A 288,358-nucleotide genomic window follows, 5' to 3' on the forward strand; every position below is an offset into this window, starting at 1 on the left:
GGATTCTGACATCTCTCTGCATTCTTTCAGGTTATTAAATACCTTATAAGTAAATGCTATATCCAAATTATCTTGAATCTTAAGCCTGTTATCTATAGTTCTAAATGTTCCTACTAGGTGATTCTGACCAATTCTTTCGGCCTTGGTACAGGGCTGTACAGGGGAGTTCGTAGTAGCCTCGGTTCCTGTATAGAGTGCAAATGTAGCATAGGATTTCTACTAAATATCTCCTATAATTCTATATTCTTATTGAAATTAAACAAATTAATACTAATCTATATTAAATCGATAACATATCAGTAACACTAGAGGATTTTGAGATTTTCTGTCATTCCTGGATTTTTTTTTTAAAGAAAAGTACTTTTCATCCATTGTTATCACAACTTGTATTTTTTTTTCTAGAGGCAGGTGCATTTGCAAAACTTATGTTTCCTTTGATTCATAGTTTCAGGACACTGTACTTCAGGTACATTTCAGAAATCAAGTTAGAAAATTCTTCCTTGGATTCTTGCTATCTGACAGATTTAGATAGCTGTTGTTGATCTCTGAGAAGGGATGCATCCTACTGGGATAAATATAACTTGTGCTGTTCTGCAGAATCATCATATGAAGAAGATGCAGTGTCTTATGACAGCTTTCATAAGCATTAGAAATATCAATAAGAAATTTTGCTGTGAAACATGTTATGTATGTTCTGCTTCACTGACGGTACAATGCACACAGGAATTCTGATCAAGCAGTTCTCTAATTATCTTAAAATGGTGTATTTTACAACAAAAAGTGAGTATAGTAGCTCTAAGTTTCACACAGTCAAACTACAACATACAATGTGTTTGAATAAGCTAAGGAAAAATATCAGAGAAAACTATGTCTGGTCTGTCATCTACCTGGACTTCTGTAAGGCCTTTGATATGGTTCCCCACAACATTCTTTCTGCTAAATTGTAGAGAAATGGGATTGATGGATGGACTGTTAGATGGATAAAGAACTGGCTGGATGGCTGCATGCAAAGAGTTATAGTCAATGGCTCAATGTCCAAGTGGAAAACAGTAATGAGTGGTGTCCCTCAAATGTCTGTACTGGGACCAATGCTATTTAATATAGAATAGAATAGTTCAGTTGGAAGGGACCTGCAATGATCATCTAGTTCAACTGCTTGACCACTTCAGGGCTGACCAAAAGTTACAGCATGTTGTTAAGGGCATTGTCCAAATGCCTCTTAAACACTGACAGGCTTGGGGCATCACCCACCTCTCTAGGAAGCCTGTTCCAGGGTTTTGTTACTGAGTGTTACTGATTTGTTATTAATTTGAGCTGATTTTAATGATTTTTGGTGATTTTGATAAGGAATGATTAGGCCTAATCAATTAAATGAAATTTTACATGAGTATCGGTTTTATAAAAAGATAGTAGTGTAATGTTTTAAGTAGTCATGGAAATACTGTATTTAGTTTAGAGTAATCATACAACCAGTTATGCTGCTACAAAGTCCTTTGTAAAGTCCCAGGCTAAGGTCACGTAGGCTGGTAATAATCATTAACCACATTTCTAGTCAAAGAATAAGATTCATGACCATTGTTAGGCTGTTCAGTAAGGACAATTTATTGCACTGTAGAACAGGTGTTCTAAAAGATACATCGTGAAAGGGCCTTGAAGCATGTTAAAATTGCAATGTGAGCCAAAAATCCTTGGGTCAAGGGTGTTGGACGGTCTCTCTTTTAGGTCAGTAGTCCATGGTGGTCGCAAAAGCAGCCCCCCAACTGCGCATGACCGGAAAGGGGTGGGAATAAGAAAATGAGTTGCAGGGATTATCATGGTTATGTATGAGAACTTGATTAATATGTATGACTGTATCCTATATAATCAGCATGCTACATGAGTTAGGGTGTGTTGTTGGTGAGATGACTCCCCTGCGCACCTGGCCGTTAATAAAGGAGTGTCTGCTTATCTACATCACATTGGTGTTGATAAGTTCTTTTATCCCATTTTGGTGACAATAGCACCTCTGTGATAACATTTAAGAACGGTTAAAAACTGCTGCACAACTGCATCTGGGAGAGAGGAGTGAGAATATGTGAGAGAAACAACTCTGCAGACACCAAGGTCAGTGAAGAAGGAAGGGAAGGAGATTCTCCAGGCACCGGAGCAGAGATTCCCCCGCAGTCCCTGGTGCAGCCCATGGTGAGGCAGCTGTGCCCCTGCAGCCCATGGAAGTCCACAGGGGAGCAGATCTCCACCTTGCAGTCCTGGCAGGACCCTACACCAGAGCAGGTGGATGTGAGCTGTGTCACAAACTGTTTGCAAACAAGAAACTGTTCGTAAAGAGGATGTCTCAAACAACCCGAGTGGGATGCCCTGGGGTGGAGAAGTGGAGCAAGCTCTGAGGAGGTGGGACAGTGGTCCGTTTCTCTCCCCCTCCCTCCTGTTGTTGCCCAAAGACAGAACTTGCCTGACTATGCAGCTACAAGCCAGAGAAAGTGAGAACCTTCTGGAACAACTTACTGCTCATGTCTAAGAAAGACTATATAAAGGCAATACCCCACATGTGTCTTTGTCAATCCACCACCTATGGACCAAGCTGGCTGCTCTGCGGCAATGTGGAATCCAAGGGTGGTGATTCCCCTTTTCCTATCCCCTCCTGTGAGAGACTGGAATGTTAAGTGATTGTCTCAAAGCTTGCTTGTGTGTCTGCTTTGAGTCAAGGGTGGTGTCAGTAATGCCTCAACATTCATCAAGGACCAGCTGTGGGCTTTGTAATTAATCTCAATTACAAGCAGCAACATGGTAAAACACTCATGCTCCAGCAATTCTATCTTATCAATGGCTGTGCAGACGCAGTTTATCTTTCAACATAGTTAAACTCAGTAATCCTATTATTGTAATGAAGCATAATGCATGAATTCTCAAAAAAAAAAGAGTCCAAATTAAATACATTTTGAGACACGGATATAGCCTTTATGCAGAATCTGGGATTTCTGCATAGATTTGTTATTAAATACGTAAGTGAATAAACATTACTTGATTTGTAGCTGTTCTACCCTAAAGGATTGTCACATCCCGCTCAGATGAGGGAGACAAGTGACTCAGATTCGTAAATCCCCAATAGAGAGGACAACAGTTAGACAAGTCTCAAAGTCCAAACATTTATTAACTACCCACAATGTGCTAATTGAACACATGATAATTGGCTAAGTATATAGCAAGTTGTGGCAAGCAATACAATATGCCTTGCATTGCTTAATGGGAAAGGGAAAAGAGGGAGATAGAGGGAATGGGGAAATACAGATCACCGGTCTGGGTTTCTGCGCTGATCCTGCCAGCCAGGGTTCCAGGAGGCACAGGAGGCAGCCGGCTTTTTTGCTTGCATCCGTCTCCTTCGCTCCACTGCACTCTCCAGGGCCCCCCCCTTTCTTCCCCCCCCTTGATTTATACCCACTTTCCTTGGGTCCGTCCCCTAGGTCGACCCACATACCTACGTATCCCATGTACGGGGAGGGGTAAGGTGTTTCATGGGATGATGTAATTAGCATGATCATGTTAGCCCTCGTTAGCATATTGAGGGGTGTTAACTTTAATATGCATTTTGTGGATAATGAAGCAAAGGTCATTCACCGGACAGATGGCCCTTAAAATTTGTCCTGGTGCCCCAGAGCAGAGCTGTCCTGTCTCCACAGGGCTCCCTCCTCCAGCCCCATCTTGTGTTATTCGGACAGCCTTATCAGCTTCGACCTCCACACCATCCACCCTGGGACTCATAGTTTTGTCTTGCGAGTGTTTGAGGCATTTCTTCGATCAGCCGCAACTTTTGCTTTCTCAGGCTGTTTTTCTTAGTGTCTCACAGGCCTGGTTTCTTATCTCTCACAATATGTTTAACAAAATTGTGGTGCATTTAATAATTGGCTTCTTTTAGTTCTGGATCTGTTACGTTCCCAAATCCTTCCTTGTTCAAGCCCTAGTAATACATGTTCACACAGTGAACAGTACTAAGGAATAAATCTAGCTGAAAAGGTATCTTTTTTCCTAGGTGAGTTCTCAGTTTCATCAGTTCCTTGTTCTGGCTCCTCACATAGCTGCAGGAATACAAGCACCTATAAGCACCTAAAAGATTAGATACAAATGATGACATGAACTGGTGAGTCTAAAGGAACTGTAGAACTGTACTCTTAGTGACATTCACTAGTAATCTATTGTTTTCCACATAAAATATTTGAGTCAGAAGGAAACATTTTTATCTGATTTTTGTTAGATTTTTTTTAAAAATATCTAATTTGCATATGTTAATGACAAGTTTTTAAAGCAACTAATCAAAACAAAAGCACAGGGGTAAAACGTCAATGAAGATATTAGAAACATTAAACTCCCTATTTTTAAAAAATTATACAGTTCCGTATCAAACTCATTACCCTAGAAAGGAAGAAGGAAATTTCACTGTATCAGTAGTACAAAAAATGCTGATTGTTGAGTTTATATACTTTCTCTTCCATCCCTGAAAGCAAATATTTAGATTTTTAAGTAACTGGCCTTTAAAGAATAAATTAAATTGAAATTTCTGATTACTTTTTATAGCTTATATTTATTTTATACTCCATTGTCATTGTATTCCTAAAAGTCTTTCCTTATGCTGACTACATACATTTTTTCTTGCATATTTCTTGGAACAGAGACTAGTACATGGTATTAGATGTTTTAAAGTACTTTGCAGTTCTGAAAATTAATATAACAGGCAGTCAATTTAGGAAAAGGTAATTCAGCAGCCCCATCTTTCAATTCTTGAGCATTTCCTTGTAACAGGTAGGAAGACTTATACTAGATGGATGGGATTGGTTTGTTTAGCTAGATAGCATGGAAGAGTTCAGCTGGGTGTGAGTGGAGATTGCTCTGATATGATTATAAAGCTCAAGAAAAGAGCACTCTTGGAAAAAAAAATCTTCTGAATGAAGAAGGAATACTTTGTTGTATTATATATTCTTCTCACTTTTTTTTTTTTCTTTTAAGATTCTGTGTTCTGGCCATCTGGTTCCCTCTCACTTCCTTTGGTTCTGTTGAAGCAAACAAGATTTTTGTTGAAAGACTGTTGAAAAGATCAATATTATTTAGCACATTATTGAATTCCAAAGACATTAATACTCAAGTTTTTCACTCTTCTGATAAGCTCTGTTGCAAAGAAAAAAGGCTAGAAATTATTGCATGTGAATTTATCAGTGTTTATTTACCATGAGCGGAATTTTCAAAATTTTACACTATGAGAGCCTGAGCCTCCTTTCAAAAAATGGTCTGACACTTAAACCAGATTGCCAAAGATATGCATATCCCAAATTCAAAAGAATATTTAAACTCCTAACACCTGTTTAGTGCCTCAACTTCCTATCAATTTCCTTAACTAGGTAACAGGATCTTAAATACTCTGTTGATTCTGTACCTAGATATCTAATGTTACAAATAGATACCAACTCCTACTTTGAAAAGTATCTATGTAGAGTATATACCTAAATCTATAATCTACCATCTATTAATGAAACCTGATGGAATGATTCATACAACTTGAAGATGAAAATCAGTTGTGATAATCTATTTGGAAAATGTTGATTGTTTAAAAATAAATAAGTCGTGATACGTTGTACGTGGTACTTTATGACAAAATTGACTTTACCTGCTTCAAGTCACTTACAATCTGGAAGCAAATTATCTTGAATGCATATGGATTACTTTCTAATATTTAAAGCACATGCTAGTGTCTTTTATAAATGCCTTATATCACTAAACATCACAAAAGATCTGGGTGAGCAGCTCATTGCACAATATATAATGCTTAGGGTGAAAAAACCTGAATTATCATGGGGAATATCAGTCTGAATAATAAATGCCATGGGCCTTTTCTATTAATACTACAATATGTTTGAGAATTTTTAAAATTCTAAAGAGTTATGCCCTGACCTTCATCTAAGATGGGGGGGGAGGTTCTATATCAGACATTATTTTGGTATGTGATATATTTATTTATGATAAACTATGAGTTTGGAACGGCATGATTGCTCATTTTAACCGATTACTCTCAAAACTGCGGCCTTACAAATTCCAGGTGAGCTGCATTCTATCACAGGGGATATTTAAGATCTATAAGAGTCTCAGTTATTGACATCAGCATGCACTGGATGCCTAACTTTCCCTTCTCATTATTCGCCAGATATAGCTCAGCTTTCTCAGTGCTAACCAGCTCACTGCTTGCCAACTGCCAGAGCTCTCCCAGGATCTGACCCAAACATTTCTCTCCCATGCAGGGGTGATGCTTGAACCAGTTATATATAAACTGAGCACACCCAACACTGAGGACTTACATGTAGCACATAGAGCCAAAATGTGATTTGTAACTCCCCTTCAGTGGTTTGGTTCCATCCTCAGCCTGCTAAAATTGCCTTAAGTTTGTGGTAGAGTTTGATGGTGAAGATATGCTTGTGAGGGATATGTGCATCTCCCTCAGGCAGAACAGGCACCCAACATTCCTGTAGCCTGTCTGGGAAACTACTGTTTAAAAGCAGGGCAGCAATGTCATTCTGCTTCAAAGGAGCAATTTCTAAACAAGTTTTGGATACAGGTTTTAGAAGTCGGTTTGATCTCCTCTTTGGAAAGAAAAGTAAGCACCATCTTCTAATACTGCATAAGATGTTTTGCACCAGGAGGTGCTGGTCCATTATGATCCCAGCAAGAAAGGCATTTAGACTCTGTAAGGTATCATTTGAAATGCTATTTATTAGAGCTAACACTATAAGTAGAGAATAGAATAGATAATCTCACATCCCTTTAGAAGATGGGAACCCCAGGCGGTGTAGCATCAAATGAGCCTCTAATCCTGACGTGCGGAGTCACGACTTTACAACCAGTAAGGTTATAAAGAAGGTATGTTTATTCAGCGCTGGGTGCACGGGGGATCGCTCCTCCACAAACGTGCACATTTTGGAGCGAAAAGCAGCTCCTTTCTATAGCGTAAGTGTTTACATATTCATGATAATCCCGAGAATAGGGAGAGATATTACAATTAGTTTTGAGAAATCATTATCATAAATCCCGCCCCAAGTCCCTCCCCGTTGCGCCTGTGCAATGTCTCCTGATGGTCTTGGGCAGGGGTCTTCAGGATGAAGATTGAAGATTCCTCTTCTTCCTCTTATGACTTTTCACCCAATTAGGTCTCTTCAGCATGTCAATTTAGCATTCTTTGAATTCCCCTTCCTTATCTTGGGACTCAGTAGTTGCAGCTCCTCCCTTATCTCAAGAGCCCATCCTGCTGAGAGCCCACCCTGCTGAAAGGCCTGCATCCATTTTGTTAAGGTTTCTCACTTCAATCCATGTGCAGCAAGCTGGGCAGACCCCGTCCATAGAAGAGATTCCTCCATTTCAGTCATTCCAGCTATTATAGGATTGTCTTATAAGAAAACAACTCTAGTCATCCTTCCTATTGTCAAACAGAAAGGATGTTCTCATGAGAACTTCTTGCTGCACTTCTAGATAAAGGCAAGGCTACAAAGGTGGCATAATTGCTTGTACCAAGTGGAACTGTCTGCAGGCTTCTCTGTTTCAATGAGCTGGCTGAGTTTATGCTGCAGCCAAGGGATTTGTGCAGCACAACACAGGCCTGAAGGCCATGTTGTACGTGCAGCACAGCATAATACTGGCTAACTGCTATGTGGATCCCTAACTCCTTGATATACAATGGGTTTCCAGTCAGGATCACTATAGATGTCTAAGTACCTAACATTTTCTGAACTGTGTTTAAGTACTATATTGTTCTGGACATACTATTACATTTGGTTTCATAATTTACTTTTTAAACAGGCTATATAAAGGGTTTGTTTTGTTGTGGGGGTTAGACAAATATAAGAGACTCTATGGGTACAGTCTGCCCAGACATCCATGTTTATTAACAATATACACCTTGTGTACATATACACACACTAGCTACATACATATTTACTGCTTTTGAAGGGTTTTAGTTGTCTTCTGAAAAATGGACTAAAATGGGGCCCTAAGATGTCTCATTGTTTTAAAGGATAATTCATAACTTCAGTGAGTTACAATTAATATATTCTGAAAATGAACTACAAAAAGATGAAAAAAATTATAGATTTGTATTTTATGTTGAATATTCCATCTAACTAGATATGGAAGGTATTGCATATGGAAATTAATTTTAATTTCCAAATTTAAAAAAATCCCTCATTTATAAAATTGAGATGATCTTGTTTGTTCATTGAGGACATTCAAAATAATTATCAGTGTATTATCACTAATGTCCTGTGTTATCCTTTGTCAAGTGCAGTTCCCATTTATTCAGTAGGAGGTTTTTTTGATTAAGGACCGCAGAATTTTGTACCTCAACTGTAACTGCACTCCTGGTGCTTCATCATGAGAATTATATTATCTTAATGCTTCTCTCCTAAAGATCAAGGAGTTCCAAATGGGCTTTCACAGAGAAAGAGAAACTCTCTTAATGAGTGAACTAGGATAAACCTCCATGTTTTATGTAAACGTCTTATTCACTTAGATCCATGATAATAATTTCAACAAAATACTTAATTGAAACTGTATTATTGCTTTGCAATTCACCTTTAAAGAGTAACTTGAGCCTTTTTCATAGGGCATACTGTCATGGTTTAACCCCATGTTGGAAGTGTGGGAAAAGCAAAACAGCGGAAAACCTGCAAAACACCTGTTTCCTTAACACATGGTGCCCAGAACAAACCCAGGATGGGATAAAGATCCAGTGATTTGTGTTGCCGTGGCACCAAGGAGGAATGCGAAGCGAGGTGGAGGCCGCGCGGTCCCGTTCTTCCCCTTTTCTCAAGGAACATCTGACACGACCATGCAGATTTATCTCCTGCTCTTCCCCTTCTCTCAAGGACTGTTTTGCAGAACACTGCGGACCTTATCTCTCACTCTTCCTCTTTTCCCACAAAACCAGCACACACCTTGCACCAAAGAACGTGCTGTGTCGTTACTCAGGAAACAATGGCTTGGCCACAGTCCCACCCACTCACACATACATACTTAGATAGATACTACCCCAAATTTGTATCTAACTCGGAGGGACGAGAACCCGATACCAAATCAGAGGGACAGATCGATGGCTTTGTGCTCCTCCTCCTCCCCCCCCCCCCCCCCGCCCCGCCCCCCGCCCAGAAGGAATGCCTTTTGGTAAGATTTGGGCCCTCGGCTACACCGAGTGATTACCCGGGAATTAAGTGTGTGTGATTGCAATCGGTTTTGTGTGTAGAGCTATAGAGCCAACCTGCAGTTTGTGCATTTATTGCAGGCAATCTCAAAGAATCTGTAGATGTTGCATAAGAATAAACCCTGTTATTCGTGAACCTGACGGCTTCTCTTGAATGCAACCAGACCTACAGCATAGGGGCTGTTGGTGCATCTGGTGTCAGGCCTATAGTCACAGCCATAATTGGCATAGCTATTAAGAGAGAAGTCCAGCCGCCCCCAGCCCCTCTAATCTCTGAGGACTGGCTAGAACACAAGGGGATTCATCTCTTACCAAATGAATTCATTACCTTAAATGCAACAGCAATGTGGTCTCTTATAAATGGAAAGGAGAGGAGAGGAGAGGAGAGGAGAGGAGAGGAGAGGAGAGGAGAGGAGAGGAGAGGAGAGGAGAGGAGAGGAGAGGAGAGGAGAGGAGAGGAGAGGAGAGGAGAGGAGAGGAGAGGAGAGGAGAGGAGAGGAGAGGAGAGGAGAGGAGAGGAGAGGAGAGGAGAGGAGAGTCAAAGCAATCCGGATCACCATCCCTGGATCCAGTGTTGTCTCAGGTCCGGTAATCTTGGATAGTGGGTGCACACCCAGCAAAGTCTTCTGTCTCCTTTTAAGTTCACCTTATCAGCTGATTAGCATACTAGATGAGGAGGAGCAGGTATTCCAAAATCTCATTTCCATGAGAGATGAGGAAAAAGGTGGTGCAGGGGTTATGCACATGCATTGAGGGGGAAATGGGGGTGCACCACCCCTTGTCCAATTGAGTCGGTGGTTGTACTCACCCTGCCCCCCTCTTATCAGTTCTTGTCACCTCTTCAGTGGCGAAGGCGTGAAGTCATTAGCAAGGCCTGCATGGTGTCTGGCTTGCACAAGAGCCACAAAGCATTGGGTTTACACAATGGAGCCAGTGATTAGTGGTCCTTGTGCTTGATGAGAAACATTTGGTTTCACTCAGTCCATGTTTCCCCCCTTTGAGATTTATTTAAGAAGTTTGTCAATACAACTGCAAGGAAGTGGGGATGTCCATCCTTCGATACACTCCTGCTTCCTTGTGTAACCTTCCTTAGACTAATCACAAAGGCCACAGCTTGTCCTTGAGGTTTTCTGTGTCAATGAATGTTTGAGGCTTTACTTCTTTCAGTTCCTTACAAGGTGTTTATGAGGTTGTTTCAGAAATGAATCCTGTTGTCTGATTCAATTGTTTCTGGGGTGCCGTGTCACCATAAAATTTGCTTTCCAAGGCCCAAGATAATGTTCTTGGCAGTGGCATGGGTCCATGGTATGTTTCCAACCATCCAGTTTTATCACATTGTTTTTTATCACATTGTTTTTTATCACATTGTGATAAACAATACTGGTTGCATTAACATTTTGACCTCGGCGAGCAGTCTTGTTATAATTGACAAATACACAAGCATCCATCATAATAGATACTACTGATGGTTCCTCCTTATCACCTGTGAGCCGTAAGTAATTTAACACATACACCGCTTTTGCCAGTGGTTCTGCAGCAGCCAAGACCTCTCCCCCTTTTTGTTTTTGCAAAAGCGCTTTTAAAGTTTGATGCGCTCTCTGCACTATAGCTTTCCCCGTGGGGGAATGTGGTATAGCTGTGATGTGACGTATACCCCAGAGTTGACAAAAATGAGCGAATTTTTGAGAGGCATAGGCTGGTCCATTATCAGTTTCACGGGTCAATTGAACTAATTTCCCATATTCCCTGGCGCATTCCGCTCTACCGCGATGGTAACTTCTCACAGCTTAGTGCTTTTTCACAGCTCAGTGTTGCAGCTGTCCGCTGTTTTTCCCTGCTACCTTGGCACAACTCAGCAGTTTCTTATCTATCTTCCAAGGCCTGTTCTTCATCAAACCCTAGCTATTGCTCAGAGCTGTGTAAGGCTGACAGGCCAATGCCTCCCACATCTCCCCTTTCTTTGTTTTGCAGCTGCACCTGCAAGACTTATTTCGAGACTTCATCAATTAAGGGTTAGGCAAACTTCAAAAAACACAGCATACTTAAAATAGTTTCACAGAATGCTAGAAACAATACAGCAGTTACAGTTACTAGAGTAAGCTAATTTCAATACCCATAATTAGGGGATATGACTAAATACTACAAAAGTAAACAATAAGGAAAATACGGAATAGCAGACTTACTTAATGGGGTACTAACATTCAGATCCACAATTGCTGGGGAACCCTGGATGCAGCGAGAATTTAGAGTGCCCTTCCTCGCAAACCGGAAATCCTACGCGATGCGTCCATCCGTAGGTGAGGCATCCAACATCGCTGCAAGCAGGTCCAGCCTCATATATCTAAATCAACAGGCCAAAATAACTGGCAATTTTCTTTGAGCGGAAACATCTGATTTCATCCTCCTGTTGGGTTCCACCCAGAGCCTGGCCACCACTCAGGGGGGAAAACCAAGGGAGTTTCTAATAAGGTTAAACACTTGAGTTCCTAATTCTTAATATGGCTAAACAAAGGAAGTTGAATACACACTTTCTTACAGCATTTCATCCTTATTAATAACTACATTTTGTCTAAGCTACATCTTCCACTAGTGACTAGTAAGCCTATATATTTCATCAAGGAGTTGCAATTACTGTCAGCATTTTCTCTTTAAAGAGTTGGCAACTGCAGTGTGATTAAGGACAGAGATAGTGTATTTTGTCCCGTTGCAGCAGCAAGCATTACCCATCCATTCTGCTTAAATGATCAGTCGAAGAGACCGCAAACTGTCGGCACAGGGGCACCCACAGCACCCACAGCCGGCTCCTGAGTGACCACCAAAAGCTGCCTCTCACGCCTCAGGTGTGGTTGCACACAGCTTGCTGGTAACCGCTGGGACTGTAACCTGTGAAAACACAAGCATAACCTCTTCCCCAGGTTATTAAAGGATATGGTCCTTCCCAGTTACACTTTCCAGGTTTTTTGCTAACACTTGAGCCTTGCCCTGGACTTCTTGTTGATCTGGTATCTGCGACGAGAAGTGATACAATATTGATGGCATCTGTGAGGCAGGGGAAATGTTTAAAAGGTTCATGACATATAATGCCTTATTTAGCCTTTCGTGAGGTGTAGATAGATATCCTCCATCTCCCCCTTTTTGTTGTTGTAATAGATGCTTTAGCGTGCCATGCGTACACTCCACAATGGCCTGTCCAGTCGGTGAGTGGGGAATGCCGCTCAGCTGCTTGACTCCCCACTGTATGGCAGGACACAGACACTGCTCCAGAAAAGGTATCAACAGACACAGGTACATATTTTAACGATCCAAATGCAGCAAAGTGAGTGACATCAGATTGCCATAATTCTGAGGAGGTGAGTCCCCGAGGGTTGACACCACTGGCTGTTGAAGAGAGGGAGTCCTTCTGGTATTCAGGGCAAGTGGCGATGATGTCTTTAGCCTGACGCCTTGATAAAGAAAACTGGTTTTGTATTGCCCTGGTGTTTTGGTGGAAAAATGCATGTGAAAGCTGAGCTTGCTGTGTTTCTGAGATGGTGTTAGCTACACGGTGGAGATCTTGTTTCACTTTTTCTGTAAGTACTCTGGGTGATGTCAGTGAAGGATCTCTTTGCAAAATATAAAGCAAGCTATGCAGATCATCATTAGTTAGGCCCAACAACAGCTGTATCCAATTTATGGTTCATAACAGTTTCTGTAAATCATTTAAAGTCTTAACATCAGTTTTAAGTTTAAGGTGTTGGGGGACAATGGTCTGTTCACAAATTCTCCACCCCAGGTACTGCCACGGTGATGATCTCTGTACCTTTTCAGGTGCTGTTTGTAACCCCATTTGAGATACTGAGTCTTTGGGTAAAGCAAGAGGCTTTTCCATGATCTCCTGTGTCTCTGCTGCTATAAGGATGTCATCCATATAATGATATATAACAGCCTGGGGGACCTGCGTTCTAACAGGGCTCAAAGCCTTTGCAACAAACCACTGACACATCGTGGGAGTATTTTTTAGGCCTTATGGTAAAACAACCCAGTGGTACTGTCTCGCAGGTTCACTAACATTAATACTGGGAACAGAAAAGGCAAATTTAGGTGCATCATCCGGATGCAAGGGTATGGAAAAAAGCCCAATCCTTTAGATCAATTATTACAAGATGCCAGTTTGGGGGAATCATTGTTGGGGAGGGCATTCCTGGCTGTAACGTACCCATACCCTCCATGGCATCATTAATGTGTCGGAGATCATGTAAAAGTCACCATTTACCACTTTTCTTTAAAATAACAAACACCGGGGAGTTCCAAGGACTGGTGGTAGGTACGATATGTCCTGCACTTAATTGTTCCTGAACTAAATCATTAAGGTGGTGCAACTGTTCCATTGGCAAGGGCCACTGACCCACCCACACAGGTGATTCTGTTTTCCAGGTTAGTTTCAGGGTGGCTTTAGGGGTGGGTTGTGCTAAGGTGGCAATTAAGACAAATTTGATCCAATTTGAGTTCCCCATCCAGCCGTACAGTCACGACCCCATGATGTAAGAGGGGTTTCCAATATAAATGGAGGAATATTTGCTACCCGGTTTTCTGGGCCCCTTGCATGAATGAGATCTTTGCTTTGAAACGTTACAGCATGACCACCAACCCCAAAAAGCACTCGAGTTACCCGAGCTAACGGCCAATCTGCTCACAGATATGACGGTCACACCCGCACCAGTATCTAAAATGCCTGTCAGTGCAACAGATTCTTCTGCTTTAGTCAGGGTACATGTTACCAGAGGTCAACCTTGTGTCACTGTCTGAGCCCAGAATATTTGAGGAGAACCTGCTGATCCAAATCCTGAGTCACCCCGGCTTCTCAGCATACTATTAGGGGGAGCTGCAGTAAAATAAACAAGCTGAGCAATTTGTGACCCTTTTGTTACTGAACACGGGGGTACAGGGGTCCAGGCCATAATTCTGATTTCCCCTTCATAATCGGCATCTATGACCCCTGGTAAAACGAACAACCCCTGTAAGGTTGTAGATGATCTTCTGACAATATCCCCCTCAGGCAGATGGTACAAGGGTGCACTCTCCCCACAGCGTATGCACCTAAATTCAAGACAAGAATTAACACAGAGTTACTGCCTCCCGCTAGAGGAGATATTTCACCTGTGACACTTAAAACACTGAGCCCGAACAAACAGGCAGCACCGATGACCCAGCGGGCACTAGGACGCTCTGTCAGAGAACTCCACACTCCGCAGCTGCCACTGGGCTGCGTCTCACACCCGCAGAACAATCAGACAAAGAGGCCTCTTACACTTATTACTCACACAACATAAAATGACAAACACTACAAACATCAAAACAGCGTTAAGAATATATAAAGCCATTGCTTGTTGATTATGTGGTGTTGGCAGACAAGGGGCGCCGCATCCCAGTGTCAGCAGCTTCTGTAAAAACTGCTGCTTTTGGCGGGGGGGGGGCGGTCCGAGAGTGCAGTGCCGGGCTCGGCCGCAGTCGGGTAAGAGACTTAAGACTTTCTTAGTTTTCTCATTAGCATTATCATAAGCAAGCATATCAAGAAATTTAACTTTCATTTCATCATTTAAGTCAGGATTACCATTAATAGCGGCATGTAGTTTAGCAATAAATTTTGGATAGGGCTCCGTGGGCCCCTGTCTTACTCCTGTAAATGCTGGTGCTGCTTTTTCATCATGTACGGCTAAAACCATTTTTAGGGCTAATTCTTGGGTTAAGCGTAACACTTCCAGTTGAAACCCTCCTTGCCAATCTGGGTTGGCAAAAGGACCTGCACCCGTCAGCATTTGAGCTTGCCCCCCATATAGAGGGTCTCCTTGCTGACGGGGTGTGGCTGCCGCAGCGTCGCAAATCACTTGCCAACATTGGAAAAATTGTAATTGTTGGAAAGCTGTTAGTAAGGTTTGTATAATCATGCGCACATCATACGGAGTTAATAAATGTGCTGTAAAAATGTGCTGAATTACTGAATTAGTATATGGTGATTTTAACCCATATTGTGTTACAGCTAATTTTGCCTCCTTAATCACTTTCCAATCTCAGGCTTCCCACTCATTGCCCTGTGGGGTTACTGTTACCAGAAACGTCATTGGTCCCAGCTCGTTAAACTGCCCCTCTATTATTGCATCCCGAATAACTCCCCGCCATCGATGTGCTGGATTACCATTACCACCCGCGTCTCCCAGTGCCCCCCCTCCCATTTGAGCCGACGATGGCAGCAGCCCGATTGCCACTGTTGCACAGATGGAATGCATTGCAATATCAGACTTTGTTACTACTTCTTAATTAAATTGAATTCCTTGCTTAAAACAGAGCATGTTAAAAAGAGAATATAGAACACTAATATTCATGCAGTGTTTCCCCAACCTCTTAAGTTAGTGTCACAATAACTCAGCTTTTTTGCTGCTTCTTGTTACCTGTTCCTGATACTAAATTCTCTAGATAACAAAACATCAGACTTTTTTCTCTCTCCATAAGCTGCAATGTCCATGAGTTATTTTCTCAGACTTTGCCATATTTTTCTCTTACATTTCTTTTATGTTCTCAGCTACATTTCCATGATCAAGTACTAAATAGCAGAAAAATTATACAAATATATTAAATTTGGTGTATATTATATCTTAGTGTTGTAATTATGTAAATGTTCCTCAACAGTTATTAAAGTTTGAATCAAATCTTCTGTTTCCATTCTCCACTAACTTTTGAAGGTGGTAACATTTGCTTGTAAATGGGTGATGCTAAAAACAGGATACAAAAAATATTTTTGAGACTGTTTGGAAAAGTCAAAAGTTATTAAAAAGATTAAAAAGATAATTAAAAACATTTAGTAAAAAGAATGTGATGTACTGTTTTCCAGCAGTGGTAGATTTTAAAAGCACTTTTCAATGCACAAGTGACTTTATATTCAGCAGTGATTTTTCACACATTTTTCTGGGAAATTTTTGTCCATACAAATCTGACTATGATTACAGTGAGCATGGCAGATGACTTTTCATCTCATGTGGCTTTTAAGCATCTCAAAGGTCACTCCTATGCTTGACATGTTGTATGAGGACAATCAGCCTCTGATGGTAGTTGCTGAAAATTCTGCATTTCTGCCTACAGAGAGAACCAGAAGTGGCTGCTGAGGTTGACATTGTCAGGTCACCCTGGCACCCAGCTACATATTCATTCTCATCCCACACTGCAGTGTTGGGAGCTACTGTCATCACTAGTCCTGTGAACTGCTCTTGAAGTTTCCCCCTTTTGCAGCAGTCTGAGGCATATGGTGTTTTGTGGCTCTTGGCTATGTGAAGATTTTCTTATGATGTGGCTTATAAAATCAGGAAGGATTGTCTCTCAGGATACAGAAGACCAAAAGTCAATTTTATTATACTGGAAAATAGTGTTTTATGTTTGAAATCTTCATATGATTGCATCAGTGCAGTATGTATACTATTCCAATCTACTTAGTTGATAAAATAATGTTTTAACTATATATCATTCCAAAGCTTCTGTGTTACACTTGTATATCTGGACTCTTGTCAGCACCAGCTGCTGAATATAAAAGCAGAGGAAAACAGGCTGATTGCCCAGTAGAGAAAAAATATGGTACAAAGAATGAAGGAATTATTGGGATTTTTTTGTGTTTTTTTTCTTTTTTTAAGTCTAAGGTATTTCTAATTACATATATATAATTCTGATATCTACCTTTTGTTAGAGTACTTGATGGGCACAAAGTCACAACAGTTTAATCATGCATAGTAAATTATGCCAGAAACAGCTGTGAATGGATATTAAGCTCTTTCTCCCTTACAAGTATCCGTAGCCTGATCACACTGCCCTTCTAGCGTCTCGACCGAGGGGCTGCAGCTTAAGTGGACAAACCGCCTGTGCTGCCCTGCTGGGCCCCCAACCGCCCGCACTGTCGTTGCCCTTTGGTTACTCTGCTCTTTAACAAACAAGAGCAATAGGCACCGCGTTCAGTGGCGAGAAGCCGAGAGGCAGAGCGGTTGCCCTAGGGACACAGTCCACAGGTGCGAGCGAGGGATGTCCATCCTTCAACAATCACAGCCCCCTGCGGGGCTGCACGGCACCCATCGCCTGCGGCTCCCGTTCCCGGAAGCTAATCGTGTTCTCCCTCCTAGCTGAGGAACGGGAGCAGTAGCGCCTCTTCCCTCACTAGCTGCCAGTCACAGGGCGTCACCAAGGAACGGTGAAGGCCCAGATTGGTTGACGGGGAGAAGTGAGTCTGGCGTTGATTCGTTGGCTCCGCTCATGTGATGCTGGTGGGGTCGTGACTTCTGCAGTGGTGGAAGGGCTCGGTTTGCTAGGTAGGTAGGTCTTGTGTATGGTGCGGTGCAGTTGGTGGTGATTGTACCCTAGGAGCGTCATCGCTGGGGTGGGATGTGGCTACTCTCCGTAGTTTCTTGCCCACTCACGAGGGAGCTGGGACGTAGGGAGCTAGCAGCGGCAGGTAGGCCCCGCGAGCTGATTTACCTGTGGGCTAGGCACACTCGATGCAGCTCGCGCTTCTGAGGGTGTGGCGGTGGCGGGAACAGTCTGGGGTGCTTCTTGCCTGGTGGCGGCCCTGCCTTGGCGTGGCTGGTAGTGCAGTGGGTGTGAAGTCTTGCACCCGTCCGAGCGGCTGCCGTTGGGTCCAGGCCCGGGACCCTGTGTTGGGTCGAGTGGGACCCCGGGTATGGGAGGCCCGGGCTCGGCGGCATCCTCGGGGATGAAGGGAGGGAAAGGGCCAAGTCAGTTCGGTTCCTGCTGTGCCTCCCCCTGCCAGTACCCGGGGTGCCTGGCCTTAGAGCTGCAGCTCTCTTGCTTTGCTCCTGGTATACCAAGGCACACCAGCTGGGCTATAACTGCCGCGGGAAGGGGGGGAGCACCCCAGTCACCACTTGAAGCTTTATGATGTGTGGCTCCTTTCAAATAAATGGGGAAATAAGCTCCCGTTTTTCCTCTAGCAATGCTGTACAGCTTAGAGACTTTCTTAACTTCGAATATAGATTTGGAGGCTGTGTAAATAGGGACTTTGGTTTTACTGTGTCAACTTTCTCATTCATGTGTCTTTTTTGAATCTGCTATAAGTAAACATGTTTTCTGTTCATGGGTTTTGGTATTTAAGAATACCAAAGGCTGACATGTTTGATATGCAAGGGCAAAAGATACAGAAAGGCATTAAAGATACCTTTTTGTGTTGAAAGTGACTCATCCCTTGTGAACATCTGTGTGTGTGGTTTGTTGTTTTTTTTCTATTTTGATACAAGTTAGACTGTTTCCTGACCTTCTAATGCATTGAGAAAGAATATCTTCCAGATACTTGATGTAACTTTTCCCCACTTTGTAACAAACCTACATAATGCGACTTGGATATTCTGCTATATCTTAATGTGCTTTCTTTTAACAAGTTGTTGCCCAGGTTTTTCTTACATTACACCTGGAACTTTTTGATTTAAGGTCAAAAGAATTCACTGGATGTTAAGTTAGTTATTGCACACATTGTTATATATAATAAAGGTATATTGTCCAGAAAAGAAATGACTGATATGTCTTGCTATATGTGTGTTAGCCTTTGGAAAGCTCAAAAAGGTGGAAAGTTTATACTTCTAAACAGCTTGCAGACAAAGCAAATTGTAATTAATAGATATACCATAGGTTGAGTTACCATAATGATTATTGTTGGTGAGATGCATATGTTGTGTATTTCTCTTTTTATAAATTCCTTTTTAATGTGTTTGTAGCAGACTATCAGTCCTGTTAAAAGTTTAGAGTAAACCTTTGTGGAATGTTAACCCCAAAAGAGTTGAGCTTTCAAAGAAGATACTACTTTGAAGGAAAAGATTGTCATATATACAAGGTTACTTTTAAACTGAGCAAAGGCTTCATTAATTATCACCAAGATCCTTCCCTGCTTTCCTACAACTATAACTTCTTGTCACAACTGAATCTTTCAAAAGAAGGTGGTTCTTCAGTTGATATTTGGATTCTCAGTGTATAAAGCAATCAGCTGCCACTTATTGATGTTTTTTGAGCTGCCTGTCAGCAGGGTGAAAGAAGGTATGTTGTTTTCTCTGCCTGAAGCTGGCAGCAAGCCTAGAGTTGCTCCATACAAGGATGGATTAGCTGCATGAGGTCATCACTTCATAGGGAGGAGTCTTTTTCAGTGTGTGGGAAGTGGGTCTAGGAAAAGGAAGAGGAATTCTTTTGCGGGGGGGGGGGGGGGGAAGGAGCAGCAGCAAGAGAAGAAAGCTTATGCTCATTCCAGCAGAAAGTAAACTGCTATGTGCTTTTATCTTAAGAGAAAAGACTTTCCACTTAATACTGTCTTAATTATAGTGTTGATTTATTTACATTATAAAAAAATTGTATTAGAAAACTTAAGGCAGGATTATCATGCAGGGGAGACATGGGAATTGTTGAGTATTCACCACTTCATTAAGGAATAAAAAAGATCTAAAATACTGTGTATGTAAATATGCTGCAAGTTTCTGCTCTGTAACATTTGCATTAGGCCACTGCAGCATTTCTGAAGAAAGATTTATTTTTGAAAACTTTTGTTAATAGTGAAGCAATGGAATTCTTAGCTTTGTTTCCAGGGGCTGAGAAAAGATAGTTAACCTTAAGAGCTTCATGTGTGTGATGGTACGCGGTATATAGAAAGTTTTGGAAGTAGTTCTTAGAAAGCAGCAAGGGTGCTTCTAAAATGTCTTTGTTTTAATCTACTTAATGTGATGGGGAATTTGGATTTTTGTCATCTCTTATCAAATCATATTTCAGGGTATGACTTCAAAATTTTTTTAATATTATGGTTTTGGAAGCTATGTTAACATGAGGAGCTGAAATGTTAAGAAATTAAGCCTAAGCATCAAAATAAATGTCCACAATTAAGACCTAATGAAAAATCAATTATCTTTCAAGTAGGGGCAACCTGTGAAGAGTTTGTGATTTGTTTAGCATTATGTAAGCTCTTCAGCAGAAGCAGAAATACAATTTAAACTGCATTAATCACAAGTCCTTTTTTTCCCCTGAAATTCCCTGTAGAGAAAATGGGAGACATTGACAAACAAAAACTGTCCCTTCTTACATATGTGATAGTATAGTTCTTAGTGAAGAATGGTGTGTTTGTCTGTGTGCAGAGAGGAGAAAATATAGTTTGTCTGTGTTAAGTGTCTCCAATCAGTAATTTAATTTAGTAAATGGATTTTTCAGGTAGGGGCATCTTACCACATGCAATTCTTGAACATTTGCTTAAAGATCATCTTTAGGTGTTAGTGGTAACATGCTTTTCACTTTCATGAGTCTGAACCTGAAAAGGGAGAAGAAAATGTTCCTGTCCAGTGGTGTTCTGATGTTTCTACCTGGCTTGTATTTGTGATAGGATTGGAGCCAAATTTACCATAATGCTTTCCTTTTGTAATTTTTTGCTGGTGTAGGCTTTCTCTTACATAATTGAATCTTGGTCTTTGGAACTGTTCTGCTGATCAAGGATGCCAATTAAACTCAGACACCAGAATGAAAAGAGTAGGCTGATTTTACTGTTAATAATTAAAGGATATAACCAAGTAATACAGAAAATAAGCAATAAGAAAAATACAGAATAGTACACTTAATTGTTGCTACATACAGTTAAGCAAGGTAATGCACCTAATCATTACTACATGATGGGGAGAATAGTGATTAAGGAAGATCCAGCACCCCTTGCATACGTTACCAACATCCAGACCCGCAGGCGCTGGGCAGCCCCGGTTACAGCGAGGATTTGTTGAGCCTTTCCCAGCAAGTGGGAAATCCTACGCGGTGCGTCCACCCGTAGGTGAGGCACCCAAAGTCGCTGTGAGTGGGCCCAGCTTTATGTACCAAAAATCAGCAAGTCAGAATAACTGGCACCTTTGTTTTGAGTGGAAACATCTGGTTTCATCCTCCTGTTGGATTCCACCCAAAGCCTGGCCAGGGCTTGTGTGGAGAACCAAGGGAGTGTCTAACAAGGCCAACACTTGGGTTCTCAGCCTTGAACAAGGCTGAACAAGGGAGGTTGGATACATTCTCTCAGCATTTCATCCTCACTACTGATTACATTTTGTCTAAGCTATGTCTTTCACTAGTGAGCATACATATTTTTTTAATGATCAGATACTAATTAATAAATGCTAATGGTAATACAGATTTTACTAATTAGCAGATACTAATAATGGATAACATTTGGTTGTGAGGTTCATCTAGAGGTCAACTTTGTTTCAAGGCCTATTATTCAGGCCCTAGCACTACAGGAACTTCTCATAAGTTTTTTTTTTTTGTATCTGCTATTAAAAATGTAGTGAATTATGTAATGCTTTTAGCCTGCTGCATTTTTTATCCTTTTGTATTTGCTTGCATAGCTGTTGTTTCTTTACAGTGACTGAATGTAAGCATCAATTAGTCTTTCCTATTATTGGTTATGAAGAGTGGAAATTTTGTATTTGTATTAAGCAGCACTTAGTTTCTAGACTGTCACTAAGTAACCAGAAAGGTTACTTAGTGCTAAATAATGTCTTCTTGAATAGGAACTAAAATTATTTCATCGTAAGATCTTTTTAAAATGTTATGTCCATACCATTATAAGTAATTTGTTTTAAATAATGGAGATCTGCAAAACAGTTTTCCTTACCCTTACATAGTGTGTCTGTTTCTCTCTTTTTAATTTGTGTCTTTTTTTTTTTTTGCAAGGGCATATGGCCAAACAAATATAGAATGCTTTGTCTAAAAATTTAATTTTAAACTGGTATGAAATTTTATGTGAATGCTTATGTTGGTCTGGATGTAGCTTATATAGATTAGCTTGTAATTACAAGCTATATGCAAAGCGCATTTTTCACACACATGTAAAAATGTATTAAACCCACAGCAAAGCCCACACAACTTCAAAGATTCAGTCTTCTTTCTCAGTTTACTTCACCTAGACTATAGTCAGAGTTGCAGCTTGAATTTTGAATGTTTTGAGAAATTTCAGTGTCTTGTTAAGTCACTTTCTCAAGTTGCCACTTGTTTCCCTACGGTCTATTGAAAATAGTTACTAAGTTTGTATTTCTCATATCATATCTCTTGTTCTCCCATGCTTCTCACTTCCTTATTAATGGGCTTCCTTTTTGTTTTATCAAGTGTCAATTTCACAAATAAATGAATTTATCTAGTTCTCCTAATATAATGCACTGTTTCATAAGAAAAGAAATTCTAAGAACTTTAAAAAAAAAAAAAGAATTATCTTTGGTTGCATGTGTATAGACAATTATTTCTTCCCTCAATTTTGTGTATGAAGTCATAGCATAATACTACTTGCAGTAATTGAGACATCTTTGATCTTTCTATTTCTTTCAAATATCTTCTCTTTTTTTTTTTTCTAAAATATATCTTCTGGTAATAATCTGAAAATGCAAAGGAATTTATCCAAATTTATTTTTTGTGATGTATTCTACAATACATGTTGAAATAAAATAAAAATGATGTATTTGGTCTGCTTTTCTTTCACAGAGTTTCTAGAAAACAAAAGTATATTTTAGAAAGTGGAAGTCAGAAGTAGCTTTAGGTATAAAGAGAAGTATACTAAGGATAATTTCTTGGGGAAAAATTTTTAAGGTGTATAAGCTATGCTTTGCAGGAAAATCTTCCTGAAAATAAGTTGATTTATTTATTCTTGGGTAGACTGATATTTCAGACTAGTTTTGAAATGATTGGGCTATCTTTATATTACCACTGTGGATGTCTATTAATGCAGTAGCTCTATGGAAACATTAAGTCAGTGAAGGCTACTTTATATTACATACAATTAGCCTCAAATGCATGTATAGATTAATATTCTGAATGTTCTGTTAGTGTAAACAAATGATAGGTAAAGCATGCATTTTAAGTTTCATGGTCTTTTTTTGTACATTTCAGGAGTAGATCTTATACTAAGAAATTTCAATTATTTAATAGTCTAATTTTTATTTGGGGTGTGGATGGAGGGGTAAGAATGACTTCTTTGCTTTAATGGAATATGACTATTATAAGCCTCACATTCAGAAATTGAGATGGACTGTCTAGTAAATTGACCACCTGTTGTAAAGTGGTTACTAAAGCCTTGAATTTGAGCATTTTTTCCTCCTGAATACAAGTCATCTTCCTTTTCTGTTTTTGCAGTATTCTTAATGTTTAGAGTAGGGCTGCAAAATGTGTCATACTAAGCAATTTGGAGCCCATGTAGCATGGGAATTGATAGCAGGTCAAGAGTAAGTATGAGTCTCTTGGCAAATAATTCCCATTCCATATACTGCCTTCTTGAGGGTCCACGTATATACTGTGCTTCCCTGTTCTGAATTTAACTGGAGGCCAGGCTTGCTTCTGGTTTATCAGATGCCTATCTTGGCCTGGAAAGTTCTAAATATGAAGGCTGTTATTCACATTATAAACTATAAGTTTTAACTGGTGATTATGGATCCATCATTATTTTAAGATTAATAGTCACATTCTGGGATATAGTTCATGGCAACATATAAAATTCCTGAGCCAGAAGTTATTACAAGGGTAGGAGAGTATCCTGGGAAAGTATTGCTATATACATGCTTTGTTCATCCCTACTCTGCCAATTACCAAAAGCAACTGAGACACAGGATACAGGACTGCAGACTGCATGCACCTTTGATCTGATCCAGTATTGCCGTCATCATGTGTCAGGGATAGATTGCAATCTTTAGGTGTAGATTGGATGTGAAAAGTACTGTTTTCAGAGCTGTTGCTGGAATCCAGGAAGACTACTAATGCTGGAATATTGGCTCTATTTGCTGAAGGCAATGTTACAGTATTGAAGAATTATGTGGCTGTCATTGCAGTTCTTTCATTGATGTACTGACAAAACTTATCGTTCCTCTTTTTTTGAGGAAGATTTTATTTCTAATATCTTTCACACTTACTTTCTACTCCAGTGCAGAAAATACAGAAAAAATCTTTGTGTCTCAAATTTCCCATATTTCATACTGGTTCCACAGCAAATCTTTTCTGGATTTAGATTTTGCTTTGGATTTCTCAATTTTACCACTAGCCTGTGGTAGTAAAATCTGTCTGGGAATCTGTCTTGCATGTTCAGTGCTACCATTATAATGTTGTGTGGAGAAGCAAAAAATGGGACTACTAATATTTCTTACCTAATCCGGTAACTGAATGTGGGGAAGTACAAGAATGAACAAGCCACAAATAACAGCCAGGCTTGTGAAACAGCATATCCTGTTGCCATGGTTGGAAACAGAGCACTAGCCTAAATGGCCTGACCCAGTGTAGTGGTTTAGTCCCTGTCGGGGTCTGAGACCACGCGACTGCTGCCCCTCCCCCACAAAGGGAGTGAAATACAAAGCCCAGGGCTGAGATAAGGAAAGGTTTAATACAACAATGCAATAGCAACACAACAAACAACAACAATAACAGTAATAACAATGAACAGAGCAAGGTATGTACTGATACAGCAGTGAGAGCACCGGCTGCGCCAACCACGCGATCACCAATTCTTCCCGTGCTCTGGCCCCTGGTCAGCATGGTATATGAATAACCCAGCTAGAGCTTCCCCCCACTGCTGGGGAAACTTAACCCTATCCTGGCTAAACCAGGACACCCAGTAGGGCGGCTATCAAGCCATCTGTGTGTACCAAGCAAGGGAATATCAAACCTGAGAAAATACCCATATGTATTGATGCCAGATATTGTTTCTTTGAATGCTGGCCTTTTGAAATGCACTTGTGCTTTTTAAGAGTACTCTAACTACAGATTGCATAGACCATGTCTATTAATTTATTTGGTAATTCTTCTTACAGTTTTGGCTTCAAGTAAGTGACAGTGTGATCTGTACTGGCTTCACTTGATTTCTATATATAATTAAAAGTATTGGTTTTTAGGCTATAGACGGTTAAGTGGGTTAGATCTTGATACTTGTTTACCACTTCTTTGCCTCTGCAATATTGGAGCATTTGAGATTAGCTGAATTTGGCTACTGCCATAAAGGACAATAAATACATTAGCAACAAGAGGGCTAGGGAAAATCCATCCTTTATTGGATGCAGGGATATAGTGACAAAGGATGAGGAAAAGGCTGAGTTACTTAATGCCTTCTTTGCCTCAGTCTTTAATAGTAAGACCAATTGTTCTTGGGGTACCCAGCCCCCTGAGCTGGAAGACAGGGATGGGGAGCAGAATGAAGCCCCCATAATCCAAGGGGAAATGGTTAGCGACCTGCTACACCACTTAGACACACAAGCCTATGGGGCCGGATGGGATCCACCCAAGGGTACTGAGGGAGCTGGCGGAAGTGCTCACCAAGCCACTTTCCATTGTTTCTCAGCAGTCCTGGCTAACCAGGGAGGTTCCAGTTTGTGGGAGTGTCAGCTCTGTGCAGCTGTGGGAGATTCAATATGTTAAGAGTCAAATCATGTGTTACTGGTAAATGATTAAGAGGCAAGTTGGCATTGGCCTGTCAGCCCTGCACAGCTGTGGGAGATTCAATACTTAAGAGCCAAATTGACATCAGCTGGTCAGCTCAGCCAGAGAGCTCTGGGGAGCTTGGTGAAGGTGGAGAGCTCTGCTCAGAGAACTCTGCTTGGTGAGCCAGGCAGGAGCTCTGTCCTGTGCTGGCTTGGAGAAGCGCCAGTTCTGCACCAGCCTGGAGAAGCAGGCCTTGGAAGAAAGATAAGTCAGCTTAGAGAAAGTATGGAACTGTTTTTGGGAGAGAGGGTTGATGACTGTCTAGTTACTGATTTGCTTATCATGAAGTAAGAGTTAAGGTAGTGAGAGCATAAGTATGTACCATTGTAATAATAAAGGATTTTCCTTCTGCACTTCGATGGAGAGTCTGTGCCATACCAGTTGACTGGAGGTTAGCAGATGTGATGCCCATCTACGAGAAGGGTTGGAAGGAGGATCCAGGGAACTACAGGCCTGTCAACCTGACCTTGGTGCCAGGGAAGGTTATGGAGCAGATTATCTTGAGTGCCATCATGTACAGGACACCCAGGTGATCAGGCCTAGTCAGCATGGGTTTATGAAAGGCAGGTCCTGCTTGACTAACCTGATCTCCTTCTATGACAAGGTGACTCGCTTAGTGGATGAGGGAAAGGCTGTGGATGTTGTTTACCTGGACTTTAGTAAGGCCTTTGACACCATTTCCCACAGCATTCTCCTGGAGAAACTGGCTGCTCATGGCTTGGATGGGCGTACTCTTCACTGGGTAAAAAAACTGGCTGGATGGCCGGGCCCAGAGAGTTGTGGTGAACGGAGTTAAATCCAGTTGGTGGCCGGTCACAAGTGCTGTTCCTCAGGGCTCAGTACTGGGGCCAGTTCTGTTCAATATCTTTATCAATGATCTGGACAAGGGGATCGAGTGCACCCTTAAGTTTGCAGATGACACCCAGTTGGGTGGGAGTGTTGATCTGCTCAAGGGTAGGGAGGCTCTGCAGAGAGACCTGGACACGCTGGAGCGATGGGCCAAGGCCAATTGTATGAGATTCTACAAGGCTCAGTGCCGGGTCCTGCACTTGAGTCACAACAACCCCATGCAATGCTACAGGCTTAGGGAGGAGTGGCTGGAAAGCTGCCCAGCGGAAAAAGACCCAGGGGTGTTGGTCGACAGCCGGCTGAATATGAGCCAGCAGTGTGCCCAGGTAGCCAAGAAGGCCAACAGCATCCTGGCTTGTGTCAGAAATAGCGTGACCAGCAGGACTAGGGAAGTGATCATCCTTTTGAACTGGCACTGGTGAGGTCGCACCTCGAATAATGTGTTCAGTTTTGGGCCCCTCACTACAAGGAAGATATTGAGGTGCTGGAGCGACAAAGCTGGTGAAGGGTCTAGGGAACAAATCTTATGAGAAGCGGCTGAGGGAACTGTGGTTGTTTAGCCTGGAGCAAAGGAGGCTCAGGGAAGACCTTATTGCACTCTATGACTCCCTGAAAGGAGGTTGTAGCAAGGTCAGTGTCAGTCTCTTTTCCCAAGTACCAAGTGATAGGACAAGAGGAAACAGCCTCAAGTTGCACCAGGGGAGGTTTAGATTGGATATTAGGAAGAAAATACCTTCACTGAAAGGGTTGTCACGCTCTGGGACAGGCTGCCTGTGTGCCCTGGTTTTGGCTGGGATAGAGTTAATTTTCTTTCTTAGTAGCTAGAATAGTGCTGTGTTTTAGATTCAGTATGGGATTTAGTATGAGAAGAATGTTGATAATAATACACTGCGTTTTCAGTTGTTGCTAAGAGATCAAGGACTTCTCAGCTCCCCATGTCTTGCCCATGTGGAGGTGTACAAGAAGCTGGGAGGGAGCACAGCCAGAGAACGGGACCCAAATTAGCCAATGGAATATTCTATATTATGTAATGTCATGCTCAGGATATAAAGGAGAGTCAGCCAGAAAGGAGGGGGTTCTCTCTCGCTTCCAGGCTTGTGATTTAGGGATCTTTGTTCTCTTTGGGATCGCTAGCTGGGAGCGGGCTGGGTACCGGTCAGCAGGTGGTGAGCAATCGCAGTGTGTACTACCCATTTGTACTTCCTATTATTGTTATTGTTTTATTTCGAATATTAAACTGTTTTTATCTCAACCTACAAGTCTCCTTACCTTGACCACTCCAATTCTGTCCCCCATCCCTTGGGACGGGGAGTGAGTGGCTGTGTGGTGTTTGGCTGCTGGCTGGGTTTAAACCAAGACACCAGGGAAGTGGTTCAGTCGCCATCCCTGGAGGTATTTAAGAGGTGTAGACATGGCGCTTAGGGACAGGGTTTAGTGGTGGACTTGGCAGCGTTAGGTTTACAGTGGACTTGATTTTAAAGGTCTTTTCCAACCTAAATGTTTCTATGATTCTAATTTCTGTATTGAACATTGTCTGAATTTACACAGGAGAAGTACTAAGACTGGCTTGCCCAGTTGTGAATCATCAGCTCTGAAACTTTATTCTTGTTAGACTTAAAGAATTAAAATTGTATCTCTTGCAAAACAAATTTTTGTTATGCTGCTTCTGTTGTGAATGGAATGATTTAAAACAAATATCAGAGTCCAGTATGTATATGTTTTTTTTGTCAATGTATCCAGGCATCTAATAGTGTAATCTGAAAACCTTCATTAAGTAACAATTAGATTGGAGATTTAGCAGACTAAAGTGAGATATTATTGGATCTTTTGTTCTACTGATTTACTATGAGTCAGTAAAATCTGACTGAAATATCATATGCTGAGAATATTTCTTCCCTCCCTTGTCCTCCTGTCTTTCAGTAAAAGATGAAGTCAGCACTTTACTAGTAGCACAGGGCCAGACTTTATCCTGAGATTCAGTTCCATTCTCTTCTGATTCTGAAATGTAAGAAAGTAGCTTATAACTCTGAAGTGCGGTAGGAGAAAAATTAGCTTAGTCAGAAAAGTAGATATGAATCTAAAGTGTGTCAAAAAAATCACAAATAAAGCACCAGTCATGTTAATCAGGGTCTTAAAATTTTTTTTCTTTCATCTTACTAAATTTTTTTTTTGCAAGACTGTACCTAAACTTTAACTGTAAAAATATTAGCATTAATACAGCTAATGACAGAGACAATCCTTTATAAATAGAGCCAATATAAATTTAGTGTTGCTATTTATGACAGAGCTCTTAACCATCAGTAAGAATTCTGAATATAATATGATGTTTTTGAAGTTAAGAGTATATGAAAGCTTGTGACGGCAAGATCTAAGGTTACTAATATAACCTTCATTTGTTTCTATTGTGTACATGCATAACAACACAATGCTATTTTTCTTTATAAGGTCATGGTTTCTTTACATACCATATCTGGTGTTCTGAGAATAAATAAGTAGTGAATGAGGCTTATTTCAGTAACTTTTTGGAAGAGCTAACAGGCAGGAAACTGCAGGAAAAGAAGGAATGATTTTGGGAGTAAGGCTACTCTGGAGATAAAGTAATTATGCTGTTATAACCATGATGTATCATATTGGACAAAACATACATGAAAATTTGCCTATGTGATGACTGTTCTTCATTACCTGATAGCTTTTAAGTTGTAGATTCTGTTTTGCAGGAATTTTGTGTGTTAACTGAAGCCAATTACATCTTTGTTCTAGAGGTTTAATATGTTAAAAATGTTGGGCGCTCTGAAAAGTCTGTCTTTAAGCCTTGCAAATAAGGTATCCAGTATTAGCTGGTACAATGTTGATGTGAATTTCTGTGTCTTGGTTATCTGTATAAAATAAGAGTATTAGTCCTGCTTCACCTCTTGGACTGTTAGGAAGATAAATCTATTAATGCTTGTAAAGCACTCAGCTAATTTAAGTGGCAATGCAAAGCTGATGATGAAATTAATACTTTTGTGTTCAAAAGAACTAAGGCTTGTCTGGAGTGCAGGAATTGGTGAAAAAGCACTGCACCAGGGTATGTTTGTACTGCGGTCTAGAGCTGTAATTGTAGTTTATGTAAGTTTATCTGACCAAGTTTGAAGCTGTTTAGTATGGGGATATATTTTAGATGGATACACAGTAAATAGGTTTTGCCCTGTGGGCTGAACTCCATGTAAGTTTGGAAATTGCTCGTATATGTGGACTCAACTCTTCTGTGATGTGACTGCATGCATAGCAGTATCAGAAGCAGGTGTTTTAAAGCTAGCTCAGACATGTCTTTGACTTGCAGTTGTGCTGTAGGATTTCATACAGTAATATTCAATATTTCTTATCTGATTATTAAATGATGTTCATTTTAAGCAATGAGATGGAGCTGCTTTAGGGGGAAATGGTATGAAATTAAGGACTCTCTTATGTGTGTATCTGTTGTGGTTTAACCCCAGTGGGCAACTAAGCCACACACAGCTGCTTGCTCACTCCCCTCTGGTGGGATGGGGGAGAGAGACAATCAGAAGAGTAAAAGTGAGAAAACTCATAGGTTGAGATAAAGACAGTTTAATAGGGAAAGCAAAAGCTGTGTGCATAAGCAAAGCAAAACAATGAATTTATTTACTACTTCCCATTGGCAGGCAGGTGCTCAGCCATCTCCAGGAAAGCAGGACTTCATCATGCATAACGGTTACTCGGGAAGACAAATGCAATTACTCACCACCTTCCAAAAGCAGACCAATGTCCAGGCAGTTTCTGAGCACAGGTTACTGTGGAAAGACTACTCCCCGTTTTTACTGCTGAACATCATGACATATGGCATGGAACGTATCCCTTTGGTCAGTTTGGTTCAGCTACCCTAGCTGTGTCCCCTCCCAACTTCTTGCCCAGCCCCAGCCTACTCACTGGTGGAGCAGTGTGAGAAACAGAGAAGGCCTTGACACTGTGGAAGTACTGTTTAGCAATAGCTAAAACATCAGTGTGTTATCAACACTGTTTTGGTCACAAATCGAAACATAGCACCATACAGGCTGCTGTGAAGAAAATTAACTATCCCAGCCAGACCCAGTACATGTAGGTACTATTATACTACTATATTTTACAGATGGGAAACTGGAGGATACAAACTGAGATTAAGCTGACAATTCAAAGTAACATGGAGGACCTGAGATATCTTCAAGTCATAGGTTGGTGTTTGAAATTGTTTTGACTTTCCTTTCAGTTGGTTTCCAAGTGGTATATAAGGTAATGCTTAATCTTATATGTTATTTCAGAATTTAGGAATTAATAGTTGCCCTTTGTAACACAAGGTTTTTCTTTTGATATGTTTCTCATTAATCTTCTATTTTCAGATGTGGTGAAGACACTATCTTGTCACCTGTGCAGTATAGAGTGCCTTAAAAAATGGGGTTTGGAAGTGACCTGAAGTATTCTCATGATGCTTTATTAAAACTACAAGACTGGGAACTACGACTGCTGGAAACAGTGAAGAAATTTATGGTTATGCGAGTAAAAAGTGATAAGGAATATGCTTCCACTTTACAAAATCTTTGTAATCAAATAGATAAAGAGAGTACTTGCCAACTGGATTATATCAGCAATGTGTCCAAGGTAAGAAAATCCTTACAAATCAACAGGGTTTTGTTTTTTCATTAGTTTGGTTTTTTTTGTAAGTAACAAAGTCCAGCAATTTTTTTTTTATTTTTCAGTGACCTACTAAAATGTGTTACAATAAATATTTTTCTCCTGGCCACTTTGTGAAGTGACTCTGTCTTATTCTGTCTACTTTATTTAGAGGAAAATGGGAAAGATCGTATAGGGAATAACTGGCTCAGTTCAAAATAGTGTTTCTGTTTGATTCCTGTTGATTCAGCCTCTTGAGAATTACTGTTGCCAAAGTGTTTAAAATAAGCTCCTTTTAGTCCCTCAGTGGAATAAGCAAAAGTAAAGCTCTGGTCTTGCTTTAAGAACAAAAAACTAAACCAGGATCCTGAATTTTGAACTTCAGTATTTTAGGTTCCTGAGTTGTCTGCTGTTTTGTTTAGCATGCTCTGTTTTCAAAACATAGTAAGCTTTTATTATAAAACAGTTAAATGGGAACTATTGTTTGTTATAGAATTTGTGGCAGAAATAGAAAAATGCTGAGAAACCAAGGCAAAGCGTAGCATTCGAACTGTTATTTACACCATAGTATATTTTTGTGAAAACAAAGCATTAATTCAGGATGTTTCTCATAATTGTAGATTTGTTTAAACATAGTTTCATACCCAATTTAAAATAACTGTCTTGACTTCTTATGAAGGTAAGGCTGTCCTCCCCCTAAATGATTAATCATCACATTTAGAGGAAGTACAGTGAAGGTAAAGATGACTTAAACTTCCCTATTTCACTTTTTAGTAAGCTTCACTCCTGACTTGGATTCCTTCCTGACTAGAGAAAACAATTCTGTTTTAATGGCTTATTCAATTATTGGCCCTTTTGCTGTAGCAGTGGATACACAGTCACTTCAGTGTGGCATAAATCCTGATCTCCTACTCTGCAGGAAAACATCTTTTTCAGTCTGGTTGTTTTAGACAAAGCAGTTCTTATCTGGCTTCTGGAGTTGCTGCTTGAATGCTAGCCTTTTATGTATGAACATGGCATATAGTATATCATGCTCATAGGAGTAGGAACATAACTATTCCTTGTGCATCAGTCTAGATTTATACTGGGTTAAAGTAGTGGTTTGTGTGATTTGAAAGCTACACTGGTATAGCTAGCCTGTTTCAGCTGTCCCAAAAGTATAAACAGAGTGTTTAGCTTAAATTCCATCCCTCCCCGGTAATTATTGTATTTTTAAATTGACACTCTACCTGTTTTCATATGTGGGTTTTAATGGTGTATTTTGGTGTATTTGGAATGGTTTTCACCTAGTTATGTTTTTCATGTACAGTTTGTTATAGGTTTTATCATCTAAGCTGTGATGACTTTGGTACCGATTCAGACGTTTTCTGCTTACTGGCAGAAGTCAGATATCTTCTTTGGAATCCATCAGTATAAAATATATGGCATAGAAAACTCTGTATCCATATAGTTCCATATAGATTTATTGATATGATTAATCTTGCTACTGCTACCCCAGTAGATTTGCTCTTATGTGCTAACAAAACTGTCTTGCAGTTATTTTTAGGCAGTGAAACTGAGAGTGACTTAGGCTAGAACAATAAAGGAGCATAGATATTGGAGTATTCAGCATTGCAATCTTTAAGCTTTGTGGCTAGCTCAGTCTAGCACAATTTATGCCAGTAATATGGGTGTCCTTTCTGTGAGCAAATAATTAAAAAAAAAAAAAATCTTAAGCCATTTTCTCCTTGGATTGCAGAGAGGCATCTGTGTCATATTTTAAAAATTTGTTTTAGACATTGGCACCTAAGTTGTTCTTTCATGAGTTTTTAGCCCCCCTCCCCTCATCTTCTGAGGAGGTATCACGTTCTTCAAACTGTACCCTCGATCTATGTACATCTTTGTGCAACAGTAAAAATATTCATAATCTTTTGTATGGGCTTGCCTTGAAATTTCACTGTCAATGTAGATTTTAAGGTTGTGCAGCAATATGTTGTCTTACTGATTTTTGGCAATTAAAATGTCAGGATTATTGTTTTGCTTTACTGACATTGTTCTAATTTACTTTGCTATTTCATGATACTTCTTCCTGAGAAGAGCGGTTTTACAGAACCGAAATCTGACCAAATATTTTTCAGTGTAAGTCTAGTATCTTACATTTCCCAACATTTGAAAAACTGTCCCTATATATTCAATTTTTGGTGTTATGTGACATCAAAAAAACCCCTAATATTGCTAATCTTTTATGTTTTTATTTTTTTAAGTGTACAGCAAGAGTGAGTAATTGGAGATGGGTTTTTTTGAAAATATGTCTTTTTTTTAATGAAGAGGCAGTAAACTTGTTGGAAGGCACAGTGGCAGCATCTACTAATGCTAGAACAGTATTTTTAAGTGCTTTCCATAAGCTTTTTTCTGTGTGTATGTCTAAAAACTCACCTGTTAAACAGAACAATATTTTATTTTGTTGCTTTTGACAGATTGTGGTTTTGTGTGTGGTGGGTTTTTTTTTTTTTGGAAAGGTAATGCTTTGCCTCATTTGCTATCTGTCCCTTAGCTAGCTTTTTTTCTTTTAAATAGCTTTTGCTATAAAACTAATAAAATGTAATCATACAAAACACTGAAATCTTGTTTTAGCCAGTATTTTCTCAGTGTGGAAAGAGATGTAAGGAATCAAGAATGTGTGGATTAATTTTTTTTTATTGGAAAGACAATTTTTCACTACATATATGACTTATTTGGGTTTATTTAGCTAATTGTAAGCTGAGAATTTCTTTAGAGTACCTGTTCTGTTTGAAAAAAGCATTTGCTGGGCTTTTCAGGATTGGTTGAAACTATTTGTTTCATCAGTAATAAATCAGTCAGAGAAGGCAAAAATCTTACAGTTCTGCCTCTAGGGGTTCTCTTGTGAACTCATTCCTATAATAAAGGTGTTTATGATAAAAACAACACTACACAACTTCGAAATATGTCTTTTGATGTCATTTGGAAAGTGTTCTGTAGTGAAAGGATTAAACAGTTTTCAGATAAAGCCAGGAAGCTTTAGGTCCTGACCTTTTAGAGTATTACTTTTTAAGCAGTCTGAGACAGCTCTGTGTCAGTCCATGGAATGTGTGTGAGCTAAAGGAAATGTTAAAGATAGTTTAATAAGTATGCAGGGATTATCTGGTTTTCATTTTAATCTCTAAAATCCCCTATGACTATTAGTATAGTCATGTAGAGATGGAAATATATGTGATGGGGTGACCTCAGTCAGCAGCAAAGTGCCACAAAGCTGCTTACTTGCTCCCCCCACCCCTCAGGGATAGGGGAAGAGAACAAGAACAGCAAAGGTAAGAAAACTTATAGGTCAAGATAAAGATAGCCTAATAAGCAAAGGAAAGAGAAAAAGGGGAGGGAGGGAGGCAGGCAGGCAAGCGATGCAAAGGCAGTCACTCACCACCTCACACAAGCAGACTGATGTCCAGCCAGTCTGAGCAATGACTACTTTCCCAAAAATCCCCCTCTCCTTGGGTTTTTATTGCAGATCATGATGTTGTATGGTATGGAATATCTCTCTTGGTCAATTTGGGTCAGCTGTTCTGGTTGTGTCCCCTCCCAACTTCTTGCATACTCCCAACCTACTTGCTGTGGGGGAAAAGAGTGTGAAAGAGAGAAGGCCTTGATACTGTGCAAGCACTGTTCAACAATAGCTGAAACATTGGTGTTAACAACACTGTTCTGGTCAAAAATCTAAAACACAGCACCATATGGGTTGCTATGAAAAAAAGTTAACTTCATCCCAGCCAGACCCAGTATAATACATGTTTATAATTAGATGTAAGAAAACCCCAAACGTATGAAATGAATACATTTTTGAAGGTTTGATGATTTAAGGTTAATTTGTATCTTTAGGAAGAACAAGATTTTAAAAACAGCATATCAGCTGCCTTCAAAAACTGGTAATTATATTGCAAATAGCCGTTATGCAATTTCAAATGTAGCATAGCAGTCTGTTAGTGAATTACCTCTTAGGAATCCTATACTGTTCCCATCAACAAAGTGTAACAGTATTCTTTAGGGTATGAAATACTTTTCTTTCATCTGAACTTTAATTTCAGGTCCATGTATGTTGTACATTGGAAATATTTCTTCACATTGCAGTTCATCCTTTATGCAAGGTTTAAAGCCACAGTATATTTTGCTGTCCTGAAAACTGACTGACAGAATGTCCAAGGAAGTTATTAAAATAAGGGTACAGAAAATGTTCAGTTACTATGACAAATGAGTAATCTGTTAGCACCTTATGTTTTGCCACTGATGGACTGAACACTGATGATATCAATTAATATGGAGCAGCTGATGAATACTATCCTCTTAAGCAATTGCAACTCAAATGCATATTACTGTGAAATATTTAGATAAAGGCAAAAAAGTCAGCTTGAAGAGAGGAACTGTGATTAGGAAATGAGAACAAAGAACATGAGGATGTGATTGTCAAAGGTGTTGAGGATATAATCCAGAAAAGGCTGTACAGCTTTCATGGATGTTCAGAAGTACTAAATCAGTGCTGAAATGTGACCATGCAATATTATGTTTTTGTCTCTGATACTTTTTTAATGAACAAGTTCAAGGGATGATTTTGCTATAGCAGGAAGAACTTTTTCAGAAGATCTCAAGTTTCAGGTACCTTAAAAAGAAAAATAAAATTACTAAATTGTTTTAAACAGCAATGCATTTCCTCCACAGTTCCTGTTCATTTGGTTATTTGTAAGCCAAAGTAACTAACTGTTTTTCTGCCTTTGTTTTTTAATAGTCTTGGTTGCTCATGGTGCAGCAAACAGAACAACTGAGTAAAATAATGAAGACACATGCAGAGGATCTTAATTCTGGGCCTTTGCATAGGCTTACAATGATGATCAAAGATAAGCAGCAAGTGAAGAAGAGTTATGTAGGTGTTCATCAACAAATTGAAGCAGAGATGTACAAGGTATTTTATTCAATTATGTCTTATAGATTTATTATAGTTTAGAAAATTAAGGGTGATTTTTAATTCTTCTGGTTTTGTGCTATGGTACAAGTGATGGTCTGTGATATGTAGACTGTGTCTAGTTTCAATTTTCAATATTTCCTCCACATTTTCTCTCTCATCCTAGCTGACAAGGCAGAGATTGAAAATGTTCTTCTATATGAATTTATTTGGACAGATATATAGTGGGCTGACCCCAGCCAGCAGCTAAGCACCATGCAGCTACTCGTTCCCTCTGCCCCTAGTAGGATGGGGGAGAGAACAGAAAAAGCAAAAGCAGGAAAACTTGTGGGTCAAGATAAAGGCAGCTTAAGTGGTGGTGTAGAAACAAGTAATGCAAAGGTGATCATTCGCTATTTCCCACCATTAGACTGATGCCTAGCCAGTCTCTGAGCATTGACTACCTCCCCCAAATACCCCTCCCTTCAGTTTTCATTGCTGAGCATCATGTTATATGGCATGTAATAGCCCTTTGGTCAGTTGGGTCACCTGTCCTGGTTGTGTCCCCTCCCAACTTCTTGCCCACCCCTAGCCTACTCATCAGTGGGGCAGAGTGAGAAACAGAGAAGGCCTTGATGCTGTTAAAGCATTGTTCAGCTAAAACACCGGTGTGTTAACAGCATTTCTAGTCACATGGGGTATCAGGTGGGCAGAGGGGCAGTGCTGGTATTTGGGATGACCTATGAGTGTAGGAGTGTGTGTTTCTATTAATGAGTGCCAACTGGACTAGCCAGTGAGTAGGAGACCTGTGGAGTGGGTAGGAGGGCTCAAGATACAGGCCAGGCTATTGGAGTGTGGTGGGTTGACCTTGGCCGCCGCTCCTTCCTCTTCACGTGCTTTCCCTGCTCTGACATGGGGTCCCTCCCATGAGATACAGCCCTTCAATAATTGCTCCCATGTGGGTCATTCCCACAGGCTGCAGTTCATCAAGAACTGCTGCAGCATGGGCCCATACCATGGGGTACAGTCCTTCAGGAATAGAATGTTCCAGTGTGGGTCCCCCACAGGCCACAGTTCTTGCCAGGAGCCTGCTCCAGTGTGGGTGCCTCTCTGGAGGCTGCAGCTTCCTTGAGGGTATGTCTGTCTGCTTCGGCATGGGGTCCTCCACTGGCTGTAGTGTGGATATATGCTCTGATATGGTCTTCCATGGGCTGCAGGGGGACAACCTGCTTCACCATGGTCTTTACCACAGGCTGCAGTGCCTGGAGCACCTCCTCCCTCTCCTCCTTCACTGACTTTAGTATCTGAAGGTTTTTTTCTCACATGTTTTTTTCTCACTGCCCTCTCTCACAGCTGCTGTGCAGTGATTTTTACCCTTTCTTAAATATGTTATCACAGAGGCACCGCCTGTGTTGCAGATTGGCTTAGCTTTGGTCAGTAATGGGTCTCTTTTGGAGCTGGATGGATCTGGCTCTGTCTGACTTGGGGGCAGCCCCAGTCTCTTCTCACAGAAGCTACCCATGCCATGTAAACCCAATACATGGAGGGACAGAGGGGCTGTGTGCTCATCAAGGGATCTGTGAATGTGCTTGTGAATTGTGTGGTGTGCGTGCACTTTCACTGGTGACGTTCAGTCCTTACCAGCTGCAGAGGAGGAAGGGGACTTGGTTGTCTGTGCTTGTTTTGTGCGAGTCCTGGCTGTTAAAGGCAGTACCTTGTCTGTGGCAGTCTGTGTAGCCCTCTGCGTGTGTCTGGGATGCACGCTCAGCTTTGCCACTGGTTGTACTTGCAAATAGAAAAGCAGCAGCCACATCCATCAGCCTGGGATGGAGATCCCCAGGTCTTTGGGCTGAGCTCCAGTGGCTTGGCAGAAGGAATCCCTGGGCTCTGAAGCTGGTGGAGGCGGTGGCCACTTAGAACATCCCTTAATATCTTTGGGGATCAGAGTTTTAAAAACTTCTGTTAATGAGTGCTCCTTACTGTCGAGAATGTTTTGGGTGGAAGTGGGATTCTAGTCCCTATTCTAAAATATATATCAAGTGTAAACCAAATATTAAGTCTTCAGGTAGAGCTGTTCAGGACCTTTTCTGTTAGTAGTTGAATAAAAACTGATGTCAGTCATCCTGCTGATGTTGAGAATTGCTGTGTCTAGGCAGTGAAGCTGACAGGAATCAGTTTCATTCAGGTGCTCTGGGGAAAGGTTAGTTGCAACTGTCAAAAATCAGGTCTGAAAAAAAAATCACTCTGAAAGCTCTACTGAGAGATGGAAAAGCATTGTTTCTTTCTTCCAATGACGTGGTTGGTGTTGAGGTGGAGATTTAGAATAGTGTATACAACTTTTTCATCTAGTGCGATTCTAATAAGTATCTTTTGGTGCTTTTTCCTTTTTACTTGATTAAAATGTACTAAAGTTTATGATATAAACTATGTTTCCTAAACATTTGTTGTTAACACTACTGCACTGATGCAAATAGGGAAACTGTTTCAGGCCTCAGTTTCATCCCTTACATGTATTTGTTTTGGCTTTAATAGAACAGGTGTGGTGGTTTGACCTTGGCTAAATGCCAGGTACCCACCAAGTCTCTCTATCACTTCCCCCCCCCCCCCCCCTTTTTTCTCAACAGGGCAAAAAGGGGAAAGAAAATAAGATAGGAAAAAAAACAACCCTTGTGGATAAAACAACAGCAGTTTTAATGTAAGCAAAGCGAAGTCCCTGCACGGAAGCAAAAAGCAAACAGATTTATTCTCTACTTCCCATGAACAGGCGATGTCGGGCCTTCTCAGGAAGCAGGGCTCCCATACGCGGAGGGGTTGCCTCGGAGGACCAAGGGTGACCCCACCCCCTTCCTCCTTTCTCCCAGCTTTATACTGAGCAGACGTCAGATGGTCTGGAATATCCCTTTGGTCAGTTGGGGTCAGCTGTCCTGGTTGTGTCCCCTCCCAAGATCTTGCCCACCCCGTCCCACTGTGGGGGGGGAAATGTCAGAAAGAGCCTTGGTGCTGTGTAAGCACTACTCAGCAGTAGCCACACCACCAGTGTGCTATCAACACCCTGCCAGCTCCCAACATAAAACACAGCACCATGAGGGCTGCTGCAGGGGAAAACCAATTCTGGCTCAGCCAGACCCAGTACAGTCTCCACCCCTTATTCCATACCATTTACGTCATGCCCAGGTCCCACATAACACTCATTTATCCATTCCGTAAGCTTTCTTCACTCCTCCAGATGTTCAGTGACTTGGCTCCCATCTGTCAAGATGGATGTTCAGGACAGAGCAGTATGTTTGACTGTTGGACTCCAGCACCGGCTAGGTTTGGGTCATCATTGCACGTATCTGGTTCACTCTTCGTCGTTCCTACTTCCTCCATCACTTCCTGCAACATACAACTCAGCCCACAGATTATTTCCCCCCCAAGGTTAAATCTCCTTGAGGCACACACTGAGTAGCCCCATCCTCCCGCATTACCCACCAAGTACATCCAGGTCCCTGAGCAAAAACAATCCCACGAGTGGGCTTGCCTTTTCCCAAGGGAGGAGCAACCCACACTGCCTTCCCCAGCCATTTCCCCGTGTGTACTACAGGGACCTTATCTCCTCCCACAGTATGAAGGGGTTTTGTTTGGGCAGGACCAGGACGGTTAACAGATCCTCTGGTGTTAATTAGCCAAGTGGCTTCTGCTAAATTTATATCCCAGTGTTTCCATCCCCCATTGTCCAATGCTCTCAACATAGTCTTCAACAGTCCATTGTATCTTTCAATCTTTCCAGACGCTTGTGGGTAATAAGGGATGTGATACACCCACTCAATGCCGTGTTTCTTTGCCCAGGAGTTTATGAGATTATTTCGAAAATGGGTCCCATTGTCTGATTCAATTCTTTCAGGAGTACCATGTCGCCATAAAATTTGCCTTTCAAGACCTAAGATGGTATTTCGGGCAGTGGCATGATTTACAGGGTACGTCTCAAGCCAACCAGTAGTTGCTTCCACCATGGTGAGTATGTAGCGCTTGCCTTGGCGTGTTCGTGGCAATGGTCCAATATAGTCCATTTGCCAGGCCTCACCATATCGAAAACTCAGCCATCGCCCTCTGTTCCAGGGAGACTTTACTCGTGTGGCTCGCTTGATTGCAGCACATGTTTCGCATTCATGAGTGACCTGTGAGATGGCCTCCATGGTCAGGTCCACCCCTCGATCACGAGCCCATCTGTACGTTGCATCTCTCCCGAGATGCCCGGATGTTTCATGGGCCCATCGAGCTACAAATAGCTCACCCTTGCGCTCCCAGTCCAGGTCCAGCTGAGCTACTTCAATTTTGGCAGCCTTGTCTACTTGCTCATTGTTTTGATGTTCTTCGGTGGCACGGCTTTTGGGCACGTGGGCATCTACATGACGTACCTTTAGAGCCACGTTTTCCACTCAGGCAGCGATGTCCTGCCACAGTGCAGCAGCCCAGATGGGTTTACCTCTGCGCTGCCAATTGGTCTTCTTCCACTCCTGTAGCCACCCCCACAGGGCGTTAGCCACCATCCAGGAGTCAGTGTAGAGATACAGTACTGGCCACTTTTCTCGTTCAGCAATCTTTAGGGCTAGTTGGATCGCTTTTACTTCTGCAAACTGACTTGACTCGCCCTCTCCTTCAGTGGCCTCAACGACTTGTCTTGTGGGATTCCACACAGCAGCTTTCCACTTTCGATGGTTTCCTACCACACGACAGGATCCATCAGTAAACAGAGCATACCGCCTTTCATCTTCTGGTAACTCGTTATATGGTGGTGCTTCTTGGGCACGAGCCACCTCCTCAGGCAGTGCTCCAAAATCTCTACCTTCTGGCCAGTCCATGATCTCTTCCAGGATTCCTGGACAGTTGGGTTTTCCCAGTCGAGCTCGTTGCGTGATTAACGCTACCCATTTACTCCAGGTAGCACTGGTTGCATGGTGTGTAGAAGGGATGTTTCCTTTGAACATCCAATGTAGTACAGGCAATCGTGGTGCCAAGAGGAGCTGTGCTTCTGTACCAACAACTTCGGAAGCGGCTCGAATCCCCTCATATGCTGCCAGTATCTCCTTTTCAGTTGGAGTGTAGTGGGCTTCTGATCCTCGATATCCCTGGCTCCAAAATCCTAATGGTCGACCCCGAGTTTCACCTGGTATCTTCTGCCAGAGGCTCCATGTGAGGCCATGCTCCCCAGTTGATGTGTAAAGCACACTTTGCACAGCTGGTCCTGTCCGAACAGGCCCAAGAGCTACTGCCCGAGCTATCTCCTGTTTGATGTGCTCAAAGGCTTGTTGTTGCTCAAGACCCCACTCAAAATGGTTCTTCTTTCGGGTTACTTGATAGAGAGGGCTCACCAGCTGACTGTAACCTGGAATGTGCATCCTCCAAAATCCCACAAGTCCTAAGAAAGCTTGTGTTTCCTTCTTGTTGGTCGGTGGAGACATAGCTGCTATCTTGTTGACAACCTCCATAGGCACATGACGGCATCCATCTTGCCATTTTATTCCCAAGAACTGAATCTCCTGTGCTGGTCCCTTGACCTGGCTTTTCTTTATGGCAAACCCAGCTCTCAGAAGAATCTCAATTACTCTTTGTCCTTTCTTGAACACTTCTTCTGCCTTGTTGCCCCACACAATGATGTCATCGATGTACTGTAGATGTTCAGGGGCATCACCCTTTTCCAGTGCAGTTTGAATTAGTCCATGACAAATAGTGGGGCTGTGCTTCCACCCCTGGGGTAGTCGATTCCAGGTATATTGGACACCCCTCCACGTGAAGGCAAACTGTGGCCTGCACTCTTCTGCCAAAGGAATTGAAAAGAATGCATTGGCGATGTCGATTGTGGCGTACCACTTGGCTGCCTTTGACTCCAGTTCATATTGGAGCTCTAACATATCTGGTACAGCAGCACTCAGTGGTGGCGTCACTTCGTTCAGGCCACGATAGTCTACTGTTAACCTCCACCCTTCATCAGACTTTCGCACTGGCCATATTGGGCTATTAAAAGGCGAAGGTGTCTTACTGATGACACCTTGGGTCTCCAGTTGACGGATCAGTTCTTGGATGGGAGCCAGAGAGTCTCGGTTCGTGCGATACTGCCGTCGGTGCACGGTCCTCATAGCAATTGGCACCTGTTGTTCTTCAACTCGCAACAGTCCTACAACAAAAGGATCTCCTGAGAGGCCAGGCAGATTAGACAACTGTTTGACCTTCTCTGTGTTCACACTGGCCACACCAAAAGCCCATCGGTATCCTTTTGGGTCTTTGAAATACCCCCTCTTGAGGTAGTCAATGCCCAAGATACAAGGGGCTTCTGGGCCAGTTACAATGGGATGTTTTTCCCACTTATCCCCGGTCAAGCTAACCTCGGCCTCCAGTACTGACAGTTCTTGACATCCGCCTGTTACTCCTGAGATCCAGATAGGTTCTGCCCCTCTATAACTTGATGGCATTAATGTACACTGTGCTCCGGTGTCGATTAAAGCCTGGTACTTCTGTGGATTTGATGTGCCAGGCCATCGAATCCACACTGTCCAATACACCCGATCATCCCTTTCCTCCTCCTGGCTGGAGGCAGGGGCCCTCTATTCCTGTTCTTGGTCAGAGTATTCACTGTCTGACCCTTGCTGTGCCAGGCCAGAAACTCCTTCATCAGGGCCAAGGGAGGTGATCTCAGTCTTCCTGTATCTGGGAGATCGCTGATTACTTTCTTGCGGTTTCACACCAGCTACATTAACAACCTTCTTGGATGTCTTCTTCTTGGCAGGGGTCTTTCCTCGCAATTCATGTACACGAGCTTCAAACTTAAAGGTGGGTTGACCATGCCACTTCCTCATGTCCTCCCCCTGGTCACGCAGGAAGAACCAAAGTTTGCCACGTGCCTGGGGTTCCCTTTCCTTCTGACTGGGGTGGAAGAGAACCGATTTCTTGGGGTGCTCCTGACATCTAAGGCACTCGCCCGTAGAGATGAGGAGGTACCAAGACTCTCTTCAAAGTTCTGAAGCCAGGAAGAGACTGCCTCCACAGTTGGTGTACATCTTAGTCCTTCTCCCACGTCCATTTCTGGATAGTACATCACAGCCAAGCCGGCAGAATACGAGGATGGCGCACCTTTAATCACCTTCCTCCACGTGGCCCGTGTGCACAGGACATCCTCTGGATTTTCAGGGGCTTCATCATTATCTGGATCACTATAGATGACTTCCAGCACTGCTAATTCTCTCAGGTACTGGACACCTTCATCTGCAGTAGCCCACTTCCCTGGGGAGTTGTCCGTAAGATCTTCCTTGAAAGGATATCTTGCTTTAACACTTGAAAGGAGCCGTCTCCACAGACTGCAAATTGCTGTTTCTTTTCCAATTCCCCTTTCAATTCCTCGATCTCTAGCAAGGGAACCCAGCTGTTGGGCTTCCTTACCTTCCAGCTGCTGAGCATCAGCCCCATTATCCCAGCATCGAAGCAGCCAGGCAGCAATCCGCTCACCCGGCTGGCGGCTATAGTCTTTCCGCAGATCTCGCAGTTCTGATGACGTCAGGGACCGGGTAGTTTCTGCCTCCTGTTTGAGTTCTGTTATTCCCTCTTCTGACCCCTTTGCTGAAGGACCCGCTTCTTCCTCCTCTTTCTCGTCCCTTATTAATCGAGGGTATGGACCTGTTGTTCTCCTTGTCCACTGTTTCTTTTTTACTACTGGGGCAATCTCTGCTGTTGTTGTTTTTGTTTGAGTTCCCATCTCCACCACAGTCCTTTGAGAGCACTGAACTGCAGCTCGATAAGCACAGGCCAGGCCCCAGTACAGCGCTGGGAGTTGCTGATTTTCACTGGGATAGACAAGGCACCCTTCTATCAGGTGTTGTGTCGATTTTGCGGGGTTGCTTGCCTGTTCAGGGGTAAGATCCCAGGCTACAGGAGGTGATAACCGTCCTAGGAATCTGCCCAAATCCTTCCACTCCCCCTGCCACCCAGGGACAGGCCGCCTCAGGGCACATTTTGGTATTCTCTCACCCAAAATTTGCTTTCTCTTACACCAAAAACCTACCGAGCTCCACACAGCCCACAATAGGCGAATAGCATTAATGAACAGTATCAAAGAGCTAACATAAGGATTAATAAGTACTTCGGGAGCTTGCAGAATAAAACCACTCATGATGTTCCCAATTTCTTCCAGCATGTTCCCGAGCTTAGCAAAATAAAGATAAGCAGAGCAATAAACAAACCCGTGACCAGCACAAGAGCTTGTCGCTTACTAACTGCTATAGCTATAGCACAATTAATATAAAACTGCTGTTGTCTTGCCCCACGTTTGGTGCCAAAAAAGACTGTGGTGGTTTGATCCTGGCTAAATGCCAGGTACCCACCAAGTCGCTCCATCACTTCCCCCCCCTCCCCCTGTTTTCTCAATAGGGCAAAGAGGGGAAAGAAAATAAGATAGGGAAAAAACCCCGACCTTTGTGGGTAAAACAAAAGCAGTTTTAATGTAAGCAAAGCAAAGTCCGCGCGCGGAAGCAAAAAAAGAAAACAGATTTATTCTCTACTTCCCATTAACAGGCGATGTCGGGCCTTCTCAGGAAGCAGGGCTCCCATACGCGTAGTGGTTGCCTCGGAGGACCAAGGGTGACCCCACCCCCTTCCTCCTTTCTCCCAGCTTTATACTGAGCAGACGTCATATGGTCTGGAATATCCCTTTGGTCAGTTGGGGTCAGCTGTCCTGGTTGTGTCCCCTCCCAAGATCTTGCCCACCCCGTCCCACTGTGGGGGGGGGAAATGTCGGAAAGAGCCTTGGTGCTGTGTAAGCACCACTCAGCAGTAGCCACACCACCAGTGTGCTATCAACACCCTGCCAGCTCCCAACATAAAACACAGCACCATGAGGGCTGCTACAGGGGAAAACCAATTCTGGCTCAGCCAGACCCAGTATAACAGGTAATAGCCTTTTAAGATAACTTCAAGCTAATGAAAAAATTGAATGTAATTATTGTGGAAAATAAATCCTGTAATTCTTTTTCACTAATGACAAGATTAATTGTAATATTGAGGTTGAATATTTTTAATACATTTTGTATTTCTGTTTTCTTAAAGGTCACGAAGACAGAATTGGAGAAACTAAAATCTAGCTATAGGCAACTAATAAAAGAAGTCAGTTCTGCCAAAGACAAGTATAAAGAAGCTGTGGCTAAAGGTATGACTGACTTGTATTAATTTTATCTATTTATTATTGTAGTTTTAGAATGTACTTAAACTTACAGTGAAACAAGATAATGTTTTCATTTTAAGCAACTCAATTGCAATATTAAAAAACCAAAGTGCATTAAGACAGGCTAATTGTTGTCATATATACTTGATGGTACTGTTTTTGAAAAATCAAAACTATTGATAGCCCTTATTTAAAATAAACGGTAGCTTTGTTTTAAACTCATAATTCCTTCGGTGGACATATTCGGAATGTGAAACTACTCGAATCAACAGTAATAGTGGTAAGCAGATTGCACCTCTGTCTCATCTACATTGTAGCTGCAGCCTATTTGCATCCTGTGATCCTCTATGGTTGCTGCAGTGGCAGCAGCACCAATTCTTGACACTTAGTAGAATGGATATGAATTGTTTAACCTTAAGCAAAAGGGAGAGAAGAATTCATTGGTATGCTGGGATGTTTAAAAGCTTTTAAGGGAATGGTGTGTCCAAATTGCATGGCTTTTGATTGCTGTTCGTTTGTACTAATGATTAAGTAAATGAGAGACTTTGTTTTACTGTCTGTCAAAATATCTTGTTGATGATCAGTGGGGTTTTTATATGCCTCTCTAAGATTATTTTCTTTTTCTTTAAAGAAAATTAATTGGATGGCAGTGTGTAAATATAATTCCAAAATCTATATTTACTTTTTGTATGCCTGCCTAAAATGATACTTATTGTCCTTGGTTCTGTTGTACTATTCATAGTGCAGTATAGTAGATATTGGTGCTGAAAGATTGTTTCCTTCCACATTTGTCCAAAATTCTGGGTGAAAACTGATAAATGTGTTGAGGGATATTAAGAGCATGGCTTCCTCCTCCAGCATCTCTGGCCAAGGACTTCTTCCTGCCTGGCTTCTGGAGCTCAGCCTTGTGTGCCCAGGGACCTGGGGTGTCTCTGCCCAGGCTGAGGGAAGTGACTGTATGGTGGTTTAAACCCAGCCAGCAGCCAACACCATGCAGCCGCTTGCTCACCCTCCCCTGCTGGGGGTGGGGGGGTGGGGGGAAATGGGTGAGAACAATTGGAGGTGGAAAGGGAGACTTATAGGTTGAGATAAACAGTTTAATAATTGAAATAAAATAAAACAATAATAGAAAGTACAAACAGGTAATGAACAATGTAATTGTTCACCACCTGCCAAATGATACCCAGCCTGTTCCCAGCTAGCAATCCTGAAATACCAGGATCCTGCAATTGCAATCCTGGAAATGAGAACCCCCTCCTTTCCAGCTGACCCTCCTCTATGTACTGAGCATGACATTACATGATCTGGAATATTCCATTGGTCAATTTGGTCCGGTGCTCTGGCCATGCTCCCCCCAGCTTCTTGTGCACCTGCACACGGGCAGGACATGGGGAGTTGGAGAGTCCTTGATCTCTGAGCAACAACTGAACACATCAGTGTGTTATCAGCATTCTTCTACCCAATCCCATACTGAATCCAAACCACAGCACTATTCTAGCTACTATGAAAAAAATTAACCTACTTGCTGGGTAGTCTCCCTTGATGCTCACTAGCAAGCATGCACATACATATCCCATAGGCACTCTGTACTTGTAAGTCCCCCTAGGTATACCAGCACAGACCTAAGGTCTCCTACTTGCCAGCTAGTCCAGCTTGAAATTTGTTAGTGAATACACATGCACACTAGGTTTGGGGAGGATACAGACACTTGGCCCCCACCAGCAGCTGACACCAGGCACAGGGGCTGTGACATGCAGTCCTATTCCAGCTGCTGGCACTGAGTACCTTGCTCATACTGGTCCCTCCCCATAGCTGGTTTTCAGGAGAAATGCTGTTCCTGTCCCAGTGGTTGGAATTTAAAGATTCCCGCTCTAGTAGCTGACACCAGAGGCCATGGGATGCCTACACCCCTGGTCCGACTCCCATAGCTGGCACTAAATTCACTCCCTGATCCTACTGAGTAGCTGGCATTCCAGGCACAAAGTCTGTAGGACCCTACCTAGACCTAGAGATCTATGGCCCCCTCCAACTACTGATGCTGGGACCCTCGCTCTTTTTAGTAGCTGACAGCACAGGCTGCATTGTACCTATGCCCCCTATCTGATTCCAGTAGCTGGCACAAAATTCCACTCACAGGTCTCACTAGCACACACATGTGAGACAGAGGGAGATTATTCAGAGAGATAGCTAAGAAAATATTTAATAAGAAGATATAAGAAGATAATATAGACTATGGTGATCAGGTGCAGGGCTCAGCCAGACAAGAATACTGACTGGCCCCATTCTACCTGTGACCTTTGATAGTTTGCCTGCAGTTTCTTGATAGCCCATCAATTAGTGTGACTGACCAGGTTTGTTTCTGGTTATTGTCTTTGTTAAGGCTAATTGGTCAGGTTTTATGTCTGTGTGTGTCTGTCCCCTCTCCTTTTCCAGCTGAAGGAACAAACACTCTCACACTCCAGGTATCCAAACCACTTAGTGTGACTGGCCAGGTTTGTTCCTATCACCATCTCCCTTATCCTTTGTCCCTCAGGTTTGTGTCTGTATGGTTTTGTTTATGGCTCCTTTGACCAGATACCCTTAAAGGAGCAGACACTCTACTTCCATATACCTTTACACCATGTAAAGACAAAATGGTATTGGATAAGAGAAATTATATTTAGCACTGTTTAGCTTATTTTTTTTTAACTGGTGTTCACATTCATTTAAAAAATGTAAATATATTCTCAGTTGTTAATTTCATCTAGTTCCCTATCTGTCCTCTATGTTGCTTTAATTGGGAGTTTGTCCCCAAGTAACTACATAACATGGGAACTTATAGTACATAATAAAATTATAACAGGGTGTTGTGATCTAATATGTTCTTTTTATTTCTTCTTTCTGTTCTAGTTCTGGTCATTATTCTTCATTCCTTATGCACCAAACTTTCCCATTGAAGTCAAGGAGTGTTTTGGCTATTCAGGAACTGTAATGTTTTGATGTTTTCCTGATTAACTGATGTGGTGGGTTAACCTTAGATGGTTGCCAGGTTTCCACTAAGCTGCTCTCACTCCCCCTCGTCAGTAAGACAGGGGGAGAAAATAAGATGAAAAAAGCTCGTGGGTTGAGAAAATGACAGGGAGATCCTTTACCAATTACAGTCACGGGCAAAACAGACTCGCCTTGGGGATGATTAATTTATTGCCAATTAATAACAGAGTAAGATAGTGAGAAGCAAAGACAAAATTAAAACCACCTTCCCCTCATGTCTCTCTCCTTCCCAGGTTCAACTTCACTTCTTTGTTCTCACCTCTTCTGCCCTTCCCTGAGCAGTTCAGGGTGGATGGGGAATGAGGGTTGTGGTCAGTCCCTAACAGTTTGTTTTCACCACTTCTTCCTCCTCACACTCTTCCCCTGCTCCAGCGTGAAGTCCCTCCCGTGGGATACAGTCCTTCATGAACTGCTCCAATGTGGGTCCTACTTGAGCTGTATTTCTTCAAGAACTGCTGCAGCATGGGCCCTTTCCATGGGGTACAGTCCTTCAGGAACAGACTGGTCCAGTGTGGGTCCCCCACAGGCCACAGTTCCTGCCAGAATACTTGCTCCAGAGGCTGCAGCTCTTGCCAGGAGCCTGCTCTGGTGTGGGCCCTCCATGGGCTGCAGCTTCCTTCAGGGCTTATATACCTGCCTCAGCATTGGGTCTTCCACAAGCTGCAGGGTGGATATCTGCTCCAGTGTTGTCCTCCATGGGCTGCAGGGGGACAACCTGGATAGTTTTTCCCCATATGCATCACTATAAATATTCACATTTTTCATTGTGTCTCAAAGTTCTTTTAAAATTCTAAAGCTAAGCACTGTAGAGTCCTGGTAATTTCTTCTTACATTTGTTCTGTAACCTCTTATTCTGACACCTCAGCAGAGAGTGATTCTTTGATTCTTTCATATTCTTTACAGCAAGGAAATCTCTGAAGGTCTTTCATAAAGAACACAGATGCCAAAAAATTCTTTCAGTTTTTTTCCTACCAGTTCCTTTTATATAATGATCATCAACAGGTTCTTTAAATTTTCTGACAAGCTTCCTAACTCCAGTGTATTTGAAATAGGATTTATTATCAGTTTTGTTACTATTTTACTAGTTGTTCACTCAACTCTTTTATGACCTGCCTTAACATTTTTCCATGTTTTAATTTATAAGAGTTCACAATCATTTGTGTATTCCTCATTTTACACAATTTCATCTCTTCAAGGTCTGCTTTCAAGCCTCTATGCTGCCACTTAACTATACATGTTTCCTCCCACACCCGAGTGGTGCAATTGGGATGGGGAATGGGGGGGTTGTAGTCCATTCATAACACTGCCATTTCTTCCTTCTCACGCTTTTCCCCTGCTTCAGCATGGGGTCCCTCCCATGGGCTAGTCTTTCACAAACTGTTTCAATGTGGGTCCTTCCCATGGGCTTCAGTTCTTCAGGATAAGACTGCTTCAAACATGGGTCCCCCATGGGATGCACTTACTGCCAGAAAACCTGCTCCTGCATGAGCTCCTCTCCATGGGCTCCAGTTCCTTCCAGGAGTTTGCTTCAGTGTGGGCTCTGTATGGGCTGCAGTTTCCTTCAGGGTATATCTACCTGCTGCAGCCTGGGGTCTTCCATTGGCTGCAGTGTGGATATCTGCTCTGGTGTGGTCCTCTCCATGGGCTACAGGGGGGGACAACCTGCCTCACCATGGTCTTCTCCATGGGCTGCAGAGGAATCTATGCTCCAGTGCTTGGAGCACCTCCTCCCCCTCCTTCTTCACTGACCTTGGTGCCTGCAGAATTGTTTCTCACAGGTTTTTCTTCTCATTCCTTTATCTCACAGATGCTGTGCAGTGTTTTTTACCCCATCTTAGATATTGTTATCACAGAGGCACCACCAGCTTCACTGACTAGCTCAGCTTTGGCTAGCAGTAGATCCATTTTGGAGATGGATAGAAATGTCTCTAGCACAGAGGCAGCAGCTGGTATCTTCTCACAGTAGCCACCCCACTACCGAAATCTTGCCACGTAAACGTGGTATACCAGGGAAGCATGACTGATTTGAAAATATACTAGTACAGTGTCATGGTTTAACCCCAGCCACTAACTAAGCACCACACAGCTGCTTGCTCACTCCTCTGCAGTGGAATGGGGGAGAGAATTGGAAGGGTAAAAGTGAGAAAACTCTTGGATTGAGATAAAGACAGTTTAATAGGTAAAGCTGTCACGTCCCGCTCAGATGAGGGGGACAAGTGACTCAGATTCGCAAATCCCCAATGGAGCGGACAACAAGTCTCCAAGTCTAAACATTTATTAACTACCCACAATGTACTAATTGAACACACGATAGTTGGCTAAGTATATAGCAAGTTGTGGCAAGCAATATAATATGCCTTGCATTGCTTAATGGGAAAGGGAAAAGAGGGAGATAGAGGGAATGGGGAAATACAGATCACCGGTCTGGGTTTCTGAGCTGATCCTGCCGACGAGGGTTCCAGGAGGCACAGGAGGCAGCCGGCTTTTTCGCTGGCATCCGTCTTCTTCGCTTCACTGCACTCTCTCTCGGGCCGCCCGGGCCCTCCCCCCCGCCCCCTTCTTGATTTATACCCACTTTCCTTGGGTCTGTCCCCTAGGTCGACCCACATACCTACGTATCCCATGTACGGGGAGGGGTAAGGTGTTTCATGGGATGATGTAATTAGCATGATCATGTTAGCCCTCGTTAGCATATTGAGGGGTGTTAACTTTAATATGCATTCTGTGGATAATGAAGCAAAGGTCATTCACCGGACAGATGGCCCTTGAAATTTGGCCAGGTGCCTCAGAGCAGAGCTGTCCTGTCTCCACAGGGCTCCCTCCTCCAGCCCCATCTTGTGTTATTCGGACAGCCTTATCAGCTTCGACCTCCACACCATCCACCCTGGGACTCATAGTTTTGTCTTGCGAGTGTTTGAGGCATTTCTTCGATCAGCCTCAACTTTTGCTTTCTCAGGCTGTTTTTCTTAGTTTCTCGCAGGCCTGGTTTCTCGTCTCTCACATCCCACCCCGTGACTCAAACACTCCAAGTTCTTCTTTGACCGTTGTGATCTCAAAAGGTACAGGGAAAAGGAAGACAGAAGGTGAGAGAGCATATAGCTAATTGCTGCAAGGCATACTATTAAAAGCAAAAAATTGCATAATATCACAATACTAATATTTACAAGCCATCTTCCCCGCCCCGTGAGTCCTGAGGATCCCAGTGATGTGACCCATGACCCAGGGTTCCATCCATCAAACCAGCCCATCAGTCAATAAAAAGGTTCTCTCTTCCCATTGGTGATCATCTTCATCATGGCACGGGTCTCTTCTATAGAGGTGGTGGCATCGTGGATGGTGATGCAGCATTCTCCCTCAGTTAGACTCGGCATAATGCACAGTCCATGTTCCTTCAGCAATGCTAGCCGGATTCTGCAACGCCATCTTAGATGCTTGTTGGGTCTGCACCTTTAATTCCTTAAAGGCATACCTTGTTAGTACATAGAATTGCTAAGTTAAATTTTCTAAAACTATTTGAGGTTACACAATCCCATTAGCAGGTCTATAAGGATTTAAATGGGAATACAATCTAATATTCAGGTACAATTCATTAATGCTTAATTTGTGGGATCAGACCCCTTCAACTAGTCTTTGATGACTGCATTTTGCTGTTGGTGGATGTGGTGTTGTAAGGACCACATCCAGTTATATGAGTGAGCACTGTAATCTGTTTGGTATTTGCAAGCACCAGTTTGCAGTCACAGGTGACTCACAGGCTTCCTTTATTTTGGAGGTGATTCCCAATAAGGTAACTTAAGGCACAACTCCAGGTTAGCCTTCCAATAAGTGAACTCATTAGATGTACCTGTAAAATTTCCTGGATTGTTGATTGTAATTGATTGGCAGTGATTTATTCCACACTCAGCAGGTATGATTCCACAAATTATATAATAATGTAAGCAGATTACAAATAATAACTAGCCGATAATGCCTACAACCATTGAAAGTGCTAAAAGTAACATAGGTCTCCTGTTGTCCAGGATCAATGCCCTGTAAAACACATATATACATAACAAAACAATGGTGGTTAGAAAGAAGGGACAATCCCCCTGGTATTGATGCGGTATTCTTTCCCATGGGCATCAGTAGCCACCCATGAACAAATATTGATGGGAGTTTTTAGGGTTAGGGGTACTTGCCCCACGGTGGGCAAGTCTACTAGAACAGGTTGTCCAGGATAATGGAGCGGGTTTGCAGGGTCTTTAGTCTCTTTTTTCCTGGCGAGTATGGACGGAGGCTTAGGACAGAACGCGGTAAGTCGTGGGCACCCATTAATTCCCCACCGGCTGTTTATCTTCATTACTGCATCTGGCACCCGTTGTGGCCATCCTGGTTCGAGGGGTTTTAGGGCCTGCTTTAGAAGTCCATTGGTGCGTTCCACAATCCCATTTGCTTGGGGATAGTATGGAGTATGGAAAATCCACTGGATTCCTTCATCTTGAGCCCACTCCTGAACCACCCCGGCAGTAAAGTGACTACCGTTGTCTGATTGGATCGATTTGGGCTTAGGCAAGCAGCTAAACCAGCGTTTTAACCCCTTCACCGTATTTTCTGCAGTTGCTCGAGATACAGCTTCTGCTTGGGTTAGGTCCGATACTATTTCCACCCCCACCAATACAGAGCGTTTTCCCTTGGAGAGCCAGAAAGGGCCAATATAATCCACCTGGTTGTTTAGCAAGTGGACAGGTTGATTTCCTGACTGGATCTGTCCCACTGCAGCAGCATCAGAGCCACTGATCAGTACATCGTTGATATACTGATATACCCTGACCCCTTCCCTTGGAGGGATTTGAGCAAGCTCCTGCGCTAGTGCATAATGAGCGATGGTCGGCGAATGGCAGTATCCCTGGGGGAGACGTGTAAAAGTAAATTGCACGCCTTCCCATGTAAAGGCAAAGCCATCTCTGTCTGCCTCCTGTATGGGGACCATAAAGAACATATCTTTTACATCAATAGTTGCTAAGATCTGGTGGGCTTGTTCCTGTATGGTTGCAATCAGTTCAGCTATGTAGGTACTGCAGCTGTTAGAGGACCTGTATTGGCATTTAATCGCCGATAGTCAATTGTCAGTCGCCACTTTCCATTAGGTTTACGGACTGGCCACACTGGGGAATTATAGGGTGAGTGAGTTGGAACGATTATCCCTTGCTCCCGCAGCTCTGCTATTACCGGAGTGATCCCCTCCCTTGCACCTAACGGTAAGGCGTAAGGTTTCACATTAACAGTTTTAGAAGGAGGAAGCGCAGGCGCTTGCTGTAAAACTCTTATAGAGGCAGTTGGGGACCCAAATTTCCATTCCCTTCCTTTTGAATCCACCCAAGCTTGTCCCTTCAATAGGTCAATGCGACGAGTGAAGGAAGCAAGGCACGAATTCAATATGAATAATAAGCAAGCTCCAACTTTATTTGGATACACGATCCCTTTTATCTCCTTCCACATTAATATGTATATGTATCATCATCTAATTGGTGATATCTAAGAAGCAGCATTATAATATCTCGGCCCCCTCGGCCCCCCTGCGGTTTTCGCATTCCGTTCAAAATCCTCCCTTCTCTGGCTCCTTGCCTTAAAAGTTGTTTACCACTTCGTCAAGGTCGCTCCGTCCTTGTCCTACCCTCTTATGTTCTAACTTATGTCAAGTGAGGCCTAACATATGCCAAGTGCGGCCTAGTCATGCTAAATGTCAGTGGTCAAGTCGTCTAAGGAGCCATGTCCCTGTTCCTTAAGCCATTCCCCAACAATTCCCCCTTTTTCTTTTTGGACGACTAAAACCTTACTGCTCATACCTACAAAGCAACACTTAATACAAGAAAAACATAAGGACAGAATCAGCAAAATAATCCTAAGAAAAACAACAAAGCGTAGCAACTCCTTAATAAGGCTTCCGGCCCATCCTGATAGTTCCCATCCCTGAAACAGTCCTTGAAACCACTCGTCCAAGCCGCCGTGGTGCTGTTTGATGTGTTCCATGTTCTGTCTCAGGACCGTCAGGGTTTTGTGTACGGATTCAGAATGATCCGAAAGGTTCATACAACACATACCGTCAAAATCTTCACAACCATGCCCTTGAGCCAACAATAAAAAGTCAATAGCTGCTCGGTTCTGCAATACGGCGTGTCTTATGCTATCCACATCTGTAAGGAGAGCTGAGATAATCTCAGAGGTGAGGTTAAATTGTTTAATACTCCAACAAGCAAGTTTTTCTAAGTTCACTAAAGCATTAGAAACAGCAACCCCAGGTGCAAGCAGTGAAGCAAAAAATATTTCTGAGCACGACCACAATTCCACATCGTCTTTGCAGTTGCTACTTAAGCCTACTAGTGACCACCGCGATCGCTTGTGAAGCTGTATTTGGTGAATAGAGGGGGCAAATAATGTCAACTTACCAAGATAACATGGACCTCCAGCGGGATGCTGTGGAATGCCACCCCAAGCACGATCTCCACAGACCAAAAAGTACCCGGGGGGTAGCTGTTTGGCGGAACCGTTGTTCCAAATGCCCTCTCCGTTACTGTCTAGAGCTTCGCCCGGGTCACCTTCCGCCTTGTGGCAATAGTTGCCCCAAGCGGAGAAGGGAGGCCAGGTGGGAGTCACATTGGTTGCGTAGTCATTAGTGTCGATCAGCCAGTAATGGGGCATGCCTGGTTGGGGTATATACCTTGCCAAAAAGATACAGCCCCACGGGGTCTGTGTCTCACTCTGTTGACTAGCGGGCATAGAACCTTTTAATTCTAATTCCTGTAGGGGGAGTGGGGAGGATTTATTTAGAGAATTTATGAGTAAACCTTGGTGCTGGGCCCATGCTATCTTCATACATGTGCGATTAAACTTCGCACGGTCACACGTTCCGGACCTTATGGTGGTGCAAGTACCCGTCTTATTATATTGGCTCTTACACTCCTGAACCACATTGGTGCTATTCCAGCGGGTTACATTACTTAAATTAACATAATCTACAAAATCCTTAGGGTCAAAATAGGGAAAGCCAATCAAACATGTTCGAAATGGATCAGAGGCAGATTGTAAGCTAAGACAAAATGCATCTTGTCCCGTTTGGTTTGCCCAGGTTACCCACATATTGGTCCGAACATCAGTCTTAACAATGGCATCTGTTCTTATCATCAGCCCCATCATCATCAATGTTGCTATTAACACCCGACCTTTTCCCTGTGCTTCCAACGAAAACGTCGGCAACAGTACTCCTTGGTCTGTTGCCATTGCTCTTCAGGCACAGACCAAAGAATAGGTACACGATTTCCCTCACCACACTCTATGTGCAAAACTTCACCAGTGACCCTCTGGCTTAGCTGGTCGTCTACCAGGTCTTGGTAGGCTGACCGCAGTCTGCTGGGCCTATTTTCGCGTGTGCGAGACAATAGGCCAACTAACAGCCTAGCTTGATGGTAGGCTTCCGAGACACAGAAGTCGCACCGGCTGATCCTTTTGTCGTACCTACGCCAAACTCTCCTACCGCATTTGCAACAGCAAGTCAACACCCAGGGATAACATTTACCACATGAAGAGCATAGTCCTTTCACGTCTGTCATTGATCCTTCACACCTTCATGAGTCTCTTTGTCTTCACGATCTTCTCTCAGCGCTGGTTTGGTGAACCTGGCGGGTACCCAAAGGAGTCCTTTTCCTGTAATGACACACATATAACCTCTCCCCAGATATTTCACCTCCGCTGGCCCTTTCCACATTCCCGTTTCTGGTTCTTTATACATCACATACATCGGTTCTCTTTCTTTTTCACTTACTGCTCCCCCATGTATCATCGCAGGAGGGAGCCCCTGATCGGAAAAAATACATAAATGGTTTAACACAAAAACAGTTTGCAACACCCTTTCTGCAATATCAGTAACATCCTTAAACTTTTGTAAATAACGTTTCAGGGTTTGATTGGCCCGTTCTACCACAGCCTGACCGGTGGGTGAGTGTGGTATCCCTGTTATGTGCTTAACACCCCACAATTGACAAAACTTCCTCACTTTCTCACTGCAATACGCAGGCCCATTATCAGTTTTTATGGTTTTGGGAACCCCCATAACAGCAAAACAACTGGTAAGATGGCGTGTTACATGCAATGCCTTCTCCCCCGTCTGGGGGGTAGCCCATATGTATCTGCTGTAAGTATCAATGGTAACATGTACATATTTCAACCGCCCAAATTCATTAACATGGGTAACATCCATTTGCCACAGTTCGCAGGGACCCAGACCTCTTGGATTCACCCCAGTTCCCAGTCCTGGGCCATGATGACCGCAGGTAGCACATGCCCGAACAATACCGCGAGTCTCCTCCATTGTGATATTAAACTGGTGGTGCAGCCCTCGAGCATTCTGATGAAATATAGCATGCGACTCCCTTGCTTTTACAAAGTCACTGACAGGGGCGGCCATAGAAACCAGCTGGTCGGCCCGGTCATTGCCTTCCCCTAACCCATCAGTCCATTTGTGGCTCCTGATGTGAATAACACAGTACAACTCTGTCCGCTGCATGAGCGCCGATTGTAATTGCCGCAATAACTCAAAGAGTCTTTTATTCCCTATATCCCGTATTCTCGCTCCCTCTATACGGTTTACTACACCGGCAACATACAAGGAGTCTGTGACAATATTCAGTCTTTTATTAATCCATTGGCCACAAGCCCAAACCACTGCGGCTAATTCCAACGTCTGCAGGGAGTCTTCTGGGTGTGCTTCCAATAACTGGTGTTTCCACTGCCCATCCTCATTCCATGTGGCTGCTGCACGTCGTGATCGTTTCCCAGCATCATCTCTATAGTGGCATCTGCGGGAAGGGTAACTAGTATAGCCCTTGTCGCAGAGTTACAATTCTCCAGCGCACACTGTCTCAACATTGATGCCTTCATATAATCGGGTATATCAGCTTGCTGGATCGCCTCTGTTACACGATCGATGAAAGTGCTGAATGCCTCGTCTTTTCCCTGCTTGAGTGACATGTATGAGGGGAAAGGGGGCTTTACCTTGATGCGCTGCAAGGCTGCGCGTGCAAGGCACATGGAGTCTGCAAGGATATGGGGACCTAATTGCATTTGCATATCCACGGTGACAAAAGGTCTCGTTCCCGTAAGCTGCTCAGCGGTTACGTGAGCTATGGGGTCATTCAAATCGCGTAACTGTGCGGCTGAGATGTCACTGGCACGCTGCCAATGTGCCTGCCAGAGCAACAGCTGAGACTGTGTCAGTATAAGTCGCATAATCCCCTTTATATCCTCAGGGCACAGCAACCCTCGACCCCAGATATAATTTAACATCTGTTGTGTGGGTTCCCTGTGCAACCCTGATTCATTCACGGTAGCTTGCAATTGACTCAATAGCTTCCAATCGAGGGGTTCATGGGTGGCTTGCATTTTGCCCCCATCTACATCCCAACGCTGATAAACAACGGGGAATGCCTGTGGCTCCAGGGCTTCCACGGCACTAGAATCACCCTCCTGCAATGCCTGCTGAGCTACCTTATCCCAGTCAATTAGTCTGGTTTTACGTAGTGACTTCCCTTCTTTTACTGGCGCTGAAGGCGGCTGCTCTCTGCTGATTTGAGGGGGAGAGCCTTCTTCTAAAGGAGTCTCTGCCGATGTCGAGGGTGGAGAGCTGCCAGCGGGGGGGGCAGATGGAGCAAGCCGCACTGTAACAGGGATTCCCGTAGGTGGGGGAGACACATAATCCACACCAGGCATTATCTTTCCCGGTTTTGAAATCTCACCTCCACCCCCCACTCCATCTAATTTGGCGGCCGCAGCGTTTGCGACCCGCTTCTCAGTCTTATATTGTTTGATAGCATTCATCACCTCTCGCCAAGTTTTCATTAACTTTTTGGCACCTTTATCATCATCAATGACCAGATTCCACAGGGTGTCCCCATAGTCTCGCCATTCACTCTCATCAAACATTGCATCAGGGTCCTTAAAATGTCCTTTCGCCTTGCCTAATGCAAGAAGTCCAGCGAGGTCCTTAAGAGGACCCACGCCTCGCTTTTCTAAAAAGCGTTCTAACAATTTTAGCGCTACCTTGCGTTCCATGGTCTGGTACTCACGGCCGTTCCTATGGCGGCGTTTTCCGTCGTTTAGGTAAGCGCCCTCAGACTGCAATCAGAAATCAGCTCGAGCTCCTTACAAAGCTTTCAGCCTTCTGACGACCCGAACCCTGCCTCTGGAACAAGGCGTTGGATTTTTTGGTCGCTGAGCGCCGCTCTCAGTGCTTTTCTGAGTTCACTCGTCTCGCCCCGTTGGCCGTATCACGTCGGGGTCACCACCTGCGAAGAGTGAAGGAAGCAAGGCACGAATTCAATATGAATAATAAGCAAGCTCCAACTTTATTTGGATACACGATCCCTTTTATCTCCTTCCACATTAATATGTATATGTATCATCATCTAATTGGTGATATCTAAGAAGCAGCATTATAATATCTCGGCCCCCTCGGCCCCCCTGCGGTTTTCGCATTCCGTTCAAAATCCTCCCTTCTCTGGCTCCTTGCCTTAAAAGTTGTTTACCACTTCGTCAAGGTCGCTCCGTCCTTGTCCTACCCTCTTATGTTCTAACTTATGTCAAGTGAGGCCTAACATATGCCAAGTGCGGCCTAGTCATGCTAAATGTCAGTGGTCAAGTCGTCTAAGGAGCCATGTCCCTGTTCCTTAAGCCATTCCCCAACAGGTCAAGTCCCAGGATATTTGTGGGGAAATTTCCCAGGATCATAATAGCCTCTGTTGCAGTTTCATTCCCAGGTAACCAGCATTTCACCCGAGCAGTCGGCTGTGGCTTAGAGTCCCCGAAAACATCTGTAACCCAGATCTGCTTTTTGTCAGCAATTATGCCATTGCGCTTGGCAACCTCCGCTTGGAGTGCTGAGATCTGAGCACCCGTATCTACTAGAAATGTAACTGGAGTTTTAAGGGGACCGAGCGGAAAGGTAATCAACAAGTCTCCTTTAGTATTCTCTGTGAGCCTCCTTAAGTGGACCCACCCACCATCCCCCGGCTCACTTACTGGGGATGGCGCATCCAGTTTCCTGACCCTAAATCAATCAAGTCCTCTTCAGGGGCAGTTGGTGTTTGAGAAGCAATTACCACCATCTCGTTAGTTTTCAGTTCTGTCCCTCCCTTTGCCCGAAAGGTCTGCTCAGTTGAGGGGGGGGCAGCTTCCTTTTGTCTTTCCAGGCTCGAATGAGCTTTTCTAAAACTGTAGCAGGCATACCATCCATTAACTCTCGGGGAATCCCCTGTCCAATTCCCTCAGTCCACAAGAGGTTTCTCTTTGCTCTTAAAACTTGCGGAGGGGAAGGAGGCGGATTTTCCTGCTGTTCCACTCTGCGTACCGAGGGCTTAGGTTTACCCGTTCCCCCGGTAAGGCCTATTCTCCGGACGTAATTTATTAAGTCCTGAGCTATCTCTCCCCAGGTCATGGCTTCTCCCCCTGCCCGTCTCCCCCCTCGTGGGGCTAATGCATTCCGCAAACGATCTTGTAATTGTACTGCATGTGATTTCAAAGAGTCCGGCAAGCCCCGGATCAGGGGAGTCATTTGATCGGGGTTAGCAATTAATAGCATTGGGGAAGGCTGCTGCGGAACCAAACGCCAGTGTGGTGGTTTGACCTTGGCTAAATGCCAGGTACCCACCAAGTCGCTCTATCACTTCCCCCCCTTTCCCCTTTTTTTCTCAATAGGGCAAAGAAGGGAAAGAAAATAAGATAGGACAACAAAACAACCCTTGTGGGTAAAACAACAGCAGTTTTAATATAAGCAAAGCGAAGCAAAGGTCTGCGCGCGGAAGCAAAAAAAAGAAAACAGATTTATTCTCTACTTCCCATGAACAGGCGATGTCGGGCCTTCTCAGGAAGCAGGGCTCCCATACGCGTAGTGGTTGCCTCGGAGGACCAAGGGTGACCCCACCCCCTTCCTCCTTTCTCCCACCTTTATACTGAGCAGACGTCATATGGTCTGGAATATCCCTTTGGTCAGTTGGGGTCAGCTGTCCTGGTTGTGTCCCCTCCCAAGATCTTGCCCACCCCGTCCCACTGTGGGGGGGAAATGTCAGAAAGAGCCTTGGTGCTGTGTAAGCACCACTCAGCAGTAGCCACACCACCAGTGTGCTATCAACACCCTGCCAGCTCCCAACATAAAACACAGCACCATGAGGGCTGCTGCAGGGGAAAACCAATTCTGGCTCAGCCAGACCCAGTACAGTCTCCACCCCTTATTCCATACCATTTACGTCATGCCCAGGTCCCACATAACACTCATTTATCCATTCCGTAAGCTTTCTTCACTCCTCCAGATGTTCAGTGACTTGGCTCCCATCTGTCAAGATGGATGTTCAGGACAGAGCACTATGTTTGACTGTTGGACTCCAGCACCGGCTAGGTTTGGGTCATCATCGCACGTATCTGGTTCACTCTTCGTCGTTCCTACTTCCTCCATCACTTCCTGCAACATACAACTCAGCCCACAGATTATTTCCCCCCCAAGGTTAAATCTCCTTGAGGCACACACTGAGTAGCCCCATCCTCCCGCATTACCCACCAAGTACATCCAGGTCCCTGAGCAAAAACAATCCCACGAGTGGGCTTGCCTTTTCCCAAGGGAGGAGCAACCCACACTGCCTTCCCCAGCCATTTCCCCGTGTGTACTACAGGGACCTTATCTCCTCCCACAGTATGAAGGGGTTTTGTTTGGGCAGGACCAGGACGGTTAACAGATCCTCTGGTATTAATTAGCCAAGTGGCTTCTGCTAAATTTATATCCCAGTGCTTCCATCCCCCATTGTCCAATGCTCTCAACATAGTCTTCAATAGTCCATTGTATCTTTCAATCTTTCCAGACGCTTGTGGGTAATAAGGGATGTGATACACCCACTCAATGCCGTGTTTCTTTGCCCAGGAGTTTGAGATCATTTCGAAAATGGGTCCCATTGTCTGATTCAATTCTTTCAGGAGTACCATGTCGCCATAAAATTTGCCTTTCAAGACCTAAGATGGTATTTCGGGCAGTGGCATGATTTACAGGGTACGTCTCAAGCCAACCAGTAGTTGCTTCCACCATGGTGAGTATGTAGCGCTTGCCTTGGCGTGTTCGTGGCAATGGTCCAATATAGTCCATTTGCCAGGCCTCACCATATCGAAAACTCAGCCATCGCCCTCTGTTCCAGGGAGACTTTACTCGTGTGGCTCGCTTGATTGCAGCACATGTTTCGCATTCATGAGTGACCTGTGAGATGGCCTCCATGGTCAGGTCCACCCCTCGATCACGAGCCCATCTGTACGTTGCATCTCTCCCGAGATGCCCGGATGTTTCATGGGCCCATCGAGCTACAAATAGCTCACCCTTGCGCTCCCAGTCCAGGTCCAGCTGAGCTACTTCAATTTTAGCAGCCTTGTCTACTTGCTCATTGTTTTGATGTTCTTCGGTGGCACGGCTTTTGGGCACGTGGGCATCTACATGACGTACCTTTAGAGCCACGTTTTCCACTCAGGCAGCGATGTCCTGCCACAGTGCAGCAGCCCAGATGGGTTTACCTCTGCGCTGCCAATTGGTCTTCTTCCACTCCTGTAGCCACCCCCACAGGGCGTTAGCCACCATCCAGGAGTCAGTGTAGAGATACAGTACTGGCCACTTTTCTCGTTCAGCAATCTTTAGGGCTAGTTGGATCGCTTTTACTTCTGCAAACTGACTTGACTCGCCCTCTCCTTCAGTGGCCTCAACGACTTGTCTTGTGGGGCTCCACACAGCAGCTTTCCACTTTCGATGGTTTCCTACCACACGACAGGATCCATCAGTAAACAGAGCATACCGCCTTTCATCTTCTGGTAACTCGTTATATGGTGGTGCTTCTTGGGCACGAGCCACCTCCTCAGGCAGTGCTCCAAAATCTCTACCTTCTGGCCAGTCCATGATCTCTTCCAGGATTCCTGGACAGTTGGGTTTTCCCAGTCGAGCTCGTTGCGTGATTAACGCTACCCATTTACTCCAGGTAGCACTGGTTGCATGGTGTGTAGAAGGGATGTTTCCTTTGAACATCCAATGTAGTACGGGCAATCGCGGTGCCAAGAGGAGCTGTGCTTCTGTACCAACAACTTCGGAAGCGGCTCGAATCCCCTCATATGCTGCCAGTATCTCCTTTTCAGTTGGAGTGTAGTGGGCTTCTGATCCTCGATATCCCTGGCTCCAAAATCCTAATGGTCGACCCCGAGTTTCACCTGGTATCTTCTGCCAGAGGCTCCATGTGAGGCCACGCTCCCCAGTTGATGTGTAAAGTACATTTTGCACATCTGGTCCTGTCCGAACAGGCCCAAGAGCTACCGCCCGAGCTATCTCCTGTTTGATGTGCTCAAAGGCTTGTTGTTGCTCAAGACCCCACTCAAAATGGTTCTTCTTTCGGGTTACTTGATAGAGAGGGCTCACCAGCTGACTGTAACCTGGAATGTGCGTCCTCCAAAATCCCACAAGTCCTAAGAAAGCTTGTGTTTCCTTCTTGTTGGTCGGTGGAGACATAGCTGCTATCTTGTTGACAACCTCCATAGGCACATGGCGGCGTCCATCTTGCCATTTTATTCCCAAGAACTGAATCTCCTGTGCTGGTCCCTTGACCTGGCTTTTCTTTATGGCAAACCCAGCTCTCAGAAGAATCTCAATTACTCTTTGTCCTTTCTTGAACACTTCTTCTGCCTTGTTGCCCCACACAATGATGTCATCGATGTACTGTAGATGTTCAGGGGCATCACCCTTTTCCAGTGCAGTTTGAATTAGTCCATGACAAATAGTGGGGCTGTGCTTCCACCCCTGGGGTAGTCGATTCCAGGTATATTGGACACCCCTCCACGTGAAGGCAAACTGTGGCCTGCACTCTTCTGCCAAAGGAATTGAAAAGAATGCATTGGCGATGTCGATTGTGGCGTACCACTTGGCTGCCTTTGACTCCAGTTCATATTGGAGCTCTAACATATCTGGTACAGCAGCACTCAGTGGTGGCGTCACTTCGTTCAGGCCACGATAGTCTACTGTCAACCTCCACCCTCCGTCAGACTTTCGCACTGGCCATATTGGGCTATTAAAAGGCGAATGTGTCTTACTGATGACACCTTGGGTCTCCAGTTGACGGATCAGTTCTTGGATGGGAGCCAGAGAGTCTCGGTTCGTGCGATACTGCCGTCGGTGCACGGTCCTCATAGCAATTGGCACCTGTTGTTCTTCAACTCGCAACAGTCCTACAACAAAAGGATCTCCTGAGAGGCCAGGCAGATTAGACAACTGTTTGACCTTCTCTGTGTTCACACTGGCCACACCAAAAGCCCATCGGTATCCTTTTGGGTCTTTGAAATACCCCCTCTTGAGGTAGTCAATGCCCAAGATACAAGGGGCTTCTGGGCCAGTTACAATGGGATGTTTTTCCCACTTATCCCCGGTCAAGCTAACCTCGGCCTCCAGTACTGACAGTTCTTGACATCCGCCTGTTACTCCTGAGATCCAGATAGGTTCTGCCCCTCTATAACTTGATGGCATTAATGTACACTGTGCTCCGGTGTCGATTAAAGCCTGGTACTTCTGTGGATTTGATGTGCCAGGCCATCGAATCCACACTGTCCAATACACCCGATCATCCCTTTCCTCCTCCTGGCTGGAGGCAGGGGCCCTCTATTCCTGTTCTTGGTCAGAGTATTCACTGTCTGACCCTTGCTGTGCCAGGCCAGAAACTCCTTCATCAGGGCCAAGGGAGGTGATCTCAGTCTTCCTGTATCTGGGAGATCGCTGATTACTTTCTTGCGGTTTCACACCAGCTACATTAACAACCTTCTTGGATGTCTTCTTCTTGGCAGGGGTCTTTCCTCGCAATTCATGTACACGAGCTTCCAACTTGAAGGTGGGTTGACCATGCCACTTCCTCATGTCCTCCCCCTGGTCACGCAGGAAGAACCAAAGTTCGCCACGTGTCATGCGCCTAGGTTTCCCTTTCCCTCTGACTGGGGTGGAAGAGAACCGATTTCTTGGGGTGCTCCTGACATCTAAGGCACTCGCCCGTAGAGATGAGGAGGTTCCAAGACTCTCTTCAAAGTTCTGAAGCCAGGAAGAGACTGCCTCCACAGTTGGCGTACATCTTAGTCCTTCTCCCACGTCCATTTCTGGATAGTACATCGCAGCCAAGCCGGCAGAATACGAGGATGGCGCACCTTTAATCACCTTCCTCCACATGGCCCGTGTGCACAGGACATCCTCTGGATTTTTAGGGGCTTCATCATTATCTGGATCACTATAGATGACTTCCAGCACTGCTAATTCTCTCAGGTACTGGACACCTTCATCTGCAGTAGCCCACTTCCCTGGGGAGTTGTCCGTAAGATCTTCCTTGAAAGGATATCTTGCTTTAACACTTGAAAGGAGCCGTCTCCACAGACTGCAAATTGCTGTTTCTTTTCCAATTCCCCTTTCAATTCCTCGATCTCTAGCAAGGGAACCCAGCTGTTGGGCTTCCTTACCTTCCAGCTGCTGAGCATCAGCCCCATTATCCCAGCATCGAAGCAGCCAGGCAGCAATCCGCTCACCCGGCTGGCGGCTATAGTCTTTCCGCAGATCTCGCAGTTCTGATGACGTCAGGGACCGGGTAGTTTCTGCCTCCTGTTTGAGTTCTGTTATTCCCTCTTCTGACCCCTTTGCTGAAGGACCCGCTTCTTCCTCCTCTTTCTCGTCCCTTATTAATCGAGGGTATGGACCTGTTGTTCTCCTTGTCCACTGTTTCTTTTTTACTACTGGGGCAATCTCTGCTGTTGTTGTTTTTGTTTGAGTTCCCATCTCCACCACAGTCCTTTGAGAGCACTGAACTGCAGCTCGATAAGCACAGGCCAGGCCCCAGTACAGCGCTGGGAGTTGCTGATTTTCACTGGGATAGACAAGGCACCCTTCTATCAGGTGTTGTGTCGATTTTGCGGGGTTGCTTGCCTGTTCAGGGGTAAGATCCCAGGCTACGGGAGGTGATAACCGTCCTAGGAATCTGCCCAAATCCTTCCACTCCCCCTGCCACCCAGGGACAGGCCGCCTCAGGGCACATTTTGGTATTCTCTCACCCAAAATTTGCTTTCTCTTACACCAAAAACCTACCGAGCTCCACACAGCCCACAATAGGCGAATAGCATTAATGAACAGTATCAAAGAGCTAACATAAGGATTAATAAGTACTTCGGGAGCTTGCAGAATAAAACCACTCATGATGTTCCCAATTTCTTCCAGCATGTTCCCGAGCTTAGCAAAATAAAGATAAGCAGAGCAATAAACAAACCCGTGACCAGCACAAGAGCTTGTCGCTTACTAACTGCTATAGCTATAGCACAATTAATATAAAACTGCCGTTGTGCCGCCCCACGTTGGGCGCCAAAATAGACTGTGGTGGTTTGACCTTGGCTAAATGCCAGGTACCCACCAAGTCGCTCTATCACTTCCCCCCCTTTCCCCTTTTTTTCTCAATAGGGCAAAGAAGGGAAAGAAAATAAGATAGGACAACAAAACAACCCTTGTGGGTAAAACAACAGCAGTTTTAATATAAGCAAAGCGAAGCAAAGGTCTGCGCGCGGAAGCAAAAAAAAGAAAACAGATTTATTCTCTACTTCCCATGAACAGGCGATGTCGGGCCTTCTCAGGAAGCAGGGCTCCCATACGCGTAGTGGTTGCCTCGGAGGACCAAGGGTGACCCCACCCCCTTCCTCCTTTCTCCCACCTTTATACTGAGCAGACGTCATATGGTCTGGAATATCCCTTTGGTCAGTTGGGGTCAGCTGTCCTGGTTGTGTCCCCTCCCAAGATCTTGCCCACCCCGTCCCACTGTGGGGGGGGGAAATGTCGGAAAGAGCCTTGGTGCTGTGTAAGCACTACTCAGCAGTAGCCACAGCACCAGTGTGCTATCAACACCCTGCCAGCTCCCAACATAAAACACAGCACCATGAGGGCTGCTACAGGGGAAAACCAATTCTGGCTCAGCCAGACCCGATACAGCCGGTCATGCATTAATTGGAGACAAGCAGCCTTCTGCAGACTTTCGGTCAAATGATTTACGGTTGGGGTCTCAATACATACTGGATCCCCCCTTTCCAAGGGGTCCAGACCCCCAGCCCAATAGGCAGCTCGTTGAGTTAACGACCACGGCTCTGTCTGGTCGTCAGTAACTAAGAAAACCCCTGGCCCCCAGTACCCCTGGGCCTCATCTTCTGATAACAAAATTCGGTCGCCACCAGTCAAAGATACCCTCCACACGTATTCAGTCTCAGTTTCCTGAGCTCGTCTGGTATATTTCTCCTGAATTTTCACAAGCTCAGTTGCTGGATATGGTGTAGTTCGAATGGTGACCTGCGGAGCTCTTCCACCCTGACCCTCGGTGGTCTCCGTTTTAATTAATGGTCTTAAATTTGCCCCCTCATTTTCGGGGTAAAAAATTTCTCGGCTTATCTCTAAATCCTTTGTTGGGTACAAGGGTCTGGCTGCTGCTTTTGCCAGACTCATAACTCCCTGTTCACTGTCCGGAACAGAGCCGAGATCTGTCCGGTTGCAGGTTCCTTGTTCATTCCCCTCTTTTTCGGACTGTGAGATTTTTTCTCGGTCCAAGGCATCTAACAGAGCCGTGTGAAGTCGCTGAGAGGTGTTACGCTCATCAGCTAATTGGCTTTTCAGAACTTCAGTTTGCTCTTGCCAGAGTTTAGCTTTTTGTTCAGTAACTTTACGTTCCTCGACCAATTGATCCTGGAGAGCTTTTACCAGATCTTGTAAGGATTTGATCATTTCCCCTTCTAGTTGTTTCTTAACATGTTTATCTTTTTGGGCTGCAGTCAGTGCTGCCCCCAATACAGCGCACACTACAGCTTTTCCTTTGCCTGGTCGCGACCCTTGCACCCCCGCAAGTGCACTAATATAGCTTGCCACTGCTTCTGGATTATGCCAATTATCGTGGGCCCAAACCTCTACTAAAGGAGGAGGACAAGCCTTATACTCCTTCAGTTTCTCAAAAATAGGGGAGCAGTCAAGCACCAACAATTCCTGGCCAGTCATGGCTTGCTACTGCTCGAACCTCTCCTGGCTTAGAGCTGAGAGGTCACTTCCCGATTCTCCCTGTCCTTATCGGATAGAGAATCGGTATCCCTCCGACCCTCTCCCAGCATAGAGCTGAGGGGCCAATTCCCAGTTCTCCCTGTCCGAGTTGGTCGGATAGAGAACCAGTATCTCATAAGACATTCCGACACCGAAGGGGATCCTGCCGACTACGCCAATTTTAATGTCACGTCCCGCTCAGACGAGGGGGACAAGTGACTCAGATTCGCAAATCCCCAATGGAGCGGACAACAAGTCTCCAAGTCTAAACATTTATTAACTACCCACAATGTACTAATTGAACACACGATAGTTGGCTAAGTATATAGCAAGTTGTGGCAAGCAATATAATATGCCTTGCATTGCTTAATAGGAAAGGGAAAAGAGGGAGATAGAGGGAATGGGGAAATACAGATCACCGGTCTGGGTTTCTGAGCTGATCCTGCCGACGAGGGTTCCAGGAGGCACAGGAGGCAGCCGGCTTTTTCGCTGGCATCCGTCTTCTTCGCTTCACTGCACTCTCTCTCGGGCCGCCCGGGCCCTCCCCCCCGCCCCCTTCTTGATTTATACCCACTGTCCTTGGGTCTGTCCCCTAGGTCGACCCACATACCTACGTATCCCATGTACGGGGAGGGGTAAGGTGTTTCATGGGATGATGTAATTAGCATGATCATGTTAGCCCTCGTTAGCATATTGAGGGGTGTTAACTTTAATATGCATTCCGTGGATAATGAAGCAAAGGTCATTCACCGGACAGATGGCCCTTGAAATTTGGCCAGGTGCCTCAGAGCAGAGCTGTCCTGTCTCCACAGGGCTCCCTCCTCCAGCCCCATCTTGTGTTATTCGGACAGCCTTATCAGCTTCGACCTCCACACCATCCACCCTGGGACTCATAGTTTTGTCTTGCGAGTGTTTGAGGCATTTCTTCGATCAGCCTCAACTTTTGCTTTCTCAGGCTGTTTTTCTTAGTTTCTCGCAGGCCTGGTTTCTCGTCTCTCACAAAGGCAAAAGCTGTGTGTGCAAGCAAAGCAAAACAAGGATTTTATTCACTACTTCCCAGTGGCAGGCAGGTGTTTAGTCATCTCTATTGCATGTAACAGTTACTTGGGAAGACAAACGCCATCAGTCTGAATGTCCCCCCCTTCTTTCTTCTTCCCCCAGATGTGTATGCTGAGCATGATGCCATATGGTATGGAATATCCCTTTGGTCAGTTGGGGTCAGCTGTCCCAGCTGTGTCATCTCCCAACTTTTTGTGCACCCGCAGCCTACTCACTGGTGGGGTGGGGTGAGGAACAGAAAAGGCCTTGACTCTGTGTAAGCACTGCTCAGCAATCCCTAAACCATCCCTGTGTTATCAACACTGTTTTCAGCACAAATGCAAAACATAGCCCCATACTAGCTACTATGAAGAAAATGAACTCTATCCCAGCCAAACTCAGAACATGCAGGTGCAAAACTGTTTGTATAAAGCTGCTTGGAGAATGGTTATTAATGGGATCCTGACAGAGGAGAGGGATGTGTCCTATAGGACATTACAGGATATATGTTGAGATTAGTCCTCCACAGGCTGCAGGTGGGTATCTTCTCCAGTGTTAACCTCCATGGGCTGCAGGGGCACAGCTGTCTCGCCACTGTCTTCACCAGGGGCTGCAGGGGAATCTCTGCCTCAGCCCCTGGAGCACCTTCTCCCCATCCTTCTTCACTGACCTTGGTGTCTGCAGAGTTGTTTCTCTCACATATTTTCACTCTTCTCTCTGGCTGCAGTTGCCCAGGTTTTTTTTTCCCTTTCTTAAATATGTTATCCCAGAGGTGCTACCACCGTCGCTGATGTTCTCGGCTTTGGCAAGCAGCAGGTCCCTCTTGGAGCTGGCTGGCATTGGCTCTATCAGACACAGGGGAAGCTTCTAGCAGCTTCTCATAGAAGCCACCCCTGTAGCCCCCCTGCTACCTAAACCTTGCCAGGCAAACCCAATACACCTTGGTGTACCTACTGCAATCCTGTTGGTATCCCCTTCCCCCATTGATTCTAGTTTAAAGGTCTCTTGATCAGCCTTGCTAGCTTATGTCCAAAGACTCATTTTCCCCATTGGGACAGGTGTATCCCATCAGTCCTCAGCATACTTTTTCTCTTGAAGTCTCTTCCATGGTTTAAAAACCCAAAATTTTGGCACAGGCACCAGTCCTGGAGCCAGGTATTGATATCATGGGGTCACCTGTTTCTTTCGAGGTCTCCCCCCATTACTGGGAGGATTGAGGAAAATACTACCTGTGCTCCTGAATTTTTAGCATTTTTCCCAGGGCTCTGAAATCTCTTTTGATTGACCTCAGGCTTTTTGTTGTGACATCATTAGTACCCACGTGAAAGAGCAGGAATGGATAATGGTCTGAAGGTTGAACTAGGCTCTTCAGTCTTGTGGTGATGTCCCTAATTCAGGCCCCAGGGAGGCAGCAAGCTTCCCTGAAAGAGGGTCTGGTCTGCAAACCGGTGCTTCCGTTCCACACAGGAGGGAATCACCAGTGACCATAACTCACCGTTGTTTCTTCTCGGCGCTGGTCTTAATGCAGGTTTTGTTGCGAGGGGTTGGTCTCTCTGATCTTGGCAAGACTGTTTGTGCAGGTTCCTCCTCTTTCTCGTTATGCGCTTCATCTACTGTACCCAGGGCCTTGTACTTATTCGGTAAAGGTAGCTGAGAGGGTAACTTAGAGGGTAAGGAGGGTTTTTCTCTTACCACTCTGTGCTGTAACCTTCTTCCACCCCTCCTTATCCCTTGAGACACTGCCTTCCTCCTGGCACAAAGCAGACCCAGGACCTGCCTCTGTAGCGACCACGCTGAGTTGGCTTCTATGCATCATAGATGGCAGAGTATGGCTCCATTGATCAGTCTCCCTCTCAGACTCTCAAATACTCCTCAGTCTGCTCACCTCCTCCTGCAGCTCAGCCACCAAGCAGAGCAGTTCATCAGTCTGGTCACACCTCCCGCAGGCTTGCTTGTAATCACTTTCCACCTCTAGGAATATTCCTTTGCACATCCCACAGCCTCTGGGTGGTCACACGCTCTGACAGGAGCTCTGTCTGTGTGGCTGCATTGGTTCTACCAGGTGCTAGAAGCTCAGAAGCAGAGAATACTGCTTTTTGCCAGGTGGTCACTGTGCTGCCCTGTGCCTGCCTACTGCCATGCACCTGCCTGCCAATCAAAAGTCAGAGTAGGGTAATGAGAAATAAAACCAAATCTTAAAACACCTTCCCCCCACCCCTCCCTTCTTCCTGGGCTCAACTTCACTCCCGGCTTCCCTACCTCCTCCCCCTGAGCAGCATAGAAGGAACAGGGAATGGGAGTTGAGGTCAGTTCATCACACGTTGTCTCTCCACCCCCTCCTCCTTCACTGACCTTGGTGCCTGCAGAGTTGTTTCTCTCACATATTCTCACTCCTCTCTTCCGGTTGCTGTTATGCAGCAGGTGTTTTTCCCCTTCTTAAATATGTTATCCCAGAGGCGCTACCGCCGTCACTGATGTTCTCGGCCTTGGGCATTGGCGGGTCCGTCCTGGAGCTGGCTGGCACTGGCTCTATCAGACACGGGGGCAGCTTCTCACAGAAGCCACCCCTGCAGCCACCCCTCTACCAAAACCTTGCCATGCAAACCTAATACACATGCTTTCCCTAAAAGCAGTTCTTCCTATCACTACTGGTCTAAATGGATCATGGGTATGACCTAGTAGTAGTTATTTTCTTCATTAAAAAATGTTTATTTACTGTGAGATACATAAAAGATTAGCATTTGTGATAGTCATATGTTTGAGTGGTTTTTGTTTCATTCTTCATAGTTATATTATTTTTATACTTATGCAGATGATGGTTTTCATATACTTTCAGATAAAGTATTCTCACATTTCTGCCCAAAGAAAATTCAACATTTTTTTCTTAGTCTTGAATAAGACTACTAAGACATTTGGTCTTACTAGTGACCTGAGAACTGTAAAATTTTAGCTTCTTCAGAGAAATAGCTTAAATGTATTATGCAGACTTATGAATATATTAGATTTATGTCAACCACAAGTATTGATGTTTGTGTATTTTAAAATCACCATATGCCTTTTCTTTTTTTTCTTTCTTCTCAGGAAAGGAGACTGAAAAAGCCAAAGATCGGTGTGATAAAGCTACTATGAAACTTCATATGTTGCATAATCAATATGTATTGGCACTGAAAGGAGCACAGTTACATCAGCACCAATATTATGACACTACACTTCCTATGTTACTTGATTCACTACAGAAGATGGAAGAAGAAATGATTAAAGCCCTGTAAGATGTATTTTCTTATATATTTCTAATTTCCACAATTTTTGTGTAATAATCTAATTAATGCATAGTATTATTAGAAAATAATAAACCTTTATCAGTTATTTGTATATCAAGGAGTAATGAAAAAGCTGGTTTCATCTTTCCATTGACAACAATTGTGCATAGATAAGTCTATTCAAATAAATGCAGATAGTAGTTTTAAGGGGTTACTTAAGCATTTTAGTGAGAGATTGCCTTCTCATAAAACTTTTAAAACCTTAATCATTAACTGCAGTGTTTATAGTTAAGCTCATGCTTTTTCCTTTCCTTCAGCTGGAATACTATGGCAAGTTAACATGCTTTAACTTGGTCAAGCAGTTGGACTAGATGATCGTTGTAGGTCCATTCCAACCTATTCTATTCTATTCTATTCTATTCTATTCTATTCTATTCTATTCTATTCTATTCTATTCTATTCTATTCTATTCTATTCTATTCTATTCTATTCTATTCTATTCTATTCTATTCTATTCTATTCTATTCTATTCTATTCTATTCTATTCTATTCTATAGTTAGTTGTCTCTCCAGTAGCCTTATTTTTATGAAATTCTGCTGGGAACCAATTTGGTTTAAAATCGCCAGTGGTCTTGAAAGTCATTTGGGAGGAGGGTGTCGTGGTTTGAGCCCAGAGGGCAACTGAGCACCATGTAGCTGCTCACTCACCCCTTCCCCCCAGCGCTAGGAAGGAGAAAATGAATCAAAAGGCTCAGGAATGGAGATAAGGACAGAGAGGGGTGGGTCAGCCATTATGGTCACGAGCAAAAGACAGGCTCATTAGGGGAAGAAGAAAGGAACATCAATTTAATTCAAACACTAACAACATCAACACTTAACAGACAGAGTGGGATAGTGAGAAGCGTTACCACATCTTAAAAACACCTCCCCCCACCCCTTCTTTCTTCCTGATATCTCTACCTCTTCCTCCCAGTGGTGCTGGGACAGGGAATGGGGGGTTTTTGGTCAGTCCACTGCTCCTTCCTCCAATGGAGGGGTGTCACGTCCCGCTCAGACGAGGGGGACAAGTGACTTAGATTTACAAAGCCCCAATGGAGCGGACAACAAGTCTCCAAGTCTAAACATTTATTAACTACCCACAATGTACTAATTGAACACATGATAATTGGCTAAGTATATAGCAAGTTGTGGCAAGCAATATAATATGCCTTGCATTGCTTAATGGGAAAGGGAAAAGAGGGAGATAGAGGGAATGGGGAAATACAGATCACCGGTCTGGGTTTCTGAGCTGATCCTGCCGACGAGGGTTCCAGGAGGCACAGGAGGCAGCCGGCTTTTTCGCTGGCATCCGTCTTCTTCGCTTCACTGCACTCTCTCTCGGGCTGCCCGGGCCCTCCCCCCCGCCCCCTTCTTGATTTATACCCACTTTCCTTGGGTCTGTCCCCTAGGTCGACCCACATACCTACGTATCCCATGTACGGGGAGGGGTAAGGTGTTTCATGGGATGATGTAATTAGCATGATCATGTTAGCCCTCGTTAGCATATTGAGGGGTGTTAACTTTAATATGCATTCCGTGGATAATGAAGCAAAGGTCATTCACCGGACAGATGGCCCTTGAAATTTGGCCAGGTGCCTCAGAGCAGAGCTGTCCTGTCTCCACAGGGCTCCCTCCTCCAGCCCCATCTTGTGTTATTCGGACAGCCTTATCAGCTTCGACCTCCACACCATCCACCCTGTGACTCATAGTTTTGTCTTGCGAGTGTTTGAGGCATTTCTTCGATCAGCCTCAACTTTTGCTTTCTCAGGCTGTTTTTCTTAGTTTCTCGCAGGCCTGGTTTCTCGTCTCTCACATCCCACCCCGTGACTCAAACACTCCAAGTTCTTCTTTGACCGTTGTGATCTCAAAAGGTACAGGGAAAAGGAAGACAGAAGGTGAGAGAGCATATAGCTAATTGCTGCAAGGCATACTATTAAAAGCAAAAAATTGCATAATATCACAATACTAATATTTACAAGCCATCTTCCCCGCCCCGTGAGTCCTGAGGATCCCAGTGATGTGACCCATGACCCAGGGTTCCATCCATCAAACCAGCCCATCAGTCAATAAAAAGGTTCTCTCTTCCCATTGGTGATCATCTTCATCATGGCACGGGTCTCTTCTATAGAGGTGGTGGCATCGTGGATGGTGATGCAGCATTCTCCCTCAGTTAGACTCGGCATAATGCACAGTCCATGTTCCTTCAGCAATGCTAGCCGGATTCTGCAACGCCATCTTAGATGCTTGTTGGGTCTGCACCTTTAATTCCTTAAAGGCATACCTTGTTAGTACATAGAATTGCTAAGTTAAATTTTCTAAAACTATTTGAGGTTACACAATCCCATTAGCAGGTCTATAAGGATTTAAATGGGAATACAATCTAATATTCAGGTACAATTCATTAATGCTTAATTTGTGGGATCAGACCCCTTCAACTAGTCTTTGATGACTGCATTTTGCTGTTGGTGGATGTGGTGTTGTAAGGACCACATCCAGTTATATGAGTGAGCACTGTAATCTGTTTGGTATTTGCAAGCACCAGTTTGCAGTCACAGGTGACTCACAGGCTTCCTTTATTTTGGAGGTGATTCCCAATAAGGTAACTTAAGGCACAACTCCAGGTTAGCCTTCCAATAAGTGAACTCATTAGATGTACCTGTAAAATTTCCTGGATTGTTGATTGTAATTGATTGGCAGTGATTTATTCCACACTCAGCAGGTATGATTCCACAAATTATATAATAATGTAAGCAGATTACAAATAATAACTAGCCGATAATGCCTACAACCATTGAAAGTGCTAAAAGTAACATAGGTCTCCTGTTGTCCAGGATCAATGCCCTGTAAAACACATATATACATAACAAAACAATGGTGGTTAGAAAGAAGGGACAATCCCCCTGGTATTGATGCGGTATTCTTTCCCATGGGCATCAGTAGCCACCCATGAACAAATATTGATGGGAGTTTTTAGGGTTAGGGGTACTTGCCCCACGGTGGGCAAGTCTACTAGAACAGGTTGTCCAGGATAATGGAGCAGGTTTGCAGGGTCTTTAGTCTCTTTTTTCCTGGCGAGTATGGACGGAGGCTTAGGACAGAACGTGGTAAGTTGTGGGCACCCATTAATTCCCCACCGGCTGTTTATCTTCATTACTGCATCTGGCACCCGTTGTGGCCATCCTGGTTCGAGGGGTTTTAGGGCCTGCTTTAGAAGTCCATTGGTGCGTTCCACAATCCCATTTGCTTGGGGATAGTATGGAGTATGGAAAATCCACTGGATTCCTTCATCTTGAGCCCACTCCTGAACCACCCCGGCAGTAAAGTGACTACCGTTGTCTGATTGGATCGATTTGGGCTTAGGCAAGCAGCTAAACCAGCGTTTTAACCCCTTCACCGTATTTTCTGCAGTTGCTCGAGATACAGCTTCTGCTTGGGTTAGGTCCGATACTATTTACACCCCCACCAATACAGAGCGTTTTCCCTCGGAGAGCCAGAAAGGGCCAATATAATCCACCTGGTTGTTTAGCAAGTGGACAGGGTGATTTCCTGACTGGATCTGTCCCACTGCAGCAGCATCAGAGCCACTGATCAGTACATCGTTGATATACTGATATACCCTGACCCCTTCCCTTGGAGGGATTTGAGCAAGCTCCTGCGCTAGTGCATAATGAGCGATGGTCGGCGAATGGCAGTATCCCTGGGGGAGACGTGTAAAAGTAAATTGCACGCCTTCCCATGTAAAGGCAAAGCCATCTCTGTCTGCCTCCTGTATGGGGACCATAAAGAACATATCTTTTACATCAATAGTTGCTAAGATCTGGTGGGCTTGTTCCTGTATGGTTGCAATCAGTTCAGCTATGTTAGGCACTGCAGCTGTTAGAGGACCTGTATTGGCATTTAATCGCCGATAGTCAATTGTCAGTCGCCACTTTCCGTTAGGTTTACGGACTGGCCACACTGGGGAATTATAGGGTGAGTGAGTTGGAACGATTATCCCTTGCTCCCGCAGCTCTGCTATTACCGGAGTGATCCCCTCCCTTGCACCTAACGGTAAGGCGTAAGGTTTCACATTAACAGTTTTAGAAGGAGGAAGCGCAGGCGCTTGCTGTAAAACTCTTATAGAGGCAGTTGGGGACCCAAATTTCCATTCCCTTCCTTTTGAATCCACCCAGGCTTGTCCCTTCAATAGGTCAAGTCCCAGGATATTTGTGGGGAAATTTCCCAGGATCATAATAGCCTCTGTTGCAGTTTCATTCCCAGGTAACCAGCATTTCACCCGAGCAGTCGGCTGTGGCTTAGAGTCCCCGAAAACATCTGTAACCCAGATCTGCTTTTTGTCAGCAATTATGCCATTGCGCTTGGCAACCTCCGCTTGGAGTGCTGAGATCTGAGCACCCGTATCTACTAGAAATGTAACTGGAGTTTTAAGGGGACCGAGCGGAAAGGTAATCAACAAGTCTCCTTTAGTATTCTCTGTGAGCCTCCTTAAGTGGACCCACCCACCATCCCCCGGCTCACTTACTGGGGATGGCGCATCCAGTTTCCTGACCCTAAATCAATCAAGTCCTCTTCAGGGGCAGTTGGTGTTTGAGAAGCAATTACCACCATCTCGTTAGTTTTCAGTTCTGTCCCTCCCTTTGCCCGAAAGGTCTGCTCAGTTGAGGGGGGGGCAGCTTCCTTTTGTCTTTGCAGGCTCGAATGAGCTTTTCTAAAACTGTAGCAGGCATACCATCCATTAACTCTCGGGGAATCCCCTGTCCAATTCCCTCAGTCCACAAGAGGTTTCTCTTTGCTCTTAAAACTTGCGGAGGGGAAGGAGGCGGATTTTCCTGCTGTTCCACTCTGCGTACCGAGGGCTTAGGTTTACCCGTTCCCCCGGTAAGGCCTATTCTCCGGACGTAATTTATTAAGTCCTGAGCTATCTCTCCCCAGGTCATGGCTTCTCCCCCTGCCCGTCTCCCCCCTCGTGGGGCTAATGCATTCCGCAAACGATCTTGTAATTGTACTGCATGTGATTTCAAAGAGTCCGGCAAGCCCCGGATCAGGGGAGTCATTTGATCGGGGTTAGCAATTAATAGCATTGGGGAAGGCTGCTGCGGAACCAAACGCCAGTGTGGTGGTTTGACCTTGGCTAAATGCCAGGTACCCACCAAGTCGCTCTATCACTTCCCCCCCTTTCCCCTTTTTTTCTCAATAGGGCAAAGAAGGGAAAGAAAATAAGATAGGACAACAAAACAACCCTTGTGGGTAAAACAACAGCAGTTTTAATATAAGCAAAGCGAAGCAAAGGTCTGCGCGCGGAAGCAAAAAAAAGAAAACAGATTTATTCTCTACTTCCCATGAACAGGCGATGTCGGGCCTTCTCAGGAAGCAGGGCTCCCATACGCGTAGTGGTTGCCTCGGAGGACCAAGGGTGACCCCACCCCCTTCCTCCTTTCTCCCACCTTTATACTGAGCAGACGTCATATGGTCTGGAATATCCCTTTGGTCAGTTGGGGTCAGCTGTCCTGGTTGTGTCCCCTCCCAAGATCTTGCCCACCCCGTCCCACTGTGGGGGGGGGAAATGTCGGAAAGAGCCTTGGTGCTGTGTAAGCACTACTCAGCAGTAGCCACAGCACCAGTGTGCTATCAACACCCTGCCAGCTCCCAACATAAAACACAGCACCATGAGGGCTGCTACAGGGGAAAACCAATTCTGGCTCAGCCAGACCCGATACAGCCGGTCATGCATTAATTGGAGACAAGCAGCCTTCTGCAGACTTTCGGTCAAATGATTTACGGTTGGGGTCTCAATACATACTGGATCCCCCCTTTCCAAGGGGTCCAGACCCCCAGCCCAATAGGCAGCTCGTTGAGTTAACGACCACGGCTCTGTCTGGTCGTCAGTAACTAAGAAAACCCCTGGCCCCCAGTACCCCTGGGCCTCATCTTCTGATAACAAAATTCGGTCGCCACCAGTCAAAGATACCCTCCACACGTATTCAGTCTCAGTTTCCTGAGCTCGTCTGGTATATTTCTCCTGAATTTTCACAAGCTCAGTTGCTGGATATGGTGTAGTTCGAATGGTGACCTGCGGAGCTCTTCCACCCTGACCCTCGGTGGTCTCCGTTTTAATTAATGGTCTTAAATTTGCCCCCTCATTTTCGGGGTAAAAAATTTCTCGGCTTATCTCTAAATCCTTTGTTGGGTACAAGGGTCTGGCTGCTGCTTTTGCCAGACTCATAACTCCCTGTTCACTGTCCGGAACAGAGCCGAGATCTGTCCGGTTGCAGGTTCCTTGTTCATTCCCCTCTTTTTCGGACTGTGAGATTTTTTCTCGGTCCAAGGCATCTAACAGAGCCGTGTGAAGTCGCTGAGAGGTGTTACGCTCATCAGCTAATTGGCTTTTCAGAACTTCAGTTTGCTCTTGCCAGAGTTTAGCTTTTTGTTCAGTAACTTTACGTTCCTCGACCAATTGATCCTGGAGAGCTTTTACCAGATCTTGTAAGGATTTGATCATTTCCCCTTCTAGTTGTTTCTTAACATGTTTATCTTTTTGGGCTGCAGTCAGTGCTGCCCCCAATACAGCGCACACTACAGCTTTTCCTTTGCCTGGTCGCGACCCTTGCACCCCCGCAAGTGCACTAATATAGCTTGCCACTGCTTCTGGATTATGCCAATTATCGTGGGCCCAAACCTCTACTAAAGGAGGAGGACAAGCCTTATACTCCTTCAGTTTCTCAAAAATAGGGGAGCAGTCAAGCACCAACAATTCCTGGCCAGTCATGGCTTGCTACTGCTCGAACCTCTCCTGGCTTAGAGCTGAGAGGTCACTTCCCGATTCTCCCTGTCCTTATCGGATAGAGAATCGGTATCCCTCCGACCCTCTCCCAGCATAGAGCTGAGGGGCCAATTCCCAGTTCTCCCTGTCCGAGTTGGTCGGATAGAGAACCAGTATCTCATAAGACATTCCGACACCGAAGGGGATCCTGCCGACTACGCCAATTTTAATGTCACGTCCCGCTCAGACGAGGGGGACAAGTGACTCAGATTCGCAAATCCCCAATGGAGCGGACAACAAGTCTCCAAGTCTAAACATTTATTAACTACCCACAATGTACTAATTGAACACACGATAGTTGGCTAAGTATATAGCAAGTTGTGGCAAGCAATATAATATGCCTTGCATTGCTTAATAGGAAAGGGAAAAGAGGGAGATAGAGGGAATGGGGAAATACAGATCACCGGTCTGGGTTTCTGAGCTGATCCTGCCGACGAGGGTTCCAGGAGGCACAGGAGGCAGCCGGCTTTTTCGCTGGCATCCGTCTTCTTCGCTTCACTGCACTCTCTCTCGGGCCGCCCGGGCCCTCCCCCCCGCCCCCTTCTTGATTTATACCCACTGTCCTTGGGTCTGTCCCCTAGGTCGACCCACATACCTACGTATCCCATGTACGGGGAGGGGTAAGGTGTTTCATGGGATGATGTAATTAGCATGATCATGTTAGCCCTCGTTAGCATATTGAGGGGTGTTAACTTTAATATGCATTCCGTGGATAATGAAGCAAAGGTCATTCACCGGACAGATGGCCCTTGAAATTTGGCCAGGTGCCTCAGAGCAGAGCTGTCCTGTCTCCACAGGGCTCCCTCCTCCAGCCCCATCTTGTGTTATTCGGACAGCCTTATCAGCTTCGACCTCCACACCATCCACCCTGGGACTCATAGTTTTGTCTTGCGAGTGTTTGAGGCATTTCTTCGATCAGCCTCAACTTTTGCTTTCTCAGGCTGTTTTTCTTAGTGTCTCACAGGCCTCGTTTCTCGTCTCTCACAAGGGGGAAGCACTCCCCTGCTCCACGTGGTTCCCCTCTCATGGGAGACAGTCCTCCACAAACTTTCTCCATCATGAGTCCTCCCCACAGGATGCTCCAGTGTGGGTCACCCCTGCATGCTGTACTCTTCCCAGTGCCAAAGTGCAACAGCGGGGGTTTCTTCTTCCACAGAGTCCCAGTCTTCTTCGGGTACAGCTGCCTGCTCCAGTGTGGGGTCCTCCATGGGCTGCAGGTGAATTTCTGTTCCACCATGGACTCCCACGAGTGGCGGGGTGGGCCCTGCCCTCTCACCACAGGATACAGAGGAGTCTCTGCTCTGGCATACCTCCCCCTCCTTCCTCCTCCTTTCTTCCACTGACTTTGGTGTTTGCATAGGTGTCATCCTCGCAACTCCTCACAACTCGAACTGCTCCTCCCAGGTTCCCCTTCTTAAATACGTTATCCCAGAGGCGCATCCACCATCACTAATTGGCTCAGCCTTGGCACAGAAGCGGGTCTGACTTGGAGCCAGGGGAGCTTCCGGAAGGTTCTCACAGGGGCCACTGCTGTAGCCCCCTCCCCCGCTACCAAAAACCCCGCCACACAGACCCAGCACAGAGGGCCATTCAAATACATGGTTATTCATGTGTGTGCAAATAGCAGGATCATATAAACCTAATTTCATTGTAAGGAATCCAGCCTTAAAAATGCAATTACCTTCTTCTGAAAGATCATTCTCCACATCACTGATTAAGATGTGCAAACTGATATCTCAGAGAATTGTCAATGAGGACTCTAAGCTATCTTTTCTGATTTGTAACCACCATGTTGCCTCTTTGACTTTCCTGTAGAATATGAGTTGGTTTGGGAGACTGTTCTGTAGGTCTTTCTCTAAGACATTCTGAGAACTACAATTAAAAAATATTGCTTGTAAATCACTTACTCTAAAAGAAAAAGTAGGTACCTCATTTTGTAAGTATTGTTCATTTAGATGGGAGGCACTCTTCTATATCTCATTTTCTTACTTTTTCCAAAGTCTACATTAATCTTAACTTCAGCACATAGAAAGTGAAGGAGAGTTGGGGGTTTCATGCTTTATATGCTTAGGTGATGCGGACAATATTAACTGCCTCATGAAGTATTGCTCCCTTTCTATACCCATTCTGGTGTAGGTATGTAAATGAAATAGACCTCTATAGTAATCTCTGCACAGTCCTTTTAATCTTAATTCTGTTTGTAAAATCACAGCAAGAGACTTCAGTTAAATTTGTGTGCTGTAAATAATGTGATTTTTCATAATTGTGAATTATGATAATTCACTTGAGAGTTTTATCATTGAACAAGAACCTATTGAACCCAATTTTCTTTGTCATCTTTGAAACAAAAACCTGTAAAAGTATTCTTGTCACCAAATAAACATTTTCAGTGAGATCTGAATTTATTGGAAAATTACTGCTGTCTAATATCTTTGGGCTTAATTCTACAAAAGGAGATAGTGATTTCAAGTGTAGGGGTTGGTGTGGCTATCTGTGTGAAATATACTTCGTTAATAATCTTGGTTTTGCAAATCAGTCTGGTAAGCTTGAAGTTTATATTAACATCACTAATTATTTTTTTTTAGTAAATAACATAGATTCCATTTCTCTTAGATCTGTCATTGCTGTAGTTGACATTAATGAATTCTCTTGTCTGTTTTTACCTTAGAAAAAGTACTGAAGAAATACAAGCAAATAATGTTTTTTACAAAATAAACATAACTTGATATCTTATCCAGGAAAAATCTGCTGATACTTTTTTTTTCTGCACATTCCACTGGGTTGGTCAAAATCCATCAGTATTTAAAAAAAAGCCTCACTATGTTTCAGAACCTGGCAAGCCAAGAAGTTTGTCAAAAATAAAAATGAAATAGGAAAAGATTATGAAGGGCTATTTATAGAAAGCTAAAACTTAAAGAGAATAGGAAGGCATTCTGGGGAAATGTCACTGGATGCTATTAAATGTAGGGGTAAAATATCACTTATTCGTTTCTTTTACCATTCCTTAATCGCTTGCTTTTGCCCACTGCTGGGGGCAGGACATTAGGCTAGATGGCTCATACTTTCTCATATCAACTTCTTGTTTGATTTTGTTTCTTTTTTTAAATATATGTGAAGTTGTGTTTTATGCTTAATTTTGCCCAAATGACCAAATAATAACATAAAGATATGAAAGAGAACAGTTAAAGCAATGAAGAAAGGCAGGTCTTAAATGCACACTGACTATTTTTTGACTCGTTTTACTGTATGTCAGAATATTTTGTCAGTCAAGGGAACATGAAAAGCTTCAGTATAAATGATAACTAGCATAAGTTTTCTGGTCATAAAGAACGGTGTCATCAATGAGCTGTATACATTCCTTTTCCCTGTAATCTCTACAGCTTTAGTTTAGCTACACTATATGTAGATGCACTGTAATTAGTATAAGGAGCATGGTCTTGGAGACTTCTCTACTCATAGCCAAACTCTAAAGAAGAGGTCACAATTGATCTGTTATTTCTTTGAGTAATATATGGTCTTTTTTTATTTCTCCTTTTTTAGCCAGTTGAAATAAGAGTTTGTAGTAACAGAAAATTGAAAGTTTGAAGCATTGTCAATGCCATCTATGCCTTCAGTGCCATATTATACACCATAGTGGTTTTTTTTTTCTCTCTAGAAAAGGAATCTTGGATGAATATGGCCAGATCACCAGTCTTGTAACAGAAGAGATTGCGAATGTCCATAAAGAGATCCAGACCTCTGTTGAATGGATAGACCCTAACTCTGAGTACAATGACTTCATAGATACTCATAGGTATAAGTTTTCATCTTGGTGTACATGTTCATGTTTCTTCTTGAGGAAAAACTTGTATTAAACTACAACACTGCTAAAGTGATCAGAGTTGTATTTGTTTCTGATCAGTTCCTTTTAAATTGTTATTTGTAAAGCATCGTCCTAATTTGAAAAGCTGTTCCACTTGCATGTACAGAAAGTTGTCTGAATGTCAAGTTTTTAACCTGATTGTTTCTTCAACCATCCATATCTTTGGCTGTCTCTAGAGAAACAGAATTCCAATTACTATTATTGCATGTGAAGAGCCATAACTTTAGTACTGGCAGCAGAATACATAGAATCATAGAAACATTTAGGTTGGAAAAGATCTCCCCTCAGCCTCCTTTTCTCCAGACTAAACACCCCCGGTTCCCTCAACCGCTCCTCATAAGACATGTGCTCCAGACCCTGCACCAGCTCCGTTGCTCTTCTTTGGACACAACAACCCAGATTCGGTGTGAGCTAATTTAGTGTGTATTTGGATGCATTTTGCATCCTGGGCTAAGTTAAGTTTCTGTACTATATTTCTCTCATTGCCCGTATTTTAGATAGTTTAAAGTGAACTCTAGGTACCCCTGTATACACTGCAGTTACTGCAGAGTAAGTAGTGCCTGAAACAACAAAATATGCAGGTAATGCAAGAAAGTTTTTAATTTAAAAAATAAACTTTATTTGCTGTTTATTGAACTGATATTGCATATGGGTACATAAGTGGATAGTCCTAAGACTTCTTGCATTATCCTTTGTTATTAATATGCACATTGATAATTGTCATGTGCAGATTTATAGCTGGATCAGCTAAGTGGTTCCTTGTAAATAGATACCCCCTGAAAACCTTGATTATGTTGTATCTTAATTCAAAGAATTATATTCTGTTTTGTTCTCTGTTATGTTTTTAAGACTGTGTCCTTTATTTAAAGAAAAAAGAATATATATCCTATTGTTTTTACTTTTATTTCATGTGTAATTTAAACTATATTCTAGTTATTAATAATTCAAAACAAAACAATTTTCTTTATGATCTACTTAAAGATACATATTAATTTTGCAAATATAACTTTTACTTGCTAAATTAGGTCATCAGAAGTTGTCGAACAAGCAATAGAGTTTGATACGTCTTTACTAGAAGAAAGCGAAAACCTTCAAGCTAATGAGATCATGTGGAATAACCTAACAGCAGAAAGTTTAAAAGTCACGTAAGTTTTCTTTAAAAACTTTAATCCTTTAGAAATTCTGTCATACACGATGTCTACACTCAATCAGCTCATTGCATATCTGTGTCCTGACTTTTAAGGTCCAGTTTCTGAAATAATGTTTTTAAGCTATAGACTCTTGCCCATTGCACTTTTTATTGTTCCTTTGCACAAAATACTCCCCTCCAACCCAAAAAAAGCAGCACTTGCCTGAACTTTCAGTTTAGTCTCTCCTCCTCCCCAGTTAATTTTTACAGTGCCCCAAATCCATCATGAATTATCCTTGGAAACTTAATAGTTTTCTCAAAGGTGCTTCCACATTCAGTATTCTAGGAAAAATACTGGAAGCTGTTTATGAAGCCACTGAGTATAGTGATGTAGTCAGCGATGTAAATTGCCAACCAGGAAATGCTCATAAATACATTTGTTTTACCTGTTTTGTAGGTGTTCTGCTTTTTTTCCAAAGAAAATTCTTATTCACTGTTAAAATCTTTAGTATGTATTAATTTCCTAACATAGCTGTAGCTGTTGTATTAGATTTCATTGAACTTTTAGCTATTCAGGGTGATTAACTACCTCCCTACATATTTTGTTAAATCTATTGTGTAGTTTTATCTTTTTATTAATTTCCCCAAATTTAATAGTTGTTACTGGGGAAAAAATCTCCTGCTGAGGTTATAATCTTGTCAGTCTCATCTTTTGCCATAAAATGTTCTGATGTAGTCACTTTTGTGATTGCAAAAATTAATTGTAAATTTATTTTTTTATTGATTAAAGCAATATAAAATGGTAAATTCAATAATTCATTGGTAGATGATATTTTTTGTCTGTAATATATTTCAGTCTGACTTATTTGAGGCTTTTCATTACAGTGTATAACTGATCCAAATAAGAAATCAGTGTTTTTTTAATTTGTCTGCTTAATCAAACCATGACCTTTGTTTCACGCAGATTTTTATTAAAAGAAAAATAATAATGAGAATGTATAGAAGTGAGAAATTTCAAATGTAAATACATTACAGTGTGTCTTCTGTAAATTATTCTAAGCCCTATGTTTCCTCAACACTACTGAGATGATCTGGATTTCGTTCATTCTTTTTCAAGGTCATTAGTTGTCCTCTGTTTTTCTTGTGCAATCTAATTATTTTTCATAAATTTATTCTTAAATAGGTATTGAAATAACCTCTTTTTTATAATGTCTCAGCTTTCTTTGTCAGACTTCTCCTCAGTCCCAAAACAGCTTCATCTTTCTTATGAATAGGTCCATTAATTAATAAAACCCCTCCCTCCTCTGTAAAGATTTTTCTGTTTATAAGATATTCTGCATTATTGCTAAATTGAGATTATTCCTGCATAAACTATGTATATGTTGTACAGCTAGCTGTACTTCAGCAGTTACAAGGAAAAAATATATACTAAATCTCTCTTTTGAAAGGTCTTACAATTTTTATAAGATTCTACCTTCCACAGCTCAAAAATATAAATAACTCCTTGGTTCGCTTGTCTTCTGTATCCCAGCGTTTAGAAATAAGCCATCAGCATGTCTAAGCAAAACATCTTAAACACTGCTTTTTTAGCAAATAATTTTGATGAAATTTGTGTTTGTAAATAAGTATCTTCAGATTTGCATAAATATAATTTTTTTAATACAACTTCCAGTGTGTCCTATTACAAAACTTATATTTATGCATTTTAAATTCTTTGATACATTTGAGAGAGAAATTTTATGGTGTGATTTTATTTTTGGAACAGGAATCAAATAGCTCTTTCAAGTGTTGCTGTATGTCTACTTTCTGGTACGGATTATATTCAGGCCTCTGAGCAAATGAGTCTGACTAAATGCTGTGCAAAGCATTTGATGCTGTCCCGCACAACATCCTTGTCTCTAAATTGGAGAGACATGGATTTGATGGATTGACCACTCGGTGGATAATGACTTGTCTGGATGGTCGCACTCAAAGAGTTGCAGTCCAAGTGGAGAGAGGTGACGAGTGGTGTCCTCAGGGGTCGGGGTTGGGACTGGCGCTGTTTAACATCTTTGTTGGACACATGGACAGTGGGATCGAGTGCACCCTCAGCAAGTTTGCTGATGACACCAAGCTGTGTGGTGCAGCTGACATGCTGGAGGGAAGGGATGTGCCATCCAGAGGGACCTTGACAGGCTGGAGAGGTGGGCCCATGCAAACCTCATGGAGTTCAACAAGGCCAAGTGCAAGGTCCTGCACGTGGGTCAGGGTAATCTCAAGAACAAATCCAGGCTGATGAGTGGATTGAGAGCAGTCCTGTGAAGAAGGACTTGGGGGTACTGGTGGATAGAAAACTGACTATGAGCCAGCAATGTGCGCTCACAGCCCAGAAAGCCAACCGTGTCCTGGGCTGCACCCAGAGCAGTGTGGGCAGCAGGGCGAGGGGGGGATTCTACCCCTCTGCTCTATTCTCGTGAGACCCCTCCTGGAGTACTGCATCCATCTCTGGGGGCACCAACATCAGAAGGACGTGGACAGGCTCGAGTGGGTCCAGAGGAGGCCACAAAGATGCTCAGGGGGCTGGAGCACCCCCCTGTGAAGACAGGCTGAGAGAGTTGGGGGGGTTCAGCTGGAGAAGAGAAGGCTCCGGGGAGACCTTAGAGCGGCCTCCCAGGGCTGAAAGGGGCTACAGGAAAGGGGGGAGGGACTCTTGATCAGGGAGTGATAGGATGAGGGGTATCGGTTTTAAACTGACAGAGGGGAGATTTACATTAGATCTAAGGAAGAAATTCTTCCCTGTGAGGGTGGTGAGGCCCTGGCACAAGTTGGGGTTGTTTAGCCTGTAGAAGAGAAGGCTTCAGGGAGACCTTATAGCAGCCTTCCAGTACCTAAAGGGGGCTACAAGAAAGATGGAGAGGGACTTTTTACAAGGGCATGTAGTGATAGGACGAGGGGTAACAGTTTTAAACTGAGAGAGGGCAGATTTAGATTAGATGTAAGGAAGAAATTCTTCCCTGTGAGGGTGGTGAGGCCCTGGCACAGGTTGCCCAGAGAAGCTGTGGCTGCCCCCTCCCTGGAAGGGTTCAAGGCCAGGTTGGACGGGGCTTTGGGCAACCTGGGCTAGTGGAAGGTGTCCCTGCCTGTGGCAGGGGGGTTGGAACTAGATGATCTTTAAAGGTGCCTTCCAACCCAAACCATTCTAGGATTCTATATTAGGTCAGACCGAAGATTCACCTAGCCAATTTTCTTCTCTCTGACATTAGCCCAAAGGGGAAAGTGTAGGGAGGAGAACAAGAACAGGCTGTGTGTGCATTCCCCAGAATGTTCTCTCAGCCTCCCATAATTTTCAGATTTGAATTTTTTTGAGGCAGAAATAATATTTGTTTGTAATAGCCTTAGATGTATTTTTCTTTCATGAATTTATCCAGTCAGTTTCAATATGTGTAAGTATCTATTGTCCACAGTATCTTAGGTCAAGGAATTCCAAAGATTAACTTAACATCATGTGCACCTGTTACTTCCTACTTTCATTTTATGACTAAGCTCTTGTTTTGGAAGACAATAGGAATAATGTACTCCTTTCCACCCCATTCATGATATTGTAAACTTTTATCATATTCCTGCTCTGTCATCTTTTTTTTCTTTAGCTTTAGTCCTTCCTTTCGCAAAACTTCTTATCTTTTATTAAGCTTGTTATCTTTTTTTTGAATGTTTTCAAGGTTACTGTATTGTTTTTGAGATAAATGACCAGAATTGCACAGGTAATCCAGATACATAAATTGAGAGAGGCATATTGAGGTTTCCTATGTTCTTGTTCTGCTTAATTTTTAACAAATACTAGAGAATCCTTGTGTTTGATTTTTCTGTCCACTGTTAAGTATCGAGCCAGTGTTTTCGAGGAATACTCTGTTGTAACCCCAAGATTTTATTTCTTGGTGGTAACAGTCAGCTTAGAGCCATTCACTGTATAAAGTTTCTGATTGTTTTCCCCCTTGTATATTTGTTTATTTTAATACACATTGAGATTAATCTTCTAAATGGCAGTCCAGTTACTGATTCTCATAAGATTCAGAAAAATCCTTTTGCATTATTCATATTCAGCCCCTTCCTTTACTACCTCAGATAACATTGTACTGCCAGCATTTTTTTTCACTTGTTAAATTGTTGTTTCATCTCAGTTATTATGAACATATTAAGCAGTGCAGATTTTTGTGGACATCTACTAATTATCTCCTGGCACTGTAAAAACTGACTCTTTATTATTATCCTATTTCTTCTGTTTTAAATTGTTTTTAATACAAGCAAGAACCCTTCCTCTTATGACTGCTTAGTTTTCTTTAACTGCTTTTGATTGATATACCTTGTCAACTGCTTTTTATATACCTTTTACTATAGTCTTGCTTTAAAACTACTAGAAAAATATAACATGCTTGTATCAACTTATTGTGGATTGATTAGATATTCTCAAGTAAGGTCAGTGTATTACATCCTTTATTGATAGATGACGGCTTTTTAAAGATCCATTCTGTATGTTCTGAAACAATAGGAATTTGTTTGTTGATCTTTAGAGTTGAGATCATGGCTTTGGATCTTCAAAATACTACATCGTTATGTTTCTGCAGAGGAAACCTTCAGTATCTGGCAAATCTAGCAAATATAATAAATCTAATACATGTACTGGGTTTATTTCCCAGACATTGAATGGATTAGAAGATATATGTTAATCCAGAATCAATAATTTTCAGTCAAATCAATCGTTTTTTTGAGTATATGAGAAGAATGACAACTTTACGTGCATTACTGAAGGTTTTAATAAAATATATTCTAAGGATAAGTGATGAGAAAACTGGTTCAGTTTTACATTTTCAGGTAAGTTTATATTTATGAATAAAAAAGATTTAACAGAGAGAGGTAGTTAAAAGTCAGTGTTTATTAGGGAACTTTTATAAGTAATGAGAGAGATGTGGTGTCTCCTGATAAATATTGATGACTATCATAGACTAATATTGAGATATTCTGAAAAGCATAACAGAATAAACCTCCTCTGACACCCAAAACTGTTCCAGTTTGGGGAGTAATCGATCTGTGCACTATCAAGTACTATATATATTTTACCTTTGTTCCACTCTTTAATACATTTTTATTGAAATTGTGCTTGAAAATACAGGGGAAACAGAGTAAGGTACTTGAAGATGGATAGGTGAATGCCAAGAAAGAAAGGATATTTTGTAAATTATTCTCCCAGCTTAGCAATTGCTTGAAGTCAAAGTATATTTTTTGATAGGCGAGCCTTTTATCTGCTTTGTGTATAGTTGATTGAGAATTATATCGCAAAGTCTCATTTTACATTTGTTGACTTTTTTTGGTATTGGAATATTTGCCAGTATAATTGCAAAGTGTCAGTAATGGTTTTAATGTGCAATATCAGTTTCTCAGTTAATGTTGAGTATTCTTGTACAAATTTTACCTTTATTTTGGACTTACCATTACCAAAAACTGTGTGACTTTAAAGAAGTTAATTGTATAGAGAAGAATATACAAATCACTCTTATACTAAAAAGTATTGTTTTAACTTGCAATGCAAAACCTACTGATTCTGGTTTTATTATTTCTAGAGATTAATACATCACAACTGCTGATTGTACATATCTATCTAATGTGTACTCCAGCAGTCTGAAGGCTTTCAATTTTAATATAACTTCTCATGAATTAGCAATATATTAGGAAGGCATTAATCCACATAATGCATTATGTAGGCAGCAAATCATTCTGTATGTATCTACAATCTAGTATGAATTCTGTAATAACATATTTGAATAATATAATAATATAAAGGTACAAGCACAAAAAACATATTTTGAAGACTAATGCTCCTTTTCATCTTTAGGAAAAAAAATTAAATGTTTCCAAATATATTCAGTTTGTGTATGCATACCATAGATTTCTGAAATGTATGTATTACAGGTTAAAAACAGTAATAGAAGACTTGATTCAGACACAGCAGACACTTTTGATCAAAGAGAAACTTGTGTTGGAACTAGAGAAAAAATTAGAAGAGTCCTCTAAGACTTGTGAAAAAACATCGGAGTAAGTATAACTAAAATATCAAAGCATAATAATTTGAGATAAATTTGTCTATAATGCAGTTCCTAAGACTTAAATATGAAATAATCTGCACTAACATTGTTTTGCTATAGTGAGAAGTGATTATTATCAATGACAACAAAAAGTCAGTTTCCCATGTCTTAAATAAACCTTCCCTGCTTCAGATCCTAATTAATTAGCGAACTGAGCAGCTCCTTTAATTTAGTTTAATTGTCATACTATTGGGATAGCTCAAGAACTGGACCTTTGGTTAGCAGTGTAACTTCAGCTTGATGGAACAAAAGGAGTCAATTCAGATTGTCTCTCTGACAGTTCATTGTATAGATATGATTTTATGAAAGACTTCTCACAGCCATATGCAAGATATGTAAACTTTCTTATGCAGTAATGTAGAACCAATATCCTGTAATACTGAATAGTAAATAATGAAGGTGAGGGATTAATTGGTGTTTTACACTGCCACAAATAAACATTCATTATAAATAATAATTTTTGATCAAGATCATTGGTCTTTTCCCTAACTCTGATTAAATTTCACACCACAGTCTAAACTGAAGTTATAACAACAGATAAATAGCTTTTGTCTGTAGTGATGTTTTTTCAATTCTTCTTGTGATCAGTCAGAATCTTACTAACTTGGTCATAAATATTGGTTTGCAATACCACTGAAGTGGAATGCAAGTCCTCAGATAATTCTGTCTTCATTGAAAAACACTTCTAAGCTTTCTGTTGAAGGTGTCTTGTAATTGATACATTGAGTAGTATTTTATTCATATATGAAACTTTATATATATATGTGTAATTGTTCTGATTTGATGATTTCCTGTTCTTTCTTTGATAGTCTACACATATATTAACAGTATGTATGTTTTCAGTTCTTGGCCGACCTTCTTTGCTGCATATTGCTTAAAGGATAAACACTTTGAAATATATGAGTCTTGTGGGTTTTTTAAGCATTATGACTTTGTTTCTCCTTCATGCTGCTTTTTCCTTAGGAATGTTTCTTCAGTATTGTCTTGTTGTCCATTATATCTCTCTGAAAGTGGTTTTCTCTCCCTGACTTTCCCGCTGTAGGTAGATTCCTTTGATCCTGTAGCAGATGTTTGTATTTTTGAGATGATCTCAGTGTAGATTCCAGCTGTATCTGTGAGTCTTTTTAAAAAAACATGGGATCTGGCTTAGATTTCTAGGTGTAAGACATAAGCTTCCCTGAAATCACCCATTCTGTTTTAGCATTGGTTATGTCTTCCACCAACAGACCCCATTTTCATTTTTAACTGCACTGTAGAATGACCAGGACGTTTTTGATTGTTTAGCTCTTCTTATACAAGTACTTATGGTACCCAGAATGTCTCAATCAACTGTTGCATATTCTTGACTGCTGTCACACAATATAGTACCAGCCTCAGCACTACAAAGCAAGGTCAAAGGCAAGGACAGTTGAGCGATGAATGAAAGCTTGCCTCTTGAAGTAGTGGTCATCCTGATGGTGGATGGGCTGGTCAAGTCAGATTGCTTGGCTGTGAGTTTGGCACCTTCAAGGAGCTTTAATGCAAGTCTCTCTTCATGAAAGAAAGTGAGGAGGTCACCTCCAAATTCAAGAGCTTTAGAGTCTGTTACTGTTGAGTCTCACACAAGATGCTGAGGTTAGCCCTTCAGTGCTGAGGAAATCTTCCCTGGTTCTGCTTTATCTGGGCAAAATGGAGGTCAAGTCTGCAAAATTATGTTTTCTGTCTCTTCACTTGAACCAGTTTGGACTTCAGCTCACTTCTTTCTGACAAAGCCTCAGCACCACGAGTTCTGAGCTATTGAGTGACTTTGCGGTGTATACTAGGTCTGACTAGGATGGAATTAACTTTCCTCATAGCAGCCCCTATGGTGCTGTGCTTTGCGTTGGTGTCTAGAACAGTGTTCATAACACACTGATGTTGTGGCTACTGCTGAACAGCACTTTCACAGCATCAAGGCTTTCTCTCTTTCCCTACCCCCCCTGCAAAACACAGTAGGCTGGGGGTGGGCAGGAAGTTGGGAGGGGACATAGCCAGGACAGCTGAAACAAACTGACCAAAGGGATATTCCATACCATATGATGTTGTGCTCAGCAATAAAGGCTCAGTTTCACTGAGGAGGAAGAAGTGGGGACGTTCATGGTTATAGCATTTGTCTTCCCAAGCAAACATTACGTGTGCTGAGGCCCTGTTTTCCAGGCCTGCCAATGGGAAGTAGTGGATGAATTCCTCTTTTTGCTTTGCTGGTGCATGCAGCTTTTGCATTCCCTATTAAACTGTCATTATCTAGATTCGTGGGTCTTCTCAACTTCCTTCTATTTTCTCCCCATCCCGTAGGAGGATAGAGTGGGTGAGAGGCAGGGTAGGTGTTTGGTTGATGGATGGGGTCAACCCACTACAGTGTTTTTTGGCTGCCTGATGTTGGTCTTCTCACAGAGGTCACACCTGCAGCCTCCCAGCTACCAAAACCTTGCCATATAAGCCCAATACTGTTGTCCCAAAATCTGAGTTCTTTTACCTGGTGTGCAATGAGCTGGAAAACACACAGAGTTGATATATTTGTTTAATCCATATCTGCGCAGAGATGGGTGCTAGGTGGTAATTCCACAAAGCTAGCACACTGCACACAGGCAAGCGACATATTTATACAGTTCAAGCTACAAGGATGCACGTTTAATGTAATGACCACTGGTTACTTTCTTATCACTTTGTTCCTCATTGGTTAACAACATGCCTCATCTCGATTTAAAGTTACAATGGTTTTTTATTATTCTGTGCAAACTCAAAGGGTGGGGGTCTTATCACAGAATCCCAGAATCATCAAGGTTGGAAAAGACCTTGAAGATCATTTAGTCCAACCAGTAACCTCGTAACCTCACCCTGACCGTTCTCAACTCCACCAGATCCCTCAGTGCTGGGTCAACCCGACTCTTCAACCCCTCCAGGGATGGGGACTCCCCCCCTGCCCTGGGCAGCCCATTCCAACGCCCAACAACCCCTTCTGCAAAGAAATCCTTCCTAAGAGCCAGTCTGACCCTGCCCTGGCGCAGCTTGAGGCCATTCCCTCTTGTCCTGGCACTTGTTCCTTGGTTCAAGAGACTCATCCCCCCTCTCTGCACCCTCCTTTCAGGGAGTTGGAGAGGGCCATGAGGTCTCCCCTCAGCCTCCTCTTCTCCACACTAAACCCCCCCAGTTCCCTCAGCCGCTCCCCATCACACCTGTGCTCCAGACCCTGCACCAGCTCCGTTGCCCTTCTCTGGACACGCTCGAGTCATTCAATGGCCTTTTTGGAGTGAGGGGCCCAAAACTGAACCCACCAGTGCCGAGTCCAGGTGTAAGATCCCTTCCCTGTCCCTGCTGGCCACGCTATTGCTGATACAAGCCAGGATGCCATTGGCCTTCTTGGCTACCTGGGCACACTGCTGGCTCCTGTTCAGCCGGCTGGCAATCAACCCCCCCCAGGTCCCTCTCTGACTGGCAGCTCTCCAGCCACTCCTCCCCAAGCCTGTAGCGCTGCTGGGGGTTGTTGTGGCCCAAGTGCAGCACCTGACATTTGGCCTTATTGAAACTCCTCCAGTTGGCCTCAGCCCATCGCTCCAGCCTGTCCAGGTCTCTCTGCAGAGCCTCCCTACCCTCGAGCAGATCAACACTCCCACCCAACTTGGTGTCATCTGCAAACTGACTGAGGGTGCACTCGATCCCCTTGTCCAGATCATCCATAAAGATGTTAAACAGGAGTGGCCCCAAAACCGAGCCCTGGGGGACACCACTCGTGACCGGCCGCCAACCAGATTTAACTCCATTCACCACAACTCTCTGGGCCCGGCCATCCAGCCAGTTTTTTACCCAGCGAAGCGTGCAATCATCCAAGCCTCGAGCAGCCAGTTTCGCCAGGAGAATGCTGTGGGAAACGGCGTCAAAGGCCTTACTAAAGTCAAGGTAAACAACATCCACAGCCTTTCCCTCATCCAATAAGCAGGTCGCCCTGTCATAGAAGGAGATCAGGTTTGTCAAGCAGGACCTGCCTTTCATAAACCCATGCTGATTGGGCCTGATCATCTGGTTGTCCCCCATGTGTTGTATGATGGTACTCAGGATGAGCTGCTCCATCAGCTTCCCGGGCACCGACGTCAAGCTGACAGGCCTGTAATTTCCCGGATCATCCTTCCAACCCTTGGGCGTCACATTGGCCAGTTTCCAATCTGTCGGGACCTCCCCGGTCAGCCAGGACTGCTGGTAAATGCTGGAAAGCGGCTTGGCGAGCACCCCAGCCAGCTCCTTCAGCACCCTCGGGTGTATCCCATCCGGTCCCATAGACTTGTGTGTGTCTATGTGATGCAGTAGGTCACTGACTGTCTCCTCCTGGAATGCGGGGGGATCGTTCTCCCAGTCTCTGTCCTCTGGCTGAGGAGGCTGGATTCCCTCAGTACAACTAGTCTTGCTATTAAAGACTGAGGCAAAAAAAGGCATTAAGGACCTCAGCCTTCTCCTCATCACTTGTTACCATGTTTCCTCCTGCGTCTAGCAGGGGATGGAGACTGTCCCTGGCCTTTCTTTTGCTGCTGACATACTTATAGAAACATTTCTTGTTGTCCTTGATTGCTGAAGCCAGATTAATTTCCAGCTGGGCTTTAGACCTCCTGATTTCCGACCTGCATAGCCTCACAGCCTCTTTGTAATCACTGTGAGTGGCTAGCTCCTTCTTCCAAAGGGTGTAAACTCTCCTTTTCTCCCTGAGTTGCAGCCAAAGCTCCCTGTTTAGCCAGGGTGGCCACCTCTGTCGCCGGCTTCTCTTACAGCACCTGGACACCGCCTGCTCCTGTGCCATTAAGACTTCCTTCTTAAAGAGTGCCCAGCCTTCCTGGACCCCTATACCCTTCAGGACCGTCTCCCAAGGGATTCTGTCAAGCAGGTGCCTAAACAAGACAAAGTCAGCCCTTTGGAAGTCCTTGATGTCAGTTCTGCTGCCCCCTCTCCTGGCCTTTCTAAGAATAGAGAAAACTATTGTTTCATGATTTTATTTATCTGAATAGGGGGCTGCTTCTCATCAAGATGCGTGGCTTTCACATTATAATGAGCTAAGTTCAGGTAAAGGACACAACTTGGGCATTCTTTATCGTATCTCTGAGCACATGACCAAGGGAGGTTTTCTCATTCCTCAATTCAAGGTTTTGTCTTTTTTTGCAAGGCTCTACTATCTTTGAGCCTATTATCCCCTTCCAAGGCCTTGTACTGTGAAATGTTTCTTTTTGTTTTAATCTTTAATCTTTCATCAGTACCACTTTCCTGTCTGTTGCCCTGATCCAGTCTCACAAGGACTCTTCACATAAGATCTTACTCTGTGAGGTTGATAGTAGCTCTTGTTAGCCACAAGGACCATAATGTTTGCATTGATGGAAGCCACAGCTAAAGAATTTTATAGGGGCTACTTCTCCATGCATAGATGGAATAGGGAACATTCTACATGTGATTTTAGCAAACTGAAAATATTTAGTGTTTCACATAATTTTCAGCAGATGACCTGGTTCACATCTTGCCACAGTTCAGGAAAGAGAACAGTTCATGTGTTTTAACATGCAGGATCTGTTGTCTTATCTGTGGATCATGATGAGCTGTAACCATTCAGAGTTTGGGATGTTTTCATTTTAGCTGATGTGTTTTCACCAAAGCCTTGCTGATAGTGGAAGGGCATCATTTTCACAGGGAGATCTTTTTTCTTTTTTCTCTCTCATAATGAAGACCAGATGGTAGAACATTATCTCAAGTAGAGATTGTTCACTTCTTTGTATGATACTTTTAAACTTCTGCAGTCTCATGCCAAACTTCTCTTCCAGGACCTCTAATTGTGTCTTTATACATCATACTGATCCTTTCCCCATGAATTATCATTCTGCTGATTATCAGAATATTTTTTTTTTTGTGACTTAGTACAATGCGCATATTTAGGGATATAAATTTTTATCTTTTCCTGACAACAAGGATTGTATGATAGAGCATTCCCTTATTATTTCGGAACCTACTTGAATAATCATCTGACTCGGGGTCACTTCATGAAGAAACAGTCTCTGACATCCGTGACACTTGGCCTGTAGTGCATTCAGAATGTTTTTTTCATGTTCAGTGTTTACATGTACAAGTTAGGATAGAGAAACTTCTTGCTGCATCAACAAACAAGGTTAAATCAGGTGTCCCCTGCTTTGTTGGAGAGGACTGAAGCTGTGGGTGTGTGGAATTGTTGATGAGATTGTTATTTGAATTGTTTTTTCTGGATGTTGTGGTTTGAACTCAGCCGGTAGTAAATTGCCACGTGGCCAGTTGTTTACTCCCCCCCCAGTGAAATAGGGGAGGGATAGGAAAAAAAAAAAAGAAATTTGTAGGTTAAATAAAAAAAAAAATAATAGCAAAACCAACAGTAACGATAGTAGTGCAAAACGGGTAAAATGCAGTAGTGGCTCACCGAACGGCGACCGGTACAGAGCCCGTCCCCAGCAGCGATCCGACCACAGCACAGAAACCCGCCCAGCCGATCCGGAAACCAAAACCAAACCAAACAACGCCCACCCGTGAGAGAGCACGCGCCCGCCTATATGCTGAGCTTCGATGTCACATGCCATGGAATGCTCCAAGGATCGATCAGGACCCAGCCCTTCAGCTGTGCTCCCTCTCAGCCCACGGAAAGTTAACTCTGTCCTGGCCAAAACCAGGACACTGGATTTCTCAGCTCTCTTGCGGGCAGTGTCAGCAGATCTGTGTGAACCTTATTCATGAGTACAACAACCATCATCATTTATGAGAGAGGAATTACATGAGCCAGATTTGTTGTTGCTAGGGCAAAGGAGATATATTTTAATTTCTGCTCAGGAGTGGGTTGTTGTCAGAGATAACTTCTAAATTTCCTTTTTTTTCCCCAAAGAATTGGAGGGCTGGCAGGAGGGTTTGTCTTCCAGAGGTTATTCTCAAGGTGTTGAGTGATAGAATACTATGATTTTTCTCTACACTGTCCACATTCTTAGTAGTTCTGGTCCCTCAACCTGCTTCATCTGTCCTTTCAGACCGTGAGAACTCTGTACCTCTTTCTAGACTACATGTCACTGGGTTCCAGTTGAGTGCTTTTAAGGTTGTCTATATTGCACCATGGATGGTGGATGGTTCTCTGTGTTAGACAGCTTCTGTCCATCTTTGGTTTTGGCAGTTCTTGGGGTTAATATGAAAGCGTCCTCTAGATACTTGTATATGCTCTAAGTCAGGGGTTCTCAACCTTTCCTTCACCACGGACCCCCTTTAAATACCTTTTGTGTCCGCAGACCACCAAGACTTAATTCAAGATTCAAAGCACTAGACTACATCAAACATTTATTTCCATTTTCTCATGGAGGGTCTTCAAATTTGGAGAGAAGGGGAAATAAGTTAATCTGTTAATGCACACACTCCTATTAGAATATCTTTATTGCAATGATTCCCGCTTGCCGCCAGCCAGACCAAATGTTTCCGGGCTGGACATTCCCCACCCCTGCTTTAAGCCTTCGTGGACCCCCTGTGATGACATTGCAGCCCCCCAGGGGTCTGCGGACCACAGGTTGAGAACCACTGCTCTACTTCACTACTGCTTGATTATGTTTGTTTTGAAATATCTCTTGGAGTTGAATGTGGGTGCTCTTTGATATTTTTATGTGAAAGTCCATCTTATGGCCATCTTATTTTAATTAATTTCTGTTCTTTCTTATCAAAGAAATTAATTTTTCAATATTTCCTTATTCCTGAAGGTTCATGCTTCTAGGACTGAATTCATACTTGATATTCTGAGTGTAAGGAAGACTCTTTCCTTTTATTGACACAGGTCTAGATCTTCTGAAAGTCCCCCAAATTTAACTTTATTAATTTCTGGGAGGATTGAGCACTCTGGAGCTTTTGGGGGTTTTTTTGGGTTGTTTGTTTTTTTTTTTTCCCCTCTGTGCAGAATCTCTTCAAATGGCTCTCCATTTGCATGCAACAAAGGTGGAAATCTTGATGATTGCAGCAGAGGAGATTGGTACAGTCTTTTTACGTAGCTGTCTGCTGTGAGGCCACTTGCAGGGTTGTGAGTTTTCTCCTCCCCCCCTCCCCAGTCTGTTTTAAGCACTATCTTGTCGCTGAAGCATTTAAAGCTGATAGAGCCTTCAGTAGGCTATGCTACAACTGTTGTTTTACAAAGGAAAATCTCAGGTCTTCTACAAGGCACTATTTATAGGGTAACAGTTTGAAGTTTGTCAGTGTAAGAATGTAGGCATGGAGTTTCTCTCAAAGAAAGAAGAATCAATAAATAGACTAAAAACTGGCTAGTGGACATGAAATATAACTGTAACTAAATCTTCTTACTCTGAATTACTGAACTTGTTTTTTTTTTAAAAAAAGTCAGTGACTTGGAAGAAAACTATCTATCTAAAACGTTGAGATGAGACACTAGTAAATTCGGATTGCATTATGTATTGTGCTTGACTAATTGTCTTTTTCCAAATATAAACTTATACACACAAAAAAGAAGGCTTATAGGGATTGAGAGTGGCTGTTGGTCTGTCCTTGGAAAGGTGTTGGAAGGTGTTGGGGGAAATTTGAAAATGCTCTTGCAATCTCTAAATCGCTAAATAATGAAATACTATATCAGAAGACTGTGGTATAGGTGAGACGGCTAATAGAATAAAGGGTCCAGTTCTGATAGATGTTGAAAAATGTGTGTGTTTATAAGCCATAAAAGCATATAGAAGATGAGAAAGAACTTCTTTTAGCCCCTTATGGAGTTCAGTTTGTTTAGCTTAAAAAAAAAAGAACATTAAAGAGTGTTCTGACTGCAGTCCAGACATACTTATGCAGTAGAGGACCTTTCAGTCCAGAAGATGGAGACAACATGTGCCTTTAACATGGAGCCAGACAAATTTATACTGGATATAAGGTGAGTTTAATAGTGAAGATAATTATTATAACGGCTATGTGGATTGCAGTGGATTACTCAGCACTGGAAATCATAATCTAAAATTGTATTTCTTCCCAAAAGGACAGGGAACCCTAACGGTTGTAAATTCAACCAAAGTCGATGAAAATAATAATTTCCTTCATTACATGGATGGATAAAGTGAAAAAAGAAAAACAAATTCCAGTACTGAAAATGCTTTATTCTATGCAGCTTTTATGAAGCAAAATATGTATTTTAAATCATGAGTTTTAAAATTGCTTGTTATTTTTCTCTGCAGTCTTGTACTCTTGCTGAGCCAAAAGCATGCACTGGAAGAACTCAAGCAAACAGTTCAGCAATTAAGATGCTCTGAGGCAAAATTTGCAGCCCAGAAAGAACTACTGGAACAAAAGGTTCAAGAAAATGATGGGAAAGAGCCACCACCTGTAGTGAATTATGAAGAAGATGCCAGATCAGTCACTTCTATGGTAAGCTTTGCATTTGTTTAACTATGTCATTGTTTTGCTGATTAAGGATACCAATTAAACTCAGACAGCAGAGTGAAAAGAGCAGGTGTATTTTACTGGTGATAACTAAATAATGTAACAGAGTAATACAGGAAACGTGCAATAAGAAAAGGCAGAATAATGCACCTAAAGCAATTAATAGGAAAATCCAGGGTAATGCATCAACTCATTACTACATGAGAGAGAGAATAGTGATTAAGGAAGATCCAGCACCCCTTGCATACGTTACCAACATCCAGACCCGCAGGCGCTGGGCAGCCCCGGCTGCAGCGAGGATTTGTTGAGCCTTTCCCAGCAAGTGGGAAATCCTACGCGGGGCGTCCACCCGTAGGTGAGGCACCCAAAGTCGCTGTGAGCGGGTCCAGCTTTATGTACCAAAAATCAGCAAGTCAGAATAACTGGCACCTTTGTTTTGAGTGAAAACATCTGGTTTCATCCTCCTGTTGGATTCCACCCAAAGCCTGGCCAGGGCTTGTGGGGAGAACCAAGGGAGTGTCTAACAAGGCCAACACTTGGGTTCTCAGCCTTGAACAAGGCTGAACAAGGGAGGTTGGATACATTCTCTCAGCATTTCATCCTCACTACTGATTATATTCTGTCCAAGCTGCATCTTTCACTAGCGAGCGTACACACTTCATTAATGATCACATACTAAGTTAGCAGCTGCGGCTCGGGGCCTGTTGTTCAGGCTTCAGTACTTCAACACTTTAGCACTTTTTACACCAGCATAGGTGGTTTGTTATAACTTAGTACAATACCTACTAGCACAGTGGTTATCAGTTATAAAATATACAGGATTCATCTATAGGTCAACTCTGGCTTGGGCCTGTTGCTCAAGCCCTAGCACTTTAGTCATGCATCCTTGCTATTTTACTGTAGTCCCGGGGTCAGAGGAGAGTCAGGGTGTAGTGGGCCTCAGATCCTCAGTAATCCCAGCTCCAAATCCCTGGAGCTCAACCTCAGGTTTCTCCTGGAGTTTTCTTCCAGAGTCTCCAGGTGAGGCCATGTTCCATGGCTACTGTGTAGAACATGTTTCTCACAGCTGTTCCTTACTGGACCAGCTCAAGTGCTACTGCATGAGCTATCCCCTGTTTGATCTGTTGAGGGCCCCAGTCGAAATAGTTCTTTCGGGTCCCTCAATCGAGAGGGCTCACAAGCTGACTATAAACCAGAATGCCTATTTCTAGAAAGCCACAATGCCTAGGAAATCTTGTGTTTCTTTTTTTATGAACTGGTTGGGACATAGCTGTTATCTTGTTGATCACATCCATAGGGATGTGCCAATGTCCATCCTGCCATTTTATTCCTGAAAATTGGATCTCCTGTGCAGGTCCTTTGACTTTGCATTGTGTACTGGTTGTGGCTGTGATGGAGTTAATTTTCCTCATGTTAGTTGGTATGATGCTCTGCTTTGCATTTGTATCTAAAGCAGTGTTGATAACACACCAGTGTTTTGGCTATTGCTGAACTAGGCTTGCACAGTGTCAGGGCTTTCTCTCTCTCTTCCCCCCCATAAGTCTGTAGGCTGGAGGGTGGGCAAAAGGTTGGTAGGAGACATAGCCAAGACAGCTGACCCAAACTGACCAAAGGGATATTCCATATCATATAACATCATGCTCAACAGTAAAAGCTTAGGGAAAGGAGGAGGAAGTGGGGACGTTGATGGTTATGGCGTTTGTCTTCCCAAGCAAACATTACGTGTGCTGAGGCCCTGTTTTCCAGGCCTGCCAATGGGAAGTAGTGGATGAATTCCTCTTTTTGCTTTGCTGGTGCATGCAGCTTTTGCATTCCCTATTAAACTGTCATTATCTAGATTCGTGGGTCTTCTCAACTTCCTTCTATTTTCTCCCCATCCCGTAGGAGGATAGAGTGGGTGAGAGGCAGGGTAGGTGTTTGGCTGATGGATGGGGTCAACCCACTACAGTGTTTTTTGGCACCCAGTGTGGGGCTCAAGATAATGACAGTTTTGATCTGCATGTGCTATAGCTATTATAGTTGTTAATTGGCAGGATTTTGTGCAGGTCACAGCGCTTGCTTGCTTTACTGTATAATAGAGTCTAGGACTTGTTAGTGGCTGCTTTTACCTCTTGCCATTTGCTGTGCTGCTTATCTCTCTATTTTGCTGTGCCTGGGAACAGCTTGATAAAAACAGTGACCATGTGCTTGGCCCTGGCATTGATGTCATTCCTGTGTTGGCTGGGCTATATTGTGGAGAGAATGAGGGATTACACCTCCCCTTTCTCCTCTGGGATTGACGTGCATAGTTTTGTTGCACAGGCTCCTGAGGTTCTTGCGCATCCTTATGTATCTGTTTGATCCTAGTATCTAATACTATTGGCTTTTTGTGGGTTTGTGGAACCTGGTTTCATCCTGGTGTAAGAGGAAACAAGACACCTTGCCTATGAGGTACCATTATGGAGAAATTCCCCAAACTCTCTCCAGGAACTCAACATGCTGGGGTGCCTCTCTGAAGTGCCTGTACACTAATGCATGCAGCATGGGGAATAAACATGAGGAGTTAGAAGTCTGTGTGCAGTTGCAGGGCTACGATCTTGTTGGAATCGTGGAGATGTGATGGGATGGCGCCCATGACTGGAGTGTTGCAATGGATGTGTACAGGCTCTTCAGGAAGAACAGGCTGGGAAGATGAGTAGGCCCTTTATATGAGAGAGCAGCTGGAATACATGGAGCTCTACCTGGGGATGGATGAGGAGCTGACGGAGTGAAGTTGAGCCTGGGAAGAACGGAGAGATGGGGGGGAAGGGAATAAATTAAATTAATTTCCCTGAGTTGAGTCTGTTTTGCCCATGCTGGTAATTGGTGAGTGATCTCTATCCATCCTTATCTCGACCCTTGAGCTTTTCATTATATTTTCTCTCCCGTATCCAGTTAAGGAGGGGGAGTGATAGAGAGACTTGGTGGACACCTGGCATCCAGCCAAGGTTAACCCACCACAGATCCTCATAGAGAAGCTGATGAGGTATGGGCTGGATAAGCAGACAGTGAGGTGGGTTGAAAATGGCCTGAATGGCCATGTCCAGAGGGTGGTGATCAATAGCACAAAGTCTAGTTGGTGGTCAGTAACTAGCAGTGTACCCCAGGGGTCAATCCTGGGTCCAGTCCTGTTCAACATCTTCATTAATGATCTGGATGATGGGCCACAGTGCACCCTCAGCAAGTTTGCAGATGACACAAAACGAGGAGGAGTGGCTGATACACCAGAGGGTTGGGCTGCCATTCAGAGGGACATGGACAGGCTGGAGAAATGGGCTGACAGGAACTTCATGAAGTTCAACAAGGGGAATGAAAAGCTTGACAGAAAAGGGCCTGGGGGTCCTGGTGGACACCAAGTTGAACATGAGCCAGCAATGTGCCCTTGCAGCAATGAAGGCTAATGGTATCCTGGGCTGAATGAGGCAAAGTACTGCCAGAAGGTCAAGGGAGGTGATCCTACCCCTCTACTCAACACTGGTGAGGCCACACCTGGAGTCCTGTGTCCAGTTCTGGGCTCTCCAGTACAAGAGAGACATGGACATACTGGAGAGAGTCCAGAGAAGAGCCACAAAGATGATTAAGGGACTGGTGCATCTCTCCTATGAGAAGAGGCTGAGAGAGCTGGGACTGTTTAGCCTGGAGAAGAGAAGGCTCAGGGGGGATCTCATCAGTGTATATAAATATCTGAAGGGAGGATGCAAAGAGGATAGAGCCAGGCTCTTTTCAGTGGTGCCCAGTGAGAGGACAAGAGGCAATGGGCACAAACTGAAACACAGGAGGTTCTGTTTGAACATCAGGAAACACTTTTTTTTACTATGAGGGTGACTGAGCACTGGAACAGGTTGCCCAGGGAGGTTGTGGAGTCTTCCTCCTTGGAGATATTCAAAAGCTCTCTGGAAACAGTCCTGGTCAACCATTTCCAAGTGTCTTTGCTTGAGCAGGAGAGTTGGAACAGATGGCCTCCTGAGGTCCCTTCCAACCTCAATCATTCTGTGATTCATTGGACTTGTTTGTGAGGTGACAAGGAAACTTGTCCTGAGGTGGTTGATCCCTAGCAGGGTGTGTGGAAGGATTTGGCGCTTGCCTAGGGCATGTGATCCCATGTTGAATTGGTGCACCACTTGATATAAGGGTGCATTTCCTACCCCATGAAACCCAGCAGCTCCTAGCACTGTGCTGGGGCTTGGCCTGTGCTTATTGAGACTGTGTTCAGTACCATCAAAGGAGTGTGATTGAGACAGGGACTGAAACCACCTCTGAGGACACCATGGTTGAGCCAGGGACTCAAAACACATCTGAGGATGCCATGGATGAGATAGGGGCCCAAACCCCAGCTACAGTAATTGCCCCAGGAGTCAAAAAGAAACACTGGACACAGAGGTCGATGGGTCCATACCATCTATTAGTAAGGGAGGAGGAGGAGGAAGGGTCTGATCAGGAAGCTGGTCCATTGACAAGGAAAGAGGAGGAGGAAGTGAGAGAAATCATCGAAGAGGCAGAAACTACCTGGTCTTTGACCCTGGGCAAATTTTGAGATTTGCGGAAAGATTACAGCCACCAGCCAGGTGAGCAGATTGCTGCCTGGCTGCTCCTATGCTGTAATAGTGGGGTCAACAGTCAGGAGTTAGAAGGTAAGGAAGCCCAGCAGCTGGAATCCCTCACTAGAAACTGGGGAATTGACAAAGAAAGTGGAAAAGAGGTGAGAATCTTCAGCCTCTGGAGGCAGCTCAAGGATGATCTTGTAAATTATCGAGGCAACTGGAATACAGCAGAGGAATGTATCCAATATCTGATAGAAGTAGCTGTGCTGGAAGTTATCTACAGTGACCTGGATAACAACTAGGTCTCCAAAGATCTTGATGACATCCAGTTTACAGGTGCTGGAGGTTAACAGTGGAGTGCCGTGGCCTGAACCAAGTCATGCCACCGCTGAGTGCAGCTATACAGGAAATGCTAGAATTCCATATGAACTGGAGTTAAAGGCAGCCAAGTGGTATGCCACAGTTGATATTGGCAATGCATTTTTCTCAATTCCTTTGGCAGCAGAGTGCAGACCACAGTTTGCTTTCACTTGGAGGGGTGTCCAGTACACATGGAATCAACTACCGTAGGGGTGGAAACACAACACAATGGAATTCATGCATATTTTGGTAACTTACTTTTTTCTGTCATGTAAGAAGTAGACATTTAGTCACAGTTAAATCCCATGGCTCACTTGTGAAAAGATCATAGAATCATAGAACGATTTGGGTTGAAAGGGACTTTAAAGATCACCTAGTTCCAACCCCCCTGCCGTGGGCAGGGACACCTTCCACTAGCCCAGGTTGCCCAAAGCCCCGTCCAAATGGGCCTTGAACCCTTCCAGGGAGGGGGCAGCCACAGCTTCTCTGGGCAACCTGTGCCAGTGTCTCACCACCCTCACAGGGAAGAACTTCTTCCTTACATCTCATCTAAATCTGCCCTCTTTCAGTTTAAAGCCATTACCCCTCGTCCTATCACTACATGCCCTTGTAAAAAGTCCCTCTCCATCTTTCTTGTAGCCCCCTTTAGGTACTGGAAGGCTGCTATAAGGTCTCCCTGAAGCCTTCTCTTCTCCAGGCTAAACAACCCCAACTCTCTCAGCCTGATTTCATAAGGGAGGTGCTCCAGCCCCCCGATCATCTTCGTGGCCCTTCTCTCGATCCGCTCTAATAGGTCCACGTCCTTCTTATCTTGGGGGCCCCAGAGCTGGATACAGTATTCCAGGTTGGGGTCTCATGAGAGCGGAGTAGAGGGGGAGAATCCCCTCCCTTGACCTGCTGGTCATGCTTCTCTTGATACACCCCAGGATACGTTTGGCTTTCTGGGCTGCAAGTGCACATTGCTGGGTCATGTTGAGCTTCTTGTCAGCCAAGATGTGTGAAATGAATTGATCATTCCAAGCCTGATAGGCATGCAAGCAAAATTTGACACCGTGTTGTCCCTGTCGTTATTTAAGTAGTCCATTTAATTCAGCAATTCTTAAAAAATAAATATCAACTTTCCAGTTGACTCAGGACAGAGTGCTTTACTGTAAGCAAAGTAGTTAACATGCAGTATTACTTGAGTCTGATAAAAATAAAAAATTTATTGATCAGTGTTAATTTCAAGTGGCTAGTAAATTCACTTTTAGCCTTTTTTCTATTCCTATATGAAATGTTCTTTTTCATACTCTCTTTTCCTGGCATACAATTTATGGAATATTGCAGAATTTTGCTGCTAAACAAGTAAATTTATTTTACTAACACAATGTTTAACCTATATCCTGTAAACTAAATTATATCTGGGAGTCATTTTCAAACAATGCTTTATTCTGTCTACAGTTTTAATAGATTTTGTTCCTCATTCAGAATTCTTAGAATGAACTGAAACTGCATTTATTACATTATCAGATTTTCAGTTTCTTCAGTCAGGGGTGTATGTTCAAAACTTTGAAGCAATCTTTGTTACACTACAAAATAGATTTATTCTGTTTCCATTTTCAGTTTCTTACAGCTTAATTAACCCATAGCTAATAAGAATGAGATTTTTAATGTGTGGTCTCTCAGCTTCAGGTCTGAGGATGAAGTTATGAGAAATAAACTAAGTTTTTCAGTGTTAAAAATACATTTCTGTATTTTTGAAAGATTCTTTGATACTAAATTTTGAGAGCTGACAATGAATCAGATATCAGTAAATAAACAGTCCTTGGACTAAGTCAAGTTATAAACACTTTGGACTTGTGATTTACTTGTGATGGAAGTAGTTTTAGTGAGTAGCTCTGTTCTTAAAGGATTTAAAATCCAGATAGTGGTGATTGCCCCTGGGGTTTATTATAGGGCCAGAAAACAAATGGATCCTATTACTTGCACTGATTGTTATTAATATTTACAAGTAGTGTATTATTAGAGAATATCACATTAATAAAAGAAGAAAACACATTAAGGGCAATGCTAGTATGTATGTATGGGTTTTATTATGTATGGGTTTATATGGTGTCAAACCAATACCCTTTTAAAAAAATAGGTATTTCAGGACAGCTGAGAATTAGGTCCTCTGTCTTTAGGGTACAAAAGAATTTCAGATCTCTTATAGTTAACAATAGTGATATTTAAAATAATTGCACTAAATATTTAAGGAATCACAGAATTTTTCAGATCTTCAATTGGTATGCATTAGCATAATCCCACTGATGTTGACACAAGCTTGCTGGTTTGTATCAGTAGCAGATCAGTCCCTACCTTTTATTTAAACAAAATTAATGAGTCTACTTTCCATGTCCTCCAGTAATTCAATTATTAATGCACAGAGGTAAATCCATATTGATTTGCTTGGTTTTACTGGAGATATTACTTTTTCTCCTAGGACAAGAAGGACAAAGTCTCAAAGTTGGACACTATCCGTCACTCCATAGCTGGAATTATAAGATCTCCAAAATCCATGTTGGGCTCATCATCGGTAAGTAGTATCAACAGTGTAGAATTGTCTTATTTTTACAACTTAAGTAGGATTTTTTTTCTGAAGTATCACACGTTTCTATTTACAGAGAAAAAAATTAGATTAAAATGACATTATAAAAAGCACAGTTCTGACTGATCGGTGGATATGATAATATTGTGACATAATAGTATGTCAGAACACCTTTATTGCACTTCAGAAAAAAAGAATTTGTATGTTCTTTGCTGCTCCCAGATTGGTGCTATACTTGAAAGATTACCATTTCCTGTGTGGTAGATGTACTAGTAATGCTGTATATGATGATATTCTGCAGTAGGTTAGATGGTCAGGCATGTTTTACCCATCATTACAATAATTATATTTCCTATATTTATTATAGAGGTACCATCATATAAAGTATTATTATTACTACCACCACTACTACTACTACTACTTCTACCTGTGGTGAGTTAACCTTGGCCAGCTGTCAGATGTCCACTAAGTCATTCTCTCACCCCCACCTCCTCAACAGAACAGGGGGAGATAATGAGATTTAAAAACTCATGGGTCAAAATAGAGACAGGGAGATTGTTTATTATTTGGGCAAAACAGACTTGGCTTGGGGAAGATTAATTTAATGTGATGTCAATTAAAAATAGAGTAGGAAAGTGAGAAACAAAGACAAAACTAAAAACACCTTCCCCCCACCCTCCCTCTTCTTCCCAACTTCATTCTTTCATTCCTACCTCTTCTACCTCCTCCCACCCTGAGCGGCACAGAGGGGATAGGAAATAGGGGTTGCAGTCAGTTCATAACACTTTGTTTCTGCCACGCTTTCCTCCTTACACTTTTCCCCTGCTCCAGTGTGGGGTCCCTCCCATTGGATACAGTTCTTTAAGAACTGCTCCAGCGTGGGTCCTTTCCACAGGGTACAGTCCTTCAGGAACAGACTGCTCCAGTGTAGGTCCCCCACAGGCCACAGTTCCTGCCAGCAATCCTGCTCCAGCATGGGCTCCTCTCTCCATGGGCTGCAGTTTCCTTCAGGGCATATCAAACTGCTGTGGGGTCCTCCATGGGCTGCAGTGTGGCTACCTGCTCCATCATGATCCTCCATGGGCTGCAGGGGGACAACCTGCTTCACCGTGGTCTTCACCAAGGGCTGCAGGGGAATCTCTGCTCTGGTGCCTGGAGCACTTCCTCCCCCTCCTTCTTCACTGACCTTGGGGTCTGCAGGGTTGTTTCTTTCACATTTTTTTTACTCCTTTTACTCATAGCTGCTGCACAATGTTTTTTACCCTTTATTAAATATGTTATCACAGAGACACCACCTGCGTCGCGGATTGGCTCAGCTTTGGTCAGCAATGGGTCCCTTTTGGAGCCAGCTGAAACTGGCTCTGTCCATTACAGCGACAGCTGTGATGACCTCTCAAAGAGGTCATCCCTGCAACCCCCCTGCTACCAAAGCCGTGTCATGTAAACCCCATACAAGCCTCAAGAACTGGTGCTATTTGTGTAATTAGATATTATACATCTTGTTTCAATCCCTACTGAAAATGGTCATTGAGTATCTCTTTTGTTTAGGTTCCCCAATGGATAGAGAAAGTTTCTTGTTGGCCAAATATGAAAAAAAGTTTATGAAATAAAATGAGAAAAGGAAAAAAAATCTGTTTTGTATTACTCCTATTTGCTCATTTGTTTTCATGTACAGGCTTGAAAGACTAGTTAAAATACTTGCTTACGTACTTAGGGTGGAGGCCAGATGTTACTTGAAAACCTTCCTCCTGAAAACTTGTCTGTGTTTTCCTGAAGTAGAACAGATGATTGTCCCAGCCCCATCAAAACAAGCAAACAAACAATTGAAGATGAGCAGAATCCTTAAAACTGCCCTTTAACTGTGATCTTGTGACCTGAAATATTAGATCAAAATAGCATTTTTGAGAAAGACTTAGAATGAATAGGCCCTCTATTTTATTGGTCACTCTTAGATTACATTGAAGGACCCAGTAAAATGTATTTTAGCTAAACAATATCTAAAATGTGTGAAAGAGATTACAGTTCCATAGCTATATATATACACATACATATATATAGTGCATGTATAGGAAAATTGTATATAGTGATATAGAAGTAGAATAATAAAGATGATGATGAGATAAAATTAGGAAACACATTTCATATGAAAATTTTGAAAGTTGTTTGACATATTTAAAATGTTATAGGAAATACCCTGCTAAAATATTAAAATATACCTAGTGAGAAATGAAATTTCCAAGTTATTATTATCTTTGTATTATAAAACTTCTAATTGGTGCAAAAAGCAACATTCTTTTATAATAAAAGCCTATTGGAATTTATGTTGCTATGACCTCTTCTTTGTGTAGGTGAGACACAGCCTTTAACTTTCTGTTTCGATGCATTAAGCAACTTGTTAGGATTTTTAAAAAAATGTAAAAAATCTATCTAAAACCACTTCAGACAAAAAACATGGGAGAGAGAACAAATTTTAAACAAGAGGATCAAGTTAAAAAATTTAGGATGAAAACAGAGGAAGTCTGTCAAAATTGTCATCAATTGACAAAATACAAGTCAGTTGTCTCTAACAGCAAGAGATGTAAGTTTAATCAGCTGAGGAGAGAAAACAAAAAAAAGGGACAACTTTCATGTACTTCTGATACTGTGCTATGCATGAACTGAATGAAGAGTCTGAATGAATTGCATCTTGAATACCAACTTTTTCCCTTCAGTAAAATTAGTCTGTTTTTTGCCAATGAGGTATTTCAGCCTGTCACAGCCATCTGTTACTGTTTATGGGATAACTGCATGCATAATTTCCTTTATTTTAAATATTTTTATTTTTTTAATGTTTAATAATGATGATCTTAGTACAAAGGGATATTCTTTCTAAGAGAGGGTTTTTTTCCCCAATACGATTGTTTTTATCTTATAATTTTCAGGTCTGTGCATTTTTACTTTTATAGGGTTGGTTTTGGATGGAATACTCAAGACTTTTAATTTCTTCAGTGAAGCGGATTTTGGTTTCATATGGTGTATGTATGTAGTGAGTTGACCTTGGTTGGATGCTAGATGCCCACCAAGCCGCTATATCACTCCCCCTCCTCAGGACAGGGGAGAGAAAATATAACGAAAGTCTTGTGGGTCAAGATAAGGACAGGGAGATCACTCACCAATTACCGTCACGGGCAAAACAGACTTGACTTGGGGAAATTAATTTAATTTATTGCCAATCAAATCAAAGTAGGGTAATGAGAAATAAAACCAAAGCTTAAAACACCTTCTCCCCATCCCTCCCTTCTTCCCGGGCTCAACTTCATTCCCGATTTCTCTACCTCCTCCTCCCTGAGTGGTGCAGGGGGACAGGGAATGGGAGTTGCAGTCAGTTCATCACACGTTGTCTCTGCCGCTCCTTCCTCCTCACACTCTTCCCCTGCTCCAGTGTGGGGTCCCTCCCATGGGAGACAGTCCTCCACAAACTTCTCTAACGTGGGTCCTTCCCACAGGCTGCAGTTCTGCACAAACTGCTCCAGCGTGGGTCCCCCACGGGGTCACAAGTCCTGCTAGCAAACCTGCTCCAGCATGGGCTCCTCTCTCCACAGGGTCACAAGTCCTGCCAGGAGCCTGCTCCAGCGCGGGCTCTCCACAGGGTCACAGCCTCCTTTGGGCGCATCCACCTGCTCTGGTGTGGGGTCCTCCATGGGCTGCGGGTGGAGATCTGCTCCACCATGGATCTCCATGGGCTGCAGGGGCACAGCTGCCTCACCATGGGCTGCACCAGGGGCTGCAGGGGAATCTCTGCTCTGGTGCCTGGAGAATCTCCTTCCCTTCCTTCTTCACTGACCTTGGTGCCTGCAGAGTTGTTTCTCTCACATATTCTCACTCCTCTCTTCCGGTTGCTGTTATGCAGCAGGTGTTTTTCCCCTTCTTAAATATGTTATCCCAGAGGCGCTACCGCCGTCACTGATGTTCTCGGCCTTGGGCATTGGCGGGTCCGTCCTGGAGCTGGCTGGCACTGGCTCTATCAGACACGGGGGCAGCTTCTCACAGAAGCCACCCCTGCAGCCACCCCTCTACCAAAACCTTGCCATGCAAACCTAATACAATGTGGGAATGAATCAATTTTCACTGAGCCTAGTGGCAGGGTTGAGAGATACTCCATAGGGAAATGTCTCAAAATATCAACTAAAATGTGTTGCTTTACTTTCTAATCCATGTCTGTGCCTCTCTTTTACATGAGGAGGGAAAAATTTTTTTTTACAAAATCTTTTCTTTGTTTAAAGGTGGAAAATAAAGTAGTATACAAAGTCTGAGCTCAGAATATATATCAAAGTAAAGTATTAAGTAACCTATTAGTTATTAACATGTAATTTCCATTATTATTATCTTTTCATTGACAGTGTGAGTGCAAGAATATTCTCTTTTTTTTACAGTTAGAAATAATATAATACTCTGCTCATTTTTTCACTCAAAAAAGCAGCAGCTTTGAAAAAGCATCATTTACTGTTGTTGGAGCAAAACTGCTGTTTCAATGGATTGTTCAGTAGGGGGAGGAAAGGAGATTAAGAGTAAGCAAAAAAGACACTAATAGGTACATGAAGAGCATGAAGAAGTATATGAGGGCATTTCCCTCTCAACAGAAAGAGAACTATCTCATGAGAAAAGTGTGGGAACAAAAAAATAAAAAAAAAGAAAATGGAAAAAAGGTTTGGAGGTAGAAGTAGAAATTCTTCAGTGTGATTTCTTCGCCTTTTGTATGATTTTATGTTAATTGTTAATTTGACTAGAAGATGAAAATAACAGCAAAAATCTTAGAAAAAATTTTCTCCATGTAATCTTTTCAGTCACTTATTTGAAAATGCTCACATGAGTGTGTACATAAAAATGGGCAAAAGATCTTTCCATCGGTGAAATTGTAAAACACTGAGGCCTAGAATGTAAACTTTTTCTTTCAGATATCTAGTTAGCAATTTCAAGGAGCTTACTGTTCTTTAAACTTGCTAAGAAAATAAGTGGGAATTGTAAACCAATTTTGTGCCTGTAACATTCTTTCCTCTGTCTTCTTTAGAGACTAACCTTTCTTGTATTTAAACCATTTTATTCTAACTATAAAAAGCAGTAGAAATGTTAGTGCTAAGTGAGAAATCAAGTCGAAATCAATATTAATATGATAATATATCTTGCATTTTGTACTCATCTTTCTGGGCTTTCAGCTATGTTTTCTTTAATAAGCAGTCAGGGTGAATATTGTACCATACAAAAAATATGTTGGAGTAGGAAGACTTTTTCATAAAAAATAATACAATTTCAATAACATACAGAATCACAGAATCATCTAGGTTGGAAAGGACCTTGAAGATCATCTAGTCCAACCGTTAACCTAGCACTGACAGTTCCCAACTACACCAGATCCCATACAAAACATGACCAATTACTGATTGTTTCATCAGAAAAAAATAAAGGGTTTTCTACCTCAGTTATGATTAACCAATAGTATATGACCAAAATTAAAGGTAATGTTAGGTAAGAGACAATAAACGTAGGATACCAAATAAATAACAAATTTATAACAAATAAATATTTGTTCAATCAAATTTAAAAGAAGGGGAAGGTTGATGTTAGTGTTATAAGCAATACCATAATTAACAATGCCTAAAATGTTCCCTGTTTTTTCTGTGTAATATAGATGGTTTTATTCTGGGATGTGAACATGATAATCTAATCAGTGACTTAGACTTGACCCAGTTTGAACATAAGCAGGTGTTATTATCTGGTGGCTGCCTCTTTTGTAAGCCATAAAATTAGTTCCATAGTCATAGTGGATAATATCCATTTTATAGGAGCTGTTGCAATTGTCAGACATGGTTTTTTTAACCTTTTTTTGTGAAGGCCATGAACTAGTTTGTTGACATTGAACTCTCTTTTTTATCCTTAAAAGTGTTTCTTTTGGAATAGAAATGTGTTTCTGTGGGAATGGTTTTATTACTGAACACCGTAACATTTCTTGATCATGTAGCAAAAGTCAGTCAAATGCAGTGTCTTTGAACAATAAATGTTCAAATATATAAGGGTATATGGAAGTAGAGTGTCTGCTCCTTTAAGGGTATCTGGTCAAAGGAGCCATAAACAAAACCATACAGACACAAACCTGAGGGACAAAGGATAAGGGAGATGGTGATAGGAACAAACCTGGCCAGTCACACTAAGTGGTTTGGATACCTGGAGTGTGAGAGTGTTTGTTCCTTCAGCTGGAAAAGGAGAGGGGACAGACACACACAGACATAAAACCTGACCAATTAGCCTTAACAAAGACAATAACCAGAAACAAACCTGGTCAGTCACACTAATTGATGGGCTATCAAGAAACTGCAGGCAAACAGGGACTTTGCAACTGATAAGGATGCAAACCTGAGGGTCCAGGATGTTTGAAAGGGGTAGGTGGAGCTATGCCAACTGATGAGTCAGTGTGCAGGGGAAGGGGAAGCAGGGATGAACAAAGAGGGTAGACAGAAAAGACTATCAAAGGGGCTGGTTGCAGGTAGAACAGGGACAGCCATTATGCTTGTCTGGCTGAGCCCTGCACCTGATCACTTCAGTCTATCCTATCTTCTTATATCTTCATATTAAATATTGTGGTGGTTTGACCTTGGCTAAATGCCAGGTACCCACCAAGTCTCTCTACCACTTCCCCCCCCTTCCCCTTTTTTTTCTCAACAGGGCAAAGAGGGGAAAGAAAATAAGATAGGAAAAAAACCCAACCCTTGTGGGTAAAACAAAAGCAGTTTTAATATAAGCAAAGCGAAGCAAAGGTCCATGTGCGGAAGCAAAAAAAAGAAAACAGATTTATTCTCTACTTCCCATGAACAGGCGATGTCGGGCCTTCTCAGGAAGCAGGGCTCCCATACGCGTAGTGGTTGCCTCGGAGGACCAAGGGTGACCCCACCCCCTTCCTCCTTTCTCCCAGCTTTATACTGAGCAGACGTCAGATGGTCTGGAATATCCCTTTGGTCAGTTGGGGTCAGCTGTCCTGGTTGTGTCCCCTCCCAAGATCTTGCCCACCCCGTCCCACTGTGGGGGGGGGGAAATGTCAGAAAGAGCCTTGGTGCTGTGTAAGCACTACTCAGCAGTAGCCACACCACCAGTGTGCTATCAACACCCTGCCAGCTCCCAACATAAAACACAGCACCATGAGGGCTGCTACAGGGGAAAACCAATTCCGGCTCAGCCAGACCCGGTACAAATATACTAGCTACTAGTCAGACCAGGGGTGTAGGTGCTCCTGGCCTGTAGTGTCAGCTACTGGAGCAAGTGGGGGGGTCTCTTGCCTCCAGCCACTGGGGTGGAAATAGTGTGTGTCCCAAAAAACAGCTACCGGAAGGGATTGGCATCAGTGAGGCAAGTGAGGGGCTCAGTGCCATCAGCTGGAGTAGAACTGCAGGTCACAGCCTGTACACTTGGTGCCAGCTGCTGGGAGGAAGGGGTGTCCAAGTGTCTGTATCCAAAGATGTGTGTAGGGGAGTTTGTGTGTAGAATTCACTAGCAAACTTCAAGCTGGACTAGCCAGCAAGTAGGAGGCCCTGGGTCTGGGCAGGGATATCAGGCAGGCAAGGGTCCATGCTGCTATGCCCAGGGGGACGTGTGAAGTGCAGAGTGCCTGTGGGATGAGAGTGTAAGTGCATGTGTCTGCTAACAAACATCAAGCTCGACTGTCTGACGAGTAGACCTGTGGAGTGGGTAAGAGGGCCTGGGACCCAGGCAGTGGTATCGGACAGACAGAGGGGCTGTGCTGATACTCGGAGGATCCGGGACATTTCCCAGCCAGTCATGGCTTGCCACTGCTCAAACCTCTCCTGGCTTAGAGCTGAGAGGCCACTTCCCAGTTCTCCTTGTCTGAATTTATCAGATAGAGAACCGGTATCTCTTAAGACTTTCCAACACCGAAGGGGATCCTACTGACTATGCCAATTTTAATGTCACAGCCCGCTCGGACAAGGGAGACAAGTGACTCAGATTTGTAAATCCCCAACGGAGTGGACAATGGTGAGACAAGTCTCAAAGTCCAAACATTTATTAACTACCCACAATGTACTAATTGGATAAATGATAATCTTTGCTTCCTGAATGACCCCGCTTTACATGCAGCCATTCCAGTAAGTGTTCCCATTTCTCCTCCTCACCTTCTGTAGCAGTTCTCATCAAACGAGTCATTGAATCCACCTGGTTGTTTAGCAGGTGGGCAAGGTGATTTCCTGACTGGTGTGCAGCAACCCATCCTACTAAAAAGGACTTCTGGTTTGCAATGTTTAAGATTTCCTCCCACTTCTCACGCTGCCACACCGGTACCCGATTTACTTCCCAGTGGTTTTGTTCCCAAAATGTGAGCCATTGGGTACATCCCTTGAATACGCCATAGGAGTCTGTGTAAATAAATCCTGGTTCTGCAGTCTCAGCTCCTTTAACAATCACGCTCCATACCGCTGTTAACTCTCCCACCTGAGCACTTCCCTCACCCTCTGTTATGATTCGGTCCCCCGAGTCAACATGCAGTGCTACTGCTCGGTATTTCCATACCTTTCCCTCTCTTCTAGAAGATGCATCGGTGAACCATACATTCTTTAGGTGGGTTTCAAATGGGGGAGCAGGTTTGATGTATGAGGGAGGGGGTTCAGGGTGGTCGGAAGGTGGATCTTGTATTTTGAGCACTTTGGGTGCCCCCTCCTCTATCTGATACGTGTGGCAGTAATGATCTAATTGTGCATACCACTTCCTCACTGTGTCTCGCTGCGCAACCCCCACAGGAGGGGGGGTTCCGGCCAGTACTGGTTTCAGGACCTTAAAGGGTCACAGAATCATCTTGGTTGGAAAAGACCTTGAAGATCATCTAGTCCAACCATTAACCTAACATTAACAGTTCCCAACTACACCGTATCCCTAAGCGCTCTGTCGACTCTACTCTTAAACCCCTCCAGGGATGGGGACTCCCCCCCTGCCCTGGGCAGCCCATTCCAACGCCCAACAACCCCTTCTGCAAAGAAATCCTTCCTAAGAGCCAGTCTGACCCTGCCCTGGCGCAGCTTGAGGCCATTCCCTCTTGTCCTGGCACTTGTTCCTTGGTTCAAGAGACTCATCCCCCCTCTCTGCACCCTCCTTTCAGGGAGTTGGAGAGGGCCATGAGGTCTCCCCTCAGCCTCCTCTTCTCCACACTAAACCCCCCCAGTTCCCTCAGCCGCTCCCCATCACACCTGTGCTCCAGACCCTGCACCAGCTCCGTTGCCCTTCTCTGGACACGCTCGAGTCATTCAATGGCCTTTTTGGAGTGAGGGGCCCAAAACTGAACCCATTCATCGAGGGGTGGCATCACCAGTGCCGAGTCCAGGGGCAAGATCCCTTCCCTGTCCCTGCTGGCCACGCTATTGCTGATACAAGCCAGGATGCCATTGGCCTTCTTGGCTACCTGGGCACACTGCTGGCTCCTGTTCAGCCGGCTGGCAATCAACACCCCCAGGTCCCTCTCTGACTGGCAGCTCTCCAGCCACTCCTCCCCAAGCCTGTAGCGCTGCTGGGGATTGTTGTGGCCCAAGTGCAGCACCTGGCATTTGGCCTTAGTGAAACTCCTCCAGTTGGCCTCAGCCCATCTCTCCAGCCTGTCCAGATCTCTCTGCAGAGCCTCCCTACCCTCGAGCAGATCAACACTCCCACCCAACTTGGTGTCCTCTGCAAACTGACTGAGGGTGCACTCGATCCCCTCGTCTAGATCATCAATGAAGATGTTAAACAGGAGTGGCCCCAAAACCGAGCCCTGGGGGACACCACTCGTGACCGGCCGCCAACCGGATTTAACTCCGTTCACCACAACTCTTTGGGCCCGGCCATCCAGCCAGTTTTTTACCCAGCGAAGCGTGTGCCCATCCAAGCCGTGAGTAGCCAGTTTTGCCAGGAGAATGCTGTGGGAAACGGTGTCAAAGGCCTTACTAAAGTCAAGGTAAACTACATCCACAGCCTTTCCCTCATCCAATAAGCAGGTCGCCCTGTCATAGAAGGAGATCAGGTTTGTCAAGCAGGACCTGCCTTTCATAAACCCATGCTGATTGGGCCTGGTCATCTGGTTGTCCCCCATGTGTTGTGTGATGGTACTGAGGGTGATCTGCTCCATCAGCTTCCCGGGCACCGAAGTCAAGCTGACAGGCCTGTAATTTCCCAGATCATCCTTCTGACCCTTCTTATATATGGGCGTCACATTGGCCAATTTCCAATCTGTCGGGACCTCCCCGGTCAGCCAGGACTGCTGGTAAATGCTGGAAAGCGGCTTGGCAAGCACCCCAGCCAGCTCCTTCAGCACCCTCGGGTGTATCCCATCCGGTCCCATAGACTTGTGTGTGTCTATGTGATGCAGTAGGTCACTGACTGTCTCCTCCTGGATTGCGGGGGGATCGTTCTCCCAGTCTCTGTCCTCTGGCTGAGGAGGCTGGATTCCCTCAATACAACTGGTCTTGCTATTAAAGACTGAGGCAAAGAAGGCATTAAGGACTTCAGCCTTTTCCTCATCACTTGTTACCATGTTTCCTCCTGCATCTAGCAGGGGATGGAGACTGTCCCTGGTCTTTCTTTTGCTGCTGACATTATTATAGAAACATTTCTTGTTGTCCTTGATTGCTTAAGCCAGATTAATTTCCAGCTGGGCTTTAGACCTCCTGATTTCTGCCCTGCATAGCCTCACAGCATCTTTGTAATCACTGTGAGTGGCTAGCTCCTTCTTCCAAAGGCCGTAAACTCTCCTTTTCTCCCTGAGTTGCAGCCAAAGCTCCCTGTTCAGCCAGGGTGGTCTTCTCTGTCGCCGGCTTCTCTTACAGCACCTGGGGACTGCCTGCTCCTGTGCCATTAAGACTTCCTTCTTAAAGAGTGTCCAGCCTTCCTGGACCCCTATACCCTTCAGGACCATCTCCCAAGGGATCCTGTCAAGCAGGTGCCTACACAAGACAAAGTGAGCCCTTTGGAAGTCCTTGATGTCAGTTCTGCTTCCCCCTCTCCTGGCCTCTCTAATAATAGAGAACCCTATTATTTCATGATCACTGTGCCCTAGTTGGCCTCCAACTGCCACATCACCCACCTGTCCTTCTCTGTTCACAAAGAGGAGGTCTAGCAGGACACCTTCTCTGGTTGGTTCACCCACCAGCTGAGTCAGGAAGTTATCTGCCACACATTCCAGGAATCTCCAGGACTGGTCCCGCTCTGCTGTGTTGTATTTCCAGCAGATGTCTGGGAAATTAAAGTCTCCCACAAGAACAAGGGCAAGCGATCGTGAGATTTCACCCAAGTGCCTATAGAATATTTCATCCACCTCTCTGTCCTGGGTGGGTGGCCTATAGTAGACTCCTACTACAACATCTGCCCTGTTGGCCTTCCCCCTGATTCTAATGCAGAGACACACCACCCTTTCTTCACTACACTTGTACTCAAAGCAACCATAACAGTCCCTAACATACAGCGCCACCCTACCACCTCTCCTTCCTTGCCTGTCCCTCCTAAAGAGCTTATAGCCATCAACAGGCGCACTCCAGTCATGGGAGACATCCCACCATGTTTCTGTAATAGCCACTACATCATCATTTTCCTGTTTCATCACGGCTTCAAGCTCCTCCTGTTTGTTACCCATGCTGTGTGCATTGGCATACATGCACTTCAGATGGGCTGATGTTTTGTCCCCTTCCCCCTTCAAATCTAGTTTAAAGCTCTCTCAGTGAGTCCAGCTAACTCCTGCCCCAAGATCCTTTTCCCCCTCTGGGACAGGTGCATCCCATCTGATGCCAAAAGGTCTGGCGTCCTTTATACTAACCCCTGATTGAAAAATCCGAAGCCCTGCCGGTAACACCAGTCTCGGAGCCACGAGTTCATCTGTTTAGTTCTGCTGTAATCTTCTTCATCCATCCCCACAACTGAAGGGATGGAGGAGAACACAATTTGTGTCCCCGACCCCTTAACCAGTTTCCCCAAGGACCTGAAATCTCTCCTCATTGCTTTAGGACTTCTCCTAGTAAAATCGTCGCTACCTACCTGAAAAACCAAGAGGGGGTAGTAGTCCTTGGGTCTCACTAGAGTGGGGAGTTTATCCATGAGGTCCTTGACCCGGGCCCCAGGGAGGCAGCAGACTTCCCTTTGAAGCGCGTCTGGTCTGCATATTGGGCCTTCGACACCCCTCAGAATGGAGTCACGCACTACAGTGACTCTTCTGGGGTTCTTTTTAGAATTGGTTTTAATACCTGGTCTAGAATGACCTGGCTTTGGTGGACCTTGGTCTTCCTCCTTGTTTGACTCATTTTCTTTGTCCTTCTCTACTTCATTCAAAAGTTCCAGGGCCCTGTATCTATTGTGACGGGGCACCATGGAAGGTGAGGGAGGTCAGGAGGGGATTTTCCTGCATCCCTGAGCAGGGACCTGTTTCCAGTCTCCTCCATCACTTAGGTCCCCTCCTTCTGCCTGGTAGCAAGAGGGTGATGGATCGCCTGCCTCGTTTGGAGCCTCTATTTGCTCCTGTTGCTTCATGGGTGCCAAGATGTTACTCCACCAAATTTCCCTTTCGCACTCCCTAATACTTCTTAATCTTTCAACCTCTTCTCTGAGTTCCGCCACCAGGCTGAGCAGGTCATCCAGTTGATCACAGCGCCCACAGGTGCTGTCACTGCTGCCCTCCGGCAGGATTGACAGTCTCAGACACTCCCTGCAGCCCGGGGCCTGGACCGCTGCATGTTTGCGTGGCAGCTCCGTCTGGGTTGCCACGTTCTTTCTGGTGGTGGTTTTGACGCGAGTGGAGATCATGGTTCAGTCTACTCGGGGAGGACAATAAGATGACAACTAGTTCAAATGATCTCTAGACCCAGGAGAGGGACTGTGCCCTGTCCGCTCGCCCTGTTGGCTCGAACTGCCACGCAAACTGACGCGCCTCACCCTTCTGATGTGCCACACCCTGTTCACCGCGCTCCTGGTCGCTCGTGCTCCCTGGGGGCTGCTCTTGTACGTGAGGGCCGTTGGGCATCGTCACTCCAGTCTCCGCCCACTCTGAGTCCCCGCTGCGCTGCCCTTGTTCGCAGCTCACTCTTCCCGCTCAGGGGGGAGGCAGCTTGATGCTCTTCTTCTTACCTGGGCTTCTGCCTTCTCGGCTTGCGGTTTTGCCGCAGGTTTTTGATGCTTTCAGAAGGGTCCCCCGCCGCTATCCTCCTCTTCAGAGCCCCTCTCCTCAGCAACTGGGTCCTCGTAGAATGTTTGGTTGCTGACGTATGATTTTTTCAGCTTCCTGCAAAGCTAGGGTAACCACAAAAAGACCCTTCTCCCAGATCGAGTAACGCTTTTCTGCGTCTTTGAAACTGCGCGAATGAAACCCTGTAGGGCGGGTGGTACCCTCCGGCCCACGTTGCCACATATGTATGGATAGTCCATGAATTGCAAAACCCCACTCAATTTGGAATGGATCTGTTGCATGTATCAGCCCTAAAGCCTGATATACTCCAGCTTCAAAGATTAACAGCTTTAAGGCTTCTTCATGGACAGGAGTCCAGTCCCAAATAGCCCTTTTGCATGTCAGATCATATAAAGGACGAGCTATGATGGAAAAATCGGGGATATGTTTCCTCCAAAATACCAGCAAGCCTAAGGCATGTTGCAGCTCCTTCTTATTTTCAGGGCTCTTTACTTCTTCCAGGGTAGTTAAAGTTTCTGGGGGAATACACACTGTTCCTCCCCGCCACCAAATACCCAGAAACTTTACCTCAGAGGATGGGAGTTGTACCTTTTCAGCTGGAATTTGGAGCCCTAAATTTTCTAGGTGGGTGATTATCTCTCTCTGGGTCTGTCCCACTGCAGCAGCATCAGAGCCACTGATCAGTACATCGTTGATATACTGATATACCCTGACCCCTTCCCTTGGAGGGATTTGAGCAAGCTCCTGCGCTAGTGCATAATGAGCGATGGTCGGCGAATGGCAGTATCCCTGGGGGAGACGTGTAAAAGTAAATTGCACGCCTTCCCATGTAAAGGCAAAGCCATCTCTGTCTGCCTCCTGTATGGGGACCATAAAGAACATATCTTTTACATCAATAGTTGCTAAGATCTGGTGGGCTTGTTCCTGTATGGTTGCAATCAGTTCAGCTATGTAGGTACTGCAGCTGTTAGAGGACCTGTATTGGCATTTAATCGCCGATAGTCAATTGTCAGTCGCCACTTTCCGTTAGGTTTACGGACTGGCCACACTGGGGAATTATAAGGTGAGTGAGTTGGAACGATTATCCCTTGCTCCCGCAGCTCTGCTATTACCGGAGTGATCCCCTCCCTTGCACCTAACGGTAACTAAGAAAACCCCTGGCCTCCAGTACCCCTGGGCCTCAGTCCTTGTTTCTTGCAGGCCTGTTTTTACAAGTCATCTCTCAGAGATGTGCATGTGTTTGTGAACCTAAAGAGTATCATGTGTGTGCCTTCACTAGTGACCTTCTATCTCTTAACTAGCTGAAGAGGAGGAAGGGGACTTGACTGTCTGTGTTTATGTTTTATGCTAGTGCTACATGTACGTGCTGTTGAAGGCAGTGCCTTGTCTGTGGTAGTCTGTGTAATTGGCTCTGTCAGTGTCCTCTGTGTGTGTCTCTGGTACACATGCTCTGCTTTGCTACTGGTTGAACCTGCAAATGGGAAAGTAGCAGCTGTGTCCGTCAGCCTGGACAGAGACCCCATGTCCCTGGTCTCGCTGGACTGGGCTCCAGTGGCCGGGCAGGAAGAAGTCCTGGGATGGGGATGCTGGAGGAGTCGATTACTCCTAATAGCCCTTAACAAAATAAATGACCTTTTGTCACCTGACACTAAGGGGACAGACAGGTTTTATTTGGGATCCTTGGCAGAATGATGATGACACTATTACCAGGGGTCAAGAGCAGGAGGTACTGGTCACACCTTTTATAACATTTTGAAAGATTATTTTTGTTTTAAGAATTTCTGAAAGAGAATAGCCTTGCATCATTTAACTTTAACAATGGTAGACAGCTCCAGTCTGAGAAGTATTTAACTGTTGATGAAATTGAAAAATAGGACTGCCTTCTTGGCTGAGCAATATTCTGATCTTTTAGTACTTCATTATGCCAATAGGCGCATTATGCTGGAGTACATCCCTTTTCTATCCTAAAAGCTTTGATTGGGTACTTTTTGTTCAAGCTGTTATTGTTTCTTACACAGTCCCACTTCTCTCTGAATCTGTAATAGAGCATACTCACTCTTTCTAGTGATGGGTCTATTGGTTATAGTGTTGGTCTCAGATCTCATGTCTAAAAATATCCCTGATACAGTAAACACCCAGGGCTCTAGATCCCAATGTTGATGTCTGAGACTATGAGTCTCTGTCAGACTCTTAAATATATTCTCCAGTTTTCCATGTGGACTAAATTAGCCCTTTTGAGATATAACTTAGAAAGCAAGCTAGGAAACCCCAGACTTAAAGGCATTTTTTATACAGAATTACAGAATTGTTGAGGTTGGAAGAGACCTCTTGAAATCATGTAGTCCAACCCCCCTGCTCAGTTAGGGTGACCTAGAGCAGGTTGCTGAGAACCGCATCCAGACAGATTTTGAATATCACCATAGATGGAGCTTCCACAATCTCTCTGGCAACCTGTTCCAGTATTTGATGACCCTCACAGTAAAAAAGTGTTTTCTTGTGTTCAGATGGAATTCCGTGTTTTAATTTGTGCTCATTGACACTTGTCTTGTCACTGGGCACTACTGAGAAGAGCTCTTCTTCATTCCCTCCCATCAGGTATTTATACACAGTGATAAGATCCCCCCTGAGCCTTCTTTTCTCTAGGCTAAACTGTTGCAGCTCTCAGCCACTTCTCATGTGAAAGATGCTCTAATCCCTTAACCATATTCGTGGACCTTTGCTGGACTCTCTCCAGTATGTCCATGTCTCTCTTGTACTTGGGAGCCCAGAACTGGACACAAGACTCCAGCTGTGGCCTCAACAGTGCTGGGTAGAGAGAAAGGATCACCTCCCTTGACCTGCTGGCAACTCTCTTTCTAATCCAGGCCAGAAGGCTGTTGGCTGCCTTTGCTGCAAGGGTGCATTACTGGCTCATGGTCAGCTTGGTGTCCACCAGGACCCTCTTCTTGGGGGGAAGGTCCTTCTCTGCAGAGCTGCTTTCCAGCCAGTCAGCCCCCAGCCTGTACTGGTGCCTGGGCTTATTCCTCCCCAGGTGCAGGACTTTGCACTTCCCCTTCTTGAACTGCATGAGATTCTTCTCTGTCCATTTCTCCAGCCTGTTGAGGTCCCTCTGAATGGCATCACAACCATCTGGTGTATCAGCCACTGCTCCCAGCATTGCATTGTTTAAAAACTTGCTGAGGGTGCGCTCTGTCCCAGCATACAGGTCACTAATGAAGATGTTAAACAGTATTGGCCTCAGTATCGATCCCTGGGGTACACCACTAGTGACTTGCCTCCAACTGCACTTTGTGCCACTGATCACAACCCTCTGAAGTCCCGTGTAGGCTTCCTTTCTGGGGTCTACTTGTTCCTTCTCTGAGAGTTTGAAGTTCTTCCTAGTGTTATTTTTTGTTAGATAAGTCATCTTAACTTGAACAACTCCTCAGGGAGACCTTAAATGTGCAGGTGGCCTCTAGTCTGCCCAGAGTTACATTGTGTCAAATTATTATTTTGCATGCATCAGTGGGATGTTTCTGTGCTCTTTCCCAATCCTATCTGGCAGAAATATCATATCATCCTTGATGATATGAAGAAGAAAAGCTTTGTTTCATCTGGGTAGATCAGTAGCTGAGGTTCATTCAGAATTGAAGGTTTTATTTGTATCTGTTTGATAGGGCTTTATTGAGGATTCAGTTTTCATTCTGTTATCTAAAATGCAGTTCAACAGGCTTTTCTGGGACATGTTCAGATTTGTCTATTGTTTTATTCAGAGATTTAGCACTCCAGCAGTGAGAATTTGTATGTACTCTGGCATTAATGATTTTGAATGACATAGAGCCATAATAAATAAATCTGAAGTAGTCATTGAAAAAAATATGTTTTTCTAAGTGTTTTCTTAAACAATGTAAGCTTGTTTAAAATTAATATGTGAAGTTCTAGGTTAAAACACATTACTTTCCATTTATAACCAATGAAAATAGTATCTTAGAATCTTTGTGCCTTCAGAAACTGTATGTAAGTTCATAAGCACAATATGCCCAAGTGCCTATTCTCTGTTATGGTGTAAATGCTAGGAAGAAAATGGCTCTTAGAATTATTAATTGATTTGGAATGGGATTTTTAAATTCTATGAAAATAATTTAGCCAATACAAATACTTTTGAAAACTTAATTTCTTACTTTCTTATGTTCTTATGTCACAGAAATTTGTCTCTAGATAAAGACATGCTTAATTTTGAACTGTTAATAGCATGTCAGAATGTGTGAGAAAGGCTGATAGCTTGGTCAGGTTTTTTTTAAGTAATAGAAAAAAAGGTGATCACTATGCCTTTAGTGTAAATAAATAGCCTTAATTTTGTTTGTTACTAGAAATATGCAATTTAGATACAGAAATAGAAACTATTGTTTATCATGTTTTCATGGAAAACTAAACTCTAAAAATGTACTGTTATAGTAACATTTTTCTTTGATTTTTTTTCCAAGTTCTTTGATGTAATATCAACTACTGAGAAACCATTGGCAGAGCAAGACTGGTATCATGGTGCAATTCCAAGAATAGAAGCCCAGGAGCTGTTAAAACAGCAAGGAGACTTCTTGGTGCGAGAGAGCCATGGGAAACCTGGTGAATATGTCCTTTCTGTGTTTTCAGATGGACAACGGAGACACTTTATCATACAATATGCTGATGTACGTCTCTGATATAGTACTAAATATTCAATGTTAGGAAGTTAATTATTTCAGATAAACAATTTAGGATCTACATAATCTACTATGACACATAGCTTTAGACTTTATATGAAAATATGAAAACTGTTGGAAATATTTCCATCAGTGCTTAAAGTGGAGGAAAAGTTGGTTTTGGGAATAAAAGAAAAATATGAAGTATGAGGCTATTCTACATCTTTTAGCCTATGTTGAAATAGACAAGATATTTCTGTTAATGTTTTGAAACCTAGAACTTATTACTACTAATTTATGCATGTACATTTATTTATTTTTAAACCTATTTTCACAGTTGGTGCTTATTAGGCTACTTTTAATTCAGATTGTAAAGATTCCATTGAATCTTCCTGAGAAAAGGAAACATTCACTTAGGAGAAAATATTCTGTGCTGTTTTGTATATAGCTGGGAATTGAAGTCCATGCTGCTTTGGAGATACATGTGTTCTTTTTAGCCTTGTGGATGTTTTGTTCAGCAGAATAGAAATGCTTGTGAATATTACATAGCATATATGCTTCTGAGTGTTGTGGTTTCAGCCCAGAGAGCAACTGAGCACCATGAAGCTGCTCGCTCACTCCCTTCCCCTCAGGGATGGGGAGGAGAAAATACAACAAAAGGCTCGGGGATCGAGACAATGACAGGGAGGGATGACTTAACAATTATGGTCACAGGCAAAAGACAGGCTCGATTGGGGAAGAAAAAGAACATCAATTTAATTTCACCACCACCATCACTAATTTTCCAGTCAAACAGAGTAGGACAGTGACAAATACAACCACATCTTAAAAACACCTTCCCCCCACCCCGCCCTTCTTCCCAGGCTCAGCTTTGCTCCTGATTTCTCTCCCTCCTCCCCTCCAGAGGTGCAGGGGGGCAGGGGATGGGGGTTGTGGTCAATCCATCACCCATTGTCTCTGCCGCTCCTTCCTCCTCCAGTATTGTTCAAACTTCTTAGAAGTTGAAAGGTTTTTATAGGATCAGTATGGACACTGGTCTGTCTGGGGTTTTTGTTAATTTTCACCCATAACTTTCCTTTTAGGATTTAACAATTGACAAAACATCAGTGTTTATTTTATTTTATTTTATTTTATTTTATTTTATTTTATTTTATTTTATTTTATTTTATTTTATTTTATTTTATTTTATTTTATTTTATTTTATTTTATTTTATTTTATTTTATTTTATTTTTATGACCTTAAAGTATTTTTGTGTATCAGAGTGCTGAATGAGGAAATAAGAACAGTAAAACTACCTATACCTAGATACACACAGTCCTATAAGATCTTTGGAGTTCTGATCCTTACTCAGCAGAATTAAATACACGTTATGTGCTTAGTGTGGCTGAAATAATTTTGTGTAAATCATTGCATGTGCCATACTCCAGTGGGTCTTCAAAAAATTTAGACTGCATCTGGGCTTTGAAGTCAGTTAAAATAGATTTTTTTTTTATAAGTATTACTTTGAGGCTACCCTTATCTGTAAACCAATGCTTTTTAATATTCACTTTTCCAAGAAAAATTTACAGAACTGTAAATAAATTCCCATAATTTCACTACTTTCTCTTAGGTATTATATTAGAAATGTAAGTTTGATACTGTTTAATATTGCACAATCCAAACATTATCATATATATAATGTGCATATGTATACATTATCTTTTATATATATCTCTGCTTGTACATTTAGTAATAGCACCTTATGTTCATCTGCTCTTGGGATTAATTTGTGGGAGTTTTTCTTGACAATCATGGAAGCTAAAACCTTTTTTTCTTAAAGAAATGCAAGACTCCTTATGCACTCTTATGGGTCAAATCATCTGCATTTATTGTGAAAAAAAAAAAGCTTTAATTATTTTTTTTTTTTAAAAAAAGCTTATTAACCCTAAAAAGCATTTAATAAATAAGTGGTGGGATTGTTATGGCCATATGATAAGAATGACTGGATTCATGAACATCTTGGTAGGGAAGTTTGCTGAGAGTAAAGTGTAAGATTTTTTTTTTCACTTTGGTATAGGGTTGAATCAGCTCTCTGACTGGTCAAATCACAATCTTGCATCACTGACAGGTTTGGTCTCCATTGGCCTTAAATTTTCTTCTGAATCAAAGACTGCAGAGCAGAAGTACAACATATACCTGTTTTAACAGTGGTCCTTTAATTGCATAAGTATTCTTTCTAGTTTTGCAAATATTTTAAAGTGCTAATCCCAATAAAAGTATTTGCATGATAAATCAGTTCATCCTTCAGTTTTAAGCATCAAAATTCATTGCTGTCACTAAGGGCTACTCTGTTTTTCCTCTTTGAGGCTATGATATTTTCAAATTGTTTGTTAGTGATTTTAATCAGGATCCCATGTAAATACACAGAATAAAAGAACATTGTCTGTCCTGAAGGTAAGTAAGCTTAAATGGCAGCAGATGAGTGCAAGGCTGGGTCTGGTATGAGGAAATGTTATACAGTACTGATTATTGTGCTAGGCAGACTCTCAGGACATCAGTACCCTAACCATGCTAAAGTTTTTTGGATCATCAGAACAGAAATTTGATGGAGGTTATTTGAAAGGAACGGAGGCTAGTGTTACTGGGCAAGCAAAGCTGAGTCAGTATTTAGTGAACGACATTAGGGGAATAAACCACAACAAGTATTTTAGACTGTGAAAGCATGTTTACAATAGAGCCCCAGTAATAAGATAAAAATAAGTGACATGACCAAGCTCTCTTTACTAATTGTGATAAAACATTACAGGAAATGGATGTTTTTATTCCTAATGAAGAAAAACTTGGTATAATGCATTCTTCAAAGAATTTATCTGTAGGTATTAGAAAGAAAAAAAATCTGCATGGCAGTGGTAGAGGTTTTCATTGCCCAGTTTTGTAAATTAACCTGAATCACCATCTATGCTTTTTTTAAATTGTGGTCTTTATTTATTGTTGCCAATTCTGCTGGCTGGTTTACAGCAGTTCCTCTCTTGTGGGAAGAGTCCTCTAACTGTAGATATTGAGACCTTACATAGACATGGTAGTTTATTCTGCTTCCCAATCACTTAGCTGTAATGTAGAATTTAAGATGATGAAATAAATACTAATTTACCATTTTCCCCCCCTCAAGTGTAAGGGCAGAGATAAACAGTGAAGATAGTCTTTTTTTTTCCTTAGTACCTGCAAGTACCTTATATCATTCTTTGCTAAGAAAATTTTACATGCTTCTAAGAAAATATTAAGAGATCCCACAGTTTTGTTGCCATTATGTTGAATTATGTATCTAAAATGATATAAACTGATTAAAAGGGTAGAAGGGGAAAGAAAGTAATTTTATCTTGCTCAACTTCTCTATAAATTACACGCATGGCCTGCCTCTGTAGACCCTGTACTCCTGTAGACTCTTCTGGTATAAACTTCTTATTAAAGACCAATCATGGGTCCATACTCTGTGCTAGGGATTTGTTAATTTTATCAAATGTTCTAAGTGCAGTAAGATCTGGGTGAGATAGTGTTACTTATCTCGTGTTTATTAGATTGTCAGATGTTTATTTTTTAGATTTTGGGGTTTTTTTCATTATTGTTTTCAGAGTCTTAGGTACCCTGGAAGTTAGTATTGTTTCTTCCAGTTTATAATCTTTTTATTTCATTCTGTCACAGCTTAAATATCCCAAACTGTCCCACCTCTTGCATTAGAAGAGCTTCCTTTTTTAAAGAATTAAGAGTTTAAATAAATATTTTATTATGTTGCCTTAAATGAGTGATGCAGTAATTTTGCATTTATTAATTTATCATCTTCCTGATCATCATTCTATTTACTTCAGTAGAGCTGTTATTAAATTGATTAGGATAGAGATTTACTTCTGTAAAAGCAAACTTTATTTTCTTACTAGTGATGAAAACTTGGTAACGATCTTTTACAGTTTCTTCTCTGAAATTTTGCTTGTACAGAAACAATTCTTTCCTTTTACCTTCATACAGAATCAGTATCGTTTTGAAGGAACTGGGTTTCCAACTATTCCTCAGCTCATAGACCATCATTACACAACAAAGCAAATAATTACAAAGAAATCAGGTGTTGTTCTGCTGAATCCTGTTGTTAAGGTAATGCATGCATTCCAAGAATTCTATTAAACTGAAAGTATTTTGGGGGTTGCATTATCATTTAACATATGTTCCTTGTGACGACAAGTGATAATATTAAGTAGGTTATAGAATATTTGTATATGCTATTAAGTCAATAATTTGAGTACTGGAACTATCTCAGTTGCTGTCTTCTAGACAGAAGATACTGCAGTTTTCTTTAGTGTTTATTTCAGCATGCAAATTCTTGGAAGATTTTTCATTCTTGCTCACTGTTCTGTAAATCTCCATTATTTTCCTGAATGTTTTCAGCCTTTTCTACTCTGCCCAATGCATTCCTCCAAAATAACACTCCATCCTGATTTATATAATAAATAATTGCCATCCTGAAAGAATGGCATTCAGAGTCTCTCAAAACATCCTTGTATTTTTTTTCTTTTCTCTGCTTTTGAGTTTCCCGTTTGGATTCCACTATTGACTATATAACTGAAACTATTAGTTCATTGTCCATAACATTGTAATGAAGAAGTTATCTGAATAAAAATGGTTTTCTTTAAGTGGTAAAATTATCAAATCACAGTTTCATCCCTATTTTATATCTCAAATATAAGGTACTGATATAGACATGGAAACAGGTACTGTCCTGCCAGCATCATTGCAAATTTGAAATAAAACTTTTTAATCTGTAAGCCATTTCAGAATGTCTTTCAGAATAGAAACAAAAAGGGATATGAAAATATATCACCATTTAGAAAGCTTAACAGTCTCCTTGCATTCTTCCAGTAGTTTTGTGGTTAGTATTTACTTGGTTGATATTTCATTCATAAACCAACTCTTTTCAACTTAATCTTTACTTTTTAACTATGAGTTAGCCATTTGTTCTTAATGAAAAAAAAAAAAAATGATGGGTTCCAAGCACACTTAAGGCACCTTCTATATTCTACAAAGTTTTAGAAAGCATAACAAATTATAATTCAGAGTTAGTTTCCTTCTCCAATATCCTTGTTCTTTTCCTCTAATAATCCTAAGAAACTAAAGCATATTTCTGTTCTTCTCAAAATTAATGTTTGTTAATGCTTACCTGTGCTTTCTTTAGTATTTTTTTTTTTTTTTTTAAAAAGAGCAAGAGTTAGCTTTTAAAGTGAAAGCCTTTTTTTGGTCATAGCTTTTAACATCTATAGACCTATTCTCTATATTGCATTTATTTTCAACATATGTTTTTATGGACACTTGCTAGCTTTGGTAAATGTATATGGACAATTCTGATCAGATCAAAAATGAAAGTTATTTCTTCTAGGTAACTCTTAAAACTTGAATGACCTTTGCTTTTTGTCTGCTTTGATTATAAAGATATTGAAAATTTATTACATCTTGCATGAGTCGTACACTGTGGTCTATTTGTAAAGTGCATTTATTCTGCTTATTTCCTGGGGAATCTCAACATTTATTGAAGTTGATATGTAGAGGGATTTTTTTAGTTCTTAATTAATACATATTTTCTCTATTATATATAATTTTTAATTTTAAAGAATGGGGCTTTGCAAATACTAATTTTCAGTTAATGCCTCACTGATTACAAAATTGATATTTTATTTATTGAACATAAAATACTGTTTTAAGTTCATTATTGAATGTATGGGAAAGCTTAGGGTTTTATCTTTGATGTGCAAATAATTATATTTTTATATAAACTGTTTAAGCTAAAGATGAAAGGTTGTCAAACCAAACATGGAATCTTTTTATGTCTGTTTGCAAATTCCTTTCGTAATACTATAATTATTATAGAAATTTAATGCTTTGTCTGTTTCCTGGCTTTTTTTTCTGGCTTTGTATAATATACATATTACTGCAGGGTTTAAGCAGTTTTCAATGTATAAAAACCTGTGAAAACAGCCCTATTTTACAATGATAATGTAGTATGTTACTACATGCTAAATGATAACAGAATTTATTCTTAGTTATTCTCTGTTAAACAGGCCTGGAAAACATAATTTCTTCGTTCTCTGTTGTTTACTTGGAATGCAAGGAACTTTCATATTCTTGACATTTTGTTTCATCTTCGTAACATATTTTTAAGTTAGGTTTTATTTATACATAGTTTTATGTAATTATGTGTTGTCGAATAATTTTTCTAGTACATACACTATTGGTAAAATATGGTCCCAGATCAGTTTCTTGATGATTTCTGCATTACTTTACTTGAGCTCATATCCTTTGAGGTATAAATGCACTTATGAATAGTTTAAAATTCCTTGGTGATAACCAGTCCTTATATGACATAGAAACTGTACAGACATGTATGATTTTGTGTGGCAGGTCTTTTCACGTCTTGAATTCACACCACTACAAATGCATCCGTCATATCATAACCTCCTTACAAAACAGATTGAGGGCCATTTCTAAAACAGATTTTTTTTTCACTTCTACTGCTACTGGGTACAAAATCAGTTTTATGTTTTTCTATTTTCAGAGTGAAAAAGAAATAGTCCCACTCCCCTTCTGGACTTGTTGATTTGAGTTAGTTTCGGTATTAACTTAAACTAGAGCAAATTTTAGTACTGAGGATAATGCTAATCTTCTGTCTTATAACCAGGTGGTAATTGCTTGCAGTTGTAGTGATGAAGTACTTTCATTACTCAGGTTTTCCCAAGTGCTGCAAATAATCATCATCCATCCATAAAATCCCATCACACAGGTTCTATAGTTGGTGGTGTGCTTCAGTGTTAATAGTCAAGAGTAATTCCTTTAAGGTTCATGAATTTTTCAACTTTCATCAGGTTACATGAAGTAACAGAAAGGATGTCTATGATAATATTGATGGTTAGTGCTAAAAAGAATACTGGGTGTTAGGAAACTTTATGGTTTTAGTATATGTGTATCACATAAATTGTATGTTTTCTTTTAAAAATTTAAGATGTATGATCTTGAGTGTCTAATAGCTAGTTATACCATGTATAAACTAAAAACAGTGGAGCCCAGGGAGTAGTAAAGGTTTCGTGATCCCCTCAGGTTAAATTAAGGTGAAATGACACCAAATGACTGGTTGAAATGTTTTACTTGTGGTAGAAACACCTTAAACTTGGAAAAGGGATAGCAAGCGATGTGGCCTCTTATTGATAAATCTATAAGAAAGAAAAGAAAGGAAGTAAAAGAAAATGAAGGGAGAGAAGGAGAGTCAAAGAATCTGGATCACCACCCCAGGTTCCAGCATTGTCTCAGGTCTGGTAATCTTGGGTGGTGGGTGCACACCCAGCAAAGTTTTCTGATGCCTTTTAAGTTCACTTTATTGGGTGATTTGCATACTAGACAGAGAGGCGGTTTTTCCATGAACTCATTTGCATGAGAGGTGAGGAAAAGATGGAGCAGGGGTTCTGCGCATGCGTTGAGGGGGGATGGGGTGCATTAACCCTTTTGTCCAATTGAGTTGTTGGTGGTGATCTCTCCCTACCACCTTTACCTTTTCCCCAGTTTTTTCTTCTTGGGCAATTATTCAGCCTTTGGCTCCATCTGGTGCCTGGTGTTTCTCTCTTATCAATCTTTTAGCTTTTCTTCAAGGGTATAGTTGTTAGCAAGGCTTACATCATTTATCAAGCTCCTAAATTAAAGTGTAGGCATTAACCTGAACATATGGTTTTACTCAGTCTACGTCTCCCCCCTTCAAGGCTTATCTAGGGAACTTGGCAATACAACCTCAAGGGAGTGGAGCCGTGCACCCTTCGATGAACTCTGCACTTCCTTAGGCAGATAGTCTGTTCCTTAGACTAATCATGAAGGCCACCACTTGTCCCTGAGGCTTTCTGCCTCAATGAATGTTTGAGGCATTAACTCCTTCAGTTCCTCACAATAATGCACTTTAAATGATTCATGACCAGCAGTTTGAACCAAATAAGAAATTGAAAAGTGTGTTTAAATTGGTTTTAAAAAACAATTTTAATTGGTTTAGAGCAGTTTTTAAAATTGTTTTAACTGTCTTAGATCTTTGTAATAACTTTTTTGTGACTTACATTTTATGATGTTTTTTTGCTCTCCCATCTGATCAACTTGAGTTGGAAAAATGTACTTCAGAATTAAGAAAGAAGTGTGTTGTGAGCTTTCCTTTTTAATTTTTAGCCTTAACGAGTTTTTCAAGTTCAAAGTTATTGTATCTGATCATAAGAGAAATAATTTCTTAGTAACTGGGGTTCTTGTCAGTGTGCTATCCATATTTGTGTTCCATCGTATCTGCACAAGTTCATCAAATGGCTGAACTGTTTTTGCTTTTTTGTCCTAGCCTTCTATATATAGTGTGTGTGCATCTGACCCTCCCCATGTTCTTTGCTCAGGGTGTAGTGGGCTCGTATGCTTTCTGTTCTTTAATGTTCTCTCCCAACCTTTGTCTACTAGAGTCTCCAACAGAGGAGAAAGGAAGCTGGAAGTAATGTGTGTATAAGGATGGGAGAGTCCCAAAAAATCTACCAGTAAACTTGGTTATTTGTATAGTGCTTATTTGTATACCCATTGCACTGTGAATAATTTCAAAGTGAGCAGTTCAGTCAGAAATAACTCTTGGATTCTTAAATAAATAGCCACTATTGATCAAACAAAACAAGTTCTTTCATAAATATCTACAGTAGCATAACTTTTGTTACATATGCGTGTGGATCTCCAGGAGCTATCTTGCAGTTGCCAAAACTATGATTCCTCTTTAAGGATTTCTTCCGCTCTAATGCAGTTAACTTTATTGGCAGTTCATCACTGAGATATATTATTCTACAAGATCAATCCACAAAAGAATTAAACTTCTTTGGTGAAGTCCACAGTCTTCTGACACTTCAGCTGTGGAAGAGAAAAAGATAAACTCAGAAGAAGCTGCAAATTTACAAGGACAGGGCTATTTTCTTGCATCAAATATATGTATCAAATGTATGCAGTAGTGCCTGAATTCTCAAGAAGCTGAATCTGAGAGAAGTATTTAATTAATTATTTATAAATTAAGAAGTAATTCAGTGACCACATGTAGTGGGTTGATCTTGGCTGACTACCAGGTGCCCAGCAAGCTGCTCTCTCACTCCCGCTCCTCAGCAGGACAGGGGGGGAAAATAAGATGAAAAACTTGTGCGTCAAGATAAAGGCAATTTAATGAAAGCAAGCAAAGGCAGCATGTGGAAGCAAAGCAAAGCAAAAAGATTTATTCTCTACTTTCCATTAGCAGGCAATGTCCAGCCACTTCCTGGGAAGTAGGGCCTCAGTATGTGTAGCAGTTGTTTCAGAAAACAAATGGCTTAATACTGAATGCCCCTCATCCTCCCACTACTTTCTCTTAGCTTTTATTGCTGAACATGGCATCATATTGTAAGGAATATTGCTTTGGTCAGTTTGGATCAGCTGTCCTGGCTATGTCCCCTTCCACCCCAGCCTACTGGCCTCTGGGGTCAGGGGAAATTTGAGAGACAGCCTTGATGCTGGGGGAGCACTGCTCAGCAGTAGCCAAAGCACTGGTGTGTTATCAACACTGTTTTAGGCACAAATGCAAAGCACGGCACTATCAGGGCTGCTATGAGGAAAGTTAACTCCATTCCAGCCAGATCCGATACAACCCTGTGGTGGTTTAGCCCCTGCCGGGGTCTGAGACCACGCGGCCGCTGCCCCTCCCCCACAAAGGGAGTGAAATACAAACCCCGGGGCTGAGATAAGGAAAGGTTTAATACAACAGTGCTATAGCAACACAACAAACAACAACAATAACAATAAGAATAATAGTAATAACAATGAACACGGCAAAATATCTACCAATATAGCAGTGAGAGAAAACCCGGCGGCACGAACCCCACGCAATCACCGATTCTTCCCGCGCTCTGGCGCCTGGACGTGAGGTCAGCATGGCATATGAATAACCCAGCTAGAGCTTCCTCCCCCACTGCTGGGGAAACTTAACCCTATCCTGGTTAAACCAGGACATAATCCACCCCTTTATTCTATACCATGTGCATCACATCCAGCTGCCACTTAGCAATTAGCATTGACAAAGAAAAATTAACAAAAGCACAGTATAACTCACGGTGTGTTTTCACCCACAATCAAGTCCCCTTGTGGCACGCATCGGACCTCTCCATCCTTCTGCATCACCCACCAGGTGCACCCAGGTCCTTGAGCAAAAACAATCCCGTGGATGGGTTTGCCTTTGCCCGGCGCAGGACTAACCCAGACCATTTTTCCCAGCAGATCCCTCATGCGCACCACAGGGACTTTATCCCCGTCTACAACACGCGGAAGTTTTGACTGAGCCGGGCCAGCTCGATTGGCAGATCCTCTTGTGTTCACTAACCAAGTGGCCTTTGTCAGATGTGTGTCCCAGTGTTTGAAGGTTCCACCCCCGATTGCTCTCAATGTAGTTTTTAACAGTCCATTGTAGCGCTCGATCTTCCCAGAGGCTGGTGCGTGGTAGGGGATGTGGTAGACCCACTCGATGCCGTGTTCTTCTGCCCAGGCATCTATGAGGTTATTTCGGAAGTGAGTCCCGTTGTCTGACTCAATCCTCTCTGGGGTGCCGTGTCGCCACAGGACTCGCTCTTCAAGGCCCAGGATGGTATTCCGGGCGGTGGCGTGGGACACTGGATAAGTTTCGAGCCATCCAGTGGTTGCTTCCACCATTGTGAGCACGTGTGGCTTGCCTTGGCGGGTCTGTGGCAGTGTGATGTAGTCGATCTGCCAGGCCTCTCCATATTTATATTTCATCCATCGATCTTCATTCCGCTGGGGCTTCACCCGTTTGGCTTGTTTGATTGCAGCACACGTCTCACATCCATGGATGATCTCTGCGATGGTGTCAATGGTGAGGTCCACCCCTCGATCTCGAGCCCACCTGTATGTTGCATCTCTGCCTTGGTGGCCCGAGGTCTCATGGGCCCACCGGGCTATGAACAGTTCACCTTTACGCTGCCAGTCCAAGTCCACCTGAGCCACCTCGATCTTAGCAGCTTGGTCCGCCTGCTGGTTATGTTGATGTTCATCAGTGGCTCGACTCTTGGGTATATGGGCATCCACATGGCGCACCTTCACAACGAGGTTCTCCACCCGGGCTGCAATATCCTGCCATACTTCAGCAGCCCAGATGGGTCTGCCCTTGCGTTGCCAGTTGTTCTGCTTCCATTGCTGCAACCACATCCACAGGGCACTTTCCATCACCCACGAGTCAGTGTAGAGATAGAGCCTCGGCCACTTCTCTCGCTCAGCAATCTCCAAAGCCAATTGGATGGCTTTCACCTCTGCGAACTGGCTCGATTCACCTTGTCCCTCAACAGCTTCAGTGGTTTCTCATGTGGGATGCCACACCGCAGCCTTCCATCGTTGATGTTTTCCCACAATGCGGCAAGACCCATCAGTGAACAGGGCATATTGTTTTTCTTCCTCTGGCAGCTCGTTATATGGTGGGGCCTCCTCAGCACGTCTCACCTCTTGTTCTGGTGACATCCCAGCATCTTTGCTCTCTGGCCAGTTCATGATCATTTCCACTAATCCTGGGGGGTCGAGGTTCCCTATTCGAGCCCGTTGTGTTATCAATGCAACCCATTTACTCCACGTGGCATCTGTTGCATGATGTGTGGAGGGAGCCTTTCCTTTGAACATCCATCCCAGCACCGGCAGTCGGGGTGCCAGGAGGAGCTGTGTCTCAGTGCCGACCACTTCTGAGGCAGCTCGAACTCCTTCGTACGCTGCCAGTATCTCCTTCTCAGTCAGGGTATAGTTAGCTTCAGAGCCTTTGTATCCCCGGCTCCAAAAGCCTAGAGGTCGGCCTCGGGATTCCCCATCTGCTCTCTGCCAAAGGCTCCAGGAAGGGCCATTCTCCCCGGCTGCAGTGTAGAGCACGTTCTTAATCTCCTGCCCTGTCCGGACTGGCCCGAGAGCCACTGCCTGGGTAATCTCCTACTTAATTTGTTCAAAGGCTTGTTGTTGCTCTGGGCCCCATTTAAAATCGTTCTTCTTGCGGGTTACGTGGTAGAGAGGGCTCACAATCAGGCTGTAGTTTGGGATGTGCATCCTCCAGAACCCCACAGCGCCCAGGAAAGATTGAGTCTCTTTTTTGGTGGTTGGTGGGGCCATGGCTGTTATCTTGTTTATCACCTCCATTGGGATGTGGCGACGCCCATCTTGCCATTTTATTCCTAGGAACTGAATCTCCCTTCCAGGCCCCTTAACTTTCTGTTGCTTGATGGCAAAACCAGCCTTCAGAAGGATTTCAATTACCTTCTTTCCTTTCTCAAAGACTTCCTCAGCTGTGTCCCCCCATACAATGATATCATCAATGAACTGCAGGTGTTCTGGAGCCCCACCTTTCTCCAGTGCAGTATGGACCAGTCTATGGCAAATGGTGGAGCTGTGTTTCCACCCCTGGGGCAATCGATTCCAGGTGTACTGGATACCCCTCCAAGTGAACGCAAACTGTGGCCTGCACTCTGGTGCTATTGCGATGGAGAAGAACGCGTTAGCGATGTCAATCGTGGCATACCACTTGGCTGCCTTCGACTCCAGCTCATACTGGAGCTCTAGCATGTCCGGCACTGCAGCACTCATCGCTGGCGTAACTTCATTCAGGCCACGGTAGTCCACGGTCAGTCTCCATTCGCCATTAGGTTTTCTCACTGGCCATATAGGGCTGTAGAAAGGTGAGTGAGTCTTGCTGATCACCTTCTGGCTTTCTAGTTGACGGATCAGCTGATGGATGGGGACCAGGGAATCTCGGTTAGTACGGTACTGCCGCCGGTGCACCGTCTTGGTGGCAATTGGCACTCGCTGCTCTTCAACCTCAAGCAACCCCACCACCGAGGGGTCCTCTGAGAGGCCGGGTAAGGTGGACAATTGCTCAACCTCCTCCAGGGCAGCTATACCAAAGGCCCACCGGTACCCTTTTGGGTCTTTAAAGTACCCTCTCCTGAGGTAGTCTATACCTAGGATGCACGGGGCATCTGGGCCAGTCACAATGGGGTGCTTATGCCAGTCCTTCCCAGTTAAGCTTACTTCAGCTTCTAATACGGTCAGCTGTTGGGACCCCCCTGTCACTCTGGAGATGCAGATGAATTCGACCCCACTGTGGCTTGATGGCATCAGGGTGCACTGTGCGCCAGTGTCTACCAAGGCCTTATATTCTTGTGGGTCTGATGTGCCAGGCCATCGGATCCACACCTTCCAGTAAATCCAATTATCCCTTTCCTCCACCTGTCTGGAGGCAGGGCCCCTCTAATCCTGCTCACCATCACTCACTTGATCTAAGAGTGACTCCTGCAGGAATGACTTCCTGGTCCCCTCAAGAGGGTCAAGCATACTGTTGGCCATTCTATTCTGTCTGGGGGATTTCCGACTGGACACTGGAGCTGCATCTCTCTTGGAAGACTCCCCTTTCATGGTGGTCTTCCCTTTCAGTTGCTGTACTCGTGCAGCTAGGGCGGAAGTGGGCTGTCCATGCCACCTTCTCATGTTTTCCCCATGGTCACGGAGGAAGAACCACAGGGTGCCCCGTGGTGTGTGTCTTCCACTGCCCTTCTCTTGGGTGGGGAAGCGCCTGCTTCTAATAGCTGAGACATTGGTCCGTGCAGGTGGAACATAGGACATGTCCTCTTCCATTTTCTGGAGCCTCTGAGACAGTTCCTCTATGGTTGAAACCAAAGCATGTTGGGAGGAAGGGAGACTTCCCTCATATTGCCGGAGCTGCATAGTCACTTCATCCGCTGTCTGAGTGTCTCGTCACCAGGAGGCTACTGCTAATGCTTTGGAATGTCCCTCTGATCCACTTTGCAGGAACTTCCGCCACATCAGCTGTGTACAAGGGGCCTGATCTGGATCCATCGGTGACCGCTCATCATTCAGATCACCATAGATCATGTCAAACACAGCCAATTCCCTGAGGTTTTGGATGCCTTTCTCCATGTCGGTCCACTTGCCTAACCGACATAGAACATCATCCTTGTAGGGGTACCTCTCCCTCACAGCGAGCAGGAGTCGCCTCCAAAGGCTGAGGGTTTGAGCCTGTTTCCCTATTGCCTTGTCAATACCAGCCTGCTTGGCTAAAGGTCCCACCTGCTTGGCCTCTCTCCCCTCCAATTCCAAACCAGCAGCTCCACTATCCCAGCATCGGAGCAACCAGGTGCAAATTTGCTCGCCTGGACTGCTGCCGAAATCCTTCCGCATATCTCACAACTCACTCAGGGATAGAGATCAGATGGTTACCTCCGGCTCTTCCTCCTGCTCTCGTGATGGGCCTGGTTCATTATCACCCTGTGCACTGCGAGGGGATTTTTTGGTGTATTTGGTTTTCCGTATCGGGGCAACTGATATTGGTAATGCCTGTCCCTCTGGCCCATTTGCTGTGCTGGTGGAGGTGACCGGCACTGGCACTGCCTGTCCCCCTGGCCCAGCTGCTGCACCAGTAGGCTCACTTTCAGACCCTGCAGCTCTTTCGCCCCCTTGAGGGCAGTGATCAGTGTTAAGGGCGATGCGGTAAGCATGGGCAAGCCCCCAGCACATCGCAGCGTGTTGCATCTCCCGGGGTTTGTCAGATTGGCAGCACACCTTTTCCAAGCACTCCACCAGTTTATCAGGACTCTGCACTTGTTCGGGAGTAAAATCCCAGAACGTTGGGGGTGACCACTCACTCAGGTACTTGCCCATCTTTTCCCACACACCTTGCCATTTATAACTATCTGCCCTCAGGGCAGGTTTCCGGGTGGTGCTATTGTTGGAGAAATACCGCATGGCCCAAAACAAGATCTGGCAGACATTTAGAAAGCACAGAGCCGCAAGCACAGTGGCCTGGGTGCTCCAGGGATAGCTGAAACTCTCAAAAACCGAGAGAATCTCTTCCCCTGGCTCACTCATGGAGGGGGTGAGACCCTTAACAAAAGCCCAGGCAGCAAACAGGTACCGGTTCACCCCCACAAGCAGCGAAACGAGCCCATTATAAGCAGACAGTAACCAGTAGATCAGAACAAGACCCTTGATACATTTTCCACCGAGAACAAACACCAGCACTAGGAGCATAGAGTGGACATGAGGATTAATCCAGCCCCAGCACGCAAGCAAATTGCCCAGCATTGCAAACATTTCTTATCAAACAATACAAGTAAAAACAGAAAAATTACACCTAACAGATGGTTCTAACACACCTTCTCCTTTTGTCCTTATTTCAGTCTTCTCTAGCCTCACGTTGGGCGCCAAAGTTGTGGTGGTTTAGCCCCTGCCGGGGTCTGAGACCACGCGGCCTCTACCCCTCCCCCACAAAGGGAGTGAAATACAAAGCCCAGGGCTGAGATAAGGAAAGGTTTAATACGACAGTGCAATAGCAACACAACAAACAACAACAATAACAAAGAATAATAGTAATAACAATGAACAGGGCAAAATATCTACCAATATAGCAGTGAGAGAAAACCCGGCTGCGCGAACCCCACGCGATCACCGATTCTTCCCGTGCTCTGGCGCCTGGACGTGAGGTCAGCATGGCATATGAATAACCCAGCTAGAGCTTCCTCCCCCAGTGCTGGGGAAACTTAACCCTATCCTGGTTAAACCAGGACAAACCCTTATTCCATACTGTTTGTGTCATGCTGAGGTCCCACATTAACTGATGCATTTATATATCTTCTGACCATCACCTTCTATCTCTTTCTCATTCCTGAAATCCCCTCTTACCAACAGTTACAACTTATACTACATACTTTATACCCAACACATGGATTTATACATTCTCATTAACTACTGTCCCTTTCCCTTAACATATAGATAGATACTATTTTCCCATTCCATGGGTTTCTGCCACTCCCCTGCAAAATATCCATAAGAAGAGGCTATGACTTGGGTCTCATCTGTCAAGGTGGTTGCTCAGGACAGGAGAAGCAGCGTGCTTGATTGTTAGGCACCAACACCAGCTTGGTTTGGGTCATTGCTGAACTCGCCCAGTTCCTTCCGAAGATCATTCTCTGTCAGTTCAGGTGGTTCCTGCTGCATTACTTCCTACAACATACAACTGACATCACAGATTATTTTTTCCCCAAGGTTAAATCTCCTTGAGGTACACACCAGATCTCCCCATCCTTATGCATTACCCACCAAATGCACCCAAATCCTTGAGCGAAGACAGTCCCACAAATGGACTTGCCTTTTCCTAAGGGAGGAGCAATCCACACTGCCTTCCCTGGCCACTCCCCTATGTGCACTATGGGGACCTTATTTCCTCACACAGTATGTAGGGACTTTTGTTTGGGCAGAACCAGGACAGTTAGCAGACCCTCTGGTGTTTACCAGCCATGTGGCTTCTCTATAATTTATATCCCAGTGCTTCCATGCCCCATTGTCCAATGCTCTCAACATAGTCTTTAACAGTCCATTATATCTTTCAATCTTTCCAGAGGTTTGTGGTGATAGGGGATGTGATACACCCAATCCATGATGTGTTTCATGGCTCAGAATTCTATGAGGTTATTTTGGAAATGAGTCCTGTTGTCCAACTCAATTCTTTCTGGGGTGCCATGTTGCCATAGAACTTGCCTTTCACAGCCCAGGATGGTGTTTTGGGCAGTGGCATGGTCAACAAGGTATGTTTCCAGCCACCTGGTAGTCACTTCCACCATGGTGAGTATGGAGCGCTTGCTTTGTGTTCATGGCAGTGGTCCAACATAGTCAATTTGTCAGGCCTCACCATACTGAAAACCCAACTACCGCCCTCTATTGCAGGAAGACTTTACTTGCATGGCTTCCTAGATTGGAGCACATGTTTCACATTCATGGGTGACCTGTGTGATGGCCGCCATGGTCAGGTCTACCTCTTGATCATCAGCCCATCTGTATGTTGCATCTCTCCCGAGATGTCCCCATGTTTCATGGGCCCATCAAGTGTGTTGGGTTTGTGTGTGGCAGGTTTTGGTAGCAGGGGAGGGGGCTACAGAGGAGGCTCCTGTGAGAAGCTTCTAGAAGCTCCCCTGTCTCCCAAGTCAGACCCACCTCTGTCCAAGTCCAAGCCTATTAGCAACGGTAGCTGCGCCTCTGTGGTAACATATTTAAGAAGGGGAACAGTCGAGGAGGAGTAGTGAGGGAAATACCTTTAACAAACACCAAGGTCAGTGGAAGAAAGGAGGAGGAGGGGGAGGTGCGCCAGAGAAGAGATTGCCCTGCAGCCCGTGGTGAGAGGGCAGGCTGTCCCCCTGCAGCCCACGGAGGTCCACAGTGGAGCAGCTGCCCCCCTGCAGCCTGTGGAGGACCCCACGCCAGAGCAGGTGGCTGCGCCCAAAGAAGGCCGGGACTCTGAGGGAAGCCCACACTGGAGCAGTCTGTTGTTGGGAGGACTGCAGCCTGTGGCAGGGACCCATGCCGGAGCAGTTCGGAAAGAGCTGCAGTCCTGTGGGAAGGACTCATGTCAGAGAAGTTCATGGAGGACTGTCTCCTGTGAAACCCCATGCTAGAGCAGGGAAGAGTATGAGGACTCCTCCCCCTAAGGAGGAATGCGCAGCAGAAACAATGGGTGATGAACTGACTGCAACCCCCATCCCCTGCCCCCCTGTGCCACTGGGGGGAGGAGGGAGAGAAATCAGGAGCAAAACTGAGCCCAGGAAGAAAGGAGGGGTGGGGGGAAGCTGTTTTTAAGATGTGGTTGTATTTTCTCACTGTCCTACTGTCACGACCCGGACTGGGAGCCCAGAGAGTCGTAAAGGTTCTGTGATCCCCTCAGGTTAAATTAAGCTAAAATGACACCAAACAACTGGTTAAAATGTTTTAGTTGTGGTAGAAACAACTTAAACTTGGAAAAGGATAATAAGCAATGGGGTCTCTTATAAATCTATAAGAAAGAAAATAAATGAAAGAAAAGAAAAAGAAAGGAAAGAGTCAAAGAAATCTGGATCACCACCCCTGGATCCAGCATTGTCTCAGGGAGGAAATCAGGAGGTCTAAAGCCCAGCTAGAAATTAATCCGGCTTCAGCAATCAAGGACAACAAGAAATGTTTCTATAAGTATGTGAGCAGCAAAAGAAAGACCAGGGAGAGCCTTGATCCCCTGCTAGACGCAGGAGGAAACATGGTAATGAGTGATGAGGAAAAGGCTGAGGTGCTTAATGCCTTCTTTGCCTCAGTCTTTAATAACAAGACCAGTTGTACTGAGGGAATCCAGCCTCCTCAGCCAGAGGACAGAGACTGGGAGAACGACCCCCCCGCATTCCAGGAGGAGACAGTCAGTGACCTACTGCATCACATAGACACACACAAGTCTATGGGACCGGATGGGATACACCCGAGGGTGCTGAAGGAGCTGGCTGGGGTGCTCGCCAAGCCGCTTTCCATCATTTACCAGCAGTCCTGGCTGACCGGGGAGGTCCCGACAGATTGGAAACTGGCCAATGTGACGCCCATCTATAAGAAGGGTCAGAAGGATGATCTGGGAAATTACAGGCCTGTCAGCTTGACGTCGGTGTCCGGGAAGCTGATGGAGCAGATCACCCTCAGTACCATCACACAACACATGGGGGACAACCAGATGACCAGGCCCAATCAGCATGGGTTTATGAAAGGCAGGTCCTGCTTGGCAAACCTGATCTCCTTCTATGACAGGGCGACCTGCTTATTGGATGAGGGAAAGGCTGTGGATGTAGTTTACCTTGACTTTAGTAAGGCCTTTGACACCGTTTCCCACAGCATTCTCCTGGCGAAACTGGCTGCTCACGGCTTGGATGGGCACACGCTTCGCTGGGTAAAAAACTGGCTGGATGGCCGGGCCCAAAGAGTTGTGGTGAACGGAGTTAAATCCGGTTGGCGGCCGGTCACGAGTGGTGTCCCCCAGGGCTCGGTTTTGGGGCCACTCCTGTTTAACATCTTTATTGATGATCTAGACAAGGGGATCGAGTGCACCCTCAGTCAGTTTGCAGATGACACCAAGTTGGGTGGGAGTGTTGATCTGCTCGAGGGTAGGGAGGCTCTGCAGAGAGACCTGGACAGGCTGGAGCGATGGGCTGAGGCCAACTGGAGGAGTTTCACTAAGGCCAAATGCCGGGTGCTGCACTTGGGCCACAACAACCCCCAGCAGCGCTACAGGCTTGGGGAGGAGTGGCTGGAGAGCTGCCAGTCAGAGAGGGACCTGGGGGGGGTTGATTGCCAGCCGGCTGAACAGGAGCCAGCAGTGTGCCCAGGTAGCCAAGAAGGCCAATGGCATCCTGGCTTGTATCAGCAATAGCGTGGCCAGCAGGGACAGGGAAGGGATCTTACCCCTGTACTCGGCACTGGTGAGGCCGCCCCTCGATGAGTGGGTTCAGTTTTGGGCCCCTCACTCCAAAAAGGCCATTGAATGACTCGAGCGTGTCCAGAGAAGGGCAACGGAGCTGGTGCAGGGTCTGGAGCACAGGTGTGATGGGGAGCGGCTGAGGGAACTGGGGGGTTTAGTGTGGAGAAGAGGAGGCTGAGGGGAGACCTCATGGCCCTCTACAACTCCCTGAAAGGAGGGTGCAGAGAGCTGGGGATGAGTCTCTTGAACCAAGTAATAAGCGCCAGGACAAGAGGGAATGGCCTCAAGCTGCACCAGGGAAGGTTTAGACTAGATATTAGGAAGCATTTCTTTACAGAACAGGTTGTTGGGCATTGGAATGGGCTGCCCAGGGAGGTGGTGGAGTCCCCATCCCTGGAGGTGTTTAAGAGTAGGGTCGACATAGCACTTAGGGATATGGTGTAGTTGGTAACTGTCAATGTTAGCTTAATGGTTGGACTAGATGATCTTCAAGGTATTTTCCAGCCTAGACGATTCTGTGATTCTGTGATTCTGTCTCAGGTACAATAATCTTGGGTGGTGGGTGCACACACAGAAAGTTTTATGTCACCTTTTTTAAATTCACCTTATCATCTGATTTGCATACTAGACAAAGAGAGGCAGGTATTCCAATGAACTCATTTCCATGAGAGACGGGGAAAAGGTGGAGCAGGGGTTCTGTGCATGTGTTGGGTGGGGAATAGGGTACATTAACCCTTTTGTCCAACCGAGTCAGTGGTCACAATCCCCCCCCTACCACCTTTACCGTTTCCTCAGTTTTTGTTTCTTGGGCAATTATCCAGTCATTAGCTCCATCTGGTGTTGGTTGTTTATCTTTCTTATCAATCTTTTAGCTCTTCTTCGAGGCTATAGTCGTAAATGAAGGTGTAGGCCTTAACCCAAACATTTGGTTTTACTCAGTCTACGTCTCCTTCCTTCAAGGCTTATCTAAGGAATTTGGTTGTACAACTGCAGGGGAGCGGAGCCATGCACCCTTCGATACACCCTGCGCTTCCCTGGGCAGATAATTCATCCCTTAGACTAATCACAAAGGCCACAATTTGTCCTTGAGGTTTTCTGTGTCGATGAATGTTTGAGGCATTACTTCCTTCAGTTCCTTACACCTACTCTGATTTGATTGGTAAATTAGTGGTGGTGGTGTTCAAGTTAAATTGATGTTCCTTTTTATTTCCCCAATTGAGTCTGCCTTTTGTCTGTGACCCTAATTGGTGAGTTATCCCTCCCTGTCTTTGTCCTGATCCCTGAGCCTTTTGTTTTATTTTCTCCTCCCCATCCCTGAGGGCGAAAGAGTGATAGAGCTGCTGTGTTGTGCTCAGTTGCCCTCTGGGCTTAAACCAAGATGTCAACTACAAATCGCTCACCCTTAAGCTCCCAGGCTGGGGCTGCCTTAGCCACTTCAATTCTGGCAGCCTGGTGTACCTGCTCATTGTTTCGATGTTCTTCAGCGGCAGGGTTCTTGGGCAAGCGAGTATCTACATGACCTACTTTTAGAGCAATATTTTCTACATGGGCAGCGATGCCTTCCCACAATGCAGCAGCCCAGATGGGTTTACCTCTGTTCTGCCAGTTGCTCTGCTTCCATTGCTGTAACCACCCTCACAGGGCATTTACCACCATCCATGAGTCAGTATAGAGATAAGAGTACTGGCTACTTTTCTCATTCAGCAATCTCTAGGGCCAGCTGGATGGCTTTTACTTCTGCAACATGACTCAACTCACCTTCTCCTTGAACAACTTAAGTGACTTGTCACGTGGGACTTCACATAGCAGCTTTCCGCCATCATGGTTTCCTACAACATAACAAGATCTGCTGGTAAACAGAGCATAGTCCCTTTCATCTTCTGTTAAGTCATTATATGGTGTTGTCTCTTGGGCTGAAGTCACCTCCTCAGGCAATGCTCTGAAATCTCTGCCTTCTGACCAGTCCATGATCTCTTCCAGGATTCCTGGGCAGTTCGAGCATGAGCCCATTGCATGATGAAGGCTACCCACTTACTCCATGTAGCATCAGTTACGTAATGTGCAGGGGGACACTTCTGATGAACATCCAGTGTATCACAGGCAATTGCAGTGCCAAGAGGAGCTGTGCTTCTGCACCAACAACTTCTGAAGCAGCTCAAACGCCCTCATATGCTGCTAGTATCTCATTTTCAGTCGGGGTGTAGGTAGTTGGCTTCTGATCCTCAATACCCCCAGCTCCAAAACCCTAGAGGTCACCAGCAGCTTTCTGCCAGAGGCTCCAGGTGAGGCCATGCTCCTCAGCTGCAGTGTAGAGCATATTTTGCACAGCTAGTCCTGTATGGATGGGCCCAAGAGCTACTGTACAAGCTAACTCCTGTTTGATCTGCTCAAAGGCTTGCTGTTGCTCAGGGTCCCACTCAAAATACTTATTCTTTTGGGTCACTTGATAGAGAGGGCTCACAAGCTGATTGTAACCTGGAATACACATTCTCCAGAATCCCACAAGGCCTTGGAAAGCTTGTGTTTCTTTCTTGTTAGCTGGTGAAGACATAGTTACTATCTTATTGGTCACATCCATAGGGATGTGATGACGTCCATCCTGCAATTTTATGCCTGTGCAGGTCCTTTGACCTTGCTCTTTTTTATGGCAAAACCAGCTTTCAGAAGAATCTGGATTACTCTTTTTCCTTTCTCAAACACTTCTTCCACTCTGTTGCCCCACATTATAATGTCATTGATGTATTGCAGATGGTCAAGGGCATCACCCTGTTCCAGTACAGTTTGGATCAGTCCGTAATAAATGGTAGGGCTGTGCTTCCACCCCGGGGCAATTCATTCCAGGTGTATTGGACACCCTTCTACATGAAAGCAAACTGTGGCCTGCCACAGGAATTGAGAAAAATGCATTGGTAATATCAGTCATAACATACCACTTGGCTGCCTTAGACTCCAGTTTGTATTGAAGATCCAGCATGTATGTTACGGCAGCACTCAGCAGTGGCATGACTTCGTTCATGCTACAATGGTCCACTGTTAACCTCCACCTGCCGTCAGACTTTTGCACTGCCCATATGGGACTATTAAAGGGTGAGTGAGTCTTGCTGATCACTCCTTGGCTCTCCAATTGATGATTCAGCTCACGGATGGGAACCAGGTAGTCTCAGTTGGTGTGATATTGACTGTCATGGTGTGATACAGACTGTTGTGGTAGCAATCAGCACCTGCTGTTCTTCAACCCGCAGCAACCCCACAACAGAGGTGTCCTCCGAGAGACTAGACAGCTGTTTAATCTTCTCTATATCCACAGTAGCTACACCAAAAGCCCATCAGTACCCTTTTGGGTCCTTGAAACCTTATCCTGAGGTAGTCTATACCAAGAATACATGGGGCCTCCGGACCGGTCACAATAGGATGCTTTTGCCACTCATTCCCTGTTAGGCTCACCTTAGCCTCCAACACAGACAACTGTTAGGATAACCCTGTCACTCCAGAAATCCAAATGGGTTCCACACCCTTGTACCCTGATGACATTAGGGTACACTGTGCACCAGTGTCCACCAGAGCCTTATACTTCTGTGGATCTGATGTGCCAAGCAATTGAATACATACAGTCCAGTAAACCTGGTCGCCTCTTTCCTCTTCCTGGCCAAAGACAGGGACTCTCTATTTCCAGATGGAGTATTCACTGTCTGACCCTTGCACTGCCAGACCAGAGGTCCCTTCACCATAATCAAGGGAGGTGATCTCAGTCTTTTTTCTGCATCTGGGGGATCACTGATTGCCGCCTTTTGTCTCAACAGCAACTGAACTAACAGCCTTCTTGGATGACCCATTCTTATTGTAAGCCAAAACATCTTGCTAACATTTTTTTTTGTCTTGCTAAACATTTTTTTACTGAGAATAAAGTAGGTCAGTGTCAATGTAGCTTCTGGAATGTGCAGACACAGCTGAAGGTTCATGAGGAAGAAAGGGGTTTGAAGATAAGAGAGTCATAAATAAGACAGTTGGGGCCTATTCTTGAAGATAACAGGAACAAGGAGGGGACAAATTAAAACAAACCAGCTCAAGACACAACACAGCTGCACAACACCTCCTAAACAGACCTTTGTGAGCATGTGTGAGCACTGAGGTCAACCAGCAGACATGGTGAGGAAGACTACCAACGAGCACCAGGGACCCCTCGAGACCACCACCCAGCAAGAAAGCACATGCATAATTAGGATGCAGATATTGTAATTAGTTCCAGGAAATCTAACGCATATGTAACTCATTCCTCAGAAAAGTTATGAACATGTATAATCTCACTGTATATTGGCTGCCACTTATAGATCTGGGGTGCACTCACCTTTGCGAAGCTATTCGCGTGTGCGCCCAGTGCTGCAATAAAGAATGCCTGCTTTCTAAAGCTCCAAAACGAGTCTTAGACAGTTCCTCTGACAGCTTTTACGATAACATTATCAGGTGTCTTCCCCATCAGTTCGCATACATGGGCTTCCAGCTTAAAAGTGAGCTCACCATCCCACTTCCTTGTGTCGTCCCCCTGGTCACACAGGAAGAACCAGAGAGTGCCACACAGCATGTGCCTATGGCTTTCCCTCTGGTGCAGGAGGGGACTGACTCCATGGGGAACCCCTGATAGCCGAGGCACTGGCCCATGGGTATAAGGAGGGAGAGAGATTTTCTTCAAAAATTCAGAGCCAGGAGGATACTCTCCCAACAGTTTGCATATCCGTATCTGGGCAATACATTCTTGCCAAGCTGTTAGAATATGATGCTGGGGCATTTTGGACCACCTTCCTCCACGTGGTCCATGTATACTGGACATCATCCAGATCTTTGGAGACCTGTTTGTTGTCCAGGTCGCTGTAGCTCACTTCCAGCACCGCTAATTCTCTGAGGTACTGGATACCTTCTTCAGTGGTAGTCCACTTTCTTTGGTAATTCACAAGATCTTCCTTGAACGGGAACCTTGCTTTCATGCTTGAAAGGATCCACCTCCAGAGGGTGTAGATTGTTGCCTTTTTTCCGATTTCTTTGTGAGTTCCCCAGCCCCTGGAGAAATCCACTCACCTCACTGGTGGCTGTAGTCTTCCTGCATGTCTTTAAGTTCTCTCAAGGTCAGGGACCAGTACTTTCCACCTGTTGGGTGATTTCTCTCACTTCTTCCTCCTGTTTCTTTGCCAAAGGACCAGTGTTGGGTGATTTCTCTCACTTCTTCCTCCTGTTTCTTTGCCAAAGGACCAGCTTCCTGATCAGACCCTTCCTCCTCCTCTTCTTCCTCCCTTACTAATTGATGATATGGACCCATCGACCTCTGCATCAACTATTTCTTTTTCACTACTGGGGCAATTACTGTAGTTGGGGTTTGGATCTCTGTCTCAATCTGATTTCCCATATGGTCTATGGCAATCCGGACTTTGTTGTACCTTACTTTACCTTTAGTAGGATTTGGGCAGGTGCCTAGGGCAGTTATCACCTCTCATAACCTGGGATTTTACAACTGAACAGGCAAGTAATCCTGGTCAATTCATGCACCACCTGATCAAAGGGTGCCTTGCCTACCCCAATGAAACCCAGCAGCTTCTAGCACTGGTTAGCATGGCCAATCGAGCCATGGTTCAGTATTATCAGAAGAGCATGGTTAAGACAGGGACCACCTCAAAGTCCGGATTGCCATAGACCACATGGGAAAAATTTTGTCAAGCTAAATTCAGTCATATAGGAGGAAAAAAATATGTTTGCCTAATACAGCATTCAGAAGAATGTGTGAGTGCATGGTAATAGAAGCTACTAATATTTAGCAGAGCCAATTGATGTGTCTGTACCACTTCCCTTGGTGTGTCCTTTATGAACTGGGGTTTTTTTCTGCTGTTAGAGTTTTCCCAATCCTTTTCTTATCCTGAACAGTAAGTTAATGGTATGTGGGAAGCTATCAATATCTTGTTAAAGAACAATGTGGAAGGGTATATGTGATAGAAGAAATTAATGCAACAAGCTTCATTTAAACTATAATGTTGTATGACTTCAGGTTCAGTGCCATCATCTGTCTGTCTTGGAATACAGGCAGTTTACTGACATGCACACTGAAAAAAGAATCAGTTAAGGCAGGAGTTTCACATTACTGCTGATTCAGATGAACAGCTTGCTGCTGCCAAAAAGGCAGGGTGCGGTGTGGGGTGGTGTCCTTGCTCCCTTTTCCTTTCTGTATGCCTTTACCTTTCTCCTGTTCTTTTACAATCACATATTAAGCTAATTCAACTGGTTTGACAGGTTAATTTTTTTCCATTTTAGTGATCTTAACATATTATCTGAGGATTATAATTGCCAGTGCAAGATGAGCACATGTGCCTAGGAAGGGATAGTATGGAGGATCTTAAACTTTTGATTTCAACAAATTATTAATTTGGCACAAGTTGTAATGACTTGCGGAAACACGACCCCACAACCTATAGGGTTATAAAGTAGGTATGTTTATTCAGCGCTGAGGCGCACGGGGGATCGCTCCACCACAAACGTGCGCACCTCTCGTGGCACCTTGTCTTGGCTTTATATTCATTTTCCCAGTTCGGCCCATTTCCAATCTGGGGGTATTTTTAGGATTAGTCTGGAGGCAAAGATCACACTGTTGAGTCACTTGTCTTACTGTAGTATATAAATTTCTAGCTCTAATATCTTTAATTAAGTGTTTATATAGGGCCTCTGCTCCCCAATGTCCTTTCTTATGTTCCTCCCTTACTAGGGACCATGTTAAAGAAGAGGGAATGACTATCTTTCCTTGCAGGGTGAGGGCCCAGCCTTCCTCATTATATGATCCTTCCAGATCTGTGATAAGTTTTTGATCTTCTTCAGTATAATTAGGCTTACCCTCTAGGGAAATTCGCCCATCAGGGATTAAAGCTCCTTCTACTTTTACCTCTCCTTTGGCTGCTCGGTTTGCCTCTCTGTCCGCCAGCTCATTTCCCTTCTCCAAATCCGAGTTCACCTTTTGCTGTGCCTTGATGTGCATGATTGCTACTTTTTTAGGAAGCTGGACTGCTTCCAACAGTCTCAGAATTTCCTCTGCATGTCTGATGTTTTTACCCTGTGAGTTCAATAGTCCTCTCTCTTTCCAAATTGCTCCTTGTGCGTGTACGACTCCAAAGGCGTATTTTGAGTCCGTATAGCTATTCACAGCCTTGCCTTGGGCCAACTCCAAAGCGCGGGTCAGGGCAATTATTTCTGCCTTTTGCGCAGAGGTATTCATGGGCAAATGCCCTGATTCTATTATTTCCTGGCTGGTAGTAACGGCATACCCAGCATATCTTTTACCACTTAGGACATAGCTGCTTCCATCCGTGAACCAGTTCTCTGTGTTCTCCATAGGGCTGTCTCTCAAGTCCGTGCGGCTTGAATACGTCGCTTCAATGGTCTCTAGACAGTCATGTTGTACTGGTTCTCCTGTGTTCCCACTGAGGAAAGAGGCTGGATTGACAGTGTTAGTAACCACAATCTCTACATCATCTTGTCTACCATTGCAGCCTGATATTTCAAGAATCTTTGCGGGGAAAGCCAATGTCCACCTTTCGCCTCCAGCACTGCAGACACTGTATGGGATACTAACACAGTCATTTTCTGGCCCAAGGTGAATTTTCGGGCTTCCTGGATGTTTAATACCACAGCCGCGACTGCTCACAAGCATCCAGGCCAACCCTTGGCAGTTGTATCCAACTGTTTGGAAAAGTAGGCAACTGCTCGACGATACGGGCCCAGGTCTTGTGCTAATATCCCCAGGGCAATCCCCTGCTTCTCGTGAGAGAAAAGGAAAAATGGCTTACTTACATCTGGGAGTCCCAAGGCCGGAGCCGACATCAGAGCCTTTTTCAGTAGCTCAAAGGTCCATATAGTTTCTTTATTCCATTGAAGGTGTTTCTGTTCAGTGGTCGTCAATGCATATAAGGGTTTGACAAGCAGTCCATAATTATAAATCCATAGTCGGCACCACCCAGTCATTCCCAGGAAAGTCCGTAACTCTTTCACTGTTTGTGGCCTCGGGGTCTGACATATTGCTTCTTTTCGAGCTTGTCCTAAAGTTCTTTTTCCAGCACTAATTTCATAACCCAGATAAATCACTTCGCGCTGCATTACTTGGGCCTTTTTCTTAGACACTCGGTATCCCTGAAGCCCCCAAAAATTTAGCAGGCTTACCGTCCAAGTCATGCAAGCGTCTTTTGTCTTGGTGGCAATCAAGGTATCATCCACATATTGTAACAGTTTCTCTTCCTCAGGCGGGGTTGGGGCTTCCCACGACTCGAGGTCTTTTGCGAGTTGATTGCCAAATATAGTAGGGCTGTTTTTAAACCCCTGTGGTAACACTGTCCAAGTCAGCTGGGTTTTATGTCCACTTTTAGGATTTTCCCATTCGAATGCAAATATTTTCTGGCTGGCTTTGTGGAGAGCGAGGCAAAAGAAAGCATCCTTGAGGTCTAAAACAGTAAACCAGGTTAGTTCAGGTGTCAATACAGTCAGTAAAGTGTATGGATTTGCCACCACCGGGTAGAGGTCTTCAGTTATCTTATTCACTGCCCGCAGGTCCTGAACCACCCGATATGACCCGTCAAGTTTACAGACAGGTAATATGGGAGTATTAAAATTAGACTCACATTCTTTCAGTAATCCTAGTTGTAGGAACTTCTCTATAACTGGCTGAATCCCTTCCTGATCCTCTCTCTTCAGAGGATATTGTTTGATTCTTACCGGCTGTTGTCCTTCTTTAAGTCTGACCTCAACAGGTGGGGCATTCTTTGCTTTCCCGGGCACATCAGTGGCCCATACTCCAGGATATACCTGGTCAATAATTTCTTCGCTGATTCTTCCTTCTGTGGGAACACTAGTTAGGGATAAGCTCATTATTTGTATAAATTCTTGGTCATTTACCTCCAGAGTAATCTCTCCTTCTTTAAATTTAATTATTGCACCCAATTGTTCTAATAAATCTCTCCCCAGAAGTGCCTTCGGGGAGTTAGGCATATATAAAAATTTGTGTATGCCCCATTGTTTTCCTAATTTATACCTTAGGGGTTTGCAAAAATATGCCTTTTCACTTTGGCCAGTCGCCCCCTTTACCATAATATAGTTGTCTTCTAAGGGCATTAGGTCTTGGTTTAAAACTGAGTATGTCGCTCCAGTGTCCACTAAAAATTCTACCTTCTTTTGTTCTTTCCCTAGCTTTGTTGTAACCAACGGATCCGCTAGGGTAGATTCCTCAGGTCCCCGTCAGTCCTCCTTCATATGGGCCACTGCCCTTCCTTTCTGATTACTTCGTCCCCTCTCCTTAACTTTCCATTTTTCCGGACACTCATCTTTCCAGTGCCCAAACCGTTTGCATATTGCACATTGATTTTTTCTTAATTGAGGCGGTCCTCGCCTAAGTTTCCTTTCTTCTTCTTCCCTAACAACTGCTAGTACCCTTCTCTGCCCTCGCTTATACTCTTCTTCTCTATTTCTGAACACTCTCCATGCTTCATCTAGTAATACCTCCAGGTTTCTACTTTCTGTGGAACGCAGCTTCTGAAGCTTGTGTCTAATGTCCCCTGTAGATTGTCCTAAAAACAGAGAAACTAATTGTTGTAGTCCTACCTCTGACCCCGGATCCAATAGTGTGTTGCGACGCATTACGTCCCTCAGTCGATCCAGGAATTCTGATGGTGACTCAGAAGGACCTTGTTTAATTTCATATAATATTGACCAATTTATTGCTTTGGGAATAGCCCTCTCCATTCCTTTTACAATCCACTCCTGGTATGCCTGCAATCTTTCCATATGTGCAGACCTGTTTGCCTCCCATTTTGGATCTTGGAGGGGGAGATATTCTTTAACGTCTCCTCCCGTAATTTTATAATAATCCTCAGCCAAATTCCCTGCAGATTTTAAAACTAGTTGCTTTTCCGTCTCAGTCAAATGATCTAACAATAGCTGTATATCATTCCAATTGGGATTATGTTGTTTTACAATAAACTGAAAGTATCTGGTCACGCTTGTCGGATCGTTACGGTAATCCCTGGCAACCTTTTTCCATGCCTCTAAATCGGTAGTAGAGAAAGGTACCTTAATTAACATTGTCCCTCCGTTAGGTCCTACTGCCTCTCGGAGAGGTGCCTGCAAGACCGTTGGAGCAGACTTTTTCCTGGTGTGGGAGGATACTGGACTACCCAGGGGAGTGGAGGGTCCATCCGAGTCCTCATTCTGTTCCTGTGGTCGAGGGGGAGGCTTAAACAAATCGGTTAGATCCTGCTCTGGTGCCTGATGAATCTTATCTGCTCTAGTGCATCTTTGCCCAATACTGCACGCTGAGCAACACCGTTTCAGTTTGCCTTTAAATTCCTTTTTATTATCTTGTTCAAGGGCGAGTACCAAAGGGTCCTGTGGAGGTACAATCCCGCAGTCCCTTTGCCACTCTGGATGATTTTGGAGAGTGAAAAACATGTCTGCATATGATACCTCATCCCACTTCCCTTCTCTCCTCAAAAACAGCATTAGTTGTAAAAGGGTGTTATAATCGAGAGTCCCATTAAACAGCCACTTGGCTTCATTCTCTAATTTATATACTGGCCACCATGGATTACAATATTTAACAAGATTTCCTTTGCTTTCTGTGTTTCCTGTCCCAGCAATATCTTTCCAGTGGATCAATATGCATCCCAGAAGGCTGCTCTTTATAACTCCCCCTTGTGTGTTTCCCATTTTTTTTAAATTATTTTCTTTTCAATTTCCACTTAAAGTGTTTCTTACACTGTATTTTAACTCTGTCCCAGTTCTTTTTCTTTTTTTTCTTCCCAATTATAAAGATTCAGAAGTGCCGTTTCAGGTAAGCATTTAGGGCATTCAGGCCTTCGCCTATCAGATCCACAATACCGCCTTTGTTTACAGAGCTTACACTCCAGCAATACCCAGGCTTGATGGTAACCCCCTCTATTATAAAAGTTATAAGGTATTAATCCACAAACGAAACAAGGAATTCTGTCTTCAATCGGGGGAAGAGCGATTTCAGAGGGTTGTTCCCAATCTAATGCTACAGGTCTCACTAGAGGGGTTACATATAATCCCTCCAATCGATATAGACCGTTTTCCCTTCTTATCCACTCACTCTCATCATTCAAATAATCACTGGGTCCCAGCCCGAACCACCGGAGGAGAGACTCACTATTCCTTCTCCTCCTACTCATTCATTCATTCCTGCATGCTTCAGAGGCATTCAACACAAAGATCGGATTACAAGAAAAACCTCGGGCTTGTATATGGGGACACCAAAAATTAATCACAGGCTCAATTAACACTTTTTACAATCTGACATACACTTCGTTCACTTCGTTCGTCTCCGGCCGCTCTCCTTGCGGAGAACACGGAACCGCGGATCAGAACGCCACACTCTCTTCGCAGCTGTGCTGCGTCTCATACACACACACAGGTACTCATTCACTCGTCTAAAAGCTAGCTTCATATAATGTTGTTTATAACTGATCTGAGTTGTTTACTCCTGGATCCACAATTTGCTGATGTTGTATCTCGGTACTGGGCACACCATGCAAACGTTTTTAGGTGGTAATACAGTTTCCTAAACATACATAAAATTCCTAGGCATTTCACGAATTAAATACACAGTTACTACATGTCAGTTGATATCCTTCCAACAGCTGTTAATGTTTTACCAAAACCACTCAAGAGGTTCCGCTTACCCTTCTCCTGCTTCTTACACAGTCATTAGCAGGTCCATCCTGGCTCCCAAAACTGGGATGCGGCGGTGACCTCGGATTCACTCGATCTACTCCCAAGATCGCTAGCGGCCGCTCTATCGGTCAGCGAATCCCCTTTACCAACATACAGGTACCCTCCTCCCATACGGGACTATGCTGTACGCCAGACGTCTCTGCGCGATTTATCAGCAGCCCCAGCCAAGAGTACGACTTATTGGCTTCCCTTGTTAAACATACCGTTTGTCCGCAGCTGTAGATGGTCGTTGTTTGCCCCCGCAGTGAGGGCTGGGAGCAGAGTTCCTCCGAGAAAGGACTCAGGGCGTGCCTAGGATGTCCGCTCCTCAGTCTATCCTGCAGCCGAGCAAAGCACGTCCCATCTGGGGGCCAAAATGACTTGCGGAAACACGACTCCACAACCTATAGGGTTATAAAGTAGGTATGTTTATTCAGCGCTGAGACGCACGGGGGATCGCTCCACCACAAACGTGCGCACCTCTCGTGGCACCTTGTCTTGGCTTTATGCTACAAAGCATCACATATTCATAATACGCCTATACATATGCATGACCTACCCCCGCTTTGTATTATAATGAGCCTGAAAGTCTTTTTCATATGTTCCGCCCCGGTCTCCTAGTCGCGTCTGCGCAGTGTGTCCCGGTGGTCATGGACTGGGGTCGCAGAGATGAAGTAGCTCCTCTTCCTCACTGTTGAACTTTTTACCTCGGTTCCTTGCGCAGTCTTTGTAGCCTCCTGGACTCAGGCCGGACCATAGGGTTGGTTTTGACCAGTTTTTAGGGCTGTCTCCCTATTCCATCAGGAAGCGTTCTCTCACAGCTTCCATTAATCAAGGTTTCCATATTGTTCTGCTCTCTGGCCCATCGACTATGATCTATTATCCTATTCAATCTTAGTTATCTTTTAACTAATGGGCCTCTAGCCCCTAGCCTGATCTCTAAGTCTTCCATCTTTATCGCTAAACTAAGTTATACCTTCATTTATTGAGTGCCTCATTTCTATATCCTATTTTAATTTCCTAGCTCCTCATCTCAGTAATATGAAACTTTGGTAGGTATTGCCCACTAATCACTACCATTTAGAGGTGATTTTGGAAGGATTGTTGATTATATAAGGTAACAGTTTTGCAGGGAGTATAGTTTAGCATGTGGATGTTACCAAAAGTAGTAGTTAAATGTTTTCTCTCCTGGGAAAAAGAAACCATCTAACTGGAAACAGCTAGATGTTTTGAAATCAAGATGGGACCAAATATATGACTAACAAGTAGCTTATGTAGTTCAAGGAGACTCTCTTGGATATTTTTATAAACATCTGTACATACCTGTTCATGCACTCTCCATAGCTGGGGTGGTGAGAAAGAACTAGAAGTGTGTGTGTGTGTATGAAAATATTTTAGTCTATTTTAACAATTTGAGAGTATCTTTACTTGTAAGCAAAATCTGACTGAGCTTTCACTTTCCTCTCTTTAAATAATACTAAATGTTTAAATATAAAATTGTACATAATCAAAGTTTTCTTTTGTTTTGAACCTAACAGAAGTCTGGCACTGGTTTGGAGGGCATATCTAATAAAGGGCAGCTTATTTGTCTATTTGCATATTTTTAATTAGTGTGTGATTCAGAATACTTCAATTTAGAAGCTGGTTACTATATTCAGTAGAGGAGTGGGAAAATACACAGTGAGCACACAGAAGATCCTTGTTAGATCCTATAAATTTCCTTGATGTATTTGAAATATAATATTTTTTGCTCAGAGTTTATCCTCCTTTTACTATGTTTCAGGATTTCGCATTCTATCTGTTTCTGATATGGAAAAGCACTGTTAATATGGTGATATAGTCTGTATTTTTTCCTGTATTTTTCATGAAAGATTCTCGGAATCTTTCTAGTCATTACATGAAAATAAGAGAATATAAACTCATGGAAATGCTGCGCATCTTTCCAAAAAATGTGAAGGAAACTGATTTTGTATATTGACTTTTGCAGTCATTTTCTCTATTGATCTATAAGAAAGAATGCTCACAGAAAATAAGTTAATCTGAGGTCACTTCTACAGTTCATATCCTGCATAGTAGTTTTTGCAAATCTCAGTTGTATATTCTTGGCTTATGGCCATTTAGAATTTGGTTTAGGAAAAAGGTTGAAGTTCAGGTTGGTGTGTGTGGTTTTTTTGTTTTATTTTGTGCTGCTTTTTTGTTGTTTTTTGACAATAAGTCAGTCAAAAATAGATTTACCTCCTTGAAAAATGTGCTATCTGCACTGAAACGAAGAAATTCACTCAACAGTCAGAATCCAATAGAACTGTTCAGCAGATATTCTTTATTAGCAGCGCTGGGGTCACCCTGGGGATTCTCCACCATAAGGGCTCCCCCGAACTAGCAAGCAACATCAGTTTACATACACACAAATCATACATATTCATTAGATTTCCTGGAAAGGGGTGTCTTATGATAATGAGTTCCCAGAATTCATTTACATAGTCCGAGCATGCGTAGTAAAAATAGAGTGAGGGTCTTCGGTGGTTGAGGGAAGAAGTACGTGATCTTCACGGTGTCCGCTCTTTCCAGAGCATGCGCTGTGAGGTAAAGTCCAGGTGTCTTCTTCCTAAATCTGCGAGATCACCCTCCCTAGATTGTATCTCTGTGTCCTTTTGTTCAAGTTCCCCCTTATCTCAGTTTGCCCAACTGCCCATTGAAGGCTGCTATCAGTGAGTTATATAGGGAGCGTTTTACTTTGAATGTCTAGACAAAAAAGGCCTAGGGAAAAGAGTTGAGGAGTCCTTGGGAAACAAACACAAGCAAAACTTTAATGCATCACAGTTTAGACTTAATCAGAAATTCATTGGTTTGAGCCCTTTCAGCACTATTATTCTGTTTTAAACCTTGCATTGAGTTCATATCAGTGCATTCTAAATTGAATTAATACAGTGTTGATAATGCAGAATGCTTCTATAACAATTTTTACAGCTCATAAATCTTTATTCAGAAACAGTTTTAAAGAAGTTGTCAGTAGTTGTTTTTTTTAAACCCCTCTCATAAAACACATTTGTTCTTATGAAAAGTCATTTCCACTAGCTGCCTTTTTTTCTGTATTTAATCTGAAGGATTTTGATTCGCAGAAACAGACTCTACAACTCAGAGAGTTCTAAAGCAGGTATGTTTACTCTGGTGCCAGTGTGCAAGGGGATTTCCCCACAAAGCTTACACACAACCCCAGCACATTTTACCAAAAACTTATCGAGTGTGGCTATACATATTCATTGCATTACATAACACAACATACATATGCATAAGTAAGGCTGGGTTAGTTCTAGAGGCTGGTGTCAGCAGTTTATGTTCTCTTTGCACCTGCACATTGCCTCCTGGGGGGTGTCTTCAGGGGTCTTTTGGAGGAAGGCTCACAGTCTTTCTCACCTTGTACTTTTCCTCGGAGCATGTGCAGATTCTCTTGGCCAATTTCTTGAATAACAAGAGTGGTTCCCACTGGTTTACCACCTCTATCTTATCTAAAAGCACCAGTCTATTAATTTCTACCACCTATATATGGCTATCTATCCATAAACTTGCTAGAGCACATCTGCTTACCAAGGACATGTCTCTTATTTTTGCCGAACATAGTGGTTCTTGGTAAGTTTCCACAGAAAATTGCTTTGTTTTGATGAACACAGTAGCCCTTGGTAAGCTTCCACAGAAGAGTCTGGGCAAGTGGGATTATTAAGCAATATTCAGAAATCATTATGAGTTGCTATAAGTAAATAAGTTGCAAAGCAGGTGATCATATCCTTGTATCAATTCCCCCCTTTTCTTTTCCCTAAGCAAATTTTTTTGCTATATCAAAGCAGGGATTTGAGTACATAGCTAACAATTGATCTTACCTGGAATTAGGGAGATATTCTGGAGATATTCTGTGTTAATGTATAATATGTGTTAGAGTCCCATGTACTTACAATCCCTCCTCATAGTTCGATCATGTTGATAATTAATGTCCATCCTTTTGTTGTATTCGGAGCCTCAGGGGTCCAGTCGATTTTGATTCCCATTGCTGTTTCAGGGCTCCTTTAACTTGAGTGTGATGTACCCACGATGATCGTTCTTTAATCTTGATGGCTGTATGTGAAGTTAGCAGCACCTGAAACCGACCTTCCCATTTTGGTTCTAGAGGTGAATCTGAAAAAGATCTGATATATACATAATCACCAGGTTTAATTTTGTGTACAGGCCCATCCAGACCTCGAGCCCTGGTCCCCAGGACCAATTTCTCTATTTCTCGCAGCTGCTTTTGTAGACTTATAACATAATCTGTTAGTATTTCATCTCTAACCTGGATTGATGCTCCTGCCTGTATCATATATGGTCTCCAATATACTATTTCAAAAGGACTTAATCCCTCCTTAGTTCTGGGTTTGGTTCTGATCCTTAGAAGGGCTAAGGGCAATGCTTGGGGCCAGGACAATCCAGCTTCCTGGCCTAGTTTTACTATTTGTAATTTAATTAAATGATTCATTTTTTGTACTTGACCACTTGCTTGTGGATTATATGGGGTATGTAATTGCCAATCTATTCCTAAAAGTTTACTAACCTGCTGGATAATTTTTGCCACAAAATGTGATTCCCAATCTGAGGATAATGTTGCTGGAACCCCAAACCTTGGTATTATTTCTTGTAACAATACCTTAGTTACTTCTCTGGCCTTATTAGTTCAACAAGGGAATGCTTCTGGCCACCTGGAAAAGGTATCTGTCAGGACCAAAAGGTACTGAAACCCCCCTTTTCTTGGGAGTTCAGAAAAATCAATCTGTCATTGTTGCCCTGGGTAATTTCCTTTCCCTATCCGCCTGGGTTGGGTCTTCGGTCCTGTTTTAGGATTATTTTGTAAAAAAATTTCACATTGCTTTGTCACCTGCTTGATGGTGGTATACAGAGTTCAGGCAGGCAACTATACGTTGATTTAGATACTTATATAAGGCCTGTGACCCCAATGGGATTTTCTATGTTCTGTCATCACTATAGCCCATAATAGTGTAGATGGTACTATTATTTTACCTTGAGGAGTCTTTGCCCACCTGTCCTCTTCTCTGCTTCCCCCTAGATCTTCAATAAGTTTTTGATCCTCCCTAGAATATTTAGACTTACAATCAATTTGTATTTTACCGTCTGGAACCAAAGACTGCACTTCTACTTTACCTTCTTTAGCCACTCTTTTGGCCTCATGATCTGCCATAGCGTTGCCAAGTTCATGGGTGGAATTTCCTCTTTGGTGAGCCTTGCAATGCATTATAGCCACCTTTTCAGGTAGCTGCACTGCTTCCAGGAGTTTGAGGATTTCTTTGGCATGCTTTATATGTTTTCCCTGTGCAGACAGGAGTCCTCTTTCTTTCCACACTGCCCCATGAGCATGGACCACTTTGAAAGTGTATTTAGAGTCTGTCCATATATTAATTTTCATACCCTTGGCCATTTCTAGTGCCCATGTTAGAGCTATTATTTCTGCCTTTTGTGCCGAGGTATTTGGAGGAAGGGCTTTGGACTCTGTTACCTGATCTTCGGTGGTTATCGCGTATCCTGCCTTGCGGATACCTTGTTGGACAAAACTGCTCCCGTCCGTATACCAGGATTCATCAGCGTCCTCTAATGGTTCCTCCTTGAGGTCTGGCCGGCTGGAATAAACTGCTTCAATCGTTTCCAGGCAGTCGTGTGTCACTGGTTCTCCTGTGGCTCCACATGAGTCCGTAGTTATATATCCACAAGTGACAACCATCCGGTCATTGGTAGGAAGATGTGGAGCTCTTTAGCTGTCTGTGGCCAAGGGGTCTGACAGATGGCCTCCTTCCTTGCAGTTCTGGGGTCCGTTGACCAGCTGTGACCTCGTATCCCAGGTAGGTTACGTGCTGCTGAGCTACCTGGGCTTTCTGTGGAGAGACTCAATAACCATTAAGTCCCAAAAAATTTAATATATCATCTACATGCTGCAGAAATTCCCTGATTCCATGTGTCTGCTCCCATTGCTCCAGGTCTTTCGCTAGTTGGTTTCCAAAAAGAGTGGGGCTATTTTTAAACCCCTGGGGTAGCACAGTCCATGTTAATTGCATCTTCCTTCCGGATTCCAGATTTTCCCATTCAAATGCAAACAATAACTGAGTTTCGGAGCTCAAAGGCAAGCAAAAGAAGGCGTCTTTTAGGTCCAGCAGGGTAAGCCAAGCCAATTCAGGTACTAACCTGATCAATAGTGTATATGGGTTTGCTACAACAGGATGCAGATCTCCTCCTCTCTTATTGCTATATGCTCTCTATACACAACAAGGTCTCCAAATTCCTGTTCTCTGGCAGTTTCAGCTTCTGCAACTTCTTTTGAATGTCACGTGATGATTGCCCTATAAATAATGACACTAACTGTTGTATTCCCACCTCTGATCCCGGATCTAAAGGTGTGTGTCACCTCATGGTATCCCGCAGCTTCTCCAGGAATTCTGATGGAGCATCTTTAGGTCCCTGCCGAACGGCGTATAGGGCTGAACAGTTAATTGCTTTCGGTATAGCCCGCTCCATGCCCCTTACAATCCAATCTCTGTGTGCATTTAGCAATCTCATATGGGCTCCTCTGTTGGGGTCCCAACGTGGGTCCTGTAAGAGGAAGTGATCTTTTATATCTTCTCCTGTACTTTTGAGGTGATCAGTAGCCAGATCCTGGGCTGTTTTTAATATTATTTTTTTTCCGTTTCTGTCATGTGATCCAATAATAATTGTATATCACTCCAATCCAGATTATGTTGTTTTGTTAGAAACTGAAAATGCTTGGTCACCCCAACAGAGTCGCTTCGATACCCCTTCACTACACTTTTCCAAGTTTTGAGATCAAAGGAAGTGAACGGCACTTTTATTCTGGCAGGGCCCCCCCATCCGGCCCTACGGCCTCTCTCAGAGCAGCCAGCACCACGGCACCACCGCTTGTTTCTCCCTTCTCTGAGTATGAGAGGATATGGGGCTGTGAGGCGGGGAGCTGGCTCCCCCCGAACTTTCACTCTCCTCCTGCCGGCTTCCTACCGGTCGTTTATAGTACTCTGGTATATCCTTTATTTCGGCCCCTTTCTCTTTCCCCAGTTTTGTGCATCTCTGTCCTATACTGCATGATGAACAACATCTTTTCAGCTTCCCTTTCCCTTCCTTTTTATTTTCTTTTTCCGGTGCCAGCACTAGTGGATCTCGTGGGGGTACCAGGCCACAGTCTATTTGATATTCAGGATGGTCTCGGAGGGTGAAAAACACGTCTGCATAGGAGACTTCATCCCATTTCCCTTCCCTCCCTAAAACCAGCATCAACTGCAGTAAGGTATTTTAATTCAAGGACCCATTAAGGGGCCATTTTCCCCCTCATCCAATTTCTATAGGGGCCACCACTGGTTGCAATATGTTATTAGCGTCTTTTTATTCACACTTGCACCTGGAAGTCCCCCTATCTTCTTCCGGTGTGTTAAAATACAGGTCGGGGACTTTTTTTATCTATCCCCCCAATCTGGCCGCTTCCCATCTCGTCTACTTTACCTTAAACACTACCTGATTAAGCTGACACTATCCCCCTCAGGCAGATAGTACAAGGGTGCACTCTCCCAACAGAGTATGCACCTAAATTCAAGACAACAATTAACACAGAATTACTGCCTCCCGCTTGTTTTGCTGATTAAGGATACCAATTAAACTCAGACACCAGAGTGAAAAGAGTAGGTGTATTTTAGTAGTGATAACCAAGTAATGTAACAGCGTAATACAGAAAACATGCAGTAAGAAGAAGCAGAACAGTGCACTTAAAGCAACAAACAGGAAAATACAGGGTAATGCATCAAATCATTACTACACGAGAGAGAGAGAGAGAATAGTAATTAAGAGAAATACATCACCACTTGCATATATAATCATCATCATCCAGATCCGCAGGAGCTGGGCAGCCCCGGTTACAGCGAGGATTTGGAGAGCCTGTCCCGGCAAGTGGGAAATCCTACGCGGTGCGTCCACCCGTAGGTGAGGCATCCAAAGTTGCTGTGAGCGGGTCCAGCCTTATATACCAGAGATCGACAAGCCAGAATAGCTGGCACCTTTGTTTTGAGCGGAAAGTTTCTGGTTTCATTCTCCTGTTGGATTCCACCCGAAGCCTGGCCAGGGCTCGGGGGGGGGAAACCAAGGGAGTTTCTAACAAGGCCAAATACTTGGGTTCTCAGCCTTGAAGAAGGCTGCGAAAGGAAAGTTGGATACATTCTCTCCCCTCTACTGATTATATTTTGTCTTTCACTAGCGAGTTTACATATTTTACTAATGACTACATGCTAAGTTAGCAGCTTCAGCTTGGGGCCTGTTGTTCAGGCTGCAGTATTTCAATGCTTTAGCACTTTTTACACCAGCATAAGTAGGTTGTTATAACTTAGTACAATACCTACTAGCACAATGGTTATCAGTTATAAAATATACAGGATTCATCTATAGGTCAACTCTGGCTTGGGCCTGTTGTCCAAGCCTTAGCACTTCACCGCTAGAGGAGATATTTCACCTGTGACACTTAAAACACTGAGCCCGAACAAACAGGCAGTACCAATGACCCAGTGGGCAGGCACTAGGGCCCTCTCTACCAAGGAATGTTCCCTCGTCCTGCACTACCCCCCAATTGGTACAGAGTCTGCCCTGCGCTTCGTTCCTCTCCGGCCGCTTCCCTCGCGGGATAACGGAACTGCGGGTCAGAGAACTCCGCACTCTGCAGCTGCAGCTGGGCTGCGCCTCACACCCGCAGAACAGTCACACACCCACACAAAGGGGCCCCTTACACTTATTACTCACACAACATCAAATGGCAAATACTACAAACATCAAAACACCAATTACAACAATTGCTAAATCCTAAAAGCCATAAATCAAAGCCAAAAGCATAAATCATATACCATGAACCGTTTGCCGTTTATCATTTACCAAAGATGCACACCTGATCGATATTGACTAAATTATTATAAATGGTACCAGATTTTACATTTGATGGTAGCAATGGCAATGTCACCCCACTCACACAACTCACACCACTCCCGTAACCCCGTACTAGGAGTACCCAAGTCGACTAAGATTCCAATGTGGTCAGAGTGTCGAAACCACCCTACCACCCACGGGCCCACTACCACTTGGGGATTCGAACCCCAACCCCAGGGGCGAGCACCAAGGCTCTTTACCTCGCGTAGGACGTCTCCTCACAACTTACAGTTCCCCCTTTCTCCAACATACCCAATCCGCCAATAGATGGTCCTTGTCTGCCCCTGCCAAGATCGGGAGAGCGAGGGAGGTTCTCCAAGAAAGAAACCTCGGGGCGCACCTAGAACGCCCCCCTCTCAGCCGGTCCTGCAGATGGACAGAGAGGGTCCCATCTGGGTGCCAACTGATTTGCGGAAACAGACTCTACAACTCAGAGAGTTATACAGCAGGTATGTTTTACTCCGGCGCAGGGGTGTAAGGGGATTCCTCCACAAAGCTTGCACACCCACCGCACATTTTACCAAAAACTTATCGAGTGTGGATATACATATTCATTGCATTACATAATACAAATATCCATATGCATAAGTAAGGCTGGGTTAGTTCTAGAGGCTGGTGTCAGCAGTTTATGTTCTCTTTGCACCTGCGCATGGCCTCCTGGGGGGTGTCTTCAGGTGCCTTCGGAGGAAGGCTCGTAGTCTTCTTCACCTTGTACTTTTCTTCGGAGCATGCACAAATTCTCTTGGCCAATTTCTTGAATAACAAGAGTGGTTCCCACTGGTTTACTACCTCTGTCTTATCTAAAAGTACCAGTATATCAGTTTCTACCACCCATATATGACTATCTATTCACTACAAAGACTAAACTTGCTAGAGCACATCTGCTTACCAAGGACATGTCTCTTATTTTTGCCAAACATAGTAGTTCTTGGTAAGTTTCCACCGAGAACTGCTTTGTTTTGATGAACACAGTAGCCCTTGGTAAGCTTCCACAGAAGAGTCTGGGCAAGCGGGATTATTAAGCAATATTCAGAAATCATTATGAGTTGCTATAAGTCGCTATAAGTAAATAAGTTGCAAAGTAGGTGATCATTTCCTTGTATCAATTTGAAACACATATTTTATCATTAATGAAATTCATATGCACATTAAATCACAGAATCACAGAATCATTCAGGTTGGAAAAGACCCTTGGGATCATCGAGTCCAACCATCAGCCCTACTCTACAATTTCTCCTCTACACCACATTCCCCAATATCTCATCTAAACGACCCTTAAACACATCCAGGGATGGTGACTCCACCCCCTCCCTGGGCAGCCTATTCCACTCTCTGACCACTCTTTCTGGGAAACATTTTTTCCTAATGTCCATTCTGAACCTCCCCTGTTGCAGTTTAAAGCTATTCCCTCTTGTTCTATCACCAATTACCTGTGAGAAGAGACCAGCACCAACCTCTCTACAATGTTATTTCAGGTAGTTGTAGAGAGTGATGAGGTCTCCCCTCAGCCTTCTCCTCCTCACACTAAACAGTCCCATCTCCTTCAATCACTCCTCATAGGATTTATTCTCCAGGCCCTTCCCCAGCTTCGTTGCCCTCCTCTGCACTCGCTCCAGCACCTCGAGATCTCTCTCGTATTGAGGTGCCCAAAACTGGACACAATACTCCAGGTGTGGCCTCACCAGTGCAGAGCACAGGGGGACTATCACCTCCCTGCTTCTGCTGGTCACACTATTTCTAATACAAGCCAGGATGCCGTTGGCTTTCTTGGCCACCTGGGCACACTGCTGGCTCATGTTCAGCTGCTTGTCAATTAGAACCCCCAGATCCTTCTCTTCCAGACAGCTCCAGCCACACCTCCCCGAGCCTGTAGCCATGCAGGGGGTTGTTGTGGCCCAAGTGCAGGACCTGGCACTTGGCCTTGTTGAAGCTCATCCCGTTGACGTTGGCCCACTGATCCAATCTATCCAAGTCTCTCTGTAGAGCCTCCCTATCCTCATGCAGATCGACACTCCCGCTTAACTTGGTGTCATCTGCGAACTTACTGATGATACACTCTATGTCCTTATCAAGATCATCAATAAAGATGTTAAACAGAAATGCTCCCAACACCGAGCCCTGAGGAACACCACTTGTGACCGGCCGCCAGCTGGATTTAACTCCACTGACCACCACTCTCTGGGACTGTCCATCCAGCCAGTGCTTGACCCAGCAGACCGTTCGCTCATCCAGGCCATGGGCAGCCAGTTTTTCTATGAGAATTCTATGGGGAACTGTGTCGAATGCTTTTCGAAAATCCAGGTAGATAATATCCACAGCTTTTCCCTTGTCCAGTAGTTGGGTTATCTTGTCATAGAAGGAGATCAAGTTTGTCAGGCAGGACCTGCCTTTCATAAACCCATGCTGACTAGGCCTGATCCCCTGGTTGTCCATTATATGACTTTTAATGGCACCCGAGATGACCTGCTCCATGACCTTCCCTGGCACCGAGGTCAGACTGACAGCTCTATAGTTTCCTGGATCCTCCTTTCTGCCTCACTTGTAGATGGGTGTTACATTTGCCACCCTCCAGTCCAATGGGACCTCCCAGTTAGCCATGACTTCATGGAAATCATAGAAAGTGGCTTGGCGAGCACATCTGCCAACTCCTTCAGCACCCTTGGGTGTAACCCATCCGGTCCCACAGACTTGTGTGCATCCAAGTGGTGTAGCAGGTCTCTGATCACTTCTTCTTTAATTGTGCTGACCTCATTCTGCTTCCCCTCCCCATCTCCCAGCTCATGAGGCTGGGTGTCCAGGGAACAGCCAGTTCCACTGCTAAAGACTGAGGCAAAGTAGGCGTTGAGCACCTCAGCCTTTTCCTCATCCTTTGTTACCATGTTTCCCTCTGCATCCAATAAAGGAGGGAGATTTTCCCTAATCCTCCTTTTGCTGTTAATGAATTTATAGAAACATTTTTTATTATCTTTAACAGCTGTAGCCAGGTTGAGCTCTAGCTGTGCTTTGGCTCTCCTAATGCTCTCCCTGCACAGCTTCACTACATCTTTATAGTCTTCATGAGAGACCTGCCCCCTCTTCTAAAGGTCATAGATTCTCCTTTTGTTCTTGAGATCCAGCCAAAGGTCCCTGTTTAGCCAGGCCGGTCTCCTTCCCCGCCTGCTTGTTTTTCGGCAGATGGGAACAGCCTGCTCCTGTGCCTTTATGACTTCTCTCTTGAAGTATGTCCAGCCTTCCTGGACTCCCATATCCTTCAAGGCAGTCTCCCAAGGGATTTTGTTAATCAGTCTTTTGAAGAGGTCAAAGTTTCCCCTCCGGAAGTCTAAGGTGGCAGTTTTACTAACCCCTCTCTTTGTTTCTCCAAGGATCGAAAACTTAATCATCTCATGATCACTGCACCCCAGACGGCCTCCAACTGTTACCTCCCCCACAAGCTCTTCCCTGTTCACAATAAGCAGGTCCAGGAGGGCGCCTTCCCTGGTCGGCTCACTAACCAGCTGTGTGAGGAAGTTATCCTCCACACATTCCAGGAACTTCCTGGATTGTTCCCTCTCTGCTGTGTTGTGATCCCAGCAGAATCCGGGAGGTTAAAGTCCCCCACAAGAACAAAGGCAAGTGACCGCAAGATTTCCCCCAACTGTTTATAGAAAGCTTCATCCACCTCACTGCTTTGGTTGGGGGGTCTATAGCAGACTCCCCCAGCAAGATCTGCTTTATTGGCCCTTAACCTAATCCAAACACTCTCAAACCCGTTATCACTATACTTGATTTCTGAGCTGTCACAGCATTCTCTACCATACAGGGCCACTCCACCACCTCTCCTTCCCTGTCTATCCCTCCTGAAGAGCTTGTAGCCATCAATTGCAGCACTCCAGTCGTGTGAGGCATCCCACCACGTTTCTGTGATAGCTACTATGTCATAGTTCTTGTGCTGCATCATGGCTTCTGATTTGCGGAAACAGACTCTACAACTCAGAGAGTTATACAGCAGGTATGTTTACTCCAGCCAGGGTGCAAGGGGATTTCTCCACAAAGCTTACACACACCCACCGCACATTTTACCAAAAACTTATCGAGTGTGGCTGTACATATTCATTGGATTACATAACACAAATATCCATATGCATAAGTAAGGCTGGGTTAGCTCTAGAGGCTGGTGTCAGCAGTTTATGTTCTCTTTGCACCTGCACATTGCCTCCTGGGGGGTGTCTTCAGGGGTCTTTTGGAGGAAGGCTCACAGTCTTTCTCACCTTGTACTTTTCCTCGGAGCATGTGCAGATTCTCTTGGCCAATTTCTTGAATAACAAGAGTGGTTCCCACTGGTTTACCACCTCTATCTTATCTAAAAGCACCAGTCTATTAATTTCTACCACCTATATATGGCTATCTATCCATAAACTTGCTAGAGCACATCTGCTTACCAAGGACATGTCTCTTATTTTTGCCGAACATAGTGGTTCTTGGTAAGTTTCCACAGAAAATTGCTTTGTTTTGATGAACACAGTAGCCCTTGGTAAGCTTCCACAGAAGAGTCTGGGCAAGCGGGATTATTAAGCAATATTCAGAAATCATTATAAGTTGCTATAAGTTGCTATAAGTAAATAAGTTGCAATGGATCATTTCCTTGTATCACTTCAAGCTCCCCCTGTTTGTTGCTCATACTGCGTGCATTAGTATAGATGCACTTGAGATGAGCTCATGAATCCAACACCTTTTTTTGAGTGTGGGCCCCATTTCCTACCAGACCCTTCTCAGGTGCTTCCATGGTTTCTAAACATCTTTCCCTTCTCTCAAATGAAATGGCAGAGGGAGAGCCCTCACCAGTCCACCATCCTTCCAACCTTGGCATACTTCTTTTGAGCTTATTCCTAACAGGCCCAGTTATCACCCCCTCCCCCCTCATATCTAGTGGCATAAGTGGTGTAAAAATAATACTTCTCTAAAAAGATCATTTCTCATTTCCACAATTGTAGACCCTATCAACAGGTTGTCATGACCCAGACTGGGAGCCCAGAGAGTCATAACGGTTCTGTGATCCCCTCGAGTTAAATTAACACCAAATGACTGGTTAAAATGTTTTACTTGCGGTAAAAAACAATTTAAACTTGGAAAAGGATAAGAAGCAATGTGATCTCTTATAAATCTATAAGAAAGAAAAGAAACGAAAGAAAAGAAACGAAAGAAAAGAAAAAGAAAGGAGAGAAAGAGAGTCAAAGAAATCCAGATCACCACCCCTGGATCCAGCATTGTCTCAGGTCTGGTAATCTTGGATGGTGAGTGCACACCCAGCAAAGTTTTCTGTCGCCTTTTAAGTTCATCTTATCAGCTGATGAACATGCTAGACAAAGAGAGGCAGGTATTCCATGAGCTCATTTCCATGAGAGACGGGGAAAAGGTGGACCAGGGGTTCTGCGCATGTGTTGAGGGGGAATGGGGTACATTAAGCCCTTTTGTCCAATTGAGTCGGTGGTTTTGCTCACCCTGCCCACCTTTGTTTTTTCCTCAGTCCTCACAGATTTTTGCTGACTTCCTGCTTCTTGAGCAATCATCCAGCCTCTGGGGCAGAAATGCTCACCTCTTATCAGTTCTTGTCACCTCTTCAGGCTTACATGATGGAGTCAGTGATTAGTGGTCCTTGTGCTTGATGAGAAACATTTGGTTTCACTCAGTCCACGTTTCCCCCCTTTGAGGCTTATCTAAGGAGTTTGTCAATACAGCTGCAAGGGAGTGGGGGGTGCATTCTTCGATACACTCCCGCTTCCTTGGGGGACATTCCTTAGATTAATCACAAAGGCCACAGCTTGTCCTTGAGGTTTTCTGTGTTGAATATTTGAGGCATTACTTCTTTCAGTTCCTCACACAGGTACACAACTGTTATTTGCCTTCAGTTGTTTTCTCTGCTTCAGCAAGTTTTGACAAATGATATCTGAATACCCACTTAAAAAATGATCTGTGATGATGCAATGTGTGCTTGCAGTCCAAAAAGCCAATCGTATCCTGAGCTGCATCAAAAGAAGCATGGCCAGCAGGTCGAGTGAGGTGATTCTTCCCCTCTACTCTGCTCTTGTGAGACCCCACCTGGAGTACTGCATCCAGCTCTGGGGCCCCCAGTGCAAGAAAGATATGGACCTGTTAGAGCAGGCCCAGAGGAGGGCCACAAAAATGATCAGAGGGCTGGAACACCTCTCCTGTGAAGAAAGTCTGAGAGAGTTGGGGTTGTTCAGCCTGGAGAAGAGAAGGCTCTGGGGAGACCTTATTGCGGCCTTTCAATACTGAAAGGGGGCTTATAAGAAAGATGGAGAGAGACTTTTAACTAGGGCCTGTAGTGACAGGACAAGGGGCGAGGGTTTTAAACTGCAAGAGAGTAGATTTAGAATGGATATAAGGAAGAAATTCTTTACAGTGAGGGTGGTGAGACACTGCAACAGGTTGCCCAAAGAAGTTGTGGATGCCTCATCTCTGGAAGTGTTCAAGGCCAGGTTGGACGGGGCTTTAAGTAACCTGGGCTAGTGGAAGGTGTCCCTGCCCATGGCAGGGGGGGGTGGAAGTAGATGATCTTTAAAGGTCCCTTCCAACTCAGACTATGATTCTATGATTCTATGATCTGGACTTGGGCTGCTTCCCCCCAGCCTGTCCTGCTCCCTTGCTGGGTGTGGTGGGACACATGCTGTTTGGCGATGCCCATGCCCTGCCAGCCTGGACATCCTCTACAGCTCCTGGCCCCCAAAGAGCAGGTGGCCCTCGCTACACACTGACACACAGGCTGCTTAGTAATTAATATGGAAGAATATGCAAGAAAGGCTGACACCATTGAACAAAATAGATGGGAGAATGTGGATTCAAAAGATAGTAATGAAACCTGAAACTCTCGAAACCAAAGATTAGTTTAGAGAGGAGATATTGCTTTATTCTGCACAGGATGCTAGGTGGAAAGCATCCACAAATCAAGCACACCACACCAAAGAATTACAAAGTATTTATACACTCTGAACTACATGATTACATATTTTCTATAATGATTATTGGTTAGTTGCTTATCGCTCCTATCCCTTATTGGTTAGTAACATACAGTGGGTTTGTCAACTTTCTGTGCAAGCTCTAAGGGTAAGGGTCTGTGTCTGAGCAGGGGTCTTAAGCTTATTTACACAAGATAATTTTAACAAGCTTCCATGTTCCAGGATGTTTCTCTTCTTCAAGGACTGTAGCTTCTGATTAGAAGTTCCTTACTAATTACTGTTGACGATTTGAGGAACAGGCTGACCTATCTGGTGTGTCCAATTTGTCCTTGTGTTTGATGAAAAACACTTGTATGGATAACTAAGTGGCCTTGGATGTGATGAGAAGCATTTGCGGGGCCTGCAATGTGTGATGAGAAACAGTTTTGTGGCCTATGATTCCTGATAAACAATACATTCCTTCCCATGGGTAACAAGCTGTCCTGGTTTAACCAGGACAGGGTTAAGTTTCCCCAGCAGCGGGGGGGGGGGGGGGGGGGGGGGCTCTAACCGGGGTTATTCAGATACCATGCAGATGTCACATCCTGGCGCGGAGAGGGGACAAGGGGTTACCTTCTCACTGCTGTATCAGTAGATATTTTGCTCTGTTCATTGTTATTCTTATTGTTATTGTTGCTGTTTGTTGTGTTGCTATAGCACTGTTGTATTAAACCTTTCCTTATCTCAGCCCTGGGCTTTGTATTTCACTCCCTTTGTGGGGGAGGGGCAGCGGCCACGTGGTCTCAGACCCTGGCAGGGACTAAACCACCACACAAGCACATTCAGTTTAAGCATTTAGCAAGCATATACAGTTCAAGCAGCTCTGAACCAGGCCTCTTGTTCAGGGTGACAGTAAGGTCATGCCTTTTACAGCTAGGCCCTAGGTATATGGGCCAAGGACCCCCTTTGCCTACTTTGGAAAAAAACATTTACTAACTAGAACAGTCTCAGTAAGGTTCTTGCTCATATCTCATAGTCGTCTCAAGAAGTGTCCAACTTTGTAGCGTTTCCTTCTTATCCCTTAGGCATCATGTCATTTTCCTGCTTTTGCCAAATATCTCCTCATACCTGATAAAGGGTTATCTCCCTAGAGCAGTGAAGCTCTATCATCTGAGTTATTATGCTTTGTCATCAATATGGCATTCATGTCATTCAGTTTCAAATTCTTTCATATTTATCCTGAAAAGATAATAGTTGGTAGTTGTGAGAAGCAAAGGACGTAAATAAAGCAGAGTATGATAAAGTTTCCGGGTTTCTTGAATAATCCAATTTGGAAATAAGATATATTATTAAGATAACAAGTGGGTATGTCTGAGTGTTAATTTTTGTAACTGGATTTGTCTAAAGTGCTTTCACATTCTGTGGGCCAAAATAAACAATAGAAAAGTCTGAACAAGCACTAGGTAAAGAAAGATTTATTGTGATGTTGCAAGAAGAGGATTACATCATAAACAGGTTCCTTTTTGGGGAGGAATAGTAATGGCATTAACAGTGTCAATAGTTCTGACCTTCTTTCTCATACTGATTAGGTTATGATTAGATACAAGAATGTAGTGAATTTTCTTGGGTTTAGAAGCAACTCTGTCAAAATAAGAATTTTATGACTCAGACCGATGAGCATTATACTGTCTGTCTACCTATATCTACATTAAAGATTTTTTTTTTAACTCCCATTTTTCTGTCACTTTTTTCCTTTGTATCTTTCAGTAACTTTTGCATGATTCATTTATAGAGTAATGGTGTTTAACAACTGGAGAAATTCTTATCATCTATTCATAATCAGAAACAAGCACATGTACAAAATTATGAAGTTTATGACCAGAGAGAAAAAACACATTAGTATTTCTAACTTTTGTTTATGTTATGCTAATATGCATCCATTACTTTGTGTGCTTAATGAATGTATTGTTGCAGCTGTGCAAAAATATTGAATGACAAATTCAACTCAGCGCAATTTGAACAGAATTAGTGAGACAATGTACTTTCAGTAAAAACAGATAGTCTTGCCCTTGTTACTTTCCACCTTGCAGTACTGTTCATATTATAGTTTATTAATTAAAGATAATTTGCACTAGTGACACTTTGTTTCAAAACAGTATTTAAATGGATATTTAACATATTACAAATTAGAAAATCAGTTTTGTTTCTTTTCTAATGCCAGAGCTGTAGACTCATATGATGTAGATTACAGCATCTCTTCTCTTAGATATTTTCTTACTGTCTGCTGAAGAATTCACCTTGGTGGGGGGCAGAAGAGTGCACAGGGGTTAAATCCCTCCACAAGTACCTATGATATTAAATAAAATTTGAATATATGTGATGCTCCAGCCTTTTTCAACTTAATATTTCTATTTAAAATATTTTCTTCAACTTGACTAGTGCTGTAAGATCATCTACAGTTTGAGAATTAAATTCACAGATGGACTTAGGGACCACTGCTTGAGTTGTTTCACTACCACTGTAAAATACAAAGCCCTGAATTAGGTTTCTAGCTTCTCTTCTCAGTGCATGAAGAGTCATGTACCTTAAAAGAAAATCACAAGCTTAGCCAGTGGTAAATCTTAGACACTTCTCTGCATAGGGCTTACAGTGCTAAACCTGTCCTGGAGAACCTAAAATGTTATTTTACTCTTTCATAAACTAATCTCAAGTGAGTGAGTTTGTTTTTTGAATAGAGGAATAGGACAAAATGGTGAGGTTTCCATCTTTTTATCAAGAAGCTCAATGATAATATACAAAGTGAAGGCTATATAAAGAGTCAGGAGGAAAGAGTTGTATTTTGATATTTTCCTCTTGGAAAAAATGCTGTTTTCATAGTCTTTAAGATTTTCACTGAACCAGAGAGAGAAGGTGGGAAGCGGGGAGCATAACAGAAAAGCTTATAGGTAAGGGGAGGGAAAATAGATTGGAGAGAGTAGTTCTGGGTTACAATTTCTGCTCTGTTGATTGTGTTACAATATGTATGTTAATCTCTCATGAATGGTCTGTCAAATAATCCTTGTGTCAGAATCCATTATGAATACACAAAACTTAAAGACTAAATGAGCAATGAAAAGTGCAATCAAAAGGAGCGCAAAATGCTAAGGGTTGCATCATTTTATTTAGCTGTCTGATTTTGAGGTCTGCAAATGATGCCTGATGAATAGTATAAGAACAGTTTTGAAGAAATTCTAAGTAGAAGCAAAAATGATCATCTGAGTGTCTCCTGGAGCTACACCTGCCTTCTTTTCATTCTGCTGGCTCAGACAACTAGCCACAGGAGTGACACATGTGATGAGGCTCTTAAGATTAAGACATAGTTTGTATACCGACAAAAGTAATTAAAGATTTCTATTCATAGAAACCTCTTATAAGTAGGCAACTCTCATTAATTTATGTACCATTTAAATTAATATTCATTTACTGATACCTTGTGAAACTGATACTAATGAGGCACCACAATTTGTGTATCCTTATCAATAAAGTTTTTTTCCTAAACCAACAGAAAGAACTTCAGTAACAAAGCTGATCAAACTTTGAATAATTCTCTGATTGTGAAAAAAACTGGCAGGACCAAGATACTGAATGTAATTAGTGGGTTACAGGTAGTGATTAATGTACTAATATAACAAATACTTTGATAGATCATTTGACTGCAGTTTATAGTGCCATTTTGTTTAACTATTCCCCTGAAGGATTATGCATCAGATTTTTTCTTCATAAACAAGACTTTGAAATGTCATGTCAGTATTTTCAAAAAGTCATTCACTGAAGTATTGAGTCCTGGGAATTAAGAGGTTAAAAAAATCCAGTAACATTTTAGAATCCTTTTGCTTTTACAGTATTTATTTCAATGTTAAAAACCGTTGTGTTAATACTTCCAAGTAGTAATTTTTGGGTTTTTTTTTAAAAGCTTTATTTCTAAATGTTTTTTTTAAACTTAAACTAGAGGAAAGTGTGCACTCAGTTTGGCATGCCAGGAGTTTGGATGTATAGAGACATTCAAAGAATCTCTAGAATGTGCACTGAGCATGGCTTACAAAAGCAATGATCTATGTCATTTTTTGTGGCCATGTACGTAAGAAAAGTCTTAGAAATTGCAGTAGAACTTGTCTCCCCCTGCCCTTTCCTGGTTTTTTTCCTGCTGAATTCATGTAAATTTAAAAATGTGGAAGAAAGTAATGAATAGCGAGGTGCACTGCACAGCATATTTCTTCTGTACTCTCTCCATTCTTTCAGTTACGCAGAACACTTCTGGATTACCTGCTGAATGGTTTCCTTCTTTGAAAAAAAGAGAGAGAAATAAGTCAATACAAGTCTCCACCTTCCTTATGACTAGACAACAGAATTCACTGGCCATGTAGCCCAAAGGAAATATGCAGCACTGTGAAGGAGGGTACTGTGGGGGACATTCTGTCAAAGATTTTAGCCCCTCTCTTCTGATAGGAGAGAAGAACTTTTAGAGTTTAAAAAAAAAAAAAAACCAAAAACAAAAACCAACCGTCTTTCAGCTCCTTTTAAGATGGTCTCAAGCTTTATATTACAGAAAAGTTATTGGTCAGGCTCTATACTCAGGTTGTATTCAGTACTCTGTGTTAATTACCTAGGATTCAGCCAAGACAGATGTTTTGTTTTGGTTTTTAAATTAGTTTATTTCCGAGGGAATCAACATTTTACTTTCTGGTCATGTGTCTTGTTAATAACTAAAAAAAAAAAACCAACTTGATTCACCAGCATTTACTTTTAAATTTGAAAATTCATGTATTAAAGGCAGTGATGATGGCTGTAATGTCTTCTGTTAGGATTCAGTCTTTTGGCAAAAATAATTTACATAATATCTGGTTCTAGGTGGATAACATGGCTTGACCTAGTATATTAGTTACAGACAGGATGCACGAGATAGATGATTTCCTGCATTAATGTCTAATTACATACAGAACGGTTTTCTCTGTCTTTGAGAAGTAGAGATGAAGGTATTTTTTTCATATATTACTTTGATAATTATACAGAGAATGATCATCTTTAAAATGTAAGTGCAATAATGTAGTAATAAATAGTTCTGATGCAGATTAGTCAGATGTACAATTGGTCAGCACAAAATATATGTGAATTAGTCTATGTAGTTAAACTGAAAGGTGGAATTTCTACTGTCTTATAAAGGTCATATTTCTGTAGGCACTTTGCCAAAACCTTGTGTTGTATGTTAAAATTACATAGCATTTCGCCTAAACTGGATACCTTCTCCAGCATGTCTTCATTTCTAGCAAGATGATCATGAGTATGGTTGCAGGTTTGAACATATGCTAAAATAAAAAGTGGTTTTAGTGTATCAGTGCACAATCCTAAATGAAAACTGGATGTTTTGAGAACATACGTTTCTCTGAAATATAAGTAACTGAACAGGCATTTGCAAAAGATTTTGTTGCCAATCTCGGAAATGAAAGACCATTAGTTACAGCAGCTCACAGCATGAGCACAATACAGCTGTATACATGTGTATAGTTCTTGGAATAAAGCACAGTTCCTTCAGTATAATGAACACAGGCTGTAAGACAAGTAACAACTCTTTCAAGACTACCAAGTATTTTTCCATCAACTACCTAGATACCTGCAAGCAGTATAATAACTATGTTTTATACCGCACAGCAGTGAAATTTATTATTTGTGGAAGAGTAAATAAACTGATTCATGTACTAGATCAGCTCATACTGAATGCTCTGTTCTATTTTTTGAGTTGCTTCATTTGGAAATTAAAAAAACCATCTTCTGAATATGGGGCCCAGCTCTCAGAGCTACTTGGCACAGGACGTACAAGATATTAAATATCCAGTTCCCTTTGAAATTCCATGAAATTTTCCTTTTCAGTCCAAGCTGCCCCTATTTGAGCTAAAGAACTAACTGCAGTAACTGGCAGTAAAAAGATTGCTTTCTTGGCAGAGTGTGTTGAGTCACTGAGCCAAAGGTGTAGCTAGTTTCTCATCCCCATCATAAGAATCAGGGGAACCTCCTCAGTAATTCCATAGAGTTGCAGGCTGGGCTTGGGCTACTGAAGCTGTATTTGTTTTATGTATATGGGGAGCACATCTGTGTGTAATTTTGTATGTTACTAAAATCTTTCTGCGGAATGCTAATGACAAGGTCGAATTTCTTATTTTCAGTACTTAATTTATCTGAAATAAACTAGAAGATACAATTATTACATATCACAGTTATTGTGGGATGAAAGCAATTTTTATTTTTTTAAAATCATTGGATGTTCATTCATGCTTTCTTTCAAAGACCTATTACAAATAGAATTGTTGCAACTTTTTCTAAAATGGCTGCAGTATCACTAATAATGAAATGTATCATATTTCCTTATAGGGATTGCAACTAGGTTTCTCCTTCTAAAACTGCTCCCCCCTCTTTGGCATTCAGGGAAAAAAAATAGTTGTTCAGGAAAAGCTCCATCCATGGGGTAAGGGGTGATGGTTATCAGTGGCAAGTCTGAGATGAGGAAACAGAGGAGACTCTCACAAGATAGATTGCATTGGTATAGATCAGACCTAGGGTGTGTCACAACCTAAAGGGTTACCCGGCCTGCACATGTGTAGAGATAGTGACCATGGGTTCGTGGGATTCCATAATACACAAGGACACAGAGGCTTTTATCCTCTAAATTTCTCTAATTTATTACAGGTTACCACAAATACCATACAAATCACTACTAGCAAGTATACTACCACAAAAATCACCACTACAAGTATATCTATGATTAATAAAGCTAATATATATTTCAAACTATTACAAATTACTATCAACAATCAATAATATAGTATCGATCAATAGTCTGACAACAATCAATAATAGAAACAATCAATAGTATAGCAACAATCACCATTATAGCAACAACCAATAACAGCAGCAACCAAGTAGGTATATACTATTGCAGGTTACTACAAACTTATCATTAGTGAAGCAAACTCATCAACAATATAACAGCAGATATACTTATGACAGATTACGTATATGGATATATAATACTGGTATCAAGTGAAATAGACACACTTCAGAAGACGCCAAACCATTCCAGAGGGGAAGACAAACCGATCCCAGAGGACAAACTGAATTGACCCCAAAAGTGGGCCCAGAGGGGAACCAGTAAGATAAAAGACAAAGTCTCACTTCAAAGATGATCTGCGTCATGGAGTTCGGAATCAGCCAGGCATCCTTGGCAAGGGTCCAAGATCTCATAGAAAGTTTGTGCAAAATTTAACTTGTTTAGGAAAAGGAAAAGTATGTGCAGCATGGGAAGTTCTCAGAGAGAAAAGCTCCATTTTGGATAAAAATTAAGTCCTTTTTATAACATAGATGTAGCCTGTCAAATGTTTCTCATCAAGTACAAGGACATATAGGATGTAACAGTTATGTCAGTCTGCAATGATTTAGTGAGGAACTTTTAATCAGGAGCTACTATCCTTGAAGAAGAAGATCCTGAAATATGGAAGCTCATTAAAATTGTATACCTTAAATCAGCTTAATTAGAGATTAGAGTGTCCTTTGGAGGAACTGTCCTCATTGCAATAGTAAAAATCACAATCCCTGCTCTGAAGACCCCTGCCCGAATAAAAACCCTCACCCTTTGAGCTTGCACAGAAAAATTAACACACATTGTAACTTTAAATCAAGATGAGGCATGTTACTAACCAATGAGGGATAAAGTGATAAGAAACTAACCAATGGTCATTACAGCAAATGTGTATTCGTGTAGTCTGACATGTACAAATACTTTGAAGTTCTTTTGTGTAGCGTGCCAGCTTTGTAGAATTACCACCCAGCACCCCTCTTTGCACAAATATGGAATAGACTGATATCTCAGCTCTGTGTGTGAGATTGGCTTTTGCACGCTGGGTAACAAACCCTGTTTGAAGGACAACAGTTTCTGGTGACCCAGATGGGACAGTGCTGACAGCCTTGCCCAGATCATCTTGCTGTACCCGACGGGGAGAAGCAGCCTGACTGGACTCCAGCACACACCGACCTGTTGATCGGGGACTCCTTTGGCTCCTCTCTCCCACAGTCGGGCGGTAAGTGACACAACGGTGCAACGCCTCTACAAGATATCGATAAAGGGACACAAGGGAGGATCAGTGAGTAGGAATTTCTGTTTCAGAATCTCATTGCTCTGCATATGTCATTCCATTAAGGGACCACAGCAGGAGCTTAATTTTCTTCTACACATAGACGCAGGGGATGAGAAGCAGGAGACTCTCTTCCTAAAAATCTGAGTGTATGAAGCCGTGGTTAAAGAAGCTTTTCCTAGGAAATAATTTCAGTATGGGTTCAGTTTCCTCCACCGAGATACCCCCTTGTACCCCTTTAGGATGCATCTTTAAACACTGGAATAAATTTGGAAAGGATCCCCTGACAAAAGAAAAATTACTAAGATATTGTAGACAATGGTGGCCAATGTATAAGTTTGACAATGACAAAAGGTGTCCAGAATATGGGACCTTGAATTATAATGCTATTTTACAATTGATGTTGTTCTGTAGAAGGATGGATAAGTGGGACAAAGTACTGTATGTTGATTTGTTTTTCATGTTGCAGAATAATTATGAAATAAGGAAAAATATGTAAATTGTTAGATAATGATCCTAACAGTATATATGTGTTAGCTGAAAGTAGGCAAGGAAAGAAAAAGCAGCAGTGTTGTTCAGCATGTGATATAGGGAAAGGGTGTATTAAAGGATTTAAAGGGTCAGAGGAGCCAGAGGACATGCAGCTGTTGGTATCAGGAGTCAGGAAAGAGGAACCAGTGAGTGAAAGCAGTAGTGAGGAAGAGGGATCTTCCCAGAAAGAAGGGAAAGAGACTTTTGGTCCAGTCTCAGGAAGAACTAGGGGACAGCGTCCAGATATACAAGCACCCCTCCAACAAGCTATTGGGGTAGAAGGAATGCCTGTGTTTGTACATGTACCTTTTACTGCCTCAGATTTGTTGAACTGAAAACATTCAATAGGACCATACTGTGAAAATCCAGAAAAAATGTATCAGTTGCTAGTAACTATAATATTAACTTATAATCCTAATTGGGGAGATCTTCGGGCAATGTTAAATACTTTCTTTACAATGGAAGAGAAGTGTTTGGTGTTTGAAAAGGCTAGGGAGGACAATGAACACTGTAATACTAATGATGACCCTGCCAGACACATGCCTAAGACAGATCCAGAGTGGGGTCCAAATATTAGTGCAGGGGAAAATATGCTTAAATGATATCAGCAATTAATTTTGTATGGGGTCCAGCACAGAGTTCCAAAACCTAAAAATGTGTCAAAGTTATAGGAAGCAAGGCAAGGAAGTGAAGAAATCCATCAGCATTTTATGAAAGGTTGTGTAATGTTGCTAGACAATGGACAGATTTGAATCCAGAGATAAGGTGAATAGGAGAATGTTTAATATGTTATTCATTGGACAATCTGCTTCAGATATCAGGTGAAAATTACAAAAGGTAGATGGTGCCGGAGGAATGTCGATTTCACAATTAATTGGAATATCTTATAAGGCTTAGAATGCTCGAGATGAAGTTGAGAAAAAGGTAAGACAAAAGGAGAAGCAGAAAGATAGAAAATTACAGGCTACCTTGTTCACAGCAGCAATTACTGAGAGTTCAGTGAGAGGAAGAGGAAGGGGTAGAGGGTTCAGAAGGGGTGGTAGTAATGATAAGGGAAGAGGCCGTGCGAATAATCCCGTCGTCTGCTGGACGTTAGGACGAAATCAATGTGCTTACTGTAAAGAAGAAGGGCACTGGAAAAATGGGTGTCCAAAGAGGGAAAGATCACAAAAAAGGACAATGGCCCAAGGGGGGCTGGCACCTGAGGCAGATATGATCATGCTAGGAGCCTCAGGTTCAGATTGACAGGGACCGGGGGAAAATATTAAAATTTCCTCAGCTGACCCCCTGGTTCCAGTCAAGCTGGGGAATGAAACTATTGATTTTTTACTACGTAATGGGGCAACCCATTCGGTAGTAACTAGTTGTAAGGGACCTTTGAGTAAAACGCATATGCCAATTGTTGGGGTCACGGGAAAGCAAACTTTAATGCCATTTTTATAAAAGCCTATGCAATGTACTACATTAACTCATGAATTTCTATACATGCCAGAGTGCCCTTCCCATTGTTGGGATGAGATCTATTATGTAAATTGGAAGCGCATTTTCTGATGAGTCTATTCAGCTACATGTGCCTGAGGAGAGAGCATGGAGAGCTCAATTGTGTCTATTGACTGAAAAGAAACAGGAAGAGACCAGGATCCCGAAAGAAACTTTGGATGCTGTAATACCCCTGGTATGGGCCTCTGAGAAACCTGGACAAGCAAAGAACGCTACTCTGGTAAAGGTAGAGTTAAAATCAGGATCACAAATTGTAAGGAAAAAGCAATATCCAATGAAATTAGAAGCTATAGTAGGGTTAGAAACACTAATTAATATCTTTCTGCAATATGGCTTACTACAGGAATGTCAGTCTGAGTATAACACCCCTATTCTACCAGTAAGGAAACCTCAATCTCAAGAATATAGACTGGTGCAAGATTTAAGGAAAATTAACAAGATCACCATAGATGTCCATCCTGTAGTGTCTAACTCCTACACTCTACTGTTTACGATATCTGAAAATAACATGTATTTTACAGTGCTAGACTTAAAAGATGCTTTCTTTTGCATCACTCTGGAGGAGGAAAGCCAGAAGATCTTCGCCTTTCAATGGGAGACTCCCACTACTGGTAGGAAAGTACAAGTCTGTGCTGCCCGACCCTGTTCAGTAATGTACTTGCCAAAGAATTGGAAGAATGGCAAGGTAAGAATCCCTCCATCACACTGTTGCAATATGTGAATGATATACTTTTGGGAACCAGAACTGAACAGGAAAGTAAAATTGCCACAATTGACTTGCTCAATTTCCTGGGGCTAGCTGGATACCATGTCACCCAGAAAAAGGCCCAGATAGCTCAGACTACAGTGACTTACCTGGAATTGGAAATATCTCAGGGAAAAAGAGAACTGGGTGCAGAACGAAAAGAAGCTATTTGTTGAATAGCTCCCCCCCCAATCTAAGAACAAACTGCAAGGGTTCTTGGGAACGGCTGGATGGTGTGGGCTCTGGATACCAAATTTTAGCCTGATTGTCAAACCATTATATGCAGCTATCAAGGGGCCTGGAGAATCTGTGGAATGGATACCAGAGTGCCAGAAAGGATTTGATTCCATTAAGACTGCATTAATGAGAACTCCTGCTTTAGGTCTGCTGGACTTGAGTAATCCCTTTGTGTTATATGTCCATGAGAGACAACATGTAGCATTGGGGGTCCTGCCCCAGACGCTAGGAGACTGGAAAAGGCGGGTAGCTTACTTGTCTAAGCAATTGGATGAAGTAAGTAAAGGATGGCCTGCATGTTTGAGAGCAGTAGCTGCAGTGGTGGTGTTAACTAAAGAAGCCCAGAAACTAACTTTGGGACAGCCTATCACAGTTTTTGTATCACATGCAGTGATAGCCATACTTGAACAATAAGGGCATCATTGGATCTCTCCTAGCAGACTAGCTCAATATCAGGCAATGCTGACTGAACAAGATGATTTAACTTTAAGGATGTCTTCAACTTAGAATCCTACAACTTTAATGCCAGTAGATGAGAGGGGAGAGCTGGAACATGACTGTCTGCATGTCATGGAGCAAGTATACTCTAGCCAACCTGATTTGAAAGATGTACCATTATCTGATCCTGAAGTTGAACTTTTTACCGATGGAAGTAGCTTCATGATGAATGGGGAATGGAAGGCTGGACATGCCATGGTAAAAAGAGATTGAAGCACGAGCATTGCTGCCCAATATTTCCTCTCAAAAGGCAAAAATTATAGCTCTAAACTGAGCCTTGGAGCTGTCTAAAGGTAAAAGAGTAAACATCTATACAGACTCCAAGCATGCATTTGCAGTGGTCCACGCGCATGGAACCATCTAGAATGAACGCGGACTATTGTCTTCCCAAGGAGCTCCTATTAAATATGGAACAGAGATTCTGAAGTTGCCACGAGCTGTTTTAGAACCAAAAGAAGTTGCAATTGTACACTGCAAAGCACATCAGAAAGGGCACACTGAAATAATCAAAGGAAATCGAAAGGCAGATGAAACAGCTAAAAGAGTTGCAAAGAAGAATCATTGATTGGGGCATTGGTACTGACAGGAAAGACCCAATGGGAACCCCCGACTTATTCTGAAAAGGAGAACCAGCTTTCAAAAAGCCTCGAGTGTACTAAATCAGAAGAAGGATGGTGGGTAACCAAAGATGAGCAAGTATTAATTAGCACCTCTGTGGTTAGAGAAGTATTGAAGAAAACTCCCAGCAAATCTCACGTGGGAACAGACACGTTAGTTGCGAGTGTCAAACGATATGCTATAGGACCAAAATTACAAAAATTAGCTAATATAATTGTGCAGCAGTGTCAGCAATGCTGTAAAAATAATCCAAAGATCCAAAAAAGACCTCCACTGGGAGCAGTTAAACGAGGTCAAACCCCTGGGGAATACTGGCAAATAATTTTTTCTGAGTTACCAAAATGTGATCAGTTTAAGTATCTCTTTCTCAGGATGGCCAGAAGCTTTTCCGTGTTGTACCAACAAAGCCAGAGAGGTAATTAGAGCACAATTAAAAGAAGTGATTCCTAGATTTGGTGTTCCGGAAGGGATATCATTGCATAATAGGCCCCATTTTATAGCTGAAATAGTACAAGGAGTTGCTAAATTCCTACAAATTAAATGGTATTTGCATACTCTCTGACAGCCTCAGTCGAGTGGAAAGGTGGAAAGAATGAATCAGACATTAAAAAGACAGATTTCAAAACTGTGTCAGGAAACTCAGATGAAATAGATAGATATGCTGCCAGTAGCATTAATGAGAATTCAGATTACCCCAGGGTCAGAGAAGGTGTAAGTCCTTTTGAAGTACTGTATGGTAAACCATACCCAGTAAATGACTTAACTGGCAAAGATAGCCAAATGCATGTAACAGGAGATCATTCACTAGCTGGATATATGCTATCTTTGGGGGGTGTTCTCTCTTCCCTTCACAGGTACCTAAACCAGAGATCACCTATACCTATACTCCAGTACATGACTTCCAGCCAGGCAATAGTCTATATCTGGACTTGGAAGGATGAGCCCTTAAAGGAATGGTGGAAAGGACCGTTTATTACTTATACCACTGTTAAAGTAGAAGGGATAGACTCTTGGATACACTACACCAGGGTAAAGGAGGCTCCAAAGGAAGAGTGGATTTCTGAGAAAATCCAACCATTGAAGCTGAAGATTTAAAGAATCCAGCTGGGAATCCATTAAGTTGTATTCTGATTTAGATTGTATTCAAGGACTGATTTCTCTGTTTTGTATACTATTCATGATATTGATTCCTTTTGTGAGATATATGCTTAGAAATGTCTATCAAGAACAAAGTAGGATTAGTTTGGGTGATACAGTACTGTATACCAATTTTTCTGACTCAACAGGAACCAGGAAATCCGTGGATCGGAATTTACATTTCAGTCTGATTCAGAGGACCATTACAATCACAAATGGGTCTGATTGCTGGGTTTGTACTCATTTTCCAGAACATGGCTGAAAGGGGATTCCTTTAATAGGAATACACATTCCTACAAATATGTCATGGCGAAATCTGGAGTAATACTTCTTTTAAAGTAGATTCTTTAGAATCTCGGGAATGGGAAGTAGAAAGCCCACCTCCACATGACAGTTACAAATTATGTTTTCAGAGATGTTCCCCCCCAAAAGGGATGGATGGGATAAATTGCTTGTTGGAAAACAGCATTTTTGTGGGAAATTACACTAGCTGTAATCATAAAATAACAATAGCAAAAAGAGGAAATGTCAGCTTGCCCAATATTGTCTGGCCTGTTTCAGAAGGTAAAGGATGGTACTGGATATGTGGCACACAAGCCAGAAAAGTTTTACCAGGAAACTGGGCAGGAATATGCACTTTAGGTGCAATTGTTCCAAATATAACAATGATGGACAAGTTTAGTGGAGGTAAACCAATTTGGCTAAGATCATTCCTAAAGAGACAAAAAGAGGCAATCCTGTTATAGAACGACCAACAGCTTTTCATTCTTTTGCCAGATGGTTTATACCATGGTTAGGAGTCAGTGAATTGGAAAAAACCATAGCAAATATTTCGGCCACAATTGAGAAAATTGGGAATGAGACTTACAATGCTATAAAGGCCCTGCAAGAAGAACTGTCTCAGCTAAAATTGCTTTACAGAGTAGGATGGCTCTTGATATGCTGACCTCTCAAGGTGGAGTATGCACAGTTTTAAATATGAGCTGCTGTATATATGTAGATCAAAGTGGAAGGATGTCCACTGATTTAAATGAAATTTGGAAACAGACTAAAATGCTTCATGAGATACAAAAGGATACTACTTCTTATGGATTTGAAAAAACATTGAAATGGTTAACTTTCTGGAACAGCAAATAGGTGATGTTTTCTGCTTTTTCAAACCACTTTTATTTTTCCAGACTCATTTCATGTTCTTGCAGTTAGAACAGCCTATGGCAGTTACCGATTCTTAGTTTCTCAGGATCTTTTCCCCTTTTCCAAGACTATTTTTCACCTTTTCAGATGATAAGTTGCTGTTACAGTTCCTTGGTTTTGTACTTATCAATGGTATCTCAGGATGTCTCCAGTTTCTAGGTACCCAGCCATACTTCAAAGATGCCAGATGCACTTTTCAAGGATTCTTCTGGTTCACAGGCCTAGTTACCAGGCTAGCAGTTCCCAGTCCGGCAGGCATTTTCTCTGTCAGTATTTTTCAGCAGACATTTTCTTCTGCTCAGTAATTTTCCCCTTCTAACCAGGCCATCTTTATGGCTGCTCACATCAAGGTGTCAGGCAGGGAAACCAGACCAGAATAGGAGACCAGGGACCAGAATAAGAAATCAAGAGTCTGAAGCACACTTGTACGCAACAGGTCCAGTGGACAGCAATGAACAGCTGGTAGGCTTTATATGCAATGTAAATGGGACAGCCTACTAAAAATGGCTCCTAAGACTGCTGAAGCAACTCAGTCTTTGTATATTTTAGTTGTCAGGGAGAAGGATTGCAGGTCAGCCAGATTCAAGTCAGGACACACTCCTTATAAAAACAATCTGGAAAAATCACTGAGTTCTGGTTTTTCCCCACAAGTGCAGTTTAAATGTTCTGGTAGCCCACAGTAGGTTACTTTAAATGTGTTTTTTCTCTAGCACTTTTTAAAGTGATAGATATTCTGTCTGCATTCTTTTTCTAGTGTAATCTCTACTGAGTCTATTTCAACAAAAGAATTCATACATTACACTTACTCAGAAATATTGTAAGTATATAGAGTAGAATATTTCCTATCTGCTGTATCTGAAAATATATTTGCATACTGTATGTGTTACATGTATTTGTATTCATCCACAATGATTTTTTTAGTTTCATTGAACCTGGTAAATTATGCTTGAGGGAGAGTGTAATGGGGCAGTACATGCTTTTTGTTTTGTTTTTGAGATCATTTCACACTGTAAAGTTATTAACAATAGTGAGTGAAATTTTGACCTGTGATAAAAATCATATATGTGTTGTTTTCTAATGTAATGATTATCACATACTGTGGTTCACTTGGAAAGCAAGTACCAATTACAGGATTACAAAGGCAGTGACCTTAGTGATACCACAAATAGCTGTTAGCTTTAATATCTAACTGGAAAAGTTTGATAAATATATTAGTAGAAATGAGAATATCTAAATCAAAATTAAACAGACTTTGTTCAGGATAAATTTAAATGTATTTAATATTGTAAGTGAAACAAACAAGTTGACTCAACAGTAAAGTTTTTTTACTGTTCAGCAGGTATTCTTTATTAGCAGCGCTGGGGTCGCCCTGGGGATTCTCCACCATAAGTGTTCCCAAGAATTAGCAAGGGACATCAGTTTAGATACACACAAATCATACATATTCATTAGATTTCCTGGAAAGGGCTGTCTTATGATAATGAGTTCCCAGAATTCATTTACATAGTCCGAGCGTGCGTAGTAAAAATAGAGTGAGGGTCTTCGGTGGTCGAGGGAAGAAGTAAGCAGTCTTCTTCACGGTGTTCGCTAGTTGACCTTCTTTCCAGAGCATGCACTGTGAAGTAAAGTCCAGGTGCCTTCTTCCTAAATCAGCAAAATCATCCTCCCTATAACAGGATCTCTGTGTCCCTTTGTTCGAGTCCCCCTTATCTTGAGTTTGCCCATTCTAGGAGTTGCCCAAGTGTCCACTGAAGGCCTTGAGTCTGCTATCAGTGATTTATGTAGGGAGCATTTTACTCTTGTCTAAACAGACAAAGAGGCCTAGGGAAACAGTTAAGGAGTCCTTGGGAAACAAACGAAGCAAAACACAAGCAAAGCTTTCATGCATCACAGTTTAGTCTTAATCAATGCTTGTCAGAAATTCATTTGTTTGAGCCCCTTCATAAGGCAAAAAAAAAAAAGCACTTGAAAAATATTTTATCTTATGCTAAAAACTTTTACCAATATAATGCCTTAACACATATTCTCCTATTCCAGTCTTTCAGTTGCAAAATTTGGTTTAATATATTTATATCTTTGTACCTGGTAAGTAAAATGGAGGCAATAATTCACTCACTATTGTTTTTCACCCTGAAAGCAAATGGGAAAATAAAATCTAAAAAACTATGAACACTTTGGAAAATGGTTATTCCTTGAATTAAAATGTTTCCATCTCCTCTTACCATTTGCTAAAAGTCTCTCATACTTTTCATTCATGCTGGTACAAGACTGTAGCACCACAATTAGTAACAGAGATTGCTTGAAATATAATTAGGACCTTACCAATAACATGACAGGTGGTAATCATGCTTGCTATGTGGTTAGTAGATGAGGTGCTAACAGACTATATAAAAATGAACAATATTAAACAGTTGTTTCACTATATGGGTTAGACTTAAAATATCCTACTCTGACTTTTTCATTAAATATTTACTAAATACGTCTGTGTAGCAAGAAGCTTATGATTGTTTTCAATATGTCTGTGGGTTGCTGCAGAATATTTGTGGTATTGGTCATCAGCACTGAAAAGATACTGTAATCAGCGCTTGTTATGTTATCTTTTTCAAGTAGTTTCCTGTAATATCTCAAACTACCACAGAAGGTTTAAGAGATGCAAATATGTATCTTATTCATAATAGGAAAATTTGTTCTTTTTTTCAGTACACTGAGGAGAAATTTTTTTTTTGATATAGCAATGTTATTTTATATTCTAAAATGAAGTTGTCCTTCTGATTCTTACTTGAGTCTTTTTTTTTTTTAAACAGCGATAGATACCCTTTCCAGAGCTTGTGTGTAAGAGGTGTATGCTGTTGTTGTAGGCATAATATTCTGATAGAAATTTGCTGTATAGTATATTTCAATATCTCATTGTATAGCAAGATTTCTAAAACATGTTTTGTGGACTCTTGAATTTGTAACTTCCTAGCATGTTATTGATTGAGTGGTCTGAATAAAATCCTTCTTTAGGTATGTTTCTACTGACTGAAATTTATTTTATAGAAAGTACACAGACTAAAAATTCTTCTTTCCTTTTCATAGGACAAGAAATGGGCTCTCAGTCATGAAGATGTCACACTGGGAGAATTACTGGGCAAAGTAAGTTATCAAAGTGAGCTAAATAACATTTAAATAGGTATATATCAGTCATGAAGTCTGTATATTTCATATTTGCCTTATCTTTTAAATTACTGCAGTATGCAATTTTATACCAGCTCTTTTACTTTAATAGGAAAGACAACATTGTGCTTTAAATAAATGTAAGTCACATTTACTGGGAAGCAATGTAATGTGTCTGTGTTGCAGATGAAAGTATTAACACAGTAATGATTGAGCAGCAAATCAAGATTGATTAATGACTAGCAGCACTTAATCATTAACCAATTTTTAAAGATTTACAAAATAATTTGGTAAAATATGTTATGATTGAAATAGTGACTTAACTACAGATTCGAAGATGACAAGAGTCACTCTAACTTACTATACAGTACCTTAAATCTATATACATATATACATGCGCATTCACAAATACAAAACATACAAACACACAGGCAAAAGTATTTGGAGCCGGTAAAATATGTATGTCCATGAAAATAACTGTGAATACCCAAACACATCAGTAAACAGAGAGCGAGTAGGTGAAAGAGAAGCTAGCTCAAAGTTAAAATTTCCCTCTTTTCGAGTTTAGAGTAAATACTCACAATGCATTGGCATTCCTCAACAGGCAATAACTGAGACTCGAGCAGGTCGACTTTTCCCTGGCCTTCTGTCGGCTCTATCAGTGGGCAGTCCTTCGAGGAGTTAATGCCTGAGAGGTGTCCCAGCTCAGGGGAGATGCAGGTCAGCTGAGGCCCAGGAGAGCTAAAGGGTCTCACTGGTGCTGCTGTTTATAGGGTCCAAGATAATTGACTTTTGTCAGACACTTATCACTCTGGCCTAGCTCAGACAATGAGGTGTTCTGGTGTCTTCCACCAGTTGTGAACTGGATGGGTGTGCAATTCTGTTATTGTTTTCCCAGGTCCTTAGGAGGTGATGGGCTGTTATAACCGAGCCAGGCTAGTCAAAGGGACATCTTAACGCTCTTAAGTACTGCCATCAGCAGTAATTATCTCCCCAGGTTGGGGGGGGGGGGGGGGGGATGGAATTGCACCACCACAGTCTGAGTGCTGAAAATGTTTAACTAGCATACATATTTTTCTTATTTGGAAGGGTTTTAAGATAAGTGAATTTCTATAAAGCATTATGTGGCTGTTTTACTTTGTGCAATTTTACAAAAGAATAATATTGTTGCAAAAATAGGAAAGTGTTATATAAATAAAAAATCTGATATAATAAGATGATTTAATCAACACTTGTTAAAACAAATGCTCATTGGTTTTGTATGACAATTAATGTTAGGTAACCTCACAATGGTATATCTATTAAATTAATTCTTATAGTTTCTATCACAAATTGTGCTTAGTAGCTTTAAGTTTTTAAACCACCCCTATTCAGGTAATGCCCTGTACCTCACATAGATTTTCAGCAGCTTTGCAACTACCAACAAATTTAGTGCAAGTGCCACTTTGGAAGCAATGTTCCAAAAGATTTCCCCAAACTGGAAAATGAGGCTTAAATGAGAAGTAAAATGAAAGCAACAGTTGCCTTAGTATTGAGACACACTATAAGAATCGATAAACTGTTCAAGAAATGGGGAATTAAATACTGTCAGAAAATTGTTTCCCAGGATAAAACCCCTTTAACAGCTTAAGATGACAAAAAGTATTAGTTACCTTTAGACAGAGCTATATCCACATAAAATTCAATACAGTTACTATGCTAGTTTCACATTCTTAAATAGAAAAATATCAAGAAAAGTATAAAAAATAAAGATGTTTCAGGCATAAAAATGTTTGTCTTCCTAAAACCAACTATGAATGTCTTGATTAATAAAGACAGTTAAAGTAATCTATCTGAAAATTGATTACATTAGTAAAATGAATTTATGTATTTATTGCATGCTTTTGGCACAAAGCTTTTTTAATAATAAAGACGATTCAGTGCTTACAAGTGATTATAAAAGGAAATCTTGTTAAGAAGTATTTAAAAAATAATGAACATAATGAAAAGCTTTGTTCGGCCACTATATAAACTTGTTATGCATCCATCTCAAAAACAAAATAGTCAAACCAAAGTGTCACCAAAATGGGATAAAAGAACTTATCAACACCAATGTGATGTAGATAAGCAGACACTCCTTTATTAACGGCCAGGTGCGCAGGGGAGTCATCTCACCAACAACACACCCTAACTCATGTAGCATGCTGATTATATAGGATACAGTCATACATATTAATCAAGTTCTCATACATAAGCATGATAATCCCTGCAACTCATTTTCTTATTCCCACCCCTTTCCGGTCATGCGCACTTGAGTCCTGAAATGAGTCGGGGGGCTGCTTCTGCGACCACCATGGACTACTGACCTAAAAGAGAGACCCTCCTATGTCCTTGACTCAAGGACTTTGGCTCACGTTACAGTTTTGACATGCTTTGAGGCCCTTTCACAATGTATCCTTTAGAACACCTGGTCTACAGGGCTATAAATCGTCCTTACTGAACAGCCTAACAATGGTACCTGGTCATGAAATCTTATTCTTTGACTAGAAATGTGGTTAATGATTATTACCAGCCTACGTGGCCTTAGCCTGGGACTTTACAAAGGACTTTGTAGCAGCATAACTGGTTGTATGGTTACTCTAAATCATTCCTTATTTAAATCCAAATCACCAAAAATCATTAAAATCAGCTCAAATTAATAACAAATTGGTGACAAAAGGATGACAGGATGATATGAGAAAATGTTAAATAAAATGTCATAATTTACCTTGGAAATGAGAAATCTGAAGGATTATAAAATCTTGAGTGGCCTGGAAAAGAATAATAGAAAAATCATGGAAGTTTAATGTAGAAGATGATGCAAACTTTACTAAAGAGGAAGATTTTGCTTCACCTCAGGTGTGAATTTATTTGCTCTGTATTAATTCTATAATACCCTGCAAAATGAAAGTTATATAAAAGGAACAGATATAAAATGATAATTACATATTTTAAGTTAAGGAGAAATATTTTTTTAATACTTAAGTACTCTTTAAGGTAATTTCAATTTTCACTATTAAGTACTTCTAAACAGAAGGCTAGAGGAAAAGCATGTTGGGAGTGATTCAGCTACTTACCTTTGGGCATCTAGTGCCATTTTAGATATCAGAGGTAGTGTCCTGGCCTCTAGAAGCGCTATTCTAGAACGATAGATGGCTGTTAAAGATCCTCTGCCATGCTTGCCAGGTATGTTGTTTTCTCATATACTACTAGAGGCTTGTGTTTAGATACCTGAATGTCTTTTCTTGTAACTAAATAGCATTGCTGTTTTCCATCTATGATTTTTTTTTTTTTCCCTCCATTTCTCTATCTTCTTCCTTTGGCACTACAGTATTGAAATGCATGGTATAAAGAAATCTCCATCACCGAGGAAAGAAAATAAAACATTTCCAGAAGATTTTTGCTGTTTATTAAACTCATGTGCAGCTCCAGATACTAGCAAACAGGAGAGAGATTCATTTGAAAATTTACCTGACAAATTTAAAATGGAGTTGATTTGTACTTTGGGAAATACAAAGCTTATCTAAAAGAATGAGATCTTCAGTTTTTGTTTATGTTTTCCATGGGGAAGGGTTTGGCTGACACCTTCTTCCTTAAATTTCTGTCCTAAATAATTTTTATTATATTGTTATTTAAGTAGGAAATGTATCTGATGGAGATTATTCTATTCTCCTTACTTTAGTGTGCTTTTATGAAAAGGCAAAGACTTTGTTTCCTTAGAATAATATTTTTTTCCTGATTTCAGGGTAATTTTGGTGAGGTATATAAAGGAACATTAAAGGATAAGACTCCTGTTGCTGTAAAAACTTGTAAAGAAGATCTTCCTCAGGAACTGAAAATAAAATTTCTGTCAGAAGCCAGGTAGGTTTTCTAAATTTAATTAAAACATATATTTACACTGTGGTGTTTTTTCAAGTTCTATTACTAGATGAATTTATAAAATCTGACCTTCACAAAAATTTGAAGAAGCCGTTCTCAAACTTTTTTACTTTCTTTCTCTCCCTCAATATGTTCCACAACTGTTGTCCTAATAACTAAAAATAGGCATTTTTAATGTGTGAATGCAGCAGCATCTGCATTTGGCAATACCACCTCTTCAACAAAGCAAGCTATGCTTATAAAACACATTATTCTTATTGTAAGTGCCTCAATTTAAAACTTTTTCTGCATTTTGCCATAAGGATTCAGATAAAAAGACTGAAAGACACTGTTACTTTATACATGATTATATCACAGGATAACAAAATGGTTGCAGTTGGAAGGCTCCTCTGGGGTTCATCTTGTCCAAGTCCCCTGCTCAAGCAGGGCCACCTAGAACAGGTTGCTCAGGACTGTTTCCAGATGGCTTTTGAATATCTCCAAGGAGGAAGACTCCACAGTGTCCCTGGACAACCCCTTCCAGTGCTCAGTCACCCTCACAGTGAAAAAGTGTTTCCTGATGTTCAAACAGAACCTCCTGTGTTTCAGTTTGTGCCCATTGCCTCTTGTCCTCTCACTGGGCACCACTGAAAAGAGCCTGGCTCTATCCTCTTTGCATCCTCCCTTCAGATATTTATATACACTGATGAGATCCCCCCTGAGCCTTCTCTTCTCCAGGCTAAACAGTCCCAGCTCTCTCAGCCTCTTCTCATAGGAGAGATGCACCAGTCCCTTAATCATCTTTGTGGCCCTTCGCTGGACTCTCTCCAGTATGTCCATGTCTCCCTTGAACTGGACACAGGACTCCAGGTGTGGCCTCACCAGTGTTGAGTAGAGGGGTAGGATCACCTCCCTTGACCTTCTGGCAGTACTTTGCCTCATTCAGCCCAGGATACCATTAGCCTTCATTGCTGCAAGGGCACATTGCTGGCTCATGTTCAACTTGGTGTCCACCAACTGGCACCTCCTTTTCTGCCAAGCTTTCCAGCTGGGTGACCCCCAGCATATATCAGTGCATGGGGTTGTTCCTCCCCAGGTGCAGGACTTTGTCCTTCTCCTTATTGCACTACACTGTTGCACTGTAAATGTTGAATCATACCAGTCCTAAATCCTGCCTTCTTTCCTGCTTGATTAATAGAGCTGATCAAATTTGGACAGGTTATAGTATAGACCCCCATTTACTAATTTTTTATTGGGAAGAAGAATTCACTTCAGAAGACATATTCTGTGCTGTGTCAGGCAGCATGTGATTGCATACCTATTTTCAGATTACAATCATACCACAATATGCTAATTATTCTGAATATACGCTGATTATATGGGTATATAAATATCTTCAGGGTATATAAATTTCATCAGGGTAGGGAGGTATATCAAGATAATTTTAAAATTGTTTAAATTATCTTTCTTCTTGCTATGGAACTTGATATATTTTCATTTTTACTCAAAAAATAGTATGATCAATATGGAAAACTATAAGACATTATATAAATCACAAATATCAGCCATTACAGCTATTGAATATCTTTAAAGGGCTCATAACTCAGCTACTGCAGAGATGCTTCATTTGCTAAGCAGCCTGCCACTGGAAGAACAGTCTTAGAATGAAAGAAAAATAAATGTACTGTGTCTAAGTACGTATGTACCAAGTAGGTTAGTATTTTTACCCTTTCTCTTATGAAAAAGAGAAAAAGAAGACATGGTTAAACTTAGCAAATAGTAGAAGAAACATTTAAAAGTTCTAATGCTTCTACAGAATTCTTCCTAGCTCTTCAAATGTACATCTTGTAAATTATAGCATGCTGTTTTAGATTGTTCTTGAGGAACTACAGTTCTGTCAGGCCATTTTTCAGTTTTGTCATGTAGACAAATAGTAGAATTATAATAAAAATAATATAGCATTCAGTCTTGATTTATAAGTGAGTTGATGTGCCCTCATTCAAACACAATGACAAATGATCTGTTATATTGATTTTTTTTATGATAACAGTAATGACATGTTCCATTAAAATAATATTAAGGGTTTAAGATATTTTCCTATGATACTTAATCAGTTTATACAATAAATTTTATTAATATAATAAATTTACTGTATGTTTTGCAGAATACTCAAACAGTATGATCATCCTAATATTGTAAAACTCATAGGAGTTTGCACACAACGACAACCTATTTATATTGTTATGGAACTTGTTTCAGGTATTTTTTTTTAATTTTCTCACAGCATATGTTCATATGTATTGTTTCCATAGTGTAAATTTTTTTTTCTATTTGCTTTTATTTTCATTCTTATGACTGATCTCAGAAATCACCCATGTTACAAATCTTTGGAGATCTTAGCTTCTATCAGCTTAGGAGTGGAGTGAGCTATTCAAATCTGTTGTGAGTTTTTCTGTAACTATTCAAGAGTAGAATTTGCTACAATGTATCTCTGCCATATCTTCATTTTTCTCCTGAAAAGATATTAAATAATACTTCCTTTAACAATAGTGTTATATTGTTAATGCTATACTTGTATTTAAAGAAACTTAATGACTGGGTGGTGTTTCTATTTTAGTAACTCAAATTTGGATTATCTTTCATATGGGTTTTCTCTTTATGAAAATACATTGTTTAGCAAAATTGTTTTTCAGATGCTCTTGATTTATTTTTTAATCTTCAGTTCATAGTATTCATCAACAATTGGAAAGAGTTTCAAATTGATGGAATGATACTAGATTCAGGAAACTGTATCACTCTGATTCCCTCAGAAGCTGGAACGTGTGGGTTTGGTAGCCTCTGGTATTAATTAATATGCAACGCTTTGTTTTATATATTGCTAGATTTGTCTTCAAAATTATACTGCAAGCTGTTTTAAGAACCATTTAATTCATGAAGACTTAGTAAATATTTAGACTGTTTATAATTCCTGAGTACTAAATAGTAGAAATGCATTGATGAAATCTTTGATTTATTGGAATTTTCTGCCTTTATTCCATTAGATTATATTAGATTATTATATTAGTACATGTGATTGACTTTATTAAAATGGAAACCAACAGCATTGTCCTGAGACAATTTTTAGGACATACACTGGTAATCAGCTTCTCTAGACATCTCTGCTAATAAATATAAAACCTCATCTTTTAATAACTTTATCATTCTGGTTCAGGGTTTTCAGAGTCTAGGGCAACTTGTTGAAAAATACTAATATAATTAGAGAAGGAATTAGTGGAGGTCTTTCACTGATTCTCATGCCCAGTTTGCAGTCCAAATCCATCAAAAAAAAAATCTGTCTCCTGACTTTGGGTTTGCAAGAAACTTCTTAATTCTATCATGTTTTTCTGGGCTATAAGTCCTCTGGATAACTTCCATGCTTGCCTGCCCTCCATAATGTTACACTGTGCTCGAACCATCACACTTTTCTGTGTTCTTTGGACAGTTAAAACTTGGCTAGCACACCGTGAGACTGGCCAAATCAGCTAGAAAAGATAAGGATGCTAACTCTGCAGAACTTGGCAAAGACAGACAAAACACTTAGATCCGTTCAGAAAAGCAGTGACTCTGATATTACTAGTTTTCGGTTCTCTGATGACAAATTTAGCTGAGATTATCTAAAATTATTATTAGTGTTTTGACTTGATATTTAATGCTGCCCTTTGAAGAATAAAATGTTGGTGGCCTTTTTGACTTTCAACTCACCACTCAGTTTTCTCAGTATCTTCTTTATCTGTGCTTTGTCTTATATGTCTTTACAGTTGAAGATGTTTAAGCAGATTAACTCTTAAAATCCTTTTAATGACAAAAAATGGCATGATTTAAGTTAGAATTGTATTTTGTAAGTGTACAGCAGTGAAAGTTTGTGATTAATAAATGACAGTTTCTTCTCTGAGAAAACATTAGAAACCATTCCATAAAGTGTGGAATTCCCTGTGTTAGGATTTTTAATGTTCTGTTTAATTACACTTTTTCTAAAGTTCTTATTTCCCAAATACATGTTGTCCTGGTTTAGCCAGGATAGGGTTAAGTTTCCCCAGCAGTGGGGGGAAGCTCTAGCCGGGTTATTCATATACCATGCTGATGTCACGTCCAGGGGCCAGAGCACGGGAAGAATCGGTGATCGTGTGGTTGGCGCAGCCGGTGCTCTCACTGCTGTATCGGTACATACCTTGCTCTGTTCATTGTTATCACTGTTATTGTTATTGTTGTTGTTTGCTGTGTTGCTGTTGCTCTGTTGTATTAAACCTTTCCTTATCTCAGTCTCGGGGCTTTGTATTTCACTCCCTTTGTGGGGGAGGGGCAGCGGCCGCGTGGTCTCAGACCCCGGCAGGGACTAAACCACCACAACTTTTGGCGCCCAACGTGGGGCACGAGAGGGCTGAGATAAGGACAAAAGGAGAAGGTGTGTTAGAGCAATCTGTTAGGTGTGATTTTTCTGGTTTTAGTTGTATTTGTTTGATAAGAAACATTTGCAATACTGGCCAACTTGCTTGCGTGGTGGGGCTGGATCAATCCTTATATCCATTGTGCATTCCCAGTGCTGGTGTTTGTTTTCGGTGGAAAATGTGTCAAGGGTCTTGTTTTGCTGTACTGGCTGCAGACTGCTTATAATATGCTTGTATCGCTGCTTGTGGGGGTGAACCGGTATCTGTTTGCTGCCTGGGCTTTTGTTAAGGGTCTCACCCCCTCCATGAGTGAGCCAAGGGAAGAGATTCTCTTGGTTTTTGAGAGTTTCAGCTATCCCTGGAGCACCCAGGCCAGTGTGCTTGCGGCACTGTGCTTTCTAAATGTCTGCCAGATCTTGTTTTGGGCCATGCGGTACTTCTCCAACAATAGCACCACCCGGAAACCTGCCCCGGGGCAGATAGTTATAAATGGCAAGGGGTGTGGGAGAAGATGGGCAAGTACCTGAGTGAGTGGTCACCCCCAACGTTCTGGGATTTTACTCCCGAACAAGTGCAGAGTCCTGATAAACTGGTGGAGTGTTTGGAAAAGGTGTGCTGCCAATCTGACAAACCCCGGGAGATGCAGCTCGCTGCGATGTGCTGGGGGCTTGCCCATGCTTACTGCATCGCCCTTAACACTGATCACTGCCCTCAAGGGGGAGAAAGGGCTGCAGGGTCTGAAAGTGAACTTACTGGTGCAGCAGCTGGGCCAGGGGGACAGGCAGTGCCAGTACCCGTTGCCTCCACCAGCACAGCAGCTGAGCCAGAGGGACAAGCAGTAGCAATATCAGTTGCCCCGATGCGGAAAACCAAATATACCAAAAAATCCCCTCGCAGTGCACAGGGTGATAATGAACCAGGCCCATCACGAGAGCAGGAGGAAGAGCCGGAGGTAACCATCTGATCTCTATCCCTGAGTGAGTTGCGAGATATGCGGAAGGATTTTAGCCACCTTCCAGGCGAGCAAATTTGCACCTGGCTGCTCCGATGCTGGGATAGTGGAGCTGCTGGTTTGGAATTGGAGGGGAGAGAGGCCAAGCAGCTGGGACCTTTAGTCAAGCAGGCTGGTATTGACAAGGCAATAGGGAAACAGGCTCAAACCCTCAGCCTTTGGAGGCGACTCCTGCTCGCTGTGAGGGAGAGGTACCCCTACAAGGATGATGTTCTATGTTGGTTAGGCAAGTGGACTGACATGGAGAAAGGCATTCAGAACCTCAGGGAAATGGCTGTGTTTGACATGGTCTATGGTGATCTGAATGATGAGCGGTCACCAATGGATCCAGATCAGGCCCCTTGCACACAGTTGATGTGGCAGAAGTTCCTGCAAAGTGGACCAGAGGCACATTCCAAAGCATTAGCAGTAGCGTCCTGGTGGCGAGACACCCAGACTCAGACAGTGGATGAACTGATTATCCAGCTCTGGCAATATGAGGGAAGTCTCCCTTTCTCCCAACATGCTTTGGTTTCAGCTGTAGAGGAACTGTCTCAGAGGCTTCAGAAAATGGAACAGGACATGTCCTACATTATACCTGCACGGGCCGATGTCTCAGCTATTAGAAGCAGGCGCTTCCCCACCCAAGAGAAGGGCAGTGGAAGACACACACCACGGGGCACCCTGTGGTTCTTCCTCCGTGACCATGGGGAGAACATGAGAAGGTGGCATGGACAGCCCACTTCCGCCCTAGCTGCACGAGTACAGCAGCTGAAAGGGAAGACCACCATGAAAGGGGAATCTTCCAAGAGAGATGCAGCTCCAGTGTCCAGTCGGAAATCCCCCAGACAGAATAGAACGGCCAACATTATGCTTGACCCTCTTGAGGGGACCAGGAAGTCATTCCTGCAGGAGTCACTCTTAGATCAAGTGAGTGATGGTGAGCAGGATTAGAGGGGCCCTGCCTCCAGACAGGTGGAGGAAAGGGATAATTGGATTTACTGGAAGGTGTGGATCCGATGGCCTGGCACATCAGACCCACAAGAATATAAGGCCTTGGTAGACACTGGCGCACAGTGCACCCTGATGCCATCAAGCCACAGTGGGGTCGAATTCATCTGCATCTCCAGAGTGACAGGGGGATCCCAACAGCTGACCCTATTAGAAGCTGAAGTAAGCTTAACTGGGAAGGACTGGCATAAGCACCCCATTGTGACTGGCCCAGATGCCCCGTGCATCCTAGGTATAGACTACCTCAGGAGAGGGTACTTTAAAGACCCAAAAGGGTACCGGTGGGCCTTTGGTATAGCTGCCCTGGAGGAGGTTGAGCAATTGTCCACCTTACCCGGCCTCTCAGAGGACCCCTCGGTGGTGGGGTTGCTTGAGGTTGAAGAGCAGTGAGTGCCAATTGCCACCAAGACGGTGCACCGGTGACAGTACCGTACTAACCGAGATTCCCTAGAAAGCCAGAAGGTGATCAGCAAGACTCATTCACCTTTCAACAGCCCTATTGTTTTGCTGATTAAGGATACCAATTAAACTCGGACACCAGAGTGAAAGGAGTAGGCGTACGTTACTAGTGATAACCAAGTAATGTAACAGCGTAATACAGAGAACATGCAGTAAGAAGAAGCAGAACAGTGCACTTAAAGCAACAAACAGAGTAATGCATCAAATCATTACTACACGAGAGAGAGAGAGAATAGTAATTAAGAGAAATACATCACCACTTGCATATATAATCATCATCATCCAGACCCGCAGGCGCTGGGCAGCCCCGGTTACAGCGAGGATTTGGAGAGCCTGTCCCGGCAAGTGGGAAATCCTACGCGGTGCGTCCACCCATAGGTGAGGCATCCAAAGTCGCTGTGAACGGGCCCAGCCTTATATACCAGAGATCGACAAGCCAGAATAGCTGGCATCTTTGTTTTGAGCGGAAAGTTTCTGGTTTCATTCTCCTGTTGGATTCCACCCAAAGCTTGGCCAGGGCTCGGGGGGGAGACCAAGGGAGTTTCTAACAAGGCCAAATACTTGGGTTCTCAGCCTTGAAGAAGGCTGCGAAAGGAAAGTCGGATACATTCTCTCCCCTCTACTGATTATATTTTGTCTTTCACTAGCGAGTTTACATATTTTACTAATGACTACATGCTAAGTTAGCAGCTTCAGCTTGGGGCCTGTTGTTCAGGCTGCAGTATTTCAATGCTTTAGCACTTTTTACACCAGCATAAGTAGGTTGTTATAACTTAGTACAATACCTACTAGCACAATGGTTATCAGTTATAAAATATACAGGATTCATCTATAGGTCAACTCAGGCTTGGGCCTGTTGTCCAAGCCTTAGCACTTCATTAGGTCCGTTGACCTATAGGTGAATCATGGCTCTCAAACCATTTCTATGATTAGTGACATTAGTTTTCATCCATCAGTTGATGATGCCTCATGTCCCGATCCACTATCAGGGAGGGTTCTTAAATGATCCTAGGAGTGAACTTAAGACACAAACGAGGTTAGATGCCACACAACCTCGTAAGCTCTATTTCCCATAACAAGCAATAATAGCGATAGGACAGAGAGAAGAAGAAAGAGTCAGAATACCTAAGCGAGCAAACGGAAGAGATGCAGCAAGATCAGTTACCACCACCACGAATCCAGCGACATTCCGTTGTCTCAGTCTCAGTACAGGTTATAAGGTTGCTCCAAGCTCCGCCGAGAGAGAGGTGATGTCAAAATCCCAAAATTTCAGCTCTGAGCCCTGAGAGAGGAATATGCAGTCCTTTTATTGTCCTAGTCCCCACAATTCCTTCAAAGAGTGTGTCCATTTCCACGGAGGTCATTGTACATGCCACCCCGTGTTCTTCCATGTTCACAGGCCCAGGTGTTCACGGTGGTCTTCACTTGGCTCGCGTGCAAGCGCAATTTGACAGGCACTGCCAAGGGTGTCCTTGTTGTGGCTTCAGGCAAATATGGCGGTTTCTTCGGGGACAGTTCATCTCCTTCAGAGCGTACTCCTCCGTGGTGACAGGATGTTGAGGCCAGGTAGTGGTAGTGGAGCAGCAGCAATGTCAAGACAAGCACAGTCTAACACAGTCTTTTACACCATCCCGTGGCTCGACATCGCTGTCCTCGTGGTGGCACGAAGGATAGAGATATAAAGAGAAAGGATAGAAATAGCACGCAACATGATAACTAATAACATTTCTAACGGATATATAAATTTTCCGTTAATAAACATGTAACTAATAATATCTTTAACAAATATGAATATCTTCAGTTAACAAGCATATCTAACAACATCCCTAACAAATATGTCATGCTCAAAATTAACTAACTCTACAAAACCAAAACATTTTATAAGACTATATAGTAAATTGGAATCACCACTAACACGTGATCCATTATTCTTCCGTGGTTCTGGCAATGTACCACTGAGTATTTGTGGCCCTGGCAATCCACGCAGTCTGCTGCCCTGCTCTGCCGAAGTTGGGGTCAGCATACGCAGCAGGAAAATTGGTTTCCACGCCCCCTTATCCTAAAGCACATGCGTCATCTGGGCCTAGAAATGTCAATCCCAGATTTAAACAAAGGTAAACGAGCAACAACACTACAAATAACAAATAAACCAATATTAACACTAACAATGGTTAGCAACATTTTAACCAAACATATAATAAAGGTAACAGTAACAACAACCCTGTCAATTAATAATATTTTAACTAAACATATTTAACCAAAATGTGTCTGAGGCTGGGCCTAAGGATGTGCTCCCGGTCCTTGGGGACTGGGGGAAGAAGGTGGTTGTCTGCATGAATAAGCACAATTACAAGACAGTTTACATGGACACTGACAAGATGAACACTTACATACCACAAGAGAAAATATAGCAAGAGCTAACAGAGCAACCGCCACAAAATTAAGTATTAGAAGGGGATAAATTCTGGTTGTTGTTGTCAATTGTGGAGCTGAAGATGGTCTGGCTCGCTGGAGCTGGGGTCTGCCTACGCAGCAGGAAGATGTATTTCCACACCCCAGCCCAGAGCGCATGTATAGTTTAGGCCTTGGTATTTCCATCTCGCCTTCATGGGCTCAGTAATGACCTTTTAAAGTCCAGGCCCCATTAGCAAAGGGACCTTCCCCTGATTTGGTATCTATTGTTTGCTCATAATACTGGCAACAGAATGACATAAAACCACAAATTCCCTTTCCTCCCATTCTTGGTTAACATTTAGGAAGCTGGAGCTTCCCCCTGAATCAAGGGGTCACCCAAAGCAATTTTGCAATGATAGACAATACATCCTAAAAACATTAATAAGACAGTGAACATCAACACTATACAAAAATTTAAATTCACATAAGGATCCCCTGTTGTGACTCAGGATATCTGTCTCCGGGGGGTTTTACCTGCAAGAAAAAGGAAAGAAAAGCTTCTCGGTTCATTTTGAGAACCGGAAGTGGGTTATAATTAGAAAGATGGGATAATCCACCTTGTATTAATTTTTGTGCTCCTTTCCATGAGCATCTTTGGCTTTCCAGGTGTACTTGTTTATTGGGGTATCCAATACCAATGGTACTGCTCCCACCGTGGGGAGTTCGACTAAGACAGGTTGTCCTGGCAAAGGAGATGGATTTCTGGGGTGGTCAGGGCCATGTGGGGCTGGCTTGATTGTTGGAGCCTTTGGACAGAACGCTGTGATCTTTGGGCATCTATTTACTGACACATTTAACTCCACTTCTCCTTTCTGCAGAGGCCATAAATCAAAAGCCTTTTGAAAAGTTTCTTTAGCTAATTCAAAAGCAGCTTGCTGTTCATTTCCCCATTCAAATTCATATTTTTTCCTTGTCACCTTATACAAAGGGGTTAAAATTTATCCTAAATGGGGAATATGTTGCCTCCAGAATCCGAATAGCCCAATAAACCTTTGAGCTTCTTTTTGTCTTGTGGTACAGCAAAATCTAAAAATTTTTTGTCAGGCTTTAGGCAGTATTTCTCGATGCCCACAGTGCCACTGAATTCCTAGAAACTTTACCGTCTGAGACGGTCCTTGGATTTTTTTTCAGGGTTAATTTCCCAACCCTTCTGTTTCATGTGATTTACCACTAATTCAAGAGCTTGTTGTACCTCCTCATCTTCATTTCCTTGGATCAAAACATCATCTATATAGTGACTTAATTGTGTGTGAGGAGGCAGCTGTATCTCATCTAAATGTTCAGCTACAATTCTATGACAGATAGTGGGGCTGTGCAACCACCCTTGTGGTAATCTAGTGAAAGTGTATTGCCGCCCTGCCATGTGAAGGCAAATTGATCCCAATGCTCTTCTGCAATCGGGATGGTAAAAAATGCATTAGCCAAATCTATTACAGCGTACCCAGTTCCTGGATGTTTCTGAACTTCTTCTATTAAAGCGACAGTGTCTGGCACAGCTGCTGCAAGCGGTGCAAGCGGTTTCTGGTTTCATTCTCCTGTTGGATTCCACCCAAAGCTTGGCCAGGGCTCGGGGAGGGAAACCAAGGGAGTGTCTAACAAGGCCAAACACTTGGGTTCTCAGCCTTGAACAAGGCTAAACAAGGGAAGTTGGATACATTCTCTCAGCGTTTCATCCTCACTACTGATTATATTCTGTCCCAGCTGCATCTTTCACTAGTGAGCGTACATACTTTGTTAATGATCACATACTAAGTTAGCAGCTGCAGCTCGGGGCCTGTTGTTCAGGCTTCAGTACTTCAACACTTTAGCACTTTTTACACCAGCATAAGTGGGTTGTTATAACTTAGTACAATACCTGTTAGCACAATGGTTATCAGTTATAAAATATACAGGATTCATCTATAGGTCAACTCAGGCTTGGGCCTGTTGTCCAAGCCTTAGCACTTGACATAGCAATGAGTAACCGAAAATAATAAATAAGGTAGCAGAGCACGTTGGAGATATATAACCAAAATGAAAATGTCTATCAGAAATTATATATGTTAATGAAAAAGAACCATCATTTACTTACATTTCAGTTTCTTCTAAATTTGCTGTTGGCCATGTTGAACTAACTTCATACATCCACTCAGTGTCAATCCATCATAGAATACTCCAATAGAGAAAGACTTTGTTATATTTTTCCCTGTCCATCACCTATCAAAAAATGTAGGAAGTATCTTAATCTAATTTGTGAGCATGTCTTATAACTTCTCTTTACTTTAAGGAGATGCATGTGTGGACAAATATATCCTATTTTACTTCTCTTGGCTGGGTTGTTAGGGTCTAGGTCATTTCTCAGTAATGTCCTGTGGGCCTTGCAGAAATCTGTACAAGGGGAAAGGGGAGGAACATTCTTTAACCAGATTGTGGCATCTTTTTCTAGAGTTGGTTGGTATGAGGTCACTCTAGTCCTTCTAGCTTCTTAGACAACATTTAATGAAAAAGACAGTCCCTTAAATTGACTGAGAAAGGAGAAGGCTTGAGAAGACAGAACTTTTTATTCTAACCATGTTTTCATGATGGTACCACTGATGATGACCCGGACTTGTGAAGTTTTATCCACTGGATTGAAAGCATGGGAGTAAGAGATTTCGGGTTTTTAAAGATTAAGCTACACATGATTCTTGTATCAAGTTGACAGAGAGTCCAGTAAATTGATTAAAGACAATTTCTTCTGATGACTCAGAGATCATAACAAATATTTTAACAAATAAATATTTTATGATTGTCTAATAAAATATTCCCATTGTCAATCACAATATAAACTTCATTCTTACATATTAAAAAACCCTGTATTGAGCAACACATAAAACCAGAAAGTACATTTTAATACAGAAAAAGTCAACTGGAATATTTTTAAAGCTGTTGTGTTCTCCTGTTTTCCAGATAAGCAACTGGCACCATTGTCTGAGTAAGGAGGCATAATAATTGTTTTTTTGACTACAAAAGAGAGTGTTCTACCAACTGTTTCTTCTTTCTTGTGACACATATACCACAGATAAATATCTCAATAGGTGTTTGTGGTTACCTACTAAAAAGAAACCCCTGGTCAGTGTTCTAAAGATCATTTCCTCTCTTTTCTCCTTTCAGAATGAACCCTGCATCTTTTTATGGAAAAGAAGAAGCTAGAATACCCTTCTGTCTCATACTTCTTCACTATTATCTCCTAGTCCCAACTTTTCTCACTGATCATGAACTTTACTATGGTATTTCTGATTTCAGAATAAGGGGGTTTAATTCACTGAAACCATGAGGATCATTTAATTCCATTTTCACTTGCTCATAATATATCATGTAATCTCCCACACAATCAAAATCAAATTACAAGAGACCCTCTAAACTCTCGATGTTTTTTCTTTTCCTAGGTTTAGGGAAAAGCTAGTAAAAATCAAATGAAATTTTTCAGATGCAAAAAGCAATCCCAAGCCACAGAATTCTTTCTTCTCCTACTTTATGTTCATTTCAATTTACTTGAATTTCAGCTTGCCCTAAAAGAAGGACTTAAGGTAGAAGAAGGAACTTCTCATGTTCATGAATCATGTGTTCTAGGGTGGAGAATTTTGAATGCAGTTGTATAATCTTGTGGAGTTACCACTTGCAAATACTTTCAAAAGTATATCCTATAGAACTTGTATCAGTTCTCTCTAGAAGGATTTGTCTAATAACAGCAGATGCAAACATCTTCATAAGTTCCAACTATTGATTCAAGATGGTAGAAGTAAGATTGCAGTTACACTTTTCATAACCTTCTCCTTTTAGCTGTTGGACTCTTTAATCACAAGCAGATAGCCTATTATCTCTTTCAGGTTTCTGTGTATTTAAGCACTCTTATAATTAACATAGTTAAATTTACATCCCTAGAAATTTTTTAAAAGAACTTTCATTTTGCAAAGTCAAGCATTCAAAAATAGACAATTCAAGAATCTGACTTGTCTGCTGAGTCTGAATTTAGCTTTCTCTAGCATATATATTTTAATACAGCATTTAATAACTGAATTTCCTTTTCATACCAGATCTGTACCTCATACAGTTCTGAATAGTTTTTCAGTATTTGTTTCTCTTCTCCAAATCCATTCTATGGCCACAGGCCTTATTTAATGTATTCTATCAGTGATCTGCTCTTAGTGGGATTTTCCCCTCCCCTTCCCCCCTCCCCTCAGCAGACATTTCTGGGGTTTTCACTGTAATACTAAATGCATTGCAAATGTTACTCTGGAATACTAGCATGCATTCCTGATGCAAACATAAAATTTCTATTTGATAATGGATGCATGATTCCAACCTGCCCACCCACCCACACATTAATTGGACACTGAGTTTGTGTTTCTTGTTTTATTTATGCTCATGCTGACATACATTGGAGTAGATTGGCTGAATACTTGCAACTGCAAACAGGTAGAGCTATGCTTGTACATATAAAGGGCAAAAGAAGGTTGTCTGAATTTATCATTGTATTCAGGTTTCAGCTATGTATGGTCAGCTTATACCTAGACATACATAATTAGTTTTTAAGGTGAAATTCAGCAAGATCATCACATCCATCTTTGCAGCTGTTCAGATTTGGACAGAATCATTTGGGATGCAAATTCTCTATGTCACTGATGAATAAACAAGTCAGAGGTGACAGTTTTTATTAGCTCAGGTGCAGCACTGCATGACTGCAGATATGCTGGCATGTTCAGAAACAGCATGGCTATTTCTATAATGCCTGTAACAGGATCTGATAAGCCATTCCTAACTCAGGCTCTTGGGCTACCTCTGCATCCTGTTAATGCCATTGTATCTGCAGTTGGCTTTGGTTCATCTTGGCTTATTCACTCCAGCTCTTCTGAAAGTAAGATGACTCCATTGCTGCTTTCTGTACACTACAGCACTTTTTAGCTCCAGTGGGCTTATTAGGTCAGAGGCATTTGCAAATAAAGCCCAGTATTCTGCCTGATGTAGCAAGCCCTTTTCTTGGCCTTCTTGGAAAGGAGGGCTACAAGGTATCAAGTGGAGAAATGCCTACAGATTCAGTATAGCTGGTGCTGAGATGCAGCTAATACATCCTGTTAAATCTAAGCTGAGTTCTGTGGAATTACTCATATTTTCCGTATTATGCTCTGTAGTGATATATTTGGGTATAGCACCAAATCACAGCTGACTCCATATATTTCTGCTGTTAGCTGCACTGAAGCTAACAAGCCCATTTGGAACCAAGGACTGAGGTAGGTATATCTTATTTGTTGATAATGTGAATAATATCCAGATTATCTGAGCTTTTCTGCTAGTTGGAGTGTCTAGATCTATTATCTTGAGTAAATGAGATCTCATTGTAGTCTAAGGCTCACTCAAATATGCATACACTGTTTTACCTGAGCCCTGCTATCTCTGGGATACAGCTGATTCCATTCATAGGCCTGGAATGCTGACTGATGTTTAAAAAACTTAGCTTTTTACTTTGTGTTATGTGATTCAGCTCCTGTGTTCTTTGCTTTGTATGGTTTTGGGGTTTTTTCAATTTTCTACTCAATTTTCTACTGCTTATGGAGACATTGAGATCTTTATAAAAGATCATTCAGGTTTTTTTCCAATCACTTCTGTTTTGAGACCCCTTAAATCTTTAATATAGTAGTGTATGATCTGCCTCATTGGTTGTGTTGTGCATCATCAGTAGCTGAGTTTTGCCAGCCAATTTGAGATCTTTATACTCTTTCAGTAACGTTCTGAATCTTTACTTCACACTGTCAAAAATCAGTACAACAGAAACAAATAGTCAAATTCAAGACAAATTCAAATTAAAAATAAGATGCAGATTTTTAACAATGATAGTGACTGTCTGTTTTTAATTCAAGTCTTGTTTATTCCTCTGTAAGATAGGCTTTAATCAAATAAGCTATTTGGCTCAATACCCAGCCTGTTGCCAAAACCATCTTCTGTCTACCCCTACAGTTCTTCTTCATACAAATATGACCCTGTCTCTTTCTCTAGTTTTCATCTGTTACTTTATCCTTTCCTCCTACATTCAGCTAAGTTTCCAGCTTCCATTTTTCTTTCTCTCTCTACTCCTCTGCAACCTTCAATGCTTCTGTCCCTGCCACTTTCTCTCCTGTTGTGCATATCAACCTATGAGTCAGACCCCCCCATGATTTTCTTCTCTGCATATATGTCTCACTTCACCCTCTCCTTCCTAAACCCTCTTGTAACCCTCCCACATGCAAACAGACCCAATTTCTTCTTCCTCCCCTTTCTTTACTCTTATACATTCGTGTGTCTCTGCCTTCCTCCTATTTGCTTCATGATTTCCATCTGTGAGGCTATTAAGAGAACAGGGAGAACAGTCAGATTCCTCTGTTGGGGAACAGATTGTTACCGTAAATTCGGTCTCAAAAGAACCCCCTAAGACTTAGTTTGACGTTTTAGAGGCAGGCATTCTTTATTGCAGCGCTGGACGCACGGGGGATCACTCCACCTAACGTGCATGCCGAAAGACAAAAGCACGCTTACTATATACAATTAAAGAAATGAATATTCATGTCATTTCCAAGAAGTACACACCTATTTCTAGAGGATCTAATGCATATGTTAATACCTTGCGCAAGCGTACTGAAATCTGTGGAAGGGTCTCTGAGGGGCTTCCATGGGGGTTTTTGGTGGTCTGTGGTGGTCCCTAGTGGTTGTTGAAGAGGTATTTTAGTGTCCTCTCCATGAACTCTGAGGTTTTTGTCATATATGGCCTCGTCTTGGCTCATTGCTCTGTCTGTAAAGTTTCTCAGCTTTCTTATCTGTGGCTCCCACAGGTGTCTGTTGGTTTCTCTGCCCTCCCCGGGATGGACCCATCACAGTTGCAAAAATTATGTCCTTGGGTGCATTCTTGCCTGAGGCCCCTTACAGCAATTAGCACCAACTGCTTGCAGGCATCAGCTACAGGCATCAAGATGATGATAATTAAAAATTCCTTTCAGCTCAGAGATTCTCTTTCTGATGGAACAAAACCAAAGCCCTGCTATACAGTCTTTTTTTTAATTGTAATATTTGAGAATAGAATTTTATTTTTATCTTTTCAAATATTTTAGGCTTTAACAAAACTATATTTTGTATTAAGACTGTAAAAAATAAATGTATATTTCATCTATCAGCAAGCAAGCAAAACAACTAGACCGGCTTTTGGAAATTGGAATGAAACCAAACATAAAAATTTAGCCAAAGCATTTTGATAGCTGCAAGAACTTTTGTATGCAGTGTTGTTTCCTTAATCTTATTTATTGGTATGCCTTCATATTACTACTTTTTGCTTTGCTTAAAAACAACTTTTAAATAAAAATATTAATGTGTCTTCATTTAGAGAGAAATGTTCATTGTTTTTCTTCAGAATAAAAAAAAATTGTTCTACACGTATGTGCTGTTTCACATGGATCACCATTACTTTCTTATCAAAAGTCTCTTTCAAGGATATTGATTTTATTAATTTTTTTAATAATATAATCCAATTGTAGGAATTAATGTAACAAAACTCAGTGGAACGCTTCATGAAAGGGGAAGGTGATTTTCATTTTAATTAATTTCTTAAATAAATTTTATGTACACACTCATTCACAGAGGATAAAAGATGCTGGCTGTTGAGTTCTTGCTATTATTTCTGGGTTCCTCTTAACTAGTGATGACAGACTTTTTGCCCTTTGGGAGTCAGTAGTTTCTGTGGTGGGATCACTGGCTTCAGACTCTAGCTTATCTGACCCACCTTAAATCTTAGGCAAGGTTGCTGACCATTGTCAATATTTTCCTCATTTTGAATATATTATGTCTACAGTGCATCTTCCCATTAACAGGAAGAGCAACAGCACATATAATGTGTTGTAACCTTGTTGTCATCCAATTTTACTGGCATGCAGATCTTGTGCTGATGAGTCATCTGTGTTGTGGTCACATCACAAGTTTTCTGCTAACAAGTCATCTGCACTGTGGTCTTGGTGGAAGCAATATCTTCTCAGTGTTTACCTGTTTTATTGCTGCTAATCATGTCCATGGCTCTCAGTGCATGCCATTCTTTCAGCTCTTGATCTCTTCTTCCACCTTTTGCTTTTACAAGCATGCATTTCCATTCATGCTTCATTAATACCAATGTTAATATTGCTATTGCAAAACTTTACATGATTATAGCAACTTTTATTTGGTTTACTTAGCAGGAGAAGTTAAGTTTTAACTGTGTTTTGCAACAGTAATACAATTATTTATCTTTATAGGTAGCTGAAAAAAATGGGGTTTATTTAGTTTCTGTTACTACTTACTTATGTTAAAATATTAGTGAAAGTACTGCATTACACACAAATGATCCATTACTATGTTGAGGAAGGTGACAACTTCAGCATTTCTAAAGCCTTAAATTTTTATAGTTTGTCAAATAGCTGCTTACTTTTCTTAAAAAGTAGTTTCTAAAATTGCTACAGATGCATTTTTATTATTTAAAATTCAGGTTTTAGCTGTGTTTGGGTGTATTCTGTTGATAATATATGATTTAAGGTATAATGCAATAAAGAAAATATTAATTTCTTGACTTCAGACAGTCTGTATGAATCCTCAAATTTATAAATACTTAGAAGTTCATATAAAAATAATTTTATTATTAAAGCTTATAAAACAAGTATGAATATTGAATCATAGAGCTCGTCTGTGTTAAGTGCCAGAAGCATGCTGAGTCCAAGTGATTACCGTCTGTAAGAGGAATGAAGTGGACTCTTTAAACAAATTTCTGATTAATATGGTTGTTATTTAAAAAAGGAAATTCTACCACTTTTTTATTTTTATATATATTTTTGGATATATGACTATATTTCCCATCATAATTTCATAACTATATTTTTATTGTGTTCAGTATAAATAGTGGTATTAGAATAATGCCAAGACTGTCTGGAACAAGTGGATAGGTACCATTTTAGGCACCAGCTCAAGAGAACACTGAAGTACATATTTACTGTTGATCATAAATGCCTTAAATTAGAGATTACCATAATTAAATATTTTGTAAATTGATTTAGCATATTTCATTGCTGTTTTCTGTTTTTTGTTGTGTTCTCATTCATCATAGAAAGGTTTTCAGTCTTGGAAACAGTAGATTCTTTCTGCTTTTCACATTAAGTGAACTGTTAAATTGCCAAAAAATATTACATAAAGTATAGCATAAACTTTATGCTATAAAGTATAGGCATGACGAGGAGATGCTGATGTGGTATTTTTGCTCTCTTAAAATTTCTGTATATAAACAGAAATATTTCACATTCACAGTGAAATACATGAAAAGATGGTTTTGGACATGGAGCTTCCTGCTTGTATGCTACATTTTATCTACTTAATAAAATAATCATATTATATTAGGCAGACACTCCAGTCCTGTTATTTATCCTTTTGTAAACCCCAAACTGCTAGTTGATTTCTGCTTGTAGTGATGCTATAATGGTCTAATTATTTCTGTAGCAGTTATAGCTGTTGGAGCAGGTTTAATTTTCTAGTAGTGTTTTGTGCCATTAACTGAAATAACAGGTAGCAATTTAGAATACAGTGGAAATTCCACATGTAAGAGAAAGCACTACTTTCTATTATGAAATCATCTAGTTTTGTTTCAGTTGTTTCATAGTCTAATTGGTCTGTTTATTTCATTTTTATTAACAGCTATGAAATCTGAGATTGTTATGACACTATATGCTGCAAATAGTGAATTACTGCTTTTATAGTAAAACTTGTTTTAAGAAGCATATAAAGATATCATTTAGCTAAAGTTCTATACTGAAGGCTTGTAGTGAAATCCTCTTAACTTAGTTTTGAAGATATTTCTGTGCATGGTTTCTTGTGAAGATGAATAGATGAAACATTGGCCCCAATAGACTGTAAAAGCAAGAATTTGCTAGTAAGAGCAATTTTGTTATAGTTAAGCTTATATTTGTGTTACAGTGATGAGGATAATCAGATTTAACCTGAAATGACATATTTTTTACAGTATGTGATGGAAATCAGGTTTTTTTATTTCATCTGTAACTAACAGTGCTTTCAAATAAAGGTTGAACAGAGTATCTAAAAGACATTTTCATGATCTTTATTCAGTAACAAATGCCAGTAAACAGAACTATTAACAAAAACATGTCCTTGGTGACTTTTTTCCCTATTGTGATTTCGAGACATTAGAATTACTAAACTATGTTTTGATGATAAACATAAAATATACTGTATAAAACTGAGGTATACTGTGCTATTTTTGCTCAAAAATCTAGAAATTCATACAGTGCATGTCAAGCACTGAAGATAAATTAGCAAGTCTAAATCACCTTCTGATGATATGTTTCTATTGGGAAGTTACAGACTCATACTCTGCCAATTTGACACTGTAATATAAGAAAATGAGAACTTTTCCATCCTGTTCAAAAATGAGCTGATGAAAATTAGGATGTTCATTGGCTTGCTTAAACATATTAGAAAGGAATTTATAAGATTATATACATTTTTTCAGTTAAAAGTCCTTGTAAGGCAAGGCTTGCAAGGCAGTTATTGTTCTGATGGCCTGGATCCTGGTTCTGACAGGGTCCTGAGGTGTCCTGGGGTCACGTGGGACCAAAATTCAGGCATCCTCCAGCATGATTAATGCACTTATGTGATGTAATTTTCAATACTGAAAATTGGTTGATTCTGGTTAGTTGGGTTTTAGGATGACCTTACAGGGTTTTGTTTGTAAACTGCCTCGATTTACTGTTCCCATACAAGCAATGCCACAATTTGTCAGCACTGGAAGAATTTCACATTCATATAGGCATATAATCATACATGTTAAAAGATGATTCTTAAGTAGTGAGTGCTCAGTATATAAACAACAATTTTAGTCAGCTCTGAATGTAATATTGTTTGTGTGTGTGTGGAGGAGGGATTGCTTAAAAATTATTTTTAACTGTCTGCTGTAATCAGAATAATTCTGTTTACATGTGGAAGAAATGACACCTATTTCAATAGAGTGGTCATCTTCCTTCTCTCTAGCTATATCTGCTTTTTGTCAGTTACCAGACTGGGTCAATAACCTTTCAGATTGTGTCATAAAGTATTACTTGTGAGAGAGAACTGCTGTAGTAGTTCAGTGCAAAGTGAAAAGAAACAGACTGGAGCAACAGCTGGCTATAAATTAGCAAGTAATTATTATGACATGGAAAGCTATACTGTGATTTTTTGGCATTGCAGTGTTTATATAATGTCTCCCATGTTTGTCCTAAATCACTTTTCCTGAAACTGTTTTGCAAATGCAGATTCCCTTTTGGAAATCCTTTATGCTGACACTTTCCCATCCTCAGACAAGATGGTAGCAACTTAGTTCCTCCAAGGCAGAAGGCTCTGAAGTTCCAGTAATAATTGCCTTTAATTGCCAGCGTAAATAGGCAGTTAATATTGCCCAAGAAGTAAAACACTTTCTAACCTTTTCAAAGGCTTCAGTGTAGTTTGAAAAACACCACTACAAATGATCAACTACTTTAATATATCTAAACGTGCAAGTAAAAACTAATTACGTTAGTCACAATTTTAACAGACCCTTTCAGCAACCATTCTGTAATCAAAGAACTGTATTTATCACAAATCCAGTTGTTTTTGTCAATACTTTTCATATAAATGCGTATTTAATGTATACTAATTAAGATTTTTGATATAACAAAAACACAAGTTTTGCTTAACTTGTCATACTTTGTGCAGTTTTCACTTTTAAGCACTTGATATTTAAGGGTGCTTAAGGAAGCCACATGTGGTGACAGTGCATTCCTTCCTTTTTCTTAAATTAACTTCAGACTGATAGGTTGAAGAGAATAACTGATAGCTGCATTTTGTTCGATCTTGCATCCCTAATAGATACAATACTGACATTTCTCTATCTTGTCTCATTGTCTGTTTCTCTAGGAGGAGATTTCCTGTCCTTTCTAAGAAAAAAAAAGGATGAGCTAAAAACCAAACAGCTAGTGAAATTTTCATTAGATGCTGCTTCTGGTATGGCATATCTTGAATCTAAAAACTGTATACACAGGTAAGGAAGATATTTATTTTCCATATTGTAATTTGGATAACTTGAACTGTTAGCAGGTTAAGTGTATAGTGGTGTTTAATAATGGCAATGAATTTTACTGGCAATGAATCATGGCGATCTATGCATCTTAAGTCACAGAATCACAGAATCATCAAGGTTGGAAAAGCCCTTGAAGATCCTCCAGTCCAACCATGAACCTCACACTGACCGTTCTCAACTCCACCAGATCCCTCAGCGCTGGGTCAACCCGACTCTTCAACCCCTCCAGGGATGGGGACTCCCCCCCTGCCCTGGGCAGCCCATTCCAACGCCCAAAAACCCCTTCGGGAAAGAAATCCTTCCTAAGAGCCAGTCTGACCCTGCCCTGGCGCAGCTTGAGGCCATTCCCTCTTGTCCTGGCGCTTATTACTTGGTTAAAGAGACTCATCCCCCCTCTCTGCACCCTCCTTTCAGGGAGTTGGAGAGGGCCATGAGGTCTCCCCTCAGCCTCCTCTTCTCCACACTAAACCCCCCCAGTTCCCTCAGCCGCTCCCCATCACACCTGTGCTCCAGACCCTGCACCAGCTCCGTTGCCCTTCTCTGGACACGCTCGAGTCATTCAATGGCCTTTTTGGAGTGAGGGGCCCAAAACTGAACCCACTCATCGAGGGGGGGCCTCACCAGTGCCGAGTCCAGGGGTAAGATCCCTTCCCTGTCCCTGCTGACCACGCTATTGCTGATACAAGCCAGGGTGCCATTGGCCTTCTTGGCCACCTGGGCACACTGCTGGCTCCTGTTCAGCCGGCTGTCAATCAACCCCCCCCAGGTCCCTCTCTGACTGGCAGCTCTCCAGCCACTCCTCCCCAAGCCTGTAGCGCTGCTGGGGGTTGTTGTGGCCCAAGTGCAGCACCCGGCATTTGGCCTTAGTGAAACTCCTCCAGTTGGCCTCAGCCCATCGCTCCAGCCTGTCCAGGTCTCTCTGCAGAGCCTCCCTACCCTCGAGCAGATCAACACTCCCACCCAACTTGGTGTCATCTGCAAACTGACTGAGGGTGCACTCGATCCCCTCGTCTAGATCATCCATAAAGATGTTAAACAGGAGTGGCCCCAAAACCGAGCCCTGGGGGACACCACTCGTGACCGGCCGCCAACCAGATTTAACTCCATTCACCACAACTCTTTGGGCCCGGCCATCCAGCCAGTTTTTTACCCAGCGAAGCGTGTGCCCATCCAAGCCGCGAGCAGCCAGTTTTGCCAGGAGAATGCTGTGGGAAACGGTGTCAAAGGCCTTACTGAAGTCAAGGTAAACTACATCCACAGCCTTTCCCTCATCCAATAAGCAGGTCGCCCTGTCATAGAAGGAGATCAGGTTTGTCAAGCAGGACCTGCCTTTCATAAACCCATGCTGACTAGGCCTGATCATCTGGTTGTCCCGCATGTGTTGTGTGATGGTACTGAGGGTGATCTGCTCCATCAGCTTCCCGGGCACCGAAGTCAAGCTGACAGGCCTGTAATTTCCCAGATCATCCTTCTGACCCTTCTTATATATGGGCGTCACATTGGCCAGTTTCCAATCTGTCGGGACCTCCCCGGTCAGCCAGGACTGCTGGTAAATGCTGTAAAGCGGCTTGGCGAGCACCCCAGCCAGCTCCTTCAGCACCCTCGGGTGTATCCCATCCGGTCCCATAGACTTGTGTATGTCTATGTGATGCAGTAGGTCACTGACTGTCTCCTCCTGGATTGTGGGGGGGTCGTTCTCCCAGTCTCTGTCTTCTAGATGAGGAGGCTGAATTCCCTCAGTACAACTGGTTTTGTTATTGAAGACTGAGGCAAAGAAGGCATTAAGGACTTCAGCCTTCTCCTCATCACTTGTTACCATGTTTCCTCCCGAATCTAGCAGGGGATGGAGGCTCTCCCTGGTCTTTCTTTTGCTATTGACATACTTATAGAAACATTTCGTGTTATCCTTGACTGCTGAATCCCAATTAATTTCTAGCTGGGCTTTAGACCTCCTGATTTCTGCCCTGCATAGCCTCACAGCCTCTTTGTAATCACTGTGAGTGGCTAGCCCCTTCTTCCAAAGGCCGTAAACTCTCCTTTTCTCCCTGAGTTGCAGCCAAAGCTCCCTCTTTAGCCAGGGTGGTCTTCTCTGCCGCTGGCTTCTCTTACAGCACCTTGGCACCGCCTGCTCCTGTGCCATTAAGACTTCCTTCTTAAAGAGTGCCCAGCCTTCTTGGACCCCTATACACTTCAGGACCATCTCCCAAGGGATCCTGTCAAGCAGGTGCCTACACAAGACAAAGTGAGCCCTTTTGAAGTCCAGGATGTCGGTTCTGCTGCCCCTTCTCCTGGCGTCTCTAATAATAGAGAACTCTATTATTTCATGATCGCTGTGCCCTAGTTGGCCTCCAACCGCCACATCACCCACCTGTCCTTCTCTGTTCACAAAGAGGAGGTCCAACAGGGCACCTTCTCTGGTCGGTTCACCCACCAGCTGAGTCAGGAAGTTATCTGCCACACATTCCAGGAATCTCCAGGACTGGTCACGCTCTGCTGTGTTGTATTTCCAGCAGATGTCTGGGAAGTTAAAGTCTCCCACAAGAACAAGGGCAAGCGATCATGAGATTTCTCCTAAATGCCTATAGAATATATCATCCATCTCTCTGTCCTGGGTGGGTGGCCTATAGTAGGCTCCTACTACAACATCTGCCCTGTTGGCCTTCCCCCTGATTCTAGTGCAAAGACACTCCACCCTTTCTTCACTACACTTGTGCTCAAAGCAACCATAACAGTCCCTAACATAGAGCACCACCCCACCGCCTCTCCTTCCTTGTCTATATCTCCTAAAGAGCTTGTAGCCATCAACAGGCGCACTCCAGTCATGGGAGACATCCCACCATGTTTCTGTAATAGCCACTACATCATCATTTTCCTGTTTCATCATGGCTTCAAGCCCCTCCTGTTTACATACATGCACTTCAGATGGGCTGATGTCCCCAGCACCTTTTCTCATTTAGAGGTCCTAAGTTTGGCCTGACCTTTCACAGGTGTCACCACAGTTACTGATCCATCCATATCCCTTGCATCTTTGTTGTGCTGCATGTCTCCATCCCTTGCCTCCACTGAGATGGCAGGGTGAGGGTCGTCACTGGCACAACATCCCACAAACTCTGGTAATCTACCCTGGGGCTTATGTCTGGGAGTTCCAGTTTTGTCCCCTTCCCCCTTCAAATCTAGTTTAAAGCTCTCTCAGTGAGTCCAGCTAACTCCTGCCCCAAGATCCTTTTCCCCCTCTGGGACAGGTGCATCCCATCTGATGCCAAAAGGTCTGGCGTCCTTTATACTAACCCCTGATTGAAAAATCCGAAGCCCTGCCGGTAACACCAGTCTCGGAGCCACGAGTTCATCTGTTTAGTTCTGCTGTAATCTTCTTCATCCATCCCCACAACTGAAGGGATGGAGGAGAACACAATTTGTGTCCCCGACCCCTTAACCAGTTTCCCCAAGGACCTGAAATCTCTCCTCATTGCTTTAGGACTTCTCCTAGTAAAATCGTCGCTACCTACCTGAAAAACCAAGAGGGGGTAGTAGTCCTTGGGTCTCACTAGAGTGGGGAGTTTATCCATGAGGTCCTTGACCCGGGCCCCAGGGAGGCAGCAGACTTCCCTTTGAAGCGCGTCTGGTCTGCATATTGGGCCTTCGACACCCCTCAGAATGGAGTCACGCACTACAGTGACTCTTCTGGGGTTCTTTTTAGAATTGGTTTTAATACCTGGTCTAGAATGACCTGGCTTTGGTGGACCTTGGTCTTCCTCCTTGTTTGACTCATTTTCTTTGTCCTTCTCTACTTCATTCAAAAGTTCCAGGGCCCTGTATCTATTGTGACGGGGCACCATGGAAGGTGAGGGAGGTCAGGAGGGGATTTTCCTGCATCCCTGAGCAGGGACCTGTTTCCAGTCTCCTCCATCACTTAGGTCCCCTCCTTCTGCCTGGTAGCAAGAGGGTGATGGATCGCCTGCCTCGTTTGGAGCCTCTATTTGCTCCTGTTGCTTCATGGGTGCCAAGATGTTACTCCACCAAATTTCCCTTTCGCACTCCCTAATACTTCTTAATCTTTCAACCTCTTCTCTGAGTTCCGCCACCAGGCTGAGCAGGTCATCCAGTTGATCACAGCGCCCACAGGTGCTGTCACTGCTGCCCTCCGGCAGGATTGACAGTCTCAGACACTCCCTGCAGCCCGGGGCCTGGACCGCTGCATGTTTGCGTGGCAGCTCCGTCTGGGTTGCCACGTTCTTTCTGGTGGTGGTTTTGACGCGAGTGGAGATCATGGTTCAGTCTACTCGGGGAGGACAATAAGATGACAACTAGTTCAAATGATCTCTAGACCCAGGAGAGGGACTGTGCCCTGTCCGCTCGCCCTGTTGGCTCGAACTGCCACGCAAACTGACGCGCCTCACCCTTCTGATGTGCCACACCCTGTTCACCGCGCTCCTGGTCGCTCGTGCTCCCTGGGGGCTGCTCTTGTACGTGAGGGCCGTTGGGCATCGTCACTCCAGTCTCCGCCCACTCTGAGTCCCCGCTGCGCTGCCCTTGTTCGCAGCTCACTCTTCCCGCTCAGGGGGGAGGCAGCTTGATGCTCTCCTTCTTCCCTGGGCTCACTGAAATTTTAAGATATTGCATAACCAATACAGATGTTCAGGTATGTTTGCAGCGTGATTCAGGGAAATCCACTGATATCTCAAATGATCAAGGGAGAGAAGCTGGAATTCTGTATATTAAAGCATTATTGTCTTGACTGCTTTCTCTGCAATATTGAAGATTATCAAGCCTTACGCTTTTGGTGTACCTTATATTCCTTTTTGTTGTTTCTTCTCCAGCTTGAAGTTCTGGAGCTGCTTAACTCAATGTGTATCAAAAGGAATGTAAATTTTTCTTTCAAAAATGAAACAAACCAAAAATCTCTCAATATATCACATTATATAACCCTGCTACTATCAATCATATAGCTGAAATATGAAATAGAAACATAATTATAATTCCATTTCCAGAGGAAATTATAAAATAAAATTTTCATTTCTTATAGAATCATATCATAGAATGGTTTGGGTTGGAAGGGACCTTAAAGATCACCTAGTTCCACCCCCCCTGCCATGGGCAGGGACACTTTCCACTAGATCAGGTTGCTCAAAGCCCCGTCCAACCTGGCCTTGAACCCTTCCAGGGAGAGGGCAGCCACAACTTCTCTGGGCAACCTGTGCCAGTGTCTCACCACCCTCACAGTAAAGAATTTCTTCCTTATATCTAATCTAAAGCTACCCACTTTCAGTTTGAAACTGTTACCCTTCATCCTATCACTGCAGTCCCTGATAAAGAGTCCCTCCCCATCTTTCCTGTAGCCCTCTTTGAGTACTGGAAGGCTGCTATAAGGTCTCCCCAGAGCCTTCTCTAGGCTGAACAACCCCAACTCTCTCAGCCTGTCCGCATACGGGAGGTGTTCCAGCCCCCTGATCATCTTTGTGGCCTCCTCTGGACCTGCTCGAGCAGGTCTATGTCCTTCTGATGTTGGTGCCCCCAGATCTGAACACAGTATTCCAGGTGGGGTCTCATGAGATCAGAATACAGGGGGAGAATCACCTCCCTCGATCTGCTGGCCACACTTCTTGTGATGCAGCCCAGGATACCTTTGGCTTTCTGGGCTGTGAGCGCACATTGCTGGTTCACATTCAGTTTTCCATCCAATAATATCCTCAAGTCATTCTCCACAGGGCTGCTTTCAATCCACTCATTGCCCAGCCTGTATTTGTGCATGAGATTGCCCCAACCTATGTGCAGGACCTTGCACTTGGCCTTGTTGAACCCCATAAGTTTTGCACGGGCCCACCTCTCAATCCTGTCCAGGTCCCTCTGGATGGCACATCTCTTCCCTCCAGCGTGTCGACCGCACCACACAGCTTGGTGTCATCAGCAAACTTGCTGAGGGTGCACTCGATCCCACTGTCCATGTGTCCAACAAAGATGTTAAACAGCGCCGGTCCCAACCCCGACCCCTGAGGACGCCACTTGTTACTGCTCTCCACTTGGACATCGATCCATTGACTGCAACTCTTTGAGTGCGACCATCCAGCCAATTCCTTATCCACCGAGTGGTCCATCCATTAAATCTATGTCTCTCCAATTTAAAGACAAGGATGTTGTGCGGGACAGCCTCAAATGCTTTGCACAAGTCCAGGTAGATGACGTCAGTTGCTTGTCCGTTATCCACCAATGCTGTAACCCCGTTGTATAAGGCCACCAAATTTGTCAGGCATGATTTGCCCTTAGTGAAGCCATGTTGGCTGTCACCAATCACCTCCTTATTTTCCACATGCCCTAGCATAGTTTCCAGGACAATCCGCTCCATGACCTTGCCAGGCACAGAGGTGAGACTGACTGGCCTGTAGTTCCCCGGGTCTTCCTTATTTCCCATTTTTAAAAATGGGAGTTAGGTTTCCCCTTTTCCAGTCAGCAGGAACTTCACCAGACTGCTACGACTTCTCAAATATGATGGATAGTAACTTAGCCACTTCATCCACCAGTTGCCTCAGGACCTTTGGATGCATCTCATCAGGTCCCATGGACTTGTGCACCTTCAGGTTCTTTAGATGATCTCGAACCTGATCTTCTCCTACAGTGGGCAGTTCTTCATTCTCCCAGTCACCACCTTTGGATTCTGTGACTTGGGCAGTGTGGCTGGAGCACTTGCCAGTGAAGACTGAGGGAAAAAAGGCATTGAGTACCTCAGCCTTCTTCATATCCCAGGTAACCAGGTCTCCTGTTTCCTTCTGGAGAGGGCACACATTTTCCCTAGTCTTCCTTTTATCATCGACATACCTATAGACGCTTTTCTTGTTGCCCTTGACATCCCTGGCCAGGTTTAATTCCATCCAGGCTTTGGCCTTTCTAACCTGATCCCTGGCTGTTCAGACAGTTTCTCTGTCCTTGATTCCACCCTCTGTAGGCTTCCTTTTTATGTTTGAGCTTGTCTAGGAGCTCCTTGTTCATCTATGCAGGCCTCCTGGCATTTTTACCTGACTTCCTCTTTGCTAGGATGCATTGCTCCTGAGCTTGGAGGAGGTGATCCTTGAATATTAACCAGCTTTCTTGGGCACCTCTTCCCTCCAGGGCTTCATCCCATGCTACTCTGACAAGCAGATCCCTGAAGAGGCCAAAGTCTGCTCTGCTGAAGTCCAGGGCAGCAAGCTTGCTGTGTGCCCTCCTCGCTGCCCTAAGGATCTTGAACTCCACCATTTCATGGTCACTGCAGCCAAGGCTGCCCTTGAGCTTCACACGCCCCACTTGGGAGTGTGAACTTGGTGACAACAAGGTCCAGCATAGCACCTCTCCTCGTTGGCTCCTCTATCACTTGGAGAAGGGAGTTATCATCAACACATTCCAGGAACCTCCTGGATTGCTTATGCCCTGCTGTGTTGTCCCTCCAACAGATAGCGGGGTAGTTGAAGTCCCCCATGAGGACCAGGGCTTGTGAATGTGAGGCTGCTCCTATCTGTTTATAGAGGGCCTCATCTGCTTGATCTTCCTGGTCAGGTGGCCTGTAGCAGACCCCCACTATAACATCACCTGTTCCTGCCTTCCCTTTAATCCTGACCCATGAGCTCTCGGTCAGCTCCTCACCCATCCCCAGGCACAGCTCCAGGCACTCCAGCTGGTCATTGACAGAGAGGGCAACACCCCCACCTCGTCTCTCCTGCCTGTCCTTCCTAAAGAGCCTGTATCCTTCCATCCCAACACTCCAGTCATAGGACCCATCCCACCACATCTCCGTGATGCCAATAAGATCGTAGCCCTGCAGGCGTGTGCACGTCTCTAACTCCTTTTGTTTATTCCCCGTGCTACATGCATTTGCATAGAGGCATTTAAGTTGGGCCCCCAGTGAAGCTGACTTACTGGCTGGAATGCCTTTGTTCTGCTCTTCAGGTGTTCTCCTGCTGACCTGCGATCCCTCTCCAGGCTCTGGGCACCTATTGCTGGCACTGGCATCAAGCTGGTAGGAGTGGGATGGATTGAGGTTCCCCTCCCCCCAGCAACTTTATTTTGAAGCCCTCTTCACCAGCTTGGCAAGCCTGTGACCGAAGATGCTTTTCCCCTTCTCTGACAGATGGACTCCATCAGCCTCCAGTAGACCAGGTTTCTCAAAGTGAGTCCTGTGGTCCAAGTAGCCGAACCCCCGGCTGTGGCACCAGTCCCGTAACCAATTGTTGATTTGCCAGATTAGACTGGCCCTTTCAAACCCCTTCCCTTTGACCAGGAGGACTGATGAAAAAACTACCTGTGCTCCAGAGTCCCTTGCTGCCGCTCCCAGGGCTCTGTAATCCCTCTTGATACTCCTCAGACTGGTCCTGGCTATATCACTGGTGCCCACATGAAACAACAGCAGCGGATAATAGTCAGTAGACTGTACAAGGCTCGATAGCCTCTCAGTGACATCCGTGATAGAAGTCCCCGGTAAGCAGCACACCCTCTCTAGAGTGGCGGTGCTAGGTGGAAAACATCCACAAATCAAGCACACCATACAAAAGAACTTCAAAGTATTTATACACTCCAAACTACATGATTGCATATTTACTATAATGATTATTGGTTACTTACTTATCACCTCTATCCCTCATCGGTTAATAACATGCTCGCTTCTATTTAAAATTACAGTGGGTTTTTAATTTTCTGCACAAGCTCAAAGGGTGAGGGTCTTTATTCGGGCAGGGATCTTCGAAGCAGTGGGTGTGATTTTTACTATTATAATGAGGATAGTTCTTCCAAAGGACACTCTAATCTCTAATGAAACTATTTTCCATTAAAGAATTTTAACAAGCTTTCATGTTCCAGGATGTCTTCAAGGACGGTATCTCCTGATTAGAAGTTCCTTACTAATTATTGTTGATGGTGGAAGAACAGACTGACCTAGCTGAGATTCATAATTAACACAGTTATTCAACTTGTAGAACTAGTCTTCATATCAGACACCAAGTATTAGGAGATTAGAACAAAAAAAAGAGGTGTTAACATTATATAGAGCTCGTGCTTTACTTTTGTACTTCTAAAGGGACAGTTTATGCCCTTTGAGATATGAGTGGTCTCTATCATGGTCAAGAAGTAAAATAGAAAGCTTGTCTCTGAAACATAAACATACTGGGGAAGGTATTCTTCCTAAAGTCCTACTGCCACCCCTTCTACAAAAATAATTGAATTGTATATCTAATTTAGTATGCTCAGTATTTTTGTATCTACCTCAAAGATACCTCTTACCTTATTGTAATTGTGTATCTTTTCATTAGTAACTGGCCATTTTGCAGACTATAAAAATTAATATAATCTTCTGATTCTCATACTACACTTGTTCATCAGAAATGACTGTGCAATAGGTAAACTTTATATCTTAATTTTGTTTCAGATATGTGTATATGAAGGCATTTGCAATAACTACTGTAGAGAAAATATTAATATATCTTTCTTTACAACAGTTCCTTAAGATTGTTTTTTGTTACTGTGTTTATAGAGTTCAGAACAACTGTCACTTGCTCAAAAAAAATAGCAGTAGAAAAGGAAATAGCATGAAGGTGTGTAGGGTGGGACTGAGGGTGAAATTCACTGTATGCAGTGGTTTCTTTACTGAGCTGTATAGTCCTCAGTAGACGAAGCAATTTGCTTTGTCCTAGTGAACCAAATGCATCCCATTCTGCACTTCTGCATGGGATGCTGTAACTTTTCATCATCTACTACCATGACCCATGCCACAATCTATCATATATTTAGCAAAGCACTTTGAAAAAATCAGGTACATAATGGTTATCAAGTAAGCTTTTAGAGGGTGGGGATGATGACAGTAATGTACGTAAATTTGCAATATATCAGTATTTATCCATCCTTAGAGCATTTTCAAAAACAATTAATATCCCCTTCCAATATCTAGTTAATGCATTTTATATTTCAATATAGCTTTTATTTTCTAGTAATCTGACATTTATGAATAGACTATTTGTTTGCCAACTTCAGTTTCTAGTTAGACCATATTATACTGCACTAAAGTAATTTAAATGCTTAAGCTTTATTGGCAGTTTTTATTTTCTCCTGTTTTCTTTGACCTATATTGCTTCCAAAGTTTACTTTTTGATTAATATTGTCTTTTTAACCTTATTTCACAGGGATGTGTCACCAAGACACTATAAATCATTTTATATGATAGCTCTCACTATGATTACAGTGAGAGTGAGCAGTGCAATGCAGACTATTCCTGGAATATAGGATACATTTTAGTCTTACAGGTGGAGAAAATAAACGTTCTGTGGAAGAATGTGTTTTTAGATTTAAGTCTGGTTTTTGTGGTTGTGTTCAGTTACTGAAGACAGTTGTTTGGGGCTTTTTTGTTTTGTTTCTCACAAGTGCTGAGGGAGCTGGAAGATGTCATTGTGAGGCCACTCTCTATAATCTTTGATCAATCATGGTGACCAGGAGAAGTGCCCAAAGACAGGAATAAGGCAAATGTCACTCCTATTTTCAGGAAGGGCAAGATAGAGGACCAAAGAAACTACAGGCCTGTCAGCTTTACCTCCATCCCTGGGAAGGTGATGGAGCAGATAATTCTGGGAACCATTTCCAGGCACATGAAGTGCTGGAAGTCATCAAGAGTAGTCAGCATGGCTTCACCAAGGGGAAGTCATGCTTGACCAATCTGATAAACTTCTATGACGAAGTGACTAGCCTGGTAGAAGAGGGGAGAGCAGTGGATATTGTTTACCTGGACTTCAGTAAGGCCTTTGACACTGTCTCCCAGCAAGGGGGATTGGACCAGATGACCTCCAGAGGTCCCTTCCAACCTCAAACCATTCTGTGATACTTTTGAGTTATTTTTGCAAAATCTTTAAATCCCTTGTCTGAAAAATCTCAAAATGTTTTACAGGAAGAAATTGAAAGTCACTTCTGCTCTGAGGTGGGGAAACCTATTCATTTTATAGTTGGGAAAAACTGAACAATATCCAACAAGATGGATAGCAAGTAGGAGAGTTGGGATTACTGAAAAATCATTACTGCATCTAACTTGGATCTTCTCTAGTTTCCTAGCACTATTCATCTGTGATAATGAAGATAACATTAGGAACAGAGAGGAGTGATTACAGTTAATATTTTCCATTATTATTTATTATGTGATAACTACAACAATATGAAAACATAAACAAATAAAAAAGTATAAAGGAGGAGGCTAGCACAGAGCTAGCTCACAGAGCACTTGGAAGGATCTGCTTCTAACCCTCATGTTTATTTTTCCTATCTGTTATTAGACACATACTAATTGATATGACACATACTATTGATATGATCTCCACATATAGCAAAAGTACCAGCACATGAGTAGCAAGAAAATTCAGAAACAGGTATGTTTCAATTTAGTTAGCTAGCCAACACTGGAAGTTACCTGAAGTGACTGGAAGAGAGGAAGTGTCTGTAGTCCACAAAAGGCAAGTTTCACTTGTAGACCTGCCACTTCTTTTTTGATCAGATAATAGACTATTTTGGTTGAATTAAATGTGCAGTGGAGGTATACTGATTCTGTTCACTAATTAATTGCTTGGGTTTATCAGCCGAGGGTGTTTTAAGTACCTGACCCAGGGAGAAGCTATAAAATGGCTAATTGCTTCAGTGAGGCAGTCTGTCCTTCTGGTTTAATAACATGGTTGTGGTTGTGGTTTTAACTGATGGAATTCAGTTGAAATATTAGGCATTACCTGCTGTGTGGCTCTTTCCAGGGGTGTTCTTAAAGAAAAGTTTATGAGGTTTAAGTCTTCACTGACAGACAATTCTCAGCATGAAGGAATTGTCTCTACTTCCTCTTTAACTTGCTGTTGGAATTTTAACAAAAGTGTCTATTTGCTGTAGTTTCAGCATATTCATCTTGTATGTGGTCACTGTGCTGTTTGTGTTTATAGAAACTTCAGATTAGTGTTTAAAAATGAAATTTGAAAATGAAATATTAATTTTTACTCTTTGGTAGTTGGAGGAAGGGGCTTTTTCCTTTGTCCTTAATAATCACTAGGAACTTCCATAATCTTGGTATGAGAAAGTGAAAGTCATGGTTATTCTTTTACTAATTAACTTGTTCTGTAGCAACTCAGTGTAATTTGTGCTCAATTTGTAGAGCTTTCACAGTGGAAAATAAGGAATATTTTCTGCTTATCTAAGTTAAATACTGATTTTATGGAATTATTGCAGCAAGTAGTAATGCTGTATGAAAAGAAAAATAATTCTCCAGAGAGAGCGGTGCACCTAAATCCATGCAATTATATCTGTACTTCTTTGGGATGTTTGCTTTGGGGAAAGATAAGGAGAAGGAAGAGAAAACAAACAGAACATATTTCTGGGGGTTTTTAAAAGGCCATCTAGAAAATGTGATGAGTTACTACAAATATCTAACAGCAAAGTTACCTGTAATATTGACTCTTCACAGTGGTTTTCTATCAAAAGCCCTATATATTTACAGTTTCTTGTTGAAAAGTATGTTTGAGATGGAGGGAAAAGAAACTGAACCAAAATGCCTTTTCCTGTAATGCTCAGTAGCTTTTGATTTTTGATGGAAACTGTAATAATAGAGGTAAGATAGACCCAATTCTCTGGCTTCTCAGTGTCTTACACAATTATGAGAATATGTTTCAATCTGCTTCTTTGCGTTCTATCTCATTTTGCATCAAGTAAAATTTGATAATCTGCAGGTTTATTTCTGTGACCTCAATGGGCAGTATAGCAACAGCAGCTCTTTGCCTTACATCTGCTTATTTCATCATTGAATTGAGTATCTATTTGGTCTCTAGAAACCTAGCCTACATTGTGACATACTCACTCTAACTGATAAATTCGGCTGTGATAGAAAAGATATAGGAACTTACTTGTGGTGGGTTGATCCCGGCCAGCAACTGAACACCCACCAGCCACTTTTTCACTTCCCCCGCAACAAGATAGGGGAAAGAATCAAAAGAGCAAAACCGAGAAAAACTCATGGGTCAAGATAAAGATAGTTTAATAAGTTAAGGAAAAAAGAAAAAAAAAGTGATACAAAGACAATCAGTCACCACCTCCCACAAGCAGACTAATGCCCAGCCAGTTTCTGAGCAACAACTACCTTGGAAAAACTCCCCCTCCCGCCTCCCATCCAGTTTTATTGCAGAGCGTGACATTATATGCCATGGAAGATCTCTTTGGTCAATTCAGGTCAGCTGTCCCATCTGTGTCCCCTCCCAACCTCTTGCCCACCCCTAGCTTACTCATTGACAGGGGCGGAGTGAGAAAAAGACACTATGCAAGAACTGTTCAGAAATAGCTAAAACATTGGTGTGTTAACAATATTGTTTTAGTCAAATCCAAAACACAGTACCATATGGGCTGCTAATGAAGAAAGTTGACTCCATCCCAAACAGACCCAGTACACTACTTAAGATTCTTCTTCACATTTTAAATGACTTTTAGTAGTTTCAAATGTGTGAAAATATGGAGGGGTTATTTCTTGTTCTAACTTAGAGACCTGGCTGCAAGGAACTGCTTGGTAAATGAAAACAACATTTTGAAAATAAGCGATTTTGGAATGTCTCGTCAAGAGGATGACGGAGTTTATTCATCATCAGGCTTAAAGCAGATTCCTATCAAGTGGACTGCTCCAGAAGCTCTCAACTATGGTAAGGATGTATCTTTATCTTCTTAGTATAAAAAATATACAGTACAAGGTGCAAGGGGACTACATCATGGACAGTATTTGAGCATATATATATATAATTTTTCCTTTTTCCCAGTTCAGGTCAACAGATGTTTAAAATATTTTAGTTACCTTAAAAATAATATTTCAGCCTCATTTAAGCTATGTAAAAATACGATTTTCCCTTCAAAAAGAACAAGGCAGCAACATCAAAATTGCTACTTATTCAACAGTAAAATAATGCTATGGTTATGTTGCTAACTCGTTCCAGTGAGTGGGAAGTTCTGCATATTTATGGCATTTTTTTAAAAAAAGGCAGAAGATTTTAACATTCTAGAGCCCTCTATCAGATAAATTATTAGATAAACCATTGCATTAGAGAAAAAAGTGCTTTATTTCTTTAAACTGTAGCTTTTGCTTATATGCACTTCTATATATTGCTATGCCATTATGGGGGAAAAAATCCATTATTTCTGATTGAGTGAAGCGGTCCACACTATGTGGGTAATAGTTTCAAAGCAAAAATAGAAACTGCTGGATTTAGCTTTTTAGCTTGTAGGTAAAACTAGAAAAATTAGTTCTTCTAAGTGAAGTGAGCTGTGAAGAAGCAGCAGCATATTAAGTGTATGAGGTCACATTTTGAATGCACTTCTCTCAATCAATTCTTGAGTTTTTAGAAAAAAAATTTAAACATTTTATATCTTCCTGTTAAGTTTCTCTAGATACTTCTCCCACCGTTTAGAGATATTGTTTAAATCATGCATTGGAAATCATAATTTTCCGACTTATGATTGTTAGAAGAAGAATCCCTTTCATCAGCACTTTTGCAGAAGTTAATGCCATAACACAATAATGCAAATCTTCCTCTTGGAAAGCTAATAATAAATGTTATTAGAGTGACTAACACCTCTATTATCTATTTTTCTAAGAGGTGCTAGTGTTGCTAATGTTCACTGTGGAATACTATTTCTACTTTGGGTGTTTATTCCGCTATGAAAGGTGCTTTGAATTTTTATTTTCATTGTTTCAAAAGTGCTTGTCATTTAATTGATATATAATGGAAACCCCTTCTCTACAGCCATACCGGTCCAGTCTACTACATTAAGCAGGAAACTGGCTTTTAGGGCACCTTCAATTTGTACTTCTGAGTCTTTTCTATTTTCCACACCTTACAGGAGAAGAACATATAGCTGATTAACATCTTTACTTATTTGCTGTTTCCTAAAATTAATCAATATCCAGCCATTTTTAAGTGATTTTCCGCAGTGTTTAGAAAATAACCTGTCTCAAACATTTGTTAAAGTATTCAGTAGTCTAATATTCAGCTTTCAAAATATGGTTGAAGCTTTCTGTGTTGTTTTTGTTTTTTTTTTTATGGATCATTTTTTCCACTCTCTTGAAAAGTGCAAGTTAAAATAATTGGTTTGTGTTTTGCTATTCTAATCATATGGTCATAAGTATTGTATTAATTTGCATAGGTAACACTGAAAGTAGTTAAGGGTACCAGAGTGAAACAGAACTAAATGTACAATATTTCAAAACTAGGTGACAATTACTGAGCATGTAAATATTTAATGGTTCAAGGAAAATGAGAAATAGGGTCATTTGGTCATTACATGAATGATACAGTGCTTAAGAAAATAAATAAGAGTGCCTTTTTTAAAACACTTCTGGATTCACTTTATATGACATTAATAGCAGTCACAAAAAGATTTTAAATTACAAAATTAAGGTTGGGAAGTCTAGAAACTGGATTAAGGCAAATGGAACTGTTAGGGAATTGTGTATGAAGTCATGAATGAAATCTTCATGCTGCTGGAGCATATGGAAAATTTAACCTTTAGTTCAGTGGGTACTGTTCAGTGCCATTCCTTACCATTATTTTTACTTGGGACTATATGATTTCCATCACTTCCAGCAAGTGAAAAATTGCTTTAAACACACCTAATAAAATTACATATTTAGGCCAAGGTGTAGGGTATTTTTGCTTCCAGTTTTCTCAAAATTAAAATGCACTTTTAATGCATATGTTTTTCCAGTACAACTTTTCCGGTTCTTTGTAACCTTAATAAATTATTGTATTTGTTTATGAAAGAGCATGCCCTTTTTTTTTTTTTCTTCCCAGATAATATTGTAATGGGGAAGACAATTAACTGTGTAGAAGTTGTACTTTCTTTAAAAAAAGATTAATCACTTGTATCTACCAAATGACTTTAATGAAAAATGTTAAATTACTGGATGCCACACTCTGAAGACAGTTGATATATAGACAAGAAAACTAATCTTTCTACAAAGAGCAAAGTGAATGTCCATAATTACTGTCTACTAAGCATACAAGCTAATGTAGATAAAGTTATCAGCTGGAAGTGATATTTAGTTTAAGAGTAAACTCAACTTTCTGAAATTAGAACAGTTATCATATCACCAACTGTCACTATAATTTACATGTATTTTCCTTTTTTCTAGTATAAGTGGATTTAAAATATTTAGCTGAAAATTTGACACAAGAAATGGGATTATAGGGCCTTTCTGGAAATGTGGTAGAAGGGAGGGGAAATAAGAGAAGTGAGTTAGTTTGGTTTGTTTAATGCTCAGAGATGAACAAACATACATTTGCAAGCATGTGTATGTTTTTAAGAATAAAGACACTCATAGAATGGAACACAGAAATACAATCATGAAAAATGATGACAGAAATATGATAAATGGATTTTTAAGATAACATTTTCATAGGCCCTGCTACAAAGGGCTAGAAGCGTACACTTTCTGATATAGCATGCATCTTGATGTGAATACATAAGGGACAATAGAAATATCTCCTCCAAGAGCTGTCCTTCTCCCATAATATAAAGCTTTCATTCCACAAAGAGGTTTGGATTTGGATTATCTTAATTTTGCTATCTGTCTGAAGCATAGTTGAAAGTAGTAGTAGGCCAGATTATTTTTTTTTAACCTGATTGGGTGGGGTGCATCAGTTCTTCAAGGTCCAAATTAAACAACAGTTGAAGAAACTGTAGATTCATTTCCAGAGAGTAGTTTCTTAGAGTAAGAAACACAGGTCCTCTTTGCAATTAAGAACTACATTGACTTTAGCACCTCTTGGAGGACCTGTTGCCATGCTATATTTGGGAACTGGAAAAGGTAAAATTTTTAAAAGTATCTTCAGAGTTGAAAGTGATTATAAACAAGGAAAAAAAACTCTGACACTTTTCTGTCCTTTTATATTAAAAAAATTAAAATATTTTGGGGCAGTAAATGGAAAGAAATTCTTAACTTAATGGAAAATGACCAACATGGTAAGATCTTCTCAGCCATGTGCTTTGTGTAACAAGTCTCTGTCAAATTACAGAACTCTAGGTTAGTTTATATTATTTCTAGGTATTGACTTTAAGATAATTTATGCTTATAATTTGAAATACAGAAGAACATGATATCTGAAGAATGTTCATTAGTTTTATTATGCTTAAAGCTTGCCAAAATAACACCTCTGCGGAAAATATGTTGCCATAATTATGTAAAACATGAATTATTCTGTAAGTTAAGACACTGGTTTCCTTTCCTTAGGGAGATACACATCTGAGAGTGATGTATGGAGCTTTGGAATCCTTTTGTGGGAGACCTTCAGTTTAGGAGTATGCCCGTACCCTGGAACGACGAACCAACAAGCACGAGAACAAGTGGAGAAAGGTAGTTAATTGTAGGGAGCAAAAGAGATGCTGTGTAGATCCATAGGGATGTAGGTACATACAATATAAAAAATAGCAAAGAAATAACATATGGGTTATCTAGCAACTTCAGCAAAAATATGAGATTATTTAATTACTGTTTAGCTTTCTGGTGTGATTTATAGGCTTCTTGCAAAAAGGAAAATAATGACTAGTGACTTAAAGGAGGACAGAGTTATAGCATGTTGGCTTTCATGGCTACAGAACTAAAAGGTGAAATAGAGAGGAGGGATTGATTGCTGTGCAAATAGAGGCTTGATCAGAATGAATTAGTTCAGATAATGCAAGTGGAAATATCCCAAACTGCTGGAAAAAAAATGTATGTCATTCTGTCTTCTCTATTAAAGCATTTCAGACAAAATTTTAAGTTATGGTGGAGATTGGCAAGCTGGTTGAACAGTAAATGCCACTTTTTTTCTCTTTTACAAAATAAACAAAAGACTTTTAAATAAAAGTAACAAATAACTGTGAGCAGAGTTTCAGATCTTTGATTTCATCATCTTTAGTGGCATTTCAGGACACTTCCTCCTCTACATATTTCTACTGCGTAATTCATAAACAGGTTCTTAGCTAGTAAAACTTCCAAATGATAAAAAAGCTAGTTTTCTGAGTTATATAGAATGCTATTGTTAATTATAATCAATGTAGATGACCACAGAAGTTTGTCCTTAAAAAGCCAAAGAAAAAAATCTGATGTTTTTCAGAGCAGAGGAGTGTTTATAAAAACAAGTATTAGATAGTAAGTACTGAAATTCCGTATGAACCCACTGAGAAAGATATTACAAGTCATATAAAATTTATCCCTCATTATTATTTTTAATGCAATGATATTGAACTCTGCTAATTTCTTTTTAAATTTGTCAATGTGTATCATTTTTCAGTGCTATATATTTTTCCCTTTTTTGTGCACCAGGATATCGAATGTCAGCGCCGCAAAAATGTCCAGAAGAAATATATAAAATAATGCAGAGGTGCTGGGCCTACAAACCTGAAAACCGGCCAAAATTCAGTGAGATTCAGAAAGAGCTGTCTTCAATCAAAAAGAAAGTGACATAATGATAAACTAGTGCCAAACTCAGTCTGCAGGACTTTATTTTCCAGTGAAGTAATATTTTCCCCTTAAACAATGCATTTATGCAACACTATTTTCAATATTCTTTTAATTACTTTAAAATTAACTTTTTTTTTTTTTTATATACAAGTCTACCAATAATGTCTACACCTGCATTGAAGACATATTCTGCCAAATGCTATGTATCCAGTCACAGTAATATTGTCATTTAGGATATAAGTAAATAGAAAAGCACATACTATAGATTTAAGTGACTGTGGCTTCTATTTTACAGCAAGTAAATGCTAGTGACATTTTTCAGAGTTTTTCTACATTATGCTGTGTTCTCGCTCTCTTATCCCTGTCCCAGATATCAACACTATGGCACTGTAATGTGGTGGCTGTGTTACACATGATGGCCTTAAAAGTGAAGACAGATTTTGATAAGTATATCAATGAGACACTTTTTAAAATTCTTTATGCAACTAATATTTTTAAATGATACCTTGTTTAAGGATGAAGGTCAGATTCTGGATGTAAAGTGAAATCCAGAAGTTTCTTTTCTAGAAAATTGAACTATATGTGCATTTCTTACCATGTTATAGTAAATACTTCTGACTTTGGATGTGATTTATTTAAGATACTACTGGCCACACTTGTCTTGATGCAGCCCAGAATGCAGTTGATTTCCTGGGCTGCGAGTGCAAATTGCTGTCTCAAATTCAGTTTTTCATCCACCAATATGCCCAAGTCCTTCTCTAGGGCTGTCCTAGAAACTCCCACTGTCCATGTTGCCAACCAAGATGTTAAACAGCACTGGTCCCAACCCTGACCCCTGAGGAATGCTACTTGTCACTGCTCTCCACTTGGACATCGATCCATTGACTGCAACTCTTTGAGTGCGACCATCCAGCCAATTCCTTATCCACCGAGTGGTCCATCCATTAAATCTATGTCTCTCCAATTTAAAGACAAGGATGTTGTGCGGGACAGCCTCAAATGCTTTGCACAAGTCCAGGTAGATGACGTCAGTTGCTTGTCCGTTATCCACCAATGCTGTAACCCCGTTGTATAAGGCCACCAAATTTGTCAGGCACGACTTGCCCTTAGTGAAGCCATGTTGGCTGTCACCAATCACCTCCTTATTTTCCACATGCCCTAGCATAGTTTCCAGGACAATCTGCTCCATGACCTTGCCAGGCACAGAGGTGAGACTGACTGGCCTGTAGTTCCCCGGGTCTTCCTTATTTCCCATTTTTAAAAATGGGAGTTAGGTTTCCCCTTTTCCAGTCAGCAGGAACTTCACCAGACTGCTACGACTTCTCAAATATGATGGATAGTAACTTAGCCACTTCATCCGCCAGTTGCCTCAGGACCTTTGGATGCATCTCATCAGGTCCCATGGACTTGTGCACCTTCAGGTTCTTTAGATGATCTCGAACCTGATCTTCTCCTACAGTGGGCAGTTCTTCATTCTCCCAGTCCCCACCTTTGGATTCTGTGACTTGGGCAGTGTGGCTGGAGCACTTGCCAGTGAAGACTGAGGGAAAAAAATTGCAAGATATTTTGCCCAACTGAAGAAAGGGTTAGCAAAGAAACTAAGTTCTGACACTGGCTTGTAAGTGGGACTAAGGTGCCTATTATACACCCCCCCCCCCCCGCAAAAAAAAAAAAAAAAAATTACTGCTGCTCTCTCTTATAAACTTCGGTAGTTTTCCTCACAGTCTCCCAAGAATCACAAATGAGAGAGATGTAAATTCAGATTTACTGAACTGTGCTGAAATAGAAGACAATGCAGGTTGTATGTAGACTCTGGTACAATTCTGCTGAGACACTACATTATTAACAAGATAATTTTACAAAACATTCCTGCAACTAAATCTGTTCTGTTCGTTGATGCCTGGTCTCCAAATAATAAAAACATTCCTGAAAATCTGCTACAGCCACTGAGCCTGACAGAATTATCAAATCTTCTGATTTGAAGCATCACAGTAGATGATTAGGAATGAGCCTAAAGAAAGGAGAGGAGCATCCAAATGATCAGGGCCTTTGTGCAGTCCTAAGTTTTGTACACCTTAGAAGTAGGTTTAAAGGACTTACAGTTTAAAAGACAAAGTTCATAAGACTTCTCAGAAGGTCCCAAAGCACATTAGGCATCTAAGTTTTGCTTTAAATGGCAGATCCCAACATTTCAATATTCTTGAGATGTCCAATTTAACCACACAGGCATGTCTTCCCCTAACAAACCTGACATCCTGCAGTGTCAAAATGGTCCTGTACTGGAGCACCTAGGCCCTAAATCCAACACAACCATAAAGCTTCATTTCACATTGCAGTTTAAGCAAGATTTTCCACTTGGGACTTTTCCTACCTATCTGAATTGTGTGTCCTAACCCAGCAGATACTGTAAAATTGGTGAAACTCCACATAGAAGACATTTGGGTACAAAAGTGTTGACAATTGATAGCAGTGCTTGCACCCATCCAATTTTATTCCAATCCAAAACCCACAGTTTGCATGTCAAAGCTAAGTTAGTTCTTTTTCTCTGCAAGTGACAGACATACCTCCCTCCCTTTTAGATCCTAATAATATGCCTGAGAAGATGTTTTGAGACTCAGGTACAAAACCTTCCTCAAAGTTTGGCAGAAATATTGTTGTTATTAGATGAGGAAGAGGTGTTAATCTTGCTCAGACACCTAGAGTGCTCATGGCTGAGGACTCCAAGCAGAAGGATGTGCCTGCATTCAGCCTCACATTAGAGACTGGGGAGTGGGTTGTTTTAAATTGTGGATTTCTCCCCTTCAGCGTATTCAACTTACTGGCTGAGTTAGTGGCCCACTCAGTTTGCTGACTTCTTGTGAACCTTGCTTCTGGGTCCCTAACTTTCTACCACCTCCATGCTCAGGGAGATCAAAGGCTTAACTTGGGCCAAGGACCACAGGGTACTCAAAAGCCAAATATTCTCATATTTAAGATCTTTGATGGATCTACCCCCAAAACAGTGTAGGTCTAACAAAACCTGCAATAAGTCACACAATCTAAATGTAGACAGAATGATCACAGGACAGTGGGTGTGAAGTTTCAGAAGTGTAAGGATTACAAGATACTAATATTTAACAAGTTTGGAAGGCCTGTACGGCCTCTATCACACACACTCACCAAGGCTACTCCGCATCCAGATTTCAGTCCTCCTTCAAGTAATTTTCTAGTTATAAGAAATGTTAAAACACAACATCACTGATATGATCCGAATTAGAGCTGTACCCTTTTTACCTCAAAGGACAAAATACAGATAACCACAGAGAAGACGCAAATCAATGTCATGTGCTGACACCATTAAACCTGCAACCCACAGAGTTCTCCTTTAATGCACTTTCATCATTAGCCAAGTCTTCCTCCACCTCCCTCAATTCCTTACAAGTCTGTCACGCTAAAAACACTGCTACTAAAGAGTCTTCAGAAATGCATCCAGACTAAAGAAATAACTCTGTTGAGAGTACAGAATAATTAGAAACACTGTGCTGTAGTTTTCTAATAACCTAGCTCCTGCAGCTTAAATGTTCTAATATTCTGGAAGCATAAGTGAGGGAAGAGCAAAATGAAGCCACTAATTAGCTTTAAATCCTCAGAAGAACAGACTAACTTTCGACCACACTGTAATGGAAAGAAACATGCATCTTGAACAGATTTTAGGCTCATAATGCATTAGTTCTCTACCAGTTTATTCTGGGTCTGGTTGGGATAGAGTTAACTTTCTTCATAGCAACCTATATGGTGCTGTGCTTTGCCTTTGTGGCTAAAACACTGTTGATAACACACCAATGGTTTGGCTATTGGTGAACAGTGCTTGCACAGCATCAAGGCTTTTCTCTCCAACCCCCTCACCCAAAGGCCAATAGGCTGGGGGTAGGCAAAAGGTTAGGAGCAGAAATAGCCAGGAAAGCTGACCCAAACTGACCAAAGGGATATTGCATACTGTGTGAGCCAACACAGGCAGGATGCAGGAACAACCACAAACCACGGATGAAATGCAAAGAGTAAATTTATTCTCGTTACCTCGCGACCCGGGGGAGCTCTGCAGCAGCACCCGGGCAGAGGCACACAAGCGGGGACACAGGCACTGCGGAGCTCAGTCCTTGCTAGCCAGAAAGAGGAGAAGAAAGAAAATATCTTGAACCTGCTGCTTTTGCCTGTATATATCAGGGATTTTCACAGGTGTAGTTTTCCACTATGCTCTGATCCTTCCACAGCAGGGCAGGAATCTCAAGGCTGTTCGATAAGGTGCCTCTGAGTCTATCACAGGCCTGTGTTATCTAAACGCAGACATTCTACCTGTCAAGCACACAAAGCTAAATGACAATTAATATGATATGTGTGTTTTTCAACACCCCAGGTGCAAGTCACTTGAGTGTGTTTACAATCCTCCTCACCAATCTCTGGTTGCATTCCCACACATACCGTATGACGTTGCAGTCAACAATAAAAGCTCAGGGAAAGAAGGAGGAAGAGGGGGACATTTGTGGTTATGGTGTTTGTCTTCCCAAGCAACCGTTACACGTGCTGAGGCTCCGCTTTCCAAGAAGTGGCTGGACATCTGCCTGCCGATGGGAAGCAGTGAATGAATTCCTCTTTTTGCTTTGATTGCATGCATGCAACTTTTGTTTTCCCTATTAATCTGTCATTATCTCAATCCATGAGTCTTTTTGCATTCCTTTTATTTTCTGTAGCTGAGGTTTGGGTCCCTGTCTCAGCAATGCTTCTCTGATGATGTTGAATGAAGGCTCGATAAGCACAGGAAAAGCCCCAATACAGTGCTAGGAGCTGTTGGGTTTCATGGCGGTAGGCAAGGCACCCTTCCATCAGGTGGCATGTCAATTTACCAGGATGAATTGCCTGTTCAGGTGCAAAATCCCAGGAGATTATAACTGCCCTAGGCACCTGCCCAAATCCTTCCATACACCCTGCTACCCAGGGACTGACCACCTTAAGGCATGTGTCTTTGTCACCTCAGCAACAAGTTGTCTCCTCTTATGCCAAGATGAAACTAGGTCCCACAAACCTGAGAAAAAGTCAACAGTGTTAGATCATAGAATCATAGAACAGCCCAAGTTGGAAGTGACCTCAAAAGATCATCTGATCCATCCTTTTGTGGGAAAGGGAGCCTAGACAAGATTATCTAACACCCTGTCCTATCATATCTTGAAAACCTCCAGTGATGGGGATGTTGTTCCAGTGATTGTTCTCACTGTAAAATATTTCTTTCTTATATTGAGATGAAACCTCTCCCATTACAACTAGTACTCATTGTCCCTTGTCTTCTCCATGTGACTCTTTGTGAAGAGAGAGTCTTCATCCTCTTTGTAGCTACCCTTTAAGTACTGGACTATTGTGATGAGATTCTCCCCAAGCCGCCTCTTCTCCAGGGAGGAAAGACCTAACTCCTTCAGTCTTTCCTCATAGGGCAGGTTTTCCAGCCCTTTGATCATCTTTGTGGTACTCCTTTGGACCCTCTCCAGTCTGTCCACATCTTTCCTGAATTGTGGGGACCAGAACTGGATACAGTACTCTAGGTGCCTTTCAGCAAGGATGTTTCCCAGCCACACAGATCCTAGCCTGTACTGGGCTCTTTGGTTATTCTGACCCAGGTGCAGGACTTGTCTTTGTTAAACTTCATACTGTTCTTGCTAACCCACTCTTCCAGCCTGTCCAGGTCTCTGTAAGATGGCTCTCTCTTCTGGAGTGTCCACCTCACCACCCAGTCTAGTGTCATCAGCAAACTTGGTGAGGGTACTTTCGATCCCATCATCCAGGTCATTTATGAAGATGTTGAACAACATGGGGCCCAGTATCGACCCCTGGGGAACCCCACTTGTGACAGGCTGACAGCATGGGTAAAAACCATTGACCACCACCCTCTGAATGCGGCCTGTTAGCCAATTTCCTACCCATCTTGCAGACCACCCATCCAATCTGTATCTTGCCAGTTTGTCCAGGAGAAAGAAGGCTGTGGAAAACAGTGTTGAATGCTTTGCTGAAGTCCAGGTAAACAGCATTGACCGCTCTCCCAATGTCGACAGAAAATGTTATTTTGCTGTAGAAGGTGATCAGGCTAGTCAGGCATGATTTGCCCTTGGTAAATCTGTGCTGGTTTTTCCCAGTCACCCGATTCATTTGGCTAGTGATAGTTTCTAGGACTCATTCGAGTGGGACTGAGTGCACCCTCAGCAAGTTTGCAGATGACACCAATAATCAGAGGGCTGGATCACCTCCTTTATGAGGAGAGAGTTGGGATTGTTTAGCCTGGAGAAGAGAAGGCTCCGTGAGATCTTATAGTAGCCTTCCAGTACTGAAAGGGGACCTACAGGAAAGACGGGGAGGGACTCTATCAGGGAGTGTAGTGATAAGATGAGGGTGTGTTGGTGCAATCCCCCCCCCTCCTCTTTGCTGGGCTGCTCAGTGCTTGGTGTGACTGCAACCCCCTCCTGGGCTACATACCAACCTAGGGAGGTATGGATTGCAAATGGCAGTGGACCAGAGTGTTAAGGCACCCCCTTGACATGCCTGGCTCCTGCTCTCCCTATCACTTGGGAGTGGTAATAACAATCCATCACTTCCTGAAAGCCTGGTACATCTGTACTTGGGACATGGCCGAGGGAGGGTGATAACGGAACTGCACATCCAGCAAGTTCTGGGCCTGTGCAACTAGTGGAAAACACCAGAATATTTCATCACTTGAGTTGGGCCAGAGTGGAAAAGTACCTGACAAAAGTCAATTATCTTGGATCCTGTAAATAGCTACTCCAAGTGAGACCCTTTGAGCTCTCCTGGATCACAATGGGCCTGTGACCAGCATTTCCTCTGAGTTGGGATGCCTCTCGGGTATCAACTCCTCAAGGTACCATCTGCTGTCAAAGCCAATGAAGGACTTGGGCGAATTCGACCCCCTCGTGTCTCAATTATCGCCCATTGAGGAATGCCAATGCATTGTGAGTATTTACTCTAAACTCAAGAAGAGGGAAATTTTAACTGTAGGCTATCTTATCTTTCACCCATCTCTCTACCTACCGATGTGTTTGGATATACACAGTTGTTTTCACAAGTGTGGGGACATACTTATTCCACTGGATCCAAATACTTTTGTCTGTCTGTGTGTTTGTACATCTTGTGTTTATGAATACACATATATATATATATATATATTTAGGATACTTTATAGTAAGTTAGTCTGAATCTTGTCATTTTTGGATCTGTAGTTAAGTCACTATTTTAATCATAATGTATTTTACTGAATTATTTTGTAAATCCTTAAACTGGTTAATGATTAAGTGCTGCTAGTCATTAATAAATCTTGATTTGCTGCTAAATCATTACTGTGCTATTTTTTCCATCTGCAACAGAGGGTAACAGTTTTAAACTGAAAGAGAGTAGATTTAGATTAGATATAAAGAAGAAGTTATTTAATGTGAGGGTTGTGAGGCACTGGAACAGGTTGCCCGAAGAGGTTGTGGCTGCCCCCTCCCTGGAAGGGTTCAAGGCCAGGTTGGACGGGGCTTTGGGCAACCTGATCTAGTGGAAGGTGTCCCTGCCTGTGGCAGGGAGGTTGGAACTAGATGATCTTTAAGGTCCCTTCCAACCCAAAGCAATCAGTGATTCTATGATTATATTTCCAGGGATTGAAGTAAGACTAATTGGCCTGTAGTTTGCTGGGTCCTCTTTTGGGCCTTTCTTGTATATGTGTATGACATTTGCCCTCTTCCACTCATCAGGGTTATCCCCTTATCTCCATGACTTTTCATAGATTATAGACAGTGGCCTCACAACAGTGTCAGCCACTTGCAAAAAGCCACAGACCAGCTCTTCCTCCACTACTGGTAGGTCAACACATGCATTGTCATTGCTACTTGATCCTGTAATCTGGGGTCCAGCTATGCCTGTAAAGACAGAGGCAAAGGCTGCACTGAGAACCTCTGCCTTGTCAGCAGTAGTAGTGACTAGCTTCCCTGCCCTGTTTAGCAACAGGCCTCTGTCTTCCCTGTGCTTCTGCTTGCTGCTCATGTACCTGACATCTCTGGCCAATTTCAGTTCTAGCTGAGCTTTAGCCTTCCTGAATGCATGCCTGCATGCCCTAGCAAGGTTCTTGTAGTCCTCAATGGCTATTTGGCCACCTTTCCATAGCCAGTACACTTCTTTTTTGCTTTTAAGCACACCCAAACGCTCTTTGTTAGGCCAGGGTTGCCTCTTGTTCCGCCTTCTTCCTTTCCCTTTGTAGGGGATGGACTGTTCTTGTGCTTTCAGGATGCTGTTCATGAAGAACTCCCAGCACTCAAAAGCTTCTTTACCCTCCATGGATGCTGCCCATGGAATCCCTTGCAGTCAGGCTCTGAGCATCTTGAAGTTGGCTCTTCTAAAATCCAGGGTCTTTGTCCTACTACTGGCCTTCAGCATGCTCGGTGGGATCTTAAACTCTACAATGTTGTGGTCGCTGTATCCAAGGCTACCATTGGTAGTTATGTTGTCAAGTAAATCTTGGTTTGTGAGCAGTAAATCTAGCAATGCGCCATTCCTAGTCAGCATATCTAGCATCTGTAGCAGGAAACAGTCCTCAATGCATTCCAGGAACCTGATGGATGACTTGTGTTGTTTTCCCAACAAATGTCTGGGTAATTTAAGTCACCCATGAGGACCAGGTTCTGTTGGCCTGAGACTTCCTTGAGCAGCCTGAGTAAGGTTTCATCAGCCTCATCATCCTCATTGGGAGATTGGTAACAGAACCTAACATAAGATCCCCCTTGGTGATGGTCCCTCTAATCTTGGTCCAGAGGCATTCGTGAACTCCATAGCTCACCTCCATGTACTCAATTTTTTCTTTTACATAAGGGCAACTCCACCTCCTCTTCTTCCCTTCCTATCTTTCTGAAAGAGTTTGTAGTCATCCATTGTGGTCTTCCAGTCATGTGAGTTTTCCCACCAAGTTTCTGCAATTTCTGTGACATCATAACTCTCAGACTGGGCATTGAGCTCCAGTTCCTCCTCTTTGTTGCCCAGACTACGTGCATTGGTATACATGCACTTGAGGTGGTTGGACTTAGGGTTCTCGCCTTTGGAGAGTGTTAGGGAGCATTCCTCACTACTCTGCTAGTAGTGGCTCATCCACCCTGTTGCTTATGGATATGCAGGTGTCACAGCTGTGGACCCTACCCCCCCCCCCCCCCAAGTTTGTTAGTTTAAAGCATGATTCACTGTCAGCCAATCTGCTATTGAAGATTCTCCTGCCTCTTCGAGATAGGTGGATCTAGAATCAAAGAGCTTATATAAGGATGTGCAAGGACCTCGAGAGCCCATGCAACAAACCTATCCCTGCCAATCTCAGAGGAAAAGAGGGAGGTGTAATGCCTCATTCTCTCCACAAGATAGCCCACTCAACACAGAAATGGCATCAATGGCAGCCATAGCACATGGACATTGTTTTTATCAAAATTTTCCTGGGCACAGCAATATGCATAGATAAGCAATGCAGCAAATAGCAAGAGCCAAAAACAGCCACTAACAAGTCCTAGACTCTATTATACAGTAAAGCAAGCAAGCGCTGTGACCTGCACAGAAGCCTGTAGCAGGTCAGATCAAAGCTGTTGACTTTGGCTAGCCATCAGGTGCCCACCAAGCTGCTCTCTCCATACCTGGTATGGTATGGAATATCCCTTTCATCAGTTTGGGTCAGCTGTCCCAGCTGTGTCTCCTCCCAACCTCTTGCACACTCCCAGCCTACTGGCCTTTGGGTGCAGGGGGTGTTGGAGAGACAGCCTTGATGCTAGGGGAGCACTGCTCAGCAGTAGCCAAAACATTGGTGTGTTATCAACACTGTTCTAGCTACAAATAAAAAGCACAGCACTATGAGGGCTGCTATGGGGAACATTAACTCCATCCCAGCCAGACCCAATACACTTGTGCCCCTCTTTGGGCATCAAGAAGGGCTGTGGTGGGTTGACCCCAGACAGCAGCCTAACAACCACCCTGCTTCTCGCCCATTCCCCTCTCCCATGGGATGAGGAGAAAGTAGAAGTAATGCAAGAAGACTCATGGATCGAGATAATGACAGATTAATAGAGAAAGAAATAGCTGCACACACAAGTAAAGCAAAAAGAGGAATTCATTCACTGCTTCCCATTGGCAGGCAGATGTCCAGCCACTTATTGGAAAGCAGGGCCTCAGAACATGTAAGGGTTGCTTGGCAAGTGTCCTGGTTTTGGCTGGGATAGAGTTAATTTTTTTCCTAGTAGCTGGTATAGTGCTGTGTTTTGGATTTAGGATGAGAATAATGTTGATAACACACCAATGTTTTAGTTATTGCTAAGCAGTGTTTATACTAAGCCAAGGACTTTTCAGCTTCTCATACTGCCCTGCCAGCAGAGGTTGGGAGTGCACAAGAACCTGGGAGGGGACACAGCAAGGACAGCTGACCCAAATGAGACAGTGGGATATTCCATACCATATGATGTCATGCCCAGTATATAAACTGGGGGGAGTTGGCCAGGGGACACTGCAGCTCAGGGATTGGCTAGGCATCAGTCAGCAGGTGGTGAGCAATTGTATTGTGCATCACTTGTTTTATATATTCTATTATTATTATTATTATTTTCCCTTTCTTTTCTGTCCTATTAAACTGTCTTTATCTTAATCCACGAGTTTTACTTTTTTTTCCAATTGTCCCCCCCATCCCACTGGGTGGGGGGAGTTAACAAGTGGCTGTGTGGTGCTTAATTTCTGGCTGGGATTAAACCATGACAGTCCTTTTTGGCACCTGATGTGGGGCATGTCGGGTTGAGATAACGAAAAATCTGACTGGAATGCATTAGAACTAAGTAGTTATAAGCATTCATTAAATTAGTTCAATAGTCATGGGTCACAACGTTGATTTATTTGCTCTCAAAGTTGATGCACCTGTTCTTAAAGTTGCATTATGTAATACCTTACTTGCAGTATACGCTCCCTGTTGTGCTGTTTTATCACCTGTGGGAACTGGGCTAAAATTATCATGTTGTACTTTGTAACACTGGCTTATGATATGATAGAATTCCCAGTTGTGGGAATACAACGGAAGATTGGTGAGGAGGATTGTAAACACGCTCAAGTGACTTGCACCTGGGCTGTTGAAAAACATATATCTCACTAATTGTTGTTTAGCTTTGTGTGCTTGACGGGTAGAATGTCTGCGTTTAGATAACACAGGCCTGTGATAGACTCAGAGGCACCTTATCGAACAGCCTTGAGGTTCCTGCCCTGCTGTGGGAAAGATCAAAGTACAGTGGAAAACTACGCCTGCAAAAATCCTTGATATATACAGGCAAAAGCAGCAGGTTCGAGATCATTTCTTTCTTCTCCTCCTTCAGGTTAGCAAAGACCGAGTTCCACGGTGCCTGTGTCCCCGCTTGTGTGCCTCTGCCCGGGTGCTGCTGCAGAGATCCCCCGGGTCGCGAGGTAACGAGAATAAATTTACTCTTTGCATTTCATCCGTAGTTTTGTGGTTGTTCCTTCATCCTGCCTGTGTCAGCTCACACACTGGTCATAAAACTAATATGGTATTTGTACTCTGCATTGCTGTCATCAATGTTCTTCAGGAGTCATCTATTGGAAATTATTAATAATTACACCTTTTCTCCTCAGAGAGCCAATCCATGGGGGAGACACCTTCCTTCATCTTCCCCTTCTCCTCCAGGTTAATTAAAATTGCTCTTGACAATTTTGAATATCCTTGGAATGTTCAAACCAGCATTTTCCTGGATAGTCATGGGTGGCTGGATAGTCATGGGTGGCAAGGCATGTGGGAGAATATGGGCAGGTATCTAGAGAACTTCTAACCTCCAGTGGTTTGGAACTTCAATCACTGCCCTGTGCTGGGCCCTGGCCAGTATCTACCAAACACTGTATGATATTATGCAGCACCCTCAGGGGGAAGAAATGGAAAACAGATCGATGGGCACTGCGGCTACTCCAACCCCAGCAACAGGCACTGCAGCTGAACCAGATAACCAACCTGTGCCAGTATCAGTTGCCCCAATACACAAGAAGAAATATACAAAAAAAAAATCACTTTGCATTGTAAGGTATGAAGATGAACCAGGGTCATCACGAGAACATGAGGAAGAGGCAGAAGCAGAGGTAATCACCCCATCTCTATCCTCAAGTGAGCTGCGAGATATGCAAAAGGATTTCAGCCATTGTCCAGGTGAGCACATTATCACCTGGCTGCTCCGATGCTGGGATAATGGGACCAGTAGCTTGGAATTAGAGGGTAGGGAAGCCAAGCAGCTGGGATCCCTTTCTAGGGAAGGGGGCATTGACAAATCAATTGGGAAAAAGACACAAGCCCTCAGCCTTTGGAGGCAACTTCTGTCAGGCATGAGGGAAAAGTATCCCTTTAAAGAAGATGTTATACGTTGTCCAAGCAAGTGGACCACCATGGAAAGAGGTATCCAGTACTTGAGGGAATTAGCCATGTGGGAGATGGTTTATTATGACCCACATGATGCGCAGTTACCCACAGATCCAGAATCACAGAATCACAGAATCATCAAGGTTGGAAAAGACCTTGAAGATCACCTAGTCCAACCCTTAACCTCACACTGACCATTCTCAACTCCACCAGATCCCTCAGCGCTGGGTCAACCCGACTCTTAAACACCTCTAGGGATGGGGACTCTACCACTGCCCTGGGCAGCCCATTCCAATGCCAAACAACCCCTTCTGCAAAGAAATATTTCCTAAGAGCCAGTCTAACCCTGCCCTGGCGCAACTTGAGGCCACTCCCTCTTGTCCTATCGCTTGTTACTTCATTAAAGAGACTCATCCCCAGCTCTCTGCAACTTCTTTTCAGGTAGTTGTAGAGGGCGATGAGGTCTCCCTTCAGCCTCCTCTTCTCCAGACTAAACCCCCCCAGTTCCCTCAACCGCTCCTCTTAAGACCTGTCCTCCAGACCCTGCACCAGCTTCGTTGCCCTTCTCTGGACACACTTGAGTAATTCAATGTCCTTTTTGGAGTGAGGGGCCCAAAAATGAACACAGTAAAGATGAAGTCCAGATGAAGTCCAGATGAAGTCCAGATGAAGTCCAACACACACGACCCATATGGCAGAAGTTTGTACGGAGCACACCATCATCATATGCCAACACATTGGCAGTAATACACTGGAATGGAAAGATGAAGAGGGAGCAACGGTGGATGAATTGGCTCACCGACTTCGGCAATACGAAGAAAATCTCTCTTCCTCCTTTGTCTTGGCTGTGGAGAAACTGCCAGACATACTAGCTGAGAAACTCCTGAGAGTTCCAGTGATTCAAGGATAAGTTCTGACCCCCACCTGTACAGACCAGTATCTCAGCTATTAGGAGTAAGCATTCCTCTGCTCAAAACAGACAATATAGAAGGTACACACCACGAGGTACCCTGTGGTTTTACCTGTGCAACCATGGAGAGAACATGAGGAATTGAGATTGAAATCCTACCTCAACCCTAGAGGTAGGAGTATGTGAATTGCAAGGAAAGACAATCACAAAAGGGGATTCTTCCAGGAAAAATGCCGCTCCAGTTTCCAGCGGGCAATTCCCCAGAGAGCGTAGAAGGGCTGATCTTACTCTTGAAGGGATTTCCAATTCATTTTTACAAGAAGTGAGCAACGAAGACTCTGACCAGAATTAGAGAGTCCCTGCCTCCAGCCAGTTGGAGGAAAGGGACAACTGGGTTTGTTGGACTCTGTGGATTCGATGGCCTGGCATGTAAGACCCACAGGAGTACCTTATTGGACATTGGTGCATAGTGTACCCTAGTGCCATCAAGTTATAAAGAGGCAGAACCCATCCGTATTTCAGGAGTGAAAGGGGGATCCCAACAGCTAACTGTATTGGAAGCTGAAGTGAGTCTAACAAAGAATGAATAGCAAAAGCACCCCAGTGTGACTGGCCCAGAGGCTCCATGCATCCTTGGCATAGACTACCTCAGGAGAGGGTATTTTAAGGACCCAAAGGGGTATCAATGGGCTTTTGGTATAGCTGCCTTGGAGACAAAGGAAATTAAACAGCTGTCACCCTTGCCCAGTCTCTCTGAGGACCCTTCTGTTGCAGAGCTGCTGAGAGCCGAAGAACAAGAGGTGCCAATCACTACCACAATGGTGCACCGGTGGCAATATTGCACCGACTGAGACTCCCTGATTCCCATCCATAATCTGATTCATTGACTGGAGAGCCAAGGAGTGATCAGCAGGACTCCCTCACCCTTTAACAGCCCCATATATACAGTGCAAAAGTCTAACGAAGAGTGGAGACAAACATTAGACTATCATGGCCTGAATGAAGTCACACTGCTGCTGAGTGCTGCCGTGCCAGACATGCTAGAGCTTCAATATGAATTGGAGTCAAAGGCAGCCAAGTGGTACGCCACGACTGATATCACTAATGCATTTTTCTCAATCCCTTTGGCAGCAGAGTGCAGGCCACAGTTTGCTTTTACTCGGAGGGGTGTCTAGTACACTTGGAATTGACTGCCCCAGGGGTGGAAACACAGCCCCACCATCTGCCATGGACTGATCCAGACTGCACTGGAACAGGGGGAAGCTCCGGAACACCTGCAACACATTGATGACATCATCATATGGGGCAACACAGCAGAAGAAGTTTTTGAGAAAGGGAAGAGAATAATCCAAATCCTTCTGAGAGCTGATTTTGCCATAAAACAAAGTAAGGTCAAGGGACCTGTACAGGAGATCCAGTTTTTAGGAATAAAATGGCAAGATGGATGTGGTCAGATCCCAATGGATGTGATCAACAAAACAGCAGCTATGTCTCCACCAACTAGTAAAAAGGAAACAAAAGCTTTCTTAGGAGTTGTGGGTTTCTGGAGGATGCATATCCCAAATTATAGTTTGACTGTAAGCCCTCTCTATCAAGTGACCCAGAAGAAAAATGATTTTAAATGGGGCCCTGAGCAACAACAAGCATTTGAGCAAATTAAATAGGAAATTGTTCAGGCAGTAGCCCTCGGTCCAGTCCAGGCAGAACAAGATGTTAGAAATGTGCTCTACATGGCAGATGGGGAGAACGGTCCTACCTGGAGTCTTTGGCAAAAAACATCAGGGGGGACCCGAGGTCGACCCCTGGGGTTTTGGCATAGGGGATTGTGGGAATACAACGGAAGACTGGTGAGGAGGATTGTAAACACGCTAAAGTGACTTGCACCTGGGCTGTTGAAAAACACATATATCTCGCTAATTGTTGTTTACCTTTGTGTGCTTGACTGTGTTTAGATAACATAGGCCTGTGATAGACTCAGAGGCATCTTATCAAACAACTTTGAGGTTCCTGCCCTGCTGTGGGAAAGATCAAAGTACAGTGGAAAACTACGCCTTCAAAAATCCCTGATATCTACAGGCGAAAGCAGCAGGTTCGAGATCATTTCTTTCTTCTTTTCTTTCTGGCTAGCAAGGACCAAGATTGCATGCCTCTGCCCAGGCGATGCTGCAGAGATCCCCTGGGTCATGAGGTAATAAGAATAAATTTACTCTTTGCATTTCATCTGTGATTTTGTGGTTGTTCCTGCATCCTGCCTGTGTTGGTTCACACAGGGAGACAGAGGATCCGGGGCCCGCTATACTCCAACTGAAAAAGAGATATTGGCAGCATATGAAGGAGTTCGAGGTGCTTTGGAAGTGGTTGGTACTGAAGCACAGCTCCTCCTGGCACCCCGACTGCCAGTGCTGGGCTGGATGTTCAAAGGGAGTGTCCTCTCTACACACCATGCAGCTGATGCCACGTGGAGTAAATAGGTTGCACTGATCACACAATGGGCTCAAATAGGAAACCCCAGTTGCCTGAGAATACTGGAAGTGATCAGAAATTGTCCAGAAGACAAAGATTTTGGGATGTCTCCAGAGGAAGAAGTGACATGTGCTGAAGAGGCCCCACCGTATAATAAACTATCAGATAATTAGAAGCGATATGCCCTGTTTACCGATGGGCCCTGTCATATTATAGAAAAACATTGAAGGTAGAAGGCTGCTGTGTGGAGTCCCACATGATGAGTTGCAGAAGCTGCTGAAGGAGAAGGTGAAATGAGTCAGTTCGCAGAGGTGAAAGCCATCCAGCTGGCCTTGGATATCGCTGAGCGAGAAAGGTGGCCGGTGCTCTACCTCTACAGCAAATCATGGATGGTGGCAAATCCACTGTGGGGGTGGTTACAGCAGTGGAAACAGAGCACCTGGCAGTGCAGAGGCAAAACCATCTGGGCTGCTGAATTATGGCAAAATATTGCTGCTCAGGTAGAGAACCTGGTTATGAAAGTACGTCACGTAGATGCTCATGTATCTGAGTCAGGCCACTGAAGAACATCAAAACAACCAACAGGTGGATCAAGCTGCTAAGATTAATGTGGCTCAAGTAGATCTGGACTGGCAACATAAGGGTGAACAATTTATAGTTCACTATGAGAGACGACTTGTAACTCCCTGAAACAGGGCCTGAGAGAAACAGGCCTGCGAGAAAAAACAGCCTGAGAAAGATAAGGGATGGGGGGAGAGCGGAGGCCCTCCGAGCCGAGGAATGTCTCAAACACTCGCAAGTAACGAAACTATAGTCACGGGGTGGATGGTGTGGAGTTTGGAGCTGATAAGGCTGCCTGGATAGCACAGGATGCAGCTGGAGGAGGGAGCCCTGTGGAAAAAAATCATGAGAATTAACATCAATAACAATACTTTTTCTTTATAGTCACACCAAGGGACCAAATCAACAATCAAAAACTTAGCATAGAAGCATTAAAAAATGGTGAATTGGGAATAATTGGTAGGGTTTGGGTAGCAGGGGACTGCAGGGGTGCTCTGTGTGAGAAGAAGCCATGAATTGCCTTGTGCTAATCACAGCTAGTTCCAGCCAGTTCTGAAACGGATGTGAACAACCTACCTTGTGCCAAAACTTCAACCAGTCAGAGGAGCACATGGCATCTCTGCTCAAACATATTTAAGAAAGCAGCAGCTATTAGAGGCAGGAGATGGCACGTGAGGATGCACTAAAGGAGACACAAAAGGAAAGATGTAGACGTGAGGACATACTAAAAGGAGGATGCACATAAGGGGACACCTGAGGAGAAACATGAAGAGACACATTTGGAGAAATGAAACAGGAGACACATGGAAGGGGACATTGTTGAGGATATAGCTGGAGATGCACTCAGAAGGAGGTGTTCCATGCCAAAGGAGGTACCTCTGAGAGGATTGAAGCCCATGGATAAGTCACCCCAGAGCAGGGACACCCCAAAAGGGACTGTGGCCTGTAGAATACTCACGCTGGAGCAAAGGAAATGAGTAAGTAAGAAGTGAGCAGCAAAACCAAACCACTATGCACTGATCCCAACTTCCTGTGCTGCCTGTTGCTCACAGAAGGGATTGGGAGGGACTGAGTATAATGTGTGGCAAAAAAAAGTGAAGTTTCCCAACCAATCCCCCCCCAACCCCCCAAATATATCCCTTCACTGAGGATATAAGAGTCCTGCTTTTATATTCTGCACATATTAACACACACAAGCTATGCTACACTGTATAACAGTCATTGAGTGGGTCATGATAAGTAGATGACACAAAAGAAAATATATGCCATCTTGTATATCTACCAAGTCCAGTGAAGTTGATAAAGAAAGAAAGTACCCAAAAATATCTAGATACTAAACAGTCACCAGACATATAAGAGAAAAGTTAGTACTCTATAAGAGAGAATTATTCTTTTTCACTGATACCAATAGATGGGTAAGAAATACTGACACTGATGAATAACTCTACAGCAAAGAAAAAAAACAACCACCACACCATGAAGAAAAAGATAATTTATCCAGGTAATAATCTATGGCACTTCTATCTGCTAGAAACATCACAAGCTGCACGTTTTTAGCCAGACAGCCCACTTGTATCCAATCCATAAGCGTTTTGCTTTGTCTCCAATTTTTACTCTTTACTTTTAAAGTATTGCATTCCCTAGAAGAATCAACAGTTTTGATGGTATACAGGCATATTAATTTTACTGCATTTCTTCCATGTTTTAATCAGAGGGAATGGTAGCCTTCTATGGAAGATAAAGACATGCGTATGATCACACAGTGATTAAGCAATGCCAACTTTAATATGGTGGACAAGCCTTTTATACTGAAGGTGAAAATCACAAGATACGATCACATGGTACAATTCTTTCTGATTGGACAGTTAGCTTTGCGCATGCTCCTTAAGCTCTCTTCTGATTGGCTGAGAACTGCCACATCGACATTGTACAAACTTCTTCTCTGCCCAGGCCAACACCTTGAAGTTGTTTAACTTCCTGGGTTCTTCCTCATTCTTCCAGGGTCATTCCCTCGTCACATCCTTGCCAAAGCTGAGGCTTTGCCAGTCTTGCTCATATGCAGGATTGCTCACACGTCCATTTTCTTGCAGGGACTCCTTCCGAATCCCCACAGCCTTCACATTTGAAGGTTCAAGTGAAGTCTACATCATCAGGAATAAAAAAATATTTCAACTCTGTCGTGGTTTGAACTCAGCTGGTAGCTAATCACCATGCAGCCGGTTGCTTACTCCCCCCCCCGGTGAAATAGGGGAAGGACAAAAAAAGGGAGAATTTGTAGGTTGAATAAAACAAACAGTTTAGTGATAGTAACAAAACAACAGTAACAATAGGAAGTCCAAATGGGTAATACACAATTGCTCACCACCCAGCGACCAGTACGCAGCCCACCCCCAACAGCGATCCCAACTGCACCAAAGATCCCGCCACGCCAATCGGAAGCAGAAATGCGAGAGCACACACCTCATTTATATACTGAGCATAATGTCACATGATATGGAATACTCCAATGGCCAATCCGGGTCTGGCCCTCCAGCTGTGCTCCCTCTCAGCCCAAGGAAAGTGTAGGGAGTGGCGTTCGGAAGATCTCGCGATGTACGGAAGGAATAGCTGTAGCCCTCCCTTGTTACGAGGTAAGGTGATGGATAGGCTTGTAATGTTAAGGGCACACCCACGAAGGAGGTACTTGGTGAGTGTATATAGGTGAGATACACAGTTTAATAAATGGACATTTTGTATCCATCATATTGGTGTTTGTACTGGTGTCCCCGTGAAGGTCTTAACCTCCTGCAGCATTAGTCTGCGATCTGAGCGTCACTGATATGTGGATTGGCAGGTTTAATGAGGCAGGCTAATTGCGGTGTTGCAGTGTTAGTCTCTGCGACCTGAGTGCCACTGACACGTGGAGAGGCAGGTTCAAAGAGGCAGAGCTAACAGCAACAAATGGTGACCGCGACGTGATTTACGACATGATTTTGGGAAAAGATAAGCTGTGGCAGTCGGCGGTGCACAGCAGGAGGTGAGGAGCTCTACGCAGGACGAGAGACTCCGCGGCGCGCCATAGATGTCACAGTTAAGGTACTGAAAAGATGGGGTAAACAAAATAAGACTTCTGTGAAGTCGAGAACATTAAAAGCAATGCTACAAAGGTTGATAAGGCTCGGCGTTTTAGCAGAGCCGATAGACGGTATGAAGCCAGAGCTCTGGCCGTGAATAGAGGCGGAGTTAGCAGAGCAGGCGAAGTTAGGAAAGCCGGAGCATTTAATGGCTTGGGGGCAGGCAAATGTAATGATGAATGCTACCCCGGAGGAGCACTCAGTGAGCTCCGACAATGGGGAGGGGGAAACCGAGGTGCATAGGGGAGAACTAGCAGAAAAATGGAAGGCAGACATGCAGCGTTGGGGGGCGGAGATGTGGGAGGCATTGGCCTGTCAACCTTGCACAGCCTGTGAGAAAGTGCTAGGCTTTGATGAAAAACAGGCCTTGAAAGAAAGATAAGAGGCTGTTGAGCTATGCCAAGGTGGCAGGGAAAAACAACAGACAGCTGCAACACTAAACTGTGGAAAAGTACTGAACCGCGAGAAGATGCTACCGCGAGAACAGCGCGTGATCAAGAGGGTGATTGGCCTGCAAGCGCGGAGTTGACGGCGGCGGCCCTGGGCCTTTCCAAGCCCCCCCCTCCAACGCCAGGAGCGGCAGTTTTTACAGAAGGTGCTGATGCTGGAATGCGACGTCCCTTGTCTGCCAAGACCACATAATCAATAAGCAATGGCTTTATATATTCTTAACGCTGTTTTGATGTTTGCAGCATTTATCATTTTATGTTGTGTGAGTAATAAGTGTAAGAGACCTCCTTGTATGATTGTTTTGTGTGCATGAGACGCAGCCCAGCTGCAGCTGCGGAGTGTGGAGTTCTCTGACAGAGCACCTTAGTGCCCGCCTGCTGGGTCACTGGTGCTGCCTGTTTGTTTGGGCTGAGTGTTTTAAGTGTCATAGGTGAAATATCTCCTCTAGCAGGAGGCAGTAATTCTGTATTAATTGTTGTCTTGAATTTAGGTGCATACTCTGTGGGGAGAGTGCACCTTTGTACCATCTATCTAAGAAGGGTATTGTTATAAAAATTATCTACAACCTTACAGGGGTTGTTCGTTTTACCAGAGGTCAGACTTACTCAGCTTCTTTATTTTACTACAGCTGGGGTGACTCAGGATTTGGACCAGCACGTACCCCTCAAACATTTTGAGCTCAGACAGGGAGACAAAGTCGACCTCTGATAAAAAGTAACCTCACTAAAGCCGAAGAATCTGTTGAACTGACAGGCATTTTACATACTGGTGCGGATGTGACTGTAATATCTGTGAGCTTCGGTAACTCGAGTGCTTTTCAGGGTTGGTGGTCATGCTGTAACATTTCAAAGCAAAGATCTCATTCATGCAAGGAGCCCAGTAAACTGGGTAGCAAATATTTATGCATTTATATTGGAAACCCCTGCTACATCATGGGGTTGTGACTATATGGCTCAATGGGGAACTCAAATTGGATCAAATTTGTCTTAATTGCCACTGCAGCACAGCCCACCCTGAAACTAACCTGGAAAACAGAATCACCTGTGTGGGTGGGTCAGTGGCCCTCGCCAATGGAACAGTTGTGCCACCTTAATGATTTAATTCAGGAACAATTAAGTGCAGGACATCTCGTACCTACCACCAGTCCTTAGAACTCGCTGGTGTTAATTATTTGAAACAAAAGTGGTAAATGGTGACTTTTACATGATCTCCGACGCATTAATGATGCCATGGAGGGTATGGGTACATTACAGCCAGGCCTGCCCTCCCCAACAATGAGTCCCTGAAACTGGCATCTTGTAATAATTGATCTAAAGGATTGGTATTTACCATTCCCTTGCATCCAGATGATGCAGCTAAATTTACTTTTCTGTTCCCAGTATTAATGTTAGTGAACCTACAAGACGGTACCACTGTGTTGTTTTGCCACAAGGCATGAAAAATAGTCCCTCGATGTGTCAGTGGTTTGTTGCAAAGGCTTTGAGCCCTATTAGAATACAGGTCTCCCAGACTGTTTTATATATCATTATATGGATGACATCCTTATAGCAGCAGAAACACAGGAGATCATGGAAAAGGCTCTTGCTTTACCCAAAGACTCAGTATCTCAAATGGGGTGACAATTAGCACCTAAAAAGGTACAGCGATCATCACCATGGCAGTACCTGGAGTGGAGAATTTGTGAACAGACTAATGTCCCACAACAGGTTGAACTTAAAACTGATGTTAAGACTTTAAATGATTTACGGAAACTGTTACGAGCTATAAATTGGATACAGCTGTTGTTGGGCCTAACTAATGATGATCTGCATAGCTTGTTTGATATTTTGTGAGGAGATCCTTCGCTGACATCACCCAGAGTACTTACAGAGAAAGCAAAACAAGATCTCCACCAGGTAGCTAATGCTATCTCAGAAAGACAAGCATGGTGAGGTGTGCCTGGCCATCCGTATCAACTGATATTGTTTAATCTTTCAGGGCAGTCCTATGCTCTGCTGTTTCAATGGGATGAAACACTTAGTGACCCTCTTGTTATTATTGAATGGATTTTTTTTTTTGTCACACCAAATGCACAAGATGGTCACTACTCATCCAGAAATGTTTGCCAAACTGATCATGAAAGGTGCCACCAATATTGTGTCACTTCTCGTCGCAGATACCAGATCAACAAGAAGTCCAGGGCAGGATTCAAGTCCTGGAAAGTGCTAACTGGGAAGGACCATATCCTTTAATAACCTGGGGAAGAGGTTATGCTTGTATTTTCACAGGTCACAGTCCCGGTGGTTACCAGCAAGCTGTGTGTGACCACACCCGAGGTGTGAGAGGCATCTTTTGGTGGACACTCAGGAGCCGGCTGTGGATGCCCCTGTGCCAACAGTTCACGATCTCTTCAGCTGATCATTTAAGCAGAATGTATGGGTAATGCTTGCAACGGCAATAGGACAAAATATCTCTGTCCTTAATCACACTATGGTTGCCAACCTTTTTAAGAAAAAATGCTAACAGTAATTGTAACTCCTTGATGAAATATATAAACTTATTAGTTACCAGTAAAAGATATAGCTTAGATAAAATGTAGTTATTAATAAGGATGGAATGCTATAAGAATGTGTGTATTTAAGTTCCTTGTTTAGCAGTATCAAGAAGCAGGACCCCAAGTGTTTAACCTTATTAGAAACTCCCTTGGTTTTCCCCCTTGAGTGGTGGCCAGACTCTGGGTGGAACCCAACAGGAGGATGAAATCAGATGTTTCCGCTCAAAGAAAATTGCCAGTTATTTTGGCCTGTTGATTTGGAGGCTGGACCTGCCTGCAGCGATGTTGGATGCCTCACCTACGGATGGACGCATCGCGTAGGATTTCCGGTTTGTGAGGAAGGGTACTCTAAATTCTCGCTGCATCCAGGGTTCCCCAGCAACTGCGGATCTGAATGTTAGTACCCCATTAAGTAAGTGTGTTATTCCGTATTTTCCTTATTGTTTATTTTTGTAGTATTTAGTCATATCCCGCAAAGTAGTGAAATTAGCCTACTCTTTTAACTAGTAACTGTAGCTGCTGTATTGTTTCTAGCCTTCTGTGGAACTATTTTGAATATGCTGCATTTTTTGAAGTTTCCCTAACCCTTAATTCACAAAGTCTTGAAATAAGTGTTTCAGGTGCTGCTGCAAAACCAAGAAAAGAGGATGTGGACTCAGACTAACAAATCTGTACAATGGTTAGAGACCAAAGCAGTCCAAATGGCACTCCACCAAGAGGCAGAGAATCCTGTTAATATTGTTACAGACTCTTTATATGTTTATAAACTTGTACACAAAATGACAACAGTAGGATTTGTGCAGACGGAAGTGTCGACCTTGCTTTATGAAGCTCTACAACAGCGCATAGGGCAGGCCTTTATTACACATGTGAATAATCACCAATCCCTACCAGGTCCGATTGTAGAAGGCAATCATAAGGCTGACCAAGCGGCACGGAGTGTGTCATTATTGGACGCCGCAAAGAGTTTACATGCCTTTTTACACCTTGGAGCAAAAGCCTTAGCAAAAACATGTCATATTTCTCTGTCACAAGCAAAAAACATAGTGGCACTTTGTCCCTACTGTCAAAAAGGCCCACTGTGGGAGGCAGGTGTCAATCCACGGGGTCTCTCTTCCAATCAGATATGGCAAACTGATGTAACAACATGTGAATTGTTAAAACCAAATAAGTATCTCATAGTAACCATTGACACCTTTAGCTCTACAATAAACAGCCAGACACATTATTGTTCATTGGGAAGGCGTTATCGCCTTGTTAGGGAAGCCACAAGAGATCAAAACAGATAACGGCCCTTGTTTTGTTGCTAGACGCACAAAAGAATGGTGTGCATTGTGGGACATCAAATTAGTACACGGCCTTCTTATAACAGTCAAGGACAAGCGATAGTGGAACGTGCACATCGCACCCTGAAAGCAAAGCTCCAACAGCTTGGGGAGGGGGAAGGTCATAGAGGGAAAATACCCATAGACTGCCAACAGGCTCTTTTGTGACGTGCTTTGTATACCTTAAATCATTTTGTTCGAGGCGATGAGTCTACACCTCCCCTGTGGAAACATTTTATACCAGCCCAGGCGACGAAAAACTATCCTTTGGTCCAGATCAGGGAACCGGGCGCGATAGCTTGGGAGTCGGAGTGGTCACTGAGGGTGTTTGGGTGTGGGTACACAGCAGTGGAAAAGGACGGCCTAATCAAATGGATACCCGCACGGTGTGTAAAACCTGATCTAACATAAGATGGAGTTTTGTGTTACAGCGTTGGTGGTGGATCACCCTCCTTGGTTGTGTGTTGCCAACTCATGCAGGATATTGGAGAGAGCGGGCACGAGAACATCACCGCGAAGACGTCTGTTTTCCTCTGGATACAGGGGCAGAATCTTGCTATGTCTTCATCACAGCCACCTTTGTAAAACCAGAATGGTTTGGGTGGCTTGACAACGTGTGGACTTAGATTACTAATTAGCTTAGTTGGGATTGGCTCATTTGGGGAATTATTGGAATATGTGGTGTGCTTCTTGCTACTTGTATCACCTTTACATGCATTAGTGCTGTAGTTTGTAGATTGTTTAAGAAGGTTAATGTTTCGTTCTTAGATCGACATATGGGTCTTGCTCATCACCACTTGGAACAGCGCAATAATGACAATCAATCAGGAATAATGATGTTATAAAGCATGGGGAGGGGGAAATGTAGGGAGTGGCGTTCGGAAGATCTCGCGATGTACGGAAGGAATAGCTGTAGCCCTCCCTTGTTACGAGGTAAGGTGATGGATAGGCTTGTAATGTTAAGGGCACACCCACGAAGGAGGTACTTGGTGAGTGTATATAGGTGAGATACACAGTTTAATAAACGGACATTTTGTATCCATCATATTGGTGTTTGTACTGATGTCCCCGTGAAGGTCTTAACCTCCTGCAGCATTAGTCTGCGATCTGAGCGCCACTGATATGTGGATTGGCAGGTTTAATGAGGCAGGCTAATTGCGGTGTTGCAGTGTTAGTCTCTGCGACCTGAGTGCCACTGACACGTGGAGAGGCAGGTTCAAAGAGGCAGAGCTAACAGCAACAGGAAAGTTAACTCTATACTGGCCAAAACCAGGACAAACTCCAAAATGAAGGCTGATATTTTCAGATAAAAAAAACTTAGCACTGCGTGAGAGCCAACTTGTAGCTCCCTGAAACAAGGACTGAGAAAAACAACCTGAGAAAATCAAGAGCAAGAGACTTAGTAAAGATAAGGGATGGGGGACAGCAGAGGCCCTCCGAGCCAAAGAATGTCTCAAACACTCGCAAGTAACGAAACTATAGTCACGGGGTGGATGTTGTGGAGTTTGGAGCTGATAAGGCTGCCTGGATAGTACAGGATGCAGCTGGAGGAGGGAGCCCCGTGGAAACAGGACGGTTCCGCCCTGGGGCATCTTGTAAAGTTTCAAGGGCCATCTGTCTGGTGAATGACCTTTGCTTCATTATCCATAAAATGCATATTAAAGTTGACACCCCTGCATATGCTAATGAAGATTAACAAGATCATGCTAATTACATCATCCCATGAAGCACCTTACCCCTCCTCATACATGGGATATGTAGATAGGTAGGTCGACCTGGGGGAGGGACCCAAGGAAAGTGTGTATAAATTGAGGGGGGGCGAGGAGTGAAGAGTAAAAAGGAGTGAAGTGAAAGAGGACGGATGCATCCTTGAACCCTCATTGGTGGGACCAACGCAGGAACCTGGACCAGTGATCTCTATTTCTACCTCTCTCTCTTCTTTTCTTTTTTCCCTTTTTCATTATTATCATTAGGTAATGCAAAGCATACTATATCGCTTGCCATAATTTGTTATATACTTAAGTCAATTATCGTGTATCCAATTAGTACATTGTGGGAAATTAATAAGCGTCTGGACTTTGAGACTTGTCCCACCGTTGTCCAGTCTGTTGGGGATTTACGAATCTAAGTCACTCATCTCCCTCATTTGAGCGAGACGTGACACACTGGAGAATCCAATTCATTAGTACTTTAACCTAAATTTCAAAGATGATGATTTTAAGATAAAAAGAAAAAAGTGTCCTTCAGGATTTTTTAGTGACACCTGTATCTGTAGGTAAAAATGCTCTTTCTTGATTGCATCATGTTTATACCATATTTTATCATGTTCTACATTGGTGAAAAGCTTCTGAAGGTGTCAGTAATTCCCTCTAAGTACCCTTTTCCACAGTCTCTTTCAGTAGCTTTATTACAGAGAAGTTCTGCTACATGGTTTCATGCAGATGGTCCTCATACACTTGGGATAACATCTTATCCTATAAAGAAAAACTAAAAGCCAAAACCAACATACTTTCAAGATCAAAGGAGATCCTGATCCTTCCTAGCCAGTTAACACAAGGGATGGCTGTTCTATCATCTGATGAGCAAGTGATTTTCTTCCACTTGTTCTTTCATTGCCAATAAATCTTATGGTTCTTTCTCTGAACTAAGAATCTCTCTGAAACTGCCCCTCACCATAGACTACTGTCCTAGCTTTGTCTTTGTTTCTACAGTAACCTGCCTTGATAAGCACCTAGTAGACCCTTTCCATAATGGTGGAAGTAAAGAAATGGAAAGAATAGGAAGTTTGGACTTCTCAGCTGACAATTTTCTGGTAATACTAGCCGTGTTCTACAGAAATATGCCCAGATCACTGGATCAGTGCAAGAAGTTAACAAGCCCAACACCCTCAGACTTCTATCCAATGCTTTGCCTGACTCATGTTCGTTAATAACTAATCTCATCCCTTTTTTGGAATTCTCACTGGAGAGATTAATCTGCTTTTCTGACTTTTATAAAAATGGATTTATTATTGTAGTAGGCTGACCCCAGCCAGCCAAGCACCCACACAGCCACTTGCTCACTCCCCCCCTCTTCCAGCAGGACAGAGAAGAGTAAAGGAAGAACAAAAATGAGAAATCTCATGAGTCAAGATAATCACAGTATAATAGGAGATGGAAAGAGGGGATAAAAGATAAAAAAAAAAGAAAAGAAATAACAATGCAAAAGGAGTCACCTGACACCTCCTGACTCCCTGCCCCTTGACCAACATCATCAGTGTAGGCAGGATGCCACCCACATTCCATGTAAGGTATGATTCTCTGAAATCATGCTGCCATTGGTGGAGCCAAGGGGTGGAGTGACTCTTACCCACATTCAAAAGGCATTTGCACAATTGGCTGTTGCTGCCAGATGACCCGGACAGCAAGTGTCCCTGGCAGTCCACTGGAGTCATGGGATCGCTTATGATCCTGTGTTTGCCATCAGTGATTGGGTGAGTTGCCATATGGGCATGTCACTGCTCCTCTTTCTCATTGCCTCAATAAAGCTTTGTTTTATAATGTGTTGTAAGATTTCATTACTGTTCGGACCACACCTCCTACTCGATGCCCAGCCAGTCTCTGAGCAACAGCTACTTTGGAAAGACCAAGCCCCCATTTTTTATTGCTGAGCATAATGTTATATGGCATGGAATATCTCTTTGGTCAATTCAGGTCAGCTGTCCCAGCTGTGTCCCCTCCCCACCTCTTGCTCACCCCCAGCCTACTCCCTGGCCTGGGGCAGAGTTAGCAAAAGGGAAAGTCTTGACACTGTGCAAACACTGTTCAGCAATATCCAAAACATTGGTATGTTGTCAACAGTGTTTTAGTCACAAATCCAAAGCACAGCACCATATGGGCTGCTATGAAGAAAGTTAACTCGATCCAAGCCAGACCCAGTACAATTATGATTAAATTCCTGATGCACTGAAAAGTCAGCAGAAATCTCTTCCTCTCCCTAATGTAATTAATGTTATCAGCCTCAATGAACACACATTAGTGGAGGACCTTAAATTAGAGGCAGCTGTATTGAGTGACATCCCACCCCCTAAAAAAAACCCTTCAGGAAACATAATTTACAGAAGCAGCAGTCTGCCTTTCTCAGTGGTATAAGAGAAACAATTTTAAGTGGATTTTGACTCCAGCGTCCATTCTATATTTGTCTTTAAGATGTACTTGCTGGAAAGAAAGGTGAAAAAACTGAGTTCTTCATTGAGGATGACACCTTTAAGTCACAGACTAGATGCCTATGGTCCAGGCTCCATTCCCTTACTTACAGTAATCTATTGCTTTTAGTCCTAATTTATTCTTCACTATTAAACTTGAATGCATGACTTCTGAATAATGTCTAGCACCCACCTGCCTTGCTGTTATGCATCTCTACTTGTGTGTCAACTGTTGCAGTTAGCTCTGCCTCTTTGAACCTGCCTCTCCACGTGTCAGTGGCGCTCAGGTCGCAGAGACTAATACTGCAACACCGCAATTAGCCTGCCTCATTAAACCTGCCAATCCACATGTCAGTGGCGCTCAGATCGCAGACTAATGCTGCAGGAGGTTAAGACCTTCATGGGGACATCAGTACAAACACCAATACGATGGATACAAAATGTCCATTTATTAAACTGTGTATCTTACCTATATACGTTCACCAAGTACCTCCTTCGTGGGTGTGCCCTTAACATTACAAGCCTATCCATCACCTTACCTCGTAACAAGGGAGGGCTACAGCTATTCCTTCCGTACATTGCGAGATCTTCCGAACGCCACTCCCTACACTTCCCCCTCCCCATGCTTTATAACATCATTATTCCTGATTGATTGTCATTATTGCGCTGTTCCAAGCGGCGATGAGCAAGACCCATATGTCGATCTAAGAATGAAACATTAACCTTCTTAAACAATCTACAAACTACAGCACTAATACATTTAAAGGTGATACAAGTAGCAAGAAGCACACCACATATTCCAATAATTCCCCAAATGAGCCAATCCCAACTAAGCTAATTAGTAATCTAAATCCACACGTTGTCAAGCCACCCAAACCATTCTGGTTTTACAAAGGTGGCTGTGATGAAGACATAGCAAGATTCTGCCCCTGTATCCAGAGGAAAACAGACGTCTTCGCGGTGATGTTCTCGTGCCCGCTCTCTCCAATATCCTGCATGAGTTGGCAACACACAACCAAGGAGGGTGATCCACCACCAACGCTGTAACACAAAACTCCATCTTATGTTAGATCAGGTTTTACACACCGTGCGGGTATCCATTTGATTAGGCCGTCCTTTTCCACTGCTGTGTACTAATTTGATGTCCCACAATGCACACCATTCTTTTGTGCGTCTAGCAACAAAACAAGGGCCGTTATCTGTTTTGATCTCTTGTGGCTTCCCTAACAAGGCGATAACGCCCTCCCAATGAACAATAATGCGTCTGGCTGTTTGCTTATGAGCCATTGTGGCTAATATTGTAGAGCTAAAGGTGTCAATGGTTACTATGAGATACTTATTTGGTTTTAACAATTCACATGTTGTTACATCAGTTTGCCACATCTGATTGGAAGAGAGACCCCGTGGATTGACACCTGCCTCCCACAGTGGGCCTTTTTGACAGTAGGGACAAAGTGCCACTATGTTTTTTGCTTGTGACAGAGAAATATGACATGTTTTTGTTAAGGCTTTTGCTCCAAGGTGTAAAAAGGCATGTAAACTCTTTGCGGCGTCCAATGACCACACACCCCGTGTCGCTTGGTCAGCCTTATGATTGCCTTCTACAATCGGACCTGGTAGGGATTGGTGACTGTTCATATGTGTAATAAAGGCCTGCCCTATGCGCTGTTGTAGAGCTTCATAAAGTAAAGTCGACACTTCCGCCTGCACAAATCCTACTGTTGTCATTTTGTGTACAAGTTTATAAACATATAAAGAGTCTGTAACAATATTAACAGGATTCTCTGCCTCTTGGTGGAGTGCCATTTGGACTGCTTTGGCCTCTAACCATTGTACAGATTTGTTAGTCTGAGTCCACATCCTCTTTTCTTGGTTTTGCAGCAGCACCTGCAACACTTATTTCAAGACTTTATGAATTAAGGGTGAGGCAAACTTCAAAAAATGCAGCATACTCAAAATAGTTCCACAGAAGGCTAGAAACAATACAGCAGCTACAGTTACTAGTTAAAAGAGTAGGCTAATTTCACTACTTTGAGGGATATGACTCAATACTACAAAAATAAACAGTAAGGAAAATACGGAATAGCACACTTACTTAATGGGGTACTAACATTCAGATCCGCAATTGCTGGGGAACCCTGGATGCAGCGAGAATTTAGAGTACCATAGTGTGATTAAGGACAGAGATATTTTGTCCTATTGCCGTTGCAAGCATTACCCATACATTCTGCTTAAATGATCAGCTGAAGAGATCGTGAACTGTTGGCACAGGGGCATCCACAGCCGGCTCCTGAGTGTCCACCAAAAGCTGCCTCTCAGGCCTCGGGTGTGGTCACACACAGCTTGCTGGTAACCACCGGGATTGTGACCTGTGAAAATACAAGCATAACCTCTTCCCCAGGTTATTAAAGGATATGGTCCTTCCCAATTACCACTTTCCAGGACTTGAACCCTGCCCTGGACTTCTTGTTGATCTGGTATCTGCGATGAGAAGTGATGCAATATTGGTGGCACCTTTCATGATCAGTTTGGCAAACATTTCTGGATGAGTAGTGACCATCTTGTGCATTTGGTGTGACAAAAAAAAATCCATTCAATAATAACAAGAGGGTCATTAAGTGTTTCATCCCATTGAAACAGCAGAGCATAGGGCTGCCCTGAAGGATTAAACAATATCAGTTGATACGAATGGCCGGGCACACCTCACGATGCTTGTCTTTCTGAGATGGCATTAGCTACCCGGTGGAGATCTTGTTTTGCTTTCTCTGTAAGTACTCTGGGTGATGTCAGTGAAGGATCTCCTCGCAAAATATCAAACAAGCTATGCAGATCATCATTAGTTAGGCCCAACAACAGCTGTATCCAATTTATAGCTCGTAACAGTTTCTGTAAATCATTTAAAGTCTTAACATCAGTTTTAAGTTCAACCTGTTGTGGGACATTAGTCTGTTCACAAATTCTCCACTCCAGGTACTGCCACGGTGATGATCTCTGTACCTTTTCAGGTGCTAATTGTCACCCCACTTGAGATACTGAGTCTTTGGGTAAAGCAAGAGCCTTTTCCATGATCTCCTGTGTTTCTGCTGCTATAAGGATGTCATCCATATAATGATGTATAAAACAGTCTGGGGGACCTGTATTCTAATAGGGCTCAAAGCCTTTGCAACAAACCACTGACACATCGAGGGACTATTTTTCATGCCTTGTGGCAAAACAACCCAGTGGTACCGTCTTGTAGGTTCACTAACATTAATACTGGGAACAGAAAAGGTAAATTTAGGTGCATCATCTGGATGCAAGGGTATGGAAAAAAACCGAATCCTTTAGATCAATTATTACAAGATGCCAGTTTGGGGGAATCATTGTTGGGGAGGGCAGGCCTGGCTGTAATGTACCCATATCCTCCATGGCATCATTAATGCGTCGGAGATCATGTAAAAGTCACCATTTACCACTTTTGTTTCAAATAATTAACACCAGCGAGTTCTAAGGACTGGTGGTAGGTACGAGATGTCCTGCACTTAATTGTTCCTGAATTAAATCATTAAGGTGGCACAACTGTTCCATTGGCGAGGGCCACTGACCCACCCACACAGGTGATTCTGTTTTCCAGGTTAGTTTCAGGGTGGCTTTAGGGGTGGGCTGTGCTGCAGTGGCAATTAAGACAAATTTGATCCAATTTGAGTTCCCCATTGAGCCATATAGTCACAACCCCATGATGTAGCAGGGGTTTCCAATATAAATGCATGAATATTTGCTACCCAGTTTACTGGGCTCCTTACATGAATGAGATCTTTGCTTTGAAATGTTACAGCATGACCACCAACCCCGAAAAGCACTCGAGTTACCGAAGCTCACAGATATTACAGTCACATCTGCACCAGTATGTAAAATGCCTGTCAGTTCAACAGATTCTTCGGCTTTAGTGAGGTTACATTTTATCAGAGGTCGACTTTGTCTCCCTGTCTGAGCTCAAAATGTTTGAGGGGTACATGCTGGTCCAAATCCTGAGTCACCCCAGCTGTAGTAAAATAAAGAAGCTGAGTAAGTCTGACCTCTGGTAAAACGAACAACCCCTGTAAGGTTGTAGATAATTTTTATGACAATACCCTTCTTAGATAGATGGTACAAAGGTGCACTCTCCCCACAGAGTATGCACCTAAATTCAAGACAACAATTAATACAGAATTACTGCCTCCTGCTAGAGGAGATATTTCACCTATGACACTTAAAACATTCAGCCCAAACAAACAGGCAGCACCAGTGACCCAGCAGGCGGGCACTAAGGTGCTCTGTCAGAGAACTCCACACTCCGCAGCTGCAGCTGGGCTGCGTCTCATGCACGCAAAACAATCACACATGGAGGTCTCTTACACTTATTACTCACACAACATAAAATGATAAATGCTGCAAACATCAAAACAGCGTTAAGAATATATAAAGCCATTGCTTATTGATTATGTGGTCTTGGCAGACAAGGGACGTCACATTCCAGCATCAGCACCTTCTGTAAAAACTGCCGCTCCTGGCGTTGGAGGGGGGGGCTTGGGAAGGCCCAGGGCCGCCGCTGTGAACTCTGCGCTTGCAGGCCAATCACCCTCTTGATCACGCGCTGTTCTCGTGGTAGCATCTTCTCACAGTTCAGTACTTTTCCACAGTTTAGTGTTGCAGCTGTCTGTTGTTTTTCCCTGCCACCTTGGCATAGCTCAACAGCCTCTTATCTTTCTTCCAAGGCCTGTTTTTCATCAAAGCCTAGCACTTTCTCACAGGCTGTGCAAGGTTGACAGGCCAATGCCTCCCACATCTCCGCCCCCCAACGCTGCATGTCTGCCTTCCATTTTTCTGCTAGTTCTCCCCTACGCACCTCAGTTTCCCCCTCCCCATCGTCGGAGCTCACTGAGTGCTCCTCCGGGGGTCAGCCCCATCGTCGGAGCTCGCTGAGTGCTCCTCCGGGGTAGCTTTCATCATCGCATTTGCCTGCCCCCAAGCCATTAAATGCTCCGGCTTTCCTAATTTCGCTTGTTCTGCTAACTCCGCCTCTATTTGCGGCCAGAGCTCTGGCTTCATACAGTCTATCGGCTCTGCTAAAACGCCGAGCCTTATCAATCTTTGTAGCATTGCTTTTAATGTTCTCGACTTCATAGAAGTCTTATTTTGTTTCAGTACCTTAACTGTGACATCTATGGCGCGCCGCGGAGTCTCCCGTCCTGCGTAGAGCTCCTCACCTCCTGCTGTGCACCGCCGACTGCCACAGCTTATCTCTTCCCAGAATCATGTCGTAAATCACGTTGCGGTCACCATTTGTTGCAGTTAGCTCTGCCTCTTTGAACCTGCCTCTCCACGTGTCAGTGGCGCTCAGGTCGCAGAGACTAATACTGCAACACCGCAATTAGCCTGCCTCATTAAACCTGCCAATCCACATGTCAGTGGCGCTCAGATCGCAGACTAATGCTGCAGGAGGTTAAGACCTTCACGGGGACATCAGTACAAACACCAATATGATGGATACAAAATGTCCGTTTATTAAACTGTGTATCTTACCTATATATGTTCACCAAGTACCTCCTTCGTGGGTGTGCCCTTAACATTACAAGCCTATCCATCACCTTACCTCGTAACAAGGGAGGGCTACAGCTATTCCTTCCGTACATCGCGAGATCTTCCGAACGCCACTCCCTACAGTCAACTTTCTTCTACTTAGTGCCCCTTCTTGGGACAGGAAGGGAACCAGTGCTGCTGATACAAAAGAAAAGACTGACCCCTCTGTTCTATTTAACTCCTTTTATTTGTCTGAACACTCCCACCTTACTTAAATAAGTATCCTTTCTGTAGTACCCGTTTGAATTGAAGTAGCAAAATTAAGAACTTGACTAGTTTCAAATTTGTTTTTCAAATTGTTAACAGCAATGAATGCTGTATTTGTATTCTCTACAATGGCTTTGTCTATTGGCTCCCTACCAGTTTTTTAAACCAACTATTTAGACCAAACTTATTGACCACATCTATGTGCCCACCTTTCACATTCAGAGACACAGCTGTCTATTGTGTTTGCTACCCTTAATAGCTACATCAAGGATCCACTGGAGGTATTCACTACTACTACAAAAAGAGAAGCAATCATATTTTTCCTTAGAAATCATGCATACCTTATAATTGGTTTAGAATTCTAAGATCAACTCGTTGCTGCAATTCCTTTGCTCCAAAGCTTTTCTCAATAGAAATACAGTCCAGGTTATTGTTAAATCCATGTATGAGAATCAATATCTTCATTACACAAGCATGCAAAGTGGTAAATCTGAATTAGAGTTGACATGAGCTAAGATTGCCAAAGAGTAATTTTGTTACACTCAAATTATTGCATGAGACAGCAGAAGATTTGCAATTGCTTAGCTGATCTTTACTTAAACTTCTCTGGATACACTGACAAAGTCAAGCTAACATTCAGTATCAATGTGACAATTGCTAAGGGAAAAAATAAAATTCAAGTGCTGCTACAGAAGCACAATATTCACATGGTACATACTTTTCTTTTTAAGAAATCAGTTGAAAACAGTATCTCAGAGTAGATTTCCTTGCTTACTGGTGTGTGTGTGTGTGTGTGTGTGTGTGTGTGGCATGCACAGCATCCCAAGTCACCAGTAATAGGTTAAAAGGTTAAAAATACTATCAGTACAGGTCTGTTATTTATTTTGGTATACAATCAAGGCATAGTATTTTTTTTTAGATCCCAATTCTGACCAGTCCTCAAACTAGTCAGTTTAAAAAAAGCTAACAATGACACTTATCAATTCCTGACATGTCATGAAGTAAATGGGAATTGCACTCTGTGAGGAAAACTGCACAAGTTGATGACTGATGAACATCCAAACTCAATATGCCACAATCATGTTTTTCTCTACCAAGTGTTCCAACAAAGAATTTACAGACAATTTTGATAAAAATCTTGACTGCTTATGGAATTTACTAAGCTTGCTTACCATCTATGTGATATACTTCTCTTCTACTTTACCAGGTAAGAGAGGAAGAATTTTACAATCTTGAAGAAAGGAACACCATCCAATTTCTTATTAGACTCATAACACTGATAGTCACATTTCAGAAAACTTACGAATATGCTATTTTAAATGTTGGATTATAACTACCATTTCTATCTTTTGTCTTCTTTTATGTCAACACAAAATACTTAAAGTTTTTTCACTTATTCTAAAGCAGCCAGGACTGTTGACATTATTTGCAATTGCAAAGATTCCCTTAAAGCAAAGTATATGGAGGACAGCATTTATTATTTTTATAAATAATTGATGCTTCACTTTCTTCACAGGAGAAGTTATGTGAGAAATCTCCAGACAACTGTATTTGTTCTTTCAGCAACTGTTTCTTCAGAACTTCCATTAAAAAAAATAAAATCTATCTTTTTTCCACTACTAAGCTATTGGACTTATTTGGGTTTCCCACAACAGATATGTTTCTCTCTTACCTGAAACTTCTTCTAATGAAAGGTTAAAAAAACTTCTCTCTGAAAACAGGCAGTTCTAGATATATATTAACTACTATGCTTATCTATAGTCCCCCAGAAGCCAAAACACTGTGTATGGTGTCAAGGTTAGACAGTTAATACACTTGAACATAAGCATTTCAAAACATTTCATTCTCAAATTCAGATAGTATACAGAAACATCCTAGACTATATACTGGCATGCTGTTTTTAATCAAAATGTATTATTATCCAGCATAATAGTGATTTTCCCTTTCCTTTAATCTAAGAATGTAATGTCCTTGCATACCACCAAAATTACATCATCAAAACAAAGCCATTCAGCTTACAGAATCATAGAATAGTTAAGATTGGAAGAGGCCCCTCAATATCATGCTCAAAGCAGGGGCAGCTACAGCAAGGGATGCTCTCTAGGCAACCAGTTCCAATGTTCAATTCACCCTCACAGTAAAAAGGTATTTTCTAATCTTTAAATGGAATTTCCTGTATTCCAATTTCTGTATTTCAATCTGTGCCCATTGCCTCCTCTCCTGTCAGTGGGCATCACTGAGAAGAGTCTGTCTCCCTCTTCTTCACTCCTTATTTTCTGTGTCCAGAAATGGTTTCCAGGATTAGCTGCTCCAGCACCTTCCCAAGGATCAAGGTGAGGCTGTCTGGCCTGTAGTTCCCTGGGTCTCCCTTCTTGAAGGCAGGGGTGACATTTGCTTTCCTCCAATCCTCAGGAACTTCTCCCAGTCACCACAACCTTTCAAAGACCAATCGAGAGTGGCCTCGCAATGACATTGGCCAGCTCCCTCGGCACTCATGGGTGCATCCCATCAGGTCCCATGGACTTATGTGTGTTCACCTTGTTTAAATGTTCTCTAACCTAATTGGCCTCCACCGAAAACAAGTATTCTTTGTTCCAGACTTTCCCTCCAGTTTCAGTAGCTGTGATTCCTGAAGGCTGGTCTTGCCAGTAAAGAATGAGGTGAAGGCAGCATTGAGTACCTCAGCCTTTTCCATGCCTTTCGTCATCAAGTCCCCTACGCCATTCAGCAGTGGGACCATGTTTTCCCTATACTCCCTTTTGCTGTTCATGTACTTGTAGAATCCTTTCCTGTTAGCCTTCATGTGCCTTGCCAGATTCAACTCCAGGTGGGCTTTAGCTTTCCTAACCCCATCCCTGAACACTCAAACAGTGACTCTGTATCCCTCCTGGATCTCTTTTCCCTCCTACTACTTCTTATGTTTGAGTTCAGTCAGGAGCTCCTTGTTCATCCATGCAGGCCTCCTGCCACCTTTCCTTGATTTCCTGCTCATTGGGATGGACCATGGAGGAGGTGATTCTTGAAACAAAACCAAAACCAAAACCAAAACAAAACAAAAAATCAACAAGCTCTCCTAGACCCCTCTTCTCTCCAGGGTCTTATTCCATGGAATTCTTCCAAGCAGATCCCTGAGGAGGTCAAAATCTGCTCTCCCGAAGTCCAGGGCTGTGATCCTGCTTTTTTCCCTTGCTCCCTTCTCACAGAAGTTTTATTGTTTGATCCAGATTCCCCTTTCCCCTGCTAATACAACTAAGACATGACCTGGAAAGACTAACTCCAGTTTTAGAGTTATTTTTGATGCCTGTTCAGTATTTGCACTCCCCTCTAACACTCATAAAAATGATAGAAAAAGTGTGAGCAGTAACACAGACAATTTTAAAAGCTTCATCTTTTTGATCTACTGCAATTCTAACATGATACAGTGTACTATAACTTCAAACACTGCCCCAAGCTAATAACTTACCTTGCACTGGCTTCAAATGTTTAAAATGAAATGTAAGTTTTGTGAACATACAAACTCAGTTTTAACCCAATTTACTTTTCAATAAAATTAGCACTAGATAAACACCTTGTCCAAGTACTATTTTTTTAGGCTTATATTAACTGCTGTTAAAATAACTATCTGAAAAAAGTAGTACCCATATTCCAGATTAAAAGCATTGGCTAAACATAGTTTAGTTAAGTACTTACTGAATACTGGTCAAATTTGAAATAAGGAACTCACAGCCTCCACCTCGCTTCGCATTCCTCCTTGGTGCCACGGCAACACAAATCACTGGATCTCCATCCCTCCCTGGGTTTGTTCTGGGCACCATGTGTTAAGGAAATGTGTGCTTTGCAGTTTTTTTGCTGTTTTGCTTTTCCCACACTTCCACCACTTCCACCCTGTGATTACAGTCACACCCACACACTTAAATGTGGTCTCTAATTAAGGTCTTCAGGACCAGGGACGTCGATTGGGTTCTCTTCCTCTAAAGGGATATAGTTAGTTTGTTGAATCATTCTTATGCTAACAGTTTTCATTAGAGTTGATTTTATACAAGCTATGGCTATACCTATGGCAATCATAATCACAATGAACATTAACACATACTGTTTCAAACTTTGGACCCAACCGGTAATACCAAGTCCAAACCAACTAAACACTTTCGAAAGCCAAATGTTATTCATTGACTCTTGTAGCTCACGGGTGTCTTTCGCTACTTGCCCTATCTTCTCTAGTTGGATGTTGAGGTCCTGTGTAACAGGGATATAAATGCAGCAATCAGTACTGGAAAGGTTTAGATAGCCACATTTGCTTAAAACTTGTTTTGTCAATGATAGAAAAATTGAACGGTTGATTAAGTTGCACAGCAACTTGCTTTCTAAGGAATAAGCATTTATTATGTAGAGGATACCACTTGTATTCCACAGTCTTAGAAAACTTCTCACTATATCTGTGGGGAGAATACCCATGGAAAGGGGGTCTTCCACAGATTTGAGTAGGGGCAAGCAAGCAGTAATACTGGATTCATTGAGGGCAATTGCAAATCCCTTTATCAAGGTTAAGACTAGGTTATGCTCTAAACCATGGGTGGTTTGGACAGGTAAAGTTCGCCTATTCTCATTCCGAGTATTTTCTTGATTCCAGTGGGGTGCCATCCATTTCCATAATACATAAAAACACGTTAAAACAAAACATATCTTTCCAATACAGGTTATAAATGTCATGTTTGCTAATCCTAACTACAAGCGTTATCTAACTAAATGTGTGAACATGTAATTCACAATTGACATCCTTGTTCGCAATAAAAAGTTACATTTCCAAAAAACATTCGGTTTACAAGCACATATACAAATTAAAACCAAAGTCACACCACACATAAAAATTAATAACCCTTGTGGACACTTGAGATTAATATAGGGGAGACCTTCATTCCAGGTACAGTTGTCCAACATCTGGGGTACTGGTAACCTGTGAGAACAAAAAAGAGAATCACTTGGCTTCTGTCTAACTGGTGCACAATGGGTTAGAAAGAGGGCATTATCCATCTGGTATTGATTTGATGGATTTTCCCAGAACTGTCCTTTGCTTCCCAAGCATAGAGATTCTTTGGAGTGGTTAATACCATTGCTACCATTCCAATATGTGGTAGCTTGACTAACACAGGTTGTCCTGCAGAAACCCATAGGATATTCTCCAGGTTTTTTATGCACTTGTGGTGCTATAGTTGTAGCAGTAACACAGAAAGCTTTCATTTTGGGACAGCCATTTCCACTCCATCTATTGTTTAATTGATAGATGGCATTAGAGAGTCGTAAATGCCATCCAGTCTCATGGGTTTTAGCAAATCGCTTGACCAGGCCATTTGTTCTCTCAACGATACCGTTAGCCTGGGGATAGTATGGAGTATGAAATACTGAAGTGCTAAGGCTTGGACAATAAGCCCAAGCCAGAGTTGACCTATAGATGAATCCTGTACATTTTATAACTGATAACCATTGTGCTATTAGGTATTATACTAAGTTATAGCAAACCAACTGTTCTGATATAAAAGGTGGGAATACTGAAGCCTGAGCAACAGGCCCTGAACTGAAACTGCTAACTCCGCATGTAGTCATTAGTGAAATATGCATAGAAGATGTAGCTTAAACATCATAAAACATGTCTATCCTGAATGTATCCTTCTATTTCTTTATGTGTGAGCAAGATAACAAGGCCACAGAAACAGTTGTCTGGCCTTGTGACCTTGCTCATAAATTAACTAGATAAGCAGGGAAACTCCCTTAGCTTCTCCCTTAAGCCCTGGCCAGGCTCTGGGGGGAACCTAACGTGAGATGAAAACCAGACATTTCCGCTTAAAACAAAGGTGTCAGCTATTCTGGCTTACTGATTTTTAGGTATATAAGGCTGGGCCCGCTCACAGCGACTTTGGAAGCCTCACCTACGGGTGGACGCACCGCGTAGGATTTCCCACTTGCAGGGAAAGGTTCTCCAAATCCTCGCTGTAACCGGGGCTCCCCAGCGACTGCGGATCTGGATGATGGTAACGTATGCAAGTGGTGATGGATCTTTCTTAATCACTATTCTCTCTCTCAGGCAGTAATGATTTGATGCATTACCCTGTATTTTCCTATTTGTTTAAGTGCACTATTCTGTCTTTTCTTACTGTATGTTTTCTGTATTATTCTGTTACATTATTTAGTTATTTCTAGTAAAATATGCCTGCTCTTTTCACTCTGGTGTCTGAGTTTAATTGATATCCCTGATCAGCAAAACAAATACCCAGTGGATACCTTCCTCTTTCGCCCATTCTTGTACTGCTGCAGCAGAAAAGTGTGTTCCATTATCACTTTGAATCTCTTCTGGAAGGGGTAAGGTACTAAACCCTTCTCTCAGACTGTGGACTGTATTTTCTCCAGTGGCAGCAGTAACAGCTGTGGCCATGGTAATTCCTGAGATGACTTCTACTCCCACCAGGATATATTTTTTTCCCCCTGAGGGTCATAGAGGGCCTATGTAATCTATTTGCCAGGTGTGCCACAGCATTTTCCCATCCCAGATATGTAAGGGAGGTGCTTTACCCGGATGATCTTTGCTGAGCCGTAAGCGACAGTGTGAACAGGCAGTTACTATTTCTTTGCATAATTTTACAGAAACAGGCCATCCTCGGGCTATACCTTCCCGATATAGATTGGCTCGTCCAGTGTGGCCTTGTTTTATGTGTAGCCACTCAAATAAGTGTTCCCATTCATGATCATCATTCACGATATCCACTTGTCGCAATCGAGTAAGGCTATCGACTTGTTGATTAAATCAAGCAGCTATTGATGTTGCTGGATCATGTCCTTTCACCCATCCAATATGTAATGTTTTCTGTTCTCCTATTTCTAACAGTTGTTTCCAGCTGTCAGTCTGCCAGACTGGGACTCTGTTCACTTGCCAATTGTTAACTTCCCAGTGGCCTATCCACTCGGTTGCTCCTTTAAAGACTGCGCATGAGTCAGTATAAATATGATCGGCATCCTGCTGTGCTGCTAGTAGGACTGCCCTGAGTTCCCCTACTTGTGCACTCCCTCTGCCTGTTTCGCTTAGCCTGTCTCCTGTAGCCACATTCAGTGCCACTGCCTTATAATTCCACTCATCATTTTGTCTGTAGGATGAAGCATCAGTGAACCGTACCCCTTTAAGGTCGGTGTCCTCTTTTAATGGAGGTGCCTCCCTAATGGGAGATGGTTTGCTCGGTGGGGTTTGAAAAAGCAGGTTGCTATCTATATCTTTTTGGAGTTTAGATACTTTGATGTTACCTTCTGTAATAGGCATGATCTCATTAATGCTTTCCAAATAAGCATACCACTTACGGACTGTTGCCTTCTGAGCAATGCCAGCGGGTGGCGCTGTGCCCTTTCGGATTACATCCAGAAAATGGAAAGGTCCCCTGATAATTACACTTTGTTCCCTTCTTATCTGTTCTACTCGACTCAGGGCTCATACCAGTGAAAGCAGACCCTTCTCAAGATCTGAATACCTGGTTTCAGTATCACTGAAGGAGCGAGAGCTAAATTCCAATGGTCTCTCTGGTCCTTCTGGTCCCTGTTGCCATAGATTGCAATGGGAGCCGTGATCACTGAATCCCCATTCTACATGGATTGAATCACCTGGGTGTACAGGGCCTAATTGCTGGAAAAACCTTAATTCTTTAATCAGTAAATCTAATGCAATCTCATGTTGTTCAGTGCACTCCCATGATCTACCCCTTTTGAATAAGTTGTACAAAGGACGGGCAATAATAGAAAAGCCAGGGATGTGTTTGCGCCAGTAACCCAAAGTCCCTAAAACTTGTTGTAATTCCTTTTTACTAGCTGGATACTGTCTGTGTTCTATTTTTTCTAGGGTGTCTTGGGGAACAGAGGCAGGTCCTTTAATCCACCAGACTCCTAGAAACTTAACCTCTTGTGTTGGCCCTTGACATTTGGATGGTGGAATGTGTAGTCCTAAAGCTGTCAATTTTTCTTGTATATTTTCCATGGCATGCCTAACTTCTTTGGATTTTTCCCCTCCTATTAGTATGTCATCAATGTATTGATATATTGTAACACCTGGTGGATGAGAAATTTCTGCTAAGATTTTTGCCAAGGCATTGTGGGCAATGGTGGGGGAGTGTTTGTATCCTTGAGGTAACCTGTTAAAGGTATACTGTATTCCTTTCCAAGTGAATGCAAATTGATCCTTATCCTGTTCCCGAAGTGGGATCATGAAGAACATATCTTTAATATCTAGGGTCGCCATCCAGGAATGAGATGCTCCCTGAATTTGGGTCACTAATTCTGCTGTATTTGGCATGGCTGCTGCCAATGGGGCAGTGTTAGCATTCAGTTGTCTATAATTGACTGTAAGTCACCAGTGTCCATTTGGTTTTCTCACCAGCCACACCGAAGAGTTGTAGGGAGAATGTGTGTGAGTAATAATGTCTCTTTTTTCTAGGTCTGTAACCACCCCATCAATATTGGAGTGTGTGGCTGACGGCAGGGGATATTGTTTAATATTAGTAATTTTGGATGGGGGCAAAGGTATAGCTATTTCTAGCAAACTGATACTTTTAGGGTCACCTCGCCCAGCAAAACTCCACACTGTTCCATCAGGGAGTTTCCACACTCTAATATGTTATTGTTGGCAGTTCCTACCAGAACTTCAGCTCGGATCAACCTTTTTTCCCCAGGGAGCCACAGAGTAATATTTGCGGTTGGAAATTTTTTTATGATGCTATCAATTCCTGTAACAGCTACTTTGTGACAGCAAGGTTTCACATTTAAATATTATGCAGTTTCTTTATTAAGTACTGACAGTTGTGTACCTGTGTCAATGAGAAAATCTATGCAAATTTTCTTTGGGTCAATCAGAATACTGATAATTAGGTCACAACATTTGTTCAAGAGCCATTGTAAAGTAAAAACCTGCTGGGTAGGGTGGCTCACTGCCCTTCCCAGGAATGCAAGTTTTTTGTTGGGGGATCTTTTGAATCAATCGAGTCCCACTCCAGTGCTGAAGGTGCAGCTCTGGCAGAAGTGGACTTGTGTCCAGCCAGATGGCTAGGTTTATTTTGTTCTGGGTTTTGTTCTAATTATTGGACCAAAACTCGGAGGTTGGCTGTAGTCATACCATTCAAAAGGTGGCGTGATGCTCCTAAGGCTAGAGCTTGTCGCCATAAGGTATTTTGGTCTGGATCAAATCGGTTTTTAGATTCTGGCCTATGTGTGTCAGCCTGGATTTGACAGACTCACTGGGGAATTTCGGGTGGCTTCCCAGAGGTCGGTCCAACCCACCCCATGTGGTGCCCATAATTCACCAGTTCCTGAACGAATTCACTCCAGGTCGGTATGTGAAGTTGCTCTCTAGGGGGCTGGGCTGCTGCTGCAGCAGCATTCATGGCATAATGTGCATGAATACAATCTTGGACATTTGATACATATATTTTTAGACTATCTGGAAGGCCACGAATGAGAGGGGTCAATCTGTCCGGATTGATAGGAGCCAGCATTGGGGATCGGCGTAATACATTCCTCTCATACATTGCTTGTATACATGCTGCCTTTTGCACAGAGGCTGCTAGATCTGAAAATCCTGAAATTGTAATCCTGAGAGGATCTCCTCTCTCCTGCAGGTCTATGCCACCAGCCCAATAAGTGGCTCAAGAACTTATTGAGTAATTGTGGTCACCTGGATTGGTAGTTAGGAAAATTCCAGGTCCCCAATAACTTTCTGCCTCTTCCTCAATCAACAAGACCCGATCTCTGCCCGTGAGGGAATCTTGCCATACATACTCTGTTTCTGTTTCATCCGGGCATCTAGAATATTTTTCTTGCAATTTAGTTAAATCAGCGGGGGACCAGGGTATGGTATGTATGGTAATTTGGGCTTCCCCGTCTCCATCATCAACTAACTCAGTCTTAATTAATGGTCGAACCTTTATTGGTTCTGAAATAAAGTCAGTGTCTTCTCCTAAGTCAGTGGTTCTCAACCTGTGGTCCGCAGACCCCTGGGGGGCTGCGATGTCATCACAGGGGGTCTGCGAAGGCTTAAAGCAGAGGTGGGGAACGTCCAGCCCAGAAACATTTGGTCTGGCCGGAGGCAAGCACTGTGCCTCCTTTTCCCACAGCCCCCTCCCCTCAATGCTCCTCTCATACTCAAGCCTTCCCCCCCCCCCCCCGCCTGCCCTGACATGCTATTCAGTGCTAGTATGGTTGGTGGGACTCACTTTAACTAGGTGGTTTTTCTCTTAAAGATATTTTCTTAACCCAACAACCCTCTTTAGGGCCACAACGGGGGCTGAAGTCTGTTCCTCCAAGTGGTGGCCCTGGACCCATAAACAAAAATATATGGTAACTGAACACAGACAAACAAGGGGGGAGGTGAGAAGAACTGTAAAAACTTTTCATCAAATTTTAATGTAAAAATTGGCATCAAATTCAGAATCAGCACATTAAAATACTATAAAATGGGCCATTTGAGCAAGAAGAGTGTTGATGCTATTATTTTAAATTCATATGGAATCATTGCAATAAAGATATTCTAATAGGAGTGTGTGCATTAACAGATTAACTTATTTCCCCTTCTCTCCAAATTTGAAGACCCTTCATGAGAAAATGGAAATAAATATTTGATGTAGTCTAGTGCTTTAAATCTTAAATTAAGTCTTGGTGGTCTGCGGACACAAAAGGTATTTAAAGGGGGTCCGTGGTGAAGGAAAGGTTGAGAACCCCTGTCCTAAGTCATTGTCATCATACCAATTGTTTCCGTCCCATGTTTCAGTATCGTCACAACGTACTACTTTACGAGTATGTTGGACTGAATTAGAACATGTTCAATCAATTAATTTATCGAACCTTTACTGCAGCTGTTCCTCTCGTTTCTCAGCTGCAGCCAATAGCTTTTCTAACTATTCTGTTTTACTTAAAAGTTCATCTATTCATTTTTCCATTTTTTTCCCATGTCTCCCTTTCAAAAACCAGTGATGCTTTAAGTACCTTATTTTCTGATTCCATAGCTTGATATTCTACATTTGCAATCTGTCTGAGGGGAGGTGACCTTTTGATTTCCTGTTGCGCGCATGATAAACAAGCCCCCAATACTGCACAAATAACTCCTTAACCTTTTCCTATTTTTACTTTTTGTTGAATCTTACACTGTATTATTTGTTCTACTACTTTATCCTCATCTTTCCAAAATTTCTGGGCCCATTCCATCCGTGCCTGGGATGGTGCACAACTATCTTCCTGCAGCAGTTTATCCATGGCAATCCTGTCTGTGATGACAGTTTAATGTTGCATTTAAGGTAATGAATTAATTTGGTAAGAGATGAATCCCCTTGCGTCCTAGCCGGTCCTCAGAGATTAGAGGGGCTGGGGGCGGCTGGACTTCTCTCTTAATAGCTATGCCAATTATGGCTGTGACTATAGGCCTGACACCAGATGCACCAACAGCCCCTATGCTGTAGGTCCGGTGGCATTGAAGAGAAGCCGTCAGGTTCACGAATAACAGGGTTTATTCTTATGCAACATCTACAGATTCTTTGAGATTGCCTGCAATAAATGCACAAACTGCAGGTTGGCTCTATAGCTCTACACACAAAAACGATTGCAATCACACACACTTAATTCCCGGGTAATCACTCGGTGTAGCCGAGGGCCCAAATCTTACCAAAAGGCATTCCTTCTGGGCGGGGGGCGGGGGGCAAGGAGCACAAAGCCGTCGATCTGTCCCTCCAATTTGGTATCAGATTCTCGTCCCTCCGAGTTAAATACAAACTTGGGGTAGTATCTATCTAAGTATGTATGTGTGAGTGGGTGGGACTGTGGTCGAGCCATTGTTTCTTGAGTAACGACACAGCACGTTCTTTGGTGCAAGGTGTGTGCTGGTTTTGTGGGAAAAGAGGAAGAGTGAGAGATAAGGTCCGCAGTGTTCTGCAAAACAGTCCTTGAGAGAAGGGGAAGAGCAGGAGATAAATCTGCATGGTCGTGTCAGATGTTCCTTGAGAAAAGGGGAAGAATGGGACCACGCGGCCTCCACCTCGCTTTGCATTCCTCCTTGGTGACACAGCAACACAAATCACTGGATCTTTATCCCATCCTGGGTTTGTTCTGTGTTGCGGGAGGATATCGGACCTGCACAACTCTATGAGAGTTATAACAAGCAAAGCCGTTTATTTTTCCAATAGTACATACTTATGCTCTTGCCAAAGGTCTTACTTCATAATTAGCAAATCAGCAATTAGACAGCTATCTACCTTTTCTCCTATCAGCATAAGACCACTCTAACACGCGCTGTGCAGACCAATCACCCTCTTGTTCACGCGCTGTTCATGTGGTGGTAACTTCTCACAGTTCAGTACTTTCCCACAGCTCAGTGTTGCAGCTGGCCGTTGTTTTTCCCTGCCACCTTGGCACAGCTTGGCAGTTTCTTATCTTTCTCCCAAGGCCTGTTTCTCATCAAAGCCTGGCTGTTTCTCAGAGGCTACGCAAGGCTGACAGGCTGATGCCTCCCACATCTCCCCCTTCTTTGTTTTATAGCTGCACCTGCAAGACTTGTTTCAGAGCTTTATCAATTAAGGTTTAGACAAACTTCAAAAAACACAGTATCCCTAAAACAATTCTACCAAAGGCTAAAAATAAAACAGCAGTTACAGTTACTAGTTGAAAAGACCAGGACAGTCTTTGACTAAGTATTACAAAATAAGGAAGATACAGAATAGCACACTTAATTAATGGGGTACTAACATTCAGATCCGCAATTGCTGGGGAACCCTGGATGCAGCGAGAATTTAGAGTGCCCTTCCTCGCAAACCGGAAATCCTACGCGATGCGTCCATCCGTAGGTGAGGCATCCAACATCGCTGCAAGCAGGTCCAGCCTCTAAATCAACAGGCCAAAATAACTGGCAATTTTCTTTGAGCGGAAACATCTGATTTCATCCTCCTGTTGGGTTCCAACCAGAGCCTGGCCACCACTTAGGGGGGAAAACCAAGGGAGTTTCTAATAAGGTTAAACACTTGAGTTCTTAATTCTTAATATTGTTAAACAAAGAAAGTTGAATACAGACATTCTTATAGCATTTCATCCTTATTAATAACTACATTTTGTCTCAGCTACATATTTCACTAGTCACTAGTAAGCCTATATATTTCATTAAGGAGTTGCAATTACTGTTAACATTTTCTCTTAAAAGAGTTGGCAACTGCAGTGTGATTAAAGACAGAGATAGTGTATTTTGTCCCGTTGCAGTAGCAAGCATTACCCATCCATTCTGCTTAAATGATCAGTCGAAGAGACCGCAAACTGTCGGCACAGGGGCACCCACAGCACCCACACCCGGCTCCTGAGTGACCACCAAAAGCTGCCTCTCACGCCTCAGGTGTGGTCGCACACACCTTGCCGGTAACCACCGGGGACCGTGACCTGTGGAGACACAAGCATAACCTCTTGCCCTGGTTATTAAAGGATATGGTCCTTCCCAGTTACACTTTCCAGGTTTTTTGCTAACACTTGAGCCTTGCCCTGGACTTCTTGTTGATCTGGTATCTGCGACGAGAAGTGATGCAATATTGATGGCACCTGTGAGGCAGGGGAAATGTTTAAAGAGTTCATGACATATAATGCCTTATTTAGCCTTTCGTGAGGTGTAGATAGATATCCTCCATCTCCCCCTTTTTGTTGTTGTAATAGATGCTTTAGCGTGCCATGCGTACACTCCACAATGGCCTGTCCAGTCGGTGAGTGGGGAATGCCGCTCAGCTGCTTGACTCCCCACTGTATGGCAGGACACAGACACTGCTCCAGAAAAGGTATCAACAGACACAGGTACATATTTTAACGATCCAAATGCAGCAAAGTGAGTGACATTAGATTGCCATAATTCTGAGGAGGTGAGTCCCCGAGGGTTGACACCACTGGCTGTTGAAGAGAGGGAGTCTTCTGGCATTCAGGGCAAGTGGCGATGATGTCTTTAGCCTGACGCCTTGATAAAGAAAACTGGTTTTGTATTGCCCTGGTGTTTTGGTGGAAAAATGCATGTGAAAGCCGAGCTTGCTCAAAGACATTTGTATTAGCCACTGTAACATGTGCATAGTAACCGGAACAATGATACACACAGGTTCCTGACCAGCAAGTAATGGTAGGCGCTGCCTACCTTTCACAACGCACTCTTTTTTTTTTTTTTTTTTTTTCTTTTTCCATTTCCCAGCAGTCTATATACTCCTGTTGGTATCAAGGATACCGTGGTATCTAATGATGTTACTGACTCAGAGGCTGCTAAGTCCACGCCTGATTGGTATTGACTAAATTATTATAAACCACCACTGATTGCAATATTTGATTAGTGTCTTTTTATTCACCCTTGCACCTGGAGGTCCCCCTATCTTCTTCCAGCGTTTTCAAATACAGCCTAGGGGACTCTTTTTGACTATTCCCCCACTCTGGCCGCTTCCCATCTTGTCTACTTCACCTTAAAACGCTACCTGATAAGCTGACAATATCCCCCTCAGGCAGATGGTAAAAGGGTGCACTCTCCCCACAGCGTATGCACCTAAATTCAAGACAACAATTAACACAGAATTACTGCCTCCCGCTAGAGGAGATATTTCACCTGTGACACTTAAAACACTGAGCCCGAACAAACAGGCAGCACCAGTGACCCAGCGGGCGGGCACTAGGGCGCTCTGTCCTAAGGAATGTTCCCTCGTCCTGCACTACCCCCCCACTGGTACAGAGTCTGCCCTGCGCTTCGTTCCTCTCCGGCCGCTTCCCTCGCGGGATAACGGAACTGCGGGTCAGAGAACTCCGCACTCCGCAGCTGCAGCCGGGCTGTGTCTCACACCCGCAGAACAGTCACACACCCACACAAAGGGGCCCTTACACTTATTACTCACACAACATCAAATGACAAATGCTACAAACATCAAAACACCATTAAGAATATATAAAGCCATTGCTTGTTGATTATGTGGTGCGTCCAGAAAATTCCCCCTTCTTTGTTTTAAAATCAAGGCCTTTAGTGTCCTGAGCATCAGAAAGGTTTAAAGTTAGTCCTTTTAGAATGGACAAGGGACTCCGCATCCCAGCGTCAGCACCTTCTGTAAAAACTGCCGCTTTTGGTGTTTGGGGGAGGCGGGACGGACGATCGCGTGGTGCCAGATGGCCGCAGGCAGTGGCTCCGCGGCGGGGGGGCTCGGGGAGGCCCGGGGCCGCCGCCGCCAACTCCGCGCTTTAAGAGTGTCCGAAACCAACTTCCAGACAGTACGTCCAATCGGGGATCCTCCCGCGTGTGTCTTCCGCGCTCCGTCCTGGGACATCGGGGTCACCATTTGTTGCGGGAGGATATTGGACCTGCACAACTCTATGAGAGTTATAACAAGCAAAGCCATTTATTTTTCCAATAGTACATACTTATGCTCTTGCCAAAGGTCTTACTTCATAATTAGCAAATCAGCAATTAGACAGCTATCTACCTTTTCCCCTATCAGCATAAGACCACTCTAACACACTCTGTGCAGACCAATCACCCTCTTGTTCACGCGCTGTTCACGCAGTGGTAACTTCTCACAGTTCAGTACTTTCCCACAGCTCAGTGTTGCAGCTGTCCGTTGTTTTTCCCTGCCACATTGGCATAAATCAACAGCCTCTTATCTTGAATTTGCTAATCTGAGGTTTTGAACCCTAAAAATGAGCCTTTGGGTCCGCTCAATAAGGCTTTAGGCGTTCAAAATCAGACTTTGGGCATTCAAGATCCTGCCCTGTGCCTTTCAGATGACTCTTTGTGTGGCAACTGAGGCACGGACTCCCGATGAAATCCAGAAAGAAAAAGAGAGAGTTTATTGTTACAACAGTACATACTTATGCTCTCGGATGCTGTCGGTAAAGCTGTTACTTCATAGTTAAGAAATCAACAATTAGACAGCTATCTACTTTTTCCCCTATCAGCATAAGACCACTCTAACACGCGCTGTGCAGACCAATCACCTTCTTGTTCACGCGCTGTTCATGCAGCGGTAACTTCTCACAGTTCAGTACTTTCCCACAGCTCAGTGTTGCAGCTGTCCGTTGTTTTTCCCTGCCACCTTGGCATAAATCAACAGCCTCTTATCTTTCTTCCAAGGCCTGTTTTTCATCAAAGCCTAGCACTTTCTCACAGGCTGTGCAAGGCTGGCAGGCCAAAGCCTCCCACATCTTTGGACCTTTGAAGTGAGGCTTGGAATTTACAAATGAGCAGCAGCGCTCTAAAACTGAGGCTTTGGCCCCAAACAAGGAGGCATCCAACCCTAGGATGAAAGCTTTGGACTGTAGAAATGGAGCTTTGGGCCCTGGAAATGATGGTTTGGGCCCTACAACTGTGGCCTTGGAGCACAAAAAGGAGGCTTTCCACCCTAGAATCAAAACTTTGAACTCTATAAATGAAGATTTGGGCCTCAAATGAGGATATGTACGCCAAGAATGAGCTTTTGGTGCATGAAAGTGAGCGTCTGAACTCGAAAAATGAGTGTGTGGGGCATGAAAAGGAAGCTTTCAACCCAAGAATCAAAGCTTTGGATGCTTAAAAAGAGGGTAAGGAGACTCACCATGAGGGTTTGTTTCCTAAAACTGCATGTCTGTAACCTACATGTGAGGTTTTGAACCCTAAAAATGAGGCTTTGGGTCCTCTCAAAAAGGCTTTAGGCATTCAAAATCAGACTTTGGGTGTTCAAGATGCTGCCCTGTGCCTTTCAGATGAGTCTTTGGACCTTTGAAGCGAGGCTTGGAATTTACAAATTAGCAGCAGCACCTTAAAACTGAGGCTTTGGCCCCAAACAAGGAGGCATCCAACCCTAGGATGAAAGCTTTGGACTGTAGAAATGGAGCTTTGGGCCCTGGAAATGATGGTTAGTGCCCTAAAACTGTGGCCTTGGAGCACAAAAAGGAGGCTTTCCACCCTAGAATCAAAGCTTTGGACACTAAAAGAGAAGGTGTGGGCCTAAAATGAGGATATGTATGCCAAGAATGAGCTTTTGGAGCATAACTTGAGTGTTTGGACTCGAAAAATGAGTGTGTGGGGCATGAAAAGGAAGCTTTCAACCCAAGAATCAAAGCTTTGGATGCTTAAAAAGAGGGTATGGAGACTCACAATGAGGGTTTGTTTCCTAAAACTGCAGGTCTGTGTAGGAGTCTGGGCCGCGCTGGGGGAAAGTTAGAGCAGGCAGAAGAATGCAAGGACAAAGACAAGGCCAGCAAAATAAGGCTGGCAAAAACACACAAGATAGCAGATAAGTGAGAAACACCTGTGGTCAGCAAAAGCACACAAGTCTGAGCAAAACAGGGTATGAGACAAGGGAGTTTTTGGCAAGTTTTGGGCTTTATATGCTATTTGCAATTAACCAATGCAAATGCTTGTAGAGGCGCATGAACAGCGCGTGTAGATAACCTGTAGCCTATTAGAAGATAGATGAGTGCGTGTACGGAACTTAGTAGAATATAAACGTAACCAGGATTGGAAAAATAAAGATGGACGATCTGATCATCACATTGGTTTTGTGTCGTTGCTGTTCCCGCACGGAGAAATAAGGACCCCGGCTAATGGTGACCCCGACAGGTCTGTAACCTACATGTGAGGTTTTGAACCCTAAAAATGAGGCTTTGGGTCCTCCCAATAAGGCTTTAGGCCTTCAAAATCAGACTTTGGGCATTCAAGATGCTGCCCTGTGCCTTTCAGATGAGTCTTTGGACCTTTGAAGCTGTTATAAACTTTTTCTTGCCAAAATGATGCAAGTTAGGACAAATCGAATTTCAATTATTTATTTCAGCAAGCAGCAATAAGCAAAACAGCGCTGGGCGGCCGGGGAGTCCTTGCTCCACCAACGGCGTGCGCGCACTTCCCTAGGGTCCGTCTTTTTATATCCTCCGCCTTCCGGTATCTGTGCCTCTTCAAAAGGTGTACTCTGCGTCTGCGCGCCTTGTTGTTAGGGGGTCGTTTCCTGCATCCTGGTGGTCGTGGGTATGAAGGGATGAAGGCTCCGCGTCTTCCTCGCATCACGAACTCCTCGTATTTCCTGTTTTCCTGAAAGCAGTCTCACAAGCTTTTCTTTATACCTTATAAGGTAACACAGAGTACAGACACTTTCCCTTTGTCCTTCTCAATCCCCCTTTTCCCTCCTTTCAGTCTCTTGCACAGTAGAAGTCCTTGCTTCAGCAAATTTAGATAAGCACTTATAGTCTGTTAGTCGTTACACAATGTAATAGTTAAGATTAATCTTAGGCTTACATAGTTTATGGAGTAACATAGCACAAGCTCCCAGTATCTTTAACGGAATTTGATGAACAAACAGTTTACTGTCTATCACAATCCCCCCTTTTTCTTTTTACCATTTTGTTCATCAAGTCGTTGTAATTCTTGTTGACTTAACAGGAGAGTTTTTTTCAATTTATAGTCATCATCGAATTGGTCATCTTCGGCTTTAATGAGTATTGGATGGGTGATAGATACCAGATATGTTACTCGCTTCATCATTCTCCAAGTTATGACATATAATATTATTGATAAAGTCAAACTGATCAAAATTAATATTAAAAGAACCACAATGGGATGACACAACTTATTCAAGATGCCTGTAGCAGTAGGTGACCACCCGAAAAGGGTGTCCCACCAGTTATACTCTGTATCCTTTTTTGCTCTTTCTAAAACTTGGTGTATTTCTTCCACATTGTGATGAACGGTTATTAAAGTTTTATGCCCGTTTTCCCTTACTTTATCTAAAATCTTAACTAAGTCTTTGTGTTGAAGTAGCTGCTTAACTAAAGTGAGATTCATTCCAATGGGTGTAGGTAGTAGATTATGTATTAACTTATAATTGGATTGTAGGAGTTGGTGAGACATGACCGGGGCCACATAGGAAAAATCACACCCGATGATCCTTGTAAAATTGCAAACACAGAGATTTGAATAATTTTTAGTCTCTACTCTGATTTTATCTACAGATAAGAATTCACAAGCCGTCCTCAAACATACACAACCTTTGCCGATATATATGAGTACTGTTTTAGGACTTTCATTGGGATGGACCTCAAAGTGGCAAATATTTTGTTCGGTATCTAAACAAATATCTTGTGCCTCAATGGCATTGCCTTCACAAATAAATCCTTGCTGTCCCCGTACAATGCAAGACTCTAAATTGATGGTTTGCCATCTTTCCTTTACCTTTCGGGCCCATACTCTATGCTCAGAAGGATAGAGTATGGTCCCGTTGTGATTCAGCCCTAATGCAATGACAGGGTAAATTTGGTATATGGTGGCATTGTAAATAGTGAGTACAAAGGTAGTAGCTGTGTTTGTGATTGGATCATAGGTAAAGTTTACCAGATTCCACCAGGATTGGAGTCTCCTTTCAAAATCAGTGGCACTGTCCCAAATTATTCTCCGAATTTCAGTAGGGAGGGTGCCTTCCTCACCTTCTTTTATAATTGAAGCAGCTACCGACTGCATCCATATTTGGGCCTGGATGCAGCTGAGAGCCAAAGATAGGTTATTTTGGAGCATACCGAGTGTATCTATAATCAATTCGTGATCTTTTATATTTACCTTTTCCCCTTTTGGTAATATATTTGATAACAGCCACTGGTTAGCCCCCAAAGCCAATAAGGAAGATCGCAAAGGCCGTTGTAAATTAGTTAAATCACTAACTGAGGTAGCCAATTTGTTCATTATTACCTCCGAATCAATACTATTTGAAACTCCCAATCCTGTTCCCAAAACACCGGTTAAGTCTCTCTGTGTTCTTTTCATATGAGGAGTTCGTTTTTGCAGCCAGGTTGTCCATCCCTCATAAGAGGTCTTTAGGAAAAGTGAACAGGCTGGCTGAATGTTTGAAACATTATTTTGCATCAATAATTCAACTCGTTTGAGAGACCACGCCGGGTTAAACAGCATTTGTTGTTGACCGGTATTTCTAATTGCATATGGTCCAATTCCAAAGATTCTTGGGCTAAACACAACAGTTGGTTGTGTTGGAACAGTATGAGCAGGAGTAGTTACAGTTTTCTCCTGTATGTTCAATGGAAATCGGAAAGATATAGCTTGATCTCCTGACTTGGTTCCTCCCAAACAAACTGGACACCAGTTGGGTTGCAGTAAATGCATACCAACAGGCCTCAGCCTCACAACGGGTTTGAGCTATTTTAGATTCTGTTCTGTCTCTGATAACTATTTGAGTTAAAGGGGGCTCGTTTGTTATATTGAATACTCTGCAGCCTATTTGTATCTCATCTCCTTCTTTAGCTGTCCAGGTATGGGATGAATTTTCCCATTTATATGTTTGAAGTGTTAGGTTATTACTTATTATGGCGGTTGCTAGCTTTATCCCATGCAAACCTTGACCCATACTCCCTGTACGTCCATAATAAGCGTCTGTCCAGGGCCATACTATTTGGTTAATTAGGGTGTGTTCAAAAGGTTGGTGGAATTGGTTAGTCATTCTAGCCCACCCTAGTGGTGTATTCATTGTGACTAAAACACCTAGCCAAGTTGTCCAATAACTCCAATAGAAGGCTGGCTGGATTCTATATATTTGTGTAGTTTTTCTTGGTCTCTTTTGTATCAGGGTGTTTGGCACTCCTATCTGGCCCTTCCCTCTCAGGGGCCTTTTTCTCCTCAGAGTAGGGCAGTAAAGTTTTTCCCACTTTAGTACGTCTCTGCCTCCTCTGCCTACTCTGCTGCTTAGAGCAGCAGGGTGTTCCATCTTCTCGGCAGCAGCTGTATTCTTCAGGGGTACGTTTACCTCTACTCCAGGACACATACGCCTCCCAGTTTTTAGCTTTGACCTCAGGTCCACGACAGGGGACCCAGGGGATCTGCTTTCTACAGATCACCCTTAGGATCTGAGGGTGATATTCAGTAGGCCAATTAGGGTGAGTGCACTCTGTTTCGGGTTTTATCCCTTTGGTAAATATTTCCCACCAAGTTTTCGAATCCTCAATTATTTTTCCCGTTTTTACTCCAATTTTTAGGGCCTGATTAGTTAATCTCCGTTCTTGTTGATAACACTGATTACAACTAGACCGGAGATTTATTCCATGTGCATTATGAATCCACCAGTCTTCTTTACATACATTACACTTTATGCATATAAAGGGAAAACAAATACAGGTTTCAATTGGACAAAATATCAGGGTCTCACTCATCGAGTCCTTCGTAGGCTCTTATCTCACAATGTGTAAGGTGTTCTCTCAGGTTTTCCGAAAGGTGACTCGTAGATCTCCGGGATTGCTGGTCACCTGCCAGGAAGGATCTTGTATGGGTCCTTTCACACAGCTTGCATGTGTCCACCCCTTCTCAGCAGTCCGAACAGCAGTCTCTGTAGTGATAAGAGCGACATAGGGTCCTTCCCAACGGGGGGTCAAAGAAGATTCTTTCCATGATTTAATTAATACTTTATCTCCTGGTTGGATTCGATGCATCGCTATATCTAAGGGAGGTCTTTGTACTACCATCCCCCGGGCCTGCAGTTGTTTTCTCCTCGCCATTAATTGTATCAGGTAGGATTTTATTCTTAATTCTTCGAGTCGGGGGTGATCCGGGGGTACTTCCAAGTCATAGGGCATCCCATATAG

At 42.8% G+C, this 288,358-nt stretch overlaps 1 protein-coding gene across 5 annotated transcripts; it reads left to right on the forward strand.

Moving 5' to 3' along the window:
- The first annotated feature begins 17,508 nt into the window (after window positions 1-17,508).
- On the forward strand, window positions 17,509-234,086 carry LOC141917798 (tyrosine-protein kinase Fer-like). 5 transcript variants are annotated; one of them, XM_074811324.1, is made up of 19 exons: window positions 17,509-17,544; window positions 30,919-31,177; window positions 35,961-36,134; window positions 45,186-45,285; window positions 71,570-71,753; window positions 82,263-82,400; window positions 83,495-83,614; window positions 89,542-89,664; window positions 98,915-99,104; window positions 106,500-106,592; window positions 124,239-124,442; window positions 128,434-128,556; window positions 189,142-189,198; window positions 192,983-193,098; window positions 195,260-195,354; window positions 214,375-214,498; window positions 228,035-228,189; window positions 231,771-231,893; window positions 232,845-234,086. In XM_074811324.1, the coding sequence occupies exons 2-19, from the start codon at window positions 30,971-30,973 to the stop codon at window positions 232,985-232,987; spliced, it is 2,469 nt and encodes an 822-aa protein (XP_074667425.1). In that variant the 5' UTR covers window positions 17,509-17,544; window positions 30,919-30,970; the 3' UTR covers window positions 232,988-234,086. The 5 variants fall into 5 exon arrangements, 4 of the variants coding, with proteins under 4 accessions (XP_074667425.1, XP_074667424.1, XP_074667426.1 ...); XM_074811323.1 differs by lacking the exon at window positions 17,509-17,544 and adding an exon at window positions 30,675-30,753; XR_012621465.1 differs by lacking the exons at window positions 17,509-17,544; window positions 195,260-195,354; window positions 231,771-231,893; window positions 232,845-234,086 and adding an exon at window positions 30,675-30,753 and having other exon boundaries at window positions 228,035-228,160.
- Window positions 234,087-288,358: the final 54,272 nt, after the last annotated feature.

The sequence above is a fragment of the Strix aluco genome, chromosome W (assembly GCF_031877795.1).
Source record: "Strix aluco isolate bStrAlu1 chromosome W, bStrAlu1.hap1, whole genome shotgun sequence".
Taxonomy (NCBI): domain Eukaryota; kingdom Metazoa; phylum Chordata; class Aves; order Strigiformes; family Strigidae; genus Strix; species Strix aluco.

Bases quoted from the DNA above. Each gene is read 5' to 3' on its own strand.
- LOC141917798 (XM_074811324.1), top strand. From the start codon at position 30,971: ATGGGGTTTGGAAGTGACCTGAAGTATTCTCATGATGCTTTATTAAAA. The intron at 31,178-35,960 runs GTAAGAAAATCC...GTTTTTTAATAG, and splicing joins ATATCAGCAATGTGTCCAAG to TCTTGGTTGCTCATGGTGCA. The intron at 106,593-124,238 runs GTAAGTAGTATC...TTTTTTTCCAAG, and splicing joins CCATGTTGGGCTCATCATCG to TTCTTTGATGTAATATCAAC.